A 259,780-nucleotide genomic window follows, 5' to 3' on the forward strand; every position below is an offset into this window, starting at 1 on the left:
GAGCAGTCTTAGTTTGCCTTAAGTTTAGGTTGGTCGGTCTGAGGTTGTTTTTAAACTTCAAACACATCCCAAGCTAAAAAATCTAAAGCTTCAAACTTGTATAAATGGAGCAACCCAAAGCGTCGCTTAGAGACGTGTCCTTGCATTTAAGTCCGGTAAATCTGAGCCGTTCAGCAAAGCCGCACTTTGTTTGACTAGTTACTTTACTGTCCAACTTGTGAAGACAAACGGCAAACTGCACAACTTGAGGAACCCGGCCATCGACCGCCATCTTAATTACTTATCATGCTCGTAGATTTCAATATGAATTTGTTAAAACCATCTTAGATTATATAAACTGACCCGGTTATTATGACAGTAAGTAGTTATGATATATTTCAAATTCAAGACTGATGATCGGAAAAAAAGCAAAACACAAGAAGAATATCACAACGAAATCGATGATGACTCGCATACGAAGGTTTCGATAGTTTGTTTGTATGCGGGTGTATGTGTGTGTACGTGTGTGTGTGTGTGTGTGTGTGTGTGTGTGTTTGTGTATGTTTGTTACTCTTTTACGCAAAAATTACCGGACGGATTTGGCTGATGGAATCAAGATAGATTATATCCTGGATTAATACGGTGAAAACCCATGGTTCCCGCGGGATTTTTTAAACATAATATATCCTCACGGACGAAGTCGCGAGCATCATCTGGCCTAGTAGTATAAAAAAGATATCGGTTGCAGTTAAACAATTACCTAAATAAAAATTAAAAGTTAATCCCATATACGTAGTTTACGATTCCCATATACGATTTGTTTGTGATAGTTTACTGTTTTGTACGTATAGATATTTAACCAATTTTATTAATTAATGATAAAATCTACACAAAATTTATTGGAAAATACCTACAAAAAGTTTCGAGTAGAGTAATAGTAGAGTTTCGATAGTTTCTGTATTTAAATAAAGCTACATTTCCTTAGTTAAACTTTGTCCTTTCAAATTGAAAGTTTGAAAAAGTGGTTATTACTTAAGAACACTTAATATATAACTTAAGCAGTTAATTAACAAGTCGAAGTAGGTGCGCTGGCGGCCCGCAGAGTCTTTATTTCTCTGACCGGTTGTTAAATTAATTGTGAAGCATTAATTTTAAACTACCAACTTTCTTTTTTAACCCCTGGCCCAAAAAGAGGGGTGTTATAAGTTTGATGTGTGTATCTGTGTATCTGTCTGTGGCATTGTAGCTCCTAAACAAATGAACCGATATTAATTTAGTTTTCTTGTTGGAAGGTGGTTTGATTGGGAGTGTTCTTAGCTATAATCTAATAAAATCGGTTTAGCCGTTTGAAAATTATGAGCTCTTTTCTTGTTACTGTAACCTTCACTTGTCGGGGGTGTTATAAATTTTTAATTTACACTTGTAGAACTTTTTTGTTGCAATAAGTTAAAAATACTAGTTTAACCGTTCCAGTTTCGCTTGAGTCAAATTTTTGAAAAACATTGAGGGGTATGATTTCCGAAAATCCTGAAACATTATTGTAGCGAGCAAATATGAAGATGTAAGTACGTGTTTCAGAATTTTTGGGAATTCCATATGTAAATCCAAGTATGTAAATTGACCTCACTGGAAACTTGACCTCACTGCAAATCGTACCTGGGACCTTCTACAACGCTCACCACTCTGCTACGCTAGAGGAGTTCTCAAAAAGATAATATCATATTCTTTAAATGTTTTTACTCAAGCAATTTTTCAAATTGCTACTGGATTGTGTATAAGGTAACCTACCTATAAAGTTTCAAACTGCGAAAGTTAAATCTCAGTCAGACTAGTTGTTTTTGCGTCTTATTTAAGTAATATTCATTAGCGAAAACAATGTTTGAATACATTTGAATGTTATTAGTAAATGAATTAAAAGGGGGAGCGGTTCATCCGCTCGGATTAAGGAATTCGAAAATAAGCAACGAGCATTTTCCTTATCTTTTGTTGAAAATGTGTTCATTAATTTTGCTTCCTTCGCTCTAAGTGACTATTCAGACGGACCACACTACAACCAATATCGAACACAACACACTAACACGCAATAACAATATCATAGCGTCAACCATAAAAGTACTTAGAGAGGCTGCAGGTGAAATACACAGAAATTATGGAAACCTGGCGAACAAAACGGTGTAATTGCACGTAAAATTTTTTTAACATAAACCTATGGGATATACGTCTCTGTTGGATGCTAAAAAGTGAGCCACATCTAAATCTAACTTGCAACCTACAATTTAGAGACCCCGACTCATATTAGGTACGGAGTGCTGTGGGAAGACTCTAAGCCTTTTGAAATCTGGTCCGCTGACATCAGTAGGCACTCATGGGTCATCGAAGGTGATTTCAATTTCTCAAGCGTGCAGAACGATACTAAATTATAGTTGCTGGTTACGTTGATAAAAAGCATCTACCGGTTCGGAATGCCTTTCCTACTGAGAAGAACCAGCGAGAAACTCGGCGATTGCTCTTTTCAAAGATTTGATGTACATATTATGCCATGTATAAAAGTAATTGAAGTCCCGCGCATTGCTGGAGCGAGCTGCAGGCCTAATCCACGCTCTTTTATCATTTACATAATCTTCGATTGTGGAATATGCTTTTCTCAAGAGTATAGCTTTAATAGATTTTTTAAACTTGTGTAAAGTTAAATTGATTGCGGAATTTTGTTATAAAGATTATATCCATTCCCACAAATGACTTTTGGAGCTTTCTGAGGCGGAGCGTAGGAGTCGCAAGCCTGTTACGGTGTCTAGTTAGCCTACACAGACCTTGGTCTTGTGTCTCTAGTCTTGTTGCAGCTGCCTGAAGTTGCCTTGTTGAAGCCACAAATTACTTACATGGTATACCATAGGGTAGTTGCGGTGTAATTGCGAAGAGTGATTTTTTTACATCTGAAGCCGCGACTGCCTTGGTAAGAGGCACATGTTTGCGATCGCGCCTGTATTTGTGAATGAGACTAAGATCATGTTTTCATACATTTTTGTGCGACGCAACATTTTTTCCGCTTTGTTGTAGCACATCTGAAAAGACCCTAAGCTCGCAATTCGTTGGGATGAAAAATGAGGGTATAATTGGGACAGATGTGCTTTGACGTTCAGTGAAGCGGAGTTATTTACTTGTGAAGAAAACCGTGTTATTGTTAGTTCTATACAATCTTGGATCTCGCTCTGTGAAGGCTATCTTCTGGCTATATTTTAGTTACCTCTTAGGGTTCTTTATAGTTTCAGATCGCACCGTACCGCATCGCATCGCATCCCACCACATCGTACCGCATCGTGTTGCGTCGCACCGCACCGCATCGCATCGCATTGCATCGCGTCGCACCGCATCGCATTTTTTTATGGGACCATTACGGAACCTTCTACTGTCGATAAAAAAGAATTTTTGCAAATCGGTCGAATAACCTCAAAAAACGATTTTTTTGTGCGCATACATTAAAAAAAAATGAGAACCACCTTTTTTTTGGAATTCGGTAAAAAAATAAACACTATCCATTTTTCTATCTTTCGCTAGAATGCTTGTGTAAATCGCTCTTATGTCAAAGTAAGGAAAAATCTTTCTTTCTAGTTCAATTTAATTAAAATTTTTCTTCAACACCTTTTCTCTACTTATAATAAAAACTGGCGTTTCAGATACTTTCGAATGTTATTTAAGTGGCAAAGTTTTATTAACGGTACTTCAGAAATAACTACTCTTATAACTTTTAATTTAAGGAGAAAATCTTGAAGTTGGCTTCGAATGTAGCTGAAATGAAATAAAGAAACTTTTAAAGGAGCTAAGAATATAATTTTTCGTTCACTTATTAAAAATATCCAGTTCCATTGCTTTTGTAATAACATGTTTTTAAAGTCATTACTTATATATAGTATTATATTATTAATTATTATTATACTTACAGGTACCTAAATACTATTTTGTTTTAATATCGTCTATCACGAACAGAAATTATCCTACCAGGCTTGAGAGATAAAGGGATAAAGATAAAAAGTTAGTTAAGGGGAAAAAAGGTAATCTTATGGTTTTCCCCATACAGCTATGAATCGCCTTAGCTTATTAAGTATCGGGTTATCTATGCTTTTAATAGTTTTCCCAAAATATTATCAAATACCCAAATTATTATCACTAAAAATATTTAAGTATTTGAAAAAGTTTTTTGGATAAAAACTTTGTTTCTAATTATGTAATGAATGTAACAAAAATGCCCTGTATATTCTATAAGTTTAATAAATATTAAAAAAAATCTAGTACTGCTAGTCACTTACCCATAGAATACCTTTTATGTACACGGCTGCAAATGGACGTATAAACAAAGATTGAAACCGCTCCGTGACCAGCTCAAATCCGGCCGCATCAACGTTGGGTCCACATTCAAAACGGGCTCAGGGCTAAGCCGAGAAAATTGTGCGCAGAATATTCTACCTAACTACCTTTCTGGGGATTTAAAATACTGCCCGCTTATCCCCGTGATCGCGTTTATAATTCACTAGCGAACGCAGATCACGTGGAAAAGTGTCGGAAAAGAACGATTAAATTCCAGATCAGTGCTGTAATTTTCCATCCATACTAATATTATAAATGCGAACGTGTGTCTGTCTGTCTGTCTGTCTGTCTGTCTGTCTGTCTGTCTGTCTGTCTGTCTGTCTGTCTGTCTGTCTGTCTGTCTGTCTGTCTGTCTGTCTGTCTGTCTGTCTGCTACGTTTTCACGGCTCAACCGCTGAACCGATTTTAATGAAATTTAGTACAGAGTTAGCTTACATCCCGGGGACGGACATAGGCTACTTTTTATCCCGGAAAATCAAAGAGTTCCCGCGGGATTCCTAAAGACTCATCCACTTAACAGATTTGTATGAAATTTGGTACCGAAGTATCTTGCGTCCTTGTAACTAAAATAGGCAACTTTTTATCCCGGAAAATCAAACAGTTCCCACGGGATCTATAAAAATCTAAATCCACGCGGACGAAGTCGCGGGCATCCTCTAGTTTAATTATAATTTAGTATTTCGAAGTTTAGAACTGAGAACTCTTTTATTTGATGAGTAGTACGGGCTTCAGTTATATAAACTGTAATTAATCAATATCAAGAATCTGACTTAGCTCTCAATAGGCTGAATAGGGCCCTCTCTGTCTTTGTATGTATTCCTCACGCTGGGGGTCGTGATCTTTTCATTAATCGCCTAAGCATTGGAAATCACGCTTGGGATAATAATGTAGTAGATTCCCAGACTAATCCTTATACTTTATTGAGAATAGGTTGGGTACATTAAATGAGAAAAAAAATTGAAATTAAATTAAATTATTTCAGGACATCATGTGCCACATAAGATAAGTCAAGATAATGCCAACGGGAAGTCGATTTTTACAAGGCTCAGAGCCGACAAAAAGCCAAATTTGGACCTCCAAAAGTCGATCACCCATCCATTTACCAACTTTGATCGACCTTGCAACCTAGCAAAATCGCCCGAAGATACGCTATCACAACTAAGCCATACGTTACTAAAAATATAATCAAGTTTAAATTAGCAAACTAACTATAAAGTTATCCTAAAAAAAAACATCAAGGTACTTGCAGGTACTAACATAACAATGGTAAAGCTAAAAGATACCAAGTATTTCGCAAAAGCGAAACTTAAACCTAAGTACTAATGCTTATACTCATAGTTCAGGTTCAGTGTGCTAAGTCTCTAATACTACTTGCAAACTAAGTCCTCTAAGTATTTGTCTTCAGATGGGAGCAGAAACCTCTCCAATTAATATTTGCTAAAGACAGTTTAGTTGTGAAACTTGCAGTGCCAACTCAAACTTGGATAGCAAGGAGCGTAGGAGAATAGGTAGTCTACTGTCTGTGTTCTCATAAAACGTACTTCTAACTCATCTACTGATTCTAATGGATCTTTACAACTCCTCTAGAACAGCTCAAAAAGTACTGACAAGTAAAATATTCTTGACTAGATGATCCCCCGACTTCGTCCATGTGGCTTTAAGTTTTATAAAATTCCCGTGGGAACTTTTTGATTTTCCGGGATTGAAACTAGCTTATGTAAATTGCCGGTATGCAAACTACCTCTGTATCTTTTATATAAATAGGTTAAACGAATGGGCCTGTAAGAATCCCGTGGGAACTCTTTCATTTTCCGAGATACTTATGTCCTTACCCGGATGTAAGCTAACTCTTACCAAACATTCAAATCAGTAAAACTGTTGGGCCGTGACAAGCTAGCAGACAGACAGACATCAGGCACACTTTCGGTTTAAAGACTTTATTTTCTCAAAAAAAGAACACAAAAAGTTCACTTACAATGAATGAGAAATACATAATTTTTGTAGATACGTGATTGTAAATACATAGTAGGTTTTATATGAGTCTGTGTCACTCTTAATACAAGTGTAAATTAAAAATTTATAACACCCCCGACGATCCAAAGTATTTGAGTTTTCCAAAACATCATTTTCAAATAATTATGTATTTAGGCAACGTCCATCTTGACAGCTTGACATTTGTCTATTGACATAATATTATGAACCTAACGGTTATCTAACCTTCTTTTCTACAAAAAAAACTAGAAAAGAGCTGATAACTCTTAAACGGCTGAACCAATTTTTTTAGATTATAGCTAAGAACACTCTCGGTCAAGCCACCTTTCAAACAAAAAAAACTAAATTAAAATCGGTTCATTCGTTTAGGCGCTACGATGCCACAGACAGATACACAGATACACAGATACACAAATACACAGATACACAGACACACAGATACACAGATACACATGTCAAACTTATAACACCCCTCTTTTTGGGTCGGGGGTTAAAAATAGACACTTTCGCGTTTATAATATTAGTATGGATAGTATGGATTTTGAGCTTGATTTAAAACACGATATTATAAGTAAATAAAATTGGTTTCACGTGTTTAGAAATTCTGTAAATCCTTAAAAATAAAAATTGGAAAAAATTGGATATTTTATTAAACTAGAGGGAATAAGGATACGTTCCCGAGAGATGTATCCTTCAACTTTCAAGTTTAATTATACGGAGTAGCAGAAATTCTATTTCAATTTCCCTTAAAACTTTTACCAAGAGATATATAAAGTATTGAGTTATATAAACTATAGAGTAACAATCCTCGAACATTGGGCGCTCAAAAAAACACCCTCTTCGAAGCATTTATAATATTAGCTATTTTGTACATAATACTCGATGAAACTAATGATAAAATACAAACACACACCCACACACTGTGCACCCTACTTTTTTATTTCCCTATTTATTTTTAGATAACTGAGGGAGAGGGCTGGCTATCCTTAACACAGATGTAAAAAATCTAGCTAGGATAGCCAGTCCTTGATCTTGCAACACTCAAAAACAAAGTTATGTTACTAATTACTAAATATCTTACTTTGTCATCAAAAATTTGTTAAGTACCAAATTGTATAATAATCTAGTCTTAGTACATTGTTCAACAGTGTTTAAATTTGTGTGTTGATGTGTTTATGTTTTGCTCAATAAAATTTATTATTATTATTATTACTGTGATAAGACACAATCTTTCAATAATCTAACTAATCGAATCACAACGCCTTCTGGCCACTCTTATTCAGTGGACCGGCACCTTAAAATGCTTTATATAATAAAGATATTTTAACTGAGTATGTAAATACAGGTCTGACTCTAATTTACTGATTAATTAACAAAAAGTAAAATTGTGTATTTGGAGTATTTAGGTCAATGAAGATTGGTTTACTTATACCTATACCAATCATTTTGAGTCCATTTTTAACCCCCGACCCAAAAAGAGGAGTGTTATAAGTTTGACGTGTGTATCTGTGTATCTGTCTGTGGCATCGTAGCTCCTAAACTAATGAACCGATTTTAATTCATTTTTTTTGTTTAGAAGGTGGCTTGATTGAGAGTGTTCTTAGCTATAATCCAAGAAAATCGGTTCAGCCGTTTGAAAGTTATCAGCTCTTTTCTAGTTATTGTAACCTTCACTTGTTGGGGGAGTAGTAAATTTTTAATTTACACGTGTGATTGCTGCTCTTGCAATACGATAACTCTCTGAATAAAAGTAGGTATTTGCTGAAAATTTTCCAACGGGATTGCAATCAAGAACAGTTCGATGGTGCAAGTTCAAGTTTCCGTCTGCGAATTGAACTTGTGACCGTCGGAGTTCCCCCGCCACCCCACTCCAATACTGTGATGAAATTTTGAAACTTTTGCAACAAGATTGATTTCGAAATACTTATTCGGGATTTCAATAGATTTTTGATATCGTGATTTAGACTTTGGTCCTATACGACTCTTTTTAGGGTTCCGTACCTCAAAAGGAAAAACGGAACTCTTATAGGATTACTTTGTTCTCTGTCTATCTGTCTGTCTGTCTGTCCATCCGTCCGTCCGTCCTTGCGTCCGCCCGCCCAGGTCCGTCCTATACCAAGTGGGGTATCATACCCCACTTGGTATTTTACCTGTACATTCTAAAACAGATTTTTATTTATTTTTATGTATAATAGTTTTTGATTTATCGTGCAAAATGTTGGAAAAAATACCCGAGCACAGAACCCTCAGCGCACGAGTCTGACTCGCACTTGGCCGGTTTTTTTAAATTAATGCAATGATTAAGATTGGAGCTTTATCATTAGATAGGTACACCAATATTGGAGCTACCCGTTGACACCGTCTGGTATTAAACGTTTTGGTGTAAATATAAAGGCTTGGTCAGACACAACGAGAGATCGCAGCGTCAACGTGGCTCCTAGAATTTATGCCTATATACCTGTCTATTAGAGTATCTTTTTATCAGTAATATTATGGCGTAAAAGGCAAAGACCTCGCATTTGTAAGATCATCTATCGTATCTTGAGCTGTAGAATAAAAGCAATAATACCCTAGCACTTACGTACATCCAAATACGCATATGTAGACAAATTCTCATCACTGGTCACCCAACGGTCTATTACCTGAACAACTGTATTGCAATAAGGAACAGAAAAAAAAATCATTAGAAATAGGTATAGAGATTTTATACAGATACCCTTGAGCTAGATAGCTTCTAACCCCTGTGCTAGGAAAACTAAGGCATCTCTATTTCAAAGGGTAGTTACCAAAGATACCATAATTTATCGCACGCGTAGGAAAGTGACGCAACCAACGTGACCTGTTGTACACAGTTTCTTATAAATATATTAGTAGTAGTATAAGTATATTAGTAGTTAGGTGCACTTTCAAGTCTGACTGGTGCGGCTCCACTGATGGGCATAGACCGTCGACTCGAAAGTCCACCTCAAGAGTTGCCGCTGCCGTCCCTCTTTGTGTCTGTCCATACCTTTAGATAGCGCAACGTCTTTCCAGTGCAATGCACAGGTGCATCTGACTTAACACAATTGAGTTCGTTGTTCCACCCGTACTATTGTTCGGCAGTAGGGTGACCATAGTTTTAAACATGCCATGTACAATGCACATCTTGGTATAAGAATCCTATTTTCTAATGTCACTATCTATACTGTGAATGCAAAAGTGTGTCTGTTTGTTGGTTCGCATCGCAACAGAGCAAGGGATCGACGTGATTTTTCCATTGAAGGGGTTGAGGACCTGAGGAATGACAGCAATTTTTTATACTGGAAAATCAAAACGTCTCCACGGGATGGTTAAAAACCTAAATCCTTGCGGACGAAGTCGCGGGCATTATCTAGTTGCGTTATAAATAGATGGGGCCTCATATCTGCTATTTATTTAAATTTCGTGTAGTGATTACTCTGTATCTACCTGAAACTTGGAAGGTACTATTATATTTGAAGCTTGTATATAGCTTGGATGGTTAATACGTCAGCCTTCCGTTCCAGAGGCCGGGGTTCGATCCCGGGCACGCACTGTTAACTTTTTGGGAGTTATGTGCGTTTTAAGCAATTAAAAATAGCACTTGCTTTAACGGTGAAAAAATGAAAATGAAAAAAATGAAAAATGTTTTATTAACAAAATATAGTCTTGTACAATAATTTCCCTTTGTCTGGTGGTACCCACACTAGGTAATCCACTGGGTGAATGAAAACATCGCAAGAGAACATTCTTCATTCCTGAGAGTTCTCTACAATGTTCTCAAAGGTGTGTGAAGTCTGTTGACCGCTGCCATCCAATCTCAGCTGTAGTTGGCTGGCAATAGGTTGATCATGTTGATGATGATTACGTTTGAGGATCTATCCGCGAATTGAAACATTGACTGTAATCCTACTTTACGCCTAAGCTTACGGCACCGATCGCAATCACACTTGATTTATAGACTTGGGAAGGCGACCGATGCACTCGATACCCGTTTAAAATTGCTCCGAAGACTTTCAATTTGTAACCAACTCGAAGACCAGGTCAGGTCGTAAAGAAACTTTTCTCACTCGTTTTATTAGAAGGGAAAAGAAAAATGGAAGCGATCTCCAGTTTCAATCCGTATTTTTCTAAAGCTATGAGCTAGTAATTGAGTTTTTAGGGTTCCGTACCCGAAGAGGGCCAACGGGACCCTATTACTAAGCCTCCGCTATCCGTCCGTCCGTCTGTCTGTTAGCGGATTGTATCTTGTTAACCGTAATAGGTTTTTACAGAATGTGTAGATACTATTTCTATTGACGATATAACCAAAATAAAAATGTCCGTCATGAAAACTAAAATAAATTAAAATGTTATTACTTTTACGATGGTACGGGATCCTTTGAGTGCGAGTCCGACTCGCACTTGACCGATTTTTGTTTCTAGTTATTAATATCTACTACCGTCTTAGTGGATTTCTAGACATTGACGTAAATAAATTCATCGTGGTGACTGGTCCTGTTCAAAACCTACGGTCATACAAGATCAGAAGCTATCTAACTCGTGCCTAGTTTAATTTACTGCAGTGTAGGGAATATAATTGGAGATAACTTGAAACCAACGAATTTAGTCATTTAATGCAGATAGATACAGTCAGAGTAAATAAATGGGTCTACGTATACATCGATGGTAATAGGTAAGTATTATTTCAGCTGTTACATTAATCATATTGCATAGGTATCTTTTACGTATCACACTAATATTATAAAGGCGAAAGTTTGTATGTGTGTGTGTGTGTGTGTATGTTTGTTACTCCTTCACATAAAAACTACGGGACGGATTTGGCTGAAATTTGGAATGGAGATAGATAATATCCTGGATTAGCACATAGGCTACTTTTTATCCCGGAAAATCAAAGAGTTCCCACGGGATTTCGACAAACCTAAATCCACGCGGGCGAAGTCGCGGGCATCGGCTAGTTAAAAATAATACGTTTTAGGTAAGTAACTACTTTTAATTCATGCTACAATAATAAAAGTCAGTGTGGATGGGAGAGCCAAATGTGGCCAGTTTCTATTTTAAATAATAATCTCTCTTTTTACATGTAAAAAAGATTACAGTCAAGGGCTAACTTGAAAAAATCTGTCAAGTGCGAGTCAAACTCGCACAGGAAGGGTTCCGTACCATCTTACAAGAAATAACTCCTTTTAATTATTTTTTTTAACTTTCATAGTGGCCATTTCAAAAAAATTATTAAGTACTAGCCGATGCCCGCGACTTCGCCTCTCGAACTCCGAACTCTTTGATTTTCCGGGATAAAAAGTAGCCTATGTGCTAATCCAGGATATTATCTATCTTCATTCCAAACAGCCAAATCCGTCCAGTAGTTTTTGCGTGAAGGAGTAACAAACATACACACACACACACATACAAACTTTCGCCTTTATAATATTAGTGTGATTTGTAGTTATAGTGGCAATAGAAATAAACAGCCTTCCCGTTGGCACCCTCCGTGTGCGGAACCCTACAAAACGGTACCATACCTACGTTTTTAAACAGAGAACTTTATTGCTTGACTTTATCACAGTAAAAGTCATGTTTCTGTTTGTTCCTACGTCTAATTAAACGTGAAAGGATTTTATATATAGGTATTTTCAAATCGCCGCTCAGACAGGAAGCCAGATCGAAATCGGAGCGGTCGAGAGGAAATTGCTCATTCTCACGCGATCCTCCGGGGAGCGCGCTCTAATGGAAAAAGTTAAAAAAAAATACAAAAAACTTTTTTTATTACAATGTCGACGGTTTCATCGCGGATGCAGTGCACCTATTTTGTGCCAGAGACAGGGAGTTAGGCTTAATAACTTTTTAGAGATCCTTAGAAAAGTGTTTTACAGTAAAACCATGTTTTCCCTGTACGTGTACCTTCAATCTAGGTTAGTGCATTCCAACTTGAAACGTAGACCTCATCATTGTTTTTCATCAAGTATCATTCTGGAAATGGTGTGGACTAAAATCAGAGAAATTAACGATTCAAACCACATTAGGTATTTATACTGCGACATACAAACTAGATGACTATAACTGGCTATAAGAACTAGCTCGCAACTTATTCTGCGTGGATTAAAGTTATGAAATCTCTCGCGGAAAGGTACTCTTTAATTTTCGGATTAAAAAGTACTTAGCCTATGTCACTTACCAGGTCATTAATTTATAGCCATGCCCAAAATCACGTCGATCTTTTGCTCTGTCGCTGCGTGATTGAAGGATAAACCAAGAAACAAACACACTTTCGCATTTATATGATATCTGTAATATTATAAATGCAAAAGTATGACTGTTTCTTGGTTGGTACGATTGTACCCACGCTATCTTTAATTTGAAAATATATATAAATAATAATTAAGTTAGAGGCTACGGAACTCTTAACTTGACATCCCCACTCTCACTCCAACGACTATTAGTTTAACCCGTAATTACTTTCCATGTTTACACTTCACCCACTATTTCTCATTTAAAACTCCAGAGCAATTGTGCACCATTTGTATATTTCGAGATATATCTATTATTATTTTTACGACGTTGTAAATCTTTTCCATCTAATAAAACTACCAAGGTTAAAATATTAACGCCGTTTATATTATTTTCATGAATTCGGACACTATTTTCAGCTGTAAGCTAATTAAAATCACGTCATATTGTGCGTGTGTACCTATTCGTATAGCTTTTCTGATTATTATTTTCGTAAATAGAAGCCAAGCTATATACCTAATAACTTAAGTAATTATATCGCACTGTTTCATGTCCTATGTATCAAAGTATGGAAAGACCTGCAAGCCTTCGCGAAAGTCTACTGACGCAAAAGTCGCACACAGTTTCAGTTAATTTGAGAAAATGATCTTGTTGGTGCGATATTATCATCATCATCCTTATCAAACGATACACGTTCACCGCTGGACATAGGCCTATCGTAAGAACTTCAACACGCCACGGTCTTGCGCCGTCGTCGCCTATGTGGCCTGCCCATTGCAACTTTATCTTATACCGTAATAAATCAAAAAAAAAGAAGATTAATTAGAAACAAATTTATTTTCTGTGCATTTTTAGGGTTCTGTACCTCAGAAGGAAAAACGGACCCTTATAGGATCACATTGTTGTCTGTCTGTCTGTCTGTCCGTCCGCGACACATGACAAGTGGACAAACAGACGGAAAGACAGAAGGACAAGATATACGGATAGACAAACGGACAGGAAGAAGGACAGATGGACAGACAGACAATGATATGCTGGAGAAACAATATAGGTTTATTGTTTCAGATACCTACTATGGAACCCTAAAGGGTCCAAACCAAATTGAGAACTTCCTTTTTGGAAAAATATAAACTAAGTACATCGTATAGGTCTATGTCTACATCTGGTCATTTCTATTTACATCCACCAGTATCAAAAAAATAAAGCTACGATAACAAAGTATATCTACCTACTATGAGTATACGTCCATGCCTGCTATCTAAAAAATCAATGTTATCTAATCATATAGGTTCATTTTTAGTTCACTTGTAGGTAGGTAGGTACACTACCTACATTGCAATTTGGTGATATCACAGCGATATTATACACAAGGAAGGTAATGCTTAGAAAACATTACAGTATCGATTGTCGTGCGATAATTTTCGGGGTGGACCTACGGATATTCTTATCACAGTTTTCCTGAACACAATATCCATTTTAAATACGCGCCAAACACTTTAGTCACTCGTGAATAGTAAACGTGTTTGCACGTCACAAAGAAATACTTCACAATGTGGTAAGTTGAACTAATTTAATTTATTACGTCTGTTAAAATACGTGTTTATGAACATTGTAATAATTTCAAACTCACGAAATGCTTTAGCAACTGTAGAGAATTCACAACATTATCAGATTCCAATACTTAAGAAAAATCTTTACTCCACACGAGATAGTTCTTGCATCTCTTTCGTACGTATTGCAATACCTGGTTTTACCGTTACCTTAGTACGTGACCTTAGAATAAAAGGTTGGTTTCACATTGAAACAGCGCAAGCGTCTGCTTCGACGTTTTCTTAGGAGGCTACGAGGTGCCAACTTCCAACCTAATGAAATTAAACCTTCAACTTATAAGCAATCCCTTACTATATTGCAAATTAAATTATTTTAATAATATGCCTCTTAAAACTAACATAACTACCTTCCAAGAAGCTGGCTGTTACAATTTAGGATTGAAAAAAATATTTCTATTAGATTTTGTTAACGTACTAATCTAATCTAATAAGTGATTAATTTTAAATTATTGTGTGATTAACAAAGTGAACCACACCAAATAACAAATTGGCATGGTTATTATTTTACACAAATGATTAACTTATTTGCATACTATATAGGTAAACTTAGCTACTAATTATTGTATGTATTTTCCCTTAAACCCCTTAAACATTATATTAATCGTACACAGAAAGTAAGTACCTACTTATAAAGATTATGAATGTTATCTACTCGTATCAAAAGAATCAGAGTAGGTACCTTCATGGTACCTACTTCGATAATATCAATAATTCCATACTTTATATACTTCCACTGAAAATATATAAGTACAATTAAGTACAAGAATAGTTTTAACATCCAACAAATAAATACTTAACTGTAAGATAGCCTACCTTCCTATATTAATCTTTGATTTACTAGGTCAGTGTTTTAGTAAATAGGTAGGCAAGTACCTACTTCAAAGTAAGGTCAAAAATTGAAATTATAAAATACCTGATTTAATTCCAATATGTGATTAATTCCGAATAAGTATTATACATACCTACCGACATCATTTAGTGAATAAATACCCGAACTAAGTAGGGCAGACCGATTACAATAATATTACTATGACTAACACGAAGGTAAAAAAATCGTTATTTTTTGTACCATTAAGGCTACATTAAAGTGTGTAACTGACCAGTGTGTCAGCTAAGTACCTACTCGTATTTGAAGTTATTTCAAATCGCAATATTATGATACTAGAGGATGCCCGCGGGAACTCTTTGATTTTCCGGGATAAAAAGTAGCCTATGTCCTTCCCCGGGATGTATCCCATGTCTGTACCAAATTTCATTCAAATTGGTTCAGCGGTTGGACCGTGAAAACGTAGCAGACAGATAGACAGACACACTTTCGCATTCATAGTATTAGTATGGATTAAACTTTTTTAAATATATTTATTATACCACTCCCTACGTAAACACCCTGTATGAAATCGGTTTCTAATTTATTCTAGTAGCATGATTGATATGTTCACGTATTTTATTGATTTTACTTGAACGTGTAATTTTCAAAGATATCAGGCCAATACGTCAGCGGTGATTAGATAAATAAAAGATAAACTCAAAGTAAATTCTAAGCCCCATGGATATTAATAATATTATTAAGGTTTTAAAAATTCCGTAGAAACTTTTTGAATTTCTGGGATAAGTAAATAATATTATTTTGTCCCCGGCTTCAGATGCAAGCCACTATAACCCATGTTATAAAATATGCGATAGTTTTTGTTTATTAGTTTGTGCTGCAATCGAGTCGCAATGTAGCAATGCATTGGATCGACGTGATTTTGTTACTTAGATATAATCTCATTATCACACTTCACACTATCACACTAATATTATAAAGGCGAAAGTTTGTGTATATGTGTGTGTGTATGTTTGTTACTCCTTCACGCAAAAACTACTGAACGGATTTGGCTGAAATTTGAAATGGAAATAGATAATATCCTGGATTAGCACATGGGCTACTTTTTATCTCGGAGAATCAAAGAGTTCTCACGGGATTTCAAAAAACCTAAATCCATGCGGGTGAAGTCGCGGGCATCATTAGTTATTCAATATCTAGAATGTGACCTAGGCTGCGACTACTTCGATCTAGCAAAATCAAGGATTTTTCCCGGGATTTCCAAAAAACTAAATCCACGGCAATGAAGTTTGGGTATCAGCTAGTTTATAAAAATATGAAATACAGTAAAAATTAAATATGAATTAGACATGTTGCAATGATGCCTTTCCATTGTGATTTTTAACCCCCGACCCAAAAAGAGGGGTGTTATAAGTTTGACGTGTGTATCTGTGTATCTGTCTGTGGCATCGTAGCTCCTTAACGAATGAACCGATTTTAATTTAGTTTTTTTGTTTGAAAGGTGGCTTGATCGGGAGTGTTCAAAGCTATAATCGAAGAAAATCGGTTCAGCCGTTTGAAAGTTATCAGCTCTTTTCTAATTTTCTTATAAATTTTGTGTCGGGGTTTTTTTTAATTTTGAATTATTATTCTGTTATTAAAATGATACTTTTATTTTTTCAGCTTAACTTGTGTATGCAATTTGCTGTGCAAAATCATCAGTTTCGCCATATCCCTGCTGTTCATAGTAGGATTAGTCCTCCTAATATTGTGGTTGACAGGAATCCTCTTCACTAAGGTAACTTAAATCGTTATTCATCATCATCAACAACTAATCGCCGGGTCACTACTGAGCACGGGTCTCCTCTAAGCATGAGAAGGCTAAAACTTGCAGTTTTTCGCAGTATCGTGGACGGGACGAGTGGAAACACTCGCATGGTGATGTCTAGCTAGTCCCCGCTTCTACTTATACTACTTGAAAAGCAATGATAGCTTAGGGATTAAGACATCAGCTTCCTATTCGCAGCGGTCGGAGGTTCGATCCCGGGCATACACCATTGAGTTTTCGGAATTGGGTTATAAGCAATTAAAAATCACTTGCTTGAGAACAAAGAAATAGTGAAGAAAACGTTAGGAGTATGCCTAAGAGTTATCTATAATGTTGTCAAAGGCGTGTGAAGTCTTCCAATCCGCACTTGGCCAGTGTGGTATGACCACATCTTTCTCATTCTGAATAGACCCGTGCTCAGTACTCAGTGGTGAACCGGCGATGGGTTGATGATCATCCAAACTAATATTATAAATGCGAAAGTGTGTAGTACAGCTTACATTCCGGGGAAGGACATAAGCTACTTGTTATCCCGGAAAATCAAAGAATTCCCACGGGATTCTTAAAGGCCCATCCGTTTAACCGATTTATATCGACCCAGCGGTAGCTTGCATCCTGGATATTGACATAGGTAACTTTTTATGCTGGAAAATCAGAGTTCCCACGGGATTAAATAAAAAAATCCACGCAGACGAAGTCGCGGGCTTCATCTAATGACTTATACGACGAAGATATTCCGCTACATTTGTCCTCATACGTATTACCCGTTTATGTTGCGTAAATATCCCTCCACAGTCCATTATAACCCACTACTGTATGTAAAAGTATATTTAGCTATAAGTATACTTAGTAGTTAGTACCTACAATCTTCCTTGGTACTACCTACTTCTTTATATAGGTACTTAAATAAGTTATTGGTACTGTTTCAGGATGCTGCTCCAACTCATGCTAACTACGAGTCTCTACGCAGCATGGTCACTGGTGGAGGAGGAGGTCACTGACAGGAAAACGCAACGGAAAATATTATAAAGTATACGGTATACGCGCACACGCCAACATAGAACCTGGGCCGTTATTAGTCCTGTCTTAGCATGGCTCATTTCGACAACGTTGATACAATTTGAATATCGAAACTCTATAACGTCAAAGTAAAATGGCTGTTTTTTTTTTTTTAAATTAGTGTTCGCACATAAGCTACAACCAGCCCACGGGTCCCGAGCGGAAACATTGTAAGAAGAAATCTAAAGGTTTCATAAACAGTTTTGAAACTTTTTGATCTGCTTCTCTGACTTTAATAGAGTAACGTCTAACGTTAACTAGAAAAATTACACAAAAGAGCGGGTTTAATGTTATTTTAAACGCTAGAATGAAAAACACTTAGGTTATGATGAGCTTAATAGATTTAATAATAGTTAATTTATAAGTGCGTATGTGCGTATGATGTGTGAACGTCAAAATGGATTTCCAATTTTTATTTTGTTAAAAAGATACAATAGTCAAATTACAACCCAGGTTGTGTCTTTTTCAATTAAATGATGATCGCATACCGGCAATCGCCTCTTGCGGTACGCAAGACCTGTAAGAATTGTCTTGTACCACCATAGCAACGTGAAATGTGTGAGTACATATAGTACATATTTCAGTATTAAAAATGGTAATGGTGTCAGCATACGGAGTCAGATGTATTGAGCAAATTATCAAATGGCACCTCAATGCTCTCTCTAATAGCTAGTCTTTTGCACGCTTAGCACGCTCTATGTGACCGAGTCGTGCTAAGCACGATACTTATACTTTTCAAAAATGCTTTTTGCATTTTTCGTGGTTCTTGTATCTTTTGCAATATCATGAGGTATGCGATTATATAATTTATCCAGACATAATATTGTGTATGAAGTTGAAAGTACGATGGGTATAATATTATGGCATTATCAATATCGTGTAACCTATTTATTGCCACATATAATTTGACTACCTTCAAGGAACTTCTTGTAGAAACACGGGGTCCTACCTCGACAGTGCTTTTACTACGCAAAAACTTGTCGTCAAGCCAAATCCTATCTTTAATTATTATTATTATTATGAGAGTTGCGTGCGGATCGTCATATTGTAATGTGTAATTAGCATGATGTTGTACTTTAAGTCTGTGATTGTAATGATGTAAACATATAATATTAGCAATATTACTATTTTTAAGTAGAGAAAACGTACAGTACGATACGACACAACAAGTAATATCGATGTTTCATTGCATAAACTGATAATATGCGTTCTAAAGTAGGTAACTAACAATAATTAATTTAGGATCGGAATGCGTAACGATTAAATGACCACGGTCGCCTCCTCGATGCTTTGCCGTGTACATCAGCTGTCGAGTGCTCGAATTCGGTCATTTAACCGCCCGGTGCGTTTCGGCCCTAATAAATTTTTCATTTTAGCGTCTAACGATGTAACTTCAGTTGTGTCGACGTACATTGTACGTAGATTTAAATTTACTGTAGACTACTATGTATTTACATATCTTTAGTCCAAATAAAGTATTAGATATGTTAGAAACATTATTCACGTTTTTTCTCGGTATAAGTGCTCCTGCTGTAACAATGAAAGATGAAAAAGATGATAAATATTTATTTAACAATAGGTATATCATGGTTTGGTGCCATGACGATACTATGTAACTTGTCGGGCATCTAATATGTAATCATAACCCAAAACTATTAGCGTACCTAATTGGGCATACTCCGATAAAAAAGATGAGTAACAGCCATGTTTCTTAACACAATAGTTAATTAATTTTTCTATTACGAGTAGGTACCACTTACAATAAATTATGTGAGTTGCTATTATCTCTACTCTATTCAAATTAAATACTTATTTTTGCATAAATTTATAGTAGGTACCTTATTAAACAGTATTAGTTATATTTTGTGAATGTATTGTAAATATTTTTAATAAATTAAGTTATTTTTCATTTTATTAAGTACTTATTTGTGTTATGCCTACCTACATTGAATTCCATCCTTTACCTAAAGTCTACCGTAAATAGTAGGTCCATAGACATCATAGACAGTAGAATCGGAGTCTCGTCTCGTGGATGTTTATGCACCATACTAGTAGGCAGCAGTGGCGTGCACAGAGTTTAAAGCCAGGATAAGCTTAAGGTATAAACTTATTTTTTGGCATCCCTCTCGCAGGAGACGCAGCGGGCGCCGAAGGGCAAAAGATGACCTCCGGCCTCCATGAGTTGCCAACCTGCGGTTGACGGGCGTAAGGGGCGTTCGTCAGCCGATACATAACCAGGTCAGGAGGTAGCGCGCCGTCAATGACTTTCTACCCCTGACGGAAGGGTATGCGTTAGGCATTTCCTGTGTATAAAAAAAAAAGGTCATAAGGGAAAATAAGTGATAATTTATTACAACTAGGTTAGGCAGTACTTTTTGTGAGCTGCACCTAATTATAAGAGTAAGAATACAAAAATTCAAAAAAATATCTGAATGCTGATTTCTTGTTCGCTTTCCTAATTTTCTAGCCCCTAAGATAAACAGACGGCTTTGTCTGTCTGTAGCATCATAATTCATAGCGCTCAAACTGACCGATTTCAATGCGGGTTTTTAGACAACCTGTTCAATCGAGATGATTCATAGCTTTGTTTGATGAAAATCTGTTAGTCCAACGTTTCGTAGGTACTTACTTGCTTGTTTATTTACTTTCCTATTTATTAGTAAGTAGGTACCTATCTACTTATTTTGTTACTAACCCCGGACCCAAAACGAGGGGTGTTATAAGTTTGACGTGTGTACCTATCTGTGTGTGGCATCGTAGCTCCTAAACTAATTTTAGTTTTTTTTTGTTTGAAAGGTGGATTGTGTTCTTAGCTATAATCCAAGAAAATCGGTTCAGCTGTTTGAAAGTTATCAGCTCTTTTCTAGTTACCGTAACCTTCACTTGTCGGGGGTGTTATAAGTACATTTTTAATTTACACTTGTTATCAACTGTTATTAACGAAAAGAAATTCAAATACGAGACAGCCAATAATTTTGAATACTTAAGTATAATATACAATGATTCACTTAATCTATATTTTTTACTTAGCCTAATTGATTTTACTATGTAATTAAATAAAGTACCACTTTAATCAAATCCCCCTGAGTTGTCAGATATATAGATACTATAGAGCAGCTATGTGTCCCGCAAAATGGCCGCAACGTGTTCTGTCATTCTGTGACTGGTATACAAGCTGTCTAGTGATACTTTTTGTTAAAGTTGCTGGGCCTGCCTTTATATCTGTTATGTAACTATAAGACCTATGTATGATTGTAATTATGTATACCCATGTCTTGAAGCAATTGATCGTTCATGCAACTGCTTGTTATTTATTTATCGGTAGAGTTACCTTACTGGGACGTCAATTGTCATACGCTCCGCAGCATAAAACCACACGCGTACCTACCTTTAAAATTCCATAACTTTTTCATTTGTTAATATTTATTTTAATGATTTCTTTATTTTAATCATTCTAAGTTCATATTTTTGTTTTATTTTTCTTAAGTTTTAATTATATCATTATTAAAAAAATATAAACTTCTCCATTCAACTGCAACCGATCACCTGAAGCAGTCATGAGTCATGAGGCGTGACTGATTGCTTCAAGCTGTTCACTGTCAAAACTATAAAAAAATATTAAGATGGATCTAATCTTAAATAATAAAAATTAATAAATTTTAATAGGTACTAGTAGATATAAATGAATACTTTACCTACTTCTTGCAAATGAGTAATAGTGCTACCCAAAATTTTAACTAACTGTAGGTAGGTAGGTAGAGCCAATTTTTGTATGACGAATGTTTGCTGCTCCTTGGTCTCTCAACTCAATGTTATTATGAATAATCCTTTTATTGCCCAAACTACAATTGTAAAATTTTAGCCTAGGTCATAACTCATAAGTCAATTCAAAATAATTTCTGTGAATGTTTCAAAATTCAAGCTTTAACTGTTTTTTTTTCTGGGTTGTATTTCTAGAAAATAATGTTATACAGCAGTGATTTCGCTATTCAATCTTTTAAAGTAGAACCATCGCCTGTTAACAGGAATTCATTTAGTGTTATCTTACAAAACAATAATAATAAACAGGAGAGGAAAACCTATTCAGTAGCACAAGCTTACAAACCCCTTTTATACGTTTCATCAGTTTTTGCCATGAACACGTTTATATTTTCTAAAAATAAAATACATAAACACAAAGTACTGAACAAATTGTATTGTTTTTTTGTAATAGTAATTTATACAACTTCGATCGCGATTCAAAGATCGATGACTTGGCACCAAATAGAGGCTGACTTGCCCTTGACTATTTTTAACCCCCGACCCAAAAAGAGGGGTGTTATAAGTTTGACGTGTGTATCTGTGTATCTGTGTGTCTGTGTATCTGTGTATCTGTCTGTGGCACCGTAGCGCCTAAACGAATGAACCGATTTTAATTTAGTTTTTTTTGTTTGAAAGATGGCTTGATCGAGAGTGTTCTTAGCTATAATCTAAAAAAATTGGTTCAGCCATTTAAGAGTTATCAGCTCTTTTCTAGTTTTCTTGTAGAAAAGAAGGTTAGATAACCGTTAGGTTCATAATATTATGTCAATAGACAAATGTCAAGCTGTCAAGATGGACGTTGCCTAAATACATAATTATTTATTTGAAAATGTTGTTTTGGAAAACTCAGATACTTTGGATCGTCGGGGGTGTTATAAATTTTTAATTTACACTTGTATCTAAAGCCTTCAGTGTGTCAATGAGTTTCGAAATCATCTTTGATATTGGCATCATATCTTTTGGTAACAGTTCTAAGTATGTAACTTTGCTGGAAATTCTCGAGGATACCGACGAGCATTTTGGAAGATCAAAGCACTTATTCGTCAAACGACGTATGCTTGCTACTGTACTAAGCATTATACCCGTAGTCCTTGTATGCGCAGCTATTATCTTCGAAAATATTCCCCTAGAAATTAATATTTTCTTAAATATTATGATTGTATGCGTTTCCTTAATGTTCGTACTGCTACAAGGGGCCATCGCCGTATATTTCATGGTCATAATTTATGGACAAATCATATTCCTAAATTATGTAGTTCTGTTGAAAAAAGCCGATATAACGTCTACATCGAAACAACATATTTTTAAAGGCGGTATCATTAAGAAATCCCTATTAAAAGTAAGTAACTAGTCAATCTAGAGAACAGACAGATAGACAAAAATTTTAAAATACTGATTAGAGCTAACATAATATTATATTATATTTGTCATGATGATAATAATATATCATATTATATAATATTTTTGTTATTTCAGATATCACTTCGTACAATTCCTAGATCTATAATGGATGATAATATTATAATCTCAGATAAGAGCTATTGTTGGCTTGAACTCATGCAAATATATGACAAAATATCGGACTGTATTTACATTTTCAATAAAATCTACGCTGCACAGGTTTAAAAATTCTTGTCTTTAATTTATTTTTTTAGACCTTAGGCGCTACCTACCATATCGCCGCGATTCTCTCGTCCGCGGAGATGGCGCCTTTTAACATTGTATATCAAATCTTTGAAAAGAGCAACCGTCGAGTTTCTTGCTGGTTCTTCTCGGTAGGAAAGGCATTCCGAACCAGTGGTAGAGGCTTTTGACGATTCAAAAGAACTTGTAAAAGTCTAATTGAATAAAAATATTTTGAATTTGAATTTGAATTTTTAGAAATAAAGTTAAAGTTCGTGGTGAAAAGATGTAAAGCTCTAGTTACCCATATCGTCTCCCGCAGTTTGTTCCTATTACTACGCAAAATATATTAAATTGAGCATTTTAAAGCATGTAATATATTACTTACAACAAATTAGCAAAAATAATTAATAATGGTTGTAAATTTTCAGATATTACTCATGTTTAACTCCTGGCTTTTATCAACGATGCTTGCGATTTGCCGATCTATATCCCCAATTTTAAAAGTGTGTACTGAACCCACTTATTAACTCTATTTTATAATGGTCCAAGATCCCAGATAATGAAACCCGTATTGAATTGCACTGAGAAGTTTAAGCTTTGGAAATTGGTTTCTCAAATACTCTTTTTTCTAAATTCACAATCAGTATTATCTCTTTCCCATAGTTTAGTGCAGTAATGTGCAGCATCTGGATTGAGAAGTAAGTAAATGCGGAGTCCTTCGCTCCTGATGGTGCAGTACCTGATATCAGGATTGAGGATTTGGGATTTGGAGTTTAATAAGGAAGTCTATGCTCAGTACTAACCATATAATTTCACCATCTGTTCTCGTGAATCCCTATGTTTAGGAAAGCTGAACTCAGCATCATCAGGAATAAGGAATTGGGAAGGAGTTATGAACTCATTGCTTTGTATTCTACGATATCAACTCACCATCGACAAGTTCCTAAATGCCCACGGCTTATGAGAGCAGTAGTTACAGGTTTGATAAGTTTAACTAATTGAAATTTCTTGATTTCAGAACGTTGATTCCGTTCAAACTAATCTGTATTATTACTTTTTATTAAACCTACGACCACTCATTGTTACAAAAATGAGTGAATATTTAACTCAAGAATGGCAGAATACCTTGATGATTTTAAACCACATTTTAATGTATGGTGATTTGAGTAAGTATCCTTTTCTATATTCTCAGCTGGATTTATTTTACGCTGTGCACGACAAACAGGACCGCCCCGTTCAGGCATAAAAATAATATGTAGAGGTGAAACATCGTGAGGAAACTTGCAAGCCTGAGAGTTTTCCATCTCAAAGGTAAGGTATGTGAAGTAATACCCTTGTCATAATAGGGGAGACCGGGCTGTGAGCCGACGATGGGTTGATCATGATGATGATGATATTTTTTCGAGCTACGGAACCCCCGATGGATGAGACTGGTTGTCTCATGAAGTCAACCTGTAATAATATTGTTCCAGATCGTGAATGCTACAGCCAGATAGAAAATTTCATTAAACTGGTGGAGTCTAAGAAGTTACAGCTGTCTGCTGTTCTGTGCCCCGTCACGATAGCTGTTTTGGCTGCGTTTGCCGCTCGAGTGATTACCTATAGTATCCTCTTGATCCAACAAATTTATATTCATCACTGATAAATTGATAATAAAATATATAAAATATTCTTCTTTTTAACCGGTACATGGGTACAGTTTTTATTTTTTGGCAATTTTAAACATACGAAGCGGGCAACACTGTCCAGACAATAATATTGTCACGAACGTCTTAAAACGTCATAGTATCCGCACCACAGACCACGATCCGCACAAGATGATACGGTCTACCAACCTTGAAAAAACCAGGATGAGATAGCAATATAGATAATAGCTTATCCTTTTCTTACTTGGCATTATCTCAATACTATTTCTCTTTTTTCTTTGTGGGAATGAAATAGAGATATCAGGTGAATTATTACTCTACTGTGCTACAGAGTAATAACTGACATTGACACATTAACAGTCACACAGACTATGGTTTAAACTTTGAATTAGTTGTGTTGCAAACTTAGAATTTTCACCAGTATAGAGGAGAAATATTGCACTTGCGGTTTTATTAGTTCTTAGTGAACAAAGTGTTTAAAGACAATAAGAGACAAAAAGTGCTTACTAAATTATCAATCCAATATTGAAATATGAGGGTGAACAGCATCGTTTTATCATAATTTTATCATTACAACTTCAACTGCCCCACATTCTATTTTATTTTTGATGACCGTTTACCGGTGTGAAGTGATTTTATAACATCATTTATTCTTAAGCAATGATTACTAGTTAATAGTTTAATTAATCTTATTTAATTTTGCAATAGTGCAGTTAGGTAATTCTCGTATCTTCAATTTGGTGACGGGGTTTTTTAATCCCACTTACTGGAAAAAATAGCGATTGGTATGGCAGCACTGCACTGCAGTCTGCACCAGCTGTCAAGTGTCATCTGTCATTGAGGATTGAAGAGCGCGCCGCGTTGTGCATTGAATTGCTTCTTTTGTTACCTTTGTAATTTCTAATTTCTCCACAGCCCTCAAATTCTAGCATTTTTTAGTTTTGTATTAAGAGTATTTGCTAAATAGTTAATCTCGTGAACAGAATCTAATATCTACAAACATGTCTGGATGTGAGTATGCTTTTCTTTGTAGTTTCGAATTCATAACTGTAAATTGTACCTACCGAACATTTCACAATATTTGTCTAATGTACTCGGCATTCTCTATTATTTTTGTGTCACCTTAGAAGTTATGCAATGTACGTTGTTTAATGAATTCTCGTGAGGAGAATAATTGTGAGAAATAACTGAAATCATGCAGCCAAGTTTTACAACTTGAAAAGTGGGCGGCTTCTATGCACAATCGAATTTCGGGCTGGGCGGACCTAAATAAACTATGTGCTTGACCCTGCCCGCTCATTGCACCTCAGATAATAGTGTTTAAACCTATTAGCCAATCTTATTCATCAGATTGGGCCAAGCTTTACCTCAATTACTAGAAAACGAATTTGAATTTGGACTTCAGTAATTTATAGGAAAATGTGCAGTGGCAGACAAGTTGCCAAGCACTTATTTGCAGAAGACACCAATTTCTTATGGGTTTAGCTTTTGAAAACATTATGGTCTATGGAGAACTCTCAGGCATGCAGGTTTCCTCACAATGATTTCCTTCACTGCTAAAGCAGTGATATTTAATTGCTGTAAACTACATAACTCCAAAAACTTAGAGGTGTGTTTGTGGGAACAAATCCCCAAATAAGAAGCTGACATCTTAACCACTAGGCTATCACTGTTGCAAAGATTTCCAATTTTCTATGTACATGTTGTTCCACACAATTCATCCAACTTTTTTCTGGGTTTCTTTTAACCTCTTATTGTGGTATCAATTTTGTCTCCTCTTTATAATTTATAGTCATTAGTAGACATCGTAATACACACTATCAAAATGCCAAAATGTGCATGAAAAATGGTCAAAAGATGCACTAACAAAAATTGTTTATTATTAGAACATGCATAATTTTAATTCTTTTGATAATATAAATAGGTACCTACCTACAGTTAAAATATTTTCCTAGATATTATTCATTAGGACACTTATGATGTTTGAAACTCTATATTAGTTTGTAGGCTGAAAATGACCTCTCTATGTCCACTAATGTTGCTGGACCTCTTCAGGTGGAGTTTAGCTGGTGCAGTTGATAAATACGTTAACTTTCTTTATTTCTTCAAGGCCTGGGTTTTATAGAACAGTCTTTAATTTGCCACAGACCTTTTTTCCATATACCAAAATTGTAGTTACAAAGTTATAATAATTTAAGTTACATTTGAAATGCTATTTTAAAACAGAGATTTCTTCCAGTTTATTGTTCAAGGTTGTGTGAGTAAGGCGCATTAATATAGGTCTTACGGTACTAGAATTATAAAATGATACCTTTTCTGATATAACAGCTATGGAACATAAAACAAAAAAAACAATATGCAATAATGCTATAAAAATAGTGTATTTTCATATAGCACAATTCTGATGTCTAGTCATCAGTCATCACTCATCACATAAACCACTGACAGTATTAAACAGTCAAAAACATGTAAGCAGCACATTACATAATGGAAAAATGTTTTATTTGTATTGAGTCATACTTACACAGAATGGCTACATTCAGGGTAATAAACTTAACATTATCAGTAATACACCTCAATCCAACATTATCAGTAATACACCTCAATCCATATTATCTAGATTCTAAATAGCCAATAGGTAAGAAGTAGTTACATTAACCGGGTGTGTGCTGTGTAGAACTACAACTAAAAGGTATTCTACAAGCACTTATTATTTTTAATTCAACTAGGTACTTACTTTAAATACACAGACCTTATATTGTAGCTAATTCTGTTCTGTAAGAATATCTCTAAAGTAAATTGACAGTTTTAATTGATAGGTCTAAATCTAGTGGTATCCTTTTCTGGATAGCAATACATTAAGATTGTGTACGACAGAATTAGCCACATTCTCCATCCTCTCTTGAGATGTAAGCTATCTCTTTACCAAATAGATGATCCCTGCAACTTCTTCCTTGTGGATTAATGTTTCTTAAAAAATAAAAATCCTGTAGAATCTTTGATTTTCCAGGATATTACAAGCCTTCAACAACATCTGTTAGGGATGTAAGCTAACTCTGTACCTATGTTTCATCAAAATCACTCAAACGGATGGGCATAAAAAACTAGCAGACAGTCAAACACTTTCGCACTTATAATATTAGTAAGGGTTCTCTATTATTATTGAATACAATTTATACTGTGTGGATGCTGCTATGTTTAAGCGCATTTATATTTTTGTAACTACGCCTAGTAACATTAATTTTGTGATGATTCACACTTTTTGGTCTCTATTTATAAATTTAGTCACCAATTATATTGTGATAAAACCTGTCCTGTTATCATTAACATGCAACAATTCACGCATTCGGCGATTACTCGGTAGCAATCTGTGCTTTATGTGGTGGAGATAAGGGTCAATAGTGATGTAAAATTTTAGAATTTTGCTTCCATTTGCTATCAATGTGAATTGACCCTTACACATTGACCGGCACTCGCCGACCGCATTAGGGCAATGTGTATAAGCTATTAGGTTTTGAATGAAATGAAACCAAAACTTCACCATTAAAGCAAGGGATATTTTTTTACCTAAAACGTAGATTAGTCCAAAAAGTTTGAAGTGCTTGACCAAAATCGAACCCCATACCCCTTGAATAAAAGTCTGATATCTTTTCACCATTCACCATTGCAATGCTATAGTGGTGGGCGGTAATTTAATTTAATTTCATGATGCGAGTATCAGAATTACTTAATAATCACAGTGTGAAAGTTACTTTAATTATAGCCTCAATATCTTAACAGTAAAGAGTGGGCTGAAACCTGAAAGGGGCAAGCTTGTTACACTATTGTCATAGACAACTACTCCTAGCACAAGCTTTTTCCATTTCCATTCCATTCCATCAGACTGTATGTGTCCACTGCTGGGCATAGGTCTTTCGAAGAGCGCGCCACCTAACACAAGCCTTCGCCTTCCTCATCCACCCGCTCCCCATCACCTTCTCCAGGTTGTCAGCCCAGCGAGCTCGAGGTTGTCCCACACTGCACTTACTGGTACACGGTTTCCACTCCAGAACACGTCTGCCCAGACATGACAAGTTCTGCAACAGACATGACCTGCCCATTGCCACTTCAACTTGCTTATCGTTTGAGCTATGTTGCTTTGGTTCTTCTGCAAATTTCCTCGTTCTGGATTTTATCCCTGATAGTAATACCAACATAGCTCGCTCCATAGCATACCTCACAAGCTTTATGCTTGGTTAAATACAGCTTATATATATTTTTAATTTCTATATTTCTAGATCCATACGGCGGCAACCCACCCCAATACCCTCCACCGCAGGGTCAGATCTACCCTCAAATTTACAACCCGGCAAACGCGCCGCCGCCCGCACAGAATCAGTACCAGCCAGGTTACGCAGGATATCCAAATCAGCCTGCCACAGCGCCCCACCCAGCAGCGATGACTTATCCCGGAGGACCAGCACCACCTTCCTATGGATATCCGGGATTCGGACGTAAGTTTTGATGCTGTATTTTGTTATGTAGATACTTATTACCTACATTTTCATCTAGGTACCTTAAACTGAACGAATTGCTTAGCTGTGTCTCAGCACACAGTTTGAAGACAGATAGATGTTGAACTCCAATTTTTTTTATTATTCAGATACAAGTTAGCCCTTGACTTGACTGCAATCTCACCTACTGGTAAGTGATGATGCAGTCTAAGATGGAAGTGGCATAACCTGGAAGGTGTATGGCAGTTTTTATTAAACACATACCCTTTGGTTTCTATACGGCATCATACTAGAATGCTAAATCGCTTGGCGGCACGACTTTGCCGGTAGGGTTGTAATTAGCCACGGCCGAAGCCTCCCACCAGACCAATGAAGGCAGTATTTAAATTCCTATGAAGTGGACACAACTCAACAGTAGCTGGGAGCCTTTAGACACAAGTGGCATCAGATGGTGTTTAGTGGTGTTCCTTCCAAGATACCTATCCCATGTCTAACTGTGAATGTCTCTCGCTAGAGATTCTTAACTCTCGCGAATCAAGTTAGTATCCCCTGCAGCATCATTATTAGAGTTTGAATCCAGATTCCAGAATAAAAATAATTTGTGTTATCATTGGATAGAAATTTGAGTGCGAAGTTCCGTACGTAAGTACCGATTCAGTTGAATAATCCGTCGCGCAAGATTTTAAAATATTCACAGTACGAAAGTGAAGCTATAAAAAACTGTTTAAAAATAATGATCGAGTCTAATATCTAACACTTTTATCTGAACGACGTAGGTACATACGGTTAGTTACTAAGTACTATTTTTAAACATGAGACTCCTGCCTCTCCGATCTAAAATACTAATATCAGTACAAAACAAATATTTAAATGAACCAGATGTTCTTTATTCCTATGAATAGCACAAGTGAAAAATGATTTGTGGTCGAGAAAAATTCTCGTATATTTCGAAAATCATCTAATTATTGATGATTTTCTTTTATATCCAGAGGTAAAAGTTTGTAACCCATGTATAAAATTCCGCTACAACATTCAAATCATTCAAATATTAGCGGAGCGCCATAATATCTGCGCCGAAAAAACTTTACGGTTTTGGCGCGCTTTGTACCTTTAAGAAGATACCTTTATGATATATTAATACAGGCCACTAGAAAGGTTGCTTTATAAAATGAATCATGGAATACTTAACTGTTTATTAATTGTTTTCTAAATACCTATCTAATTGTGGGTGATTACGATTCTCAAAACCACTTCATCATATCAGGACCATTAAAGACTTGTTATTGCATTGAGTAAATAATGTTTTGTTACTAAAATTATTCAAATGTTGCACAAAATCTGATTGATAAATCAGATATGAAATAAAATCATTCAGTGATAAAAAGGTATCCTTTTTATGAAATCCAATATGGCAGATATCATAAAAAGGATTCTTTTTTACTTGAAACTTTTGTATTTGCTTTGGGCTCCACCTGTCTGGGTGTCCTAGTGATTCCCCCATTACTAATTCACAATATCAACACACACAGACAACAGTATGAAATGCCGTAATCATTCAATATTTTCGTTTGGTAACTGAAACTTCGGTTGATTGGATCGCCTGATCACACTATAACAGAATTTAAAAAAGCTAGCTCTACGAAAATCGCGTGTTCCAAATGAGGTGCGAAGGTGATACCTTCGAGTTTGCAAAAATCACATTAAAACCCATGGTTACATATTTGCAGCGCTCGTGGAATGGATCCCAAGCACGCCGGCCGAAGCGTATAGACTGGGTGACCGCGCCGTAGTGGCGGGCTATGAGGGCTACGACCAGAGCCCGCTGTGGGTGATCCGCAGCCGGTACGAGGGCGATCTGATACCCGGCAAGCTCGCCGTCAAGCACCAGGCGGCCTACGTGCCGTGGGGTGGACGTGAGAACCAGGTCCATACTATTGAGGTGAGTCATCTTGCTAGTGTTCGATAGTAAAACAAAGATCCCAACCACGCCACGAAGAGCCTACTGACTAAACGACCGGGCCGTGGTGGTAGGGTACGAGGGCTACGACCGGAGCCCGCTGTGGGTGATCCGCAGCCGGTACGAGGGTGATCTGATCCCCGGCAAGCTCGCCGTCAAGCACCAGGCGGCCTACGTGCCGTGGGGTGGACGTGAGAACCAGGTCCATACTATTGAGGTGAGTCATCTTGCTAGTGTTCAATAGTAAAACAAGGATCCCAACCACGCTAGGAAGAGCCTATAGACTGGGTGACCGCGCCGTAGTGGCGGGCTATGAGGGCTACGACCAGAGCCCGCTGTGGGTGATTCGCAGCCGGTGCGAGAGTGACCTGATCCCCGGCAGGCTCGCTGTCAAGCACCAGGCGGCCTACGTGCCGGTGGGTGGACGTGAGAACCAGGTCCATACTATTGAGGTGAGTCATCTTGTCCATAGTAAATAAGGATCACAACCACGCCGGATGAAGACATGCGGCCTCTTCGAGGGCAACCTGATCGCAGTCAAGAATCAGACGGTGTACGTACCGTAGGGTGGACGTGAACGAAGTGCATACTTTATACTAAACATAACGTTGTGGGCTTTATGAACTCGCCCAGTGAGCAACTGAATTGGTCAGTGTGTCAGCGACTTAGTTGAGCGTGTGAGTCGTGCGCGTGAGCGGCGCTCGCTGCAAACTGCAGCGCCAACAGCGACAGCCTGCGTCTGTAGCACGCAAAACCGTACCTCCGAACCGAATAGCAGGGTTGTGTACCTACCCTCTTAGTACCTTAAATGTTGGTAGGGATAATTCTCTTCTTGATTACAGTTTGCTGTAATATATCCCACCAAGCCCATGATAAACATAAAACTCTTGCTTAAAATTTTCAGGTTTGCTGCGCCCGTCCGGACCGGGTCCGTTGGGTAGAGAACCGCGACGGAGTGGTGCCGCCCAACGCTATCGTGGGCGGAAACACTGCCGCGGGTGAGCCGCTCTACATCGGCAGAGCACGGGAGCAAGGCTCGCTTACTCCGGGCAAGGTAATAACACAGAATCACTACCAATATAATAAATGTTTGTTTGTTGGTTTATTGGTTTTTCCTCCAATCACGTCGCATCAGTGTTTGTTTATGTGGGTGGTGTAGTTAAAGGCTTGGAAAGTGACAAAGGAAAATCAAAGAGTTCCCACGGGATTTCCAAAAACCTAAATCCATGTAGACGAATTCGCACGCAGTAGCTAGTACTTAATATTACCTTTAGGAACAGAACAATCACGCCGCAAAGACGTTCATATGAATAGCGATTTGTGACAACGTGATAAAGTGCAATTCACTACTTTGAATCGCGAAAATTAAAGTTCCCATGTGAATTTAAAAAATCTATATCCACGTGGAGGAAACCGCGGGTATCAAGCACTAGTAAATATTTTTCACTCAGGGCACATTTGAATTTTGCTGGATTTATCACCATTTTCATCTACCATTATTTAAACAAAGCCGTGATAGCCTAATGGTAAGGACGTCCGCCTCCGAATCGGGAGATCGCGGGTTCGGTCCCGGGCATGCATCTCTGACTTGACGGAACTATGTGCGTCTTAAGCAATTAAATATCACTTGCTCTAACGGTGAAAGAAAACATCGTGAGGAAACTTGCATGCCTGAGGTGTATAAGGTGGCCAAATCCTTCTCATACTGAGATACCGTGCTCAATATTGAGCTGGCGATGGCTTGATCATGATGCTGATGATGATTCTTTAAACCGCAAAACATTTTTCCAGGTACATCCGAGCCACGGCGCTATGTACGTCTCTTTTGCGGGCAAGGAGATCGCACACAAGCACTACGAAATCCTCGTCAGCATTTAACTCCACACGTGTCTTACGCTCTACACGCCAAAGCCGCCGGCTTTATACAGCATCGTCAACCGATAGATGTCCACTACTGGACATAGGTGTCTTGCGCCGCCTGAATCCAGCGGCTCCCTGCAACTTGTTTGATGTTGTCTATCCATCTAGTAGGGGTTTGGCAAAGCCGCGCTTGCCGCTGCGAGGTCGCCATTTCGAGATGTACTTAAGAGGAAATCCAATGCGAATGACATAGACGATTTCACCTTCAAACTAGCAATTTTGACATGTCATGACCCTCTATTGACAATTAATCAAGCAGACATTTCAATCTGCGAAATTTACGCGGACTTTTAGTATTTTGACGTAGGAGGGTAAAAGATCCAGTACATGAACGAATAAGGACTACCCTGACATTGACCTAAAATTAAGGTATATGAGAATCGTTCTATATATAATTTTTATATTTTGTGTGTCTGTACACAGTAGGTATACACTCTTAAATTATTTAAATATCAAAAAATCAAATAAAATGCGTGGTATTAATTATTATAACTTATTTTATTTAACAAAAGGATAAATTGCCAGTAAATGAACTGGGCAGTAAATAGACTACACTCTTGCACTTGTGAAACCCTGGAAAAAGCATCATATATAAAATACTTAGGTTTGATTATAGATGAGAATTTAAATTGGCAACCACAGATATCAGCGGTGGCCAAACGAATAAGGCGTTTAATACATGTATTTAAGAACCTACGGGACATAGTTGACACAGATCTACTGTATAACGTCTATACCGCTCTTGTTCAGTCCATTCTAACATACTGTATCCCAGCATGGGGAGGAGCTGCCACAAATCATATGATAGAAATAGAACGGGCACAGAGAGCCATCATAAAAGTTATGCTTCGGAAACCGCGTAGATTTCCAACTGAACTGTTATTAAAGGAATCACAACTACTGACTGTTCGACAATTGTATATCATGCATACCATTCTACGATATCATGCGAACAACCCCTCTCCTATGTCACCGGAACATAAAAAAAGGAGAAAGACTCACATTGCTTTGCCTAGGACCAAAACCAATTTTGCCAGACGACAGTTTAACTATTTAGGGCCGTACTTGTATAGGTGTATTAACAAAAAAGTTAAAATCACCCACTTAAATAAACATGGTCTTAAAAATGCCTAAAAAACTACCTAACTAAATATAATTACGAGGAAACAGAAAAACTACTAAATACATACATTGCGCAAAATATAATCTGATCAAAATCATAGACATATACGCACACACATACACACACACACACACACACACACACACACATACACACACACACACACACACACACACACACACACACACACACACACACACACACACACACACACACACACATCAACCTTTACATAACAATTTATATTTGTATTTTTAACTTATAGTTAGATTTATTTAGTGCATAAACTCTCGATTCCTATTAATAAATAAATTCTTAAATATATTTTCGGCTTGGAATTCAAAACAAATTGTCAGATTTTCACAGTTTTTGACTTATTATATATTTTTTTCTACATTTTGCGCGATAAATCAAAAACTATTTTACATAATAATAATAAATAAAACCTGTTTTAGAATGTATAATAGAGCCCTTTCTGTATAATAGAGAAAAACTTAATGCCCATGTTGCACCCAAGTCGCTGGAAGTGCAACATCAGCTGCTGAATGTTTTGAGAGTAGTGAGAACAATATACCGTAACACATGTTATCAGATTTGTTCCTTTGAGCCGAGAAGCCACATGTTCTGATGCTTTTTAGACAATCTAAGATCTCTCATTAAGTGGTCCAAATCATTTTGATTGAATAGTCTAAGTTGAGATGTAAAAGTCACTACATCGTCACTACCTTCTGAAAGTTCTTGAAGTAGATTGGAGGTACTGGGTTGGGGCTGAGGTACAGATTTATCACCAGAAGTCAGAATCGTTCTAATTGTAGACTGCAAGTTACAATAGAGTCGCTTGGAACAATTTTTTTGCTGTTTCTTCTGGTTATATTCACAATGCAGAAATAATAATCATCATGGTGTTTAGATGGTTCGCGCCAAATTATAATACTTTTTTTAGTAAAAGTAGGGTCTATTCTTATTTGCTCATAAACGCAATGAGGAAATACAGCTTCCACATATAAAAATTTGGAGTCCAGGCCTTGCTGTTAGCTGCTGATGGGTTCTCAAAGTAGCCCGAGTATGCTTGTTTTACAAAGTTAGACACACTTGCACGACATTCTTTAATACGTACTCGCCACCAAATGGTACAAAAATGATTGGAATAACTTGCAGATGTTCTTCTTGATGTTAACACCTCGATAAATTTTGGAAATTACTTGTGTGATCTTAATAAAGTGTAAACATACAAAGTGTGAGTATAGTGCAAAATATGGGGGTACCTGTATCTCAAAAACTAGAGCTGCTGTGTAAAAAATTAAAGTAGATCTGAAATCAGCGACGTCAAATTAGTAAGAAACAGTTTCAAAACCTAATAAAACAAAAAAGTTGAATTTTGTATGCCAGTGAAATGATTCGGAATCGGAAGCCACTTTATATATCGCGAAATTTGGAAATGTGGTCAAATTTTCGAAATCCATATTTATCAATGAAAAGCGACATAATTTTGTAAGTAGTACCTACTTACTTCAGTTTACTATTTTTGAACAGTTTCGCAGAGGTACCTAAAACAATCGGCCTCATTCAATCAGCCGCCATATTTATAGTAACAGGCAAATAAATACAATTAAGTATTGGAACTACAATACCTATGCTCCTAAATGTATTTTAAAAAACAAGTCTCATTCAGCGTTACAAGTGCAGAAGAGGAAGTAGACAGACGGATTAACATCAGTTCGAACAAGTACTGGGCACAAAAGGAAAGAATGAAAGGAGCTTACCCAGTACATCTTAAAAGATCCGTTACAGATACATGCATCCTGCCATGCCTCACCTATGCCAGCCAAACATGGGTCCAGACAAAGAATATAAAAAGAATAATAGTGACTTGCTAAAGGGCGATGGCAAGGAGCATAACTTAAGGAAAAAATATTCAAAGTGAGAATTGAAGACATAAGAAAAAAGACAAAGCCTACAGAAACCTTGAGACATGCCCTAAAACTGAAATGCAAATGGTCATATTGTATCGATTTTTACAGATGAAAGAAGGACAGGAAAAATCTCCCCTTGGCCAGGTCCAGCAGGCAAAAGAAAAATAGGTAGACCGAAGACGCGTTGGTCTAATGCTATTGTGCAAATCGCGAGAGAAAATTAGCTTGATAGTACCAAAGACAGAGAGAAATGGGGATACCCAAGAGGGATCCTTATCCAAGAAAGAAGAATACCAGAATAAATATTTTAAAAAAAATCTAAAGAAAAATTAAACCGACTTCAAAAACCACAAACACTAAAAAGTAAAAATAATTTTAGTGATTGTGGTTTTTGAAGTCGGTTTTATTTTTCTTTTGAAAATTTTTTATTTCACAATTTTTAGTGGCCCACTGTACTATAATATGCCATACCCAGTTAAAACCCTACTGTTTACTAAGATATTACACTGATCGCGAGCAATTTGCTCTTATCCATTGAGGAGTTCCGTTCTCCATCTCGGAAGATATTCATCAGATCTTCATCAAATTTATATGGGACCACCTGCGAAGTATACCCTATCAAACAAAAAAAAAATCCAAATCGGCCCAGGCGTCTTTGAGTAATCGGGGAACATACGTTAAAAAAAAGATACCGAGGAATTCAGAACCTCTTCCTTTTTTTGAAGTCGATTAAAAATATTTTTTAAATTTTGGTAACAGTTTCCTTTTTGTGATCCCAGGGAGCTTTAAATATCGATTTTGAACCAAATCGGTCAATTAACAAAGAATTTCAAAATGGCGTCGACTTTTTTAAATTTTGGTAACAGAGTCTTATTTTGTGATGCCAGGGAGCTCTAAATATCGATTTTGAACGAAATCGGTCAATTAACAAAGAATTTCAAAATGGCGTCGACTTTTTTAAATTTTGGTAACAGTTTCCTTTTTTGTGATCCCAGGGAGCTCTAAATATCGATTTTGAACGAAATCGGTCAATTAACAAAGAATTTCAAAATGGCGTCGACTTTTTTAAATTTTGGTAACAGTTTCCTTTTTTGTGATCCCAGGGAGCTCTAAATATCGATTTTGAACGAAATCGGTCAATTAACAAAGAATTTCAAAATGGCGTCGACTTTTTTAAGTTTTGGTAACAATTTCCTGTTTTGTGATCCTAGGGATCCTCAGATATTGATTTTGAACAAAATCTATGACAGTTCAAGAAAATAGATTGTAAACACTATTTAAATTATTATCATTAACATTAAATTAAATGAAAACACGACGCGCGACGTGTACTGCAGCCCCTGAGCTTGAGCACAGGCCGAGCCGGTATAAACCGATTTCTCTCCGTACGCGACGTAGCGCCTGTGCTCACGCACACACGCGCCTCAAGCTTGTAGTAGTGTACCTATCGTAGCGCACTTGTATGAAGCTTTGACTCTGTTCGCTACTCATGTGGTTATACAACGCAATACCAAACTCACAAACACTCGTACAAACATACAGACAAATATATACTCACACACACTCACACACACACACATGGACGCACGCACACGCACTTTTGAACGGTTTGAACGGAACACGGTTTTGAAATTGAAATTGAAAAAAGTGTAAGAATTTGTAAGAAAATATTTAAAAAAGGTATATCAGCCGGTTTTTTATTCCAGCTCTTAATACATGTAAAAACGTCCAATCTGTTCATTTACTCGAGCCTTTACCCTAGTACCTAATTATATCGACCGCCCCATATCAAAACAAAGTAAATGTCATTTTTCCGAAAATCGTTTTATGTCATAAGCCTAACTTTCATAGTATGTCCCGTTGTATTGTAAGGACACCCACATTAAAGTAAAATTAAAAGCTAGTAAGTCGCTTTGACCATTTTAAAACATAGTAAGTCTATGAACTCGCTAGGTTTTTTATAGATTAATGCGCCTTACTAAGTTTTTCAAAGGAATTAGATTAAATAAAATAAATATCACCCATTATCTAAATACCATGTCAAAACAGTAAATACTTAATGCATTAAAACTTAAAAGTAAGATAGGAAAAGTCAAAAGGAGTTCTGACCTCTACATGTCAACTGTTAAATATGGTTTGCAAGGGAAATACTTTGCATACTTACATAATGTTTTTAGGGTTCCATATCTCAAAAGGAAACACGGGACCCTTACAGGATGACTTTGTTGTCTGTCTTTCTGTCCGTCTGTCCGTCTGTCGTGTCTGTCAAGAAAACCGATAGGGTATTTCCCGTTAACCTAGAATTATGGGCAGGTAGATAGGTCTCAACTCTCATAGCCCAAGTAAAGGAATAAATCCGAGAACAAATTTCGTGATTCTAGATCAACGGGAAGTACAGGTAAGTAGTATAGGTTTTCTTGACGGACGGACGGACAAATGGACAGACAACAAAGTGATCCTTTAAGAGCTCCGTTTTTCATTTTGAGGTACGGAACCCTAAAAAAGAAAATGATGCACATGTTATGAATAAATGTGTACGCCAGTCTTCACTAAAATATTTAAACCCCTTTAATTTAAAAACTGTCATAGCCTAGTGGTTAGAACGTCCGCCTCCTAATCGAAGGTCGGGGCTTCGATCCTGGAATCACGCACTACTAACTTTTCAGTTATGTGCGTTTTAAGCAATTTAATATCACTTGCTTTAACGGCGAAGGAAAACATCGTGAGGAAACCTGCATACCTGCAAGTTTTCCATGTTCTCAAAGGTGTGTTCCTAAACTTCTCTTGAATTTAAACCACTTACTAGGTTTTGATCTGAGAAAGAAATTTGACATTAATTGACAAAATTGAGAGACCTAAGCTTGTATAAGAACACAGAAGTGTCATAATTCGTGTTCACTTTGCCTAACGTCTCTCGGAGAGCAGAGAGAGATTTAAACTGTTTCTTATAATCACTGGCCATATTTCACATGCGAAAGTGTGTTTGTTGGTTTAATATTCAATCACGCTGCAACGGAGCAACCAGTCGACGTGGTTTTTTGCATGGATACATTTAAAGACCTTGAGAGTGACATCTCTCTCCGCATCGTATTCTTTATTGCTGAGGGTTGTGACCTCTTTCCATTATTCCTACATCTAATGGTAGGTTTTCTTGGGATGCGGTGAGTTCAAAGAGCCTACGGAACTCGACTAGAAAAACGAGATTTTGACTCTTAGGTTTAACGGTTATGAATTAGTTATTATTATCAGTGATAAAATTGATTAGGGCTGCCAGGTAAAATGACATTTATCTCGGAAAATTAAAGAGTTTCCACGAGATTTTTTCCAAGTTTGCGCTACTAAGTACATATATTATGAAGAGGAAAGGTTTGTTTGTTTGTTATCGATAAACTCTGAAACTACTGAACTACTTGCACTAAAGACATAATCATCAACATCAACCGACAGACGTCCACAGTGAACATAGGTCTTTAATAGGGTCTTCCACATGCTACGGGTTTGCGCCGCCTGAATCTTTGCGCTTGCGCTTGACGACAATCATGCTTTAAAGAAAGCAATGATGAGGTCCAAGTTGGAGCACGCTTACCTAGAAGATGCCTATTCACTCTTGGCTTGCAGGTATCTAAGGTATATATGGCAGGAAACACGGCCGCCGAAATGGCGTTCCAACCTTTAGGCTCTCCCCATTGCCCGCAGCATGAATCTGAGCTTTCTTATGATGGTTATATTATTATGTACATATAATATCTCATAAGAAATCTCTAACACACAATCCAGCTAAGTAGGTCCAATTTCAAAAAAAGCTAGCTAGCCGACAAATCTAACTCAGTTAGGCAGCCTTCGGGAACCTTCGAGATGTCTCTCGTCCAAAATTCCTCAATGCTTGAAGACCAGTCTTTGAATAGTGCATGATGTCAGTGATGAAAAATGGATCCGAAATATAGGTCTTTTTTGTACACAGGAAATGCCTGACGCATACCCCTCCGTCATGTGGGGCTTGCACCAAACTTGCACTACTACGAAATCCATTTCGGAACACGGCACCCGGAACGAGGCGCGCTATCTCCTAAAAAACATAGGTATAATACCTATTTAGAACACTTACTATCTGTCATCATAATCTATGACAACCTCCGAGTATTTACCTGGTAAAACCGTGACTTTAGAATAAATTTTAGTATATAAGCAGGCTTCATTTAGAAATGAAAAAATCCCTATTTTATTTTTCAACGATTATAAACACAACTTTCATTCAAAAATAATAAGCTTAAATTCATTTTAAATAATATTTTGCGACGAAATGACGCGCACAGTCCTTCCGCCATGACAGTCCAGTGGACACTGAATTCCATAGAGCGCCTGCAAGAAAATAAATAGCACAGGAAGTTTTTTGGTTAGTTTTAGATTATTTAAGAAATGAAAAACATTTAGTATAAAACTAACAGTTCGAATTGATTGCTAAACCTAAACATATCATTTTCTGGAGGTTGGCTTCAAAGTATCAAGATGTTAAAGAAAATTTTTACAGAACAAGTTGCGAACAGCAATGTTTTCAACTTGTTTTTTTTTTTTATTGGGATAATGTATACTAAATTTAAAGAGGCACTTATAATCTTCACAAACTGAAGTTTTTAATTGCATGTATTTAATAGCTGTTAATGCTTTAGAAAAATAAACAATTTATTTCAAAGTACAGCATTTTTGCGATTTGTCAAATAGCAATTACCTTAAGCGGAATTTACATTACCAAATTAGTTTCATAACATTAATTTAATTATAAATTGCTTGTGTAAACGTCAACGTAATGCATGCACTGCGACATTAGACGTTTACGTGCAATTGATAATGAAAATAATGTCGTGAAACTAATTCGTGCCACTAGTTTCGTAATGTAAATTCCGCTTTATAGAAATCATTTCTTGCATTTAAGATTTATTATCCCAAGTTCATAAAATTCGAGCGTTGACGTAAAATGGACCCGAAAGCTTTTTAATTAAAGTGTGTCCAATTATGCTTAAAATATTCCGAATTTAAAGTCAGCGGTACTGAATTTTGTTCTTTAAATCAAGGACCTTGAGATCCATTTTTCTCTGGCGTTGTTGTGCTCGAACTCTATCAAGATAGTGAGATATAAAATCCCATTCCTACTATAACCAGACAGGAGAGATTGTGGAGAGAGGCCAATTCAAAAACTGCGAAAGAATGCTGTCTCATGCCCTCGGCTTTGGTGTGTTCAGTGCTTTATATTAAGCGCAAAAGCATTTTTATATGTATTTTTATAATTATAAGTATATAATAGATTTACTCGTGCCAATAAACACTACAATTCAAAATGTCATACACTATTTCTCTCTCGTTTTTTTGTATTGAGTAACCGAGAGGTGAATAGAAAATGTTTTGAAAAGTTTTCTTTGTTGGTTCATAATATTGTTTAAACTTTTAAAAATTGTTAGATTTAGAGGTGCCGTGCCTGTATAGAGCCTTATTTACACGAATAAATGAAATGAAGTACAAGTTTTGATATCTCAGGTTTGTTGAAAGTTAAATTACGCAATTATATATTTATTAACTTCTGTTGCAGTGTTGACTCTAAATTATTTTGTTAGATGTTATTGCATTATTGTATATTTACACGAAGGGGTCATTACCATCGAGAAATAATCCTTTTTAATCTATGTCTCTTTTCATGGCGGCCATTTTGAATTTTTATTATTTGTTAAAGCTGCAATAGAAATACACATTCTGTAAAAAAAAATTCAACCCTCTACCTATTGCTATTCATGAGATATCCCACTAACAGACAGACGGATGGACACCAGAGACTTAGTAAAAGGGCCCCGTTGGCATTCTTCAGATACGGAACCTTAAAAATATAACGAATTTCAAGGAAGAAAGATTATTATCAATGTTGATGAAGTTTTAAAAGTTAAAATTAACCTAATCCACGCAATGTCTTAACATTACATGGATTAAGTTGGTTTTAACCCTCCCCTTCTACCTTATGAGATTTTCTTTATAGCTCACACTGCAATTTGATTATCATTTTTTATCAAACACTGTTGTCGTGTAAATAAGGCTTAAATGTATTGTTGTAAAAGTTTTGTAAAAGCAAAATAGTACGAAGACTTTTTCTGTATTTAATATTTTAAGTGCAAATCATCTAAAAGGTGCAATGGGTGCAAACTTATTCTATACATTTTTAAATATGTTTATGAGAAAATAAAAGTTACGTTGTAATAACTTATCTTTTATTTTACTATTGATAATAATTTTAGTATGTAATCCAGTCAACTCGAATTTAGTGCAAGGGGTAATCCAAATTCTAGCTGTTTCTTTTAAATTTTACATGCTAAGTTTGTTTGTAAAAAAAGGGTTTGAATATTTTAGTATGGAGTCTGCCTACATTCCCACCATTTTCTGATTTTCTTTTTTTTTTTCAAAATAGCGATCACACAAAACTTGCATTAATCAGTACTGTACTGGTGGCTAGACTATTGTACTTATGACGTCACCAGAACAAAGATAGCTTATATCTCGGAAACATGACACTTTGCAAAATTTTGCCTCATATTATACGTTTGTATTGATGCCAGCTATTGATTAATGCAGATTTTAGATATGGCCGCTTTTTTGGAATAAAGAAAAATGGCGGGCTACTAGGTCGGCCAAAATCTTCAAAACCCTTTCTTACAATACTATATAAACACAGTGAAACCACTTAGGATTTTTGAGGGAAAGTGCGGTTTCGATTCTGGATGAGATTTTTTAAAAATTGTTGAATATTTTTTTTACTCATTCAGGATTTGTTGTGGGAAAAGGGCGGACTCAAAATTCATGGTAAGATGTTTTGCTTTTTTTTCTTCTCAAATAGTAGCCACTCTTGCCGCTCATGTTATTTTGATTTTTGAGAGCATAATAATATGTTAGAAACTGGAACGTGTGTTACTATGGCATACAGTAATTCTAAATTGTTTACTGAAAATATAAGTATAGCTCAATTAATTAGAATCGATATTTACATTTTAGTATTTAGGTTTTCTTCTTATACCTATTATAGGTGCTTACACATATAAAATCATCATCATCAGCCTGTGGATGTCCACTGTTGGACATAGGCCTTCCCTATAGAGCGCCACCACACCCGGTCCTCAGCCCCTCATTCAGCCACTTCCCGTCATCCGCTTTATATCGTCGGCCCATCGCGCTGGAGGGCGTCCCACAGTACGCTTGCTTAAACGCGGTCTCCACTCAAGGACTTTCCGGCTCTAACGGCCATCGCCTCTACGACAGGCACGGCCTGCCCACTGCCCCTTCAGCTTGCTAATAGTTTGGGCGAAAATAACGTACACAATAAATTAACGTATAAAATAAAACAAAGCAATAAAAATCAATAATTTATTTTAATACAGGCCCGATTAATAAATCGCCGAATCATGTTTAATTCCGTATTAGCAACTTTGGTATTGGAAATCTTTTAAAATATCTTCATTCGTCAGTTACAATTTGGCGATTAAAAAATCAGACCTCTTAAACATAGCTTAAGTACTCTATTTTCATACATCAACTTTACTAATAAAGGGACAAGAAATAAAGCTTAATATACGCGTATGAGTAGATAAATTTAAGAGATAAAATATAATATTGTTTCTTGGATACTTATAGTAGGTATTATACAAAAATAATTTATTTTTGAAGTTTAATGGTCCTTTTAAGTACCTAATAAAATATTAACACAGTATGAAAAACCACTTTAATGCCAAAAAATAATATGCATATAGTAATGTTAATATGCATATTTATTATATAATTATTTTGAATAATTCCAAGATCAAAAATCAAAATATGTAGGTACATACTTTTGAAACTTCTATCGCATTTTATTATTTTATACTAAGTATAGTTAATTAAAATTAACGTATTATAAATAATTTTAATATCATTATGAATATCACAGACTGGTTTTTGTTAAAATGATAAAATCACAATTATTTATAAAATAACAAAGAGTTATAGTCCCAGAGATGCCCGATTAATACCAAACCAGAGTGAACAACATGCTTTGGACTATCGAATAACCAAGCGAAATGATAACTTGATTTTTCTGTCAAAATAAAAATAACAAGATATTATTCTTTTATGACCTGCAAGCATCGAAATGCCACATAAATAATAAACTTGAATTTGTTTCTTTCTGAGTAAGTAGTCAGTAATAGCATTTAAGTTTAAATCGTTATATACTTATCATGGATGGTATAAATATTTTAAATTTAAATAATTACATAATACTAATTACTAAGTACTTATATCTATTTCAATTTATCACTTTCATTTTAACGTCTACAATGCTTAATTTAAATAATTACCTAAATAAATCAAAAACTTTTAATTAAATTTGAATTAAACCAATAGGTAGCATTGTAATTAGTACTCACAGTATTACACAGAATACTGACTATCACAACATAAAGAAGCGGTATATGAGTTTGGAAAGTGTTCACAAGATCAAGAAAATATCGAATTCAAACCCGCAAAATCCAAAAAATCAACCAGTCAAGAGCGAATCGGACTCGAACATGAAGGGTTCCGTACCAATGTACAAGATATATGCACCTAACAATTTTTTATAGAACACTGCAAGTTTATGTGATTAAGTAAATTATTTTTTCCTGAACACATTTTTTTTGTTATGTAACCAAAAATTCACGGTTTTCGGATTTTTCCTTAACTTGTGCGCTACCTACCAACCTGCCTTTCAAGATTTTAAGTCCTATAGGGTTTCTTGGCGGGCAGACGGACAGACAGACTACAAAGTAATCCTACAAGAGTTCCCAATTTTCCTTTTGAGGGACGGAACTCTAATAATATATTGATGTTAGCTGTTATGCCAGGCTTTATACAAAAATGTCTCAACCCCTTGTCAGCTTTTTTTAACTACCTCCTCAAAATTGTAACCAGCTCTTTTACTATGAGATTTATGCCATGTTTACAGTTTACTAGTACAAAGCATACTCTCTGTGAAACCCATTTCTATTTGCGACTGGTTCAAGTTAGGGTTAACATCGTCAGACAAGTTTGCGTCCACTTTGGATGCGGGTTTCTTCTCTTCAGCCTCATAAGCCTTGTTGTCAATACCGTTTTTCTCTATTTTCTCTTCCAATTTCGCTTTATTATTTCCATCTTGCTGTGTGTTTGGACTGATGTACTTTTTGTTTGCCAAATACAACCATCTGAAAAGATTTCATAATGTCAGAGTATGTCAAGATTGTAAACTGTTGTAAAACGTTTGTTGTATAACACGTTCACGTTGCTTAAGGGTGATTTCACACTGCAGTTATATGTAACTTTATTTAATAGGATAATTATCTTCGAAAGAAGACAATTATCCTATTACACCTTCCCTTCCTCTTTAATATCACTTGTGTAGAGAAAGAAAGGTCTTGATGGTCAATGGTGGTGGTGTATTCTGTGGTGTATACTAGCGGCATCATCGCTTCAGCTATCCCTAAGAATGAGTTAATTTTCCCTGGAATAAGTCTGAATAATACTTACAAGAATATAAGTACAGCCGGCACAGTAAGGCCGCCGCCGAGTAGGAAGAAGGCGCCAGGGAAGGTCTTGATGGTGGCGGTGTACACTGTGGTGTACATCGGCGCGTACACTAGCGGCATCATCGCTTCAGCCACCCCGAAGAATGAGTTCACTTTGCCTGGAATAGCTCGGAATTAGAATTTTCCAGTCTTTATACACCTACTTAATACCTGTCTGCGAAACATAGGTCAAGAAAGCTGTCGATATTGCCTTGAACTCGGAATTAGAACAGTTTCGACTTGAGGTTCGAGTATTTGAATACTTAGGTATTTAATATCTAGGTACTTTGTCTACGAAACATGGGTCCTCCTTTCCTGCTTATTAGAGAAGATCAAGCTTCGAATCTACGGAGCTTATGTCCGCTCACCACACCGCTGACGTAGGTAGGTACCTACACAGCTCAGCGTCTAGTAGATAGGTACGCACTATGTTCAACCTATCAGACGAGTCGCCTACAAGTCTTACAACTACAGAAGCTAATTTATAATTGTTTAAAAAAACAGAATAATACCTAGTTCGTCCCTGTCCACGAGCTTAGACACCATCGATCTCATAGCAATAAATGAAGTGCCGTTAAAGATCTCAATCAGCGGTGCTGAAAGGAAAACAACATGAAGATAAGAAAACTTATTTAAGGTGTTTTTAAGAGGTTTGTTGAAAATATTAAATGCAAATCACGTATCTACCACTTAGGGCATTGTAGGTACGAAGGGACCGTCGTCGATAAGTAACTATTGTAAGCCTGGAGCATCGCAGAGACGTAAGCTCTCCTTGTGTGTTCTATCGCCTTTATAATAGGTTCTGAAGAATTGTTTGAATTCATTTCACTCTCCTTTTTTCGACCGTATGTTGTGCCAGATCCTTTTTTCCCACGCACATGCAATCTGTGGAACCAACTCCTTTCTGTGGTGTTCCCATTAGACTACAAGATTCAAGGGGCGGACCAACAAATTCCTGAAAGGCTGGCAAGTGGCAACGCATTGGCGGTTCCTTTCTTACTGCAAATACTCATGGGCGGCGGTAATCACTTAACATCAGGTGACCCGCCGTTTGCTCGCTATTTTTATTAAAAAAATATATTTACAAACCTATGTATATTTGCCAGGTTTTGGTGGCGAAGGCGTACATGAAGCCAGACAGTATCTTACTGGTGCAAGATATCACTCCAATGATCGCATCGTCGAATTTCAGTAGATGACTGAACACGCCCACGGAGAACAGGGTTCCTGTGATAAGAAAATAATAATTGGATACTTATCAAAATCTAACAAGCGATGATAGAGCCTTAGTGGTAAATTCGTCCCTATTCGGAGGGCTCGGTGTTCGATCCCGGGCACGCACCTATAAATTTTCGGAGAATAATACTTGATTTATCTAACGGTGAAGGAACCTGCACACCTGAGAGTTCTCCATAATGTCCTCAAAGGTTTATAAAGTCTTGAAATCTGCACTTTACCAGAGTGGTGGTAGTGTACTGGCAATGGGTCGATAATGATGATGATCTCTACCTAGATTCTAGAGAGACACGGTCTAGTTCTATAGCTCTAAGGTGGACGACGCACTACACACAACAGGCTATTGTAATACTCGTAACTACATTCTAAGGGCATTAGGTACGAGTACCTACGTCTAACTAATTAGCTTACCCACTAGGGAAGTGCACATGGCATAGGTGGAAAACATGCTGAAATCCACTTCGTTCCAGTTGAACCGGTATCTCGTGAACAGATACATCACCGACATTTCACCTGAAAAAAAAAAAAAACACATTTTTTTAACTGACTTCACGGCTCTGGGTTCCTTTTTGAACCCGTTATAATAAAAGTATGAAAAACACTATCATTAGTATATTTATGCGCTAAGATTAGTTCATTGAAGTTGAATAAAATTATTCCCTGTACAGGCATGATTGATATAAAGATAACGTTTACTAAAAAAAAGTTAATACGTTTAGTTAGACGAGTTAATTTGATAGATATGTCACGTAGGTAGTTTTTTATATAACAACAATGGATCAATAGCTACATAATATAAGTAAGTTTTGGAACTACGTACCTAACTTCTACGTTAATGTTTTAATGACGGATGTTTTGGATAGGTAAGTACATATCATCTTAGTATCAACCAAGGATCAACTAACTATGTGTCAATAGCAGGATGTGGTGTCCATTGTTGACAAAAGCGAAGACGATAAGTGATTACAAAAACAAAACCGGTCAAGAGCGAGTCGAACTTGCACACGAAATGTTCCATACCACCGCCGTACAAGAAATACTTAATCCATACTAATATTATAAATGCGAATTTGTGTCTGTCTGTCTGCTACCTTTTCACGGCTCAACAGTTTAACCGAAATTTCCGACGAAATTTTGTACAGGGTCAGCTTATATCCCGGGGAAGGACATAGGCTACTTTTTATCCCGGAAAATCAAAGAGTTTCCACAGGATCTTTAAAAACCTAAATCCACGCGGACGAAGTCGCGGGCATCGTCTAGTCTAGTGTATAACCACAATTTCAAGATTTTCGGATTTTTCCCTTTACTAGTGCTTATAAGACATTATTTCCTGCCTTTCATGGTTCTAGATCAACGGGAAGCAACCTATCTATGGGTTTTGATTCTCATGACGGGTGCTGACAGACACGACAGACAGACCGACAAACAAACAGACAGACAACAAAGTGATCCTATAAGGGTATAAGTGTACTCATTCGTAATTATTATTCGTACAAATATGAAAAAGTGGCCGTAAGTAAGTACACTAATTTGATTCGTATTCGAATACGAATTCGTCAAAATACGAATCAAATGAGTGCACAAGCATTTTGTATGGCGGCCACTCTGAATCGTATGTAATATGAAAACGAATAAGAATCGAATACGAATGAGTTGCACAAACTAAGGAGGTTTTTCCTTTGGAGATGGAACTCTAAAAATGCAAACCTGCTCAGATTGGTAACACTTGCTAGGTTGCTTCAGATTTACCTACTCTTCAAGTACTAACTGCAACTAATATAATAAGTAAGTATTTAAAAGAAAAACCGCAGGTCTTTTTGTTAGAAAACAAGGTAAATAAACCATAATGACTTAAAGGTCGAAATAAAGTTAAGATTTAGGTACTTACTACGTAAAAATAACAGAACTAAGTACATAGGTAATAACTCCACAAGTAAGTACCTACCTATTTAACTACCTATGTTTTCAACCAAGATACCTACTTATTATAAAAAATATTTTTTAATAGAAATTATAAACCTGTTAGTTATTTAAAAAAGTGTATTCAGTCTTCTCACATAAAACCATTAGCTACTTATTTTGGTATTGTAGGAGTAGGATAATATTTATAGGGCACCCACAGCAAACCTTTCCAAGCGATTTGGTTCATCACACTATCATCTAAATAGTCAGTGGGTTCACATATTTACGGTTTATAGGAGTTACTTAAAAAAGCACGAACTACCAACCCTACGATTGAATGGCGTAGCCCATTTATAAGAACAGTCAGTAAAAACACTAAATGGCTAATTCTTTCTTTTAGATAGTTAAATAGGTTTTAGATAAGTAGGATATCTAATAAAGGAACTTTTGTGTCTCTGAAGTAGGTACTTAAGTAAAACCCAGGATTTATCGAGTGAATGGTAATAAATGTCCGAAATAAACGATTATCTTAACCAGTCGGCATTTTACCCTTAAGACTTGTTATCTTAGGTTTTCCTGTAAAATCCTAGGATTTACAGTAGTAGATAGTTAAGGCAAGTAGGACGTAACACCTCTTTGTTCTACAGATAGCGCACGAGATGAATACCATCCTGAAGAATGTGCTAGACGCAAGTGGTGTGCCTTATCTCGTCGATGAGAGGATAGAACGATATATACCTAACTACTGTATTAAGTGATAAGATACGTCTCCTACGTACAGCGGATGACCACATCTAAGTGCAGCAAAGACCCAAAAATGTTAAAAACTTCAAAGTCAAAGTCAAAATCATTTATTCAAAGTAGGTACAATTGTACTCCTTTTGATGGTCGAAATTGTTAAATTTGTACGATATAGTGGTGATAATTAATTACGTAACTTAAAACTAAAGCTACGAGGGTTCCAAGTCTGAGAAGACTTTTGTTAAACTAACAGAAGTTTACGACTTAGTTGAAATATTAACAGAACTCGGGCCCGGATGGCATTCAGTTCGCTCGTTCACCCTAACCTTAGACGATCTACGAAACGTGTTTTGTTTATTCAAGTAGGTAGATATAGATAGCTAGCTCTTGATGTCACGTAGAAAGGTCTCTGGAGACGGTGGCGGCTATTGGTCTTAGCATATATTGCTGCTCTTGACCAACAACCCGCGAAATGAAAGGTTAACTGACGGACCAAAAGCGCGGCGAAAAATCCTCACCCTCGTACCACTCTTCATCCGCTGGGCAGATTCAAGTTCACAATTATTTTTACCTGACACCGTTTTCTGCCTCGACGCCCCGCAATAAATGCAACGCACCCACTACGGCAGAGCTGAGGCGCGGCTTTCATATAAAATACTTCTTTCTTTAAATTATTTCGATGAAGACAAGGCCAATCGCAACACAAGTACCTTTCATGAGTTCAAGTAATTATAAAAAAGAGTCCACAACGTCTGTTTGCGCTTGTCCTTATGCTATCATTTTAGCGGAAAATTCATAAGCACAAAGTCAAGAAAAACTCACCATAAATGGGTCCAATAACAACACAGAGGACGACAACCAGCATGATGACCCGCAACCTTCGGTTGTTGGGGCCAGTCTTGAACGCAACCATCAGGGTGTCTTTGACGTATCGCGTGTCGAAGAAATCTCGCAACCACTCGCAACAACCATTGGTTTTCTTCTGCAAAATAAACATCGAATTTCTTTTTTTCGTTTGGTATATAGGTATGTAGGTACACTAATTAATTAAAAAAGACCTTTTTTTCATTAGGTAAGTAAGTATGAAGGCAAGGGATACGATGGAAGAACCTTTTTTATTCCATTACAAGTTATTAGCCCTTGACCGCAATTTCACCTAGTAGTACTTAAGCGATGTTCCAGGTCTTAGATAGAACCGGGCTAACTTGGAAGGGGTATGGCAATTCTACACGGCACGCTTGGCGGCACGGCTTTGCCTGTAGGGTGGTAATTTATTAGCCATGGGCATAGCTCACATCGAACCAGCCCAGAGACAATTTAAAAAAAAACTAAATATCACATTACACACCACTTCGCTAGGGAGGTCGTCAAACCTCATGATGGACTACCCGTAGACCGATATCTTTACGTAGGGTGACCTACCTTACTTAACGCGATAAGAATCACATTGATTTAATTACATGAAACTATGAACTACTTAAGGATTATTATTGCAATTATACTTGTATCTGCTTGAGATCCTCTCGAGATACGCACTGATGTTGCATAATTGGCGCTGATCTTTTTCTATTGTGTTCTTAGTAACAACAACTTCTTAGGAATACGGATTCTACGAAACCGTAATGATGCATTTATATAATTTTATCTAGGACAGGATTTTTAATTCATAACATACATAAATTCTAAATGCCATTGGAGATGCCAAGTGACGACATTTTTACGCGCAGCACAGTTTTACGATCTACTCTAGGTACCTATCACAAGAAGTAGTTAAGGCACGTTTTACGAACGCAATCTGTGGATAAGTAGGTATTTTTATTTCGTGTCATAGTTGAGCGTGTTTCAGCCTTTAGACTCGATAGATCGCTGCGTCCGAAAATTATTGAAAAATCACTAATCCATACTAATATTATAAATGCGAAAGTGTGTCTGTCTGTCTGTCTGTCTACTACCTTTTCACGGCCCAACAGTTTAACCGATTATGAGGAAAGTACTGTTTAAACTGGTACAGAGTTAGCTTATATCCTGGTGACGGACATAGGCTACTCTTTGTCCTGGAAAATCAAAGAGTTCCCACGGGATTCCTAAACACCCATCCGCTCAACCGATTTGTATGTTTGGTTTGCGTCCATGTTATTGACATAGACAACTTTTTATCCCGGAAAACCAAACAGTTCCCACGGGATCTTCAAAAACCTACATTCACGCAGACGAAGTCGCGGGCATCCTCTAATAATAAAATATAACTCAAGCAAATTGCTCAGTCTACAACACCGTCGCAATTTCTCTTTCTCACTCATAATTCCTTAGTGCTTGAAGACCAAAGTTTTCGAACAGTGCGTGTTGCCGATGATGGCATATACCTAATAATATGTATCCGTAACAAGGTCACAAACTATGGGCCTCACAAGAAACCTCGGAGTCACTCAGCTGGCATGAAGAGAGTTATACTTGGAGTTTCTCTACGTGATCAAATCAGAAATGAGGAGATTTGTAGGAGATTCAGAATAGAACATAGCTCAATAGGTTGCGAAGCTGAAAAGAGCGCAGCGTTGGAACACCCCCTACTAGTCAGGCGGTGCGAATGTGGCGAGATGAACTGCCTACTATTAAAGACCTATGTCCAACTGTGGACGTCTGATGATGGTGAAGTACAAATACCTAGATAAAATTAAAGTACGCTCTTTATATCTCAGCAATAACGGCAGTGTCTTGGCCACTGTGCCTGTTGCCACTTGAATATAATACATATTTTTTGCGGTAGGCTATTCATAAAAATATTTTAGTTTTGTTCACTGTTATTTTTGTTCTTAGGACATTTACAGTGAGGAACCCAATTCTCACTCTCAAGATTAGTGTTGGAAGGAAGAATGAAGGCAAAAGGGCTCCAGGCCAAAGACGCAAATGGTTGGACGATATTAAATATTAAGGCGATGGACAGGGCTTAGTTACCCGAAGTTAAAAGAGGCGGATTTAGATTAAGGGGCTTTTTAGATGGTGATCGCCAAACTTCGTTTCGATGAAGGCAAGCGATGATGATTATGATTTATTCTCAGTTAAACAAATATTGTAGTCTAGAACATAAATAAACACCCCGAGCAGAACGCCCCGTCCTTCCTTTCAAGCGAGAGTGACATCAAAGTGGGTCAAGTTGATGGACTTGTTTTATTGTTACGCTTGATGATCTTATTTAGTCGTTGAACTCGTGACCTATTATATAACTGGAAGAGACAATACTGTCTGCATCTACGCTCTACGGTCGTTCATGGGATGTTCATGGGCAATCTTACCTTTCCTCCCAAGTAGTAACCATTAGGGGTTTCGGAAAGTTGCTTCATTTAGCAGAGTAGCCTGTGATAATGATTAATTTGTAACTTTTTTATATATAACAGCTATATAGGCCTACCTATAATTGCACTTGTCTGTCCGTCCGTCTATAAGAGCCTTATACTCGTAACTTCTGGATTACTGAAAGTAATTACCTACTTCAAATTTAAACATGCATAATATAACGTAAACTGATGGCTTTCAATTGAATGTGGTATAAAAAATATAAAAAATCTTTATTTCAGTGGGCTCATACGCAATAGGGGGTTTTAATGTGGAATCTCCACATTAAAACCCCCAATTTCGTTCGGGGCGAACGTCGAACCACTCGTGATATTTATATCACTCTCAAAGGACCAACAAAGATAAGTACATATAAGTCTGACATTTGCCTTTGTTATTTGTTTTCACAACACAAAGTCTGTTCGTTGAAGTAATAACTGGCCGCTGACATAGGTAGGTATTATCTAACACTCATTAGGTCATCTAATTAAACTGATAACTATACCTCCTATTGAAAGAGCTGAACAGATGTCTATTGTACTTCTACTTATAGCTTTAACAATACTGTATCTAGATTCTAGGTATTATAATAATGAGCATTAGGTAGATATCTGTATCCACGTACTATATATTATAAATGCGAAAGTGTGTCTGTCTGTCTGTCTCTGATTTTGACGACAATCGCTTGCATCTCTGGGCCTTCCCCATACCACACAGTACACAGGCTACTTTTTATCTTGCCCAGTTGCTATTTTTAGGTACCTAATCCCTATATCATAGATAACAGCAATTATAACAACAAACAAAATAATATTAAATATACATACCACAATAATATCAGTCCTTTTAACTTCTTTGATCCTATAGTATCCATAGATGAAACTCAAAACGTACAACGTCGCACTCAATGAGAAAACACCATACAAGCCGATTTTTCGCACTAATATACCACTAAGAGCTGCACCCACAGGCACTCCTACTGAGTAGAATAGATTCACTATTCCTATTCTTAACGTCCTCTGTTCATCTGTAGTCACATCCGCTATGTAACTGAACACTCCCATGAACATAGTGAACCAGCCTCCCGTCAAAGCAGGGAATATCGCTTCAGTGACAGCTGCAACTTCCACCGGCATTTCGTAGAAAAAATAAGTGTTGACTATGAGGCCTATGCTCGTCAGAAATTCTCCGACGATCGGAAGAAGCATACAAAATTTTCTCTGCCCAACTCGGTCACTGTAGGCACCAAGAAATATCAATATTCCACACGGTAGGAATGACTGTAGTACTGTTTTCCACCCAGCCACAGAAGCCACTAATCTCTGCACCGCTTCTTCTTCCAAAGTGTAGTTAGTTGTTTGTCTTTTAGTTAAAGCATCACAAACATGATCGCCAAAACCCAAGTTAACTCTACAAGCCTTCTCTAAATATAAGTTTTGTGTAGCCAAAGCTGAAAGTACGGACGGCATCACGTAACATGCTAAAATCGGTTCAACCGTTATCAAGGAAATCATACGTCGTGCCTTTTGGAATACATTCAGCCCCTTTAAACTGTCATCATCATCCTTGATATCGTCTTTGATATTCGCTTTTTCCTTGTCTATTTTGTCTTTAATAAAACTATTTCTAATAGTGTCGTTGACGATTAAGTTATTGCGCCCGTTAGCCTCATATGGTTTTTCTGCTGCATCTTTACTGTCTTGCGCAGACTGGTTACCGTCAGCCGTCATGATTCCGGAACTAGATTCTGAAACAAAAAAAAAACACTGATTATAAGTAACTTTGTTAATTTCCTTCCTCGTATTATTATTATATTATTATCATCATCATCATGATGAACCTACAGGATCTTCTCTCAGAATAAGAAGGGGTTGTCTATAATCCACCAATGCTGACCAAGTGCGGATTTCAGACAAGTAGGGCTACCCAGGCCATATACTTAAAGTTGAGTTTGGATAGCATTAGTCTTTTCTTTACTTTTAGTAGGTTTTTGTACACTTTTTTTTCATTTTAGCGTCAAATTTGATGTCCCTGGACCAACTTTTGTACCTCTGATTGATAAATGCTCTAATGCAGCAAATACCGGACGTGGTAATCATCTCATGATTACTGCGTGCTTGTTGTAATCGTCTGAATGGACAGAATTAACTTTACCTAGACGTAATGTTTTTATTTTACTCGTGTCGCTGTTTCCAACTAAGTCACGGAATGTAAGATGATCATTTTTGTTGTAACTATACTGTTTATATTTAAATCACTGGAAGAACATCAGTTACACTAGATACGACACGGATGTTTCTAAATGGTTATTTGAGTGACGTCAGGCTGAATAGAATTTAATTTCATGGTTCAGTAGTTTACACTACTCATGCAAGATTTCCGGTAACATTCTACCGGTGTTTACAAAAGTCTCAATAGATGAGTGAAACGAATTTGGGTAACATATTCATCTGTATTGAATCCCAAATAAATGTTATAAGTTGGTGTTAGACAAAGTCAAAACGAATTGTTCCTATCCGTCCCCCTAATCTGTCCCCCCGGGGGGACGGTTAGGAATAAAAAGTTCGATCTGTCCCCCTACACGCGACGAGGGGACAGATCGAACTAATTCTTTCCGAACTGTCCCCCCGCTGCTTTCTTAGGGGGACAGATTGGAATAAAAAGTTCGATTTGTCCCCCTGCCACGGACGAGGGGACAGATCGAACTAATTCTTTCCGAACTGTCCCTCTGTTGCCAACGAACTAATCGAAAGAATCAGACAGATGAACAAATTATTCCTATTATCTGTACGCCAAAATAAAAATGATTAAGCATCTATACTATTACGTTATCAGTTACCGTTATAAAGTTAAAAAATTTTGGAAACGTTTCCTGGAGGATTTAACAACACTTTTCATTTATCTTCTAGGTCAGTCAAAATAGAATTATGAAGCAAAATAAGAATTAATATTTATTACATCCATGGAAACAAAACTGTGATACCACGCATTATATTTGTTTTTAAGCAAAATGACAAGAGCTGAGGGTCGTTCAATTACAGTATGACTTCAATGACTTAAGGTTAAAAATAAAAAATAAGCCAGCCAAGTGTGAGTCCGACTCGTGCACGAGGGTTCCGTACTACAGAACCCTAAAAAATTCAGAATATTTTTCATTCATTAAAACTTTTACAAGTGCTTATGAATCGTCAAATGAATCTACTACTGATTAAAAGTTTATTATTTAATACATAAAAGTTATCGCAAATAATGAGGTTTAGAATGAAGTGTTATGCAAGCTTACCTTTACTACTACTTTACCTCTCGATTTATTCAAATTTCTTATAATTTGATCTTCCGTGACGTGAAACAGAAAAATCCTGGATTTGCATGACCCGTTTTTTTAACATTAGATGTACATTCAATTTTCAACCTTAAATCATTGAAATAAAAACTATAAACCTGTAATGGTCATCATAACACAAAATCCTGGAGCTGCATGACCGATTTGTTTAGCATTAGAAGAATCAGTAGTAGATTCATTTGACGATTCATAAGCACTTGTAAAAGTTTTAATGAATGAAAAATATTTTGAATTTTTTAGGGTTCTGTAGTACGGAACCCTCGTGCACGAGTCGGACTCACACTTGGCTGGCTTATTTTTTATTTTTAACCTTAAGTCATTGAAGTCATACTGTAATTGAACGACCCTCAGCTCTTGTCATTTTGCTTAAAAACAAATATAATGCGTGGTATCACAGTTTTGTTTCCATGGATGTAATAAATATTAATTCTTATTTTGCTTCATAATTCTATTTTGACTGACCTAGAAGATAAATGAAAAGTGTTGTTAAATCCTCCAGGAAACGTTTCCAAAATTTTTTAACTTTATAACGGTAACTGATAACGTAATAGTATAGATGCTTAATCATTTTTATTTTGGCGTACAGATAATAGGAATAATTTGTTCATCTGTCTGATTCTTTCGATTAGTTCGTTGGCAACAGAGGGACAGTTTGGAAAGAATTAGTTCGATCTGTCCCCTCGTCCGTGGCAGGGGGACAAATCGAACTTTTTATTCCAATCTGTCCCCCTAAGAAAGCAGCGGGGGGACAGTTCGGAAAGAATTAGTTCGATCTGTCCCCTCGTCGCGTGTAGGGGGACAGATCGAACTTTTTATTCCTAACCGTCCCCCCGGGGGGACAGATTAGGGGGACGGATAGGAACAATTCGTCAAAACTTGACGTAATATTATAGATCCAATGGTCCATTAATTACTATCAGAATTCAGAAGAATGAAAAAAGATCATTATTCTTACAGAATTTTTATATGCGGAAGTTTCTACATTTTTTTTACTTATTTACTTGAATATCGAGATAATTAAACCTAGTACACAATGTTTTTTTTTTTAAATTTATAGACTATTGCTTGGTTGCAAACAGGCCTGCAGCTGGCAAGTGATGATGCAGCCTAAGAGAGAGCCCGCTTGCATAGACTCTTGACTTGAAGGTACCTATATCAAAAAGTGAGGGGAAAACTGATACTGGAAGGGCGTTCAAATTTCCATATCTTATTACGTTCCATATATCATTCCATAACGAGGAGGCAAATCGATTCATACGTGTCCGCGAATTTCGACTACGTAGGTACGTACGGGTGCAGACTTTGACGATGCCTTGCGGTACGGTAATAGAAAGGTGAAGGAGGAATCAGGTCTAAAATTTCCTGGGCTTTGTTACAAATTGTAACAGGAACAAGTAGCGCAAAGCTGTTATGTTACAGACACAAACTTACGCATTTATATGTTTGGTAGCGAGATTGCTGAGTTAAGCACCTATTTCTCGAATAATTCTCAAGATTGTACTCGGATACGCTGACTACCGTATGATGAACCTTGAGGACGTCAACGACGAGCTAACAAAAACTAGGTAATAAAGGTACCTACTTACCTAACGGAGGCAGAGTGACTTCATAACGACATCGTGCGTCAATTCCGTATTCCTTCCTTATCAAGGATGCAGGAAAACAAAATAGTGAAATGCCAAGTGTGAAAAAGTCTGTACCAAATTGATGATAGGTACCTATCCACGATCTATTCGGTGTGGATTTAGGTTTTAAAATCCCGTTGTAACCCTTTGATCTTCCGAGACAAAAAGTAGCCTCGTTCATATCCTTTCCCGGGATGAATGCAATGCAAGCTGTCGCAGAATTTCGCCAAAATCGGTTAAACTAATGGGCCGCGAAAAGTTACCAAACAGACAGACACACTTTCGCATTTACACACATTATTATTAGTATGGATATGGATTCGATTAATTTAATTAAAAACTGACATCCTTACACTACCTTACACAATGTCACAATGTCAACCTATAATACACGTAACAAATTACGTAACAAGCAAAAAATAATACAATAATAAGTTGGGTCAGCGAAAAAAGCCGGTGCTATTAATAGTTAATAAGTTGGTAAATAAAAAAGTGCTTGATAATCGAAAAAAAAACATGCAATTAAAGGTTTTCAATCACTACCATTTACTATATTTAGTATAATTGTTACTTACCACCTTCAAAGTATAAAATGCAGGACATTGATATATTTTTATTTTAAAAAATTTATTTTAAAAATTGGATGTAGTGGTTAAATGCTGTGCTTTTTCTAAATATTGTAGAGACCCGATGGTCTTTCGGGGTAAAATACCTATTTCGCAACTAGTACCTATATTAAACTTTTAATAATTTACAGAAAACCTAGGTAGGTACCTATCAAAATACAGTAGGCATCTCATGATCTGCAATAGGTAGTGAGTTGAAATCACAGAATGTGTGCATATTTCTATTGCCGCTATAGCAACACAATATAGGCTAATAAAAATTTCAAAATGGTTGCCAAGTAAATTTTGAAAAAAATTAGAAATACATAATCATGTGCGATGGGTAAGGACTAAGGAACCCTCCGCTCCGTGTGAGACTCCGACTCGCACTTGACCGGTTCTTTAATTGGTACCTACTTGATATGCAGTCGATTCATTAAAATTAAAATACCGAATATTATGATTGCCTCTTGAACATCATTATAATAATAATATTATTTCCCAAGGTACTTAGCAGGTACTTATCAGGTACCTACTCGTATCTACAAGGAAGCAATTTGAATGTTATCGATGTGAATTCAAAAAAATCGCAATGCGAACCTTGACACGTAAAGTTACAGGAAACTACTTGTGTACGTATCCGTTGTTTTTTTTTTTTTTTTGAGAAAAGGTAAACGCACATAATCCTGATCTGCTTTGCCAAAAGTGTGGACATGTCGAACCAAATTAGTTTTAAATCAAAGATGATATTTGATTCAAAATCGATGGCGGAATAGTTATTAATCATTGAAAAGAGTATATATCAATATAAGTATTATTTTCTTTCATTTTATAAAAATTATTTCAATTTTTTCGTGATTCCCATGACCCACAACAACGCGACTCATGTCATTGTACTACCTACTTAGTTTTATTCAAATAAACTTTTCTTAGTTTTCGAGACTACCACAGTTCTGAATGCTCTCCCTACGAGAACAACCAGCAAGAACTCGGCGGTTGCTCTTTTCTAAAACTTAATATACCTAACCTACCTATAACTATCGTGACTATACTGATTGTCTTATTATTTTTTTAAAGAATATTTGCCACGTGACTTAACATTCATTTCCTGTCCAAGTAATCATATAGCTTGTGCTAGGAGTAGGTACGACAGTAGTGCAACAGGTGGGGTTTGAACCTCTGACCTTTCCGATTTCAAACTGCTCGTTTAACCGTTTAGCTATTGAGGCTTATAATATTGCACTAAATTATATTATGAATACATATTTAAAATACCATCACAGTTTTACGATCTATAAAACTGTGACACTGTGATGAAAACACCGAGTTCTTCGACTCTTCGTGTTTGTTCAGCTGGGCGATTCAGAACACTCGATTCGGTAAATTATCGCACGATATGTATTATTTTTCAATTGAAAATACATCTAATCGTTCGATAACTTACCGAATCGAGTGTTCTGAATCGCCCGGCAGATCTACATAAATACTTTCTGAACCAGTGCGGTGCGCGGTGGTAGAGTCCAAAATGTAACATAAATTACGTAACTTGTCCTACTGAAATAAATTGGAATTGAGTTTATGAAAGGCTCGATCAAAAGCTTGTAGATAACTTATTAAAAAATACACCAAAGAGTTACAAAATTTAACGGTTAGCAACCTCCGTTTATCTAATCTACATTTAACATTGGCAAATCTGTCTTCGTTGCGATTCGTGAATGCAAAATCATTGCACTGATCGTAGAGCTTAGGTTACCTATTTACCATTCACTTGTAGAGGTAACTCAAGAGTCACTGTGACCTTGTCACAAATATTTGATTACTGCAAAATATATGTAATAAATAACGATCAGCAATAAGCAATTAAATTAATTTTATATATTAACTTCTTGATAGTAATGGGTAGCTATCTTTTATTATGTAGATAAATCTTATAGCATGTCTCAATTCTTAATTCTTGATTGTTCTACAAAATGAATATTATTTAGATACTTAGCGAGATTACGCTTGGATTGGCTAATCTTTGTAAAGCCAGACGAGAGAAAAAAAAATTATTGTTGAGATTTGTAAATAGGGAAACATAAATGGTCAAGTGGAATGAACCAATGTTATTTTAGCTACCTAGGTAGGTACATTGTTGAACAAAGAGTTGCTATTTATAAACAGTGATCATTGGTATAATGTTTTCAAATAACATATCTTTTGTGTTTGCTATAATGGAGAAGTTAATAGGTAAATAATTATTGTCAAGTGGTTTAGGTACCTACAAGGGTAGAGAGTAATCTACGCCAGAAGGCTCGCTCCGTTATCCCTTCATAGTTCTTGGCTACAGCTTTACCCCAGAAGTTAATCTTTTTCTTGGCTTCCTAACTTTTTGTTTGTTTTGTTTTTATTGTGGAACTTAAAAACTAGAGAGCTATAAATAGAATACAAAAATGCGAGTCAGACTCGCGCACCGAGGGTTCCGTACTCGGGTATTATTTCCGACAGTTTGCACAATAAATCAAAAATTAAACATAAAAATAAATAAAAATCTGTTTTAAAATATACAGGTAAAGCCTTTTATATGATACCCCACTTGGTATAGTTATCTTACTTTAAAAATTGAAACATATTTTAATTTTTTTTAATAATGTAACCAAAAATTCACAATTTTTGGATTTTTTCCTGTACTTTTGCTATAAGACCTACCTACCTGCCAAATTTCATGATTCTAGTTCAACGGGAAGTATTCTGTAGATTTTCCTGAGACACGACAGACGGACAGACAGACAACAAAGTGATCCTATAAGGGGTCAGTTTTTCTTTTTGAGGTACGGAACCCTAAAAACGTAAAGAAGATAATGAAACTTGCTATTTTTGCCAAGAAAAGCTTTCAAATTCAGTTCAGAATCAAAAGTTGCAAATTTTGTGAAAAGTGGAGTTGTGAACATCTATGCCTGCGCCTTATTACCTATTTGCTTAGGGAAACTTCAGTTGGGCGTATCATCGGTAAATCTGACATTGACCTGAGGTTAGGGTACCTAATTAATATTCTGCAAGACATACATACATACGGCTGTGCAATGGCCTCATCGCACCTTTCACATTTGCTTGTAAGTAGTCATTAGGTCTTTCAGAATATTGTTGTTTGATTTCATCATATCTACTCGTAAGTACTTACCTTTGTAATCTCTACTACTACTCTACTAATAAAATATTATAATTATACGAAAGTGTGTCTGTTTCACGGCCCATCCGTTTAACTGATTTTAATGAAATTTGGACAGAGATAGCATATCTACATCTCAGGGACAGACGTAGGTACCAACTTTTTATCTCGGAAAATCAAAAAGTTCCCACGGGATTTTAAAACCCTAAATCCACGTGGACTAACTCGCAGGCATCATCTATATGGTACAGAGATAGTTTGCGTCCGGGAAATGAACAAAGGCTACTTTTATTCCGGAAAATCAATGAGTTCCCACGGGATTTTTAAAAACCATAACCTAAAGTCACGGACATCATGTAGTCGGTACCTACCTAGTTAGCACACTAATTATTACATTTCGATTGAATTACACTGATGTACATTTATATGCCTCACGGGGTCTCGGACTATCTTTTCTAGCCTCAATAGCTTAACGGCTAAGCTGTGGACTAAAATCCGAATGGTCGTAGGTTAAAATCCCACTCGTCACTTCGTTGGAGTCTTGATGGGAATAAATATGGAGAAGTACACTAAAAAAGATTGTCTAACACGTGAGAATTTCACTCGTTTAAACGTATTTTGTTTATTTATTTGATTTTATTTTATTTTGAATACTTTATTGCACACAACATGTTTGATTCCAAAAAAAATACCTATTAAGCGTTTAAGCCGCATATGACCACAAAGTTACAATTATTAAAAAAGGTAGGTACTAACCTACTAACTATGCTATAAAACTTTTTGTTGTGTTGGCAACAACTCGTTCTCACGTTCGGTGTTGCTTGGTGTTGGTGGTTATGCTGTGGTCGTGACGTCAGAGCCCCCTCCATCGAGACGAAAAAGATGGCGCTAGGGCGAGGACGTGGCGTGGAACGACAAGCTTCAGTTGCTGTTTGCGCTCCAACCGATTCACATTGCATTATACGGGTTGATTTTACTATCTGAGACTTTAATTGTTTACATCAGAAGTGTGTAGTAACTTACGCTTTGAGGAAAAATCGGTCGAAACGCAAACGTACTTTTCCACCTAGAGGTCTTCAAGTGCCAGGACACCGTCGGCCGCGATGGAAACGTAATAAGGTATCTCGTAAAGATACCGAAACTGTGAGTACTTTGAATAATTATTAAAGATTAAGTGAATATGGTTTAAATTACTAAATCGTATTCTCAAACTTTTGTATAGTCAGGTGAGATAATTCGTTACTAAACTAAGTTGAAGGTATCAGCTAAAAGTCTGGCACGATTTAATATTGCGTACAGTCTATAAGTGGTCCTCGTGGGAATAGTGGTCGGTAAACGAAATTGTCTTTTAGTTCCAAATTCAAAGGAATATGTTTTAAAATGGTTAATTTTTAGTTTGTTCGAATTTTATTTTGGAACTAAATGTTAAATTCACGTTTGTCTCAACTTTTTTTTTCGAACAAAATATTATTTAAATTATAGTGGGTCAATTATTATAGTAGAATCAGTAATATACGTCCTTAGAAGATAATAATTTAAAACGTGTGACTATTGAGCTTGTTATTTACATATGAAGTTTTAGTTTTATTTTTTTATATTCTGCGTGATCATCGACATAAGCATCCCCTTTTCGATATAATATTCAATATACAATAGAATAGAATAGAATAGACTAGACTAGAATAGAATATGATATAATATAAAAGAATAGAATATAATATAATAATTCAAGTAAACTTTTACAATATGATGTTTGACTAGAGCGTTATAATATTAGGGCGTACTTTTGGCATACAAGATGAATAATTTTACGTAAGGTTTCTATTTAAGGATAAAGCTGAATTTTTTTGTTGATACAAGGGTTTTTAGCAAAATTACAAAAAGGTAATAAAAAAAATGTCTTAACATTCCTTTTGATTCAATTGCGTTAAGCGAATTTATTTTTAGGTTATAGGTATGTACCTATTGGGTACTAGGGAGTAATAACTTGCTTGGACGGAATGTAACAGAGTGATCCGATTTGGTTTATCCCCGAGAAAAGTAATGTAATAGTAGTAGACTCGTATACACATTGACCTCTGAAAGCATTTTAGCTATTTTTTGTACATCCAAACAGAGAACCGTTTTGTATACATGTACAAGTCAATTAGATTGAACTAGAACGAAGGTAAAAGGATTGTACATTATATTTTAATAAAATAGACACAGACAGACTAGTAACGATGAAAGTAATATTTCTCTTCAGAGTTAGAACTAGTGCCTGTAGTTAGTCTGTTCAATTCAAAAGTTTTGTTGCATTTGTTGGGTACCTGCTTCAAAAACAAATAATAATTACGGATTGTGGTGCGTATAATATGATAATGAAGCTTTATTTAGTTTGTAAAGTTATAGTATATCATTAATAATGCAAATTAGAATAATATTTAAAAAAATAACTATGATTTATGTTGGTAGTTAATACCTAATATTACAAATTTGGGTAAAAGCTTCACATTTGCGTTGAACAAAGAAATATTCTTGTCCGGATAGCTAAGTGGGTATTATTAACTTGAGAAATTTTCATTAAAAAGATTACAATAAGAGGGTAGACAAATGCAACATTTTTTATGCTCTCAGCTGCAATTCTGTGCTATAATCAGGACGGGCCGAAAATAATAAAGAGTGACAGTAAGAGTATATTGTGCGAATAGAAATATTAAATAGCATACAGTGGCAGTAGATGAATTCCCTGCGCGAATGGACAGATGAATGAGTTAAAAAGAAAGTCTTGGTTTTGGCAGTGGCATGCATCGGTGTCGCTCATAATCCATGACTCTCTGTTTATCATTTTTAATTAGCCTAATAATTATTTGAGATAGCGTAATTTAATATTTGCATATATGGAATATGAAATACCAATTATTATTATTGTTTGATACTAGAGTAATTCATGAATTAAAATAGTTTGTGGGTTATAAGATTATATTTGGTGACCAACCCTTGTAATTAATAATGCAGTGAACTAGTGAAATCATTAATATAACTGCAGTTAAGATATTGATTAGTTTAAAAAGTGATAGTTTTAGTATGATAATAATTATTTAAAGTTAACTTTGATAGCACCAGCTTTACAATCAAATGATCCGTTTATAATAATAAAGCATTGATAGTTAAAATAAAATGGATGAGATCAAATATGATTCTTATGAGATCAAATCACTTGTATTATGGTGAACTAGGCACCGGTGATCCCTTGCGTGGATGCGCGGTAGATAAAGATAGTGTGGTGATTGCATACGTGGATGAATAGTGTCGGAGCACTGTGTGGGTGCACGATGCTATGGCATTGAGTATGTGTTCAGAATTTAGTAAAGAATTTTGAGATTTAGTAAAGAGGTATGATCTGATTTTAATCGTGAGTGCTAATGCATTGCTTCTTTAAAGAATATTCATGGAGTATTAAAAACCGTGTTGGCAAGGCTACCCTGTGTATTATGTTGAGTAATCTATTTAAAATTAAGTATGTATAGCAACATAATTGATACAGCGAGCCGTGATAAAATTTTGGAAGATTAATTAATTGGGAATATTGTACCATGAATATAAAATATCACATTGGAATACGATGCTTAAACTTGAAGGCGAACTTGGTACGCTTAAGTGAGTGAAATGCTCTTTAAGTGCAAGTGGTCTTCAAGCGATCTTCTACGATGCTTGACCTTGATGGCGAACTTGGTACGCTTAAGTGAGTGAAATGCTCTTTAAGTGCAAGTGGTCTTCAAGTGGTCTTTTATAATGCTTGGAACTTGAAGGTGAACTTGGTACGCTTAAGTGAGCGAAATGCTCTTTAAGTGCAAGTGGTCTTCAAGTGGTCTTCTATGATGTTTGGAACTTGAAGGTGAACTTGGTACACTTAAGTGAGCGAAATGTTCTTTAAGTGCAAGTGGTCTTCAAGTGGTCTTCACCAACTTGGTACGCTTAAGTGAGCGAAATATTCTTTAAGTGCAAGTGGTCTTGACCAACTTGCTGCATTTAAGTGAGCGAAACGCTCTTTAAGTGCAGTTGGTTTTCAACTACGACAAATCTGGTCCCCTAAGTGTGGCAAAGTCCCTTTAGATGCGGTTGTTTTGTTCTTTAAATTGAAAGCTGTTGTTGTGATGAGTGATAACGAATGGACAATATTCCTGGATCTTACGAGTACATAGTGGAGGTATCTTGTTAAGTTGCGAGCTGTCGTATGATTGTTAAGTGATAAGTGACAATGAATGGGCAATATTCCTTAGGAAGTTAGGAAGGATCCTTACAAGTAGGTAATGTGAATCAGGTGTTAACGGTTGTTTATTTTGCAGTAATTTTATCCCGACTCGTGGGGTGCCCGGGGCGGGCACCATGCAGCATGGCCGTGTTGGCAACAACTCGTTCTCACGTTCGGTGTTGCTTGGTGTTGGTGGTTATGCTGTGGTCGTGACGTCAGAGCCCCCTCCATCGAGACGAAAAAGATGGCGCTAGGGCGAGGACGTGGCGTGGAACGACAAGCTTCAGTTGCTGTTTGCGCTCCAACCGATTCACATTGCATTATACGGGTTGATTTTACTATCTGAGACTTTAATTGTTTACAGTTGAAAGTTGAAACAGCCATTTTAAGAGGGGTCTCTCCGTCACTCGCTTCATACAAACGTAGTTCCAATTTCATTTGAATATTAAGCAACCAAAGTCCATGAAATTTTGCAGACATATTCGAGAAACTAATATCTAGGTTTGTGGTTTTCCAGATTTCTGTTAAAATATTCAATTTCAAAGTTACGCGGTCTTAAAAATTTACATACAAATCTTTGAGCCCCTGTAATTTTAAAACTACATATTTTTAGAAAAATCTAAAACACCACAGACACAGATATTAGTTTCTAGAATATTATGTCTGCAAAATATCATGGACTTTGGTTGCTTAATATTCAAATGAAGTTGGAACTACGATTGTATGAAGCGAGTGACGGAGAGAGCCCTGTTAAACCTAATTTTGTAAGTTCTTTTAAGCGTCACGATGAGATGAAACGTTTTGTTTGGATGAAATAATTACACTGAAGAACACAATAGTTCATTTTTCAGTTTAATGCTAGCGATCAAGGTAAATGTTCACCTATATTATGAACATACTCGTTAATGATTGACAACATTTTAGTGGCAGCAATCATTATATTTTTTTCAGTGTAATTATCTTCTCTTTGAAACAGTTTATTTTTTTAACATTTAAAAGATTTAACCGTGACAGGAAGGCTACGACAATTTACAAATAAATAACGAGCGAGCAATTTATTGTGCAGAATAACTGAATGGCAAGCTAAAGGTCAATGGCAAAATTGTTTGATGCTAATGATTTGTTCATCAAAATGTAATATTTAAATCCTATGTAATAATTAATCTCAATAGGTTAGCAAAAATAATTTTATTCGTAAAACATGATCTTTGCACGTAACGGAAGGATTTAACGACACCTGGTGCAATGGTGAGTGCTGTGCTCCCGGGTTCGAATTCTTTGCCCCAATTCTGGTGGAAGGCTCCGGCCGTGACTATAGTTCTCATTTTTTTTATTTTATTTTTTAATTAAAGACTTAATAAAAAGGGAACATTTAACACCAAACTTTGTAGACCAAAGCACTAGATAAAAACTGAGATTGGTGTTTGTTTGCATCCAAAATAGACCGTAGTCTGTGCTAGGGCTGACAAAAATCATCGGCCTTAAAAGACTAATTTATTATGAGATTTAAAAAAATCGAAGGTTATAATAAAGGTTAAACCTATACTCACATTAATTTTTCTTTTTTCTTTTATTTAATAGTGTACTTTTTTTCTTTAATTACAAGGAATTTAATTTAAAATCATTTTCAGATAAAAGTTAGCCATTGAGTGCAATCTCACCTGGTGGTAAGTGATGATGCAGTCTAAGATGGAAGAGGGCTAACCTGGAAGGGGTATGGAAGTTTTCAGTCAACTAGGACCTAGATAGATAATAATTCTCTACAGTGTAATCGTGTATCTCTCTCCTATAGTCGTATTCCTGATTACTCGTGAGGGTCGTGACCCCTTTCCATTAATCCTATAATGGCAGGAGTTCTTTTGGGATTATATTGCGGTGGGTTTCCAGATCCTTCCGCATACAATTCGACTAAGAGAATAATGAGATCTCGACTCTTAGGTTAACTTACAGTTATTATCAGATGTTAGTAATAATAACCGGGACCAATGGTTTAGCGTGCTCTCCGAGGCATGGAGGAAACGAAAAGGCCAAATTCTGACCTCTAAAGTCGGTCACCCATCCAGTTACCGACTTGGGTCATCGTAGCTTAACAATCACAATCGATTGATGGTGCGTTGTCACAAGTCGGTTACACATCCTGTCACGTCATAAGTATATGAACGTAATAATATATTACATAAACTGCCATAGAGATGATGATATCTCGTCCTAATGGTTTGCCTTATAGCCTTGCTGAGGCTGTCATTCCATTGTTGCCCAACTTCACATACTTATAGTGTAATTGCACTACACTTTGTACCTACACCATGAAGAGATAATTGTCGTTCTGGTACGTTCCCTGTAATGGACAAAATTGTCAACGAAATAACATAGCTGAGAAGTTGGTTGACTGATAATTACCCAGCAGGCCTATTGCGTATATCAATCAGGGTTGCCACATTTTTCTTTTTAGGGTTCCGTACCTCAAAAGGAAAAAAGGTACCCTTACAGGATCACTTCGTTATCTGTATGTTTGTCTATCTGACGAACTTAAGAAGACACCGGAAGTGAATGGACGAGGAAGACGGAGGATCGTGGAGGATCGTGTGTCTTAGCGCGCTTTTGCGAAGGCCTATGTCCAGCATAGTGGACGCAAACAGGCTGTTTGATTGAAGCAATTGAATGTAACTTGCTTTAATGGTAAAGGAATAATACAACGTTAGGAAATCTGCGTGCCTGAGAGTTCTCCATAATGCTCTCAAAGGAGTGTAAAATCTGCCAACCCGCCAGCGTGGGATTATCTATGGCTAAAGCCTTTTTATTTTGAATAGAAACCCGTGCATCCGGCGATGGGTTGATGATGACGATAAGGTTTAAGGTATTATTTTATCGTGAAGAAATTGACTGATATTAACGTAAGTATGTAAGTTATTACAGACCTTTGGGTCTAAAAACTTGACAATTAATGTTTTCTTCCTAACGGTGACCCCCTAATCAAGAATTTTGAAAAATTCCAATAGGATCTTTAAAACCCCTAAATCTACGCGGACGAAGTTGCGGGAAATAGCTAGTACAATTTATAGATACCTTGTCTAAATACGAAATATACGGATTAGTAGTTAAATACGAAAGTGTGTTTAACTAGCTACTACTCAACCGATTTCTATAGAGAGATTGCATGCCCAAATATAGAACGAATCAAACAGGCTAGCCCGCCTAACCAGTTGGTTGGTACGATTAATCGTACTCAAAACGGGTGGGAAAACTAACGGCGGCTTTTTGACGGCTTTCCTAAGTGGTAAGTGCTGTGGTCTTATTAGTGGGAGGTCCCGGATTCGATCCCGGCAGGGGTTCAAAATTTTATAATTTCTAAATTTCTGGTTTGGTCTATTTGGAGGCTTCGGCCATGGCTAGTAACCACCCTACCGGCAAAGCCGTGCCACCAAGCGACATAGCGTTCCAGTAAGATGCCGTGTAGAAACCTAAGGAGTATGAGTTTAATGAAAACTACTGCCATACCGCTTCCAAGTAAGCCCGCTTTCATCTTAGACTGCATCATCATTTAAAAAAATAGACCTGTCTTTAATGTATTTTAGAGATTGTGTAAACAGAATTAGCAACGACAGTGTTATATTTTGTAACATCCAAAATGTGTCTAACTACAATAAACTTTGCAAATAAACAATGTAAGTTCTTATTTGTATATTATAACGTAGGTACTTTACCTATTTATCGCACCGCTACGCCCGAGCCAACAAACACAAAAAAAATCCAAATCCGGTTTCATGAAATATGAAAATGGGAATTACTTCAAGAAGGAAAAACCACATTATAATTTAATATTAGTTAACAAACCCGCCAAAAAAGCCTTAATTAGCGTTCCAATATGGTACGCATAGAATAACTAGAAACTAGAGACTGATTAGGCTCGGAGCTGGTTGATCCCACCGATTAGTGTTCTATAAAAACTGGCATAGTAATTAATATAGGTAGTTTAACATTTCATTGTGCTTTAGATTAATTTATAATTACAAGTAAATCAGTTAAATAAGTAAACTACCTAATTAATAAACTAAAACAGACAATGAAATTATGTTTTCACTGACAAGTAGGTACAATAATTAACAAATTATTTTTAGCTTCCATTAAGAGGGCTCTCTCCGTCACTCGTTTCATACAATCGTAGTTCCAATTTCATTTGAATACTAAGCAACCAAAGTCCATGAAATTTTGCAGACATATTCTAGAAACTAATATCTATGTCTGTGGTTTTCCAGATTTCTGTTAAAATATTCGGTTTCGAAGTTACGCGGTCATAAAAAATTTCATACAAATCTTTGAGCCCCTGTAATTTTAAAACTACATATTTTTAGAAAAATCTAAAATACCACTGACACAGATATAACATTCTTAAATATGTCTGCAAAATTTCATGGACTTTGGTTGCTTAATATTCAAATGAAATGGGAACTACGATTGTATGAAACGAGTGACGGTGAGAGCCCTGTTAAATTATATTATAGTGTGTACAAGTGTGTTCAGCAAGATATTGAAGCAAAAATGTCAAGTAGAATATTAGGTCCCAAATTTTGGAATTAAAGGCTTTTACAACCTACGACTGAATTTCAGTTCGCTCTTAATACTCTAGCCTTGAATAAGCTGTAGTAAAGCTAGCAACGTGTAAAGATCTCGCGATTGACAAAAAACAGTCCCACAATACAGCTAAGCCATAACTGCAGGTCAAGCCTGGCTGCACGCAGTTAATTTCAGATTAAAATCCGCGTAGTTATAAGCTACAGCACCCAGAAAGAATTCCAAAAAAATCCAATGAGAATTATTCCTTGATATCTTTTATAAAATAACAAGGTGATACTATGACTTCGTCCGCATGGATTTAGGTTTTAAAAAAATACTGTAGGAATTCTTTGTTTTTCCAGGATTTCAAAGTAGGTAAGTAGGTCCGACCCCAGGGTACAAGAAATCTATTTGGAAAAATATATCCAAGATCGGTTTGATTTTGAAGTACGAAAATGTAACAGACAGACAGGGGCAGCTTCACATTTATAATTTTTTTTTTTAGCTTTCATCCTGCTAATAATAATTATGCTAATGTTAAGTAATTTTAGCACAGTTTAAAGATGTACTTTGTACAGTCGAACTAATTATATTTAGAGGAGCTATGATAGTACGACCGGCTCATCTGCAATCATCAAGGGTGTTTTCTGAGTCTAACTGTATGTATTTACGCTGTGATATGACATGATAGGGACATGGATTTAATAGAATTTATATTTTGACTGTGTTATGAGTCTCACCAATTAAAGGTGATTACTATGAGACTTTAGTTTACCAACAACCACCTAACTAACAGCTTTCAGCTTTTATCAAGCACCTCCCCAAAAATTCCTACGGGATCTTGGTCTACATTCATTATTATTATACAATAGTGGATACCCACTTCTGTACAAAAATTGTATTGCTTTATCTTAATTAACTAGCTACCTACCTATTATAACTTTATTATAGGTAGGTACTGAAATAATATTAAGTATTTTCGTTTATCGTAAGAATCACGCGAAGTTACAGTCAAGAATAAAATTATAAAAATGTACCTAATTCTTATATTATTGTTATTCTTCATTATTATTTTATAATTTATTTACCTATTGTATGAAGGGCAGTTATATAGGATAAAATGAGTTGGTACTTAAATCTTGTAGTAGACTTTTAAGTTTTAAAAATTCGGAAGCGAATAGTTTGAAGCCATAATTTGAAAAGCAAAGTGTGTGGACAATTTGCATATAGTAACAGACAAACAGACACACTTTCACATTTACAATAGTATTAGTATGCATTAGTATATGGATAGTAGGTAAGTATATACCTATCTATTTGTAGCGGCGCGGTCGTTTTTCGTTTATTATAATATTATTCATATCGGTTAGTGATCTGTATATCGTTATTCATTACAGTTATAAACCGGCATGCCGTTATGATTGTCTTAATCAGGTCTATCCTATTCATCAATTTGGAACACTATTTAAGACACAATTTGGGACCTAATTTATGACAAACCGGTCTTTATGGTCAATTGGCTTATTAAGATACCTCATCATAATCATCATTATTTCAGCCTGCAGACGTTCATTGCTCATTGGCCTTTGAGACCAAAGTACATGACTATACTGACCCTCAACTTTCCTCATCCAGTCACTTCCCTCCACCCGCTTTAGGTATTATTATTAGATATTATATCGTCGGTCCATCGTGCTGGTGGGCACCCCAGGCTACATGTACATCGTCTCCTTTCGTAAACTTTCCGGCTCCAGCGGCTTTTGCTGAATATGGCAAGCATGGCCGGCCCACATTCACTTCAACTTTCTGATGCCTTGAAATATGTCAGTAACCTTGGACATCCTGCTAATCTATTCATTTTTAATCTTATCCTTTTTTTTATTTAGATTCAAAGTAGTCCGGAACTGCAATCCCACCTGGTGGTAAGTGATGATGCAGTCTAAGATGGAAGATGGCTAATCATATATAGCGGGCATACTTCTTTGGTTTCTACACGGCATCGTACCGGAATGCTAAATCGCTTGGCGGCGCGACTTTGCCAGTAGTGTGGTAACTAGCCACGGCCGAAGCCTCCCACCAGACTAGACCAGATAACAATGAGGTATTGAGGACTTCATTTAATATTCCAAATGCTGCTCAACCCAGATTAAGATACCTACTTATACACATACACAGTAAAGTAGTACCTACTCTGTAGTTACGAGGTACTTAATTAGGTAAGTATATTATACTGGGTATGTTAATTTTATTTAGAAAAGACATGGAATAGACTTTTGATTTAAAAAAAAAACGCTTTATAGAACCTTTGAAATACATTTAAGCGAAGACAAGTATAAAAAAAAACTTAGGTTGATATAATTAATTGTAGTTACCTAAATAGTAAAATTAAGTAGGTAAGTAAGTAAAAACCTTTAAATCTCAAATAAACATGACTAAAAGATATAAAAATAGTGAACAGGTAACTGAGCATGAAAAACAATACTTAATTGGTTTTGTTTATTTCTGTTACATTTTTGTCTTTTTTGTTAAGCCCGCACTAAAAAATTTCACCACGCAATTTTTTCCGCAGAATTACGTGACATAGAAACTATGCACTACGTACTAGCGAAAAAAATGCGCGTGAATAATTCCATCACAAAATTTATGTTTTGCTGTAGAATCAACCGCACGCGGCGGGATTTAAATTCGCACCAAGCAATGTTTTGTCAAGTACACTATGAAGTTGTACCAGACATAAATTTATTTTGCAATGTGGACTTACACTTTACATAAGTTTATGTAAGTAACCAATTGAAGTAGGCTTGCTTTGTTGCATGGCAATCGCAAAAATGAAAAAAGTTACCAAACTTTTACTTTCATTGATCGATTGCGATATTAGCTCTAAAACGACGCAGATTTTACGCAAGACAGATAGGTTAGGTAGTAACCTATGCATAGTACTCGGGGCCTGTTTCATAACTTCACGATAAAATTTATTTAATGAATAATGAATAAAGACAGTATAGGGATTCTAACTAAATGGCAAAATCTATTAGATAAATTTCATCTGGAAGGTGTGAAACAGGCCCTTAAATATGTCAAAATGGCTTTATTTATTAGATAAAGTTCACCTGTAGGTGTAAAACAGACCCTTAAATGTAAAAAGAAAAGAGCTTACCAATGTAATAGTCTTATTCACAACCAAGTTTCATCACTAAGCACTTATTATTTTATTTAAAATTCAAAATAATATTAAAATTTATTTTTATAATCCATCCGATTATTTTTTTAAATACACATATAATTTAATTTTTAGTTTTAAAAACTCATTCGTAATTTAAATTATTTAAAACATCTATATTTTTAAATATATCACAGAGGCGTTTGAAATTCGAATTGCAAATCGCGCGCTAAGCTAGTTTCGCGGGTCGGGTCGCAATGTCCCGTGCGTTAGCCGCAAGTGGTAACTGTTGGACGATTGCAGTTAAAGTTAGTACCGACTACCGACTCATATTCCTACAGAGAGGCTGTCAAATTTTTAATGAGGTGTTTAACAAACGCTGAAAGCTTTGTATGTGTCGCAGGTATATTGTCAAAGCCGTGATATTATAATCTCACTAGCGATATTATACAATAATTAAACTGTAGATTGTTTTCTTATTGTATTGACTTCATTTCTTACAATTTAACGGTTTGGTTTTAGTACCATTATAATGTCACGGGGGCACTACAGTGATATGATAAGGCAATGATATTTTAACAATTTCACTGGTGGTTAGATTATGAGGCCACCTCTGTTTGGTCCGTTTCCGATGTTGAAAACGATGGTTGAAAAAGAATTGACCAATCAGAACGCTTGAGGCCGATAAATTGTAAGAAATGAAGTCAATTGGCAATCTACCGTTTAATTATAATATCACTAGTGAGATTGTAATATCACTGCTTTGACAATATACCTGTAACATATGCAAATTGCATATTGGAGTTACTGTGTTACCCAAGTAGCCAGATGAATCTAGCTATACATGTAGGAAAATTTGGGTATCCTTTTCAAATCTTTTATCTGTTATCATTTGAAAACACTTCTTTCTTTGACACATCTTGCTGACTTTGTATTTTCGTACTTTAATTTCGTTTTATATTTTTTTTTTATATTTACAATATTGTAATGTTGTATTTATGAGTGAAGTTAGCAGATGTCATACCATACTTGTTAATAGTGAAATAGGGCTATCTATTCTCCTACCAACTATTTCGTGGTAGATTTGCGGGTTAGGAATTTCAGATGGAACTGCCAGAACAGCATCATTACTATATCACAGGCCACAACTGGCATGCATGAAGTTTAAAGCTCTTTTCAGTTACACTTTTAAGTACTTAAATTAACTTATTGAATACCTTTTCAGACACGTTTACTAAACTCTGCTACAAATTAATGGGTCTCTGCAATAACTTGCAAAATTATAAGGATTGGCTCATGGCTGACATATTTACACCATAATTTATGATAAAGAATCATAGTGCATAGTACATGTCATATTCTTTAACAAAGTTTCAGCTGATAAATCAAGCACCCACTAAAAAAAATTCTCCCGGCTCTTGGAAGATTTGGACAACTCGTCTTTTGTCGCCTTGTCACTATTGGCAGTTTCCATCACACTAATATTATAAAGGCGAAAGTTTGTATGTGTGTGTGTGTGTGTGTGTGTCTATGTTTGTTACTCCTTCACGCAAAAACCACTGGACGGATTTGGCTGAAATTTGGAATGGAAATGGATAATATCCTGGATTAGCACATAGGCTACTTTTTATCCCGGAAAATCAAAGAGTTCCCACGGGATTTCGAAAAACCTAAATCCACGCGGGCGAAGTCGCGGCCATCGGCTAGTAAGTAATGTTTGGTAAAGTTGGTAATCAAATAAAAGCAAATAATACTTACTGAAAAATATACCTATTCTATACCTACACCCTCGCCTCGATATAATAGATGTAGATAGACCCCAAATTGACTTCTACTAGGCATCACTATCTAAATTACTTGGCGGCACTATGAATCGGTCCTAACAGATCAGGTCTGTGCCAATTCGGGAATCATGAATTCCCAAATTCTCTCCGCCGGTAATCAAACCCCGAGACCGTTCATTTATAGAGCCACAACGCACACCACTACGCCACGGGCATCGTCAAAACATCTAAGATTTAGCTATCTATAAGTATATATAGTGAAGAGCAACAGCAACTGTATCCTTTATTAATGCGATCTTACAATAGTAATTGATAAGTTTGTCAGAGGTGTCATTACGTTACTGGAGTAGCAAATATTAACACTGAATATTTAATACTTACCTCTCAGATAATTTAGTTCAGAATCTTTGTAGAGCAGTAATATTCTCTTGCTTTACTTAACTTTCGCTTGCTTTGTGCTGTCAGTCAATAATATCGTAGTCTCTTTCCGAGAGCACACCACCAAATACGATCCTTAACTTTCTCACCACCTATTTCCAATTAGTTACTTTCACCCCCACACTTAAGGCCGTCAATCCAGCGGGTTTGATCTCGTCCCACACTGCGTTTTCTGGTACACGGTCTCCACTCCAGTGGGGTGATTCGCTAACTCAGTGACTAACACTGAACCGTAGCCACCGAACACATTAATAATTAATTTCTATGAAAAATATTTTAATATCACTCAATGTAGAACCAACTGATGTCAAATGGGCTCTGTGGCTATCATTCAGTGTTGATCACTAACTAAGCGAATCACCCCACAGAACACGCTTTCCCCATTGGCCATCAGTTCTGCAAGACATGGCCTGCCTATTGCCAGTTCAGCTTGCTAATTCTGTCGGTTACTTACCCCCTGTCCACACACTGCTCTACTCGCGCAGCGCGCGCGCTATTCGCGCTTACCGACAAAATAGAGAGCGATGGACGTGAACGAGGAACACGCGATTAACGCGGTCACACTACGTCTGTGCCTCCGTTCCTCGCTCCTTCCCATGTCACACGGGCATAGTGTGGACGGGGGGTGACGTAGTCCTTCGTTCCTTCCTCGTAACGGATTTTGTCCATCCAGAGAGCTTACATTTTTTTCACGGGGGTGCTATATTTTTACGACTGATAAGGTTTGCTACTCTATGGTCTAACAGCTAACTCATTGGTTATAGTTATTAGGCCGCAAGTCACAACTGATACGTTACTGACTTTTCGCAAAGGCAATCCAATGTAATCTCTCGTGCAAAAGTGCAACCTTTGGTAGTTCATTGAACCTGGATAGACCGAGCCGCGAGAGGTATTTCGTTTGCAAAATATGAAGACCGCGGTTTGACTGTAATTAAATTGTATTCTTGAGGTCATGAGGATATTATACTTAGTTTTAATAATGTTACTCACACGTTTTATAGACCTACTTCGTAGCAAATGAAAGGGCTGTAAGGAGCTGATTGTAAAACTAACACACACCACTGGCAGTAACAACATTATACATCTTTGTGAATTCAATAGGTAACTACTTATGAATAGCAGAAGTATTAATAAATTAGCAGAATAAAACCGTCCTCGTAATATTTTGCAAACGAAATTGCTCTTGCGCGTGCGGCTCAATAGTCTTTATGTGGTCTCTATACATATTCCGACATTCCCAGTTATTTCAAATCCAATTAATTATTTATTTATTATTAGTATCATCCACTGTACATCCAGCCATAATAAAATTATGAAGAAAAACATCTTAATACCTATAGACCTCAAAATAATTCTTCAAATATAAATTGGGCTAAGTGATATTCCATACTTAAAAAACTTTAGTTACCAAATAGTATTACTTTATTATCTTTATAATCAGTACAGGATTCATCATCAACATTTCTTATAATATAAATAACTATAAAACCAGTATATTAAAATTATACAAATAATAATAAACCTTAACACACGTTAACAATAATATACATTTCATCTAGTTTTTTTTCACTCACACCAATCGCAAATTGGAGAAACGCATAAGCGGCGCGCTTTTCCTGGCTCTTAAGACATCCTGAATCAGGTTTTTAACTCGTATCACAATTTTTATTGTTAGTCCATGGCAACAACGTCATATGTGCCGTACATGGTACCTCTCTTACGTTCTCTACTAGAAAAAATAGATTGTATTACATATTTATATTCTATCATACTAAGTGCTATACTTTATCCTCACTCACTCCATCATCTACGTCATTGGATTTACGTTGTGACAGTTCATTGGCAACTATATCTAAAGATCCATTCTTACTTAAGCTACAGTAAGAAAGGATTTTAAGAGTTGAATCCCTATTTTTAATACAGTAAAGTATAAACATAAGTAAAGTTATAAGAACTGCTACAATTCCTATTATAATTGGTGCGTTTGTATCCATTGCTTCATTTTTTCTTTCTAATTTTGCTGTTTCTTCTTTGAGAAAGTCTTGTAGGACTGCGAAATATTCTAGGATACCTTTTGTTGATAATTCAGTTTCACCCGTCATAGTACGTAATACTGTCCGCCAATCTTCACTAGAACCTAGAGACATTCCGTCACTGTCGGGAAAATTTCGCTTATTAGCAAATGTGTGATAAAAGGTAACATAAACAACATCTTTGCTAACAATATGAGGATGGCTAATCTTGATGTCTTCTAACATATTTTTGATCTATGAAAAATAAAAATAGAAAAGCAGAATAAAAAAAATTGTTGAAAAGAACTTCACATTTACAATTTTAAGATGGTAAAAGTGTAGGTAGGTACCTTGATTATGTTATCTTTAGCCAGTGCTATTTCATGACAATGCAATATGGAATTACGTATGCAAACACTAGGTACTTAATACAATATTTTCCTAACAGTGGTAAGTGTTAAGAATAATAAAAAATATTCAAATGATTATTTACCTACTGTGACCCTTACAGAAGTCCTAAAGATAGGCGATAAGCTATATTTAAATTAAGTACCATTAAAAATGAACACAGGAAACGGGTAATATCTCACGCAGTGCCAAATAGAGGATTACCTTAGCATTTTTCCTGCTTCCTTATCGCCGTATATGGAACATTCGTGCAAAGGTCCGGAGTGATTCGCTCTCTTGCATAGTGATAGCAGGATTTGAAACTCCAGGATGTGTGATATCAAGTACCTTTACAAAAAACAAAGAGGCGTTAGAGCATAAAAAAATTTGCTTGATTTTTTTGCTGTTTTTTTTAAACCCACCAAATAAAATCTCGTACGAGTTTAGATATCTTATAATAATAAATTGCGGTGCTTTACTTAGTTGAAACGCATAGTACCTAAACAGGAAAACCCAAATACATTTTCTGATTGATTGACCTGTATGACTGTGGAAAAAGTAAGGATGTATTTTTTTGAAGCATATTAGCCATGCTAATCATGATTAATACTCCCCTTTCCCCTCCAATTAGGTAAGCGTAAAGCTTGTGCTAGGAGTATGTATGAAAATAGTGCAACGGATGGGGTTTGAACTACGAACTTTCGGTATTCAGTCCGCTGCTCAACCGTTGAGCTATCGAGGCTCAATTGCCTGATATCTACTCTGAAAACGAGATTTCAGGCTGACTGTATTTTATCAGCCTTGTATTAAAATTCTTTAAGAATTAAGTCACATTAAACTGAATGAAAGAACAAATATAATTTTAGTATGCCAGCTGAAATAACAAAAAAATTGGTAGGTATTCTACTAAATTATTGTAAACAAAATTGTTCTTGTTTTTCATGAATAACCTTAATTCGGAATTCGTTCCGGTCTAGTCTCTGTATGACTTTGGAAGCAGCATAGTCAATACAAGCTATTTTGCTACGTGATCAAATTGGAAATAAGGGGATCCATAGTCTCCAGAGCGATCGACATAGCTCAACGGGTTACGAAGCTGATGTGGCAATGGCCAAAGCACATACGAGTAGTTTGAGAAATTGATAAACGTTGGGGTTCTAAGGTCTAGAATGGCGACCTCACGCCGGAAACCACAGTGTTAGAAGACCTAGGTGATACCGTGGCGTGTGGAAATCCGTCTACAAGACCTATGTTCAGAAGTGGACGTCTATCGGTCGTAATGATAAACCATTTATGGATATTATGCATCTGATACTGCTGCATGTAGGTATTATACCTTCATAGTAAGTCCATTGGCCTTAATTCTTAACTGAGAAGTTGGGTACATTTCTTATTTAATATCGTAGCCCATAAGAGTATCAAGCTAGCGCATTTTCTTAGACTGTTCATCATCATAACAATATTATACTATCAAGGGCGGCCCAATCGTGGTTTTATGAAAGCAAGTACCTATGTTTGAAAGTAGCCAAGCAGTCACATAATTTATTTCCGCAAACAAACGAAAATAGTGTTCTTTAATTTTTTTATCATTAACAAATAGTAGTTCCGAACAATAGGATGTTTTCATTAGGAAATCAATTACAGCCGAAACACCATCAGAATGCAAACACGATTCGTCACAGCCAGCATGCTCGGGCAAGCGTTAACTTGGCGTTAAACATTTTAACCATCATCAGACTTTTTTTCATTCTAAGGTCAAACGCATATTACACGAGTTTTCCTGGGTAATTCATCACCTAAAATTTAATTATACCCATCTTAATACAATACATGCAGTTTTTATTTTATTTAGCATTCTAATTAAATAACATTTGTTATTAGATGATAATATTATGTCTTATTTTTCGCACAATATCATCACAGCAATTTGTTATGGAAATGTTGCCAGCAAGCATCTGTAGTGCTCATAGATATGTAGTGCTATTTCATACGGACATCGTGCAGTCTATTTATATCTATATACTAACTACTATTATAGGTATCGTATATTATAATAAAATACATTTTTCTAGTAGGTTTAAAATTAGAACTATGAAATAAGTTTTAGGTACTTAAGTTTTAGTTAATTATTATGTAAAGTTGTCATATTTTTCTACTTTGTAGTGGTTTTAAAAGTCGGTTTGTTTAACTCAATTTCGCACTGACTTTATCCGTCATTCGTGAAATAATCGTGAGTAGCATTCAAATAAAGGGTGGGCTATAATTCTTAAGACTTTATTCATCTACATAGTTTAAAACACCATGAGAACTCCATAGTTTAAAACACCATGAGAACTTTAGAATCTGCACAATATTATAGGTTCCATAACATTTTATGTAAACTGCGGCTTAGTTTTTCATTTCCATTATGGAAAAAGAAAATTGGTAAAAACTAAAAAAAGACGTAGGTGCGACTTAGTCACAAACAGGAAATATTGAAATTCAAAAGCTACTACATGTGAAGACAAATCGAAATATAAATAATTATCCCGTCAAGTGCTAATCTGTAGACAATATTAAGAATAGAAGAAGTTTGTTCGATGTACTAAAACTAGAAATATGAATTGTTGATCCAGATGCAAATGCATACGAAGTTAATACTATACTTCATAGCTTCTTGAATAGAAAAATTCCCATGGTAAAGTCCACAATCGTTAAGCATACCTACATCCGTTAATGATAATGAATCTTTAATACTTAATGTTGTTATTATTATTATTAGCACGAATTAATTCAACGTATGCACTTTATCTTCTTATCTAAGTGGAAATTTAAAAATAGCCTTTTACGTATTCCCAAGATATATTAAATATTTTTCACATTAGATTCTTCATTTAAGTTCTCAACAGTTGTAACTCAACAATAATTTTCATAGTAAGTAAAATGGATAAAAGTCAAGACGAAGGCTTGGAATATAAGATCCTAAAGTGAAATAGGAAATCAGGGATCTAAGACAATAAAGTGAGAATAAAAATATGAACTGCACTCGAAAAACAAGAATCATTATTCCGGCTACAATTCATCAACCATGCTTTAATTGCACTAGCACTAGCTTGAAATTGATTTCAGTGGCAAAAAATGGATTGTCACGTGTTATATTAATTAACTTTATATGTGACTAGGGTAGCCGGACCGGTAGACGAACGAAATAAACAAAATGAAATAAGAATATTATGATAAAAAATGATTTTTTGTAATGAACTCCTGTTCAAGTATTGGTATATACTATTTTGTATATAATGCGGTTATAAAAAAACCTACTACGTTAGTAAAAAACTACATACACAAACCGCAATACTAAGACCAATTTTAGAGGATCGTGCTAATTCTGAACGGCTGGTCGTTCATAATCAAGATCTGAGGTCTTTTACAGACCATAAAATGTCTCTCTATTTCTAAGAAACCTGATTGAAAAGGACATATTTTGGTTGATTTTCTACAATAATTAACATAATAGTGTAGTTTACCTACTGGCAAATATTTGCTTGGGGCTTATGCAAATGGATGGGCAATTCATTTTCAGCTTTCAGCAATTCACCAAAAGCCGTAGATAGTGCCAAATTCTTATAGTTAAATAAAAACTGAGATTTGTTCTCTGTTATGACTTCTACTGGGTGCTGGTCAACTATTGGTCCGGGCACCCTATTTTGTTTGCATTTAAGTTCTCAAGGTCTGATTCAACAGCCATTTAAAGGGCGAATCGTTCTAAACCTGCTTATCGTTTTGAAAGTAGTACTGCGTCTAGAAAAGGAATATATAATTAGCACCAAAAAAGGCACAAATCTTCTTTGTAATATTTTTGTTAACTTGAAAGTTTTTTATACTCCCACTGGGAGTGGTATATAGACTGATGACTCAGACTTAACTTAATTATTTGACGATTCAAAAGCACTTGTAAAAGTTTATTTGAATAAAAATCTATTCTCTTCTATTCTATTCTAACGATTTTTTCTAATAATAATTATCCTCTTTACGTGTTTCCTTAAAATTGTATAATAAAGTCAAAATCCACTGTAAAAATTTCTAAACTACTGATTTCAATTTTTCACCATCATTTAAAATACTTAACGAAGGAGGCTAATATAACAATGATAAATCTTTATTTGATAAAAATTTACAAGGTAAATCCTAAGCAAGCCTAGGTACGTACAACACGCAAAATTTCTGGCCCCCAAACTAGGATTAGAGGACAAATTATTTATTATTATATAATTACATCTTAAACATTATGACTAGAGTTACTAGTCTTTGACTGCGATCTTACCTTGTGGTAAGTGATGATGTGGTCTAAGATAGAAGCGACTAATTTCGAAGGGTGGCAGTCGTTTATAAACTCGTTATACAAAGTGTCCAGTAGATCTACTTTTTTTTTATATTGAACAATTGACCTTGATAAGTACAATAAGCAGAAATACGTTATCATGCAACTTACGTAATATATTGGACATGAGAAACCACATGATATTTGGCAGCAGGGTCTAAATCACTTTCATTTCGAGCCACAGGAGGTGATATGCCAGTCTCTCGTGTTCTGAAATCAAATACGAGAATTCCCAAATCTACGAAATCTCGTGATTTTACATGATTTGGTACACCAAATGTTTTATTTAATGATTAATCTTAAAAGTAAGTATTTATTGTTTTACTGGATTTTTTATGCTCAGGCACTTTTTGGTAGAACCGTTTTTCATTGTCATAATAATTTAGTTTTAGGTAATTAGGTAAGTTCAAGTAACTGTGTAATGTCTACATAAAATGTTCAATACGTGATGTATCGCAACATTATATCATTACTAATAGTATCTCCTTTAACAAGGTCAAATAATATTATACAGATTGTATGTTTAGTGACGTACGTGGAGTTGAAAGTAAACCCCAAAATATTAAGTAAAATAACACAGCATTTCGATCTCGAACCACTGGATGGATCGTGCTGTTTGGCATGAAGAAAGCCATTATGATTTATGACAAAGAAATTTTCTAAGAAAGGGTTTTTGAAAATTCAAATCCTAAGGGGTTAAAATAAGGGTTTGAAAATTTTGAAATCCACGTGGATGAAGTCGGGAGCTAGGCAACAATAAGTCTAATAGTGAACTGGTGGGAATCGAACATAATAAGACCATAGTGCTCACCTCTGCACCAGGCTATTCGAAATACATATATGTAATTATTTAAAAGTAAAATAACAATCGAAGATAATATATTCACGTAAAAAAACAAAACTGCAAAGTTCAGAAATATCGGAGAAATTGGTGTCCTTGTGAACTACTCAAGAACCACAAAAGTTATAAAAAGGTTTCTAAATGTTCAAAGGGGTCATAATAGATAAGCAACATTGTAAGTGTCTAGGTCTAATATTTTCTGAGTTGAGGGCAGGTTGAAAGTACCTGAAAATGGTTCTTGTAATATACACACTGTCAGTGCGTCGCCGTTCTTATCAGAACTTTTGTCTTATTAGAACTTGGTGGTCACACTGCCGTGTGTCAATCAAGACACGCTGTCTTCTGTGATTCTATTTCTATCTAATTCAATTATTGATATGAAATCTAAGACTGCATGTCGCTATAAATATTTAGAGAAAATTTTGAGAATCTAGAATGCTAGAACATCTAAAAGTATGGATTGTGGATGGGTGGATGAATGGATGATGGTAACTGGTGGCTAACTTGAATACTGGCATGGAAGGTAAGTACTAAGTATTTTGTAGGTATGTAAACTGTTGTTAAAATTCTTATGTTCATAAAGCGTGAAAGAAGCATTTAAATATGTTTACGCGAAGTAAACTGGATAATATTATGCTTAGTGCGCGTTTTGATTGAGGCATTTATCAGACATAAGTGCGACATTGACAATAATTTATAATACCTTCATGCCTTTTTGATTTTATGGAAAACGATACCAATTATACATTGCTTGACATATAAAAATAACATTGGTAAAACTGGCAAAGAATAATTGGCAGTAATATTTAAACAATAATACTTATACAGGTCTTACTTTATTTTTTCCAAAATCATCTCAAATTGTTGTTTTTTCTAAAGGTAAATATTAAATTATTGTGTTTTCGTTTCGAAGTTAGTTTTATATAAATAACTACTAGCTTATTCCTACGATTTCGTTCGCGTGGATTTTTTTTAATGATAACTATGTTATGTTAATTTCTCAAAATTCTTCATTAATGCCTGGGGTAGGCTCTCCAAAGGAGTTTGAATATTTTAGTATAGAGCCTGGTCTACCTGCTTGCCCGCCATTTTCGTTTTTTTTTTCAAAAAGCTGAGATATAAACGATCTAACGATATTATCAACTCAATCTTGAATCTGGATATAAGCAAATTAGTCGTAATGTTTATATTGTACCTGAGGTCCCACCAGTACTGGTTCCAATTGTCCATAGTGCTGTTGGCAAAGACGTCCCATCTCCATTTATCAAGAACATAAGCATAAGCCATGAGTGGAAACTTTTCGAGTGCCATCCAAAGTAAATGGTTTAACGTAGATTCAGCAGTTGATTCTACCTTCACGAAGTTCAAGGTCCGAAGGTGCTTCGGCGAGGTCAACTGCACGGCTGCAATATCGGAGATTGCATCGTGGAAGGCTGCAAAAATTCTGTAGGATATTAACATTGTTTAACGAATAACTTTTAATTGGTAATACTTGAATCTTTATAAATAAATCATTAATCATATTAATTTTTAATTATATTTATTTATTATTAATGATATACTCTTGGGAAAACTTCGCAGGCTTGCAGGAGACCTACATTTTTTTTATTCTAGCGTGTCCGTGTCGGACAAAAGTGCCATAAAAATTAAGAAAAAAAACATTCGATACCAAGTTAACCTAGATCTCAGCAACTCGTAAGTGACGCTGCATTCTATGATAGAAGCAAGCTAACCTGAAAAGCATATGGCGGTTTAAAAAATATAAATTTAAAAGATAGATTTTCAAAAGCACTTGTAAAAGTTTAGTTGAATAAAAATCTATTCTCTCTAATATAATGTATTTATAAAGCAGTCTTTGGTATAAAGGTGTCTTTTTTAGGTGCAGATACAGGTACCTAAGACTCCTAAGGGCCTTTTCAGTGCGGCGCGGACGACCCACGCGGCGGACGCCCGCGACGGACGGCAAAATGTATGAATCCTCAACAACTCCGCGACGCGGACAGCTCCGCGTCGCTCTGAACGCGCTGTTGAGGTTTCATACACTCCACCGTCCGCCGCGGACGTCCGCGCAGGCCATCCGCGTCGCACTGAAAAGGCCCTAAGAGCCTGGAATTCAAACTTCAGGAATAAGTAATTAAAAAATATTTTTAAATTTTTATCTTCATCATAATAATATTATTTTGATCTTGTTTATTTTACATCTCCTTTAAATAAAGGATCTCCCACTTCTGTGATTTTACTGTAGGAAACTAAACTAGGTAAGTAGGTACAAAACTTCAAACCTATGTTTAAAACAGAGTGTCTAAAAATTCAATTATGTTTTTTCTTTTACATTCATTTTCTATTTAGGTTCTTAGTATTACGTTGCAGTTTATTATTACGAAAAGCGACAAAAAATGTTGATTAGTGTCCAGACGCATTAAACTTTACATTAAGGTACTTAGTTCACTCTCGTTTAGGCCTCATTCGCACGAGAGCTTTTTTAACGTCCATTTAAAAAAGCGTTCAAATAGAACAAATGCATTCCCAAGTATCTGTTCATACGTCAACGCTTTTTTCACGCGCACTCTGTATTTTCAGTGCAACGCCGGGTTTTAACGCAACGCTTTTTTTACGCTCGTGCGAATTAGGGCTTAGGTACTTATGTCCGTTGGGTCAGTTTTAATTAATTTCCTCTTTATTACGACTTTTATTTTGTTTTATTTTGCAAACAATGAAATTACGTCAAAGATACGTTTCTGAATCTTCAATAGGGATAAGTTGTCCTTTGCGCGCGTCTTTTTCATTACATCTAAATACATAAATTGTGTTTAGGTTTTAAATTGATAAGTTCTTGAAGAAATAAATATATGAAAAAGCCGACTACACTCACTTTTTGCTGGTGTTTGCCCGTCAGGGCTCTGCACGGAGATCATTCCACAATGTTTGCAAGTATTAGAGTACTTAGGTATAATACAAATTGCAAACCGAAAAAGACGAAAAATGAAGAAGATGTATGGAAGAAACATATCTCTACCGTAGACGTAATGAAATTATTTATAAGTACCTACTTAGATCGATGTATATATCTATATATATCTAATAGATCAATAATTTAGAACGTACAGACTCATAAAAAGTGAATACTTGATTTTTAATATTTCATATTAATACAACCTTCATAGAGACAATAAAATGCACACTTGAGTCTTGACCGCCTTTGTGAGGATTTATAGGTATCTACTAGAACGAATTCCAAGTAGTTTTTTTAAATTCGAATTATTGTTATTTTTAACGTTTCATTGATAATATAATCATTTATATTTCCTAACTTCCAGACTTGTCTAGTCTAGACTCTAGAATGCTGCTGATGACAACAAGATCAGTTTTGAAAGACGTTTATTTTATACAAGTGTAAATTAAAAATTTTCAACACCCCCGACAAATCATTTTCAAATAAATAATTATGTATATCTAGGCAACGTCCATCTTGACAGCTTGACATTTGTCAATTAACACTTGAATATTATGAAACTAAGGGTTATCTAACCTTCTTTTCTACAAGAAAACTAGAAAATAGCTAATAACTTTTAAACGGCTGAACCAATTTTTTTGGATTATAGCTAAGAACACTCTCGATCAAGCCACCTTTCAAACAAAAAAAAGTATCGGTTCATTCGTTTAGGCGCTACGATGCCACAGACAGATACACAGATACACAGACACACAGATACACAGATACACACGTCAAACTTATAACACCCCTCTTTTTGGGTCGGGGGTTAAAAATAGGCACCTGCTGTACTTTTTTAATGTCATGTTTCAAAAAAAATTTGTATTATTTTTACAATATCTTAGCATTCTATGGTAGTCAGATGGTAGTTTTTTGCCTTCATTACAAGAATTTAATATTAAATACTTTGAGCAGAATAGACCAGAAGTGGGCTAAAAAACGTTGGGTGGAAAGCGTAGAAGGCCTGAAGAGAATAGAAAAATACACCAAAGGAATATGCGCGAAATGAAAGAAGAATGTGACGGAGGCTAGTTCCCACAAAGATTCTAATGCCGCAAAATGATGGATGGTAGGCTAAGAGACTAGTAAAGACATGAAACAAATGTTTTTTTATGATGCTGATGTTTTAAAAAACATGGCAAGAGAGATGGATTGACATTCGTTTTCTGGGGACGGGAATGGGTCCTAATTTGTGGTGTGACGTGTTTGATACATGGGTGATGGGTCCCTTGTTATACTATTATAAGGGATACAACATAAATGGCCGAAGCCAATAAGCGTCTCTCTCATCGAGAGTGACATTTGTTGTTCCGTTTGCGTGGTAACCTTGGAGCTATGGCATTTCATCGCGGTTAATTGCCTCATCTAGAGACAGAACGGCTGGCTCATTTTATTTTACAAAGAATCAACACGGAAGTGTAGCTAGTACACTTGGTACCATTGCACGCGGGCCAGCTATAAATAAGTTTTATTGTAACATTTTCAACAAAAAAAAAGTAATAATTTACTGTATATATTCATTACAGTGTTATTTCTAGTAGTTTATTCGCAACAAACCTGGATTGGGCCCATCTCTGTACAATGGTTGAAGATTGCGATAGTGCTTGAAGTATTGCACATGACCCAGCAGTCTTGCGGCTCTGGACAGTCCCACTGTTATGTCTGACACTTTCTCTCCGCACCATTTAATTCTGCAAGATTGTATAACGGTAGTCGTAAAACCTTTGGTCACCAACAAAGTTTGTTCTCTACCAAAAATACTGTAAATATCTAATAGATAGTAAAACCTAAATATAGGAGATTATATTGTTGATTTGGCTGAATAAGGCCCTCTGCGATAAATCATTATAGGAATACTAGCTGATGCCCGCGATTTCGTTCGCGTGGATGTAGGTTTTTTGAAACTCCCGTGGGAATTCTTTGATTTTCCGGGATAAAAAGTAGCCTATGTGCTAATCCAGGGTGTAATCTATCTCTATTCTAAATTTCAGCCCAATCCGTCCAGTAGTTTTTGCGTGAAGGAGTAACAAACATACACACACACACACACACACACACACACATACAAACTTTCTCCTTTATAATATTAGTGTGATTATGATATTAGAATGGATTGTAGGATTATTATAGGATAGGATTTTAAGACCTATCAATTTTGTTAAGAAATTGTTTCCTTAACCGAAATAGCACCATGCACCATATAAAATGTGTTTCAATTGTTTACAATGACGTTACCCTTAACATATTTTCCAATTCGTTATGGTAATTTTTATAGAATAACCATAACGGTATTTTAAGTTTTTTCATTAAACCAGTATTTAAATCAAATCACTTTTATTATTAGTGGTGAATACTGAATACACAATACCTTAAATTGTATTACCTATATTTAACTAACTTAAATGTTAGTCATGATTAAAAATGGCTAATATTCTTTTTTAAAAAAATAAAAAAAAATAAAAAAAAAATAGTGAGGTAATAGTGATTATCTTTGTCTGCTAGTAACTTAACTATCTCATTGAGATTGTTGTTTGTAAAAAAAAAATCTGTCTCACTTGTAATTAACACCATCGCACATATCATGGCTGGAGGGTAAACAATTGACTGTTGTGGTTGTTTCTTTAATATCGGCAAATGTATCTTTGGCGCTTTCAAACCCAAGTGATTGGTGAAATTCATCTACAGCATTAAATAGGTCCTTAGAATGAATGCTTTCGTTTTGCTTAACCGATGCTCTTTCAATATTCGGATACGCTGCAACTTTGTGGTATATTGCTTGCCACTCTTGTGCCCACAAGTTACCTAGAAGCAAAAATATTTTGCTAAAAAATTAAAAATTAAAAAATGCTAGAGTTTTATGGACAGGCGTAGATTCATGATTATTTACCATTTATCCATTATACATAAGCAAAGATACAGTGTTTAAAAATTGCTATTAGATCGAATATTAACCATACCTAAAATATGAGCTGGTATTAATTTATCGTCATTTTGTAATTCCTTTTTATAATAAGCCTTGAGCTTTGCTCTTACATAACTGTGCAGAAGATTGTAGAATGGTTTAATTTCATTCCATAGTCGATTAACAGTGTTAAGGAAATCGTCATCTTCAAAAGCGTATCGCCACACTTCGCCGGCATCATTAAAGTTTTCTGATACAGCGATGTTGTTCATTCTACTGACGTAATCTTTGAAGATTGGTCGAATCTTCTTCCCTGTTGCATCCCTGTAAGCCTTCCAGTAGTATGCCAGTTCATCTGTGTCGTTACTGGTTTTGAAAATTGTTATTACATCTGAAATTATGGAAAGGGCTCGTAAAAGTGTGTCTGAAATTTCAAATTAAGTACCACTAACCTCACTGACCTATCCATATTAAATCGAACGTCACTATTGCTGTTATTGTTATTGGCAGATAAATAATACCTTATATTATGTCAATGTATTATTCGTTTTACTGTATTTGTACATAAAAACGACAAGTTCTAAACGATAAAGCATATTTGTACAGTAGTCGATAATAATATTACTTTACGTTGTTAAATTTCATTAATATCATTGTTTTGAAACAATACTATCATTATAAACATACATTGGCACCTTAATAGATAACTAATAACTGTTACTGAGACGTACTAATGTCGTCGTAATACAAAATTTTATACCTACTCACGATGAACTTATACGTAAGTGAGTTAAACACAATAACTGACCATTCATTGTTCGTTGCGAATCCTCGTTATTGCAAACAGACGCATTGTAGGCGCATACCGACACTCTGCTCCAAATACGTTGCATTGTATCTATTTCCTCGCGTTGCTAAAAAATATATTATAACGTATTGTTTTTAATCATTAAAATAATAATAATTGAACTTTGAATTTGAATCCTACTAATATAATTTACGACAGCCCTGAGTTCGAATCAAATAATATAAAATTAGGTGCGAAAATTATGAAAAATATAAACATTGACATTGAAATATAATATTGTGGCAGATTAAAAGAAATACCAGGCAAGCGCGAGTTGGACTCGCGCACCGAGGGTGCCATACTCGAATTTTTTTTTTCGACATTTTGCAAATTTATTTTTTTGACGGATGGACAGACAGACAGACAGACAACAAAGTGATCCTATAAGGGTTCCGTTTTTCCTTTTGAAGTACGGAACCCTAAAAATATAAAACAGTGTATAGTGGCAAGTAGGTATTTGATAGAATCATAACTTAGCTTGATACATAAGCACTATACGAGTAAACTCCAGAAAGCTAATACGCTTTCTAATGAAATATCTTGTTCTATCATTTATGGAACGATTGACATAAAAGGAAATCCAGAATAAGGAGAAATCACATATTAAGTAGCCAATAAAATAACTTCTTAGTAAAAGAATTACCTCGAAATATTGACTTTAAATAACATTAAATCTCATATAATTGTTTTTTCATCACTCCACAAAGAAATGCTCTTGGCGTAAGTTTGTTCAAAATTAGTACAGCGTAACTGAGTAGACTTGTACCTTCTCAAATTCTCAAGATGATTAATGCTTAGAATGGTCAACTTACTTTACTTTGAGGCATCTGCACATTAGTTCCCCTCTCTTTTATTATTTTTATTTTTCTCTTTAATTTTAAATCCAGCATGGGTTCTTGGTCGTTCAAGTATTTTTTCTTTAAAATAGTCCAATACTGTTTCTTTATTTCATCTTCTTCGGCTGCTATTCGTACCTGAAATTTTTATTACATAATAAATATTGATTGACTGATTGATCGAGAATTTGTCTGACACACACTACATTTGCCTTTTTACTGAGAATATGATAAGGTATTGATTCTTTTATTCAATAACTATAAAATAAAGTGAATATAAACAGCACAATCGAATACTTAATATCAAATTATAAATTCACAATAAAAAATGAGCGATAGAATGGTTGATGCACCGAGAACCTGTGTAGAACATTTCAAATCAAACAAGTGCCAGGGCTCTCTCCGTCACTTACTTCATACAATCGTAGTTCCAATTTCATTTGAATATTAAGCAACCAAAGTCCATGAAGTTTTGCAGACATGTTCTAGAAACTTATATCTGTGCCTGTGGTGTTTTAGATTTTTCTAAAAATATGTAGTTTTAAAATTACAGGGGCTCAAAGATTTGTATGTGAATTTTTAATACCGCGTAACTTTGAAATCGAATATTTTAACAGAAATCTGGAAAACCACAGGCGTAGATATTAGTTTCTAGAATATGTCTGCAAAATTTCATGGACTTTGGTTGCTTAATATTCAAATGAAATTGGAACTACGTTTGTATGGAGCGAGTGACAGAGAGACCCCTCTTAACAATGGAATTATTATGTTTACCATTTTATTTTTCTTCGCTTCACTGTTTATATCGGTCACGTAGTCCCAAAGAGATTCTTGCGCTGTTTTACATATTTCTAAGCTTAATTTATCCATTTCTTCCATAAACAACTCTAGAGTGCTATTTTCCTTATCAACTTCTTCGAGCTGAATTTTGAAGTTTTCAACTACCTCATCAACTTTCCCAATTACAGTTCTAGGATCTAATACTGTTTTTAAAGCATCGTCTAAGAATTTTTTTTCTTCTATTTCTGTTTCGATCTCATGTCCACTCTCGTCAGATTGCTCCGCTGTTTTATTACTTTTGACAAAAAACTTTTCATCTGCAGACATTTCTGATGTTGGGTTGTTCGGGAATTGGACAGCCGTTATCGTGGTAATGAATATCGTGATACCTATTAAATTCTGAAATACACACGAATTTTATATCGACTTTGATTCTATTGAAAAATACATATACTATAGAAAATATTTACTAGCGGATTATAGCAAATTAAGCTTGTGGTTCCTTGTAAATACATATCATGAACTTTGGCAAAATAACGCCTGTTTTGTTCAACAATAGACTACCTATACTGACTTGTCGCAAATTCATTGAAATATGATTTCGAAAAAACAATTCCATAGTAATCGACATTAGACAAAGGAAATGCTCACTATGCTATTACTTGTAGGCATGAGTATTAAAGTCTAATTATGCTATGTGATATTGCATGTGGTTTTATTACAGAGGGAATATAAGATTTAATGTGTGGAATAACAATACAACAATAGTCCGAGCGTACTTAGTGATTAATTAATGATTACATCCGTTATTCAGTTACAGCGACGAAGGTTTCAGTTTCTTTGTAACCTTTTAGTACTAGAATATAATGATTATAGCCGGCCCGATCATACAGTTAGTTCAAATGGCGACGGCCTGGAGCGCTCTAATTTGGGAGGGTATGAGACAGGGAGGAGACAGGCGTATTAGCGCAACTAATGGCCTGGCTAGCTGAGGCGGTCAGGATATTCTGTGCTGAGTTTGACACTAGATAATATAGTAATAACAAATTATAAAAATAAAGATCACCGACATCTACCTATCCAGCGTGCCACCTATACTCTAAATCTATGGGAGTCACAAAACATAAATAAAAGGAAAAGTCGACTGACTGACTGACTGATCTATTAGCGCACAGCTCAAACTACTGGATGGATCGAGCTGTTTGGCATGCAGATGGCTTTTATGACATAGAAAGGATTTTTGTAAATTCAACCTCTAAGGGGATAAAATAGGGTTTGAAATCTAGTGCAGTTTACGCGGACGAAGTCGTGGGCATAAGCTAGTAAAAAAAATGAATGTACATATTCAGCAACATTTATTTTACTACTAGCTTTTGCCCGCGGCTTCGTTCGCGTGATTATACCTACCTACTTTATAGCACTCGGAGATAATTCATAGCTACTCGTATCAGTGAAAGAATTTTTAGAATCGGATCATTAGGTAATTCCGGAGTACATCCAAATTCACAAACTGACTTTTACCTCTTTATAATATTAGTATAGAACATAATATTATATGTATTAACATATTGCTTATTATTACTGTTATATAATCCTTATTAGAAAAATTTGGCCGCTGTTTTTGTTAGTCCGCGAAAAATTACTGGACCAATAGAAATGAAACTTCAAAAGTGTAATCAGCCGAAACTACTGGTCCAATTTAAGTAGATCAAAATCGGCCCACTGAAACTAGAGATAGTACCTACCTACCTAGAGCTATATCAGAATTTTAGGTGGGCGAAGCAGACAGAAAAATCTAGTTAGCTAATACTTATCTAGTCCTTAATAGAATTGAGTAATAAATAAACGATACCTACTTCAATCAGCATCATGTTCGATATCACTCTCCCTCTGATTAACATGTTAGTATCACAAAACACACGACACAAAACTACATTTTTCAATTAAAAATATTCCTGTGAAATGACTATCGCATTCCTATATCGATTGTTGTCCGTTGGATTTCACTGTTTCAGTCGCAATGTTTGTGAATAGCTTTATGTTTGCCCGTTTTGATTTTCTTTTTCAATCCTGAACAATTGACTTTGTTTTCAAAACGTGGAGTGGTATGAGCCTTATACATTGAGCAGAACGCGAGTCGCGACTCGACCGCTAGCGCCGACTCATTGTTCTGTGTTGTGATATAGAAATGCCCACCACAATTCATAGTCAGGATGTTCACATGAGACCGGAAGCTACACATCGAAACATCTTAGTCATCCTTCGTTATATTGGGGAGCGGTTTATCTATACTATCATCACTCTCTTTACCTTTATCTCTTTACCTGTATATTTATACCGATAAAGGATTACAATTAATACCTAAGCATTTGAGTTTACGAGTTGGGTACAAACTCAACTATTAAAGCAGGTAGGTATTACAAAAACTAGATAATATGAATAGAATCTTATTTATTAAGGGCTGTTTTTTTAAATCGATGACAAGTCAGCCCTCCCCTGCGATCTCATCTTATGGCTGACTTGGAAGGGGTATGGCAGTTTTATTAAACCTATAGGTACCCTTTGTCGGTTTCTACAGGGCATCATACTGGAGCGCTAAATTGGTTGTCGATAATTTTGCCTGTATCGAATGAGAACTAGCCATCGAAGCCTGAACCAGACCAGACCAGAAACAATTTTCTTAGTAATTATTATGAACTAAGTGATGCCCGCGACCACCTCCGCTTGGATTAAGGTTTTTTAAAAATCCCGTAGGAACTCTTTCATTTTCCAGGATAAAAAGTTGTCTACGTCAGATTCGGGATGCAAGCTATCTCTGTACCATCGGTGAAACTGTTGGGCCGTGAAAAGCTAACACAGACAGACAGACAGACAAACAAACAAACAGACAGACACACTTTTGCATTTATAATATTAAGTATATAGTAAGTATAGTAGTATAAGTTGATAAAAATGCAATTTCCCTAACGGAAACATTTGGAACTTTGTTTTCCGATTATGACAGCGAAAACTTAGCGAAAAAAAATTAAGATACTTGATATTATAAACATTAGTAGTAACAGTAGATTTTAGAACTAAGTATTCTTGCTAATTACTAGATAGCAGGTATAGTAGTAGCAGGTATCATCATTATAAACTCATCGACGTCTCACTACTGAGTACGGGTTTCCTCTTAGAATTCGAAGGGTTTGGCCATAGCCTACCAGCCAAATGCGGGTTGGCTGACTTCACACACCTTTGAAAGCATTATGGAGAACTTTCAGACATGTAGGTTTTCTCACGATGTTTTTTTTCATCTTTAAAGCAAGTAATATTAACTCCCAAAAGTTAGAGGTGCGTGTCCGGAATCCAACCCCGGATTAAACGTAGACTTTTTAACCACTACTGGCTATCGCCGGTTACCTCTAAAGCAAGTATCTAAAATTAAACGAATTTCATTACTTATTCCGTGGAATAGCCTCATATCTTAGCCTCAACTGGTATATTATGTACTTGATAAGGAAAATAATAAACCTCAGCGTATGGTTGAGTTTTATTGCATACTGAACTTAAGTGGTAAAACAAACAATGCGAGTGAATCGTGGTGCAGGAGTATGGGTTTAATGAACACTGCCATACCCCTACCAGGTTAGCCCGCTTCCATCTTAGACTGCATCATCACTTACCACCAGGTTAGTCTGCAGTCAAGGGCTAACTTGTATCTGAATAAATATAAAAGTGGTTTTAATCCTTCTTCATGAATGAGGCGAGCATCTGCGCACCAGCTTGGTCGATTTCCTCGTACCCGAACGGCTCTAACGATTTTTTCGTTCTTTCGTACCATTTTGCAACGTTCTCGTGTGCACTGTAGTCGAATCCAAATGCCTGTAACAATAATTTAGAAATAACTATCGATATATTTAACAAGTGTAAATTAAAAATTTATAACACCGCGACAAGTGAAGGTTACAGTAACTAGAAAAGAGCTGATAACTTTCAAACGACTGAACCGATTTTCGTGGATTATAGCTAAGAACACTCTCGATCAAGCCACCTTTCAAACAAAAAAACTAAACTAAAATCGGTTCATTAGTTTAGGAGCTACGATGCCACAGACAGATACACAGATACACACACACACACACACACACACACACACACACACACACACACACATACATACAAACTTTCGCCTTTATAATATTAGTGTGATCTTTCACTAGAATATAAGTAGATACATAATCTTCAAGCACTATAAATTGTATATTATAAATATATATATTTTTAATATTAATAGGCTATAAATTGTAATGTATCGCTGATTAACAGCAGTAAGTAACTAACCTCTAAATTACTAAAAATGACGACGATGGAGATATCAGCAATGGTCAAGTTATCTCCAGCAAGGAACACCCTCCCCTCCAGCAAACTATTCATCCAGTCTAGAGCTTCGTTTAATTTCTCAGCTGCCTCGTCGTTGTATTCTCCGCCTTGGAATATCATCGGAGCCTGCAATAAATAATTTTTTATCAATTTTCAAATTCGGTAGCTATGAAGATCGCTTTGCGAATGCATAAGTTTTTTTTTGTAGATTATTCCAATCACTTATATTTTTTTATTTTGTGATTGCTTTACTTAAGGACGTCTTTGCAAAATGAATAGGTATCAAAATTGCACTACTACATAAGTACACTGCCCACACGCACACAGCTGCGTCAAAATGAGTGAATCGACTTGATTTTGATACTTTGATATTTTTATTTTATTTTATATTTGGTCATCTATTTTTTTTAACAGTTTTTTTTTTAAATATGTATCTTGACAATAATACAGTAAGTAGAACAGTGCCTACAGACTAAGGGTCTGATGATGAAATATTTCACCATGACTTCTTGGCAATGAACAACATTTCCATGCTTATGAAATTATGAGCTCCTACTATGACTAAAATAATCTGAGAAGGATAGCATTACATTACCTCCCGACTTGATGAAATTGCATACTTTGGAACCTACTACTGGAACTCAGAGACGAATAGAGCTAGGTGTTTCGAGTTTGGGCTCATTTTCTTAGTCATGATGAGATCTTACCTCCGGATTTGTGGAGTGACCTGATGGTATACCTCGGAAGTCACTATTGGAACTCGGAGACGAATAGAGCTAGGTGTTTCGAGTTTGGGCTCATTTTCTTAGTCATGATGAGATCTTACCTCCGGATTTGTGGAGTGACCTGATGGTATACCTCGGAAGTCACTATTGGAACTCGGAGACGAATAGAGCTAGGTGTTTCGAGTTTGGGCTCATTTTCTTAGTCATGATGAGATCTTACCTCCGGATTTGTGGAGTGACCTGATGGTATACCTCGAAAGTCACTATTGGAACTCGGAGACGAATAGAGCTAGGTGTTTCGAGTTTGGGCTCATTTTCTTAGTCATGATGAGATCTTACCTCCGGATTTGTGGAGTGACCTGATGGTGTACCTCGGAAGTCACTATTGGAACTCGGAGACGAATAGAGCTAGGTGTTTCGAGTTTGGGCTCATTTTCTTAGTCATGAAGAGATCTTACCTCCGGATTTGTGGAGTGACCTGATGGTACACCTCGGAAGTCACTATTGGAACTCGGAGACGAATAGAGCTAGATGTTTCGAGTTTGGGCTCATTTTCTTAGTCATGATGAGATCTTACCTCCGGATTTGTGGAGTGACCTGATGGTATACCTCGAAAGTCACTATTGGAACTCGGAGACGAATAGAGCTAGGTGTTTCGAGTTTGGGCTAATTTTATTAGTCATGATGAGATCTTACCTCCGGATTTGTGGAGTGACCTGATGGTATACCTCGGAAGTCACTATTGGAACTCGGAGACGAATAGAGCTAGGTGTTTCGAGTTTGGGCTCATTTTCTTAGTCATGATGAGATCTTACCTCCGGATTTGTGGAGTGACCTGATGGTATACTTTGGAAGTCACTATTGGAACTCGAAGACGAATAGAGCTAGGTGTTTCGAGTTTGGACTCATTTTCTTAGTCATGATGAGATCTTACCTCCGGATTTGTGGAGTGACCTGATGGTATCATCGGAAGTCACTATTGGAACTCGGAGACGAATAGAGCTAGGTGTTTCGAGTTTGGGCTCATTTTCTTAGTCATGAAGAGATCTTACCTCCGGATTTGTGGAGTGACCTAATGGTATACCTCGGAAGTCACTATTGGAACTCGGAGACGAATAGAGCTAGGTGTTTCGAGTTTGGGCTCATTTTCTTAGTCATGATGAGATCTTACCTCCGGATTTGTGGAGTGTCCTGATGGTATACCTCGAAAGTCACTATTGGAACTCGGAGACGAATAGAGCTAGGTGTTTCGAGTTTGGACTCATTTTCTTAGTCATGATGAGATCTTGCCTCCGGATTTGTGGAGTGACCTGATGGTATACCTCGAAAGTCACTATTGGAACTCGGAGACCAATAGAGCTAGGTGTTTCGAGTTTGGGCTCATTTTATTAGTCATGATTAGATCTTACCTCCGGATTTGTGGAGTGACCTGATGGTATACCTCGGAAGTCACTATTGGAACTCGGAGACGAATAGAGCTAGGTGTTTCGAGTTTGGGCTCATTTTCTTAGTCATGATGAGATCTTACCTCCGGATTTGTGGAGTGACCTGATGGTATACCTCGGAAGTCACTATTGGAACTCGGAGACGAATAGAGCTAGGTGTTTCGAGTTTGGGCTCATTTTCTTAGTCATGAAGAGATCTTACCTCCGGATTTGTGGAGTGACCTGATGGTATACCTCGGAAGTCACTATTGGAACTCGGAGACGAATAGAGCTAGGTGTTTCGAGTTTGGGCTCATTTTCTTAGTCATGATGAGATCTTACCTCCGGATTTGTGGAGTGACCTGATGGTATACCTCGGAAGTCACTATTGGAACTCGGAGACGAATAGAACTAGGTGTTTCGAGTTTGGGCTCGTTTTGTTAGTTATGACGAGATTATACCTTGAAACTTGTTGGAGTGCTCTGAAGGTATACTTCAAAAGCCACTATTGGACTTTCGAGTCGAGTAGAGTTAGATGTTATGAGTTTGAGCTCGTTTTGTAAGTTCCAATAGTGACTTCCGAGGTATACCATCAGGTCACTCCACAAATCCGGAGGTAAGATCTCATCATGACTAAGAAAATGAGCCCGAACTCGAAACAGCTAGCTTTATTCGTCTCCGAGTTCCAATAGTGACATCCGAGGTATACCATCAGGTCACTTCACGAATCCGGAGGTAACATCTCATCATGCCTAAGAAAATGAGCCCAAACTCGAAACACCTAGCTCTATTCGTCTCCGAGTTCCAATAGTGACTTCCGAGGTATACCATCAGGTCACTCCACAAATCCGGAGGTAAGATCTCATCATGACTAAGAAAATGAGCTCAAACTCGAAAAACCTAGCTCTATTCGTCTCCGAGTTCCAATAGTGGCTTCCGAGGTAAACTATCAGGTCACTCCACAAATCCGGAGGTAAGATCTCATCATGACTAAGAAAATGAGCCCAAACTCGAAACACCTAGCTCTATTCGTCTCCGAGTTCCAATAGTGACTTCCGAGGTATACCATCAGGTCACTCCACAAATCTGGAGGTAAGATCTCATCATGACTAAGAAAATGAGCCCGAACTCGAAATAGCTAGCTCTATTCGTCTCCGAGTTCCAATAGTGACTTCCGAGGTATACCATCAGGTCACTTCACAAATCCGGAGGTAAGATCTCATCATGACTAAGAAAACGAGCCCAAACTCGAAACACCTAGCTCTATTCGTCTCCGAATTCCAATAGTGACTTCCGAGGTATACCATCAGGTCACTCCACAAATCCGGAGGTAAGATCTCATCATGACTAAGAAAATGAGCCCAAACTCGAAACACCTAGCTCTATTCGTCTCCGAGTTCCAATAGTGACTTCCGAGGTATACCATCAGGTCACTCCACAAATCCGGAGGTAAGATCTCATCATGACTAAGAAATTGAGCCCAAACTCGAAACACCTAGCTCTATTCGTCTCCGAGTTCCAATAGTGGCTTCCGAGGTACACCATCAGGTCACTCCACAAATCCTGAGGTAAGATCTCATCATGACTAAGAAAATGAGCTCAAACTCGAAAAACCTAGCTCTATTCGTCTCCGAGTTCCAATAGTGGCTTCCGAGGTATACTATCAGGTCACTCCACAAATCCGGAGGTAAGATCTCATCATGACTAAGAAAATGAGCCCAAACTCGAAACATCTAGCTCTATTCGTCTCCGAGTTCCAATAGTGACTTCCGAGGTATACCATCAGGTCACTCCACAAATATGGAGGTAAGATCTCATCATGACTAAGAAAATGAGCCCGAACTCGAAACAGCTAGCTCTATTCGTCTCCGAGTTCCAATAGTGACTTCCGAGGTATACCATCAGGTCACTTCACAAATCCGGAGGTAACATCTCATCATGACTAAGAAAATGAGCCCAAACTCGAAACACCTAGCTCTATTCGTCTCCGAGTTCCAATAGTGACTTCCGAGGTATACCATCAGGTCACTCCACAAATCCAGAGGTAAGATCTCATCATTACTAAGAAAATGAGCCCAAACTCGAAACACCTAGCTCTATTCGTCTCCGAGTTCCAATAGTGACTTCCGAGGTATACCATCAGGTCACTCCACAAATCCGGAGGTAAGATCTCATCATGGCTAAGAAAATGAGCCCAAACTCGAAACATCTAGGTCTATTCGTCTCCGAGTTCCAATAGTGACTTCCGAGGTATACCATCAGGTCACTCCACAAATCCGGAGGTAAGATCTTATCATGACTAAGAAAATGAGCCCAAACTCGAAACACCTAGCTCTATTCGTCTCCGAGTTCCAATAGTGACTTCCGAGGTATACCATCAGGTCACTCCACAAATCCGGAGGTAAGATCTCATCATGACTAAGAAAATGAGCCCAAACTCGAAACACCTAGCTCTATTCGTCTCCGAGTTCCAATAGTGACTTCCGAGGTATACCATCAGGTCACTCCACAAATCCGGAGGTAAGATCTCATCATGACTAAGAAAATGAGCCCAAACTCGAAACACCTAGCTCTATTCGTCTCCGAGTTCCAATAGTGACTTCCGAGGTATACCATCAGGTCACTCCACAAATCCGGAGGTAAGATCTCATCATGACTAAGAAAATGAGCCCAAACTCGAAACACCTAGCTCTATTCGTCTCCGAGTTCCAATAGTGACTTCCGAGGTATACCATCAGGTCACTCCACAAATCCGGAGGTAAGATCTCATCATTACTAAGAAAATGAGCCCAAACTCGAAACACCTAGCTCTATTCGTCTCCGAGTTCCAATAGTGACTTCCGAGGTATACCATCAGGTCACTCCACAAATCCAGAGGTAAGATCTCATCATTACTAAGAAAATGAGCCCAAACTCGAAACACCTAGCTCTATTCGTCTCCGAGTTCCAATAGTGACTTCCGAGGTATACCATCAGGTCACTCCACAAATCCGGAGGTAAGATCTCATCATGGCTAAGAAAATGAGCCCAAACTCGAAACACCTAGCTCTATTCGTCTCCGAGTTCCAATAGTGACTTCCGAGGTATACCATCAGGTGACTCCACAAATCCGGAGGTAAGATCTCATCATGACTAAGAAAATGAGCCCGAACTCGAAACACCTAGCTCTATTCGTCTCCGAGTTCCAATAGTGACTTCCGAGGTATACCATCAGGTCACTCCACAAATCCGGAGATAAGATCTCATCATGACTAAGAAAATGAGCCCAAACTCGAAACACCTAGCTCTATTCGTCTCCGAGTTCCAATAGTGACTTTCGAGGTATACCATCAGGTCACTCCACAAATCCGGAGGTAAGATCTCGTCATGACTAAGAAAACGAGCCCAAACTGGACACATCTAGTTCTTCTAGTCTTCAAGTTCCTGTCGCAGCCTTCGAAGTTCACTATCAGATCACTATCATGCTCAAGAAAAAAATCCAGCTAACGATAAAATGTGATAATAGGTACATAATATTATCATTATTATCTTACCTTGCCAAAATATCAGCACAATCATGGAATAAGTACCTATAAATATCAGTTAGGGTTTTGTCGAACTATTTTGTGTTCGTACAGCGATCTTTTCCACATCAAAAAATTGTAGCAACCGACGCAGAGACCACCCACGAAGGCGGCTGGCCGCTGACTGATATAATTTTGAAATCATACCATTGCCTGCCCAATATCAAAATAACCCTTAGTGCACTGTATTAAGGTTTGCGGTTGAAGCAAAATACGTGAAAAATTTATACACGATGTTTTTATTTATTTTTATACTATTATTAATATAATAATGCTATATTTTGAGGTGCACATTATGTGCTAACGGAAAATATTTATTAGAAGAATAAAATCCGTACGTAAACTGAGAAAAATGTACCTAAACTTGACCCTAAATCGTTAATTCTGCGTGGAAGAGGTGAAGGAAAATCGTTCTTATAGTATCAAAATTAATGATTTTATCAAAAAATTACTCGATCTCTGGAGATAAAGGACCAATCTATTTTTAGCAATCTGTAGTTCCAATTTACTTAGTATATTTTAGCCACAAAGCGTACCGAAAATCTATACAAGTGTGCAAATACGTCCTTCTGCTACCAGAGTCCAAAATCTATGTAGCCCCTTAGGCTCCTTTTTCGGGCGAAAAGATAATAATAATCAATTATTTCTAAATGAATGCCTTTACGTTTCGTGCAGTCAATATCCGAAATCCATGTTATGTAGGTATAAGTCTTGGACTACAATATTGTTGTAGTATAACAACACTAGAATTATAATATTTCATCTAAATCAGATAAGTCTTGCTCTACATCTTTCATTGAAATTATAAATTAGGTAGAGAAACAAAAGATATCCTTATTGATAGCTATCTATAGGTCATGGTTAGCCGCACTTAAAAGCTACCTTTAACAGGGCTCTCTCCGTTACTCGCTTCATACAATCGTAGTTCCAATTTCATTAGAATATTAAGCAACCAAAGTCCATGAAATTTTGCAGACATATTCTAGAAAATAATATCTCTGTCTGTGGTGTTTTAGATTTTTCTAAAAATATGTAGCTTTAAAATTACAGGGGCTCAAAGGTTTGTATGTGAATTTTTAAGACCGCGTAACTTTGAACCCGAATATTTTAACAGAAATCTGGAAAACCACAGACATAGATATAGTTTCTAGAATATGTCTGCAAAATTTCATGGACTTTGGTTGCTTAATATTCAAATGAAATTGGAACTACGATTGTATGAAACGAGTGACGGAGAGAGCCCTCTTAAAATAAAATCAGAATATACATACATTTTTTTTATTTTTTTTTATTTTTTTGTGAAATTCTTAAATTTTATTACGATACTATTACTTTAATAAACATTAAGTTATTATACATACATAGAGATCCATATAGCGTTTATATAGTGTGCCAAGATCGAAGTTGAGCCTCTGGTCCACCAACGCCCGCTGCCGTGGATTCTTCGGGTACAAGGAATCATTTCGCCCGTAAGCATTTACCAAGTATGCCATGATAGCGCGACTGAGAGGAAAACACAGGTGGATTAGCAAACAACGATCGAATGTCATTTTTACAAAGGTATAGTACCATTTTTAGCCCCCGGCCAAAAAGAGGATTGCTATAAGTTTGACGTGTGTATCTGTGTATCTGTCTGTGGCATCGTAGCTCCTAAACTAATGAACCGATTTTAATTTAGTCTTTTGTTTTGAAAGGTGGCTTGATCGAGAGTGTTCTTAGCTATAATCCAAGAAAATCGGTTCAGCCGTTTGAAAGTTATCAGCTCTTTTCTAGTTACTGTATCCTACACTAATTGTCGGGAGTGTTATAAATTAATTTACACTATTGTTAAAATAATAAATAGCAAGCAAATGAACAGATGGGTCACTGTTTGGATTACAACCGCTCATTAGAACATGTGCAGCACCAGAAGAACTGCCAATCCATTACCACTTTTCCTTTTCAAGAATTTGTTGATCCGCTTCTTAAATAACCTCATGTTATTTAGTGGGAACACCACCGGAAAGAGTTGATTCTACAATTTGCATGTGCATAGTAAAAACATCTGGTACAATGGGTGGTGGAAGTACTTTAGGCATCCAGGTGGTGAGGGCGAAATTGCTTTCGGTGGCGTGCGGTGTGGCAATAGGAAGGGAGGGTGGAATAAGGTCAAGACTCAAGGCTCCATAGAACACTGTCCGCAATGAAGGCAGTATAACACGCCGAGAGAGCTTACGTCCGCGTCTTTGCGGTGCTCCAGGATTTTCAACGAGCTGGTTAGTTTAGGATTTTCCACGAGTCGGAGTTTTGATTCCGATCAAATGGAAGGAATCGGTGTTCCGCCAGTTTTCTCGAAATTGGTGAGTGCTGAGTTGCTGCTCCAGTAATTATTGGTCAGTAATTATTTGAAGTAATTATAAATTGTTTCAAGTTAGTATCTATATCAATAGCAGCAACTATGCCTCTCTGTGTCGTAATTCTTATTGCTGAGGGTGGTGAGTGGTGACCCTTTTAATTTCCCTTATTCCTAATGGTGGGAGTTTCTTGACATAATAATTCGAATTACAGTGTGCTCTCGGATCCTTCCGCATCCGACACGACTTATGATTAGATACGATTTCAAATCATATTACCGGAAGTTAGAAATCAGAGACACAATAAGCGGGACAGACTCCGACGCACGGAGAAGAGGTAAAGGTCAAAATATGCTCTAGGGGCCAAAGTCAGTCACCCATCTACATAGTTGTATCAGTGTTACGTAACCATCACTATCGACTGATATGCGTTGTCGCTACTAGGCTATAGCACAGGTACTCTTTTTAAAGTAAATCGTACTAATATTAATAAATGCAAAAGTGTGTAGGTATGTCTGTATGTTTGCTAGCTTTTCACGGCCCATCAGTTTAACGGATTTTGATGAAAGGTACAGAGATAGCTTGCATTCCGGGAATGGATGTTTGCTGATTTTTATCCTGGAATTTCCCTTGGGATTTTAAAAACTTAAATCCACGTGGACCCAGTTGTGGACATCATCTACATGATACAGAAATTAATAGCTTGCATCTTGGATACGGACATAGACTACGTTTATCCAGGAAAACCAGTTCCCACAGGATTGTAAATCCACGCGGACGAAGTTATTGGCAATATCGGCAAGCAAATACATAAACAAAAATATAAGTAATTTTATTACCTTTCCCATAAAATAAAACCGCTGTCATCCATGGTTGGTATCGTATGTTGTGGATTCATCTAAAAATAATGAAAATGATATGAAACCAAAGTGCAGGTACATAAAATAAGTAGGCACATACGTATTGATTATTTTGCAATACTGCTAGATATTGCTTGACTGTATTTATTACTGACCTACCATATTTACCTAGAGTTTATCAAATATTTACCTACTACAACCGATAAGAAAATGGTAGACACCTACCTTTAAATATTCCGGTGTTTTGTGTTGTCCCTCCATTATATTAGTTAGGACCAACTCCAGGTCGATGCCCAGGGCCCTGGCAGTCATCATCACCGACCGGCATGGTGGCGAGGGTGGCAGATAGTACAGCTTTATGGGTTGACTGGGCATCTTACTGCCTTTGGATCTGGCCGCTGCAGCTGCGTTGCTGAGGCATAAGCTTTCTTTCAACACACACAAACTTACTAACTAACTACTCTATGCAGTAAGTATATTATGTACACGAACTCAGACATTATTTACATCAGATAGTATACATTCATTACGCATTAGCGTATCTATTTGACTTTACGTGTTTTCTTAGCAAAAAAATAGCAAACTATATAAATAGGTCCATCCATTGTTCATCAATTACATATTGAACCATTTTTCATGGTAGTTTTTAGCAGATGATATAATCATTTTCTGGTAAATATCATGAAAAAGAAGTAAGATAAATATTAAATACCTTCATTTACCTATATCGCGAATTTGTTTTTCTAAAAATAAATCACACAAAAAACGGTGCATATAATATTTAAGGTGCGTGTATTTTTTTTTATTTTACAAAAAATTGCTTTTTGAACTTCTTACCAGTGCAGCTTATACTCACATTTTTAAAATAGTGCTACCAAGGTGTACACTATAAATTCGAGGTATTTTAAATTACTCTAGTTCCAAAGCCGCCGTCTATAATTACGTGAAGTAGCTGCGTGCATAGATTTAATCAGGCTTGTAAAACGCGACAAAAATATTTTTAGTACATAATATTATACAGGTTAACTACAATAGTCGCCGCTATAGAAGTAGGTTGGTATATTGAATATAGAATTAAAATACACCCGACCGTGCCACACATTTTCCATTAATATAGATATGAAATTAATCAGATCATAAATTTATTATTATCAGAGAAATGGAAAACCACTACACACTTACCTTTATAAGATTAGATTTTAACAAACATGTAATTATTAATTGCTACCAGAGAAATCCATTAAACACGTTATCGCCTATCAGATAAGTATTTACCATCACCTATCGTTGCAAATTGCAATAGTTTTACTTTTTACTTACCATTTAAGGTTGATAACGAGAATTGTAATTACAATAATTGGAAGCAGCCTCATATTCAAGATTAGATAAACTTCTATGGCAAATAACTTTCGATATCGGCTTAATCTTTACAAATAAAAACAACCATATTGTTATCTATTTACCTACTTAAACTTAAAACATATTTTATCTCCTTAGTTCTTTAAAGTTTAAAAACTGTTTAATAGCACAGTTTTACGTAGTACATGGTAAAACTGAGCTATCTAGTAGTATCTATGAAAAAATGAAATTTTAAGCCATGCAACTTTTTTATTCTTATCTAGTTTTGAGTCAATTTGTTTCTTAACAAGAATGTTGTGATAATAAAACAAACTACATACTAATCAAAACATAAGGATGCCTGTCAACTGATGTGGAGTGGAGTGGTGGTTGGTTGACGAATCAATTTTTGAGATTATCACATTATCATGTCATCTATCAATAATCTGATTCTGGACAGGCACGGTAAAAAGTATTCTATCAAACTTTTTGTACGAAAGAATATTTTAATATTTTCAAAATACTTTATCAAAATATATTCAAACTTTTCTTTGCTTTTAGTAAGTTACTCTTTAAAAGCGAAACTAATGTAAAAAAAATTTAGAAAGCACATCAAATTATAATCCAAATCATTCCAGAATCCAATTTCCAGATTAAATAATTTTGAACTCACTTTGCAACATGTATTTTCTGCACAACCGTTTTGTCCATACATTGCCCCAGTTTGGTAAAATACGAAACCTAATTTATAACGATAAAGCAATGATGTATTTACAATACTAAAATGTACTTCTACAACTTTATCTAAATGAGCTATTACAATGTAATGATCGTACCTATAAGTTTTAAGGTCACTTGTTAAAACAAGTAACTTTAATGTTATGAAAATATTTCACACTTGTATTCGTTCACAGTTTGGTAACGTTGCTTGCTAGCTACCACGTTGATGATCAGTGAAGTTATGAGAAGGAGTAGATTTATACCATGATTATGTTCAATGTTATGGTTGAGAGAACCATGGTAACGAATAGGCGGACCCACGAACGGCCAGTCAGAGTGACGACGCAAATAATTCATATTCATCATGTTTACTTATATATTATGTCCGTATATCTACTAAAAGTTTTTTATATCCAATAGTTTTTATACTTATCCAATACTTGAGACATTCAATACTTTATCATACTATACTTAAAAATTAACCTTAGGTACACTAAGGAGTTACATAAATATTTTAAATAACTTTTTGATGTACGAAGGTACCTAATGTTAAAACCATCTATGTGATTGATTAAAACACAGAGCTCATAAAAAAACAAAAAATACTCTTTAAAATAAAATATAAGCTAAGAAACATTTCACCATTATAAATAGCGCAAGCAAAACCAAACCTATAATGTATTTTCAAATAAATCCTGAAAATAATTTCACTTGATGATTGTTAGGTATTATTATTTAGTAGGTACAATCTAGTAGGTACTTACCTACTAAATTGACGACAAACGATGCCAGAGTGTTTAAGGGCTTTTCATGAACGTGTTATAATGATGGTAAATAGCTACTTCAGGCCATTGTGCTTAAAAGCCTGTATGGTTAACTGAAATTGCATGTAAATGCAGATCATTTAATATCTCTTGCTACCTACTTGCTACTATGATTGTTGTTGCTCTGTAGTTTGGTACTAATAATAATAATTGTCTCTCCTCTATAATTCCCATTAAAATGGGGAATTAACGTTTAGCTGGTGTTATTTACATAATTTTGTTATGCAAATAACATCACCTTGCCCACAAGGTGATGTAGCGCCTTAAATTTTTAGGATTTGAAAAGAGCAGTTACTAGAGTTTCTTGCTAACTCTTCTCAGTAGAACCTCCATTCCAAACCGGTGATAGAGTCACAGGTGTAGCATAAGAGACACTAGTTGAAATAAATAAATTTTGATTTTGAAAAATAATGTAGAGATAATATCTTAACCAATAAACAGTGTGAAATAGAAAAATTGGGTTTATAAGTAAATACTGAAAGTGATATTTAGCCATATTCAAAATACATAGCGGTTGAAAGGTCTAAAATAAATTACTAGTTGTAGGTACACAGAGGTCGATAGAAAGTCGGCGGCGGCGGATAACTCTTATCAGTAGTGCGATACTAGAATGCTACTCCAAACAATATAAAAGAGAAATGCTCTTTTATCGAGCTAAAATGTTTGTTTTTGTTATTGTTATTTCATCATTTACGTAGATATTTTATCTATTTATTTTTTTGATAAAATATTTGAAATGTTTGTAATGCCTTTAGTATGCATAGGGCGCTATCGCTAAACAATAGACCTCATTATAGTATTTTCCGATATCCCTTTGTTAAGGTAGGTACATAACTAACTAGGTAGGTACGTACTAAAATACAAAATATTCAAAACAGGTTATTTCGATTGATAAATAGTCTTTAACAATAAAACAATTGAATTACAATTGAGTATATTTCAAATTACCATTACAATTAAACAATATTAACCAAAATAAGATTAGGCAAATAGGTAAACTAATCGGAGATTGCACAGACTTAAAATACAATAACTATAGATTGTTTATATGGCACAAAATTTCACTTCTCATCTAAAACTTCAACAGTAGATGCACTGCTTGCATTGTCATTGTTCTTTTCTTCCATTTGTTCCGTGGCTTTTTCTATTTCTGCGCTTTTATTAACAACGTTTACATCAGGAGAGTCAGTTTTGATAGAGTTAATTCGTTCTCGGTTTTCTTCCGCCGTTTGCCCATCGTTCTGGGTTATTTTCATTTTTCTGCTCTTCGAATTCCCCATTTCAAGTCCTGAATGTGGGTGATCTCATATATGACTGATACGTATTGTTGATAGTTTTTCTGCTTCACAAAGATAATATCTTGATAACGGGCTTGAAATCTTTTTAATTAAACAACGGTCTATAAGCCGGCGTTAATATAATGATAAGAGTACCGAGTACCGCGGGCATACGACGCGAAATTGCAACTGCTGTAAATATTTAGTAAAACATGTGGTTATCACACTGCTCACAAGATAAGGCGACAATGACACATAGCCCGTATAAACGTTACATTGACCGCATGTTTATTATATTATTTCCTTCGTGTAAATCGGCTATTTTTAAAATATCCTCCACAGTACGCAAGACTGCAGTGAGGCCAAAGCGACATAATAATTAACAAGTTAATTGCTTCAACTAGGTTTTAGAATTTTACTCTAGAACTAGATGGTGCCCGCAGCGTCACCCGCGTGGTTGGGGCAGATCCCCTGCCGCATCAGGATTGAGGTGTTGGAATCCAATTTTTTTATGGAAAAATGTCACAAAGTTCCTCAATCGATAAAAAAAATTACGCAAATCGGTTCAGAAATCTCGGAGATATCAGTGTATAGATAGAAAAACACAACACCTCTATTTTTAAAGTCGGTTAAAAAAGTAGCCTATGTTACTCCTTAGTTAATCTTCTACTTGTCTGTGAAAATCCCGTAAAAATAGGTTGAGCCATTCCGAAGATTAGCCCGTTCAAACAGACAGGCACTTCAATTTTTTCAATTTTATTTATTTGTATAAGTATATAGATATGTATTATTTCAGTAAGGACAGCTGTATATACAACAAAAGGAAATGCAATACTGGTATACTGACATGATTCAGTGTTTGAAACACTTGTTCAAAGTCGTTGTTTGGTCGATTTATCTCAGTTCGTTTGTTATCTTGTGAGTCATCAGGACGAAAATAATGTGCCACTGAGTGACATCACGCAAATACATGCACAAGGTTATCGGCTGCACTTGTGGTTCACTTATGTACAAGATGTTTAGTAAAAAGTTATTTCTTTTGTAGAGATCAAAATATACCTACTTCTACAATGTTGTTATCCATACTAATATTATAAATACGAAAGTGTGTCTGTCTGTCTGTTTGTCTGTCTCTCTGCTACCTTTTCATGGCCCAACAGTTTAACCGATTCTGACGAAATTTGGTACAGGGTTAGCTTATATCCCGGGGACGGATATAGGCTATTTTTATCCCGGAAAATCAAAGAGTTCCCACGGGATTATCAAAAACTCATCCGCTTAACCGATTTGTATGTTTGGTACCGAGGTAGCTTGCGTCCCTGTAATTGACATAGGCAACTTTTTATCCCGGAAAATCAAACAGTTCCCACGGGATCTTTAAAAACCTAAATCCACGCGGACAAAGTCGCGGGCATCCTCTAATTACGAAATAACTTTAACAAAAATAGCACTAAAAGGACAGATTTACGTTGATCCTTATTAACCATTATTTCTTTTCCCAAAACATTTTCGTTAGTTAGTTTACCTACTTTGCATTTATGAACCAAAGTACAAGATTTCTCTTGTAACATTACGTAATTTTCAAAAATACAGTCACGTTACTAGAGGTAGACAAGGTGAGGTCAATCCGCAGCCCGAGTTTATCAGTAATCAGAATTACTTTAAATGTTGAATCATATTACGTCACTAATTGAAGTTCATAAAGTCTTCTTTGCTACGATATACTTACCATGAATTTAACTCTGTTGGTCTTTTTGTACTAATTTTTCCTAATGTTGAAGGCCGATTTATCTCTTCTTCTTTTCTTTGTTTGTATAAAATACTAACACATTTTGGGATCGCATAAATGTAGGCGAGACTATAAATTGACTAACAGACATCAAGTTTCGACTCCAATAAAAGTAAAAAACATTATGTTAATAATTGTTTATTTCTCACTATAATTACAATAAATAGATCCTTACACACAATTGAAATATCTATTCAAAATCTAAGCCTTTTGAAGTTCTCTGTACTTGTTAATAGCGGTCTCCACAAATTCAGTCGCCCTCTTTAACCTTTCAGGGTTAACAAGTGATACTACATCATTCACGTAAGATAATGGATCGATGTTGAAAAATTTACAGATGGCAGAAAGGTTGGATCCGAAGATGAGCGCTGGGATGGAAGTGATGACGAACATAATCGCCCTCTTTATGAATCCAATGACGCACTGGAATAAAAATAGGAAACATACTTACTTCTCAAAATAAATAAATAAAATAATTCTACGTAATAAAAATATCCTCAACTCATAAGAACTGACTTTATTCCATAGCTATACAATGCATGATAAACTTTAACTTTAATTCTAAACTACTAACTTCTTGAAAACACATTAATAAATTCCAATCTTTTCTGCTTTGAATCAATAACGACCACTTTTCTTGCCGCCATTTTCCATCTCCCCCAATTGTCTTTTCTTTCTTTTAAATTCAACTCTAGGCAAAGGAAATGTCTCTAACATACGATAAAATTAGATCTAGACGTAGAATAAGTAAATCATCATTCTTATCATTTCTGGTGGGAGGCTTTGGCCGTCCCTATTTACCATTACCACCCTACGTGCAAAGACGTGCCGCCAAGCGATTTAGCGTTCCTATACGATGCCGTGTAGAAACCAAAGGCGTATGGATTTCACAAAAACTACCATACCCCTTCCAGGTTAATACCTACTTAACATTGTTGAATCAAACTAAAGAAAATATCTGATAGCACATTTTGACGTGACAACGTCTTATAATTCGATAGAGCCGGCTGCACGCATGACACATGACTCATGCGGCGTTACCTCGCTCTGAGGCGTTCCATGTAAGGCTTGAAGTGCAAGCGAGAGCGCGGAACGAGCGACAAAGAAGCACAATCGGCCTTTGTTGTCACGTTCAACAATCGTCAGTAAACCGACTTTACAGACAACCAATTTTTTTAAAACATCAAACTTTTTTACTGTAGACACCCACACATTTTTATAGTCAGTACTTAAAAATTAGTGTTGTATAAAAGGAAAATTGACTGCCTGATATTATGTCATCGTAGTGCTCAAAACAATTGATCTAGAATATTGACAGTAAAATCACAGGGAAAGACCACTTACCGTAGCCACAGACCAGATGAACCTGAACGGAAACAGGATCAAGTCTAATTTGGTGACAGCAGCAGGAGGTGACGAAACAACTGCAGTGCGAACTCCAACATCATAGGTCACTGCAGGTCGCGGCTCTACCTTTACCACTTTATGCTCTATGTAGGGGTAAGGGAGTGAAATAGCCTGAAAAATAAACAAACACGATACAATAAAGATCAAAAAGAAAAATGTTGGCTCTCTCTAATAACAAAGTTCTATAAGAATAATCTCAAGTCCATCATTTTAATTAGAATTATCTTGCGGAAGCAGAAACTCACAAAATGATATGAAATTTACTACAGCTTTATATAGATACTCTAATATACTGCTTTGGCCAGAAAAATATCTAAGTGAATCACGAAAAATTCGAAGAGAATAGGTTTGTTTGTATTATATTTTTAAAGACTAAAAAACTCATTGTAGGTAAGTAGATCATGTCTGCGTCCACTGACTCATAAAGGACGAATTTGGAATTCAGCTTTCCATAAGTTAGCTATTGTTACATAAATGCATTTGCATTTTTTCGTTATGATAACCACAGATAATATGATATATCTTTTAGATGTGAACTACTCTTGTAAAATGCAATCAGAAAGTTTACATTTTAGAACGGCTAATAATACTGCAGCTAGATCGAGATAAAGTACGATAAAGACCGATTTTCCTTTTGAGGTAAGGAACCCTAAAAATATAGGCACTTATAGAAAGATAGGTATATCTTAGATAGGTATACGTACTGGTGCTGGTGGATCATCGAATTCCACAAGATTGTTATCAAAGTAAGCGTACTGGGCTCCATATACCATGGACAGGATAGACGTAATAACGATAACTTTGAACATCTGTAAAAAAACAAAGATTTTTTTTTCATTCAGATACAAAAAAAAAAATAAGTTAGCTTTGGAAGTGATGATGCAGTCTAACATAAAGCAGGCTAACCTTGAAGAAGTATGGCATTTTCAGAGTAGTTTATTTTGAACCTATATCCCTCGGACTGAAACGGTCTTGCCGGTAAGATGATTAGGCCTACCAGATTGCCCCAGCCAGGAATCGAACCCGGGACCTCCCACATATAAACGCTTGCTCTCCACTGCGCCAGGGAAACCAAATAAAATAAGAGATGAAGTCAAAAAAAATAGTTTAAAAACTATATATTTAAGTATTTTTAATATTTGTGAAAATCTGTATTATTACTTTCTGAATTAAATAGTTTAAAAACTTACCTTTTCAATATTATTTATTCGTATTTAAATCACACTCTCCTTTTCAGCGTCCCGATTGGTATGATATTATAAATTAGGTTTCCCATTCTTAAATACGCAAACCCTGACTTAAATATAGGTCAATTATTAATTGCATTTAATACACAATTGCAATAGTAATAGTTTCATAAAAATGGAAATAATGCTTAACACAGGTAATTATAATTTAGTAATGGGAACCTATTGAGACCAAATTAAGGATGATTCACTTCCATTGCAAATCACAAGTGCAATAGGTAAGTTTGTATTTCTGTGTGTCATCAAGGCGTCACCAATTTTCTAATAGAAATGGATTAGTTTATTAATGGTGGTTCAAAATTCAGATAAATGTAGACGCTTTTAACTGTTTGCCTTGGTCTGTTTAAAACTGAACAATAAACACTTTCAGTAAACTTGCAAGAACAAAGCGGCGGTTTATCGTTTACTGGAGAAAATTAACTTATAAGTTAACTTATAAGTAATACATTCAGCAGATGATAGTGACTTCTTCACTTGTTAATAGAAATACTACTTTTTCCGTTTCTTGTTTTCAGTATCATATGACCGGGAATGTTACTTGAAACCAGGAAACTTTTCACTTGTAAGGCAAAATCTCATATCACTCGCTAGGTCACCATATAAACATTCCATTAAACAAAAACATTAAATAATATTTTCATATCATCAAATAATATCGATCGAACCCCCGATCTTCCGAATAGGAAGAGGAATAACAAACCTACCCCTGCTTGGGCGTGTATGTCCTTATGGAGAAGAACATGGAATCCATTTGGTAGGTTTTCTTTATCAAATAATTACCGATTTATGTATAGAGTTAGTTTTCTCTAAATAACCTTAAAATATTTTCTTTAGATACCTATCTACCTAGGTATATAAATAAATAATTTATTCCAGAAGTAGTCTTAATTATTAGGAACCTATGACGTAGTTTAAGACGATCAATAGCTCAAGTGTCTTCGACTTGACATTGTGCCTTTGTCCATGAATATTTTATTCAGTGAACTAGCTGTAAGTTGCAATAACTCGTTTGATATCAGCTGTATCTATTTACTGAAATTCTATGCTACATTTTTAATGAACTGTACTTATTTAAATTCTTTTTACGTACTTTTCTACATGTAGACAGTCTTCATCATCAACCTAATACCTACCAAGTACCAGCCCACTACTAAGCACGGATCTCATCTCAGAATGAGAAGAGTTTAAGCCATAGTCTGCCACGCTGGCCAGGTGTGGATTTGCATACTTCACAGCTGACACACCTTTGAGAGCATTATGGAGAACTCTCAGACATAATGTTTTCCTTCACGGTTGCAAATAATTTATAATTGCTTTGAAACATGCAAAACGCACCCCAACCTTACGCATAGAAGGCTATCATCATGAAGACAGTAAATAGAGTCAATAGCCAATAGGTCTCCAAGAATATCGGATAGCCGATACGCTTGTGTTCATAAAATTATTACCTAGGGCACGTTAAGACACCTATTATCTCTTTATATTCTTATCTCTTTACATAGAGCTAATAGTAGTAGGTAGGTACCATCTCTAATCTGCTAAATAGGTACCTAGGCCTACTTTTTCTGACTAATAAGTTAATTAATCCACGAACATAAAATTTCTAGTAGGTAGGTAAGTAACTTTATAGCAATACATTAATTGCGATAAAGTTTGTAAACAGTAATTTGAATGGCCTTATGATTACAGATATCAAATCATCGTTATGGATAATAGTGCACCTTCCTACTGAAACCAAAACAAACGCTGTAAGTACGTACATACATAGTGGATATTTCCACTGTTGAATATATAGGTGCTGTCACTCACGTGATAATGTCTAACTACGAAGGTCTATCCTATCAGATAGGTAGGTTTTATCGTCTAGGTATAAAGCATATACCTACTAATAATATTATCATTTATCATAAACAACAGATGGATAGGTACAAATTGAATTGATTTACCAACGGAGATACTGTAGTTGTCTAATGTCTTGGTATTACTTAAAAGTACAAAAAAAATGTTATGCCTACCTACGAAAAAGAAAAGGAAAATGATAAAGTCCTTATAGGTAGGTCGATACTATTTAATTTTGAAAATCGAAGTTTCAAAAGAAAGGAGAACGACGTTTTCTTGTTCCTGGCTCAGCTACCGTTTGTATCTTTTGATATCTATCAATGGCGGTCTTCACAATGTCTGCAGCTTTGCCTATCCTCTCCAGTCGCTCTGGTGTGATCAAAGATCTCATCTCCTCGTGGATAGGCCCGACACCGTTGAAAGTGATGCTGCAGAGATGCGTGTAACTACAAACTCCTATGGTGATGAGAGAGCCTAGCATAAGGACGAAAATACTGCTGAAAATCCAGCTTATAGTCCTGCCTGCATAACTTACGAGCGTCTGAAATTAAAAAATATATATAAGCACAAAATATCCGAGTAAAAACCTACCGCTTATTATTATTATTATCAAGTAGCTTATGCCCGCGACTTCGTCCGCGGACTACACCAATTTCAAATCCATATTTTATCCTCTTAGGGGTTGAATTTTCAAAAATTATTTATTAGCGGATGCCTACGTCATCTACGTGCCTACTAGGGTTCCGTTTTTCCTTATGAGGTACGGAACCCTAAGAAATAAGTTAAACAAACCCTAGAATCAGGTACTTGACTCCAAAGTAATCCAGCGGTCGATGTATCAGGTTCCATGTAGTAGTCACTGGGATTGTACAAATCATAACTGAAATGAAACATAGAATATACTTAGCACTTTAGAACAAGTCTCTATAATAAGTATAAATTCACGAATTAAAATTTAAAAATCCACGACACAAAGACTAAGAAAACTAGAAAAGAGCTGATAACTTTCAAACGGCTGAACCGATTTTCTTCGATTATAGCTAAGAACACTCTCGATTAAGCCACCTTTCAAACAAAAAAAAACTAAATTAAAATCGGTTCATTCGTTTAGGAGCTACGATGCCACAGACAGATACACAGATACACACGTCAAACTTATAAGACCCCTATTTTTGGGTCGGGGGTTAAAAATGAATGAAAGCTACGTACTTATTTGGTCCCGTAAATCCGTTACCATAACCGTAGCCGGGGGCGTAAGGGATATCAGGATACGCTACTTCTACGGGGTTGGAGAAACCATAATTATCCTGAAACAAGAGAGAATTCTTTATATTTTATTCATATTAGGTAAGTACTTATGTTTAAAAACCGATTGAGTCCGAGTCGTACCTACGTACGTAATTATTTTAAAAAAAAATTTCGCCAACTGAAAATTATTAATTTTGTAGTAACAGAAATATTTTTTGTGTGATATAATTACAAATTAAGTATTTTCGAATTTTTTCCTTTACTTTCTACAGTGAGACCCTGTTTTTTGCCATGACTATGAGTACGAGCGCCAAAATATGAGACATAAATGGCCGTATTTTTGATTGCGTTGAATAAAATTAGAAGCTTATTTTTTTTACCTCCAAGCGTTCCTGAGAAAAATGATCTTGACCAACAGACAGACGGACAACGACGTGATCCTACGAATCTTATGGAATAAATGACGGAAAAACAAATAAAGGATAAAAGGACTAAATCTTAAAGATACTCACGACTTTATCAACATCAGAAGCTGGCGTAGGTTCATCAGCCAGCATGTCATGCTTAACAACAGGACCTTTGGCCCTCACTGGTTCAATCCTTGCGCGACCCTGGTTAAGTTCCTCTGCTCTATACACTGGGTGATGTTCTAATTCTGGCTTCAACGGTTTCTTGTAAACTGCATGCGTTTCTATGGCTTCAGCTACATCTGGCTTTATGTTTGTCTGTTTGTCTAGTGTTACATGAGATGGTATTTCAGCGCATAGCACCGAAGCTATGACAACAGAGATCACTATGATTTTATACATCTGAAATAAAAAATTAGAGTAAAAAAATTAACAAAGTAATAAAATAATGCATTCAGAATTCATCACACTAGCTCATATAGGCATTTTGTCCTTTAAAATCTGCATGGAAAAGTCCATTTTAACCGCCGGCGTGGTAAAGTCGTTTGAAATTCGAACGTAGCGAATTATGCTCTATGGATGGCGTATTAACTTTTTCTTTCCATTAAAAAATACCACATAAAGACCACATAACGTTGCGTAAAAATGACCACCAAAGAGCCACTTTGGATCACTTAACTGTTTACCGAAATTAGACCATGACCATAAAGGGTAAAGATAACTAGATACTAACTTAATGTGCTCTTAATTTTATTTGTTGGTGGGAAAGTTAAAATTCTTCAACAGCTGTAACTTTACTTAAAATTATCTGATGTAAAACTGACTCTAATTGGTAGCTATAAGTAACTAAGTTGGAAGGTAGGTAAAGGTAAAGTTAAAAGTCATTCCTTACCTTGAATAGTCCTGTTCTTCACCAAACAATCTTCTACGCAGGACTAATACATTATCCTGATCTATTGCACTATTTATAACAGCAACTTATTGAGGGGACACATTTCCGTGTACAGATAACTGCAGGACATTGTTTTGCAAGAATAAATGACACCATGCCATCCCAAACGATAAGATAGATATTCGTCAAAACTTCGGAATGTAGCCGAAAGAGAATATTAAGCATCATCCAAACCTGCGCGACCAAAGGAATGTCAGCGGCGCGACAGTCGCCTCCCGTGATATTTTAATGGTGCCATACACATGTAAAGTCTGTTCACTAACATAGTGTCGTTACACCCGCAGGTGCACTTAATATTTTGCTTTTATTTCATTATTTTTTTACTGAGTTTATTTAGTAAATGTTCTCTATTCTAAAAGTTAAATAGAATACTGTACAATATTATTCTTATGGTTAGGTACCTACTGTAATAAAATACGAATACAAATAATAAATACAAGTTAGGAAGCGACACTATGTTAGTAAACCGACTGTCGCTGTAGACGCTCCCACATCACGTCCCGCATTCTGCGATTATGACGCGCAGGTATGGCCGTAGTTTATGTTTAACATTTATACTTTTAGGTACGTTACGGTTAAGCATTTCTTATTTTCGGAGTTATATTGCGTTTTATGCAATCAAATAATATATTTACTTCTTGCTTTAAAAGCTTCGATGAATGTTTAAAGGTGAAGGAAAACATCGTGAGGAAACCTTCACATCTGCAGAAAGCTCTCCAAAATGTTATCAAAAATGTTTTCAGTTTTTCACGCAACTTTGAGAAGGTTATGGAGAACTCTCAGGCAAGCAGATTTTCTCACGATGGGGTATTCTACCGATCGCACTTGACCAGCGTGGTGGCCCATGACCTAAACTCTTCTCATACTGAAAGGAGATCTGTGATGCATTCATATTATGACGGCGATGAATATAATGCGTGGTTTCGGTTTCATATCATCCCTCGCCACGCACTTTCGCACAACCCCAGTCACCAGTGAAAAGATAACATAAATCTATATTAAAAAGTGGTAAAAATGCATTTTGCAAAAGAGGTGCAATCATGTGCAATTTACAGAAAAAAACATCGTGCTACACACCAGCTCTCACCGTTTTAAATACTCCCAAAACAATTTTATTTCCTCTTCCAAACTAATATTCGTCATAATATTTATGTATTAAAAACAAATTAAATATTTATTTAATTAATCTCTATTTCTTATTAGATACAAAAGAATTATTATTTTCGTCTTTAATTAAATGTCACATATTTATAGATACCTATTTATTTATGTACCTATATCTAAGTAACTCGAAGTTGAACCAATAAAATATTTAACTACGTAACCAGTTCACGTAACGTTCATTACGATGTATCATTGGATAACTATTGAATGTCCAGCCAGTAGCGACTTCGACCCCCAGGGTGGGTTCAGGGTTGAAACACCAATCGATGGTTTGCACATGAATTTTGATGAACGTAGGTAGGTATAACTAGCTAACGCTGTGGCTTCAATTATTAATTATTTTGCTTCATCAGTTTAATAAAATCTCCCTATAGATACCTACTTACCTACATATAGATACCTACACCTACAAAAAATATATAATAGGGTTCCGTACCTCAAAACGAACAATAGGATCACTTCATTGTCTGTCTGTCAATAAACCTATAGGGTACCTACTTCCCATTGAGCTAGAATCATATGACATGCCGAACTCATAGATAATAGCTAAGTACGTACACGCTGGACCGCATAAAATTAAATTTGAAAACATAGGTACCTACCTAAGATACCTATTAAAATTGATTTCAAAAGCGGCAGCTTGTACCTAAATAATTTCATAAAACTTCCCGCAATTTAGGTACCATATGGGTTTCAACTTCCAACCTAACACCTCCCCTTAAAATCTTAAACCTTGATTCTGTATTCTATACCTTGAGCATTATACAGGTCAAGTCAAGGCGGTCAAGGCAACTCACTTTATCACTTACTTATCAGCTGTTTTCCTAGGAATGAAAATGATGCTGCATTACCATTACTTACAATGGTATCCGGCTGAAATAAATCCCCGCGCGGGAGTGTACAGTGTATATTATACAGTGCACAAATAGAATATTACACTATGACAGTGCATCACTCCGCGCAAATGCTACTTGCATCAGTTACCTACATGCATCGTGTATACGCAGCATTAGTTTGTTATTTAAAAAGTTAGACAAGACACCAGTAAAAAAGAAAATTGTCTCTGGCCCTGGATTTCTGGATCACAAAGTAGAGCAACTGGCTGAAGTTTTTTCCTTTAGATATTATATAGGCATGTAGGTTAGGACATACTTTTTTTACTGGAATTTGAACAAATGATGTAAAATCGCACTTGTGATAGGTAGAACCTATTTGCTCCCCCGTGGCCGGTGGTATCCATGACGGGTTTTCCTCTCGAAAAAAGGTAGAACCTATTAATTACTGTGATAATTGTTCGGTATAGAATAGTTAATAATTATAGGTGTACCTATGATGTATTATGAGATTATTCCTATTCGGAACCTAATTAATCACTCACATAAAGTCCGTTTAAATAGAAGGTGGGTAAGTAGGTACAGGCCTTAAGTAAATATTTGCTACGTTTGAATGTCGAATCGTGGTCGAATCCTAATCAAAATTGAAACAAGAGAAAATCATAAATAATAAATCTTCAATCATTTAAAGTCGATAAGTTTAAAAAATATGGCTATGAAGAAAATACCAATAGAGGAACAAAGTTTATTGTGTGCTTCTATTCATATCAACAATTTCAAACGAGTGATCGAAGAACTGGTAGGCTGTTAGCTCGGTAACTTTAGTAAAAGTACTCGTAGTAGTACTTAAGTAGGAATAATAGTAGAAATAATTATTGAAATTTTCAGGTGTATAATTCACTTGACGCTTTGTCTTCTTCTATTGCAATAAGAGTTTGTATTCAAGAAAATTTCATCCAGGTATTGGATAACGGCAATGGCATCCTAAAAGATAATTTTCGCTTGCTAGGGCAAAAGTATGCAACTAGTAAATACGTTGATATAACCTCCTTAAAATCTGCACCTGATAAGTATGGGTATAGGGGCCTATCTCTTGCAAGCATTATTGATGTCTCGCAATGTGTTAAAATAACCTCACGACATGAAAATTCAAATAATACTTGGATGAAAACATTCTTTAATGGCAAAGAGAAAGAAATTTGTAGAACTGCTTCCAGACCATCCAAAGGTTCTACAGTAAGTACTTACCTACCTTTCTTTTGTAGGTATTAATGCGTATTATACTCGTAGGTAAGTACATCTATCTACTCTTTTCAGTCAAAGGATAAACGTAAAATTTAAAAAAAAAAACAACTTTATCATTTATTAATTTTCTTTATTATATCACTTGTAGGTAGAAATAAAAGGATTTCTGTATAATTTAAATATTCAAAGAAAATCAATAGATACACAGAACGAATTACAAAACATTAAAATAGCACTGCAACAGTTATCGCTCGTGCATTGCAATGTATCAATTAGTTTGAGAGATGATTCCAAAAATAATATTATTCTTCAAATACATAAAAATAGTACCTTGCATGATACGATACGTTCGGTTTTTCAAATAAGTGAGAAAGATTTCCAAGAATTAAAAGTTGAGAAGAATGAATACAAAGTCAAAGCTTTTATTGGTAAAAATACGGCAGAATCAAATAATTACCACCAATGGATTTATATAAATGGCAAGTTTATCCAGAAATCAATTTTACACAGGAAAATAAACGAAAGTTTATCTAAATTTCTTAATTCAAGAAATTGTAAGACAAAAAATATGGTAATAGTTAACTCTTATAATTCGTTACTTTATTACATACTAGCTGATGCCCGCAGCTTCGCCCGCGTGAATTTAGTTACTACTATGTACTACCTACGTACTCAGAAATCTCAGAGATTTCGGTGTACATGGGCAGAAAAAGAGTTCCTTTCAAAATCGGTTCAGTCGTTCCGAAGATTAACCCGTTCATACAGACAGACAAAAAATTTAAAAACCAGTGATTCAGTTATGGTACCGTTCAAATGACCATATGAGCTTAAAATGAGGTAGTTATTTCGAAATTACAGACAGACACTTCAATTTTATTTATTAGTATAAAGAAGTATAGCTATATAGATTAGTATAGTTTATTAACTTGGTAAGTACCTATTTAATTTGCATTTAATCAGCATTTAATGTTTTTTTTCCTAGCACAATGAAGATGGAAATGATTATTTTAATTCTAATATCCCGTTTTATTTTATATTTATAACATGTCCATTTTATGATTATGAAATGAACTATAACTCTGAAAAATCTATAGTTGAATTTAAAGATTGGAAGGAAGTCAACAATTTAATTGAAAAACTTATCCAGTTTTATAGTGGTGGTTTAGTAACTAAAAAACAAGAGTTAAATAAAATAGGAAATGCAGAATTGAAATCAGATACAAGGGCAGAAATAAAAGGAATTATGGAAAAAATATTAAATAATAAAAATAAACCACCAAAAATTTCTCAGCTACAAAATGGTGTTAAAGGTAAACTTTGTTAGGTGATTTTATTAAAATATATATTCAAGATATTCTAAAATATTTTCTTAGTAGGTAGATCAGTTTTGTAATATTGCTTTTATTGTAGGTAAAATTTTGAAAAGAGGTAAGAAGAAAAAGAAAGACCTTTCAATACAAAAAATATTAAACAAAAAGACTGAAACAAATAACCCATGTCATTTAAGAGACTATCCTAAATGTTCTACTGTGAAAACATCAGACGACAAGCTAAAGCAACAACCAATTAATTTGAATGGTACAAGGAATTTACAGATGCAGAATTTAACAAATAAAGGGCTGAAGCGAAAAGTTCCTAAAATAAAGAAAATTAAGAAACAAGTAGTTCAAACATCAAAACAAAACTTAAATCAAGATTCTTCAATCAACAATCCAAGGAATAATGATGGAGATGAAATAAACCCACAGATTTCAGAAAAAAAGAAATTCCAGAAACTTATTAAAACAAATAAAAAATTTAAGAAATCTGTTAAAACAGTTAAACACATTGATTTCAACGATTCACTAGCTAAGAGGTTTGAATCACCTACAAAAATAGTGAGAAAACGGATTAAATACCTCAAGCAAAGAGTACTCAAGGCATTACATACACATATTTTTAAAGAGTATAGCTGTCCAAAAAATGATGTGTATAGTTTTATTAATAATGAAACTCAGTATCAAACAATTACAAAAAACACTGCACCTTTATCATTGTGTAAAAACACAACAGATAAAAATTTGAAGATCACAACGTCAAATGTTTACATTTCAGGAAATAAAAACGAAGTTAATAATTTAAACTATCAAATTGTAAAAAAATCATATGATCTTATTAAGACTGTAATTACGAGCCAGTATAACGTGCAAGAATATAAAAATACTCAAGCACTTTGTAGACATCCCTGTAAGATTTTTTTGAACTTAATATTTTTTTTTAATAATTTAATTTATTAGTACTCAATATCTACTTAATACTTTTTATTTTTACAGATGAAAGACAAACGAATAATACTTATAATGAAACCGATATTCCTATGGGAACATATAACAGCCACAACAATAACGCTGAAGCAGCAAAAAGAATGGGTTACTTTATCAGTGAGGCTTCACGTAATAATTTTATTTTACATAATCAAGATTTATTTCCAATTTCAAATAAAAATAATTACAATAAACCAGCAAAATTACCCAGAGATAAACACAAAAGTAGAGCAAAGATCTCGAACTATAATTTCTTAAACAGATATTATAATCAGGAACCTCAAAGTTATGCATATACTATTGAAATGACTGATAGCCATGAAATAATTAATTGTAGGAGTGAAACTTTTCATTCTATGAATAACAATTTGCCACAAGTTGACAACCATACTCAATCAATCAATCGATCAAAATCAATCGATTTAGTTAATACATATTATAACCATGAAGGCCATAATATGAGGGCATTATATCATACTGATAACTACGCAGTAAATAAGACATATTCTTTAGAAATATGCAATACACCAAGTCCCTATTATTATTTAAAAGAGGTACGTTCATCAAAGATAAATGAAACAGTTGATAACGAAAATAAAAACTATCAAATCGAAGAAGAAAATCTTATAATATTAGAATCAGAAAGCAGCAATACAGAAATACATCATGACATAGAACTACATAGACACAGTAATGAACTAAGAGACTTAGAGAAAGAATTTGAAAATACTTTTGTCAATGGAAGAGATACTGTAACACATTCTGATCATAGTTTGGTTGAAAATGGGAATCCAAGTATTAATAACGCAAATAATAATAATGCATTAATAACGCAACAAGCAAACGATTTCGTAAGCGATCAAAATATAAATAGCCATATTCAAAGATTAAATATATTTACAAATTGCAAGGAATTATCGGAACATAAAATAGACAAGCTGATTCGAAATATTGGATTAAATAGTAATTTAGGTCAAGAAACACGATCACTACAGATAGATAGGGAGGAAAATCATGGCGACAAAATTTACAGCTTTCAAATAAAAAGTCGTCATCGTTTTCTACGAAAAGGTAAATTATTTACTCTTAAGACTAGTTGGAATATTATTATTTATGTTCAATCATAAACTAAAATCATTTTAGGTATGTCTCCGATAGCGGGCCACCTTTGTAAACTCCAGAATGCGTATTCATGTAATGATGACAATGCATATTATAAAGATGTAAGCAGATTCTACAATATCATAATATTTCAAAAGTTAATAAGTGTCACTTAATCCAAACTTTGATTTCAGATGATTTATACAAACTTCGCAAATGATGTTTTATTAAATACAGAAATTTATGAACCGGAAATACAGAATGCCAAAAATCTTTTTTCAAATCACATAGAAAAAGTCAACACTGATATCCAAAAGCAAAATGCTGATCTAAAATTCGATTCTTCGTCGTTAACGAGAGCTAAAGTTGTCATATTATTTTGTTAAATTCATTTAAATATAATATTTATATATGCTTGTCAAGGTAGAATACATCCCAGGTATTACTGTTATATTTCAGGTCTTAGGACAAGTGGATCGTAAATTTATTGCTGTTGTTTTAAACGGTAGGTCAGTACAAACTGCCAAACCTTCCGAATTCCTTGTTTTGTTTGATCAACATGCTGTAGATGAAAGAATCAGGCTCGAAAATAATTTAGCAGGTAAATCTCATTTTATTTATTTATTAGTTAGTTCAATATAATATAATCCATTTTCCCGCAATTTTAATATTCGTCCTCTATCATCCAGACTACATACAGGGCAGTGACTGGAAAAGTATTGATATAGATCCTATACTAATGGTACTAAGTACAGATGATTATCTTTATTTAGTCAATCATAAAGATAAATTAGCTCAATTTGGATTGCAGTGGACGTTTACGTCAGAAAATAAAATATTGTTCAATGCTTTACCAAAAGCAATACTAGGGAAAAATCCCAGACAGGTACAAATCAGATATTTAATAGGTAATGAAATAATGACAGAAGTTAACTAAAGAACTTTGTTTTAACATCGCATCTTTTACAGGTTGAAATAGTTATGAAAGCTGTAAAGAAATTGATTTCGGAACAGATTAAAGCAATTAAATCACTCAGAGGTAATGTCTCGGTATATCCTAAATCAATAATGGAACTTGTTTTTAGCGAGGTAAAGAAAGTTTTTATATCACTTAATTCTGTTGAAACTATACATTTTTCTGGTGCACCCCAAGGTGCTCTTCTTGGTGCTGTTTTTTACACAATGCATAAGTTATATCATTGGCAAATCTTAATTTTTCCAGGCTTGTAGATACGCAATTAAGTTTGGGGATAAACTATCGAAAAGTGAATGTTTAAATATGATAAATTCGCTTGCTCGATGCAAAACTCCTTTTCAATGTGCCCATGGACGACCTGTGATGGCAGTTTTGATGGAATTAAAGAATTATAGTCAGACCTATAAGGTAGAACCTACATTTAATCTAGTTTAATTTAAAAATCTTGTAAAGTGAAATCATAACTGTATAAAATGTATTGCAGGTAAACATGTCGAAAGTCAAAAAATTCAAAAAGATGACGTAGATCGAAGATCAAGGAACTTTTTGACCCTACTTAATTATAGTACACTATAAATTTATAAAATAATTAATTTTTTCATTTCTCTCAACGACCACCATGCCTGATACTATTAAGTAGGTAGAACCTTTTCTTTATCTTTGGTATTATCATTATCAATCATTTTGAGTAATTAGAAGTTCGTCATCATCATTTAGGTATTTCTTATAAGTTTTAAAATTCATTGCGGTTTTCAGTGTTCTTGGGCGGCAATAACTACAAAGCTTTCTATCTATTATACTCTTTATCCACATCACATAAGACGATAGCCTGGTGTGAACATCCGGAAAGCCAACTGCACATGGTATTCCCCAAGAAACTAACCCAACAAGTTTGTTATCCTTAGTCAAGGGTCCTCCTGAATCTCCCTAAAACAAAATATTTATAACGCACTTAGGTAAAATGTTATGTTTTTGACATTAATTTCAAAGATATTGATTCCTCACAACTTACTAACACTTCAAACAAAATTAAAGGACTTCGTCTGTGATGGCGTTTGCTGGCGTGCGTGCTGTTTGGAGTGATTTTTTGTTAAGAGTGGCTGGTTTTTGTGTTAGTTGGTGTTTTTTGGTGGTGGAACTGACTGGGAAGCGCTCTAGGGAGGCGCCGCGCGTGTGTCGGCGGGCGCCGGCACAGACGGAGTCCATACTTGTATAAATTCAATAACTTGAAAATATCTACAAACTTGACATTGGGGGCATTTCACGTCAAGCGGACAGCCAAAAAAAAGTGAGGTCGTGGATTTTGTTTATACTCTGGTCAGTTATACTTCTAGTAGACGTGGATATATACACACAATGTTTTTTTCGTATGATGCTTTATTGCTGAGTTATGAGCTTTTAAAAATTTACTAAGAATGAAGTCCGTTATTTTTGGATGCTTATTATTTGTGACAATTCATTTGTAAAAAAAAGTAAAAAGCATTGTTTATTATAGTTAAAAAGTTGAAATTTTTATTTTTTTTATCGAATTCTAAATTTAAATTTTTTAACGTATAGTAAACCGGAAGTGAACATTTCAAATCGATATTTGAGTAACTTGGCCAGAATAAAAATATTTTTTTTTTACCGTGAATTAAAGCTTACATGTACTTATTTTTCACCAAAAAAAATTGTAACGTGGAGTCTAATAGTTTAGGACTTAGAGTGGTTTTATTAATTGAGATTGAAACAGTATTAATTAAAATGGAGTGTTTTATTTTGTAACTAGCTGATGCCCGCGACTTCGTCCGCGTGGATTTAGATTTTTAAAAATCCCGTGGGAACTCTGACTTGCCATGATAAAAAGTAGCCTATGTTACTCTGCATCCTTTCAAGTATCTTTATGCTAAAAATCAAGTTGATTGGTTGCTTAGTCAGGGCGAACAAATCTTGTGGGAACTTTTGATTTCCCAGGACAAAAGTGGTCTATCCGTAATAGCCCATCCCCGGGATACAACGTGTTTCTCTACCACGTAAAAACATTTAAACGGATGATCCTTTAAAAATCCCGAGGGATCACCAGGATTTAGGAATGCAATTCCTTACAGCATCAGGGTTGAGGAATTGGGTCCTCGAGGTCAAAGCCAAAGTGTTTACCTGTTATAGATACCTTCCATATCAATTTATAACCGACAGTTTCCAAATCCCACCAGCTTTAGTGATGGGGCCCCTGCAGCATCTGGATTGAGGAGTTGAAATCCAAATTTTTTATGGAACAATGTCGCAAAGTTCCTTTATCGATTAAAAAAAATTACGCAAATCGGTTCAGAAATCTCGGAGATATCAATGTACATAGGTAGAAAAACACAACTCCTCCATTGTTGAAAGTCGGTTAAAAAGTAGCCTATGTTACTCCCTGGCCAATCCTCTACTTGTCTGTGAAAATCCCGTCAGAATGGGTTCAGCCGTTCCGAAGATTAGCCCGTTCAGACAGACAAAATTTTTAAAAACGTGTGATTCAGTTATGGTATCGTTTAAATAACCATATGAGCTTAATATGTGGTAGTTATTTCGAAATTACAGACAGACACTCCAATTTTATTTATTAGTATAGATTACATTTTATTTAAAAAATCTTTTATTTTTGTATATTTCATGTTAGAATGAATGAATAAATTATTCATAGCGTAGTATTTTAGCATGTTAGTGCATAAACCCGACTGCTTAGAAAGTGCTCATAGTTATATCTATGTATTCTATATGCTCTAAGTCCTAAACTATTAGACTCCACGTTACAATTTTTTTTGGTGAAAAATAAGTACATGTAAGCTTTAATTCACGGTAAAAAAAAAATATTTTTATTCTGGCCAAGTTACTCAAATATCGATTTGAAATGTTCACTTCCGGTTTACTATACGTTAAAAAATTTAAATTTAGAATTCGATAAAAAAAATAAAAATTTCAACTTTTTAACTATAATAAAAAATGCTTTTTAATTTTTTTTACAAATGAATTGTTACAAATAATAAGCATCCAAAAATAACGGACTTCATTCTTAGTAAATTTTTAAAAGCTCATAACTCAGCAATAATGCATCATAGGAAAAAAACATTGTGTGTATATATCCACGTCTACTAGAAGTATAACTGACCAGAGTATAAACAAAATCCACGACCTCACTTTTTTTTGGCTGTCCGCTTGACGTGAAATGCCCCATTGGCTAATCAGAGTAAAGCCAGATTTAAAGAAAAAAAAAAACAAAATAAAAAAAAACAACTTCAAAATTGTAAAAATACCTACCTTAAAAATTAAAATATGTACTTACCTACCTCCTCGAAGAAATCGAAAGCACGTCGAAAGTCACACCCGTATTCACAAACGTTACTATGAGGTCTCATAATGCGCTCGAACGCACAGTGTCCGTTCCACCAATCAGATAACTGTATCACGTCAATTTACAATGATCTGATTGGTGGACCCTACACTATGTGTTCGAGCTTACTGTGAGACCTCATAGTAACGTTTGTGAATACGGCCGTTAGTCTTTTTACTTACGTGACAGCCCCCTTGACCGATTCTCGTAAATGTGCAGAACATGCTATCAAATACTTCTCTCTTGTATCGCATTGCAAATCGACAAGTTTCCTGATTGAATACCTTTAAATTCAACGCGTACATTCTACGGCTGGATTCTCCGTGTGGCTACGTGTGGTAAGATTTGAAAGTTTAACATCTTAATTAACTTAGGTAATTGTAAGAAACACTGTCGTTTATTCTTTTTTCTTTATACTAGTTCAATATAATTCTTATATTATAATTTACATCAATGACATAATAGTTAGGTCCTTCATTTATAAAAGTACTCCATCAGTTACTTTACCTCTTTAGCTCCAAAACCAGTCAAAAGGACAATTTCATGTTCCTGTAGTTCCTTATGATCAAGTCGTAGTATTTCAACCTTTTCCAAATCGAACAATTCTTTAATCTCCAAGACTGCAATATCATTTAATTTAAGACTTATATTGTACTTTTCATGTACGTGTATTAATTTGACTCGGTAGTTCAATCCCCCTTTGTCTAAATCAGTTGTACCGACCACAACATTTATGTATTCTGCCTTAGCTCTGAAAATTACAGAATGCATTGTGAGAATTTGTCTAGAAATCTGTATCTGTGCGCTCGTGTATGTCGCGAACGTGTAAGTATATCATATTTAAACTCATTCCCAAACTCACACACATGTGCACGACATGACTTGTACAACATGCACGCAAACCGCTCGCAAACCAGTTTTGACTTACGTCAACTATTATTCTTATGAAGCGCGTTGTGTGATCTGTTGCGTGTGCGCAGGTGTGGATTAGCCTTAACTTGGTAGAGTCTCCTCATCTTTATGGCAGTTGAATACTGAAGTTGTAGTAAAATAAACCTACAACTCACCCAATAACACAATGAGCGGCAGTCACTAAGTGCATGTGTGATATTATTGCACCACCACAGATGTGATGTCCAGAAAGGTCTTGGAGCGATGCATGAAACCTTCCGAAACCGGGAGGGACTTTCGTACCTCCTATTATACGTTGCGATCCTAGTAAATTAGATTTGATCTTATTAGGTTGGCAGTGGGTTTGCACTTTGAACTAAGTGGGTAGGTAGGTACCTATTGTAACGGATTTGCTTTGTGAAACGATTGATTAGTTACCTACCTTTTGTTTGCGTTAAAATACAACAAAGGTAAATTAAAAGAATAATATACATTTGTCTTTTCTGTTCTGATTGTAATGCAAAAATGCATTGCGTCTTGTAAAATATCTTTTGAAATCTATTTATATCGTTATCGATTAAAATAAGTTTGATATCAATCAAGATTAAATAATAAATAAGCCATACAAAAACTTAGGTCCCAATCATGGAGTAGGATGTAGTTAGGATAATAGGGTATTCGAATTTATAAATCCTTGATAGGTAGCAGGTTAAGCCAGACGAGAAGAAAAAAAAAAAAGGTAGCAGGTCATTTTTTAAAGACGGAATAAGACAAAATCTTTATGAAAAAAAATTGAAACAAGGAAGGAAAGTACCTATAACGTACCTACGAGTACCTACCTACCTAATACAAGTGTAAATTAAAAATTTATAACACCCCCGCCAAGTGAAGGTTACAGTACGTAACTAGAAAAGAGCTGACAACTTTCAAACGTATGAACCGATTTTCTTGGATTATAGCTAAGAACACTCTCGATCAAGCCACCTTTCAAACAAAAAAAAAATCTAAATTAAAATTGGTTCACTAGTTTAGGAGCTACGATGCCACAGACAGATAACACACGTCAAACTTATAACACCCCTCTTTTTGGGTGTGAAATTGACACAGGTTTCAAAAGACTTGTATCCAAGGCCGTAACAAAAAGATTCGATAGCGTAGACGGAATTTCTCTGTCACCGTTTGATAGGTACATCACTCTATGATGTCAGTGACATTTCTGTGTTTGGCTTGCAGCCTTGCAGCCAGGATCGAACGTCAAGCGCTCCAAAGTCTTGGCAAGCATACGCAAACACGCTTGCCAGTGTTTGCTGTTTGTCGGCAGTCGCAAGCATGTAGAATCGCCAAAATCGTTCTCTGCGTTTAATATCTGGGTCATTCTACCGAAACGCTATATTTGTGTTCGCTTAAAATATATCGTAGCTCCGTTGAACTAATTTTAAAACCTAATTATTAAATTTTATGACCTTCTTCAACATATTAAATAACTATTTTTATAATTAAATATTAAATTTTACTTTATTTCAGTGGTACAGTACGTGATTACTCACGTCCTGTAGAATGTTCGCGACATAGGATATAATATTGACGTGTCTCTAAAAATTATTTAGAAAGACTCAACATGTATGGCAAATTAATTATTGTGTAAAGTATATGACAAAGAAAGCACCAATAAAAATAATAAAAAATCTCACTTATTATTTTAAAAGTTATTTATCATTCTACAATGTTCGTGAAAAATAATCACACCTGTAGAAAAAAATTGCCGAAATGCTAAAATTTTTATTTTTCTAGTTGGAATATTAGTTTATATCTCTAGCAACTCTATGATTTGCCTTGTTATGACTAGTGTAGGCCATATTTCTGCAAGTGATAGCATTTCAGAGAATCATTAAGTTGTATAGGCGTTCTACACCAGTGTCAAAGTTGAAGTCTCATTTCTGTACTCAATAAAAAAAAGTAAGTAAAGAATTTAAAAATATGATTTGCTTAGGGCCTTATTAATAAGTTGATTAATTAATATAATCGAGTGAATCTTGTTTTCATAACTTAAAGTTTTGCACCGAAAACATATTTTTAAGTTAAAACGCCACTTCTGTAGAATTCACTTCTGTTGATATAGCTTTCTCCAGAAGTGAGATATTTCTACAGAAATGATAATTTACTTATTATTCTAATATATTTTATCTTCTGTGTACAAATACAAATTTATAATTATTATAATTTAACTAATGCAGAATGCTGTTTTTTATTATGTACTGGTTTTAGATATTATACTGCTAGCTTTATTATTATTATTTTCGACAGAAGTGACTTGTTTTCTACAGGAATAATAAGCATGGCTCTTTTTGGTAGTTTTTTCAGGCATATCAGGCAAAACGCGATTGGAGAAAGAAAAAGAGTAACGTTTAGGAAGAACAAAGAAAGGCTTGGATACCGAAGAAGAGACAAAAAATGACCAAAGCTGTACCGGAAGGAGCACTTCGAAAATATAGAGAAAGATACTAAAAAAAACTATTAAGAAGCTGGGAAAATAAAATCAATTAAAGACTACACACCAAGAGCACAAAAAAACAATAAGAAAGAGTTGGCCAGAGCGTGTATAAGGATTGAAAAGAAGATAATTCTCCTTCAAGTCCAGTTTCACAAATATCTACAGTATTTTCTAGATTTTCCTTAGATCAAAGTCTTGCAGACAAAAATAGTTGAACACTGAAATTAAAAAATTTGCTTCTTAAGCTAAGAAAATTAAGCTGGCAGGGTTTGAAAAACAGCTCGGATTTGCTCCCATTACAAAATTAGGCTTGTTTACTTTACTCCCAATAAAAACTGAAGACTGACCTGATTTAACGAAACCAACCCATTCACAGCTAGTATCTGCAGAACCAATCATAATACAGGAATATACAGGAACCCAATAGCGACAACGTCAAGTCCAGGGTTGAAATTTTTTACAGATCAATCTTTGAATGTGAGGGTACTTCTGATATTTTTCAAACTGGAAAATGCAAACCAAAAAATAAAATATAATTAGTATGATACGTTCGATAATGTCATAAAACATATTTTAAAAACTTTTTTGCTTCGCCAGACGAAGAAAATGATATTTTGTAATGATTCTATTTTCAGGATCTTATTCTACAGGAATCTTATGTTTAAGTACGTCATTTCTGTAGAACATGTTTGTTGATTTTTTTAAATAGTTTTTAACTAAATTTCACTTCCTGAAATTGACATATTAAGACTGTTGACACCAAAAACAATTAAGCCTGGTTATTTTTTTTGCATTCTTACATAAATTTGTAATATTAAGAAAATTCCTGTCATTCATGGCGAAATTTATGTCACTCCTGTCGATATGAAAAAACCAAAATATGCGATTATTTCAAAATATTATTGTTATTGATCTCTGTTTCAATTTTTTAGATGATTATTACGTTAAAACTTATCATAATAACCCAACAAAAAGTTGATATTGTTAAAATAAAATTTTATTTTTTTATTTTTATCACTCGGTAGAATTACCCATCTTTGACATGACAGTAGATGGATTGTCTGTGGTTGACGCATGTGACACTGGTGACATCTGCAAATTGGCTGCAAAAATTGTCAAATCTGTGCGTGCTCAAAATATTTTTCACGGAGTATTGTTTTGCTAGTATATTTTATATTTTGCTCTATCGTTGAAATTAATAAAACAAAATATCAGAGTTCTTTTATCTATTCAAAATAATAAACATCTTAACGTACTTAGATTATTAATTGGTTGATTATTTGCTTGTATTAAAATGGACATTTTAAAAGCAGAAATAGCTAAAAAACGAAAGCTTCTTGAAGAGAAAAATATCCTGGTAGGTATGTTTAACGTCCTGGTTTGATAAATCAACATGATTTAACTAGTTACACAATTCACACAACAATAAATTTACACAAGTCACAACAGATTCGTCACAAACTAAATACTTCACATCCTATTTCTGTTCCTACTTCCTAGCTGTTGATTTATTTTATTTTATTGGAAGATTTTACAAGGAAAGAATATTAATTTAATTTGTTTTCGATAATTGACTTATATTACTATTTGTTGTATAAAAAAATATGACTCATATAAGTTTCAGCTAGGTATAGGTTGTGAAAAGCTAGCAGACATGTCATGTCATAAGTCTACTAACTTTTTATCAATTTTGATGAAATTTGCATGATTTGATGAGATAGCTAGCATCCGGGGGACAGACAGGCTACCTTTTATCCCGAAAAATCAAGAGTTCCCACTAGCTTTTGGCAATCTAAATCCACATGGCCAAAGTCGCAGGCATTATCTAGTTAAGTCATAAGTAGATTAAGATATTTTAATTGATTACAGAGTTCTTCAAAGAAGTATTTTAAGAGAGGTGAACTGCTAGCAAAGGAAAAAGAGGAATACTATCAAAAATATGGACCACAAAAACAACTAGACAAATTGGCTGAAGACAATAATCAAATAGAAGACATAGAAAAAGGTTTGAGATTCAAATTTAATTTGGTTTTTCGCAATTTGTAAACTAATATGACAAAGTCACTTATGGCACTTTAATTGCGCCAATGGCAGTACACTGTGCTGTGTTTTGGTGGCAAAAAAATCATACCTTAAAGTTTCTATGAAAAATTACTGCTTTCATTTTGATAACCTGAAAATTCGCAGTAATACAAGTGGAACATATATCTATATTATTGAAAAGTAATTTAACTTCTCTATTATGTAATATAAAGTCAAAATGTTATTAAATAAATCTTTTTTACTAAACAATAAACATCATTGTGTAAAAATTGCAGCTAAAAAGCAAGAGACTGAAAATGAACAAACTGAAAGTGTGGCCTTGCCAAGAGCTGAAGTTATCAAAAGGTTGAGAGAAAGGGCACATCCCATTATATTGTTTGGTGAAAGTGAATTACAGGCTTTTAAAAGGTTACGAAGGATAGAAATACAGGAACCAGAAGCAAATAGAGTAAGTTAAATGGAATAGTTTTGTATACATGTTTACATATCTATAAACATCCACAAAAATATAAGTTCTGTACAGTATGATGATGAAGATGTTAGTCAAAAAAAACATGTTTTAGGTATAATTGGTATAATTTTTATTTCAGGGTTTAAGAAATGACTTTCAAGAAGCTATGGATAAAGTGGATCAGGCTTATCTCAATGAAATATTGGCACTGGGAACACAGGTATGTATAATTTTCTAAGGATTTACATTATAATTTGTACAATTTACAGAGAGATAAACTCAGAGAATAAACTTAATAAGGCAGCAATTCACACTAATAAATAGTATTAAATAAGAGAAATTTTGTGTATTATACTTTTCCATACACAGTAGGAACTAGGACATTGTTAATTCTGGAAAATAAATGGTTTTAGTTGTAAACTGGATAGTTAGAATCCAAATTGATGCAAAGTTGCCGAACAAAAACTATAAGTTCATTAGAAATCACAAGATTAATAACAATTTATTTCAAATATATTTTTTAATAATTGTTTTTGGCAAAAAAGGTAAAACTAAAGAGGAGGAGCTTTGCAGAGTATTATTTTTTAATTTTTGTTTTAGAATGAAAGTGAAAAACCACAAAATGAAGATGATTTAGAAGATTCAGTCACATACGAGTTCATACAAGAAATGGCAAAAACAATGGGCCAAGGAGACAGAAATCATGACATGAATGTTATAATGATCTTGCTACAGGTATTTTTTCAATAAATACTACTTAAAATATTTTATTTTTTAGATATTAAAAATACATTAATAAGTATGTGATACTGACCAAACTTTAAATCTTAGAAATTATACTGGAATGATACCTTCTTAAATAGGATATTTTAAAATCTTCATTAGGTTTTTAGACAATTTTTGAAATGACTACCAATATTTCTGACAATGGAAAGCTACCTTAGATTGTTATATTTTTATTTTCCAGTTCCTTCTGAAACTGTGGGGTCAACAGTTAAACTCGGGTACAGCGGCCGAAAAAACAGCAATCAAACACAAGATGACGCGGGCGACATACACACAAACACAAGTATACCTCAAGCCCTTAATGAGGAAGCTCAAGAAGAAAACTCTCCCGGAGGACATTTGCGACAGCCTCATGGAAATCACTAAGCATTTATTGGAAAGGAATTATATAATGGTATTAAAAAGTATAAATCTATACATAAAAAGAAGTAGATACGTTATATACGCGTCTAAAATCAAGACTTAAAACTAGTCACATTTGTGTGCCATTTTGTAAAGCGCTATCTCTTTTACTCTCGTAAGTTTTGTATCTTCTGTCTTACTCAACAGACAGAACGCATTATATACATGATAAAAACATGTGAAAAAAGACTTGTCCTGGCTGACTTATCAATGAATAATGGATCCTAGCTGAACCTAAGAATTTTAATGGATATAAATCCATGAAAATTTGTTGGTTAAAAATTCAGAAATACATGTTTCACGATTTTTGGAAATTTCACCCTCTCACTGATTTCAAAAATTTGATTGATGATGAATAGATGAAGCTTAAATAAGTTCTAATTTACGTCAGAAGATAACTTTACCTTCTAGGCAAGCGCGCTCAATCTTAGACGGCATAGTCACTTGCCAGCAGGTCTGATTGCAGCCAAGCGTTAGCGGCTAATCTATAAATATTAAAAAAATAAAACTTATTCTACTATATGTGGTTCTAACACTTTCCAATATGTCTACAGGCAAGCGATGCATATCTGCAGATGGCGATTGGCAATGCCCCATGGCCCATTGGTGTGACCATGGTGGGCATCCACGCGCGTACCGGACGAGAGAAGATCTTCTCCAAAAACGTCGCGCACGTCATGAACGACGAGACCCAGAGGAAATACATACAGGCTCTGAAGAGACTAATGACTAAATGCCAAGAGTATTTCCCTACCGATCCATCTAGATGTGTGGAGTATAGTACAGCTAGATGAATTAAAGTAATTTCATTAAAATACTTGTTTAGTTTTAGTCAATTGTGAGCCCTAGATTTTAGCCAGGAAATGATATCGCTTTTTTTAAGCAGAATCTCACTGAAATAGACTTATACATACTTGTACACTTTGGCTGTTAGATGTGCCAACCAGTCACAAGCAAAACGAGTTATTTTTTGTGCCAATAGGCAGCATCACCGAGCGTATTGGAAATAAAAATCGGTCAAGTGCGAGTTGGACTCGTACACGAAGGGTTCCGCACCTCAAATCTCATCCTTATAGGATTACTTCGTTTTCTATCCGTCTGTCGTGTCTGTCAAGAAAACCTATAGGGTACTTCCTGTTGATCTAGTCAGGCAGGTAGGTAGGCCTTATAGCACAAGTGAAGGAAAAAATCCGAAAACCGTGAATTTGTGGTTACATCATTAAAAAAAATTAAGATGAAATTTCAAAGATAACTATACCAAGTGGGGTATCACATGAAAGGGCTTTACCTGTACTTTCTAATACAGATTTTTATTTATTTTTATGCATAAAAGATTTTGATTTGTCATCAAAAAAGGCGGAAAAATTACCAGAGTACGGAACCTTCGGTGCGCGAGCCTGACCCGCAACTTGGCCGGTGTTTTTATTTTTGAAATTGTTATTATTTGTAGTTCAGAAGTGTACACTTATTACACTTATTGTGTATTACTCAATGTCTTTTGACTCGTCCTCTAAAGAAGCCCCTGTCGTGACTGAATTCTGGTGTAAGTTGGTATATCCATCACCGAGATAGCAAAACAAAAAACAATTAATTTTGAAATCAACCATGTTTATTTTCACTTTAGAAAAAAGGTTCCGTTTCATTCATAATCTTTATTTTCGATTTAAATTTTTTTTAACTTAAATTTCTCATAATACTAATGACTTCAATAGTACCTAGTTTAATATCAGGTAAAAAGTAAAATAATATTTATTGTACCTATACAACTTATAAAAATTATTTATAACAATACTTAATAATAGTAACAGTTTTATAACAGCGTTTCTACAATTTTTTTTATGAGATCGACCATCTTAGACGCGCAACGCCAAAAACGCAAAAGGCCAAAATTCAAAAATGCCGTTTTACATCTTTTGGCATTCTGCGTTTAAACGAAATCGATGTACTTATGATTAAAAAAAGATTAGTATAAGTGTTACCAGCTAATAAAATAAAAATTATTTAACAACCCCATGTATTGTTAAGTGCACACAAACTTTTTCAATAAATACCCGATAAAATCTAAAATACATTTAAGACTAAAGAATCATACAGGTGACATGTTGAATTTTTATTCAGATAGCATTTTGGTCAATTGGTTCAAAGTTTTAAGCTGGAGACTGACTTGTACCGTTTTTTTTTTTTTCCTTTAAATCTGGCTTTACTCTGATTAGCCAATGTCAAGTTTGTGATATTTTCAAGTTATTGAATTTATACAAGTATGGACTCCGTCTGCGCAGTGCGCCGGCGCCCGCCGACATACGCGCGGCGCCCCTTTAGAGCGCTTCCCAGTCAGTTCCACCACCAAAAAACACCAACTAACACAAAAACCAGCCACTCTTAACAAAAAAAACACTCCAAACAAGCACAGCACGCGACAGACGAAGTCCCTTGTACCGTTTGTAATGTACCATTCGTGGCGATCTTGTTTACAATATGGCGACACAGACTAACTTGCAGCGTGTTTGTAATCACTCGAGCTCTTGGCTCTTTCACTGACTTGTAGCGTAACACTCAAAGCGAATTCGCGAAAAAACCAACAGTTGAGTGGAGCATACAATGATACATTACAAACTAATGTCACAAATCAGTCTCTAGCTTTAAGTTTGTTGCGAGAAAAGTGAACAACCAATTTCGGAACGTCTAAATGCCAAGTAAAGCTCATAAATTACGCGCTTCTCGGAGTTTAATGCCTTGATTTGTTTACCTAAGGAAATATTGATTATATGAACGCACGTTAGTTAAAGCGGAATTTACATCACGAAATTAGTTTCACGATATTAATTTCATTGTAATGTAAATCCCGCTTTACACTAGGATTTTTTATTTAAAATCAAGTTTTGTACACTATTGATGTTGACTTTCAACAATAAGCATTATAGACTGATGTTGTTGACTATCTGCATGGATTGTTGGAACAGTCCGTAGGCATTCAATTTGATGGGATGCCCAGTCCTTTTTCTGGCAATATGTCGAACAATATGGCGTTCTCCGGCAGAGGGAGCATTCAGCTGATGCTTCACGATTGCAATTTGCACACTGAAATTTTATTTAAAAAATTAAATCAACATAAATAAATAAATATCAACTAGATGCAGTCTAAGATAGCAGCCAGCTAACTTGACAGGAGTATATCAGTTTTTATTGAACTTATGGACGAAATCCATACTTCTACTTAATATATATACAACATATCCATAAATACAAGTTCTGTCTGTCTGTCTGTGTGCTAGCTTTTGGCAGCCCATCCTTTTAACTGATTTTTACGAGGAATGGACATAGGCTACTTTTTCTCTGAAAAGCAGAGTTCCCACAGGATTTTTAAAATCCTTAATTAAAGTGGATGTAGTAGCGGGCAGCATCTAGGTACATAATATTATTTGGTACAGAGATTACTTTTATCCTGTAAATTCAAAGAATGACATGGCATAACATTAATATTATCGTAAATCGAATCTTTGAAAAGAGCAACCACCGAGTTTCTTGCTGATTCTTCTCGGTAGGAAGGGCATTCAGAACAAGTGGCAGATGCATTTGATGATTCAAAAGTTCTTGTGAAAGTTCATTAGAATAAAAAATATTTTTATTTTATCTGTGCTACTATATGGTTACTAGAACCTTTTGATTAAACAAGGCATTTTGACAGGGGCTAGTGTCAAATTGTAAAATAATGATGCCATATTTAATGTAATAGTGATGTGATATGGTACCTACCTTTTTGGGGACTGATTCGTCTACACTATGTAGTGAGACCTGTTCGGCATCTACTGAAGCGTCCACACTCGCGAGTATTGCGGATGCGCGCTCCTGTTCGAGTCTATCCAATTGCCTCGCACTCACAATTCTTACATCTTCAACACACTGTTTTAATTCACTGGAAAGCTGCATGAGACTCTGGCCGATATCTTCCAACCTCTTTAATACTTTGTTCATGTCTGAAAGACCTAAAATGATAACAATGTTATAACAATTTGATGATACCTATGGTATTTCAAAGAATATAAAATTCTCATTTAAGTAGTCACAATTTCACTGGAAAGTTCGTTGGTTGGTTGGCTGGTTGGTTGGTTGGCTGGTTGGTTGGTTGGTTGGTTGTTGGTCAAGTTGGAAGATAGTGATCATGCATTTTTTTTGCTAAAAAATTAATATATAGCCATGTAAAATAAAAAGAATTTTGCTGGGTGGATCAGATCAATACAATCAAAAGCATAAAATATAATAATTTGCACATTATTCATTATTCATTGCACATTTTGATATAGCCCTATCATAATAAATAAAGACATTTTTATATTTTTCAATCTGTATAGTCTGGTAGGTATCATATAAAATATCTTGCCATTCTATAGAATACCTAAAACCTTCAGAAAATGTATGAAATTCAGGATGAAAAATGTCTTCAGGTATAAATATCTGTATATAAATGTGATTATGGTTGTTTGTCTGTCATCTATTAATGCATAATGTAAATGTGACCCAGAAAGAAATCTGAGAACCCCAACTCTAGTCTTGTCAAAAAAACTTTTATAGGTATGTAAATAATTTGAATTCTTAGCTTATCTTTAGAGGAAATGATATTTTGTCACCTGATGTACTCATTTCTGGACTCCCCAACAGCTGGTAGTCTGTATTTGAGTCGAGTCCTTCTGCGATTGTCTGCCAATCTTCTTTGGAATGACTGTTATTGCTTGTCTGGTGAATATTGTCAACATCAGCTGCAATGAGAGTACTTTCACGTTTTACTTTTATTTTCTTTTCTTCTAGTCCTAATAAATTATTCAAGAAATGTTAAAATAATCTGCATGCTCCCTTTTATTACCATATGACTTATGTATTATGTTTACATTACCTTCTTGATTTTTTCTCTTTCGTTTATATGGAGTGAATAATCTTATTGGCCCCATAGCTGTAAGTAATTTTAACTTTATCATAATTATTCTAAAATACAGATTTATATTTTTTTAGATAGATATAGTACCTATCAACAAAGTTTCAGGGCATAGCAACATGTTGATTCAAATAGATTCATTAATTAGCATTGCAAGCATCAACAATGACATGACAGCCGCGATGGAAAATAGTCAGTGCCCTAAAACATATCATTGTAATGCAACTTGTAACTAAACTAGTCAGCTGCTAATAAATTTGAATCCTACTGGAACTGGTTCTATAAAGTGATCTCATATAAGTAGATTGTGATTAATATAGTAAATAGGCTACCTTCTAGGGAGGAGTTCCACCTACACTATACAGAGGCTACATTATCACTTACTACTTAGTGTGATTGCAGACAAGCACAAGCTTATAGTTAAAAGATTAGATTTAACATCATAAGGTAAACTTTTCCAATGTAGTTAAGTAAATATAATGTAAGTATTATGTAAAATGTATGTCAGAACTGGCTGGATGTATTCTATGCATGCTGCTGAGGTGCTGTGTTCAAATAAATCAAAATCTAACAATGTAATTTCAAACTAGAACAAAATATTAACAGTAATATCTGTTGCTTATTGATATTATTGTCCTTGATATAGGTAGTTAAGCTCAGAAAACATACCTTTGCCATAATTATCAAGGACAATGCAATAACTAATATGAATTTAATGAAGAAAAAAACATTTTGTTTCCAGTGATGCTCATCAAATAAATAAATAAAAAATGGAGCTAGGTACCAGATTGATCATCACAGCATGCTCCACATGTACAACTGGTCGCATGTGGAGTCAGTATACCCTCATCAATCAATGCCTGTAGACTTCGCCCGCCAAATCTTATTGAGCGCTTCCAATCCTTACTTGATGCTCTACCACACAGTGCTTCAAATTCACTTGGAGTATACCATTCCATTCCATACTTTATGCATCTTCCTCGACCTCCAGATCCTAACCTCTGCTTATGAAGCTCTGCTGAAGTATTCTTACACCTCACAGGTATAATGGGCATATACGCGGTTTCGACCCATGATCGATTACTCATTGATTTGCTGGAGATTGATGGATTTGTTTGTGTGTCATGATCTTTCTGCTCGCGAGCCGTCGGCGGGGACGGGGTATTTTGTATCACTATGTGCGTCGGCTTTATGTCCTCCGGCACCGAGCCACCCGAGATGAAGCCGTTATCTACACATATCATAGGCTTGAAGTGCTGCAGCTGATCCGATGTTATAACATTAAACGTAGTGCCCGTGATGAGCGTGCCGACCGGCAGCGAGACGGGCACCGTGACGACACCATTCGAGTCGCTCGTCCGCCGGGACGCCTTGATTGCTGTCGACAAAACCGTAGCGCCATCAGAGCAATCGTCGTCGGCATCATGCTCGGCCGCATTCGACAGTGAATCGGGTTCGGCTACTTCGGTAATGTCCGGCATAACGACGTTGTCCGAACTTCTGTTTTCCGCCATTGCTTTCTTCCGCCCGCCCCGTAAGCCCTTTCGCGAAGCGACGGAAGTGACCGAATTTTGAAATTAATCACAAACTTTTTTTAGAATAATATATTCCCATATATTCCTCAATCGCACCGTATTTACTGGGTATAATATTCCTTTTACAACGCCATGACCATCACAGATGACCATCAGACAAAATTATTGACAATAAAAAAAAATTGTCAACACTGCAATCATTGCCGTCACTGCGGCATTTTTGGCGGCATACTTAAATTTGATTGATAACAATAATTATTATTTTTTCGACGAGTAAACGTAACGACTAACGAGGCATACACGAGTTATAGAGGGTCTTTGAGCGGTAGGTATAAATGTAATTTTCGCTAATGATATCAAACCTTTAACAGACGATTCAATAGCATTTCAAAGAGAAAGTGTGTTAGTTGATTTCACTAATAAATCGAATAAAATATGTAGGTAGTTCATGCGACTGAATAAGAATAAGAGTAAATGTTCACAGTTCATGTACAAACTATACAAACGTTTACTCAAGTGAATGTTCATTAAAATATTTTTGGCCATAGTAATTCATGTCCTACCTTTGTTCATACAAGCAAATACACTTGAAATACACGGTCAAGTTTACCGCTAAGTTTGCAGCGGGTTTGACAAAGGATTGCAAACACCCATGGCCATGGACCAATGATTGGCACACGCTTGCCAGTGCTTGTCGTTTGTTGTTTGCCACCGTATGAATAGGTTTTGCCACAAACGTGGGCTCGTGATCCGTGATATCACGTCGTTGGTCAACAACCGGATTACAGTTCTGTGTTCTTCAACTACAAAGCTAACGACAAACCGCTATCGGCAAAATAAAGTATAATGGTTATTTTACCGCTAGTGGCATCTTAGTGAATACAATTTAAAATACATAGACTGCTAAAATCATAACCCTTCCTTTCGGCTTTGCCGTAGTCGGGTAAAAAGCACGATTTTTCTATGCAAAAAATATTAGTTGGGTTGGCTAGGGGTTGGTTAGTTGCATGTTGGAAGCAAGTTGGTAGCGTGTTGGTTGGTTGTAGGGTAATAATTATTATTATTGTCGTGATTCGGCTCAGCATTTTTGGGAAAGCAGTAGCTCGATTCCAACTCGATTCCGTAAAACCTGCATCAATCATTATCACAATCGCAATTGTTGTGTTTGGCTAAATTCGTAATGCAACAATGCATTGTGGCCAATAGTGAGCTAGCATCAATGCATCAACCAAAAGATTTCGCAATCGTGACAGCTGAAGTTGGCAAAGAAAGAGAAAGAGCACAGAGAAAGAGTACAGTACTACGTAATTTGCAACAAAACAATGACCAAAGAGTACCTATGTAATCGGACTTCGTCTGTGTTGGCGTTTGATGGCGCACGTGCGGTGCCTTTTTGGAGTGTTTTTTTGTTAGATGTGGCCGGTTTTTATGTTTTGCAGGTGTTTTTTGGTGGTGGAACCTGTGGGTGGAACTGATTGGGAAGCGCTCTAGAGGGGCGCCGCACGTATGTTAGCGGGCGCCGGTACAGACGAAGTCCATACTTACACATATAGTTTCCCTAACTTGTAAATAACTACAAACTTGACATTGGCTAATCAGTGTAAAGCCAGATGAGAGAGAGAAAAAAAGTACCTAGTTTGCAGTTGGCAACAGTGACAAGTGATCTTATATTTTGGCGGCTATTTAATATTTTCAGTTTTTTTATTATAACCTAAAAGTATAGTATAGAATATAGATTGTTTATTAATCTCTTTGCTTGGCGTAAAATATAGCCCGTTTATACGCCCCTAGTAAGTAAAGTAAATAAATATACTTATTTGGTTTGTAGGAGAGGATAATAATAAGCAACAATTATAATATTAGAACATTACTATTTTCTGTAGGACTACATTGTTGTTTTTACAATATCATCAACAGGCAACAGTGGATCTATATTTATTATAAACAATGATACTAGAATATGTTACAAAGTTTCATTTACAAGATTGTTTGAATATTTTATCGGAACATGATGTTCTGGGATACTACAGCATCAAAATTGAGTAAGTTCTTTTGTTTATCCTTAATTAGTAAGTTCTATAATAGGAAGGTACCTACCTATTTAAAATATAAGTCCTGAAGCAATTTGTTTTGTAAGACTTAAAATCAGTAACAATAAAACTAAGCAGTACTGCTTAATGAGATGCAAACTACCTAAGGATCTCTGAACTTGATGATGTTCGCAACTTCTGAGTGGATTTAAGTTTTTCTATACAAAAAAGTAGTGCCTAATTTTATTGGAGTGCTCGAGTGCTCAGTACTTGATGCTAACCACTTCTATGTGGATTTAAGTTTTTCTAATACAACAACACACAAACTGATTGTCCCAGCCAAAAAGTAGGCATGTCAATCCCCTGGATGCCAGCTGTCCCTACACAAAATTTCTCCAAAATCTGTTAAACAGATGGTCCATGAAAATTAGTAGACAGGCACACTTTCAAATTTATCATTTTAGTATAGATGTTTTATTCTATAGATAATATTTACGTACCAGTAGGTAAGTTCAAAATATAAAATATTTTTGAGAAAGTAGTAAAATTAGCTACCCGTAAACTCCTCTAGATTGATGATTAAAATATTATTCAACTTTATTTCAGTTTTCTGAAACTATTTGAAGCATACCCAGATGTTGGTGACAAAGTTTTATGCAGTCCTGTTTCCACTCTAAAATCATGTAATGAGGAAATTATAAAAGCTCAACAGAATATTCTAGAGAAAGATGAATATAAGCCAATGATAGATAAACTAAGCTTTAAATACTTGAAAAGGAATGTACATGCTAGATTCTTTGGTCTTCCTGTTTGCCCGGAGTTGCATAGGACTGTATTCCCCAAAAATATTGATCTCGGATGCTTTTTAAAAGTTACAGGTATCTACTTATTTTTTAAATTAATTGTTTAAGCTAAATCTTAGTTAGTGTAATCTCTCATGGTGGCATTGGCTTGTCTAAATGTTATACTACAGGCAAAGCTTGACAACTACTTCTAAAGCATGGTTAGTAAAAATTAAGAATCATCAATCAAGAAACCCATGAGCAGTACCTGCCTAAATATCAACACACTAAAGGAAGAAATTTAAAGCTATACTTACCTAGTTGAAACTGCAAAACAAGATTTGCTGTAGGCAATTCATCGACTAAAGAGAAAACATAGACTGGATATTTAGCTTAGACACATGCAGTTTTCCCGCTGGGGAAGTTGCATCCAGTCGAATACCAATTTGTCCTTCAACCAATCTATTCATAGTGAACAAAATGGTTGCATGATAAGGCACAGCAACAAAAACAACCGGTCAACCCACATGAAGGGCTCTGTCCCATAGTACAAGATGTCTAACACTTTTATCTACAACACTACAAGATAATGATAGACAGCACCATCTATATGTAATTTGGTAAACTAATTATTTTTTCGTAAACAGATTTAATTTTAACGGGTTCAGTACCTCAAAAAGAAAACACCAGTCAAGTGCGAGTCATACTCGCGCACCAAGGGTTCCGTATGCGGGGATTTTTTTCGACATTTTGCACTGGAGCGACCCCTATTAAGCATGATTGTCTTCAAGCGCAAACCTATCAAGCAATAAAAAAAAACATTAGTTTGCCGCTGTTCAGATCCAAGATCAAAAAACCTGCCCAGCTACTCCACTGTTAACAATATTTTTTTTAAGGTACCATTGTACGAGTAACGCAGGCAAAGATGTTAGAGTATCAAAGGAAATACATATGCATGAAGTGCAAATTTGAGAACACTATAGAAGCAGATTTTGAGAACCGATACATTTTAAAGGCACCAACAAAATGTTGGAACTCCAATATAAGGTGCAAGTGTTCTACATTTACACAGATAAACCTGGTGTCAAGAGAACATTGTAAGGATTACCAAGAAATCAAAATACAAGTAAGTTTACAGTTTAGTTTAGTACTAACTGATGTTTTTTGACTGCTATATAAGTACCAAATTGCTCATTAACCATGCGGCATAAGATGCAACTGCCCTAACAAGTGTGGAAAAGATGTGGTCATATAGGTTCACAATGAACATTTATAGGCGGGACATACTCAAGAGATGGACGATGTTTCAACAAAGTAAATCAATGTTTGGTATTACATCATTATTTTGAAAATTACTTATATTAATCAATATTTTTAAATAAAGTGCCAAGTGCGAGTCTGACTCGCGCACCGAGGGTTCCGTAGTCGGGTATTTTTTTCCACATATTGCACGATAAGTCAAATACTTTTATGCATAATAAAAATAAATAAAAATCTGTTTTAGAATGTACAGGTAAATCCCTTTCATATGATATCCCACTTGGTGCAGTTATCTTACTTTGAAAATTGAAACATATTTGATTTTAGGTCAACGGGAAGTACCCTATAGGTTTTCTTGACAGACAAGACGGACGGACGGACGGACAGGCAGACAGACAGACAGATAACAAAGTGATCTTATAAAAGTTCCATTTTTCCTTTTGAGGTACGGAATCACACTAATATTATAAAGGCGAAAGTTTGTATGTGTGTGTGTGTGTGTGTGTATATATGTTTGTTACTCCTTCACGCAAAAACTACTGGACGGATTTGGCTGAAATTTGGAATAGAGATAGATAATATCCTGGATTAGCACATAGGTTACTATTTATCCCGGAAAATCAAAGAGTTCCCAAGGGATTTTGAAAAACCTAAATCCACGCGGGCGAAGTCGCGGGCATCGGCTAGTTAATAATATATTCTTTTAGGAGCAAGTGAATAAACTCAGTATTGGCACAATACCTGGCTCCATGTGGGTGGTGCTGGAGGATGATCTGGTTGACACCTGTAAGCCTGGCGATGATGTTATAATATGGTATGAGTATAAAGTATAATGTATGTTTAAACTCAGCAGGCGATGTAGAGTTGCTTGGAGTTTCAGCTCTATGTGATCCAATTAGAAATGAGGAGATCCGTAAGAGAATCAGAGTAGCCTTATCGGGTTGCGAAGTTTGAAGTAGTAATGGGCAGAGCACATAGTTCGGAAAACCGATAGGCGTTGGAGTCCAAGGTGCTAGAATGACAACATCACACCTGAAAGTGAAGCGTAGAAAGACTATCCACTAGGGAGACAGACAAAATCAAATGAGTTACATGGAGTTGCTGGATTCAGAAACTAGAAACCGTAATAAGCTCGCAACTCCTACGCTCCACCTCACGAAAGTGGCAAAGTCATTTGTTGGAATGAGTGTAATATTTTATAATAAAATCCCTCAGTCAATTTTAGACTTGCCTTTACAAAAGTTTTAAAAATCTATTAAAAGTACCTACCTATGCTCCCACAAAAAGCATATTATTATACAATCGAAGATTTAAATGATAAAAAAGCATGGATTTGATTCGCTCCAGCAATGCGCGGGGCTGCAATTGCTTGTATAGTATGGCATATAGTAAATTGAACAGTTGAAAAGAGCAACCGCCGAGTTTCTTGCTGGTTCTTCTCGGTAGGAACGGCATTCCGAAGCAGTGGTAAATTATTTTGACGATTCAAAAGCACTCGTAAAAGTCAACTTGAATAAAAATTATTATGACCCTGGCGTGTACAAGATTGATGACGATGATGTGATAATTTATTGATCATATTCAATGTTTTTAGGCTTCATTTTTCCATTACGTGGGTACAGTATTTGGTAAAGTATGCACTGGATGCAAATAACTGACAAAGATAATTAAGTAAATTCTGATTTTCTACATATACCCTTTTGTCTTTGTTTTGATTTTGGATTATCGTGTTTTCAGTGGAACAGTGAGACGTCGCTGGCGCCCTTCAGTCCAGGCCAAGAAGTCAGAAGTGGAATTGGTATTACAAGCTAACTATATAGAAGTGATCAATGCTCAGAGATCCGAAGTGATCGCCATGGCTCCAGATGTTAAGGATTGCTTTGACGATTTCTGGGCCAAGTATCAACAGTGTCCGTTGAAAGGGAGAGATCAGATCTTAGCTTCTGTGTGTCCGCAGGTATGTTTGGATAAATTAAAATTATATTGTAAATTACTTGTTAGCGCATTTTGGGTACCCAAATGACAGCCTGAATTCTGGCACCTGACAGTGAAAATAAAATGTTTTGTACCAAATAGCGTCAAAATTAGGTAAACGGATGATTGGACCATGAAAAGAAAACAGAGAGATACACACACTTTCGCATAACTAGCCAAAATAAAAAGGTTGTTTGTCGGAGCTACAGATCGATGTGATTTCTACATAGATATCATTAAACACTTTGACAGTGACGTAGGCTACTTTGTATCACGGAAAATCAAAGATAACGCGCAGGATTTTTATAAAGCTCAATCCACAACAAAGTCGCGGACTAGTTTATAATAATTCTGATTAGTGATTTTCATTTCAGGTGTACGGGCTATATTTAGTGAAGCTAGCAGTGTTGCTCACAGTCATAACGGGGTCCAACCACATCGCGGAAAAGGAACAGAACACGACGAATGACGACAAGCATGTGCCACATGTCAGGGGACAGTGCCATCTATTGCTAGTCGGTGACCCAGGTATGAATGTGGTGGTGGCACTGTCGGAAGCCTCCTAGTTGAGGGTCTGGGGTTTGAATGCCTTTACACAAGTTTAAAAATCTATTAAAACTATGCTCCTGAGAAAAGATTGAACAATCCTGATTAAACAATCGAAGATTATGTAAATGGTAAAAGAGCGTGGATTTGACCTGCAGCTCACTCCAGCAATGCGCGGGACTTCAATTACTTTTATACATGGCATAATATTGTATATCAAATCTTTGAAAAGAGCAACCGCCGAGTTTCTTGCTGGTTCTTCTCGGTAGGAAAGGCATTCCGAACAAGTGGTAGATGCTTTTGATGGTTCAAAAGTACTTGTAAAAGTCTAATTGAATAAAAATAATTTGAATTTGAACCTGGGTACGCACCTCTAACTTTTCGGAGTCTCACACGCAGCTCTTAGAGTAAGTTATTATAATCCCCTCTTCCTATACATAGGTACCGGCAAGTCGCAGCTGCTAAAGGCGAGCGCAGAGCTGACGCCGCGCTCGGTGTTCACTTCCGGCGCCGGCAGCACGAGGGCCGGCCTCACGTGCGCAGCTCTTAGAGTAAGTTATTGTAATCATAATAGGTATATAGGTACATAGGTACCAACAAGTCGCAGCTGCTAAAGGCGAGGGCTAAGAATATATAGGTTTTTGGAGTCAAATAACTCTCAGTAATTCATAATTGTTTAGTTATTGGGAAAATCGCTCCCATCTAACCAGAATCCCAATGTTGTTGGAATGGGTGAGGGAAATGCCCTAAAAGAGAAGTATGGTGTACTGGGTGTTAACAGTAAACGCACAAACTTATTGCGTTTTTGGATTTTATCGGTTAAAAAAAATAACTTTCAATTTGAAATCAGGAAGATGGCGAATGGCAGCTAGAAGCGGGCGCCCTGGTGTTGTCTGACGGTGGAGTTTGCTGCATCGACGAGATATCGCATCTGAGGGACCACGACCGGACCGCTATACACGAGGCTATGGAGCAACAAACTATATCTGTTGCTAAGGTTAGATACTACATATTTTTATAACTAGAAGCTTCGCTTCATGAATTTTTTTTAAATCCTGTAGGAACTCTTTGATTTTCTGAGATAAAAAGTAGCCTATGTTTTCCCCCGGGATGTATGCCAAGTCCATACCGAATTTCATTAAAATCGGTTCAGCGGTTGAAAACGTAGCAGACAGACAGACAGGTAGACACATTTTTGCATTTATAATATTATGTATGGACTAGCTTCGCCCGCGCCGACTACACAAATTTCCGCTATTTTACCTTCTTAGCAGTGAATTTTCAAAAATTCTTTTTTAATGGATGAATTCCACTTTATAATAGCTATCTATATGCAAAATTTCAGCCCGATTCGTCCAGTAGTTTGAGCTGTGCGTTGATAGATCAGTCAGTCACCTTTCGTTAGCTAGATTCATAGTTCAAGCTTAAGGGTACACTACTTACGCGCTTCTCCTTTGAAATTCTCCTTCTGCTTTAAAATTTTGGACAGACGTTTCCTTTGCAATCTATAACGACATACCTACTTATATGTATTAAAATAAAAACCGATCAAGTTCGAGTCAGACTCGCACTCGAAGGATTCCGTACCATCGTACAAGTAATAACATTTTTTGATCCTATATCATGGTAGTCATTTTGAAATTTTTCTTTTCTGTTGTTTTTGCGGCAAAAGTCAACCATAGTTATTACGGTCCATGAAAAACAGTCCGCTAACAGATAGACGGACGGACGCGGACGGGCGCGCAGTGGCATGCATTTCATAGACGCATAAAAGCACTGCTTACCTTAGGAGAACTAGCTCAACGTTCACTGTTCATTAACCAGCCAGTAAATAGGTACCACCTACCTAAATAATGCTTACCCTGACTTCAAATCTTGTATACACCACTGACGGTCGGACAGAGGAGACTTAGAAATAGGGTCTAGTTAGCATCCTTCTGGTACGGAACCCTTAAATGGTCTTCTCATCGTCAATTCCGTTGGTTTTCAGGCGGGAATAGTATGCAAGCTGAACTCTCGCTGCGCGGTGATAGCGGCGTGCAATCCCAAGGGCCATTACCAGACAGACCAGCCTTTGAGCGTCAACGTCTCCTTGGGAACACCCTTGTTGAGTAGGTAAAGATTTCTTACAATTATTATATTTATTTTACTGTACTGGGGGCGTACCTGTTCCATATAGATGACTGATTGTAAGGAATTAATAAAAATGAATGCATCATATTCTGTATTATGTATGGGCATTTAACTGTAATTGGACCATTTCTGTACATCACTACTTATACTATGAATGCGAAAGTGTTTGTTTGTTGGTTTGTCATTCAATCACGTCATGGAGCAATGGATCGACTTGATTTTTTGCATGGGTATAGTGGAGTGACATAGGCTACTTTTTATCACGGAAAATTAAAGAGTTCCCACCGATTTTCAAAAACCAAAATCTACGCGAACGAAGTCGCGGGCATTAGTTAGTTAAATATATTTTGAAAATTTTACTCAGAGGAAGCATTAATTAAGATGTTATGCTTTTACTAAAAAGTATAATTTGATGTACATCTGTTTGCGCATTGCAGTTACTCCGATTGGCGTTTCCTTACTCGTATATGGAAACTGCCTACCTATTTAAATTTTTTTCTAAATGCCTAATCTATTTTTACAGGTTTGATTTAATATTCATTTTGTTGGATTCAAAAAACAAATCATGGGATAAACTCGTGTCTTCCTACATTTTGTTTGGCGACGACAAGAATGTCGAGTTAAAAACGAAATGGACCATTGAAAAATTGCAAGTGAGATTCAATATTTTATAATAACTCTATGATACCCACGGCTCCGTCAAATTAGTTTCTTAAAAATGCCGTGAGAATGCTTTTGTTCTCGGGACTAAAAGTAGCCTCTACAAGCTATCTCTACCAACATTTCCATTCAAGCTTTCTCTACCAATGGTTTGGTTAAACGGATGGACTGTGAAAAGCTAGCAGACAGACAGATGCTTTCACATTTATAATATTAGGTATGGATTTGTTGAAAACCAAGCCAGATATCAGTTTATCTCTTAAAACAGTGTAATTATACTATTTACCCTGTGGAAAGTGATTATCCAGAATAAAACCTATGTCTCTCTCTGATCATGTCGTATAGGACTATGAGAGTGAGGGAATATAGAGAGCATCTGTTTCCTTGCGCACATACTTGTGCAAAATGGATATCTCTTTCGATAAGATGCCGATCAATACCGATCCAGCATATTGGTCCTATAGAACTTAAATAATTAATTTGATATTATTTTGTAGATGTACATAGGTCTGATCGGACCGACACACACACAGATGACAAAATCAGCCAACACTATATTGCAATGTTACTACATGACCCAGAGGAAGTCTGAAAACAGAGACCCTTCGAGAACTACCGTTAGAATGCTTGACAGTTTGATAAGGTAATTGTAAAAGTTTTGTTCTTCTGGCCATTATACTGTGATATAGATTTTAATATATCTATTCAACTTGCGAGTGGATACGTGGGTAATATCAACCCAATGTCGGACGCTGAATCAAATAAAATTGACGTATTTTCTATAAACACAAATCTGCTCTGCTAACCGTAAAGATCGTATCTGACTAGGTATTTTGAGTTTTACTATTCATGTAGTTTGTAGAAAGTATATTCTCTAGTCTATGATGTATTCGCCGTTCAGTAAACGACAGTTAGGACTTTTACGTTTAGCTGGGCAAAATAATACCAGCTATATGAATTAGATTATGACTTTCGCGTTTTTTTAAATGTTTTTGCTCTAATATTAAAATTCTGTAATTAAAACTGCAGTTAAAATTCAGTATTTTTTTCAGTATGAAAATTGTATTTCTTCACAGATTATCACAAGCACATTGTCGTCTAATGTATCGAACAACAATATTACCAATCGATGCCATATTCGCTATATCTCTAGTGGATCTGTCAATGCAGGATTGTACTTTAGAAGATACAGTAGATGCTTTGCACTCAACATTTCTAAAGTACCCAGACTTCGACTACCTCTGCACAGCAAAAAAGTTACTAACCAAACTAAATCTGATAGGTATATGGAAAGAAGAACTATTTTACTATGGAAAATTACTGCAAATAGACCACAGAACACTAGAAAATGATATAGAAAGAGGAAATTATAAGCTATTCACTAAATACGATGATGTTTCTGATGACAATATTCCTTTGACAGCATCTCTTGTTACTAGTTCGTACTTTAATAATAACAAAAATGGAGTTAAATCGAAGGAGACAAATAACAAAGTGCCAATTGATATTCAAGAAGGAAATGTGGAAGTAATGAACGAAAAATTAGCAGCTACTCTAAAGAAACATGCAACTCTCAATAAAATTGTCAAAAACCCGCCGGCAGTCCAAAAGAAAAACTCGAAACGAAAAAGAAAAGAAGTAATTATAGACACCAGTGAGTTTGGAAATAAAAAACAAAGAGTTAAGAGAAAAAAGCAAACCAAAGTGGATATATCATCTGATAGCGATGAATGTGATGTTAATAAAATGTTGAATGCAGTACCAAGTGTTAATGATGTTTTTGCAGATCTTGGAATAGATTTCAAATTGTGTGACAATGAATCTCAGAATAGTGATAAAAACGTACCTACGAAGGCAGTTATAGAACATTCTCTACTAAATAAAGAGAACCAAATGGAATCTGATTCGAATGATACAAAAATTGCTGAAGATAATCAAAGCAGTAAAAAGATATTAAATACTTCTCTAAGCAGATTAAAACAATTTGAATTTGCAGGAAAACGTGATCTGAGTAAATTTTATGATGAAAATGTTGAAACTAATAAAGACACAATAAACTCAACAGTAGTTGCTTTAGAAAATTCTGTAAATAAAAGTAATGTTAATTCCTTTGAAAATCCTAAAAAATCAGTGACTAGTTCACAATTATCTATGTTTGAAAGTTCAGACTGTGATATAGATTTTGATATATAAAATCATGTTGTTTTAAGTTTTGTATTATCATGTTAATAAGGTATTGATTATATAAGAAAAAGACAAGTAAAACTTTCTTTTATGTTTATATTTAATGCTTAATCTACTTACTGTTAAAAATAAAAATTGTTATGTATTACTTTTGATTTTCATTTATCTTCATCAGCTGTTGAAGGTTTATATGGGTCTGTTTCATAATTCTCTATTAGCAGATTCTTGAATCTTCTTGCTGTAATTGCTATGCTATCTTCTTTGGCAGCTATGCTTAGTATTTCAACTCTTGCTACATATAAATGATCTGGATTTTTGGGGCTGACACTTTTTATGACATCTATTTCATAATCTACCCGTACAGGGATACTTTTCTTCAAAATCTTTTTACCATTTACTCTTATTTTGCTCTCATAAAATAATTTTTCTATTTTGCTGAAAAAAGAAAAGGATTTCATGATTGAATTGATACAAGTTTTCCATTATGTGATGTGGAATGTGTGGAAGTCCTTAAAGTGACCTGTCTACTGGTCATCTATTGGTTGATGATGATGATGATGAATGTAATTTAAATATTTATTATTATCTAGCTGACGCCCGCGACTTCGTCCGCGTGGATTTAGGGTTTTTTGAAATCCTGTGGATACTCTTTGGTTTTCTGGGATAAAAGTAGCCTATGTGCTAATCCAGGATATTATCTATCTCCATTTCGAATTTCACCCAAATCCATCCAGCAGTTTTTGCGTGAAGGAGTAACAAACATACACACACATACAAATTTTCGCCTTTATAATATTAGTGTGATGAAAAAAAACCTTCCTTGCTAAGCAAAAAAGTTTTATACATAAGGCGTCTTATCCTTGTCTGTATAAAACAATCAAATATAGGGAACAATGAAAAAGGTGTACAATATTAATGCCTGAGAAAGCACTTTAGCACTACTGAGGCATACTAGGAAAATCTGTTCAGAAATCCAAACAAGTTTTAGACCTTTAAATTATGTTGTGCTAATATAAGTCTAAGAACAGCTGATAAGGTTGTTATAGAAGACCAAAGTACAATCCCTTCCAATGTTTGAAAATGAGCATGACTTTGAACTTTAAAAATTATTCAACATACTTCCTTGCTACTCCTAAAGTGGATTTAAGTATAGCATCCATTCTCAGAGAAGTTGTTTTGAGTTTGACAACTTTTGAATCCTTTGTCAGGGATGAATCGCCATCAAATATATCAACATCCTCATCATCTGAATCCTCATCTTTTTGCTGGAAAAATGGTTCCAAGTTAAAAATAATACAGTAATTTCTAAACCAAGTCGAATGACACTATTTAGAATGTCTACTCTGTATTTTTATTTATTTATTTATTCAGTAGGTACCAGTTAAGTCTTGACTGCAATATCACCTGGTGGTAAGTGATGATTAAGCAGTCTAAGATGTGGAGTAATATGCTTGTATGGCATTAGCAGACAATTGTTACATTGTAACAATCTCATTTGCAGTGATTGTCTGAATTTGGTTCCTGCAGCATCCATCTAAAATAGGTAATTTTAGCAAATAATGGGAGTGTATCAATCAGACGTGTTTGCAATCATCACACTGTAGCTGCTGAATTAGTGTTTGAGCTAAACCAAAAAAAGATAATATAACATAAACTATAAAACTAAAAACAGATAAAACTGACTAAACTTTAGAGCACAAGGTGAAGAGTCTAACATTATTCTGAGTAGATAAGTACTGGATTATTGAGAGATGAAAGTATGCAATAACGTACCTTTTTGGATTTATGACGAATAACATTATAAGATAAAGTCCATGGTTTTAAAGTTTTTACATCTGTTCTTGCTTCCAAAGTATTGCACAAACAGCTGATATTAAGTGAGGTTACGGGTCTAATAATTTCTTTGCATAATACTCCATAAAGGTAATGTGGTAGGTGACCACGTCTCCATAGGGCGTTCATTTTTTTTTAAAGTTTTATTCAAAATTGTATTTATATTTATGAAGATATTACAAAATAGCGTCTGCAATCTGCATCAATCATTCCTACAATCTTAAATCCATCAAATCTCAATTGTTGTGATAGGCTGAATTTATGACATTTTTACTGCAAGTATTCAGTTTAGCCAATAGGGAGAGAGTATTGGCTAGTGCTGGCCAATCAAAGATTAGTGTTTACTGCGGTCTGTGATACACTGAGCTGTCATTTTGCCGTTTGGCTTGCACCTAAATTCATGGTGCCGACAGACGCTTGCGACAAACAACAAATAACAAGCACTGGCAAGAGTGTGGACGGGGGTTAGCATATTATGCTTGCCAAAGCTTGGAAGAGCTTGTCATTCGATCCGATTGGCTGCAAGCCAAATCAAAGCCAATCAACACTGTGTATAAAACGTAGGTACTCTGTCATGGCCGACGCTTGCTGTATATTGTTTGCCGCAAGCGTCTGGCGGCACCATGAGGTGCAGCCAGATGCTTCCGGCAATGATGCTTGTGAGTTGTGACGAACAAGTAACAACAAACACGCACTGGCCTGGCAAGCGCGTGTTTGCCGATGCTTACGTTGGCCACAAGCATGAAGCAGATCCATCGGAGTTAGTTTTAATTTTTATCCCCTTCAGGAAAGGCAAAGGTCGTAGACCATGCAGCCTGGTAAGTCGTAGATCCATCAGAATCTCATCTTTGTTAAGTTGGTGAACCTGAATAATGCCATGCCATATTGGTATGCTCTGAACATGACTATGAACGTTACGGTCTGCCCGCGAAATTCAAATTTTAAAGATAATAAATTATTAAGTTGCTCTCTGAATATTGGATAAATACTTTGAGTTTGAATTTGAATAAAGGCGGACTGGAGATTTCCAAAATCGAAAACTGGAATACCCACTGCTCCACACTTCTTGAATGATTATTATTATTGATTAAGAACGATTGCAATGAAATCATGCAGCGTGTAAGAAAATATCAGGCAGTGAATTTGATGTAGGAGCAATTTGTTATACAAACTCATTTTTTTTTTTCAATTATTTAACATTCATTTCACACATTTTAACCGTGAAGTAGGTAATAGTATTTACACTATGTGCTCAAAATTTATACTACGTACTCTATTATTATCTTTATATCGTTAGTAAGAAGGTGCCTATGTGATTAGCCCGTCGCCACGCCAGCTCACTACTGAGAACGGGTCTCCTCTCAGAATAAGAAGATTTTAGTCACTGCCATCTGCCAGTAAGGCGTAAGGCTATCGCTATCGCAGCGTTTTAATTAGGGATCATCTTACTTAAACCTTTAAATTGTCTAGCTTTCAATTTAAAAGATAAAACACACGCGGGATTAGAAAAACAATCACGACCGTAGCATTTCAAGCTACTAACATCCAAGTCAGCGCTATGCGGTGTATAAATAAAAGTAAGAACATCTTAAAAGGCAGTAATTAAAAGCTGTCGGGACGCTACATGGCTATAGTTTAAATCACATTATACACGGTTTGCCTCTTAGTAACATGTGGACATATGTCTCGAATTGGTAACGATCTTTTTATTATTTTCGTAGACGTATACGGTTATGTTCACGGCATGTTCAAAGGGTTTTTAAATTCGACTCAGTTTACAGCTTTGTCTCGCTGTTTGGAGGATGGGAGAGGCATCTCTCAAGTGGTTGGTATTAATTAACTAAATTATTATAATGAAAGAAAAGCCGGTCAAGTGCGAGTTGGACTCTCATACGAATGGTTCTGCGCCATCGTACAAGAAACTATTCAATTTTATTAAATTTCCATGGCAGTTATTCTGAAATTTTTACTATAATTTGTTGCAATAGCGGCAATAGAAATAGACATTCTGTGAAAATTTCAACTCGCTACCTACCTATTAAGTTTCACGAGATATTAGTCCACTGATAGACGAACGGACGGACGGATGGACGGACAGCGGAGGCTTAGTCCCGTTGGCACTTTTCGGACCCTAAAAAGAGAGTTATCTAAAAAAAATCTTCTAAATTCTTATACCTATAGTACCTAAGTATAATAGTCATGAATGCAACGGCGGCTTTCAGACGAACCACTTGAAAAGGTCAGTGACGCCTACGTCTCTACGCTTTGCAAAGTAGCGACTTGCTACAGTGAAACTGTTTTTTAAATTCACGCATCTTCGTTATTAAACTATTTTGAAGCACTTTGAAACCTTTGGAACCATTTTAGTTTTTGTAGTTGATACGACGAATCAAACTTAAATAAATATTAAGGACATGTATAAACTTTATCTACCGAATAAACTAGACGATATGACAGTTTTAGTATTGGGAATCTGTCAAAATGTCAAAATCCGTAAAATAAAGTTTATCTGGCGATTGTGAAACATGCCTTAGGTATACATATAAAAAAATTAACAAGGAACAAGTAGGACTCATTTTTAAATTTGCAAATTGATTGAATGCCTACCTAATATTGTATTTTTTTTAATCCACTTTAAGAATAAGTACCTACCTATAATTGTTTATATCAAGTAGGTTTACTTAGCTACTTACCTACTTGTTTGAAATTTGAAAGACTCATAGGACTTTATTCGATCCCTGCATTTTACAAATTAAATCAGCCACATGTTTGATTAATAAAATGTGATTTCTTAATGAATGACGATAGAAACAATGCATTTATAAAGGCTTTTGTTTTAGGCTCAGTAAACGTCTTGATTCTGTGAAATGATTGATTAACCACCCCTTCCATGGCCCTTCCTTATTTTATGAAAAGCCAATGACTCTCACCTTTTACACTTTATAATGATCCCTAATCGCTGAAGGTACTTACCGTCTTAACTACCTACCTGCCTAGGTACCTACCTATTCGGTAAAGCTGTAAACTCTAGGCATGCTTTGTGTACAATCAAAAGTAAATAAGTAAAAAAAAACCGGTCAAGTGTGACTAGGACTAGAGTTCCGTAACATCGTACAAAAATAACACTTTAACTTTTTTATGATATACCTACCATATTATAGTTACATCACAAAAACCAGGTAGGTAACCCACAAACTCACAATTTTCAGATTTTCCCTTTAGGTACTTGAGCTAGATACGACATTGCTACATACATGCCAAAATTCATGATTCTAGGTCAACAGGAAGTAGATACCTACCCAATAGATTTTGATTCCCTTCCCGAGCGCATCAATCGCTTAGGCCGCAAAGTCTAGCTTTACATGTTTTCCAGGCACAAAGTTGTAACACCGTTACAGAAAGTCGTAGTAAGTATAACTTTTTAGGCTAGACTCGGTACTCCAACTCGGACATTGTGATCCATAATATGCTAGCCACTATACCTACCTACTGGTGGGGCAGTCAATAAGGCCGATTCACACCAATTGCGTATACAGCATGTACACGTGACACGTGCGTCGTGACGCGCGTGAACCCGTAGACCTAACTGCATGCATTACGTCTACGTGAACATTCACGCCACGCAAGCGGTATCCCATGTTTCATACAGTTCCATACATTACAACGCAATGATACGCGCTACATCTACGCTTACGCAGCCTGTGTGAACGAACTGTTTGGGTAGATATTTACCCTGCCCTACTATTATACGTCATCTTCTTTCTGCTTTGGGGATATAGGGGTCATTGAAGTCCCAGCTGTATATGACCGTCTCCGATTGTGATCACCACCGACTTTAGTTCCGTTCCAATACTTGTCACTAGATAAAGCAGCACTTTCCATAGGTAGGTAAGCTGTATACAACATTGATCGCACACAGTACACTCGAAACATTCCTGAACAATGCAGGGTCTACGATGCTTCATGTCATCAACGACGGAAGTTATGAATACATCGTTAGGTACTCTATCCGCTTTGTTATGTTACCTGTTAACACGCAAATATAAATAAACACCGTCTAGTGTCTACATCAAAACCATGTTCTCTGAAGATGTGCAATGTTTGAAAGAGGTAGGTATAAAAATCTTCTTAGGATGTGCAATGTTTGAAAGAGGTATAAAAATCTTCTTATTGTGTCCGTGCCACGTTACTGCCACTAGCCTAAACTGCTCCTAAAGGGATTAAAGGGATTGCTTACAATTCTTTCTAGAAAATTGGGCACATGGTCTTCGGCCGTTGAGTATGACCGTATGTGTTTAATTAAACCGTCATACCCTACCACATCCTTGTTAGCCTTTGCGATCTCAGTGGAAACTGTTAGCCAGTTTCCACTAAGATTGCAGTTCAAGCTAACTAGTCATAATATAATAAAAAAAATAAACGTCATGGTGATCGGTGGTGGTTGCGATATAGGTGCAGTCAGCAACAAAGTTAGGTTTGCACCTGCCCATATTCCCTTGTACTGGCGTTGCTTAGTTGCTGACTGTACAAGCACATAAATAAAATAAGAAAATAGGTACCTAATTAAGTACCAAAATAAGCACCCAACCATAAATATTTGGAAAAGAAATAAATATTGCTGTATGCAAGGTCTGGCGAAATGGTATCATAAAATAAACGACTACCACAAGCATCAGGAACAATCTCAAACACAATTAAGTGCACCTACGCAACGTTTAATACCTTCCTCGTGTTATATAACAAGTTATTAGATAAAGGAAGTAACGGCAGTGGGGAATTAGATTTCTCATTTGCCGCGCGAGATGGCGTATCGTTTATCATCGCGGCGACAGCTCATCATGTCACGGTGCCCGCCGCCTTTGTGAAGCCATTGGAGTGGAAAACGGCTGACAGCCAAGAAGCTGGACGTATGACACGTCGAAAAATGCGTCCAATTACGAATGATGGCTTTCGAGTACCGAATACCGATGTAGGTAGATATTCGTACCTAATCGTATCTAAATGGCAGTAAATCGATTGACGATTTTCAATAATAAGCCTCAATAGCTAAACGGTTATAGGACCGGACTGAAATCCGAAAGGTTGGCGGTTCAAACCTCACCCGTTGCACTAATTGTCGTACCCACTCCTAGCACAAGCTTAACGCTTAGTTGGAGGGGAAAAGCGAATGTTAGTCATGATTAAAAATGGCTGATATTTTCTCGTTTTTTTTTGAAAAAAAAAGAGAAAATATCAGCCATTTTTAATTGGTGTGTATGTATAATATTTCATAACTGAATAAGAACCTACTCAAGCGGATTTTAAAACTTCCAATAGAATACAACTTCCAATGGAAACCTGCTTGCCTGAGAGAGGAGAGTTCTCCATAATGTTCGTAATGGCAGTAAATCGATTTTCAATGATTGGTGTGTAAGTATAATAATTTATAGGTCTATTTCATAACTGAATGGTACTACACAAACGTAATTTAAAACTTCCAATAGCAACCTGCTTGCCTGAGAGACGACAGTTCTTCATAATGTTCTCAATGGTGTATGAAGTCTGCCAATCCGCACTTGGCCAGCGCCGTGGACTATGACCAAATCTTTCTCATTCTGAGATGAGACCCACGCTCAGTAGAGAGTCGGCGATGATGATGATGATGATAACGATATCACTAGTTATATTATGTACTTATAGATAGCTCGTACCGTCCAATAACCTTGCATATTTTCTTAATGCAATTAATGAACTGAACTGAAACTTTCATACAGCAGAGCCACTGATTGAGTGAGAGAGCTAATTAAGCCAAGGTAAAAAATATTGTTAAATATTTTTATTTACTCACATATAATTTTGTGTAAATTGAGGCTGTCACAATTTGTCGTACGAGATCGAAATCGAAAACGTCTGAAAAGGCTAACCGCTGTGCAACCCTATCCAATTAGACTCAAAAATTACCGAACGCCGCCGTCACGCCATAATTACCCAATTAAAACTCAAAATGACAATCAAAAAGCATAAAATATAATAAAAATACGACGTAGGGTAATAAGCCCATTACTAGGATTGCCAACTCTGAAAATAATTTTTATTTTCGTGGTTTTAGAAAAAAATATTAATTTGTAAAATTGGAAGGCTGAGGACCGGGGTGTGGTGGCGCTCTATAGGGAAGGCCTATGTCCAACTGTCGACGTCCACAGGCTGATGATGATGATGATGATGATGATGATGATGATGGATTAATTTGTAAATCGGCAATAACACTAGTGGTTCGACGTTGACCTGGGGTTCGAACCCGCGTTGGTATTTCTAACATTTCGAGGCGATGTGATAACTTGCTTTAACGGCGAATGAAGTCATCGTGGAAACTTGCATGCCTCATGCCAGAGAGTTGACCACTTGGCCAGCGTGGTGGACTGTGACTAAACCCTCGCATTGAGAGCCCGTTCTCAGTGGGCCTGCGATGGATTGATATGATGATGATGATGATGATTTATATTCTGTATTTTAGAATGGACAGGAAAATAGATTTAGAGAACATTCATGTTACTTATTTCATTCATTTTATAGTATTTAGATTTTATTGTTTTGATTTTAATTTGTGTATTTTTGATGGGTCTTTTTTGTCTGGAATATAAACGACTAGCTGATGCCCGCGAATTCGTTCGCGTTGATGTAGTTTTTAAAAATCCCGTGGGAACTCTTTGATTTTCCGGGATAAAAAGTAGCCTATGTGCTAATCCAGAGTATAATCTATCTCCATTCTAAATTTCAGCCCAATCTGTCCAGTAGTTTTAGCGTGAAGGAGTAACAAACATACACACACACACACACACACACACACACACACACACACACACATACAAACTTTCGCCTTTATGATATTAGTGTGATTAGATAACGCAGGGCTATAGTGTTTGAATAAGAAAATTAACGGATAAGTCAGGACAGGCTGCCCAAAAAAGCGTACCTAATGTTTTTTCAGTGTTTAACTTCTTACACCTAAACCTGATCAGATTTGGATGTATCGTTGAAATTTTTACGTCAGCGTCATCCCGAATGACACTGGCTATTTTTGTGACAAAAAAATCATATGACGTCGTTTGCAAATGTAAAAAAATTCTAATGATGAGAACATTCCAAAACTATTTCATTTGGTTCGGTTTTTGGCAGGGCAGTTGTGTTTTTTAATTTTTTTAGCTTATCGGATGAGACACGAAAGTATGAAAACAGTAGTCAGGACACAGGACTTCGGATTTCTCGGATAAAAACAGTTGACAGCCCTAGTAACGGCTAACGAGTACCTACATGCTGCTTTATACTTTGTTTACAATTAATTAATTAATTGCCAACATACGTTCTACCATGTGTACTTCAAAATGACCGGGCGTCAACGTCGTGAGACGCGGTGAAGTTGGAATCGTTAAATTAATTACAATAATAAGCGGGCAGGGTTATTAATAATCCCAATTCGGGTTTTATGACACCGAGGTGATGGGTGTCGTAATATTTTTTTTGGGGTTCGGTTCGAAGAAACGAAGAGAACAGTAAATCAAGCATTTTTCTCATGAATTAGGTCTTGGATATTTATTTCTCTCTATTTAGGAAGCAATCAGTAGTCAAAGTCAAATAAATAATTTATTCAAAGTAGGTACAATTATACACTTTTTGATTGTCAGTTGTTGGATTTGTAAAATGATGTGTCTAATGGTAACAATAAATTAATAACGTAGATTTTTCGCTACCTACGTTACAGATTTTTTCAGTGTTATATTAGCAATCCATAATAACTTGTTACCTACGTTGATATCGCTATATATATTATTCTAACATCTCTTGCTCTTTGATAAGAGGAACCGCTGGCGATCTCAATAGAATTTGCTTTTCAAACCTGTGCGTGGTGGTAGCACGGTAGAGTAGGCACCTTCAAGGCACCTACCTATTGACGTAGCTTCTGTGGCACAAGTTGTCATAAGTACATAAAATAAAGATACTTATTTAAAATTGAATAATTATCTAAGATTTTTTTTTCATTTAAGTACATGAAATTCATGTGAACTTATTTTCCTATTTTTTTTTGCTCTTCGTTTTCGTCTTGCCAAGTGCATACCTACCTAGTCATAATAATAAACTTTACGAATGTTATACGAAAATGTAATATCTATAGAAATGCCGATTGTACGTAACATGTAGGTCTTATGTAGGTATAAAAAATCCCCGAGGCAGCAACTATTTTGTTTGAGAGTTGAGACTATTAAGTAAGTCTAAACCACAGAAATCCAAATAAATACATAAACTCAGCACTGTAAATTAAAATGTTAAGTGGATAGGTAATTCATATTTGAAAAAGGCTATTCTTATATTTCTAAAAAACAGCCAAAATTATTTTTCAATATCGAGAGAGACAACAGAAAATTATTGGAGTATCTATAAACGGCCCTTATAATATTATGATTTTATATGAGGAATTTACGAGTCGACCACATGGGCTAGAGGACATTACAAACTGCCGCACTAATGCAACTTTTACGAGTAATTTCATGGTTATTCATTCGCCCACAGGGGGCGATCTTAGGGTGCTAACGAAATTCGTCACACCCTGTGTTTTCGCTTTCAGTCTTAATTCTATACTTAGAGATGATCCCGTATTGACCCCTTTTTATGTCAATGCACCCGTAAAAGATCTTAATCATCCGTTATAATAGTCACTCTACTATAAAATTTTATGTATGTATGTCAATAAAAAAATGTTTAGTTTGAAAGAGACTAAAATAGATGCACTTGCTTAAGTATTTTTGAAATACATACATGTTTCTAGATAGTTTATTGTGTTCTGTATTTAGTGTGTTATTCTAAGATTAACATTATATGATTATGATGATATTAAGATATCAATTTATTAAGACTTGTTTAATATACAAGCAGGTTAGGAAAAAGATTTGCAATTGCTTGTCTGATTTTCATCCTGGGACATATCTCGTTAATTATACTCTTTAATAGTCCATTTATTCATAATGTCAATTCACTCTTGCAAGTTCATATAATCACCCGTCGTTTTAATAGCCTGACTGTAGCTAAGTACAATTATAAAATATCATGCAAGTGATAAAACAATATGGTTTCCTCGTATGCGTTGGTATAATAGTCTGCAATTGCTCAAGTAATTTCTTGGTGATTTTCACTTCGAACTATAAACGTTTATTATGGGTGCGTTTATAATTATGTTGTTAATCAAGGCAGGTTATAATATAGTTTATTGTTATAATAGTCCTTAATAGTCGTAAATTTTTCAAAAAGTTACTTGGCGGTTTTCACGATGGCGGTTTTTCAGATAGTTTTTCAATGAATTTCTTGGTGAGGGGGTTGGTTATCCTTATTCTAAGTTGAGTATTTTTGCTCTAACTAAAGCCGGAAGCATAATAATTTAAGTACGATTTTTGATCGGAAATTGTTCCCCATAATCGCTCTACTGTTTAAGCATACCTATCTCTTGCATTATTAATCTAAGCCATCCTTATACGATGTATGTCATTATAAGCTCATTTTGTCGACTAACACGGTGATGTGAGCTTAATTAAAATTCTGCATCATCCATCATTGGATTATTGATTTTGTGTCACGTGCATTTGGCGCGGTGCCGCTTCGTTATCAATTAGTTGTGAACGTTGACACTGGTATCATTGGCGGGTGCCACCAAAATTAATTGGTAGGCAGGCATTTGGTAGGAATTCCAAATTGATTGATACGACCTTCTACTGATTGTAATATGCATACTAATATTATAAATGCGAAAGTGTGTCTGTCTGTCTGCTAGCTTTTCACGGCCCAACAGTTAAACCGATTTTGGTATTTGGTACAGCGTTAGCTTACTTCGCGGGGAAGGACAAGGGGTATTTTTTATCCCGGAAAATCAAAGAGGTCCCATGGGATTCTTAAAGGCTCATCCGTTAATCCGATTTATATGTTTGGTAGTGATAGCTCGAATACCGAAAATTGATATAGGCAAATTTTTGTACCGGGGAGTCAAAGAGTTCCCAAAGAAATCAAAGATTTTAAAAAACCTTAACCCACGCGGACGAAGTCGCGGGCATCATCTAGTTATTCTATAAATATATATTTTAGTATATATTATAATATATACTAAATATATATATAATTCATTTATATATATATTTAGTATATATAAATGAATTATATATACTAAATATAATTCAGTAAAATAACTATTATTTATTTATTTAGTTTTATATACTTACTCAAGGCTATGATCGCTGCACAGTCCGCTGACGGTCGTGTTTATAAAATTTTATATGTTTGCACGCTTACCAATTCGAAGTAACAGCAAAATTTTATATTCCAATTTGAATTTTTAAAGCTCGCCACACCGCTGCGACCATTTCTTAATACGAGTTTTATACCTCTACTTTTCTTCGCGATTCCATTTAAAGGATTCCATGAGAGGTTGTATAATTTTCCATACAATCTCGATTCTGGAGAGTGGCCAGCGCATAGCAACTGCATTGCGGGCGGCACAGCACTTAAAATTGACTTTATGGAAAATGCATTTCAAATTTGCTTAATCATTGAACGCGACTTGCGATTCGAGTGCATTCGTGTTTTTGCTGATGCCTCTCAGTGGGTTCCTTTTGTCGAGTAATGCCAAGTATTAGTACCTTTTATGTGCTTAATTGTAGCGGTGAATTTGTCAGATTAGTGATGTACCCACCTTGTAAGGTACGATTCCTGAATCTTTTTTCTGAGGGTTTGTAAGTATCTTGCGAAAATCAGTAAGCTGTTGTCGCTAGGTTACTTTTTAACCGACCTCAAAAAAGCAGCAGATACTCAATTCCTCGGAATCTTTTTTTTTTTAATATATTTTTTATGTATGTTCCCCGATTACTCAAAGACCTGGTCCGATTTGGATTTTTTTTTGTTTCAAAGGATATACTTGTGGTGGTCAGGTGGTTCCATATTTTGATGAAGATCTGATGAATATCTTCGGAGATGGAGAACAGAACTCCTAAATTGATAAGAGTAAATTGCTCGCGATCAGTGTAATACCTTAGTAAACAGTAGGGTTTTAAATGGGCATAGCATATTATGGTACAGTGGGGCCACTAAAAAATTTAAAATAAAACATTTTCAAAAGAAAAATAAAACCGACTTCATATCCCGTATAATCAGAGTAGATACACGCGCGGGATTTTCAAGAAACCGAAACTCACGCAGACTAAGTCGCAGGCATTATTACTTATCTGAAATTGCTGTTTTAAGATTTATAACAGTAATTTAAGATAAGTATAGTAATGGTAACACGCTATTTTTATTCATAAGTCCGATTACAGAAGTGTTTATTGTACGAGCTCCGGAGATCGCAATAAAGTGTGGGATAGAGGGCGGAGGTCGGACCATCGCAAGTGTTATGTCGTAGGCGGGTTTAATACTCCAACACTTAAGCCGACCGAATGTCTTTCGAGTCATTGTTGAGCGCGTCTTCTTTATGGACGGTCTGTTTAACTGTTTAACGTTTACGATTCTCGAATGGGCACTAGCAGATGCTTGCGAATCCTTTTTTATTAAAGTAGGTAGAATGAGAATCCCTGATTTTCATTAGAGGTCTTGTGAGGTCACTTACCTACTCAATTATCAAAATATTTTCTTTATACAACTAACCCAGATAAGGAGACGTTCTTTATGGACGGTCTGTTTTACTGTTGAACGTTTACAGTTACCGAATGGGTAGGTACTAGCAGATGCTTGCGAATCCATTTTTGCTTTTTTTATTCTATGCAGAATCACTTATTTTCAGACCTCTAAAGGTCTCGTGAGCTTAATTTACTCAACTTATCAAATTATTTTTTCTATAGAACCCTAACTCTGTAAATAAGAAGAATAGAATCGCGTTAAGCTGCGACTGTATAGATAACTTTCATTGTGATAGGTACATGGAAGCGCTCGAGCTGTTCCGAGTGGTCGTGCAGTTGTCAACTGCTGGTCGATTACTGCTTAAAAGCTGCATCAAGATTTCTACGATCTCATCAATTATTGTTGTGATTGGCTGAATTTACGATGCTCTGTTTTTAGCCAATAATGAGAGAGTGTTGGTCAACCAGAGTGTTACTTTATCTATCAGCGACTGCTCAAGCAGTCCGTGTACGTTATTCAACGATCAACTGCTCAAGCTAAATGTGTTACGTGTATGGCCGCTCTCACTTTCTATCGTCCAGCACGTACTAACAAAACATAGCCCCCATCTCTTTAATTTATCATCTCAAGTGATTCGTTACTCTGAGTAATTTAATAAAAATCAAGTCAAACTAAAACTCATCGTGACATTTCTCGCTAGTTGTTTAATGGCTGAGTTAATTCAATTTTTGCCTCCGAGTCCATTCGAAGTGGCATTTATTTCACTGTTCTCGTTATGTTATGGGGGGACACGGGACAAATCTGCGGGCTGACGTGGGCAAAACGATGGTTATCGCAAAGTATAATCCCTTGGGATTAGATATTTTTCGAATGATATTCAATTCAATGTAATGACTATAGGATCGTTTGGAGTCGCACCTATATCAATGTCATAAAATGAAAACAGTGCAACATTTTTAAAGTTTTTTGTTCAATGTTTTTCAAGGTGTCACTTGGCGACTGTTTTGTTACTATGAGACACCTTTTTATGACTTTAAAAACCAGGATCTTTGAAAAGGTGTTAACGTTTTTGGTTTAACAATAGGGTTATTTTATCCATTCTTTGGCATTCTTTGAAATGTTTGGGCTACTATAAACATAGTTTTAATTTTATATTTCTTTAGGTATACGCATATGTAAGTCAATGGGTATAGGTAATTATGTTATAGCATGTGTTAGAGATTATTTATTAGTGGATAAAAATATTATAACGTTGTTAAGTGACTGACTTATTAGATACAACCTAAATAATCCAATTTTGATTTCAAACTATTATAATTTATATTGTATCGGATTTTTAGTTACTCTCGATCTATAAATGATACCTATTGGCCGGAAAAATAAAGTAAAGCTGTACTTAATATTTTCAAATAATGATTTCTTTAAAGTTCAGCAAAATCAATAATAACCATCAAGTCGAGGATTTGCACCAATCTATTGATGTACCTACCAATTAAGCCATTTCGTGGTAGATTTACTTTCCTTGCATTATATTGTCACTGTTATTAGCTATTAAGCCATCAAGCGTGAAATCCGACTAATTACCATATCGAGTATGCAGGCGATTAGTTCATCAAGCATACCATTATTGTACCTCATAGGGCACCTACAAGCTACAGACTTTCGACCGACATTATAATGTCTGGTGGACTTTTGAGTCGAGCGCCTGTAATGTAAGGAACGTCATGCGATAAGGAGCAATACATTACCGTGGCAATACTGACGGCGCGGGCGGCGCGTACAGGCGTCAATTTCACTGTGATGTTTCGTCACGGACAATACAATTGCTCTTATGTTCTCAAGGATACTGATATCATTTTTTAGCGTACCCAATAGACTGTTAAAATTGCTACTGACGTTTTCAATAGCTCCTGAATATTTGAGTTTGACCCATGCGACTCAACCATGGATATCTGAGCAGCTAATGTGCTATTAGAACTGCTTTCAACTGGTTCATCACGGTAACAACATTCCGAACTATAATAGATTCACTTGATGATTCGAAAGCTCTTTTGACACAATTCATTTGAATAAAACTTTCGTACCTATATCTACTGTTATAACTTCTAATACTTATTTGTTTGTGCGCTTGCGATTAGACTGGTATCGGATTTTCGGTAAATTTTTCTATCGGTCGATTATAAATGTTTGAATTCGTCAACAGCAGTCCGATTAAAACTTTTGATTCAAAAGTCTTTGGTTTGTGGTAGTCATTATAATACCTCAGTTGTAAGAACAATAGCAACGTGGGCAGGCCATGGTGATAATTACCACTCCCATCGCCCGCATCGTGCGTGAATTCGTTTACAAATTATAATGGATCGCTATTTCTGTGGTTCGTCCATTTTCTGTTATTGATGGTGCTATCATGTGGGCTTTAAGAATCGCTCGTTAATTTTCACATGACTTTGATGTTAAGTCCATTTTGTTATGACGATTTGTTTAACGAAAGTATCATAATTATTATTCTCTGGTGTGAACTACGTGTGAAGTCCTATTTAGTTTTGTACAAGTATCAAAAGGGCTTCAGGTCGCCAAATACGCAAATGGTATTACGATATATTAAGTAGTGGTGGAAAGGTAAGGTTTCCCAAAGTTAAAAGAGGCGGCTTTACATAGAGAAGAAGAAGCTTTTCGTATGATGACCGCCAAACTTCTACATATTTGAAGAACGCGATGCCAAACTGAAAAGTATTTGCTGGCTGCAAAGTATGACACCTAGATTCATTTCTCATTCACTCTTCTGACCTCTCACCACAAAATTGCCTGGTGTTGATTGATTCGTTGGCCTTTTCGAATTTTATTATTTTGATTTATTTCCAGATACCTACCTACTAGTACTGAACCAAGCTACTTTTTAATTATAGCTAAGTAATACCATTTCAATCAAAGGCTTTACATGAAATTATTAAATTTAATTATAAAGAATGGTACACTTATTACAGGGAAATGCAACAAGGCTATAAATTCTATGACGCTGTCAATCAATACAATTTGTTCCTACTTAATTGCGCACGTACGTTCCACGGTTAGATTTTTTGTGCGATAAGAAATCTAATCTTTTTACTCCCCTCATAGCGGAGTCCATTAAACGAGTCCCTTTGGTTTTCGCTAAATAATACACCGCGGCTGCCGGGGGGCTAAACAAAAAGTACCGGAACCAAACATAGTAATGTACCTACCATAGGGAGTAGGTGATCAAGCAGTGTGGTGTGTAGATGCCACTACATAGTGAATTTTGTATTCATGTAAAGGTATGATGCTTACTAATTCAAACACACATATCCTAACATATCATCGAGGTTAAAAAGAGAATGATAAACATCAATGTCATCATCAGTCTTTAATTTTACGTATGATCTATAATAGTCTATACCTATTTTAAAGATCCTCAATGGCATTTCCATGTCTACGCAAGGGTGATTTTTCTCGCAGGAGAGAGGAATTCGAATCTTGGATTCGAGATAATTACCACACTAGTCTTACCAAATACTTTTACAATACTTATTACATACGTAAGTACTTAGTTAATATAATTGTGTATTGCATAGTTTCTAATCAAATAAACCCGGGAGCTGGACTAAGTATCTAATCCAGTTTGATCTGAATAGGAACTATGTAAATTCAATGTTGGCTACCACAATTAGACGTTCTTTACCAAAATTTAGTCATAACATTAGCTGGTTTTAATTATTTAAATATTACTTTTAAGCGCTGATTTAAGTAGGTACATATTAAAATCTGATAGGGTACATGTGTAAGTAATAAGTTAGTATCTTTGCATCAAATATTCAACACTGATATAAATACAAAGTGCTCAGGTTACAAAGATCAAAGACAATTTTGCATGCAATTAAGTTAAAAATTACCCATGAAGCCATCAACATACCACAAGGCATCCTCGCAGTGCGTTACGCAGCAGATGTGGCCGGGCGAATGACTCATGACGACGACTCAATTACACATTCGATAGTTTTGTGGTGCCCTTGTCGATTCCAAAACTATTACCCCTTATGAGGACATTGAACTATAAAACAGCTATAAAGTGATCTTTAATCCATATAAAATGTGGAAAATACAGAAGAAACCTTTTAATTTCGTATCTCAAGTTTCATATTTATGGATAACTAGCCGATGCCCGCGACTTCGCCCGCGTGGATTTAGGTTTTTCGAAATCCCGTGGGAACTCTTTGATTTTCCGGAATAAAAAGTAGCCTATGTGCTAATCCAGGACATTATCTAACTCCATTCCAAATTTCAGCCAAATCCGTCCAGTAGTTTTTGCGTGAAGGTGTAACAAACATACACACACACACACACACACACACATATACAAACTTTCGCCTTTATAATATTAGTGTGACTAGATGTTAAGATTTAGGTTTTTTAAAAATCCCGTGAGAACTCATAGATTTTCCAGGATCAAAAGTAGCCTATGTGTGTTCCAGTGTAATCCAGGGTGTAATCTATCTCCATTCCCAGCCAAATCCGTTCAGTCGCTTTTGCGTGAAAGAGTACCTACCTAACAAACATCCATACATGCAAACTTTTGCGTTTATAATATTAGTAGGATATGTAATGATTTGTTGTGTTTTTGGCGACTTATTTTGCGTTTGAGCCAGAGATGTGTGGTTTGCCGCAAACCAATTCTCTCACTAAAATTTGGTCAGAGACTCAAATACAACAAGTTGAACCGTTTGTCAGAGCCAGTAGTAGGTAGGTAGGTAGGTATACCCGAGTGACTCTCAATGATCGAGGGGTATCAAGATCCTCGTATTTCTGCAACTGACGTCGGGATTGAACGATCAAATCGTGCATCACAGAATTGATTCTAAAAGCAGCGTGTGTGAGTTGGCCTTTAGAGAAAAAATAACACTGAAACAACATTGGATGAGTATTTTATAGTTTCTAATAAAGCGTTGTCCATACACTTATTCATATTATAAGCACAAGGCACGAATATTCGCACTTATTAAAGCTGTAAATAAAGGCATGGGTGTAAATTTCAAGAAAATTGTATTCCAAGAACAATATAAAGTTACCAGCAGTCTTCCTTCCACAAAATGAGACAAGCGTGGAAGCAGCGATGGTATATTCTAATTCAATCTATCCTGTTCGTAGCCGTCTCGACCTTACGCCCCGACCCCAAGTTATTACCATAATATACCACCAGCATTTCCATTGAGTTAGACCGTAGAGTAGCAGACTGCAGACCTCAGACCTTCAGGTGTCGAAAACGTCGAAGACGATTATAAAAATAAGCGTAAGGAAGACTATTATTTGAAATTTTGTCAACATTTTTTATTTTACTGTTTATTCTAACGTACGAGTAATTCTCATATTTTGTACGTTTTCTTTAGAAATGCAAACCAAGTTAAATATACAGGGTGAGTTTTCAGTTAAAATATTTTCGGAGTTTGTCATTCATTCATTGTAATGTGTGTGCGTGTTGTGGTCGACTTTGGGGGAGGTGAATCCAGATCATCTCCGAACGGTTCGCGCATCTTCGTCGCTGGTACTATTGACATAGAACCGGCATGTGGAAATCATTGTGTCTTGTTCCAAAGGTGATGGCGTTGTCTTAGCGTTAACCACTGGTGAATATGTACATCAGTAAGGTAGAGTTCATTGCTTAGTCTAGGCAACGGCAACTCTCTGATCGCTTGTATCCCAGAGGAATAACACTTATCTAAAGTTTCTTGTTTTGTCTTACAGCGCGTCGTCGCTAAAAGGAAATGCTTGTACAAATAAATAAACCAGGCTCTTAAACGCTTGTCATTGTCAATCCGTGCGCTGATCCGACGCGTCTTTTTTTAGCCGGTGTGCGTTGCAAGTTCTCGAAATTGACCCTTATCTCTGTCGATTTTTTGTCGCACATGTTACGGATTAGAGCCACAGTTAGAGCTTCAGGGAACTCCACAGAATTGAGAATTGATGTAGAAGTAATAAAGTCTTAGAATAGTAGCCTGCACTTATCACCGCGCAAATATTTAGTGAAACATCAGGGGCAAATGCTAAAATGTATTTAATTTCAAAAAAGTTAAGACTGTATTCCAGTATTAATAAGGAAAAATTATAAACCTACGTAATACCTACTAAAGATGCGCGTCGTATCTGTATCCAGCCTAGCTAACAATTCTATCGTCATAATAATAATAATAATAATCGGTATAGTAGCAACTAAGTCAGAAAAGGTGGTTTCGAGAAAACTGCGCTTAAATTCTTGTGCTAATGTTTTGTGTTTGTTAAAAAACTAGGTATACTCTTTTTTCACGTAATAAATGGATATATTTTCACGTAGTAATTATAATACATGAAACCCGAAACAAGAAGCAGTTATTGAATCGTAAGGTACACGATCTCGCAAAGGATTGACAAACAGACTTCCCATACAGGAATATTATTGTAACTTGAACAATTACTGAAAGGAGCAACCGCTGAGTTTCTTGCTGGTTTTTATCGGTAGGAACGGCATTCCGAATCAGTGGTGGTCAATTCCGATTCAAAAGCACTTGTAAAAGTTTATTTGAATAAAAATCTATTCTATTCTACTCCTCTATTTCCACGGCAGAGTTGGCGACACTGCAGTCTCGGTATCAAAGATAGCAGTTAGCATTTCTATTACATTGTTTAGAATCCTGTGGTCACGACCTACCGCAGAACTATGGTATAACTCCAAGCTTAATCCCGTGTAATTCATTCAACGCTGTGAAGTTTCACAGAAATGGACGCTATTTTTGAAACGAACCGAGCGGGAATGTTAAAAGAGAAAATTTGCTAGGAGCTCCGGAGTTTTGAAGCTAAAATGAACTCTGGGATAGAATATCAAGCAGGGAAATTGTGAGTTTAAATCTACGTAAGATCATAGAATTTACACAATCAAATGCAGCTTCTCTAATAAAACAGCTAAGGACATAGAAGCAGGACCTATATCTGAGTTTTATAAAGTGCCAGTTCGAATATCCCATTATGAGGCAAAGGTAAGTACCCTTCATCAAGAAAGAGAGGGATTAGAATATGTTCTTCCACCATGCATCTCGATGTGATGTAACCTGTTAGGTTATAGGTACACCTTCCAATATCTTCTGTCAATTGCAGTTTTTAAAATATCATTCATTTCCTCGAACTACTGTGTTATGATATTTCGACTACCGCTCTATGTTATTAAGCCGCTAAAAGTTACCTTTGATTTTTAGGTTATGTAGGCAAAAGCATGTTCTTGAAGGTAGGTTTGTTAACTTTCTTTGAAATTGTCTGTTTATTCAACAAAATGTATATCTAGTGGGTGTTCGTGAAAGAATTGCTACACATTAGCACTTGACACGGTTGATGGACAGGTGTGCTCTGTTATAGCACGGTCAACAATGTTTCCGAAATTCCAAGCACATTCCAAGCGTAAAAACAAGTATGTAGTTAGGACAAGTCCCAAGACCATTAACTGTAGTTTAAACAGTGTTTGTTCTGCCATGTATTTTGTTGATAGTTATTTTATAGGAGGTAACTATACCGTACTTACAGTCAGCATGCAAAATACCCTCAAGATTAATCTCTGAATTAGGCTAACTAACTAAACATAAGATTTCTTTTCCACTTTTGGGGAGTGCCTTTGAATTATAATTCATAATGCATCTAAAATAAAAATAAAAAATGAACTATTCACTAACAAACCGCAACGTATGTTTAAGACAGCAACTAATATTTTTTTGGTCCCAACTAAACATTATTGCCTAAGTCACAGTATAGCAATCTTACAGTAGCACAAAGCGCAAAAGTCCTAAAAATTTGACGCCACAAAATATGGGGATAAAATAAATACAGCTTTCCACGCAAGAGCAAATATTTCCATTCGTAATTATGATAATAAATAGTGAAAGTCTGAATTTGTCCTACATCTTCCTGTACGCTTCATTTTTGCATCTTTATGATACCTAAATAAAAATAAATAAGTAAATTAATCAAAATGTTTTATTTCAGACCATATAATATGTATATTATACAAATAAGTCCATATAAAAAGTTACTGTAATATTGGAGACATCTGTTAGCATGCACCATACCAAGGTGTACCGTACCGTAGTATACTTAGTATCTAGTATCCAACTGTACAGTTCCTAAACTGAGATATTGGAGACATTTGTTTGCACAATGATCTTGTGTATTTCTTTTTAATCTGTGACGAGGCACAGCTGTACCGTAGTGGGCTGTAACAGCTGTGGTTGAGGACTGAGGGCCCTCGAGACCCTCGAGTCAAGTACTACATTATTGAAGCAATGCCTCGCTCTTATGCAAACTTCAGTTTCTCGCCGTTTAGGGCTTTGACACACAAATTGTTGCCGTGTTCATGAAGGAAGGAAAGGACTTAATTGAAGTTGTAAGTTCTGAATGGATTCAATTAAATGCTATGCTCTTTTGTCTTACGTTGTTTTGAAATTAATTCAATATTCAAGTATCTGCTTGAATAGTAATTTTCTCAGAATAAATTAATATAAATTGTGTAGACTTACTGAATTTTTTTTTACTTGAGTAGGTAGGTAGGTACGTCTACTGAGTATGAAGATCTTTCCAAGCCAAGTTTCCAGTTTATATTGAAAGTAAGTACTTGTAAGTATGAATGAAAGTTTTTACAATTTAAAGAAGTGTAGAAGTTGTAAAGGTCAGGGTGAAAAAACTGAAACCAGTGATTTAGGGATCTTCGTTAGAGTTAGGTAGAGTGTAAGGGATATGCTCTTACACCCTAAATAACTTTAAAGAATTATTGATAGCAAGCTTTGAATAACTTGACTTAATTCGAGCCCTACGAAATATCATTTAAATACTCATATTAATATTATTAATGCTGTTTTAAGCTTAATTATCAACTTAAAACTTACCTAAATATAAATTACATTTTGCATTTTATTTTCTGGAATAAACGTTCCATAATAAATGATTGCTTCATTAAAGCAGCGTAAATAGTAGCAATTTTATGGCCAGACTACTTTACAGAAAGTCAATACGATTGCAATGCAGGCTTCATGAAGTCAAACGAACCATTCACGGCACGTCGATTGACTGGCTACGTGCATACATTCACAACGTCTGCGTTACCTTTGTGCAAATGTTTACACCATTTTAGCATTTACATCTCAACTTTTAAGAGCTAAATTAGCATGAAGTTCCAGCATTCGTGTATCACGCTACGCCTAATTATGTTTACCAATAATATGAGATTGCTGGTGCTAGGATACAATAGGGCTTGTCTACTCGATTAATTTTCACATTACCACGTAGGTACTTGTACATTGGATTAGCTGACCACTACATGCATACCTAACTACCCGTAGTATGCATTTGAAGTTGAAGTCCCTACTCAACTGTATAAGGACCTTATTATTGGAAGATAATTGGGACTCTAAATACCGAGAATACTAGAAAAAAAAAACCGGCCAAGTGCAGTGAGACTCGCGCACTGAGGGTTCCATACTCGGGTATTTTTTACCAACATTTTGCACGATAAATCAAAAACTATTTTGCATAAAAATAAATAAAAATCTGTTTTAGAATGAACATGTAAAGCCCTTTCATATGATACCCCACTTGGTAAAGTTATCTTACTTTGAAAATTGAAACATATTTTAATTTTTTTTTAAATGATGTGAACACAAATTTGCGGTTTTCAGATTTATTCCTGTACTTGTGCTATAAGAACTGCCAAATTTCATGATTCTAGGTCAACGGGAAGTTCCCTATAGGTTTCTTGACAGACACGACGGACAGACAGATAGACAGACAAACGAGGGATCCTATAAGGGTTCCGTTTTTCCTTTTGAGGTACGGAACCCTAAAAATGGGCTTAGTTTTGCACATATTAGTTAGATATTTTAGGTATATAAGGGACGTTGCGATAACACATAAGTATCTAGCAATCGATTGCATTGTTAAGCAATGTTCACCCAAGTATTTAACTAGATGGATAACCGACTTCGAAGGTTTATACCTATTTTTGCTTTATCTTTCCCTCGCTCCCTTACTCGGAGAGCACGTCAAGCCATCAGTAAAGTTATCATTAAGTAAAATACTTATTTTGATAATAACTTCTGTAAAATCTAAGAAGTAAATCTCGGTCTCTTAGTCGAGCTGTTGGCGAAAGGATCTTGGAAACCATCGCATTATAATCTCAAGAAAACTTCTTCCATTATGTGAGTTATAGAAAAGGGTCACGACCCTCAGCAGTGAAGAATACAACGTAGAGAGAGAGAGGATGCAGAGAAAGAAAGAGAGTAAGTTATATAACGTTAGGTAACAGTAACACTCACTCAAAGCCAATCGATTTAATTTGGAAGCGAGGTCCTCATTGCAAGTAGCATTGGCATCGACATATCAATAACAATCGAGTTGATCTACTTCGCTCGCAGCATCCTCGTACCGTGCAGTTATTTCGAGTACCTTTCGTCCTATGCATAAGCAGTGGACACATCAGGCGACTTGTGACGTACAACAAAATGCAAGTGACGCAAAAATGAAAAACACTGTTTTGTTTGTTACATAATGTTTTCATTTACCGATAGGTTCAAATACACTATTGATTAATTTACATAAACTGAATGTTTAAGGCAGACACTATAAGAATTTTACATAGTTGCAAATATGATTTTTAGCACGTTTTCTTCGCGTCAATTTTTAAGGCCAGTGGCGTGCACACTGCACAGGATTTGAAGCTATTTAGGTTCCCTGTTTACTGACGGTCACGACTCACGATATTGTATTGAGTTATTTAAACTTGAACAGCAGTGCTTTTACCTATGACTAGCATAATTTATTATTACTTAATTATTGATGATCTTACAGATCTAACAATTGTTTATCAAAAAGAGTACAATGTTAGGTACCTATTTTGAATGAATTATTTGACTTTGACAGCAAATGAATAAAGCTTTTCATAATTCTTACAATTTTCAGTTTATCAATAATGATAAACTTGTTACAAAAACAGTTCATAACTTTGTTCGCATTATCTCGCCATGTAAGGGCATAGCTTAGCTCTGTGGCGGCATGGTCCATAGAGTTTAACGAGCAATTACCGACCCCAGTTCCTATGCTACTTTAATGTTACTGTGTCCCTAATGATAGCGATGCTTAGCTCGTGTGTTAAGATTAAGAGCTTCTGACAAAGTGGTGATACTTGTAATAGAAAGGAAATTTCACCAAGTGTAATGGGATTGAGACTTATATTACCTCTTCCTCATACATTTTATCTTTCTGCCGGTCTGTCTTTTTTCATTCATATTATGATATGAATGAAAAGTATTTTTTGTACGTAATCTGTTTTCTACGTAGTCTCAGAACTATATTTTGCATGTAAATGCTGTCACAGAATATCTAGGTAAACTTAAAACATTCTGAAATTATTTATTTGTTTATTTTTTGTATACATTTGCTGGTTTTCTGTTTTAGATGATTAATTAATTCGATTCAATACAAACAACATTAAAATTGACAATTTTGTTTCAATACTTGCATAAACAATAAAAAGTCAAGTTAACTTTAATCAAATGATAATAGTAGAGACAATTAGAATTTTAGCTATTCTATAGCGTGAATGTAAACTTATACAGGCATACTTAAACCACACTCACGTGTAAATGAAATATAAATTCTTCCATGCACCTGACTTATAAAGGTCACATACAAACAATTGCATTGTTGTAATAAAACTCATAACCATCGCTTGTAAATAACTCATTTATATTTAACTTATTTCCATATTAACATGCGAGCGTGTGTTTTCAAATAAAGCACCTATTCAAGACATACCTTTGGTGATCATAACCGAGGGACGTTTACAGCTGGTATATTGCTGGGGTGGGAAAACTGCTGCCCTTCCGGCATCAGTTTTCCCTTCCACTTTTAATATGGGTACCTTCAAACCAAGAGTGAATAGGCAACTTCTAGGCAAGCGCGCGCCATCTTAGGCTGCATCATCACCTACTAGCAGGTCTGATTGCAGCCAAGCGCTAGTCTATAAATTAAAATAAAATAAATATAAGTATATATCAGTTAAAAGGACGCGGACACTCTACAGTTTTATGCTACTTGTGTCCGTTGGCTCTCCTTTTTTCGTTTGGAAAATGCATCCCGCACAAAGCGAGTAGGAGCCTTATGGCTTTGCCAGAATAGCCACTACAACCCAGCGTGAGCGGTACTAAAGGATCCAATTGGTGTCGGATATCTATACTACTAAATAAAATTGGAGTGTCTGTCTGTAATTTCGAAATAACTACCGCATAATAAGGCCATATGGTTATTTGAACGATACTATAACCGAATCACACGTTTTTAAAATTTTTGTCTGTCTGTCTGTCTGTGTGTTTGAAAAGGCTAATCTTGGGAACGGCTGAACCGATTTTGACGGGATTTTCACAGACAAGTAGAGAATTGACCAGGGAGTAACATAGGCTACTTTTTTAACCGACTTTCAAAAAGGGAGTTGTGTTTTTCTAGCTATGTGCACCGAAATCTCCGAGATTTCTGAACCGATTTGCGTCATTTCTTTTTTAATCGATAGAGGAACTTTGCGACATTGTTTCATAAAAAAATTGGAGTCCAACTCCTCAATCCCGATGCTGCAGGGGATCTGACCAATCCACGCGGGCGAAGCTGCGGGCATCAGCTAGTAAACAATATGTCCCAACGAAGTTGAAGTAGTTTAACAGGTTTGAAACTATTTTCTATAGCGGGCGAAGGTGTGTACAGTCTCCTTCTCCCCTCCCCCCCCGTCTTTTTCTGCGAAGTGACCGTCAGCGTCCCCTCTCCTGTTCCCGTTCCGCGGCCTCCTTCAGTGTCTCTTTTTACAGGCCACTATGCTCCAGCACTGGAGTCCTGAGAAGAGCAGTTGGGCGCTTCTCAAGGCCGGGTTGCCATATTAATGCTGATAACAATGAGTCGACTTAGATTTCTCTCTCTAAATCGTACTTCTCATTGCTGAGGCCATGACACCTTTCCATCGGTCGGAGTTTTTTGAGGTAATACGGTAAGCTATACAAGATCATTAGTATTCTTTCGGTCTCCAGTTGTTTTTAACGTAACTTCTGTTTTTACCACGTGATGCTCCAGTCTGACTTTCGCTTTACGTATGCACACGCAACTGCGTTTGAAATAAAAATATTTCCACGTGACGCGGTGCCCCCGGGAGACCACATAAAAACAATTGCATCGTCATACATGGAAAATATTTTAACGCCGACCCGTATAAACGCGCACAAAACAACTTGTATTGAGTTATTTTATTGTTTTAATTCGGATTAAACATCGGGCGGGCGCGGGAGAATTTCAGACAATCCGGGATGCTGGGCTCACCGCAGGGGCGTTGCCATGGCAACGGACTCCGATGCCCAGAGGTACGTTGCAAAACGCTACTCGATACAAAACAGTGCGCTGAAATTTTACTTGAAATTGCGTTTAACGCACTCCAGGGAAGGTTCCGTGTCATATAATTTTGATGGAAGCACAGATGGGAGCTTGTTTGTACTTTTATTGGCCACCGAATGGTATCCATGATACCCGCTAATCTCAATCGCTTTTTTTCTAAAACAAACTTAGGTTTTACAAACGAAATTTTTTTTTGGAAAATAACGTGTCATTTCTGGAACTTTCTGGATCTTTGTAGTTTACATTGTGCACAGTAAAATCTTTGGTAACAAACAAACAAGACCAAATACCTATAAGTACATTTCTAAAACTATTAACGTAAGAGCCTAGGTCCCTTTGCAATGCAAAAACTGAATTGCAAAGATCTAGGAGTTCTAATACTTTAAAGTATCCAGCTAAACATTGCGAAGTTTGTTTACGTTGGTTTATGAAGCAAGCTGTAATAAGTTTTACAAACTTTAATCTTGTTGCGTATACAGCCCTTATCAAAAGCACGTAGATAAATTTGTAGTTGCAGAGAAACTGATAATAATCAACTACGATTGCCAGAGTGGCTTGAATAATTATCTGCTAGTGTTTCTAGTAAATTGTATAGTATTTAAATTGCGGAGATTAAAACGGATCTAAGATTGCTTTCCAGTTGATTCTCGCACGTACCGTGGCTAATTACGGATAACTTGATATAACGGTATTTAGGAAATTATCTTTCTTTGTATTGCGAATAAAAACAAGTTACATTAAAACTAGAAAAGCTGGTATTCTTTCTTTCAATCTATCTTTTACAATTTTAGCGGAACACGCTAAATTACTTTTAAAGGTACTTAAAGTAGGCTTAGTGCCAATTTTTATTACTTATAATCATGTTGAGTTTAAATACCATCAAAATGAATGAAAACAATAGGCAAATAGGTCTAGATTTGTACCCTGAGGTTATCGAAAGTTAATAAAATGTTGTTTACTAAAATGTTCAATCCCTGATAGTTAAACATCTTGCTGGTTCTTCTCGGTAGGAAAGCCATTCCGAACCAGTAGTGGATGCATAGCTGATGATTCAAAAGTACTTTTGAAAGTTTATTTGAATAAAAATGTATTTGAATGATACCTCGATAGCTCAACGGTTGAGGAGCGGACTGAATTCCGAAAGGTCAGCGGTTCAAACCCCACCCCTTGCACTATTGTCGTACCCACTCCTGGCACAAGCTTTACGCTTAATTGCAGGGGAAAGGGGAGTATTAGTCATGATTAGCATCGCTAATATTCTTTAAAAAAAGAAAAAAAAGAAAAAGAAATGTTTCTAGTCTATTAAACGAAGCAGTACCTACCTGAAGATCGGAGAGAGTGTACCGTAATTATCAGGAAATAGTTTCCCTTTAGAATCGCGCGGTATTTGAAGTGACAAGGAGATTAACGATCGGATTGAAGTTCTCTTAACCTCGATACCAGTACCTTCGATCGCGTCGTTTAATTCAAGTGCTGTTGAGTTTGTAGCGAACTAAACTATCTCACTAACAGCGATACTATATCAATATAATGATGACAGGAAGCTCAACGGTACAAGATTATAGGTCCGTAAATCACAGATTGTGGTCATAAACACTCTTAGCTATATGTATTTGGTATTCTTCTTGGCGCTACAGTCATAGTTGACTGGTTGTGATCGTCAATTGGCAGGTGGAATGTAGCTCGCATGAAAACCAATCTTGTACTTCACTGTGATGGTTGCATTTCTGGTATCGTATCTCGTATCTTGTTCGTATATCTTACTTCGTAACTTCGTTCGGTGACTTCGTTCGGTAACTTCGTTCGTAGCTTTAATTTAATTTACTTTATTTAATTAGGTACCTTTTATAGGTTTTGAACACTGACCTTTTCTAGAGTTAAAGTTATTTACCTTATACTTACAGATGAAACTGTTCTATCCTCCATAAGTCTGCCTCATCCATCTATTATTATATGAAGGAAGAAACTAACTGACGGATATATTAACGTACCTACAGATCAAATCGCTGCTGGGTCAAGGATTTTTAGATTTTACGCGTAGGTTTTCTCTAAAAAGGCAGACCTATCAGACATTCCACGTACTTCATCCAAGCCAGGGCAAAATTATCTAGTAATATTATAAAATGTTCAAATACAGTTTTTCTACATCACTGTACTTACCTACTTTACGTAAAGATTACGTATTTCAAGAAAGTGGCGTTGTTCAATAAATAATTTGTAGAGTTTTCGTAGATCTATGCCAAAGTGCATCTTGATTAATTGCCTTAGAATAGAGTGCCTTTAGGATTGCACTGTATTTTCAGTGACAAGATTAACGGTTCGATCGGAATTCTCTCGACCTAAATGTCATCGATCTGTGAACAAGTTTGAGTACTCTTAACCGAGATTGTAGAGAACTTAATTGCCTCCTCATAATAAGCGTTTAATTTGATCAGTGTTAGCATTATTCGTAGTAATTAAATAGACAATGATTAATTAAATTGTCCTTATAATTATTATCTAAAACTATAATATTATGCAGCGTGTTTGATAAATTATATACAGGCTGGAATTTTGTAATGCCACCTGAAGGGAAAGTACCTACTGTTAATACTGTAGATAGAAAATTTTACTTAAAGAAAACATTCCTTTATTTTTGAATAGAAAGAAGAAAGAAAGAAAGCTTTAACTTGACTCCCTGAATTTATAAGTCCAGATTTCATGGTTTTTCTTTCATTTAATTTATCAAGTTTCTTGGAGAGATTTGATCCTTATAATAATTGATCCTAACGATTTATGCAATAAAAGTACAGGTTGTAATTTTTGCAGATTTTAGTCGGTTCGATTCCCGGGTGTGGCAAGCGAATTTAGTGTCATTCATTGTAATTTGTTCTTTCATTGTAATTATCTGCTGCTTGACAAACGTTCAAACGGTCATTTCAGTTCATAGAAGTTTTTACGAGTTCACTTCCACGATCAGCTGTTTGCAGGGTTGTCACATTGGAATTTAAACAAATTCTTTAACTCTTTATATTACGCTACAAATTCGTTATTTTTGGTAGGTACATCTACATATTGGTCCTAAACTCAGCTTGTCGGAAATTTACCTTGTATAAGTAACAGTTTTTAGGTATCATCATTTGCAATCATCATTTCATCATCATTTGTAATATCATTTGCAATTTTTAAAAATTACATTTTAACGAAGTCCTCTCAAATTCATAAGTCCAATCTAAACACATAAAATCTAAGTGCTTACTCTCAACGGACATCGTACCAAACTACGTCGCTTGATCGACATCACTTGACTGGGATTTCATTCTGAAGTCTGCTTTTATAGAGCACGCTATTTCACCAACAAGGAGGTTAACGGTGCGTGCGGAGTACCCTCAAATCTCCTCCTTCCGTTCAGTCAATATAAGTGGTATGCCGTTTGCTGAGATCTTAACTTAACTTAAATAAACTACTTAGATATAGCTTTATAGCGACATTGCATAAAATATAATTTCAAAGTATTTGGCTTACAAAATAGAAACATAATTTTTAACCCCCGACCCAATAGGAGGGGTGTTATAAGTTTGACGTGTGTATCTGTGTATCTGTCTGTGGTATCGTAGCTCCTAAACTAATGAACCGATTTTAATTTAGTTTTTTTTTGTTTGAAAGGTGGCTTGGTCGAGAGTGTTCTTAGCTATAATTCAAGAAAATAGGTTCAACCGTTTGAAAGTTATCAGCTCTTTTCTAGTTACTGTAACCTTCACTTGTCGGGGGTGTTATAAATTTTTAATTTACATGTTGTCCTAGTAAGTTAAGTTTATCTTCTTTTGTCATTGGTTTTTGGACTTCTATGAAATCAAACAGTTTTTCTTTCGAGGGTTATCGAATGCTGTTAACTTATTGCTTAGTAGTAATTTCAGCAATGATTTCATTATCAAATCTGTGCAAATAAGTAAAACTTTCCTATACCTTACTGTGTAAACAAAAGCACCAATTTCATATTGCTTATTATATAATAATATATTGTGTTTGTTATTATAATAAAATTCCACCAAGGAATCTAAGTTTTTAATTCAGTTACTAAGATTTCTTAACAAGCTCTGCTAATTTTCTTGGCAGGACTCCTGAAAGTTTTAATTGCAACAGAGCGTACAAAACGGATTGAAATAAAACGTTTGAGTTAACCACAGTGTTATAGCAGTATTTTTTATTGCAAGACTTCCGAGTCCAAACTTGTACTTACAAGTCCGAAGCGGCTTAAAATGAAACGAAAAAGTTTAAATAGGAAAAAGTGAGTGCAGTGGGAAGATAGTGAAAAAAGAAGCGAGCAATTTAAACTTTTGCACAAGTCGAAGGGGCCCACATTTTATAAGTTGCCCTAAGGAAAATTACATGACACAGCGTCTTCTAAATTTTTAACTGACACCTGATAAAAAGTGCACAAACATTTTCAAGAAAACTTTCTAGACTGGCTACCCTGATTATCTAATATTTACTTTGGCACTCTGAAAGTAAATACGATATTTGCAAAATTAACTGCAATAAAAATAACGTAGGTAGGTATTTTGCTAATGACCTAAATTGCACTAACAGTAATTTTGGAAAACTCAACACATAACTAAATTATTTTTGTTTGTTAAAGTTTAGATAATAAGTCAGACAATAATTAGTATCAATGTTTGGGAAGGCATGCGCCACTAAGATAAGGACTTTCCTAATTTAGGGCCCAGGGTTTCAATGTAATGTAGGAACTAGACCTACTGAGTTTTACTTATAAAGGTTTTCTAATTTCTAATTTTGTAGATTTAGCTAACGATTAAAGGGGGTGGACTATAATTTCCTCTTCTAAAAAAAAGGCTATCTGCAATCGGTTATTAAAAAAAAAAAACAAAGTGCTTTCATAATAAAAGATACCTAGAAAATGTGGTAACATTAAAACTGTGATCGATTATTTATGATTATCAGTGATAAAATACTAAGTATAATGTTATCAAATTGGATGATCATCGTTTTTTTGCCGAAATTTAATGATCAAAAATGAAAGTTCACTGCCACCGTAGCGTGCATCCAGACAATGCTGCATTTTAATTTTCTCCTCTCCGCAACAATGGTAGAGTATTAGTTCACCGACAAACCCCGCTCATCTGGCGTTAAACAATACCTGTTCCAACTTGCATTATCACGGACCTAATGGGTTTCGGCTGTCTGTAAAGGTGCTGATAAACGATCAAATTTTCTGTTCTCTTTAAAAGTTTTCCAGTAATGGACCGGGTGCTTGTAGTTTGTAACACGCACGTCCGTGTATTGTTTCTGGTCATAGAAAGGATACCACTTACTATAATTTCATTTAAGACAACTCATATTATTATGGCGTGGTGTGAAGTGAGAGTGAGTTTTACTTTGTTATCGGCATAGTCTCTTTGCTATCCGCATTCAGACAATCAAATGCGATTGTGTGTTCGTAAGTTTGTATATCCCACTACCTTAACAGGGCTCTCTCCGTCACTCGTTTCATACAATCGTAGTTCCAATTTCATTTGAATATTAAGCAACCAAAGTCCATGAAATTTTGCAGACATATTCTAGAAACTAATATCTGTGTCTGTGGTGTTTTAGATTTTTCTAAAAATATGTAGTTTTAAAATTACAGGGGCTCAAAGATTTGTATGAAAATTTTTAAGACCGCGTAACTTTGAAACCGAATATTTTAACAGAAATCTGGAAAACCACAGACATAGATATTAGTTTCTAGAATATGTCTGCAAAATTTCATGGACTTTGGTTGCTTAATATTCAAATGAAATTGGAACTACGATTGTATGAAACGAGTGACGGAGAGAGCCCTCTTAATATCTTTTCACGCTTTAGTCGTTGAACTGATCTTGACGAAATTTGGCAGAGATAGCTTGCGACCTAGACACGGTTATAGAATATATTTTTTCCCCCGGAAAATGAAATATGTTATAAAACCTAAAACCCAATAATGTCTGGCTGTCCTACCGCGTATGTCGTATGGAAATTCACGGGTAATAATAATATAAGGTGTAAGTAGGTAGTTAGTAAATATTATTTGCTTCACATGGATGAGTATGTACCTGTGACGAGCAAGTTTGATCGTGTACAAATGCCTTAAAATGAAAAGATGTGTAGCTGCATGATAAATGCGTGTGTTTTCCCACGTTTTTGATAGGGTGTTTATGGTAATCATGTATTGTATTGGAAACATTTCATTGTAGAACACGGTTCCAGAGACACGGACATGTTTCCGAGGGTCTACGGGATGTACATAATTAATGATGCTGGGATGTACCGTAGAGTCGATGAATAAAATGTGTCAACAAAGTTTTGGACACTGATATAAATATTTTAAAGATTTAAGATGTGTTCGATGGGAAGTATTCTGGAAGACTCAAATACAAAATAAACTGTGTCAGCGTGGCTGACTATGACCTAAGCCCTACTCATTCTGAGAGGAGACGGCCATCTCAGTAGTGGGCCGGCGATGATGATCCACTGTAACTGGTATCTGTAGACAGGGGCAGGAATGTGTCTACGCATGGGTTTATGTTTGTACCTACTGTTCTATCATAGACCAAGTGTAGAGAAAGATATCCATATTATGATCCCATACCAGTCGGGACGAACACTTCTGCTGTTGCCCCTCACTTTGTAGGTACCACGAAATAAATCGGTAAATCACCCACTGCACAGGCTCTTTTTATTTGAGGAAGGGTCACAACAATAAACTTTTTATTTAAATCGATTAAGTAATTATTTATCGAAAGGTCGATGATCGATTCAAGAAATGCGTGTCGATTTGCTATCGGATTGAGTCAACACTCAGTGCAATGCTGCCTACGTCAATTCTGAATACTCGTTCAGACGATTGCTTTAACTTAATGGAATAACAATTTATCACGTTTTGCTTTTAAACTAAGTGACATAGGCAGGTTATCTCCGATTGGGTTGGACTAGGGATGTTAAAGGTGGTTTATTGGCATTGTAGTCGGAGTTTAAGATTTTTAGGGTTCCGTACCTCAAAAGGAAAAACGGAACCCTTATAAGATCACTTTGTTGTCTGTCTGTCTGTCCGTCCGTCCGTCCGTCTGTCCGTCCGTCCCTCGTGTCTGTCAAGAAAACCTATAGGGTACTTCCCGTTGACCTTGAATCATGAAATTTGGCAGGTAGGTAGGTCATATAACACAAGTAAAGGAATAAATCTGAAAACCATGAATTTGTAATTACATCATTAAAAAAAAATTAAAATGTGTTTAAATTTTCAAAGTAAGATAACTAGGCATACTAAGTGGGGTATCATATGAAAGGGCTTTACCTGTACATTCTAAAACAGATTTTTACTTATTTTTATGTATAAAGTTTTTATTTATCGTGCAAAATGTTGGAAAAAATACCCGAGTACGGAACCCTCAGTGCGCGAGTCTGATTCGCACTTGGCCGGTTTTTTTATCGGACTTCAAGTCACAATCGCTTTTGGTAAGCTTCATGAGTAAAGCTTTTCTGAATAAACTTTTAAAATATGTTGTCAACTCTCCAGTTGAGGCTGGCTTCCACAAGAAATGCCAACCTAGGGAAGTAGACTCAAACCACTCACACACCCTTTCTACCGGAATCAAAGGCAGTCTTAATTTGAAAATAACGAGTTATGCAATTTTTTTATAAAACTAGCCTTTAATAATACGGGAACTCTAAAACACCGAGTCTAAGTAATTATGCTGCAGCGTCGAATAAAATGCTGTGAATTACTGGTCAGTGGTCACATCACTAATTTAAGTGTTACATGTGTATTGCGCAAACTTGTATTTTCTCGTTTTGTTGTTGCGTTATTTAGAAAAACGTTTAGTGACTCACGCATTATCCGTCCACACACCACACCCACGTAAAGTTTAGATCAGTATTAATGTGGTATTAGTAATATTAGGAAGTCAAGTGTGGGTAGGTAAATAGGATTGAAAAATGATATTGAATTATTTCTTACAAATCACCAATTTTTTTTAGATTTTTTCGAAATTTTCTCACCTAAAGCTTGAGGTATGAAGAATGCTATGCAAGTTTTTCTGGTTCTTTTATTAAAAAAAAATAGAAGAAGACATACTTAGTCACGTACCCCTTTGCCCAAAGCATTAGCACTTACTCGTATGTTGTTTATGACCTAATGTGCATTTCATTTGAAATTCGAAGAGAAACTTTTAAGTACGCACTGCGCATTTGTCACTGTTATTAAAGTAACACATTCGCATACTTAATATATCCTCGTAAAGCTGTCTGTGCGTCATCTCACACATCAGAGGCGTGTCTTACAAGTTTTATGGCTTGCGCTTGGGGTGTTGTAAATTTTTTTTAAAGAATATTAGCCACTAGCAGATGCCCGCGACTTCGTTCGCGTGGATGTAGTTTTTTAAAAATCCCGTGGGAACTCTTTGATTTTCCGGGATAAAAAGTAGCCTATATGTTAATCTAGAGTATAATCTATCTCCATTCTAAATTTCAGCATAATCCGTCCAGTAGTTTTTGCGTGAAGGAGTAACAAACATACACACACACACATACAAACTTTCGCCTTTATAATATTAGTGTGATGACTAATACTCCACTTTTCCCTCAAACTAAGCGTAAAGCTTGTGCTAGGGGTAGGTACGACAATAGTGCAACGGGTGGGATTTGAACCGCCGACCTTTCGGAATTCAGTCCGCTTCTCAACCGTTGAGCTATCGAGACTCTATACATTAGCTAGGCTCTATCTTGTTAGGTACATTTTCATGTTTAATACAGCTCAATACACAATAACGTTGTAATTATTTATTACTACATACTAATCTAATATATTCTATCTCTATGATCACTGCTAATGTATAAATGTGAAAGTGTATTGTTTGTTGGTTTGTCTGTTTGTCTTTTTATCACGTCGCACCAGAACAACTAATTGACATCATTTTTTGCATAGATATACCTACTTAAAGACCTGGAGTTCCCACGGGGTTTTAAAAAATTCTAAACCACGCGAATAAAGTTCTGGGGATGAGCTAGATAAAAATATATGAGATTAGATATACGAGTACTACTAAGAGCTCTCATTATTGTTGATAACGTTATTTATCGAGTATACTGACATCAAAATACAATAATTAAATAACATTATTACTGGTCTAATGAGTACTGATAGATATTTATCGGTTGTAATGTACAAAGAGGCTTATTGAAAAATATCTGACCAGCAATAAATTACTTACCGCTTCCTCTATTCCGCTTATCGTCAGTTAAAAAACTGAGGGCAACGGCCATACGATAACAGTAATAAATCACTCTAGTAATTGTTTTTTTTTTCCAGTCCTATTTGCTGGGGAACTTTATTAATTATGTAACAACGGACCAACGATAGTTGTTTGAACAAGGTTTGAATAATAATTACATAGAAATTTTCAAGTTTTCGAAATAGTTTGATACATTACCATTCATTTATGTAATAATATTTATTTTATCAAGTACGGTATCCAGCCTCTTCCCGACTTCGTTGCGTAGTTTATAGCCTATAGGTATATAGCACTCGGGGATAATATTATAAAAGCTATCAGTGATAAGCAAGTACTTCATGGGGAAGAGTCGCTAAAAACAGAAAGGCATGTAAAAGGTTTCAGAAGACTATGTACATGTGAAACGCAAAACAGAAAAAGTAAAGAATTATCATACCTATTAAAGCGCATTTATTATTGTTAAAGCACAAAGAAGGGGGTTTTGTAAGTCAAAGTTAAGTAAATAAAGATGCCAACACTTAGGTATATTATTTTCTTTAACAAAAGTTCAGTATAAACAGCCAAAATGATATTCCATGGTAGCGTGAGGTTTGACGCATACAATTTCCATACCAATTTCAGCAAGCTTCTAATTTTCTTTTATTTATCCTCCAGCGTTAAAGCCTTACTCTGACGAGGCCCTTCGTGTGGCGAGCCCCTGTAGGGGTATAATTGGATTTAGATTGGATCGAATTAGGGATTTTCTTCGTGCTTTTTGTTTCGAAACGACTTTTTGATGGGAGAAATCTAAATCAAATTTTCGGGATCATCCCCCTATTCTCATTTACCACCAGTGTAAAAATTGCTTCGTGTAATAGCAAAACTTTGCATTGGAGAAGTTTTTATTTACTTACTTTACTCTTGTTCTAGTTAACTAAAATACCTTTTGAGAGTTTACGTTAATCTTAATAATGTTGTTTTTGTTTTTAGAATAAAGGGGATTAAGGAAATTACGACGAAATAAATTGTTCTACAAAGGCTTTTATAACAAAAGGGTAATGTAACAAAGGTTTAAGGGATTAATGATGTTAATTCACAAAGCTAATTAATTATTAAATTGCAATAGGTACTCTATTAGGATAATATAGGTAGGTGATTTTATATGCATAGGAATGTTATATAGGAAGTGACTCTATATCTAAGTGATCAAAATGTCCCATTAAAGTATGCCTAATACTATTTTGTATGATTTTTCTCAATAGGCATACTTAGATTTGCAAGTAGGGTTACCAATTACCAATTTTACAACCTTTTTGGTAGTTAGTAGTTAAACAAACAAATACTAAACAATTGGTATCCTTAGAGTAAATTAAAGAGTGAGGTAAATATTGATTTTTCTTCCAGTATGACTAGGGAGCTCAGAATCCGGAAGTTTGCATTTCTTATCAACATGGTTAGAATTTAAGTAGACAAGTCTGAAACTTCACTTTCCTCAGTTCAACGTCTTTATGCTCTTAGTGTTGGCAAACTTGATACTTGGTAGTTTGCGCTGATGGCAATATGAAAAGTGCACTACTGTAAAGTATTCGTAGCGTGTGATAGCGCCGTAGAGGCTACATTTCATACTTATCTATTAGAGCGAATTAAATTAATGTCTTGGTACATTTTGTGTTTTAAAATGGTTTTTTGTTAGTTATCTGTCTCTCTCCCACTCCGCGTTGTATTCCTCACTGCTGAGGGTCGTGAACCCTTTCCATTAATTACATAATGGTAGGAGTTTGGATAATATTATAGTTGTTTCCCTGATCCTTCCGCGTACAACTTAACAAAGAGAACAAGATTTCATCTCTTGGGTTTTAGCTTTTTACTTCAGTTATTTTAAGAAGTCAATGATAATAATCACGACCGACGACTTAGTGCACTCTGACGCACGGTGGAAACGATTTGGCAAAATTGAGACCTCCAAAGTCGGTCATCCATCCAGTTCCCGACTTGAGTCAACGTTGCTTTACAATGCAGTTATTATAACTAGGCCACACGTGCTTCTTTTGTTAGTTTCATTTGTAAGGAATAGGATTTTTAGTGTCAGGTATTAGAAGCTTTTTTGACTGTTTGGATGGATTAAAATAGCGTATTAAATTTATTGTTCCTTGTTATGACTTTGATTAGTTATATTATTATTTATTGTATTGGCATAGCCTATCGTTTACAGCTTTCATTAATAAGTTTATAATAAAAAAATAAGATATTAATAAAAATGTTCATAATTTAAGATACTGTGAACTAATTTTTATTAAAATTGCACGAGAGTTTATGATATATTGGTCTGCGGTCTCGTATATATTAGAAAGACTTGAAAATATGCAGGCGACTGTAAAACTGTCATGCCTATAAATTACACAGAATTGCGTTATGTGCATTTTTATGGGTTGTCTGATATGACTTTCAGGTGGGTATCCTGTAAAATATTATCAAAATGTGCATATATTGTTTAGTTTTGTCTTGAGATTTAGCAAGCATTTTAATTTTTTTCATCTTGGTGCTTAGCTTTAGCAGCTTCTTATTAATAGTATGAGGGTAATATGTACGCAATTTCCGGGCATATATTTTTAAATCAGCATAGACTGGCAAAAAAAAAGTTGAGTGATGCCCCTACATGTAAATAGGTATTCTTTTGAAAAAGAAGACTTTTCTCGTCTTCTGAATATCAGAAATCAGACTGTCAGTATATCTGCGCTAAATTCAATCAAGATAGTTGTGGAAGTTAAGCAGCGGATTACCTTTATATAACTTTATATGACGCCACTTCGTATTCTATTTCCTCCTCATGCCGAGCAGTCTCGACACGATCCAAATGACAGCATCATTTGAATCGTAAACGATAAAAAATATAGCCTGGTGAAATGCTTTATGGCACAGCGTGCTTCATGTGTGCTTAGCGAGTGGCACTTCGTCGACGACTATTAACGAAAACTTCGTATGTACACTAGAAGCAGCACCAGTGGACACGCTGCTTCAATCTGCCTTAACCTGAGACATGTCCCACTATGAGGCCACTGAGTCTCTATTTTAGACTTCATCTAAGTGTTCTTCGTTCATTGCACGTTCATCGTTTATTTATTTTCGTCTGGAAGCTGCATTAGCGTCAAATTTTGCTTGTCAGCGGGAGGTAGTGGAAAATATTTTGGTTGCATTGTTTTCACTGTGCTTTTAGCCGGATGTTTTAGTCACATAAATTGCAAAAAATGTTGTACTGTGGACAGGTATTTTTTTGTATATCTACGGCGGAGCTAAATACACACAGTTATATTTACATTTGGGTATTAAAATATTGCTATCGGATTGCGAAATATCCTGTAACGAACTGTCGAAATGTAAAAACTGCCGAAAAGGATAAACTGACTGACTGAAATGCCTTGAATCGAATCGTCTAGAATCTAGACGATAGTAGAATCTTAGATTTTCCATGTACATAGGTAGGTTTTCTCTACATCGTAGATTCTCATAAGAAACGTAAGAATTTCCACCGAATTGAAACCAAGATTTATGGACTGGCCATACTTCTTAGTATTTTCTTTTTTGGTGTCGGACCTGTGGACTGTGGTCGGAGTCGCTGGCAGTTGATTAACTTTATATTAGCAATTAGCAATCCAACTATTGGCTGAAGCAATAGACTCATCCTATCCGAGTAACGGTTGCCTTTACGGCTAGCAAAATGATAATAGAACCGATAATTACTTACTTATATCTAATATAATTATTTTGTTGGCAGTAAACTTATATTCAAACATTATATTTTTTCTTTGTTTAAAATTCTAATACGCGCCTTTGCTAACGGATGGTTTACGAAGATGATAGTAGATAAGATGATAATGATCTATGTGACTTCGTAAAACATCTCGTACTTCAGAAAATACATTGTATTTTATCATCACCTAATAAAAAGGATTGTATCTTATCATACTTTGTTGAGTTTCAATTTAAATTTAATCCTGTTTTTACGGCGAAAACGAAAAAGCATAAAATTAACTCTCTTCTCTCGCCTGAAAGCCATGATGCTAAATTAATCCGAACAAAATCTCTGCTAAGTAATATTTCGTTTTGTTCCCTGTTATATTGTGTATCGCATATTGGAATATAATCCTTATTTAATTGAAATATTTATAGCTAGATGATGCCCGTGACTTTGCTCGCGCGGATTTATGTTTTTTAAACATCTGTTGGGAACTTTATGATTTTCCTTGATAAAATATAGTCTGTCTGTCTCCGGGATGCAAGTTATCTCTATACCTCCCTACCAAAAGTCAAAATCGGTTAAAAGATGGGCCATGAAAAGAAACAGACAGACACTTTTGAATTTTATAATATTTCTTAGCGCTAAGAAAATTTAAGAGACATTTCGCCTCATCGGGTGAGAGAAGGGATGACTCCTATTTTGCGCAACGGATCAGCCTGGCCGTCCAGCCCTGTAATGCAGCCAGTATTATTGGCACCATTCCACGCGGGCATGATTTGTATAGTAATAATTAGATAAGGCTAGCTTTGAGTATTATTGTAATATTTTCAATTAATATAATATTAAAAAAACATTTAAAAATAGGTAGTGGTATGGATACGATATTATATTAAATTCACAATAGGAATATAAGTAGTACTTAACCTATTTGGATTTTCGCGTCCTGAGTAGGTGCCTACACTTCTCTTAAAGAGAACCTGATTGTATTGTATTCCTTGAAAATACTTTGAGTTCGAAAAGGAGTAAGGTAAAATTTTATTCGCTCACTTTTCCTTTGTTAACTGAAATTACCTTTCGCAGCTTTCACGTAAATCTTAGTAATGATGTTGTTTTCCCTAAAGAATGGAAGGGTTTAAGGAAATTGCGACAAAACATTAGAAAGGCTTATCATCAAAAAAAAGGGTTATAACAAAGCTTTTAGGGTTTAATACTGTTGCTTTACGATGCAAATTAAATAAAAGGGCCGCTTTAATATTCGTGATTAGGAATCGTTAAGAAATATGAGTTTCATTTCTTTTGCAAATTAAAAGGGTCCAATTAAGGTGATATGAATAGTAGGTACGCGCAATGAATTTGAAACCACGGTAGGTATAATTTGCTATACGTAGGCAAAAGAAATGACATTGGTCTTTTGTGATTAACCTATTAGGGAAAACCTATTTGAACTGTCGTTCATGTTTCAAGTTTCGTAAGTATGATGCTCTTTTATAAATAGTACGTCCCGGGTTGTATTCCCGACTGTATTTTCATTTCTAAAGTAGCTGAGATCTAGTTAGGCTTTGATCGTGGCTAGTTACCACATAGCAGCTCCAAAGCTGTGCCAGGTAATTTAGCTTACGATGTGCGTAGAAACTAATTAGGTAACCTATATTATGTTTTCCTTCACGATAGATTAAATCGCCATTTACAAGCAGGTGGAGATTATAGTCAAGAGTTAATTTGTCAACGAGTTTTAAAATTGTTTGTGGATCGTCTGTGGTATGGTAGTAATCCATCAGCCTTACCTATCCATCCACTACTGGATATAGGCTTTTTCAAGAGCACACCACCAAACCGCCTTCCTCGTCCACCCACATTCTAGTACCTTCTTCAGGTCATCGGTCCAGCTCAGGCTGGAGGTCATCCTACAATGCGCTTACCACGCGGTGTACACTTTGGAACGTCTGCCCATCGGCAATCGGTTCAATGTCAGAAATGACCTACCATTGCCACTTCAACTTATTGACCTTTAGAGTTTCGTCGGCCCATTTTTTGTTACTGCGAATTGAATATTGAGATGAAATTCTAAAACAAATCTTAGTAAGTTGAAACTCAATCACAAAAAACAACAATAAAAAAAATTAAAATACCTAATAAGTAGATATTACGAGATTAGTCAAGTGTCATTATTCAAAAGCTGTTACTTTGAGTTTGATAATAATATTATAATATTTGACATGATTGATAGTTTACAAAATTACTTTCAACATTTATCGGAGTTTTGACACTGTAAGGTTATTAATGGTTTTATACGATTAAGGCTATCCTTGCCAACGATCCCCCGTCGATTTCCTACGTATGAGATTATTGTTCTTATCTCTATCTGCCCTGGTTCGTGCATTCTCGGTTCCTAGATCGGTACATTTGTGATAACCAAATTTCAAATTGCTGTGATTGGCTGAATTTACCATGTTCTTGCTGCGACAGTGAGTTTGAGCCACTAGCGGAACAATGTTAGCCGGTCAGAAATGATTGCAATTAGTCAACCTGTTTGACGTCCGTGTTCTGTTTTCGATTACAAAAAAGAAAAAATTGTTGTTGCAATCATCAATTTTAGCAAATAGTGAAAGAGAGTCGGCCAATCAGAGGTCACAACTACCGTCACACTTTCTGTCACACTATGGCAGTAGGCATGCCGAGTAATGAAAACAATTTTTCATTCTGTCTAGGTCGAAGTAGGGTTGCCACCTGGCTCTTTTTGATTTACAGGCTACCACCATCAAAAATACGGGGTTTAGATTTGAAGAAATTTGAAAATTTGAAGTATTTGAAGAAATAGGCGGTGGTTCTCTCTGAAATGCATGGAAAGCCTATTTAGATATTTCAGTTTATCTGTAAGTTTTGTATTTTTTCTCTGTATGTTGCCGTGTCTTGATTGGTGAACTGTGTTTGCAATGTGGTTTTAAATAAAAGATTTATTTATTTAAATAGCTTTTAAAAACTCTTAGTGTTGTAAAGCAAAATGTTATACATTTCATGCATACAATCTTCTCATTTCAACTTAAAATTACATTTAATTTGTAATTCCACCTTCACAGTATCAATACTATGGCCTTAGCCAGGAATCGATTGCGGGAGAGGTTTTATTAGGGCCGGAACTGAATCCTGTCATGAGGAAAAAAACATTCGCTCAACTTTATGGGCTAATTACCTGGTTAGTGGAATTTCGCCTTTCAATTTGACAGTGAGATAAAATACAACAATAAAAAAGCGCGAGCGCAGTGAGCGTAAGTGTTTTTGGTTCAATACAGAAAAAATTAAAGTGAAAGGGAAACGAGTTTAGCCATAGCAAGATTTTATTTTTAAAGCTTCCTATCCATACTAATATTACGAATACGACAGTATATCTATTTGCCTATCTATTTGTTACCCTTTCACGGCCCATCTTCTTTACCAAAATTTTGGTACTTACTATTCAGAGGTAACTTGCATCCCAGACATTTTTTTAGGCGGCTTTTTAGCCCGGAAAATCCCCCACGGAATTTTTAAAAATCTAAATTCATGCAAACGAAATTGCGGGGCTTACACCAAGTAATACAAATTCAAAGCGCGAGTGAAGTGAGCGCGAAATGTTTGATATATTTCCAAAAAAAAATTGGTAAGCAAATGCAAGAAATAGTGTAAGTATTATTTTAGGCTTAGGTTTTTGACGGCTTCCCAGGTGCAGTCGCCATTTCTAAATTTCTGGTCTGGTGGGAGGCTTCGGTCATGGCTAGTTATATGGTTAGTATGGCCCTAACGGCCAAGAAATTAGACTGCATCATCACTTACCACTAGAAAAGATTAAAGTCACGGGCTAGCTTGTATAAAAAAAGGCTTACATCCTCAAACCAAGCCCCGCCGCCTTGGCTACGACCATGATCAATATCGAGTGGGTTTCGGCTACGCATTGCCGCAAAAGGAAAATATTCTTTCTACTGGAAATAACGTCAGTGTTTGATTTCGCCAGCCAGCTTCTGCTGAATTTGTAAAAAACCGGCCAAGTGCGAGTCAGACCCACGCACCGAGGGTTCCGTATTCGGGTATTTTTTCCGACATTTTACTCGAGAAATCAAAAACTGTTATGCATTAAAAAAATATGCATAAAAATAAATAAAAATCTGTTTTAGAATGAACAGGTAAAGCCCTTTCATATGATAACCCACTTGGTATATGTAGTTATCTTACTTTGAAAATTGAAAATACTAATATTTGTTCATGAACACATGACAGACGGATAGAAGGACAAATGGACAGACGGACAGACGGAAAGACTGACAGACTGACAGACAACGAAGTGATCCTATAAGAGTTCTTTTTTGCTTTTGAGTTACGGAACCCTAAAAATATTTAGTTTTATTTGCCCCGTATTTTATTTTCATAACTACAGGTTTCTGTATCCTGAAATACGGGGTAACCAGTAAAATACGGGGCCTCTGGCAACCCTATTCGGAAAACACTGTCACATTCAAGTTAATGTCAAATATTTTGTTTTCAATTACAGAAAGCTGCATCAATCATTATTACAATATTTTCTTTGTTGTGATTGGCTGAATTTTTGAGTTTCAGCCAATAAACAGACTGTTTGCCAATTAAACGTCATAACAATATAAATGCCAGAAAGTTTAACCAAATAAAACAAACTTAATGAGAACCTAGTGAGAATGCAAACGGCACACAATTTATAATACATATTATGTTAGTCGTATATAATAGATATTATAGTAGTCGTTCACTTTGGTAATAGTCAGATTGTCATCAGTAAAATTGATATTGGTCGATGTATCGTAAATTATTGTTTCGGTGACAAATATTTTTATTATCTATTTATCTTTGAACAGAATGAAATGGAATGGAATACAATGATAAATTTTTATTCCTGTAAACTTTTAGGTAAACTTCAAAGTGTTTTTGGATGGTCAGAAAAATTTACCACTGGTTCGGAATGCCGTTCCTACGTTTTCTAGGGTTTCGTACCTCAAAATGAAAAACGGAACTCTTATAGGATCACTTTGTTGTCTATCTCTCTGTCTGTCGTGTGTGTCAAGAAAACCTCTAGGGTATTTCCCGTTGACTCAAAACCATGAAATTTGGCAGGTAACCTAACTGCGTAATTTTGGGTAGTTTTTTTAATCGATAAAGAAAGTTTGCGACATTGTTCAATAAAAAATTTGGATTCCAACTCCTCAACCCTGATGTTGCAGGGGACCTGACTACTAAAGCTAATGGGATTTAAAAAGTGTCGATTATTAATTGATATTGAAGGTATCTATACCAAGTAAACACTTTGTCGTTGATCTCAACCCTGATGCTGTAAGAAATTGCATTCCTAAATCCTGGTGATCCCTCGGGATTTGAAAAGGATCATCCGTTTAAATATTCTTACGTGATACAGAAACAAGTTGCATCCCGGGGACGGACTATTACGGAGAGGCAACTTTTGTTCTGGGAAATGAAAGGATCGGGATTTTTAAAAACCTAAATCCACGCGAGCGAAACTGCGGGCATTAGCTAGTTGTAAATATATTTAGAAGCTACTATAAGATAATAGATAAGGTACTTATTTCCTTATATTTTTATTGTATGGCAGCGCGCGGTTTTAAATTATAAATTGCACGTCCTGTCCTTTTCTGTAATACATTTTTTTCTCAATATCTACCGCTTTATCTCCTAGCAAGAGTCCGTAAGACATAATACAGTGAAAATAGGCAAAATATACAATTTTTTCAGTTTCCACGTCAGTACCTGTCGAATTTTTCTAACAGTGTAAGCAGCAGAGCTGAATTTACCATCAAGTGTTGATATGTGGGTGTTCCATAGAAGCTTTGCATCTAACATTATACCGAGAAACACGGGGTTCTCCTTTATTTTCAACATATGATTATTTATCAATGAATTTATGTCATTTAAGGTCCTGGTATTGGGCAGTGTGAATTCAACACACTTAGATTTCTTTGCATTTGGAAGTAAATTGTTAGCAATAAATCAGAGAGTGACCTGTGATATGGCATTACATATAGTATACATTGTCAAAAATTATAATATTAAAGCTGTGCGTATTGCGTGAGGAATAGGTTGCAAGAGAGTTGCAACTTGCAGGGTTTGATGCATGCGCTATTGCCAGCAAACATGAGACATATTTTTATCTACAGGCAACGTCTGAGTAGGTAACGCATACGTCTAACGCAAGTTGAAATGTACCAGTGTATTTAGTTAGACCTATCGACAAGTTTGGAGTTGGGTGCAGTCTAAATGTGGCCCGTGTGTTTAGACTGTCAGTTTCTGTCAGTTTCACGTGTCGTCCCCCGCACTTCACCACCCCGCTTGCACAAATCGAGACAGCACGAAATTTTCAAGATTTCTGGGTGTAATTTCTGGTTTTCGTAGTTCCCACATAATTATAACAATATAAAATATATAACGATAATTTTTTTACTACATAATATTCATTAAATTTTCTAGGTCTGTGGTTTTTCCAAATTTCATTAAATTGCTTCGTTGTCTAGAAAAACGAGCACAAAGTTGGGCCTTTTTTTAAAGAAAAATACAAATCTTTGAGCCCCTGTAATTTTAAAACTACATATTTTTAGAAAAATCTAAAACACCACAGACACAGATATTAGTTTCTAGACTATGTCTGCAAAATTTCATGGACTTTGGTTGCTTAATATTCAAATGAAATGGGAACTACGATTGTATGGAGTAAGTGACGGAGACAGCCCTGTTAATAGTGTTTGTAACGCTCACGCTAGCTTTTAGTTAAGTCAACAACGGCTTTAGACTCTAAAACAAATTCAAAACTAATTTGGCCATAAAATAAACTTTATATTGCGTGTTTGAGAACCGTACTGTTAGTTTTTAATGTTATTCAAATAAGTATCTATACGTAAACCTGTAACTCACTAAACTTAGTTTTAAAAGTCATCATCATCATCATCATCAGCCTGTGGACATCCACTGCTGGACATAGGCCTTCCCTATAGAGCGCCACCACACCCGGTCCTCAGCCTTCCTCATCCAGCCACTTCCCGCCAGCCGCTTAATATCATCGGTCCATCGTGCTGGAGGGCGTCCCACACTACGTTTGCTTAAACGCGGTCTCCACTCAAGGACTTTCCGGCTCCAACGGCCATCGCCTCTACGACAAGCATGGCCTGCCCACTGCCACTTCAGCTTGCTAATAGTTTGGGCTATGTCAGTGACCTTGGTTCTTCTGCGGATCTCATTTCGGATCTTATCCCTCAAGGAAACTCCTAACATAGCCCTCTCCACAATAGCAAATAGTAGTTTAATAGTTTTAAAAGTAACACCATTGAATTAATGTTATAATTATGTGATTGAACATGTAATTGAAGTTGTGTTAACCTTGTGGTAAAGACTGCGGCCTTTTATTCGGAGGGTCTGGGATTCGATCCCGGTCATGCATTTCCTACTTGGCGCAGTTATGTCCGTTTTAAGCAATTAAATATCATGAAAATATTGCGAGGAAACCAACGATGGTTTTAGAAGATGATAAAGATACTGACTTGAAAATCTCAAATATTTACTCTATCTCGATGTGACTCGAATTTGATTTCCAATTTGACCTGAAAAACCTATGAAAAAGTGCATATTTATATGTTTTCACTACATTCTTGTAGAGCAGCAAAATAGCAGTTAAACACTAACTTTCATCTTGCAAAAGTCTAATTTATATTAATGTAATTAGGTATTTTAACCCAGATAGTTTGGATGTCAGAAGTGGGTATGATGTTTTTATTGGATAGAAATATCTAGTTAGTTTATTTAATTATAGTTATTTTTAATTTATTAATTGTTAAATTAGATAGCAATAACTCAATAGTTCAACGAGTCCATCATCATAGAATAATAGCTATTTATTTATTTAGAAGTCTTTATTTCTGTATCACACACCACATTACAGGAAAACAATACAAGATATATAAGAAACTATACAAAGGGTGCAATGGCGGCTTTATTGCTAAAGCAATCTCTTACAGGCGACAGGTTATGTGATAGCGATATAGACTCAAAATATCAAATGCAGCCAAAAATGATTAGTTAGTACATACCTATGTAATTTCTATGAGTAGTAAATACTACGAAACTAGGTGCCAGCAGTTACCATTTTTAGTTATTTGCCAGGGGTAAAGTTTACACTTTGAACCGATAACAATATGAAAAGTGCACTACCGCAAAGTATCTTCCAAGCGTGTAATGGCACCGTAGAGGTTGCAGCGCGCATTCCTATTATATTCGGTGCTCCAAAGTTTCACCACAGTTTAGCAAGCATACAAATATTCTTCTTGATTTGTCATGGGTTTCTTTTCCGCTTTTGACGACCTCCCCTGGTTTCGAATTTATAATTTCTTAATCTCTGGTCTGGTCTGGTGGGAGGCTTTGGCCGTGGCTAGTTATCACCCTGCCGGCAAAGTCGTGTTACCGAGTGATTAAGCGTTCCAGTACGATGCCGTTTAGAAACCAAAGGGGTATGTGATCAGTAAAAACTGTCATACCCCTTCCAGGTTAGCCCGCTTCCATCTTAGACTGCATGATTACTTACCACCAGGTGAGATTGCAGTCAAGGGCTCACGTATCTGAATAAAAAAAACTAGTCTATCACAGGCCGTTTGTTGTAAGTGAGGCTATTGGTGCAGCTCCCTACCGATTTACTTCAGCCAGCCGAGCTCTCTCCAGAATCCAAGCAAGTCATCCGGACTTCAGGAAGTGACGCAAGAGAGTCAACGCAGGCTTCTTGTTTGGCGAAAAGTCACCACAGCTTTTTAAAAGCAGTACGTTTTCCGCTGTCTCGTCGCTTTGCATGGAGGATTTGCTTAGCATGTTTTGCATAGAGGGTGTCGGTAATACCTAAAATGGAGAGATGTTTATTTAGGCAAGTGTTCAAAAAGCCCAAAGTTGGTTTTTTTTTAACTTTTGCAATGGTTTTTCTAGTACAAAATAATTTGCGAGGATACATTTTTGATAGCGTGACGTAGCTTAGCTCTGGTGGAACAACATATTGGACGATTTAAATGTCACAGACAAACAAGGAACGTTTTCCCAAAAACTAAGTGAGATTTTGGACGTGAGTCATAATTTATTAACAACCTTTGCTAGTTAGCACGGACCTCACCATTGCTTTGTACAAGTTCATTTTTGCCATACTGTATGGTATCTAAACTATGCTTCTTTGTAATATTTATTTACACTTTGTACCAACAAACAGCGTGAGAGCTCTATAAAATACCGGCGCAAAACATCATAATTTTTAAAAAGTCTTGAAAATATGCAAGCCACTGTAGAACGGGCATTCTCATAAATTTTCAGGAATATTCCAAATTTCGAAATGGGTATACCTGAATTGATATTGATAGTATGATATGAGTTCTTCGTGACTGTATTTTAATATAATTTTTAAAACGGATATACATATGTTGATGTACAATAAATTTTAATAGCTTAGGTACTATACGTACAAGCCCCAACCACCAAACCAAATAGAATAAAGACGCTAATGGACATGTCTCCATGTGCTATTGTTGTGTTAAATTATTATTATAAATCGGATCTTTGAAAAGAGCAACCGCTGAGTTTTTTGCTGGTTCTTGGTAGGAAAGGTATTCTGGACCAGTGTTAGATGCACTACCTACTTGTAAAAAGTTTATTTGAATAAAAAATCTTCCTATTTCTATTTTTAAAATATTGCTAAGTTGGAATCCAAAACTTTAATTTTTGTTCTGAAATTACGAAAACTTTAATCTGTGGACTCGAACATAAATAAATCCTTCACACAAATCATGCTTAGATAAGTATTAAACTGCGAAGCGAAATAACATGTCGAGATTTAACACTAAAACACAGTACCTAGTCTATTTTCACTGGTGGCCGTCCCGTCATTTCCTCTTCCAGACAGGAACAAAAATTCGACACTAATGTAACCGCTTTCAGACTCGACGATTAAATAAAACATGAGCATGACTCCGTAATGCTGGCGACGACGCGTAACGGGGGTTACACACTGCAATGAAATGCGAAGGTCCCGAATTATATTCACATATAAGATATACAGATATACTATCTAAATACATGTATAAAAGAAAAAGCTGACTTGATTGACTAATCAACGCACAGCTCAAACTATTGGACGGATTGCGCTGAAAGACATGCAGATAGATAGCCTATTATGACGTAGACCTCCGGTAAGATTTTTTTTTGAAAATTTTTATGGGGGGGGGGGTAAAATGGGGGTTTAAAACATAACTAAACGGACGAAGTCACGGGAATAATTTAGTCACATATATTATACATAATTAGTTATACATAATATCTGTACACTGTTATTTTTATGTGACTGTTTCTCTAATGCTGCTGTCTGATGTCCCGAAACTAGAAGTAGCAGGTAAGCAGACGTGCAATGCGCAGGACTTCAATTGCTTTTATACATGGCATAATATTGTATATCAAATCTTTGAAAAGAGCAACCGCCGAGTTTCTTGCTGGTTCTTCTCGGTAGGAAAGGCATTCCGAACCAGTGGTAGATGCTTTTGACGATTCAAAAGAACTTGTAAAAGACTAATTGAATAAAAATATTTTGAATTTGAATTTGAATTTGTAGTAAAGCAACCATCCAGGCAACGTTTGGTTTCGATTCATGTCTTACATTCCTCAGAGAGCTTATAGGTATCTTCGATCTCGGTTATTATCGATCACGTTTAAAACTCCTCAGACTGTGGAGGAATGAGTACATATATAACTAGTTAATTTCTATTGTAACTGTTTTAAGTATTTTAGCAGTAACACCTAATATTCCAGTGAGCAGGAAACGCCAGAGCGCGGGATATGAATGGACGCTAAAAGCTCAGCCACCTCGTTTAAAGATTTATGGTGTAAAATTGTTGGGAAAGCTCGCTCTCACACTGATGCCCGTCAGTGCGCAAATAAAAATATATATTTTTGAAATGTTTGCTGTAAATGTACAGACATACATTTTAATGCACCAACTTATTTGTGAAATGGAAAAGAGCCTTCAACTGCCTCATTTTGGAGTCAACTTTTTTAACGCTTTTTAAAATCGGAAATTGCCGTATTCTTAGTAATATTTAAAAGATAGGCCTTATATAGTACGAAGTATTTACTAAGTATTTGTAAAGAAAAAAATAAATAAAAAGGTTATAAAGTAACTTAAACTTGTTGCTTAAAAACCTTTTTAGAATATTGCAATTTTTTTCAGAAAAAGAAGTGTTTGTCATGTAACTTCATGAATGATACTATAATATTACTGTAACATATACATTATACGTATATATTTGAACGATTCGTTTTATGTAGTATTTTGTTCATCAGTAATGGTATGAACCTACCGTTCATGACTAAAATAACGCTAAGAACATCCTTCAAACTAAAGTAAAGTTTAAACTTAAAAGCTTAAACCATTCAAATATTGGAAATCAGATACCATCTATATGTAAATTATACTTAGTTAATTAGTGAAATCCAGTTATGGCAATAATTATCTTTTATGGTATATTCCCACAGAACAAATCTCGTTTAAAACTATGCTTATAATCTGGCAATTAAACATGATAGTAAACAAAAATTAATTGCATGGTAATGTTAATATTGGTATCGGTTACATAAAAATAAAACAACAGTAGGTACATTAATTACACAATCAATTAGCATAATAAATTGGATATGGAAAGTAACCACCAACGGACCGAAATTAAATTACTGGTATTAACGTAATTCGATGAAATTGTAATAAGCGCATGCTTTTTGATCCCCGGATAAATTGTGAAAGGCGGATGGCGCCTGGCTGGACATTGTCCTGATATAGGTAAATCTTACTGGAAGGGATAAAATGTTGTCAATTTTCATTTTTTCTGTACGAGTATTTGACAAGCTTTCGTCAGCTTGTCAAAAAACATCGCGAGGAAACCTGCATGCCTGAGCCGAGAGTTTTTATAATATTCTCAAAGGTGATAATGAAAAGAATTGCCGGCTGAGTTTGTTGTGGGCTCTTCTCAGGCCTGGGCACGTTTGGAACCCTCGTAGCTTTAATTTTAAGCTTACGTAATTAATAATTATTACTTATCACCATTATATCATCTTACAAATCTAACAATTAAGACGACCAAAAGGTGTATAATAGGACCTACTTTGAATAAATTATTTTGATTTGATTTGAAAGGTGTGCGATGTCTGCCTATTTAACCAGGGTGATGGACTAGTGCCTAAACTTTTCTTATTCTGAAAGGAGACTCATGTTTAGTAGTGGGGCGGCGATGGATTAAAAAGTTGATGCATAATGGTTTGGCTTTTCACAACTTGCTCAGAAAATAGTGGTCATTTCCAGCTGCTTTATGCAGTTAGACGTCATCTCCGGGGCGCCCTGGCCACGAGCTAAACTAATTAGGCCCCCTGCCTGTGTCAATGTTGTGCACGCGGCTCGGTTTAATGCGTGTGTCTCCATTAGCCACCCTCAGTTTAAACACCCCGTGTACACTGGCACTGACAATTCGCTAAAATTGATTTGTGCTTGAGGGGACTGTGCTGATGGCTATTTGCGAACAGTTGTTGTCTATTTTGCTACGCCATGAATTTTTAGATACACATTGGTATTATGTGTGGTAACAATTTTCGTTCTGGTTTGAAAAATCATTCGTAGGTATCTAAAATAGTAAAAATTGTTATCTGACTTGACCATACCTACTGCTATCTCTCAACTCACTAGTTTCACCAGCGAAGATGGATATTGACATAAAAATTAGTACAACTCACTAATTTCACTAAGTATTGACATAAAAATTTGTACCTACCTCTCTTATGCGACAGGTCGAGATGGCAATGCGTATTAGGCGCGTTATCCTGCACCGGCTTGGCGCGGGAGCTGTGCTGTGTGTGGGCCGTCCCCACCTCAATTGCCATCTCGCCCTGTCGTGTACTAAACTTCGATTTTATTTTCATAAAAACTCTCATATTTCTCACGTCAGCTTTTATTTGTTATCAGTAAATATCAATATAAGATAGTTGAGCCCTTTGCCTCTCTCGCTCTTAAGATGCAGTCTGACGTACGTTTCGCCCACACCGCCGTCCGTCACCGTCACCTCCGCGTCCGTCCGAGAGAGATCTCTGGCGATGATGCCCTGGAGTGACACCATATTATTTATTAATACCATATATTTAAGAGAGATTAAGCTAATCCTACAAGACATCCCGCTAGACTTAGAGGCTCTAAAGAGTATAAATCAACAAACAGCGCAAGTCTCAGCCTCGGTGGTTTAGGTTCTTCGGCCACCGATCATAAGGGCTGGACAAAAAAGTTAAAGTTTTTTTATCAGGAAGTTCTCAGTAGCCCAGACTTGGGAGTTGGTGCCTTGGAGAGATGCCAAGTAAAGTAGTCGGTCGTGCACCTGATCCGTCCCTGGTGGACTATGAGAGTGATGGAATAGAGAGTGCATCTGTATCGGACATAATACAAATATGGTTAACAGCACCAGTTTACACGCTTCAAATGCAACAAATGTTATTTGTGTAGAGTAGACTGTGGACCTTGCGGCTCTTGGAAGTTAGTGATAAAATTATAAGTGGGTGTATTTGAGACAGATGAAATATCATTGCATAATATTGTTACAGTACGTAAACTTAAAATATTATCTGTCTATTTTAAAGAATTTTGGATTTTAGTATTTTGAAGCCCATAATTTAACTAAGTAGAAACATTTTAAACCGTTCTTAGAAAGAAAACATATCATAGACCTAAAGACGACCTTACAAAATATTTTCTAGTAGGTAGGTACTCTACCTTAATAACACGCTCCTTTTGATCAAAGTAGCTGTAGTCTTTATCTCTTCTTATTAGCGGTATTTTATTATACACAACTTTCTCCGTGGAGATTAGCAAGTTATTGACTCTCGATCCAACAACCAAGTCCTTAGCTTCGCACACATGGGCACACAGCACCAAAAATAGCACCAACGAAGTAATCCTTCTCATTTTTAATTTTAATCACTTGCATTACAGATTTGTTTATAAATGTCAGTTCACTCACTTCGAAGAGACGTGCGAAACTGAGTCATGACATTTGTTTAAGGAAAAACTGTTTATCAATGCTAAATGTTTAACCTTGTGTCCCGCATACCTACGTAAGTTGTTTTGTTTTTGCACTGATGACATAACGAAATCATTGTACCTACATTGTACACTAACTTTTCCCTGCAAACTTCATCCGTGGCATATAACACTTTCCAGATAATGATAATAATATTGTCGGAATTCGATGAGTGTGCAAGAACTGTAGCTACATCAATATCAAGGAGTACTGTAGTCAAATCTTCGTTTTAAATCAAGTATTGCTGTTTTTATTGTAGATAAAACAAAGCTCTTTAAAGCTAATGTTAGGTTTATTACAAGCATGATCGTGGTGTTTCTTCACGTCATTAGTTAGTTTGCTTAACCACCTCACGTCACGAAGATTAACTGCACTCATCAACGACTTCCTTGCGATGCATTTTAAATAAATTACTGAGCACGGACCATGTACTCACTGACCAGTATAAATTAAGCTTTCATGTTATTGAGTAAAGGCAAAGTTGATTGATTGAAAATATTTATTGTGACACATTTTGGGTGGCTCTGTGCATGTTCGCTGACTGCACAAGTGCACCAGGTTTATAAGGCTTATATTAGAAGCAGGTACGTATGATGAATAAGTACATTCCAAGTTTGAGATTTGAACCTATTTCCTTTCAGATTTGAAAGAAGACTTTGAAGCTTTAATAGCTAACAGGTATATAACTTATGAGCTATGGAAGCTTCAAACTTAATTGATAAAAAAGTTAATCATAACATTAATACCCAGCTAAACAAAACAACAGGTAGCGCGTTTGAGAGGCAGGCTGCATTAATAATATCGCGCCGAGCCGCTGGCGACAGACAGACAGTCGCTACCGGGAGTCAGGACCCACCAGTGAAGATGGATATTACCTGTAAATGCATTACACTATTATTTATGGCTATTCCAATGGCAATACTGTACATTTATGTGTCGTGTAGAATAAAATTTATTTATATCTTACTTACTAATTTTATAAATGTGTAGGATATTTGCTAAGTACTCCTTAATACCATAGTGGCTGAATCGATTTGACTGTTTGGAATACATACAGCTTTTACTTCGAATTAACATAGGCTTTTATCTATACATATTTAGTTATATTTATTACTCTCAAATCTATACTCTAACGTCCTTACGTCTGTAGTAGGTATGTGCTCTATTAAAAGGCAACGCATATTTAGCAAGTATTAAGGACTTATTTTAACAGTTTATGAGTCTTCTTTTTAACCCCAGACCCAAAAAGAGGGGTGTTATAAGTTTGACGCGTGTATCTATCTGTGGCATCGTAGCTTCTAAACTAATGAACCGATTTTAATTTAGTTTTTTTTTGTTTGAAAGGTGGCTTGATCGAGAGTGGTTCTTATCTATAATCCAAGAAAATCGATTCAGTCGTTTGAAAGTTATCAGTTCTTTTCTAGTTACTGTAACCTTCAATTGTCGGGGGTGTTATAAGTTTTTAATTTACACTTCCGGCACACAATTTGCTCCGGCTTACGCCAGGGTCCACTTTCCTGCAAAGTCGTTTCCGCTTTGTACGATCTATATTCTATACTACTATAATGGCATCCTCTCTTTGAAGTACGACGGTTCATGGTTACATGCATCTGCTGGTGCGATGTCAATTCCTAAAACCTTTAAGAGCAGGTATACATTAAAAGTAAGTTTCTGAAAGGTTCAAGGTTTTAAGGTAAACTTTTGGTAACCATTAACTTATAGTACAAATATCAAAAATGAAAAAAGATTCCGACGAATTGATAACCTTCTCCTTTTTTGAAGTCGGTTAAAAATGGTACAAAATATCTGCAATGTCTTTCCCTCTATTTTAATTAGAGAAACCGTGTTTAATAAACTAACTTTCATAAAATATCCTACTAAAATAAGTCTACTAAGAACTCTTAATGTCTTTGTCACCTAATAAAGTTCAAACAATTTTTTTACGCCTAAGTACAAACCGCATGATCTTTTTCATGCTTTATGTTCGCACTACGCAGAGCATTGTATTTGAAACACATCAGACGGCGTAAATGTCGTAATAAATTCGCAGTTTGGTGTTTGTTACCCGGTGCATTTAGAATAATGACACACTAACGATTTTTTGTTTCACAATAAGCTCTACTATAAATTCTTGCCATCAAGGTCTTACGTAGAGTAATGCCACGATCATTTTATCTTTTTTAACCTCCGTCCCAAAAAGAGGGTTTAATTAAACATTAATCATATAATGGTAGGAGTTTTCTTAAGATAATTATTATGCAGTGGAGACGCAAATCCTTCCACATCGAACGCTTCCAACTGGTCAATTTCTTAAACATGAAAACAATTTGTTGCATTCCTCATCTATGATTGCTGTTTGTTTTCAATATCAATGTGATTTATCATGTTTTTTCTACAGGGTGCGTAATTTACATTTTGTCAAGCAACATGTCGTTAATATGCCTTTATGCTAAGCTAGTATGTTATTCCAGACACCACGTCATCCTTTGATCTCCGCCCGACTTTTTGCTGAGCACTTGTTTAATGTGACGACAAATAACTCAAACAGGAACGCGGGCTTTTTTGATTTTATCGACCGAGTACAACGTGCTTTAGCGTCTCAAATGTGTGTACTTCATCATTAGTGAGATCATCTGGCGATTGCAGGATGTTTGTAAGAGATATGGAATTCTTTTTAACACGTCTGTTTTTGTATTTTTTTCGTACTCGCTGGTAATACTCTTGTAATGTGGGCATTTCGTTTTTAAAATCGTGTTTTGCTTTGTACCTACGCTTTTATTTTTGAAGCCAATAATTATTTTTAGTACCATTTGGAAGGTCTTCGACGAAGTTCTTTCTTACTGATCATAAAGATATGATTGCTTCTAGACCACATAATACAAGAGTAGGTATAGAAGAAAATTTCTGAAACTAGGATCAATTAGGCCAAAATATCAATTTAAACACCTCCCTCCCAATTAATTCAGTCTTTATTAAATGACTACCCAAAAAAAGACGTTTAATGTTTTCAAGGTTCATGTCTTGCGCGCCGGCTGAATCCAGCGGCTCCCTACGACTCGTTTGATATTGTCTGTCCACCTAATGGGGAATGTGGGTTTATTTATTCCTCTATAACTTCTAAATGTCCAAACAGATTTGGATGTATCGTTGACACTGGTTACCCGAGTGACACTGGTTATAATTTATTTGAAAAAATGCAATGCGGCAGCTGTATGGCAACACTTTCAAATGTAATTTTTTTTTACTTTTTAGTTCGTTTTTACGATTTATTCTCATTTGATTTATCAAGCTTCGCTTATTTATTGTTAAAACTAAAAGCTGTTTTACTAAGTATATCACTAGTAATAAAAATTAACATCACTGAGTATCACTGCCCACTGTGGAAGCAAATCTACCTAATTGAGTCAAGCGGGCTCGTCGGCTAAAGCCAAACGAATCAAATCAGTCAATTCTCGGTACAGCAGACCTCAAATACACAAACGTTCACATAATTCTTATAAGTATAACAATAAGAGCTAAATTTCAATAAAAAGATTTACTAATGTGTGTGGTCGTCCATACAGGCGAATTGATATTTCCTCTTTCCGACGAATACATAGTTAATTGCATTTCCGCAGGGCCCTTTTTGTTTGTGAGACAATTGTTGGACGAGATGCATTAGCGTCGAATTATCAAATTACACTAGCAATTGATATTTTTATCCGTTTTCTTTTACAATAGCTGACGCCCGCCACTTCAACCCCGTGTAGTATTTTCTTCAGTACATTGACATACGAGATACAAAGGTCACCAGATGGCAGAATTGCTTCGTTCTCTATATTTTCCAAGCTAGTCTAATAAGCTAGTCTCACCTCCCGATATAAGGAGCTAGCTTGTGTGAGCTTATAACATGTTCTCGTTGCGTTCGCAGGTTTAAAATTGCTGACTTATCGCTAGCGCTACGAAAACGTAGGGCTGGCGTTCCCTCAAGGCTGTCGCTGCAACTTACGTTGAAATTGGTATAGGTTACTGAAAACAAAACACGGAGTAGCCCCAAAAGACACACGACGCTCCTAGGTGAGTCTTGCGCCGTCACCTTTATGGCAAACTAAATACCTAAAGATTTATTTAGTTGTTATCAAGAAACATGCCACGCCTCTGCTCCACTTCACCTACCTGTAGGGGACTACCTAGGTTATCACTGCTTTTTTATATTTTACATTTTACAAGCTTGGTTTGTTAAAATTATGCATTTAAATAAAATAAAAAATATTGGACATGTAAACATTAGTTACATTTTTTATGTAGGCTCAACACAAGCTCTGCAGTAGTTACAAGGGTTCAGTGACATTGAGTGACGCTCTTAATCTTCCGCGTGACAGCGGGACACGCGGAAGGCTTTGTTTTTCTGTAGAAAGGCTTATACGGCGTGAACATGGGGATGAGTGTTACACATGTAAGTTTTTGTAACTTGTACAGTGTCATAGTAGTAACAGTCGACGTATTAACTTATGGGCAGAAGGTATATTATTTAACTTTATTTTCCACTTACAAACAAAATAGCGAAAGCTTTTGCTAATATCCAAGTTTTCCCATTATATTTTCCGAAAACGCACCCGTATAAGGTTGTATTTTCACTATGCTTATGTTAAAACTAGCTGATGCCCGCAGCTTCGCCCGCGTGGATTGGTCAGATCCCCTGCAGCATCAGGATTGAGGAGTTGGACTCCAAATTTTTTATGAAACAATGTCGCAAAGTTTCTCTATCGATTAAAAAAAAATTACGCAAATCGGTTCAGAAATCTCGGAGATTTCGGTGTACATAGGTAGAAAAACACAACCCCCTTTTTGAAAGTCGGTTAAAAAAGTAGCCTATGTTACGCCCTGGTCAATCCTCAACTTGTCTGTGAAAATCCCGTCAAAATCGGTTCAGCCGTTCCGGAGATTAGCCTTTTCAAACAGACAGACAGACAGACAGACAGACAAAAATTTTAAAAACATGTTATTCAGTGTTGGTATCGTTCAAATAACCATATGACCTTAATATGAAGTAGTTATTTCGAAATTACAGACAGACACTCCAATTTTATTTATTAGTATAGATGCATTGAGGGAGAGATGTGTTGAAACTCATCCATAGATAATACATATATAGAAATCCATCCTACCTTATATTCATACCCTATCTTATCCTAAATCAGGTAGCAATGAATAACATAGGTGAATTTTTTGTAAGTACATTGCTATGCAACCCCACACATAAAGTTATGTCTGTTGGAAAGACAGCCTAACTTTTGTGGAGTAGGAATATCTAGTTAGTTGTAAGATTCTTTCCAATAAACCTAGTTACAGTATTTTATGGAAGGATTTATCTACCACGGCTGGGTAGGTATAGTGATAATAAATTTATTATTGTCTAATAATGATTGTTCAAAGGCTTTATAATAAAGTAATTTGGAAGTATTTATCGATGAAATATACGGTAACTAAGTATCAAGGTATAAAGTTTATCAAAAAAAACTACTGTGCGATGAAAACATTATTTTACTTTAAGGTCGCCTACTGCACTATCTCAGCGGGTGTCAACGAGCCTTGAAAGGAAAATGGGGCATCTCACAACTCTGACATTTCAAGCCTGATATTAAAGTGCAAGGCTTTACAATCTTTTTTGATCACTTTTATGCAGATGCGCCTTTAAATAGGTCAGCCTGGAAAAATTGAAATGTAAAGACGATTTTTTTGATTTTTTTCTCTCATTGTTTTCAGTTTTCGTTGCGTTTTTTTGCATCTGTTTTTAGTGAAAGCTTTGTTTGTTGGAATATTTTAAATGGGTCAGTTTGGAAAAACGCGAATTTCAAAACAATGTTTTTGTGTCACAATAAAAATGATAAAACTTTTAGTTTTTTATTTTGTTAAAACAGACAGTTACCAATACTGAAATATCATCTGAGATGCGGTGTGCTAGGTGCTTCATTTGCAAAAACAATCATCATTTGGTATTGTGTCAGACAGTTACCAATATTGAAATATCATTTGAGATGCGGTGTGCTAAGTGCTTCATTTGAAAAATAACCATTTGGTATTGTGTAAGGCTTAGCGCAAATCAAGCTAAAAACTACTCGAGCATGGTTGAATGCTGTTTTGATGGATATTGGATAATTATAAATACCTAATCGTTCTTATCAAATCTGAATTATAGATTTTAATACGATTTTAAAAATATTAGTTTTCTAAGTATACATTGCACTTTTTTAATATGTACCAGGTACCTACATTGTACATACTTTAGCATAAAGTTGGTATACGGTAGTATCAAAATTGCGTTTATTTATGCATTATATAACAAGTTTATCGCACAATCATAGATATACCACCTCAGTAAAAGTTTTCTAATTACTTACCTGCAGTTTATATTGAATAAAAATGTCATTCTATATTGCTCGTATTTTATGAGGCCGTAACAAAAATAAACTGAAACTAGTCGTGTAGGAACAAAAAAGAGAATTTATTCGTTGGTAATAAAAAATAGTAATGAGCTATAAATAATTTTTTGAGGCAAACAATAAGTTTTATGTGTTTTTGGGAATGGCACAGAATTCCGGCCCATTTTATAACAGCTCTAAATATATTACAAGCTGTAACGCACGAGTATAAAGATTATTATTTATTAGTTTGCGTGATGAGCGTTCTATGTGGAAAAACTAATTTTATTTTCATTAGAGCAACGTGTTCGCGATACGCGGCTGTGGTAAATTTTAGCCTTAATTACGATGATATAAAAAGTCCAAGATACTCAGCTATATTTATTTATTTATTTATTTAATAATAATATCTATATAGGTACATTGTAAGCAGTGACATTATGAACTGCTAGAAATTAATAAGTTCGTACCTTAATGCTTACCCTGGCTTTAAACCCTGTGAACGCCACTGATTGTAAGGTATATTCATTAGTCTAATGCACCTATCTATAGGATAATTTATTTTAAGTATTTTATGAAGTCGTTTATTTTATGAATATGATATCTATTTATGAGTCTTGAAATCGAGAGTAAAGTTACCTGATACGAAATTTGATGAACGAGATTGTACGAGTATTTAGGCATATCTTCGAATTTGTATATCAATGGTGAATTATAATAACAACAGTGTTTTATATTAACGAGTACGACGAAAGCGGTAATAAAAATCAATAACCGCGTACGGATTCATGTGAAACGACTATTAATGATAAGAAATATTCCTAACTATTAATTTGTGCTCAATTAGGGTGGATTTAGGTAAAAGAAAGGTGTAACTAAGTAAAAGTATATCAAATTTCTAAAGCCTGCATTGAATACACGAAGATTTGGACTAATTGGCTCAGTTTTGAGGGGATTTTATGGGAAGACGTACCTACAAATGCACCTAGACCTACAGATGCTGTCCTGTATCCGATTTCTCGTCCAATCGTTTTGGTTTGCCGTCCCTTTGGAGTAGAATGGTGTGAATAGAGAGTGTTTAATGCCTCACACACACACACACATACACTAACACACGCTTCTGTTATAATTTATAATCACTTTTATGTTAACTGTAATCATGTATTATAAACCCATTTGGCCTTATTTTTATATACTTAGTTTAAAATGTAAAATTATAATAATTGTACCGCTGTTGTTTACAAATAAAGGAATTAAAAAAAAATGCATACATTTTGAGAACTCGCTCGCCATGTTTGCTCTGTATCAACTGTCATATCAAAAGTTACGGTTCACCGTTAAATTATGGACTAAGTTCATACTTTTGACTTAACCGTTGACGCGTAATATGACGCGTCAGTTCTCAAAATATACGCACTATACCTGCCCTGTGTTGTATATACTTGTGCACTATAATCATCTCCTGCGTAGTTGGCTATAGCCTCCGTTCCCATTGACCACCATGGTTTTTCAGTCAGGAGCAATACTTTGAAGATACTTTTGATTTTGGTGGAGCTATTTATTACTTTAGTGGTAAAGCAGCCTGGCCCTAAACGATTTAGCGATGAAAAAGCGGGAAATAGCTTTTGAGTTTATTTTATGGCCATTGTCCTTTTAACATTATATTTGCATAGGTTAAATCTACTATTTAGTACAGGCAAGATAGTGGAAACAAGTCAAGTAGCTTATTAAGTAAGTACTTGAGCATATTATTTTATTTGATGTCTGTGATTTTCTTATCTTGAAAAAATGTGTATAAAGACCCTAAAAACAGTCATCCTTGTCCGACTATACGTAAATATAATTTATGACTAAACAATTTCGTAGTCTTGTACCAAAAATTTATAAGTAGCTCCTTTTCAGGCCATTGTAAAAATTAACTTTATTATCCGTAAATGATACATCATACATGTCAGTCGGTACGTTACGTAACTGGGCGAGCTTTTATCCACGATTTCGCTCGTTATTTTTAATAAATCACGTTACTTAATGAGGTGCGAACAAAATGATATATTCGCTTTGATATTAAGCCGTTTCGGTTTATATTACAGTTTAATTCACCATTGTGAAAGGATTAAGGTTTTGTAAATAGACTCACAATGAAGAACACGCGAAGCATTGATATGTTTGTATTGGATAAACAAAAGGCATTATATAAAACTGTATTTCACGCTATTTGCACCTCTATTTCATGAAGTTTAAAGGTAATAGTTGCTTAAAGTATTAATTTTGGCGTGTATTGATAGTTCGTGTATAAACTTCGCGTGTCCGTCAGCTATAGTGACACGAAAACTGGGTATTTTCAGTTTAAATATTAATGGGATAGACAGTTTGTTTTAAGCATTTACATTTAGAAGCCATTTCTTATCCTCAATGTTTCAATGGTATATTGAGAAACATGGATGGATGATCAACATCTCAAAGGCAAAAAATAAGCGTTATTTGGTAATAATACCATTTAATTGTTGCAAAGCTGCAGCTTTTAGTATGAACCAGAATTTGTCAACCTCTCTGGCGCAGCGAGAAGCGCTGTGGTCTTATCAGTGGGAGGTCCCAGGTTCGATTCCCGGCAGAGGCAATTTCTATATTGTCCCTGGTCTAAACTGACGAAAGGCGACGGCCATGACTAGGTAGGTACGAGCCTAATGGCAAAGCTGTGCCGTCAAGTGATTTAGCGTTCCGGTACGACATTGTGTTGAAACCAATAAGGGGTAAGCATGGGTTTAAATAAAACTGTCTTACCCCTTCCAAGTTAGCCCGTTTCCATATTAGACTGCATCAATACTTACTACCAGTTGAGTATACACTGCAGTCAAGGGCTGACTTGTAATGGATTAAAAAAAAATAATTGAAAGTCGAACCTGCCAACACCTGCATTTATAACGCGAGAAGCCATTAAAAATCAAATAAAACCTTTTTTCATGTACCAAGCTGTAAATTAGTACGTGAACATATTTTATGTAGGTAATAGGAACTGCAGTAACTCTAGGGAACATAATAAAATACTTGTATTGAAACATAAAAATATTTAGGTACGTCGTTACAAGTCCCCTGGCTTATAACCTCACTACTTATTGATTTAACTAGCAGTCCATATGCGTCTATAACTTACCACCCTCTAAGCAAAGAAACACCATTAAAACCCACGTGGGACACGGACCCCTAATCCCTGAGGTAACGCGTAACGCGTGGTTCCGTTGCATTTTTATTTTACCACTAATTGGTGCATTTGGGGAGTAAAAGCGAAACCCCAGTAGGTCTCGAGGGAAAAAAGATACAGAGAGCTTTTTCAATGTCACTTTATTTGTGCCAAATTAATGGTATGACATATCAGATAAGCCAATTCCTGCTTACTTATCGGGGTAGGTACTTACACGAATGGTGAAATATTTACATCCAGTCCGATTCCAGTACCATACATAATAAAATTTATAGATTAAAGCAAGCATACAATATTTTAATTTTCAGTATTTTAATTGGGCAATATGTCGTAATATTATATTTTTAATCTTGGTGACAAAATAAAAATGGGTAAAAACATTTTTTTTAAATAAATTTTCATATTTTTGTACTTTAAAATTAAAATTGTCTAGAGCAAAAGACTTACCTTAAAATCATTTTTGCTACAGAAACATATTAATCAAATACATAGGTACATTATGCTATTATCATGATACGAAACTCAGTCTCTTTTTAAGTCCGAATTTATTAAAAATCCTCAACCATTCGCGGGGATACCAACAAAGGATGAACCTCAATATTATCGGATCATCCGTTCCACTGCAGCGTACTCTGCCGCTATCGAATTTCACGCACCCTTTGTAATGATATGAGCACGGTTCTCTTATCTACCCCCTCCAGAGAGATGTTCCGTTACTAGAAGAGCAAACCTCATGTATTATAAATCAGGCGTCAAAAAAGTAAGTCACCTTTACGATTTAAACTGCTACTAAGTATATGTATCTTAGGGGCATGAGACGGGTCTGCCTGCGAAATTCAAGTTTAATTTGGTTTTTCGCAATTTGTAAACTAATACGACAAAGTCGGCTTATGACAGTAGAAAAGCCGCTTTTATGCATCAAACTGCTTCGAGCTTGTATAATAAAGCGGTATAATAATAAGGTGGTATTTTTGAACTGTTATTTAGCGTTTATTAATTGCGCCTTAAATTATTAAGTATACGAAACAAAATAATATTCATATTTTGTGAATAACAAATATCTAGACGCACGGTCCTGTGTTTACTTTTAAGGCTAAGACCATTTTGTAAGATATTATTGACTCTAGTAATTATGACACCTCCCTGACCGCCTGTGTGATCTGAACGGAGCTCCCGAAGCGATAAAAGGCTCTACTATATCATATTGGCACTTTCGAATTGTGTAATATTTTCCACTTCTTTAAGGATAACGGATTTTCTTAGGGCGAAAAAGGTACAAATGATGGACGCTGTTACGACCGTATCCCCAGTTTGAGTGATAAAGTTGGGGGCAAGGAAAGTAAATAAATGCTTTGTGGACCATGCCTGTTGAAATGTAGATCAACATAGGCGTGGTTATATTTTTATCGATGCAGTTTATATTGAAATCACTTTATAGTATGATGGTTTAAATTTTAAACCATCATCATCTTGAAACGGGTCTTTTCAAGATGGGTTTTGGTAAGAAAATCCACCGTACTCCGTACCTTTCTCGCACGTAATCGGAAAAGTTGGTGGGTACCGGGATCTAAACTCCGCTCTCCTGGGGAGGCGCACGACTGAAAAGAGGAAGATTAACCAATAGGTGATTTCTATGATTGATGAAATGTGCCACTAATGATATATTAAGACTCTACCTTCGCTTGTTTGGAAAGCAGACCCTTCTGTGAAAAGCCGCAAGAAACTCAGTAGGTAGCTGCTCTTTAAAAAAAAACAAAATTTTACAATATGTAAATATGCAAAACATAAGCAATTGTTATGTACAAACAATTACACTAGGTACCTTGTGGGCCGCTTGCTGAATTCAGACATTTTTCCGACCGAACCACACCGACACCTGTATTATTATGGATTCTGAGACCGAACTGACGGAATTCTTCGTTCATCAGAATGAATAGAATCGGAGTTGCGCCAGTTATGGCTGACGTGTAAATAAAAACAAAACAATGACTCGCTAATTCGCCCCCGCCCTCTGAGGTCACCGGCGAGGTGCGGTCCGAGTCCCGGCGCAGCTTGATTATAATGAGACTGCCTTTTATTGTCTAAACTTATTCTTGTTCGCCGCAGGGTTTTACAGCGCTACGGAGTACATACCGAGACTTTTATTTTTGAATATACCTAATAAGTCACTCATCATCAATAAATACGTACGAAGCGATTTGCTTCCTCGTTTCTAATCCGAACCGCTAGGTTATGGAACGCCCTTCCGGCATCAGTTTTCCCTCCCACTTTTAATATGGGTACCTTCAAGTCAAGAGTGAATAAGCAACTTCTAGGCAAGCGCGCTCCATCTTAGGCTGCATCGTCATATGCTAGCAGGTCTGATTGTAGCCAAGCGCTAGTTTATATAATTAAAAAAAAACATCTTCAACCAATCGCCGGCTCACTACTGAGTACGGCTTTCCTCAGAATGAGAAAGGCTTGGCCATAGAACACCACGCTGGATTGGCAGACTCACACCTTTGAAAACATTATGGAGAACTCTCTGGCATACAGATTTCCTCGCGATGTTTTCCTAACCCGTTCCTGTGAGAAACCTTTGATTTTCTGGGATAAAAAATATACCTTCATAATATTATATACCTAATAGTGTATCCGGGATGCAAACTCTTTGTAACAAATTCTAGATAATAGGTATACCCGCGACTTTGTCTATGTGGATTTATATTTTTGAAAATCCCATGAAAACATTTTTAATTTTCATGGGTAAGAACTAGAATTCCGGTAATAATTTTTTTTGTTAAAAAGGTAAGACAAACATCTTGATTCATATTTACTAAAATAGATACTTAAGTTACTTACTTAATTAATGAAATTTAAGACATAAAACAAGTTTTATTAATCGCTTTGTCTTACATTCGTGTAGCGGCAATGTTTCCACGTTGATTTAGTACTTTACAAAGCAAACACGACTTTATAGGTGTTGAGATAAGGAGTGTGTGTAAGATTAATTGCTGTAAGGACAGATTACATTTTACGGTACAGGTATATCTATATGTAAATAAAAGAAGAGTCATGTCTGTATGTTAATTTATTTTAAGTAAAAATTAGCTGGTATACTAAGTATAATGTTTATCAATAGAAAAATAGCGACTAAAGGTTTTTATTTCAATATCCCTATTTTTATAACTATCACATTATTATAATTACAAACAACTTAAAGAAATAAGAATCACACATCTCATAGGTACCTGAAACTGAAAATGGTTTGGCTGCTTCCGACCTATCGTAGATAATATTGGGCTCTTCAAGATCGATGCAAACAACTTCTAAAAGTATTTTATAACTTTATGGATTTTTTAAATACTAGGCATGTCTGAAATCTGAATGGACACACGCTCTCTTCGTGTCCTAGTAAAATACTATAAAAGTTTTGCTTAGCTTTTTACAGTTATACTTCGGTGCACCTACTTTTAGGATATAAATATTTTCAGTATCTGCGAACTAGTCCTAGATTTTTTCTGGTTAACGAAACTTTTTAAGATTTAAGAAATCTTAAAAACTAACATTGACATTAACGAAGTCACGCGTTTCCACTAGTGTGTACTTAGTCGTAAGTAAATAAATTTCGTATCTATCATTAATCTCACGAATTTATTGGCTAGTTGGTAGTTCGTGGAACATTTTACACGAGTGTGAGGGCGTGTGATATTTATAGCCTGAAGTAGAGATAAAAAAGAGACGAATCTCGAGAGTGTCACTAGTTTTTCATCGGTTTTTTGGGAAAGTTTAAATGTTTTTTATCTCCGAGATTGTGTCGAGTGAAACGGCCGTTACAGTGTCTACCTGTAATTTATATGGTGACAAAATAGTTTATGGCTGTCCTCAGATTACTGTTTTTATATATTTTATTAACCTATAGAAAAGTGGGGAAAAGATGAAAAAGTACCAAAATACTTTTTTGTCATTTTAGGGTTCCGTAACCAAACTTCGAAAATTCTAATTTAGTTAAAGGCTGCAAAGCACTGCACAGTTTTGGAAACTATCGAAAGGATACCTTGACATAAAATAAACCTCGTTGTTTACATGCGACAGGGGATGTTCGAGCGATGGGTTCTTGCAATGTCGACGTCCGGCACATCAAAGCTGAATCGAAGTGACGCCGTGTCGCATCGGTGTGCTATAACGTAGGGCTTTACCACACCCGGGGGAAATTCACTGATCCTCTCTGTAAAGGTGCCTACAGATTTGCTCGATTTTTGACGATCGATAAGCTGACGACCTCCCAGGCGCAGTAGTGCTCTGTGGTTTTATCACTGGGAGATTCCCGGCAGGGGAGTAATGGTCTGGTCTGGTGGGGAGGCTTCGGCCGTGACTTGTTGCCACCCTACCGACAAAGCATTATTATAACATGAGCTGGATCTCTCATCTTCTTACAGGTTTGCTCAATTTTATAGAACCTTATTGTCGCATGTTAACGATTAATAAAATATACTTAGTTCAAAATCGAGCAAATATTGTTAGACAGTAATGATTTATCGATCGCCAAAAACACAGTAGCGATCGACAAAAATACGATGTCAATCGTCTGTTGCTCAGATATTTTCTCAATTTAATTTGATCATTTGCGCAGGAAAAATCGAGCATATCTGTAAACACCTTAACACGCCGTCCGGCGTCCTATGCGACTCTACATTGATACTTTGATATCCTACGTGTAAATGAAACATAAAGGCTGCTTTATTTCATTGTTAGCGTACGAATGATTTGGAAGTTATGGACTTGTAATATTTCTCATAGAAGCTTACATGGTATTCTTTTAGAATTTAATGGAACTTTTTGGAAGAAACACAGCATTTTGCGACAGTGTGTCATGAACATGATCTTAAAGATGATTTTATTTCAAATGATATATTTTATGGTTGTTTTAGTTGCATTCTGTAAATATTTCATGGAATAGTTGATAAGTAGGACAAAATAGGTATTTAAAAATAATTGAATAAATGATTGGCTTAGACGTCGTTATTGTAGCGTAATAAATAAAGTTATCCACAGTTGAAGATTTTTTAACTTACATAACAATGCGTAATGATTTACGGGCAAACTGAAATTGGAGAGGCTTTACGTTCGTATCTTACTCATTGGATTATTATTATTGTCGTACTAACCTATCTAAGTAGTCATTGCAAAATCACTCAAGGGAAATTCGCTGATCCTCAACGTGACATCGTCTTGCTATATTTTATCATGAGCATATTGTATACCCACGCTGAATAAAATAAAGTCGTAAATGCAATCTTCATAAATGTCTATCTATTTGCTTATAACTTCTAAACTTCGTGATAGAATATTTTAACACTAACTTTATAGGTAAGCTTATTTATGCGTAAGTAGCTGGGGGAACCTCACATATTCATCCATACTAATATTACAAACGAACAAGTGTGTCTTTCTGTTTATCTGCTTAACCAATTTTTGCACATCTGTTAAACCAATTTTGCAAGGATAGTTTGCATCCCGAGCACGTATATAGGCTACTTGTTATCCCTTGAAAGCAAAGAGATTCCACGGGATTTTCAGAATACCTAAACCAAGTGGACGTTCTCGGGAGTAGCATCTATTTGATACAGAGATAGCTTGCATCTCGGAGACGGACGTAAGCTACATTGCGGAAATAAAAAGAGTTCCCACGGGATTTTTATAAAACCTAAATCCACGCGGAAGAAGTCGCGGGCATCATTTAGTCACACTATCACACTAATATTATAAAGGCGAAAGTTTGTATGTGTGTGTGTGTGTGTGTATGTTTGTTACTCCTTCACGCAAAAACTACTGGACGGATTTGGCTGAAATTTAGAATGGAGATAGATAATATCCTGGATTAGCACATAGGCTACTTTATATCCCGGAAAATCAAAGAGTACCCACGCGGGCGAAGTCGCGGGCATCGGCTAGTCAGTAATAATTTGTAATCATTGTTAGGTATATCCGATGAATGCCGTTGATGGACATCATAAAGTTGTCGATGATTTCTAAATAACGGGAGATACTAAAATACCGTTGTGACTATAGTTTGAATGTAATTTAGCTTATTAACACCTTGATTAACATTTTATTAGATGACTGAGATTATCATTTATTTTATAGCTTATAAATTCCAGATATATTGCGGCTTATTAAAGTGGCGCAATCTTGTCGTTTGTTTTTCATTTACATGTTAAACAACAAAGGAACGCCTACTTACAGAGTATCGTGGGTAGGCAGATATACTTTTAAATGTTTTTAGGGTTCCGTACCTCAATATGAAAAAAGGATCTCTTACAGGATCTCTTTGTTTTCTGTCTGTCCGTCTGTCCGTCGGGTCTGTCAAGAAAAATCAAGTTTTGCAGGTAGATAGGTCTTAACGCATAGGTACGTAGAGGGAAAATACAAAATTTTTTACAAAAAGAACATATTTTGTGACAAATACTTCCGAGAAAATACTTGCTAATTGTCCATCGATTTTGGATGCGCCATATTATGCTAATGTCCATAATAACTTACGATTATTATTTAAGTACATGCCTACCATAAAATAACCCTATGCTGTCCTCATGCATGCTAGTTGTCAAAGCACATCCGTTTACCAAAACACTGAGAGGTATCATGAGCTATAAATAAGCCATGTTCGATTGTACCCTCTTGTTATTTTTCTGACCTACGTTTCGTTTGCTCGGCGGGGGTTATCGTACGTTATTTCATACGTTTCCTGGTCTTATTCAATCTGGCAATTGCTCGTTTCACCGCATGTGGCTCATTGGTTAAGTGAATTATATGTGTACAGAACTACAGATGAAAGCGTAAACGTATGTGTTTGAATGAGCATTCTATTGTCAATGAATATAGAAAAATATTGAATATTGATTTTCGTATCAGAATCGGGTATTTTGTACGCCTCATATATCGGGTCCTTTATTGAATAGGCCTGTGAGATATTAGGGTTTTATAGAAAACGTTATTTTTTATTCGATGATACTTTACGTTCTGTTTTGGATAGATAAACGTAAATTTATAAAACGTAAGCGATATAAAAATGCAAATACAACTTTATCACCGCATCGTCAAAGTTTTAGATTCAAAAGTTTCAACTCAGCACTCCGCGCAAAAATATGGAAAAGAATATGCAAACTCCACAATTCAAACTTCAAAACTGTAGATCTTCAACGTGTTATATTCATTTCCTTTCCCAAGTTTTAAATTCGCGTCTATCAAGCATTCTAGTCGCAAACGAGCGGACTTTATGTCGGTTCGTTGGTTCACACTACACTAAAATTTCGAGGATACTGCAATGTTATTACGTGAGGTGCTGGCGTCGTCGGGCGTCGGGGATGAATTCAACTAGGAAGGCAATTTCCTCTTTATGACGTGGCGCGGAGAGCGGGCCGAGACGGGTACAGTGGCCATGAATTTTCCGATTGCGAAATCGAGTTGTGTGGATCGATTACTTCTTATGGTGTCGGGAGGAGCAGTAGAGTGAAGTGATAGAATTAAATTTACTATCACTAGATACCTTATAGTTGTCTGGAAGAATTAGGTAGGTACTACACCGTTTACCTACCTAGATCCAATGGCATTTTTATTGATCTTGTATTTCTTGCAAGACTATGCAATGGATTTTATGCTTTTTTAGACAAGCACGTCATAATTTATATTATAAGCACATCGTAATTTGTATAATGTGAGACAAGCAGCTCAGTTAAAATAACAGCGACAGTGTAAAGATCGCAATCACCTCTGATAGGCTGATACTTTCTATTGGCTACAATGCGTTGTTGTAATAAGAATACCATAAATTCAGCCAGTCACATCAATTACGATTGTAATAATGTAGGTTTTCCAGCATAGATCTACAGATTCAAAATTTTTGTATAAAAAAAGGTTTAGCGAAATTAAAAAGTACCTTCTATAAAGGGAGGGATGGGATATACTAAATGAGGGAAGAGGAGAATAGAAAGAAATAGCTCACTTTTTTATTCACATTACAAAATTACCCTGTACTTACCCCTGTATAAGTAAAAACTTTGAAAGCGTGGTCACAGGCCGTGAGATTAAATTTTTCTTTATTCGCCTCAGGTACATGAAAGACGCCGTCTAGGGGGATTGTATTTTCACATGGCTATAACAGGTGTCGAGCTTGTTTAATTAGAAAATATTATAAACCTCGGATTTTCCGTGCAAATTTCCTCCGTAAAAATACTGTTCAATCTCGTAATTTTGAAGAAATACTGAGTTTGTTCTTACAGTATTTCATCACAGTATTACAGTATTGTAAAATTATCTAAAGATGGAAAACTTAACGGGATTTACTAACTTATCATTAAAGCTCTCCTATTTTATTATCTGGCATTCATCTGTTTTTATTTCTGTTATCTTTATTATATTTTGTATTAATTAGCTGACTCTCGTGACTTAGGTATATGAGTAGTTGAGTAGTTGGGGCGCCAGCCAGGTAACCTCCCAGTGTGCCTGGATGCTGCTGGTCCCTTTTGGATGCGTCCGAGGGGAAGAGCAGTGTTCGGGCCGGTGCGCCCCGGTAACATGGCTAATAATTTCTCTTCGGAGATATTGTTGGCTATGGCTAATGACCTGGCAGGGGGGGAGGTTTCTCCGCGTGTCCCTCTGACTAGCAGAGGGCACAGTGGATGAAGCGGAGGATGGGACGACGTGCGCGTCCCAAGGTCGGGGGACGCACTTCGTTGGTGCGTCCCGGAGGTGCGTCGATGGGGACCGAGCAGGTCCCCGGTGGAGGGTCTGCCTTGGCAGACGTCGCTGGCTGGGTCGCGGTTGTTTGCTTCGGCCGTTCCCGTGACCCAGTCGCCAGGCGACGCGCAGTAGCGCCGCTGGGGTTTAGTGGGTATTCCGGTCGCCTCTCAGCCGGCGAGTCCCACATACCCTCCCTCCGGGGGGGATGCGTAAATGCATTCCCCAGCGTCAACAAAAAAAAAAAAAAAAGGTATATGAGTAGTTCGTGTAAATTAAAGTACATATTTAAAAATCCTTTGGGAACCCTATGACTTTCCTGGACAAATTGTAAAATTTATGTCACTCTCCCGGTCTTTAACTATAACCATGCAAAAAATCACGATTGAAGGACAAACCGACGAACAAACACACTTACTACCTTATAATATGAGTAGTGATGGGTAGTATGAATGAAAATATGAATAAACGACATCTACAGTATATTTATCTAAGAGTAACACTTAGGTAAATTGGCATTTTTCCTTTTCCGCCATATAATCCAAATATTATAAGCCTTGAGGCTCTATGACATAACAACCCCCGTATTCTTCCGCCCCACGCTTTTGAATTTTGTTCAAATGTACATTCCGACGGTGCCTGTGATCAAATTAAGGAGAAAATTTACCAAACGATTCCTTACTCCTCCTTGTTTGTCAGATTTTACAATTGGGTGGGTCGCTTTATGTTTCGTATTCGGGGAGTCGTATGACAATTTTCTTGAATGATTGAGTGGCACTTTAGCGACTGTCTCTACGAATAATAAGGCAGTAAGAAACAAGTGTTTAAATTATTGACCATTTTTTCTTTTCGCTGTTTTCGATTTAGTATCTAATACTGACACCGGAGCATCGGACTGCTTCAAGTGTACAAAAACCTACCTACTCTTATAACTTTTGTGTGGTATGGGTATTTGAACGTAGATTTCAAAGTAAAAACACAAGAAAAAACACACATCTTGTTAAATTGTTTAGGTTAGAATTTGTATCCAATAAGTATTTCTTTATTTATTAGACAGCTACGAGTAAAACGTTCAACTTGTAACGCTTTTGGTATTTATAAGAAAACCAGGAAATTTTCCCGCGTTCATAAAGAAGAATACTGGATAAGCAATGATAATATAAATAATGTTTACCCAAAGAAAATACGAGGAAAACATGTGAGAATGATAAATACTAGGCGCAGAGACACAGCTTCCTTTATTTGGTGATAAATAGGTGAGATAAAGAGACTACTAAGACGGTCACCTCTGGCGGGGCACATAACGTGCAGTTATTTGTTTTCATATTCCCTTCCCCTTTGTTATTATTCGCCAGGTGTCTACAACCTTGCCGTAAATAACTGTAGACTTGTATTAATACAGCTAATGCGGGAGCAATATTGGTAGTATTCCTTGTTTCTTATTGCTCAGTCCAGAGTCCAGAGCTCAATATAGCGCAGGTGTGGAAATAGTTTCAAGTACATAGTTGCAAAGTACTCATCGTAAAACCATTGAAGTCTGCGACGCAAGTTTATACCAAATTGAAAGCCAATTCACACTAATTCACACTTAATGTTATAAAGGCGAAAGTTTGTGTGTATGTGTGTATGTTTGTTACTCTTTCACGCAAAAACTACTGAACGGATTTGGCTGAAAGAAATGGATATAGATAATATCCTTGATTAGCACATAGGCTACTTTTTATTCCGGAGTTCCCACAGGATTTTGAGAAACCTAAACCCACGCGGACGAAGTCGCGTGCATCAGCTAGTCTGTATATATAAAAGGAAGAGCTGACTGACGGACTGATTGACTGACTGATCGATCAACGCATAGCTCAAACTACTGGACTGATCGCGCTGTTTGGCATGCAGATAGCTATTATGACGTAGACATCCGCTAAGAAAGGATTCTTGAAAAAACAATTCGAAAATACGGCGAAACGCTTCGAGAAAAAGGTACGCGCCCCGGCCGCCGTTTGGCTCGTCATCAGTTAGGCATCAGGGGGCACGGCAGTAAAGTCTAAAAGGGTAAAATAGGGGTTTGAAATTTGTGTAGTCCACGTGGATGAAGTCGCGGGCATTAGCTAGTCATTCTATATTATATCCTTACATTAAAAGCTTTTATAACATTGTAAACATTTTTTGTAAATAAATAAAAAAAAATAAAAAAAATGAAAAAATTAAATAAACTGACTGACTGACATACATACCAACACGAAGTATGAAGCGTGCGTTAGATTTGCAAGATTTTGCATGTATGTTCCCTTTATACCGTAAACTGTAAAGACTGGGATCTTAAGAAAACCTAAATTATCAATATGTACCTATTATAAAATTAAAACAAAATTTTATACTTACAACTTTTATTCTTTTATTTTATGGTTGCATTTATATTTGGGCCTCTTACGAAATCTAATCAATTTGGGTTACAATAAAATACCAAATACATTGGAAAGTTATAAAACTTTACGATCATTTTACGTACCTCAATCCTCGAAATAAACAATTCTATAAATTTCTTCCACAAAATAAACAAGTGATTGACCTATTGCCCTATATAGGTATTCTTGAAGAAAGGAATATCACCCTCTTTCTATAGCTTTGTCAGCAAAAACTTTAAGTTGGGAGTTTTTTCGACCTTTTTCCTTTATACTTCGAGCCTTCACATTCCACGAGATTCAGTTTGACAAATAATCGAGCCCGTGGGAATAAACAGATATTTACGTTACTTCCTTGTTCGTCTAGAGTCTTAAAATAAATAAAGATTTTCGGTATTGAGTTTTGGCGTGTCTCAGATAATTTTAATGTAGTTGTTGCGAAACCAACGATACTGCTCGAATAGGATATCATGCAAGATAAAGAGTAGGTTTGTACACTTTTTTCACAATGAATTTCATGGAAAGCTTCAATCAATTTTCGCATTAAATGTTTGCTACATTAATTTAACTAGGAATTATTATGATCAAGCTCAAAAGCGCTGATGAAAGATGCATGGGGAATGCGCTTGCGAAATCTAAAAAACAAAGCGGAATTGACTGCCTAAACTTCTTAAACTTTGTGAGATTCGTGATTTTTCACAGGCTACTTTAAGTAAGTTAGTTGATACCTCCTTAAGAAAAGCTTTTTCACGAAATTTTTCACATGCTACTAGGTCCTTTTCTGTTGCAGACACGTCTAATACCGCCCCGGCTTTCATTACCAGCACACATTACCTGATATCTCTGTAACAATAAGCGAGAGGGAAACAATGAGTCGGTAATAATAGACGGGTGGAAACAAAAGGGGAACTTTAGGTGAATTGTGGTCATCGTAGATGGGGTACCATAGTGACAGTGAAAGCTTTCTGAAGTTTTTCCTATAGTTATTTCTTGAGCTTACGTGGTAAATGTACCAGCTTTTTTAACCTATTGTGCCAGCTTGTTTAACATATTTGCCGAGAATATCCATAAGTATACATTGTGTATTATTACCTACTGAGATTGTTTCCATTACTATTTGTTACTACAATAAATCCATCTTCCTTTCCTGAGAGAATCAGCTATATAAGAAATCTTGTACTTACCCAAATTCATAAATTATATTATTGTTGTATGAGAGTGGTCATACCTAATATTTTATAACATAATATATTATGTTTAGCTGTTTGCCGAATTGCGGAACTTACATTTTATCACTCATTTATACAGCTCTTACCTATTAGAACTATACGTAAATTCTTCAAAGTATCTTCAAAGTATATAAGTATGTAATAATATGTATTATTATCAATTTAAGGAATTATGGATATGAAAAATTCAATCATTTTCCGGATTTTTCCGGATGCCTTTTACAATGGTTTAATCTTTACAAAAATGTGCTTGTAACCCAATACTTTAACAATAATGGGTCATTTTAGCGTAGATACGTACGCGAGTATGGGGCGCAATAAGATATAAAATTAGCAATAAATTCGGTCCTTCCGTATACTCATTCCCACACCTGCGTCGCGGTCACACGGTGCCTCGTAACTCAACGGAATTGCACCCTGAGGCCGAATACCTTCCTAACAACCCAAATCCATTGCTTAATGTCGCCAAATTAATTTAGGTATTTTTTATTGTGTTTGGGTTTCTATATTATCTGTGTTACTGTGATTAATATTTCGATTGCAGATTTTAGAGAAAGCTGATGATCTGTTTCCTAGTAAAGTAATATTATACGTAAAAAGCCTTTTTTCGCTGAATTTTTCGCATGCGAAACTATTGATGTACTTAAATGATACCATCTTTTCTTCTGCACACTTGCTGCCTTTTATATTATGTAATTAATAATTATTTAAAATTCTTAGTGTCAATTAATAATTAGGATAATCATTACAATATTTAAAACAAAAGCAATTAGTTTGAATATCAATCCTCATCACTCGTCCAAATATTTTTGGTATAGATCTGCATATCCTCACCAACTTATACTGTCATTCACGAGTATTTTACTCGTTTTTTCCTAGAATCAGGTAAATCAATATGAGTAATAAGTATGTAGGTATGCATATTTTGAATAAGGGTGTAGGTACTGCGATTGTCGACACAGTGTCTGGCGTTACGGACACTGACATGTGATATTGAAGACTGCGAATCGATATGTCTGGCTATTGAAGTAAATTATACAATGAACACGTTGTAACAATGTTAGTGGTACTTATATGATTGTATACTGAATGTAGGAGTATCTAGGCACCGACTAGTATTTGAAATTTTTATAACTATTATGATCTAGATTCTAGATTCTAGAAGCTTAATTAAATCGGATTGAGCCTTACAGCTAAGGACCTATTATTACACGAGCAAACCTGCAAACTAGAGATCTCAATGTATGAATATGAATTCCTTATCAATGATATGTGCCACCTACCGTATAAGTTAGATAAGGTATTGAATTAAATAATACTGTCACAGAAGGTAGGATCAACAGGGCTCTCTCCGTCACTCGCTTCATACAATCGTAGTTCCAATTTCATTTGAATATTAAGCAACCAAAGTCCATGAAATTTTGCAGACATATTCTAGAAACTAATATCTGTCTGTGGTGCTTTAGATTTTTCTAAAAATATGTAGTTTTAAAATTACAGGGGCTCAAAGATTTGTATGAAAATTTTTAAGACCGCGTAACTTTTTAAACCGAATATTTTAACAGAAATCTGGAAAACCACAGACATAGACATTAGTTCCTAGAATATGTCTGCAAAATTTCATGGACTTTGGTTGCTTAGTATTCAAATGAAATTGGAACTACGTTTGTATGAAGCGAGTGACGGAGAGACCCCTCTTTTAACGAGCCATTACAACCTGATAAAGCACACAATAAACTATTTATGGAACTGCTTAACCGTATTAAGTGTACCTACATAACATCTATTCTCCAATTAACTTCTTCAAATATATTACAAGCCGTAAACCACACTTATCAGTGCACACAAGTAGAACTTGGTTCATAAAAGAGATAATCAAGGGCCATTATAAAATGCCGTCTTCCTCTAATTTACGGCGCGGTCTGAAAACCTCGCCCTACTAATCCATACTTATTAAGGATAATGGAGAACCGAACAACTTCTGGTCCTTTATCTACACCATAAATATCATGCTATCTACCGGAGCTGGTAGCCCGAGGTGTCGAAAGTGCGATTTAATGGAACTTTTATAGCGTGCGTATAATAATTTTAATGTGAGACGTAAGTGTAGGATTAAAACGTTCGGATGCTGACGTTAGTACCTTGTTAAAGGTTTATTAATGAAAGCAGCATTTGAATAACTTGGATATTTTAAATCAGAATAATAATATAATTTATACCTAATGGCCAACCTCATAATATAAACTACTTACCTACTTGATGCCCACAACTATACGTCCGCGTGGATTTAGATTTATTAAAAATCCCGTAGGCACTCTTTGATATTTCGGTATAAAAAGTCTTCGTCTTACAAGTTCTGTCTTCGGGATACAATCTCTGTACCAAATGTCGTGGATGAGCCGTGAAAAAATAACATACAGACATACACATATTTATACAGACAACGACAGAATAAAGTTAGACATACACACTTTCGCCTGCATAATATTAAACAGGGTGTTTTTATTCTTGCCTTCAGACTAAAAAATAGTGCATTTTCATTAAATATGCAAGTGAAATAACTTAAAATATTGCATAACACCTCAAGTATTATCTATTCTAAACGTTGAATTCCCTTCAAAGAAAATATTAAACTTCCTTTAGATATTATATAAGTACCTAGCTACCTTTACGTTGAACGACTAATAACCTACTTTTCGTAATTTTCAACTAAGTAGCAAAATATTAAAACTAATCGTTTAGACGCCTTAATTACGTAACCCTCGCTAAAGGAAGATTACGGAAATGGCTTTAAATGAATATTGTAGAGGCTTCTTATTAAAAGCGATAACATTAATTTAGACTTCACGGACTATCTTACCTTAGTCGTAAAGGATTTCTTTGATTGAAGATAAAAATAAATTCATTCAATTTGTTAGCAAGATATTTACGGTCTTGAGATAAAACTTCTCGCTGTTTGCAATAAAGTGTTAGTAATGAAGTAATTAGCGTTTTGTATGGATATATTTTTGCTGTCGTAATATTTCTCAGTTATCTACTATTTTAATACAAAATATCAATTGTAAGGATATTTAGTAATCAAATAGTCTCGCATTTCAAACAAAAACAAACTAAATTAAAATTGGTTCATTAGTTTAGGAGCTACGATGCCACAGACAGATACACAGATACACACGTCAAACTTATAACACCCTTCTTTTTGGGTCGGGGGTTAAAATGTATCTACTATATTTTATGTTCGTTACTCCTGTAACACGACTTGATTTTATCCCATACTATTCTATTAGGGTCACTTAGGGAGACGAGATTTTCGCTATGCGTCGGGCGCGGGGAAACGTGAAATATCCAAGAACTTCCTAATTCGATCAGATGGTAATCCAATTTTTCCTCCCCGCTGCAAGAAATGGGAGCGATATCACTCGCATCAATCTTATATCACTCTTATGTATGTTAAATTATAATATATGTTACATACCTACTGTATCAGTTTTTACAAATATCTTTGCCCCAGAAAAATCTCGAAATGGCTTAGGTAATCGTACATTGAATAGCTCAACGGCAGTGGCATGCACAGACTTAGTACTATACTATTTTCAGGCATGGCATAGTGACAAATATAATAGATCGTTGAGTTTTTCAACTAGGGCAAGCAGTGCTGTTCTGCCTATAAGGCCTACACGTCACTGCTCAACGGGTTGCGAAGCTAAACCGGCAAGAGACCTATTTTCAGCAGTTGGCATTTATCGGTTGACGATGCTGACAATCATATTTTAATTTCAGTGATTAGGTTAATTTACATAAACACATATATACATACATAAACGCATAGACTGCTAAAATCATAATCATTTTTGGCTTTGCCATAGTTTACAAAAGGGTCCTAAGCAGAAATCAAACCCGAATCGATTTTATTATTGTCAATACCTTCCGAAGTTGTTTTTAATAGATACAGACAGGTGCATCACAAAGCTATAAATAAGGATAAAGGAATGATGACTAATGTTTCTATCATTGGTTTCTATGGTAAAAAAACTGCTTACTCAGCATCATATTCGTAAAAGCCAAAGGTGCTACAAAAGGCATAGATTATAATTTCATTGTTCACCAGATCGATATCATGCAGCCCCTTGAACCGATTGTCAGTTCTTATTAAGCATATAGAAATAGGTAGTACGCTTAGGGTTGCCTCTTACCACCCCTACTATTTATAACTATAGTAATAAACACTGTTAAAAAAGGCAATGATTATTTCACTAGGTGCAAATGACCTCATTACTTGTCTAATCACAAAAATAATATAGTCAAATGGCTTCTTACTGCAAGCTAGACAACTTTGTAACCAAAAACCAAGCGTCAATTAGCATGAAACTTGCAGAAGTCAAACGTAAGTATTTACGTCGATTTCTGCAAGTTTTACTTGCTAAATATAAGCTAAGATATACTTGCTGCGAGTGTTTACAGACTGCGACTGATGTGCAAGTAGCTTGCCAGAGCAAACTTTTGCTAATTTTGTTGGTAGTGGATACCTCTTCGATTACAATAACTATTTTCCATTGAAATGTTGCAGCCCTAAGAAATCTCTAGGGAGTCAGGGAGTTACTAAGAAAATTTTCCTCATTCATTTCCTTAATTGGCTCCGTAATAAGCTTTAGCAAAGAAGCAACTTTAATACTTTTGAGAGGCGCAAGATATTGCACTGTTAATTGGGTTGAGCATTGTATTAGATTTAGCTAACGCAGTTGGGACGGCAATTAAGGCAGGTGTGTTAATCCACATACGTAATATAACCAGCATATTATATTCATGTAAGTAAACATACTACGGATGTGAGTATCCACATCCCTCATACACACAGTGGCTACGAGTGTACTAGCCTACTGAATAAATCTATAGATACTTATATTATAAAGAGCTAATAAAGAAATATGTAATGTTTACACTAAAAGATACCAGAAGCATTATTTTTTGACGTGACAACGTCTTATAATTCGATAGAGCCGGCTGCATGCACGAAAAAACATGATTCATGCGGCGTTACCTCGCTCTGAGGCGTTCCATGTAAGGCTTGAAGTGCAAGCGAGAGCGCGGAACGAGCGACAAAGAAGCACAATCGGCCTTTGTTGTCACGTTCAACTATCGTCAGTAAACCGACTTTACAGACAACCAATTTTTTTTCATTATAAATGAAAAGGTTTAGAGGGGTTTTTGCTAGAAGCCCAGGAATATTTAATTAAAAAAAATATTAAATAACTATTGGTTTGTATATCCACCATGCCCATTACCCACCAATGATAGGATTCGATTAGAGTTGAGAAACATCAATGGCTAGTAATAAAAAGTAACTTGGTGAAACATAAAACATAAAAGTTCATAGAAAACCTTGTCACTCCTCACAAATATTGTAAAATGGATCCAAAAGAATGCCTGTATGACACGATAATAACGATCGAAGCTTCCTGCTAACCAGATATTATGACCCATTGTTGCATACCATACATCGTGATACAGCTCACCTTAACTACAATGTGTCATAGGAAACCAGCCGACATTTCCATAGTCCATAGGTAGGTTATAATTTATGACTCCCGCATGTTACCAAACCGCTATCAAAGCAATATGTCAAACGCATCCGCCAGGGAAACCGCGGTACGTCACCTGCAGATATTTGTCAAAACTCAGACAAACAAACTTAAAACTACACTTCCAAAACAATTAATTTAAGGATTTTCAACCTTATTTTTAAAATCACAAGGGTTTACTGCCGTTGTGCATCATGATACAAAGGATTGTTTTGAAATGTCGTCCGAATATTGTGGCGATATGTTTAGGCTGTCAAATATGGTCGCGCGGAGAGACGGAAGTGGTTAGATTTATCGTCTAACTTTGATACATAAACAAACAACCCTTAAAGTTTCTATCAATACGAAACATAAATATTCTGTACAGTATGTACTTAACATATATTGTAAGTCAATATGTATATTACTTATAAGTACAAAAAATGTACAAAAATAAATGAATGATATTTGTTTACAGCCAGCCACAAGTGTAAATTAAAAATTTATAACACCCCCGACAAGTGAAGGTTACAGTAACTAGAAAAGAGCTGAAAACTTTCAAACGGCTGAACCGATTTTCTTGGATTATAGCTAAGAACACTCTCGATCAAGCCACCTTTCAAACGATAAAAACTAATCTAAAATCGGTTCATTAGTTTAGAAGCTACGATGCCACAGACAGATACACAAATACACACGTCAAACTTATAACACCCCTCTTTTTGGGGGTTGAAAATCGAATAATATTAAGCTTATTTTTGCGTTCTATATGTAAATTATTATTTATTATTCTTTTGTATGGTACTCTGAGTACACTGACTTTCATTTCGGATCACGTATTTTATTGTGGCAATCAAAACAGTTTGCAATTATAATATTTTAGCAAAAAGCAATAGCATAGCATAACTTATCTCAAAATGCAAGAATTGTTATTATAACCGCAATTGAAATCGCCTACTTCCTTGAAATTCTATGGAACATCCTTGCCTTCGTACCTATTAAATCCACGACTTTTATGGGTGCACATAAATCGAATGCATCTAAAACCACAATTGGATCACGCAGCGAGTTCATTTCCTAGTATCCCCGTACAGTTTCGAAGTATCCACACCTACCTGCCCCCGAGGGTGTCAGGGTAATTTATGAAGCGAGATAACGAGGGCTCACGGCCTTATCGTTGTCCCTTACTCTTTTTTCTACGTCTCTACTACGCTTTTTTACTAGCAAATCGACCATTACCAAGAGTTATATCGTCGATAGACAATAGCAAACTCTTATCTGAAGTAAGTTCTTTTTTTTTGCAGCTCGTTTTTACTCTATCGAAATGAATAGCCCAGTCGTTTAATATCAATCTTTCACTGAAAATCTCAAAGGTAACACTACCTTTGAGATTTTCAGTGAAAGATTTCGTTTAAAATATTGCAACTAGTAAGTAGGTAAAAAACTGCAAAGGTTTGTTTTCTGCCCAAGACCTATTTCAAACGTCTAACTGAGAGTAGAGCTTATTCACGACTACACTTCTTTATACAAATTTTTAACGATTTCAAAAAAGGAGCAAGTTCTTTTCGCCGGAATCTTTTTTTTTATTTTATTGATAGTTGATTTAGACAGAAGATCGTAGCACATAGAATATTTTACTTGCAAAAGATTCATAAAGTTTCCAGCACTTGAATTAAATTTCCCCGAAAGCTTTTCCTCTTTTATGTAGATATCATATTTTTAAGGCGCGTGTCACGTTTCTGCAGACATTGAGCACACCTGTCGACGTAAGTTTTATAGCTCTTTCCTGAAATGCAAGCTTCCCGTTTCAAAGACTGTTTAAGTCTATTCAAATAGTGAATATCTAATGCTAGCTTCTCAAGGCGCGTAAAATCTCGAGCTGTACCCAATACCTTCTCAGTTTGTGAGTCTTGGTAGTACGCATCACAGTAGGTCCATACTCTATCCATGGCAACTAGTAAATGCTCACAGCTTATCAGCTTTAAGCATGTACTTTAGTTTTTGTTAGTTTACTTAAAATCTTAAAATGTAAACAAGTAGCTTCCCGCTGAAATGCGAGAAATTCGGGGAACATAATATTAAGTGGACCTCGTTCCTGCAAATTGACAATGAATTAATCATAATGCGAGTGAAAAACCTAACCGGGAAAATGGCGTCACTTACGCGTTACTCTGAGGTTTCTCCGATTGGTTAATCTTTTAAGCAAAAAGAGGGGCGTTATAAGATTGACGTGTGTATCTGTGTATCTGTGTCTGTGGTATCGTAGCTCCTAAACTAATGAACCGATTTTAATTTAGTTTTTTTTGTTTGAAAGGTGGCTTAATCGAGAGTGTTCTTAGCTATAATTCAAGAAAATTGGTTCAGCCGTTTGAAAGTGATCAGTTCTTTTCTAGTTACTGTAACCTTCACTTGTCGGGGGAGTTATAAATTTTTAATTTACACTTGTAAAGTTACTGGCTGCCAGCGGATTAATTAGGATGTATGTTGTCATATTATGTAGATATGTATTCCTCAACCTCAGAGTACATAAAACAGTTTCTCGCACTATCACCTACCGTGAGAAACCACCATTACAGGTAGCATAAACTGCGCCTTAAAAATTTTCACAATATTCCCTTTCCCATCCGGGCATTATGTACAATCGCGTAGCCAAAAATATAAAAACTTTACTGTTTCCCATAATAAGATTTATGTAACAGCACAAGTATTTTTATTCCCTTTTCGGAGGCGCCAAGCAGTTCTCGCGCGTCTAAAGAATAGCGTCTATTTCCTGAATTCATTTTTTGCTTCCGCTTGAACATTATTATAACTCACCGCCATGATTTAACTTAACCATTGCTTTTAGCGTTGACTTCAGATTTTATTCATTACCCACCTTTTTACTCGCGATTTCGTCCGAATGGAGTAATGAACAGATCCATGAGTTATAAAAATTAGCTACTCAATAGTAGACAAAAATTGTTTGAGTAGTTATTTTATTCGTACCTATTTCATCATTCACGGAGCGGTGATCAAATATCAAAATCCAAACATTTTTTTTAAATTTTTGGTTATTAATGGGTTATTTTCGATACAGCTGAATGGATTTTGATTGGAATATCGTAGACGTTAAAGTTATACAAAGCTTGCTTCTTTTCCCTAAAAAGGAATTCTTTTCAGGAAGAAAAGCAAGGCTTGAAAAAACTACTCAAACACGTTTTTATAATGAATAAATGAATGAATATACTTTTATATTACAATACTACAGGATTATAAAAATAATTTAGTTCAAATTTTTATTTATATATTTTTAGTTGCTAGATTTGTTTATTTGTTATAATGTACACTGTCCTCATAGGCAGTCCTAATGCAACAGTGTACTCTAAGCTAACTTATACCTACTAAAAATATATTCATATCCTCATTGGTTTGAAGGTACATATGCAGAGAAGCCGGGTAGATAAGTATTTACAAGTGTAAATTAAAAATTTATAACACCCCCGACAAGTGAAAATTACAGTAACTAGAAAAGAGCTGATAACTTTTAAACGGCTGAACCGATTTTCTTGGATTAAGTATAGCTAAGAACACTCTCGATTAAGCCACCTTTCAAACAAAAAAAAACTAAATTAAAATTGGTTCATTAGTTTAGGAGCTACGTTGCTACAGACAGATACACAGATACACAGTCAAACTTATAACAACCCTCTTTTTGGGGGTTGAAAATCGAATAATATTAAGCTTATTTTGGGTCGGGGGTTAAAAACAGAAGATTTATCAGAGTTCTTATATTTGAAAGTGAATTAATGGGCATCATAAACAAAGTCCACAAACACACGTCCCAAATGACACGGCATCAATCAATCAGTGCGAGAGCTATAATCAAAAGGCTTATTCAATTTACCCTCGGCCAGGTAGACGGTAGACGGAAACGGAGGTGTTTAATCCTATTGAAATTCAAGAGATCGTGTTGAGTAGTGTTGCCGGATCGATAATGTATATCGATAATATCGATTCTGGCGGTATTTATCGGCCTTCTATTTAGTTCTAAGTATATCTAGTGCTTATGAGTCTGATGTTAGCCTCTTTGGGAGGGTCCGGGGTTCGACTCCAGGCACGCACCTCTTGCTTTTCGGAGCTATGTGCGTTTTGAGCAATTAAGTATCGCTTGTTTAAACGTGGAGGAAAACATCGTGAGGAATAGGTCAGGCCTGAGAGCTCTTCTCCATAATATTCTCAAAGGCATGTGACGTCTGCCAATCCGCACTTGGGTCAGCGTGATGACTGATGGACTATGTCCTTATCCCTACTTATTCTGAGATGATACTTATGATCTGTAGTGGGCCGGCAAGTAGTGATTGATGATAATGACTATAGTATCTAACTTACGTTAAGTATCTAATTTACATTAACAATACCTACCATCGAAAAAAATAGTAGGACAGATAAACAGACGGACAAACATACAACGAAGTGATCCTATAAAGGTTTCTTTTTCCCTTAAACCCTAAAACCCTAAAAGTAAACTTCGTGCACCGTTGGTTATTATCAATCATAGATGCTTATACATAAAATATCTATTTAGGTATATTTTATCGATAACGGCTTTTATCGATATTGTAAGTGATTTCGGGGAAAACTAATCGATTCGACATTTGATTTTCTGCAACACTATCGCGCGAGTAAGTCTATTAAAATTCAAAAGATCCTGTTTTATAGTCGAGATGAGGTTTGTCCCCTTAGGACATAATTTAGAATCTTTTGCCGTAAAACGGCAGCCGGCTGGCGTAGTGGCGCTCATTATATTTAGATATGCAAGGAGATTACCGGGAAAAGATGTTTGATAAATAACCCACTTATCAATTCGCCAGAGGCGTGATTGGCCCGGGTCTTTACTGATATACAAAATACAAGATTTTCTTAAATGCATATTTTTATCGTCATTAGGTACCATAATCAGGATATTTGTGGCCGTTGCTGGACATATCGTTTCCAACAGCGTGCATTATAAGGCAGTCTGTCTTTTTAATCCTCCCACTTGCCGTCACCTATCGTTGATTCAATGGATTGTTATAGTATTGGCGTCACTCAGAATAGCAGGTATTATTTAAATATTTTTATCGAATTATTGGAATGTCCTCTCCAAAACCAACACAAAAAAACACAAGTTTAATGTGTAAGGTTATCCGAGAGTTTTAATCTAAACAAACTAATGCCAAAATAAATAATTTAATTAGAGCGTGATTGCTATCACAACATCTAATTATTCAGTTCACAATCCAAATACCGAAAATATGCGATATCGCTCCGAATCTCAAAAGGAGACTCAACTAAAACCTTCGAAACACCCGTATTTATGCAAGTTCAATCTTGTTGGCCTCCTAGCAACAGATTGTATGACATCGAATGAGCCAAATATCGATTTTATCAAACTACCTGCATTAGGTAAATTAATAATTTTATATTATTTTTGACAACTCAAATCAATTTTTTAAAAATAACCTTACAGTTCGGCCGTCCTGAATTTAACACGCCCTCGTGTTTCTAAATAATCTTGTCATGTCAGTCGCGGGCTTCCTTGCCCTAAGTCAAATCCAAATCATGGGCTATCCTGCCCTCCGTCAAATCATTAAAACCTACCCCTGAACTGCCGAACTCTCAGTTTTAATATCAAGTCAACAATAATTCCAAACGACTAACTTCTCATTCGATGTATACAAAATCTGAACCACTCATTGCAAATTGCTTTCCAATTCACAAAAGACTAAATTATTTAAAAAAAACTAAAAATTTTAATCACCAAATCAAACTCAATAAAAATTTTAATCAAATGTGGGTTGTTTACAAAAAGATACCAAAGCGAAATTAAGACAACGTGAGACACGTCCCACTTCTGAATTATTGGCGTCACTCAGAATAGCAGGTATTATTTAAATATTTTTATCGAATTATTGGAATGTCCTCTCCAAAACCAACACAAAAAAACACAAGTTTAATGTGTAAGGTTATCCGAGAGTTTTAATCTAAACAAACTAATGCCAAAATAAATAATTTAATTAGAGCGTGATTGCTATCACAACATCTAATTATTCAGTTCACAATCCAAATACCGAAAATATGCGATATCGCTCCGAATCTCAAAAGGAGACTCAACTAAAACCTTCGAAACACCCGTATTTATGCAAGTTCAATCTTGTTGGCCTCCTAGCAACAGATTGTATGACATCGAATGAGCCAAATATCGATTTTATCAAACTACCTGCATTAGGTAAATTAATAATTTTATATTATTTTTGACAACTCAAATCAATTTTTTAAAAATAACCTTACAATAGGTTGTTCCACGCTGCGTTGCTGGAACGCGGTCAACAGTTTTGTGTCAGACATAACCATGCCAAAAAAAAATCGCCAGTAAATATTCCACTTTCCCTTCAACTAAGCAAAGATAAAGCTGTGATAGTACCTACTCCGGCTAATTAAATAGGTAAAACAACTTGAAATCTACTCATGTGGCTTGAACCTATGAGCTTTTGGTTTCAATGCGTCCCATTGCTATTGAGCTACTGCCGTTGCAATATTATAATACCTAGTCCAAAAAGTGGCCAAAAAAAGAAAGGAAGGAAAAAGAAAAGACTTTGAAAGCTACAATTTAATATAAGCTCTAATTCCGTTGAGTAATTTTTGCGTCGCTTGCATTAATTAAGCATTTATCATGCTCATTAAGGAATTGTAGAAATTCACACCATATCATTGAAATTTCATATTTTCGACAACCTTGACTTTTTTATAAGACATTTTTAGTGATATGAGAAAATAAAATATTCAGGAGATTAATTTCTAAAGCATGATTTTTACACCCCGTATAAGTGGCAAGTAGTGAAGGGGTGGACTAAAATGGTGAAGGCATATGTCTCTATCACTGACCAAGTAATCTACATGGTTAGGCTTTACTTAATACTTGAAGGGCAATATGCAGCAGTACATAGTATAAAACGATATGTCCTTGCGGCACGTTTGAAATTGAAATATTACCATATTTTCTGTTCAGTGTTACATTAGAAAGTAACGAGTAAACTGAAAAATTTAGACTGTGTCCCAGCCGTCACGCCCACCTCTGAAACTTATTAAATAAAAATCATTCTCTATTTTGTGTAATTAGCAAGTAAATATACCTACCTACCTATATATCTTCGACTTTTTATATCAACGCCCGGGTAATATAAATTTTGTAATGCTAACTTCGTCAGTGTTGTGTTGTGTTTTACGATTGTTATGTTAAACCGATGCCGATGCTCCATACTGTACGCGGAATTGCGGCAATAAGTCATTTCGAGGTTTTATAGGCCTCGTATTACGCATACGAACAACACTTCGTCATTTCGTAAAACATGTGTGAAAAAACACGTAATATACAGCGTCCAGACTTCAAAAGAGGCGCAAGTTAGTTAGTCTAAGGCGCAGTTTATAGACAGAAATGGAGAATGGTGGAGACCTGGCACCGACAATCCTCCTTTACAATGTTTCCTCTGCAGACTTTGTTTTGCGTTAGTTGTATTCTCACTCAAGGGTGATGCCACGTCAACTATGTAAGGTTGACAGCAGTGGGCTATATTCATGGAACTATGAATCAGCTTCTGTTTATTGGTAGTATTCACACAACGTCTGTACCATCCGTGACATCTGACTGCTATTTTTTCACGGCCCATTCGCATGTTATTAAAAATTGGTACTGAGATAGTTTGGCTCCCGGGGATAGACATAGGCTATTTATCCCAGAAAATTGAAGAGTTCCCACGGGATTTTAAAAAATCATCCAAGCGGACGAAGTCACGGGCATCATCTAGAACCTACGTTTATAATTTCTACTTTCAATGGTATAAGTTGTTTAGTCAGATATTTTATTGACATTGGTTGGTATTTTCTTGTGGGTATATTATTGAGCTTCATTAAGGCCAGAGCAACATAGTGCGACATTGCGGCAACCCCAGGCCCACAACCCGCAATTTAGGTTGAATAATATAAAATGAAGCAAGAACCAAGAATCTTCGGCAAATTGTTGTAATATTCATATCTTATTGTACAACACTATATGTATATTGTTTCGGCATGAAATAGACTGCAAATTATTAATGACTAGCTGACTAGCTGATACCCGCGACTTCGCGACTTCGTTCGCGTGGATGTAGGTTTTTGAAATTCCCGTGGGAACTCTTTGATTTTCCGGGATAAAAAGTAGCCTATATGCTAATCCAGGGTATAATCTACATTCGTTCTAAATTTCAGCCCAATCCGTCCAGTAGTTTTTGCGTGAAGGAGTAACAAACATACACACACACACATACACACACACACACACACACATACAAACTTTCTCCTTTATAATATTAGTGTGATTCCATTTCTAGCATGCCGCATTGTCGCATTTTGTTGCGTAAAACACCCTTTAGATACAAAATAATACCTCAGCACACTAATTAAAAGCACTTATTTAATTTTAAGTATTTAATATTATCTTAATTTAAACCCTTCAAAGAAATCGCTTGGTCAAAAGCAATATAAATTATTCAGGTGAAAATTTGTAACGCCATCGTTATAAGGGCTTTGGTAGAGTGACACGAGGCTTTCAGAAATTCAGCTAAAAATTAACGCAGTGTAAAATATAGCCCTCCCGTCTCTACTCGAGTCATAATTTAAAATCCAATTTATGTTGAAAATGTCAGTGAATTTGAACTGAATAGCAGGTAAAGATGATTACACATCGAACGTGAACCGCAAGAGCCGCACACGTGCTGAATTGCATTTCCCAGTACGAAGTAGTGATGAGCTGAGTTTGTACTTAGCGTGGCAGCTTCGTGAGGTATGGCTTTTCATGCAGCTGGTATGGACGCTGCTCGAGAGGGCTTAAAACGTAATCAGGGCAAATGAAAATATGCACCCAATTTACATTTTCAGTTGTGAAGAAAAATGTATTGCTTTAGGCGCATGCAGTTCTTACACATCATCCTGAGACGCTATGCAACTTTCAGACTAAATCTGAATACATAAAAAGAAAAGTCCTGATTTACTGACTGACTCATCAACGCTCAGCCCAAACTTTTAGACCTAGAAAGTTGTAATGTAGACAGGGAATAAGGCCGAATTTTTCGAAATTTTCATAGGATAAAAAGTAAATAGGATTTATATACTATTTTCACCGAGCTAAGTTACGATAGTAGAGAATAAAGCGGCTCCTTTCCACGTAATAGTTGTGCCTAATGTGCGATTAACTTAAAACCAACCGCGAATAAATAGAAATGTTCTGTCCGATAGCTCAAATTGAATTGATGGTCGTTGAATATTGTCTGAAAAACTAATTCATTGCGTTTATAAACGCTAGTTAAAATAAATCGATTACAGGTGCATTCGTAGTCGTAAATATGAAGCAGCATACAGCTTGTTGTAAATATATATATTTTTTAAATATTAGTTGCAATAACGTAACTTCAAGTTCAATTAGTCCTATAATTTATTAAAATGTCTGATGTCTAAGTGCATCCGCTATTTGCGAGCTCCATCATAGGATACTTCAAGATAAGATACTGGTTTAGCAACTCTTGTACTGACTGACTTTTTCCATCCATAGATGGTTCATCCATACTTATACCTACTAGCTGGTCAACCAACTCCGGATTCGTTCGGATGGAATTTCTAAAAATCCTTTTGTGTCCCTAAGCAATAAAACTTGCAATAATAGCTGATATAGCAATGCCAATGTCAATTTCTGAAGTTTAAGCAACTAAAATTAACTGCAGAAATGAACTTGCAGAAATTGGTTACACTCTGCAAGTGACTTGTCAGAACTGACTTCTACAAATTTTATTGCTAGTGGTGACCTATGTCCATTGTCCATGCAAAAAATTACGCCGATCCGTTGCTCTATTTCGACGTGATTAAAGGACAAACCAACAAACAAACACATTTTCGTATTTACAATAGGTTGGTGAGGCATCGAGTCTTTCTAACTTTCTGTTACTTTTCTTAAGCGCTGAACTGGGTTTGATCTTAATTTAAGGCACAGCGAGATAACATTAGATAGATAGATAACACGTGTAAATTAAAAATTTATAACACCCCCGACAAGTGAAGGTTACAGTAACTAGAAAAGAGCTGATAACTTTTGAACGGCTGAACCGATTATCTTGGATTATAGCTAAGAACACTCTCGATCAAGCCACCTTTCAAACAAAAAAAACTAAATTAAAATCGGTTCAATAGTTTAGGAGCTACGATGCCACAGACAGATACACAGATACCCACGTCAAACTTATAACACCCCTTTTTTTAGGCCGGGGGTTAAAAAATAATTAGATGGGTATATAATATTATCATGTATATTACCTAGACCAAATGCACGGCAGGGAAACAAATAGAGAAATACTATAAGGGAGCTTTCCGTAAAAAAAACTACGATATGCTTAAACTTCGCAAAAAAGTCACAGGTGAAAGCTAGTTTTCTTCCCAAGTAAATTTCCAAGTAGCTTCTGCTAATACTGAGGTGAGATTGCTCTTATCGTGAGCATATTTCGGAGCCAACTTTGCGAAATCAGGTTTACATCAAATCCCATGTGAAGGGTTGCCATTTATCATGGGGGCCTCGCGCCAAAAACGACTTTCATAAAAATACACTGATTTGTAGATCATAGAGATGCAGATCTAATAGGTACCAAGCAAAAAATAGCACAAACACTCAATTATACAAAAATGAATTCTTATCCAGGGCAGAAGGGGCGTGGCAAGACCAGGACATTTTTTTATTTCAGTACAAGTTCTCTGGCTGCAATATTTTCACCTTGTGGTAAGTGTTTATGCAGGCAACACATCAAATATCTTGTCTAAATAACTTGCGCCAGTGGTTGATTAAATCATCTGATTGGCACTAAAAAGAAGTAATGGCTCTCATATCTTGAATAGGTAATTGCAGTAGGTATATTGTTCTATTCCTCTTCTCCTCTTCTCATAACAATACCTTGCAGTTATGTCATGTAGTTAATAATGATTAGTTACATTTTATTGACAGACAGAAAAAGCGCCAGCGCAATTTTACTGAATGATAAATGACATTTGGTTTTCCCGTTTACCAGTCAGGTTAAAGATTTTGTGGGATATCATTGCCTCTAGTATATGACATCTCTATGTAAAAATATATTAAAACTTCTCGTCTCGCCATCCACGTATTTTCACGCTTCGTATGTTAATTCTTTCCCATAAAACCTTGATATCCGCTTTTTTATGTATCTAGACTAATTTTCTGTGTGATCGTAAATCGCTGTATCATGTATTCATGTAAAACTCTTATCATTTTATTTATTAAATTCAGTACTACTTATAATATTATGTTATACTTACCTGTGTTTGTTGATGGGCCGTATTTGGCCGTATTAAGACTCTTTGAAATGTTACAGATATTTGAAATAAATACTTAATTTCGCATTAATTAAATCGCAAGCCTGTTTTTTAATTTACTTTAAAACAAGAACGTATGCTACAGCCTACATGTGCTCTTTTTAACCCCGACCCAAAAACAGGGGTGTTATAAGTTTGTATGTATGTATCTGTGTATCTATATGTGGCATCGTAGCTCCTAAACTAATGAACAGATTTTAATTTAGTTTTTTTTTTGTTTGAAAGGTGGCTTGATCGAGAGTGTTCTTAGCTATAATCCAAGAAAATCGGTTCAGCTGTCTGAAAGTTATCAGCTCTTTTCTAGTTATTACTGTAACCTTCACTTGTCGGGGGCGTTAAAAAATTTTAATTTACCTTATAGCCATATCTTCTTACCAAAAAATAGGCCACTGTAATAACAAACCATACGACATTAAAGAAAAAAGATTGCAAGAAAAAAGTAATCTCTAAAATCTTCTATTACATTGAAGCTGGTCTTACAATAAAGTCCGTAGTCCGTACTAGGGTCTAACAAATGTCCTCTACGACTCGGCGCTAAATATATTGGCATCATTAATTCCGACACACGTAAATAATCGCAACAGGCTAAGAGGCCCCAGGGGGAAAATCAACCCAAAGCACATATTTCGTAGATTTTTCTCCGTCTCATTTGTTACTTCCTAACTCGTGAGAACGTGTGAGAAATTCTCATTTTTCCCATTCGTTGAAGTAGCTGAAGCGATTTTTTTGGCTACGCGATAAGATTTGATTCACTGAGGATTTATATTTCTTTGTCTCTTTTAAAAGACCCTGCAATATTTTTTTCTAATTTTAGCTTTCTACCCTCAAATTGAGCTTTCAAGTCAAGCTGCAACCCAAGCTTTTTCAGTATATCAACACTTCCTCGCGAATTTTCATACAAAACGTTGTAACCGCGAATTTCGACCCGTGTAGGTTAAAAATGTGAGAAAAGCCATTTTGTCGAATTGAGTTTTTTTGACTCTATCTTACTCAAGAAGATAACGCTATCTTCGATTCGTCTATCGATTTATGTTAATATTGCCATAGCTATCTTGATTTTTTTGGGTCTGGTTTTTTCAAAGTTGGAGCAAGGAGTTCAACAATTTCATATTTCTTAGTGGTTTTGCACACGCTTAAACGTATAATAATAGAGAATGAGCCATTTCACTTGATCATGTGAAATAATTAAATCTATATAATAGTAGATATTATATCAGATAAACTATATCTTTATTTACTCTATTGTTAAAGTCTATCTGGCAAAATTTCCTAGTTCTGTTCCTATTCCTCACATATTACAAACTATTAGTAGTGGTACTTATTTCAAATGCGCAAACTTATGTAGATAAATGTGTCTCTATCTACAAAACAACCTAAGAACCTTCTCAAAACTCACTATAAAATTAATACTGTTAATATTGTAAGATAAAAAAATGATTTTTACGTTGGAAAGTTTTATCCTTAATATCCTGGTGTAAGCCGGGCCGGATTTGCAACTCACTCCCCCATCTTCTGAGTTTTCTCTTTAATTAAAAGTATTTTATAGAGACTCGGAAGTTAAAAAGTGAAATCGAATTTATATAGACAGTCTTCTTTTTATTATAAACAACCGTGATGGGATAAAGTCGTATCTAAATTCACACCATGTTTAGTCAATACGATAACGCTTTTAACGATTGGTGGTGATTAGGTATAGGTATATATTTACGAGACATACAAGAACTATCACATCAGCTGGTTGAAATCTGTAGAGCCCACTTTGGCTTTGCTTAGACTTAAGTTTCAATTAAAACGAGACAGATTTATGCCAACGGTATAACGATGTCTCGTTTTAACAGTGTCTCAAGTCTGAGCAAAGTCAAAGTGCGTTCTATACTAGATCTCCCTTAGAGTCATTAGATTCGTAAGAGGTGCACTGGCGCCTAAATTCAGCCCAATCGTAATGAATGCGAAAAAGTTTTTAATGGTTGGTGATAGATACGTAGGTAGGACCTAAAAAAGGGGATAGCCAAATTTTTTTTCGACTAGCGTCGTCAAAAAAAATAATTTAAAAAGGGCTTATCTTGAAGAAGTGAGTGAAATTATAATCTCATTTCAACCCAACTGTATAGATACGAGTATCACTATAAAATAAATCAGTTTTATTATTACCTACTACCTTTATTCAGTGTAAATATATCTTAAAAGTGATAAAAATACATGAGTAGTAATAAATGCCCGCCTAAAAAACGTAACATTGACATGGGCTCATGTAAAAGATACTAGATTTTTTATTCATACGGGATTGAAGTACACAAAAGGAATTTAACGGCTCGGAAGAATCGATTCGTGTTCGATTGAGGTTTCTTATCACATAACAGAGGTAATAATCAGTGGATGACCACAGCTGGGCAGCTGAGACAATGAAAAAGACCGCTTATATCGTAAGAGTTCTGCTAGACTAGGAACAACACATGCCGCGACTTTTTGTACCATCACGTTTTTTAAATGAAGTGAAATATTAATAAATTATGTAAGCTAACTTATGGCGCATAACAAGAACCTATGGCCAGTTATCCGTGTGTCCTTAAGCACCATCAAAGCTCCATCCTTGCATGAGGCTTGGCTTAGTCAAAAACTTCTCCATTAGAAGCAAAGCAGCAAGAGAAAAGTTGCTTCTTTCCAGCTCCGAACTCCCAAAACCTTGAATCTTTCTCAACTCTGTTCAATCTATTGCCTTCTAGGTCTGCTATTACATTTTTTGGGTATAGAGGTCCCCTTTTTCTTTTTGACTTTATCTTACGCTACGTGGGGTCGGCACCACGGGCTTCTTTTTCCACTCACTTCTGTCATCCATCAACGCATTACCATCGCCTTTTACACTCATATCCTCTTTCACGAAATCCATCCACATTGTCTTTAGTCTTCCTCTCCTCTTTTTTCCTTTCCTTATGAACATATCATTATTTTTGCAATCGAAATTTTAATGTAGCCGAGGGAGACAATACAATAAAATAAAGTCAATTTTATGACTGGAGACATGACTCTAGTGTGATTACGCCTTAACTTGTCCGAGATGGCCCGTATACATGTAGAACGCATTTGGGAAATGGTCATGTGCTGATGCGCCTGGACTATAAATGAGGATAGGGAAAAATATCTATGGCGCTGATGCAGCGGTTTTATGACTTATAGATGCGAGGACGCTGAACGGTGCGATTGTATCTCGAGATCGTAAAACGGACACATAAGCAACTAGCAAGTGATCGATACAGATTTATTCTGTAGATTTATCCGCTATAAAAAATTTTATTACACTTAAAATTTAAATGGAACTAGCCGATGCCCGCGACTTCGCCCGCGTGGATTTAGGTTTTTTGAAATCCCGTGGGAACTCTTTGATTTTCCGGAATTAAAAGTAGCCTATGTGCTAATCCAGGATATTATCTATCTCCATTCTAAATTTCAGCCAAATCCGTCCAGTAGTTTTTGCGTGAAGGAGTAACAAACACACACACACACACACACACACACACACACACACACACACACACACACACACACACACACACACATACAAACTTTCGCCTTTATAATATTAGTGTGATAGAGTGCAGGCCGAGCGGTGATAGCCCAGTGGTTAAGACGTCGGCCTCCTATTTGTGGGTCAGAGGTTCGATTCTCAGCACGTTATTTCTATCACGTTATATCTTTTCGGAGCTGTGCGCGTTTTAAGTTATTAATTAAATAGTACTTGCTTATAACACAAAACTATAGATAAGTATAGTCCGTAAGTATTTCCTTAGTTCTCTACAAAGGTAAACAAATCGCAGAAACCGTCTCGGGGAGAAACACGATTCGTCCGACGCTTTAGACCTTCTGGAGTTAGGTTTTTTTATTCATATTACGATTTCACTGTAAGTTTGTGGTAACAAAGTCGTATGGGGCGCGTATAGTGCAGCTCTTACGCATTTGAGCGAGAAGGGTTTTCATTTTAGGGTACGTACGGTACCCGAAGGCTGCCAGCCCTATTACTAAGCGTCCGTTGTCCGTCCGTCCGTCTATCCGTCCGTCCGTCTGTCTCCTAGCGGGCTATATTTCGTAAATCGTAATAGGTAGAGAGTTGAAATATTCGCCGCTTTAACAACAAATGATTAAAATTTCAAAATGGCAGCAATGAAATTAAAAAAAAAACAAACGATGGTACCAAGAAACCTTCGTACGCGAGTCCAACTTGATTAATTTTTTTACCTTTTAATTAAGGAGCACTTAAGTAATACTTAACTACTCCATCGATTCGCTATACCTCTTTGGGATTTACTTAATCGTGAGATTAGTAGTATCTCCCTGACCACCGGGAAATGAGCTGCCTCGGGCTGCTCCTCCTTCCTACCTCCCGTATAGCTCGCCTGTTAAGTCACTTCATTTCAATATAGACTAGTATTCTACGAGATAACATCTAGGTACCGCACGTAACTAATCGTGACTAAGGCCAATAAAAATGGTAATATCTAGATTGCAATCTTTTTCGTGTTGACTGGAAAAATATACTAGGCCTAGGTAGTATCGTAAATTAGGATCAAAATTATAGCCTACATAGCTCGACTGAAATTCAAAAGCTCGACGGTTCAAACCCCACCCGTTGCACTGTTGTCGTTTTTACAATAAGATACAACGCTCACAGATGGAGTGGAGTGGCACCGAGCGCACTTCTTTATTTAATCACTTTAAAGTTGAACTCAGTTTATATTTTATTTTAACATATGGTTGAAATTGATACAATGAAAATGAGCGCACTCTAATAGCCCATAGGTGCGCCGCCGTGGGAGAAGCAAGCCTATTTTCAGCCATATCTATAACTGCAAGAGACGCCACTCGGCGCACCACCCACAGTTCTTTTCGTTGTCATTCGCAGCGCAACAATTACCTACTCTCCACTCACCGTCACTCGGCACATTCGGTCTGCGCTGGCACTATAGTTCAGAAAGGGGATACCTAGTAACATAATATTTTATACTGCAAAATATGTAAAACTTTTATTTTTCACCTGCTCTATTTTTAGGGTTGCGTACCCAAAGGGTAAAAACGGAGCCCTATTAAGGTCACTCTGCTGTCTGTCTGTCTGTCCGCGTGTCACAGGTCTCTAGCTCGTAGACGAAATAAGTTACAAACCTCTTGTAAGTATCTAACTTTGAGTTATCAATGTAAATTGTAAAGCATTTATTTGCAAACGAAGCTTCACGTTCCGAGGTCCTAATAAATAGGCATTCCCGCTTATACCGTTCCGAAGCCTATTGTGTTTAGCGGTCCGTATTGTTCTAAATTGAATAATTTATAGACCTTTATTGGCGATTAATTGTGGAATTTGTGTTTGAGCAATTTTGGACGCTTGTATTTTGACTTTCACATTTTTATCACCAGTACCAATTTATTCAAAGTAACGATATTGAAAAAATCTCTAATCATAATAATAAATATGTATTTTTTTTAAGAGTTTTATATTTTTAAAGAAAGATTTTTTATTGAAATAAACTTTTATAAGTGCTATTGAATCGGCAAAAGAATCAAGCACTGGTTGGGAATGCCATTCGGGAGATTTACAAATCTGTGGAGATGATACAAAATGTGTTTTTAGCACGCATATCTTAAGTAGGTATACGTATTATTACTTACAAACTTGTTAGTTTTGAAACTGCGAACAAATTGGTATAATAGAAATAGATATACTCGTACTTACCGATTCTTTTGTCACACTGGTTTGGTTAATCAAACCCCACATGAACCGGTGTATAGGTAGAGGGTAAGCATGCATTTTTATTAGAGAGGGTCCCTACAGAAATGTAAAGCATGTTAAAAAGCACATAATTCGTAAAGGGCGACATAAAAGACATTAAAATGGACAAAACGGGGGACGCTGCGATGTCCGAATGCCGCTTCGCCATAAAATCTACTTTATTTCCGGCACGTGGAAAGTAGTCACCGTTTTTTCTAAAGAACGCGAGCGAGGAAAATTAAAATAAAGCTTTAAACTTAGCTACAAGTTTTAGTACTGCGAGAGCTCGAGCCTCGTAAAAAGAGCAAGCAACACGAGGTATTGCAAGGCGGTATATTTCAATGGAATTTCATAAAATGAGCAAGAAAACTTTCTGCGTCAGTCCTCCTTAGGGCCGATGCAGACGGTAGGAAAAAAATCAAACGTCCTCGGCGAGTGAAACCTGTGTATTCCATTAAAAAAAAAACATTTTTAAAGTCAGAGTGACACGAACTTTAAATAGGAATATTTAATTGAAGCAATAGGCATAAACCGAGGAAAAAAACCAAAATGTAAATTCTCGGTTCTTGAAAACGAAGCAACCGTCTAAATTCTTCTTCGCTGCAGCCATATTGTCATGTTTCTAACATTTTCATGGTTCAGTCGCTGAACTGATCTTGGAGAAATTATATAGGACTTTTTATGCCGAGAAATCAAAGAGTTTCTGTATTATAATTTTTACGAAATCTAAATTCCTTTGACACATGGATGCCTGCGGATTCATCTTAAAAATAAATAATTGGTGGAGTTTAGTCGGTCGTTTGCACAAGTCTTTAAAGGATGACAAAAAGTACAACACAGTAAGTAATACGTTTTTTGAGACAATCACGGAACGAGGATAACAGCGTCGTTAACTAAATTGCACCATTTATTATATTTTTTCCATTTAAAGTAAGATTACGTATATAATTTGCTTTTGGTGGAGATATTAATTTTAATGTCTTTTGTAATGAATGTGCGAATTTTAAACTTATTTTGTGTATTTCGAAATATGAAGTTTCAATATCAATTATTAGGTATACTTTAATAACTTAATAGGAACTCGTACATATTTAGGTACTTCATGGTATCAGAGTTCCCTATACAATCAATCGTGCAAAACTTAAATTTTCATTTTCATTTCGTTTCAGTTATTTTAACGATTATAATGCCATACCTACGAGTACCTTTCTGCCGGTGACAGCAGTAGCACAGTAGGCTTATTTTTATGCGCTAAGAATCAACCTGCATTTGCAGCGTGATATTATTAAGTACCTACTTTACGCTAGAGTCTACTATACAGTTTTTATCTATTTATGCATTTACTATTAGATAAGGTTAGCTATTGGTTTTATATTAACATTTAAAATTTAAAATAAAATCCTGATATTAGTACCTAGTAGGTACATTGTAGTAAAGTAAGTATATCATAAATCTATCGATTACTTTGGTACTAGATCTTACACTTAATGTAGTTGGATGTACAACCGCAACGGAACTCCGCTGCTATTAAACCGTGGGACAGCCCACGCTGCTTAAGTGCTTGCTTGGATTTAGTCTAAAGCGCTATGAAAGCACTAATAAAAAAGGAAAACACTTTTGAAATGAATTGAATGAGTACCTGATAGGAAAGTTTTTACGGTCTCTGTAGTGATCTTTAAAAAAATGGGCACGCACCAAGGCTGAACTGTTAGTCTCAAATATTATAACCCCTTGTTTTTACCTCCCTTAATCCTCCAAAATCCTGATACAAAAATTGGCAATATTTTTTTAATATTGTCCAGTTAATTCATTGTTTCTAATAAAATAGAAAATCGCTTTCACTTTTGACTTGCAGCACGTAAAAATGTGTTGTGATAACTTAGTTAAAAATAAAACCAGAAAATTGTCATTGGACTATTTTTTCCTCTTACTTATGACTTAGCTGTGAATCTACCTTCGATTTTTTTTAATTTAAAAAACGCTTTACTCGCTTGACTTGCAGTGACGTCCGCACGCTGTTTTCCAAGCTATTAGCAAGCTGCAAATTATCCGCGGCCGAAACAGAACGTGGGCGAGAGCCTACGCGGCACCCTTTAACATCACTTCTACATAAGTTATTGGAAGGCGATTGTTGTGACATGAAGTAAGGCCCTTTTTGGTATTTACATGTAAATATGGGACCAGCCTTTTGTCTGTTTGTTGGAACCAATAGTTCAAAAACTTTTGCTTATTTGTTGAGTTGCTAGTGAAAAACGAATGAGTACTTAAAAGTATCAACGTATCAACTTTAAAACAATCCGCGGGGATATAAGATTTTTGTTATATTCCTATAATTAATAAACTCTGAAATAATATAAGAACAGAATTTTTTAGGTCAAAAATATGTATATGTTTATATGTATATTGAATTTTTTAAGCGAATCGCTCACTGAAAGCAATTCTGACGTGAAGTATTTTCGGTATGCAATATGATGCAGAAATATAAGAAGTATTTTCTAACTCGGATACCAGTGCTAAAAATGCGCGTTTTAAAATTTAGGACATGTTTCCTTAGCTGACATGACCTGGATCCATATAGTGATATGCGCTCCAGTTATTTCCCTTCGTAAAAGCTTTTTTCATCTAGATATTAACTATAAAGCTTACACTATGTGTTATATAGCTTCTGTCTACAAAACAGTTCAACTCATGCAAGGTACAGACAGTATACGGTTTGCTTTTCTCAATCCATCTTGAAAACTTCGAGATTATTAGAAAAGAAGTAGATAGGTATTACGTTACATACGTAAGCTGGATTAGGTTCCTTCGTAGAACGTTATCTCTTTTTATTCTCGTGGGTTTTGTACGCGTAGGTAGGTATCGGTTGACCATGATGATGAAGATGAATACCTACCCTATTTAAAAAAGCCGTGCATGCTTTCAATTATTTCTATTATTATTTTTGAAAACACTATCCTGTAAAGCATTTACTTATAACGACAGGAACTCACTATGAATAGTAATTTGACATGACTTATCCTCACTTCCTTACATATCCATCGGAGCGTACATCCAGCTTCTAATAGGTGGCGCTCGCGATCATTAATCATTGGCAGACGGGTTGAGCGGAGGAAATGCCCGTAAATAGCTAAATGCAAAACGCCGCAGTTGTCCGATCCATCAATCAATGATCTAGAGCCACCTACATTGAGCGTAGAGCTATGGTCGCATACATTGATGCGCGTTTAAAAACCTCTAAAAACGCTGTGTAGTTATTTTTTATGAAGACGAAAATAGCCCCAATCTGTACATATAAAAAGACTTATCCGGACTGACTGACTGATAAGGACTAATAAAATGTATTACCACTGGAGTTAGAAATTTGAAGTTTTGACATACTTAGAAGTTAGGCACTTCTAAAAATAAGATTTTTGAAAATTCTTTCCTTAAAGAGGTTAAATTAAAAATACATGAAATATACATTATATTTGACCATGACCATGAAAATTTGAGCTTTCGGTTGAAAAAGAAGTTCGGGATTTTAGGAAATTCTACCACTGTTTGGGCAATTTCCAATTTTGAATAAATAAATTAAAACTAGAAATGTAGAAAAAAGAAGCATATAAGTAGTCAAATATAGAATTCATAAAATATCAGTGTCTACTGTCTAGCAGCGGAAATATTAATATCGTTTTATCGCTGCGATCATAGTGATAACTTCTTTATTTGAACCTTGCGCCTTCTAAATATTCTATGGTCAGTGCATTTTATGTATTTTCTGGCAGACCGTAAAACTGTGGTATGCTGTCGTAACGAGACCGAGAGACCATTCCACTATTGCTGAAGTAGACCGTGAGAGCCGCCAGAATTGCCAGGATTATACAAAATTGAAATTCATCATTTTTATTAGGTTCTTATAATAAAATTTAAAGGTCAAAAAAAAAAAACATAAACGTCATTGTAGTGAGACGATAATGATAAATACTTTATAGTCATTTCGTGTGCCTTTTACCAGTGTCGTCACGTGGTATATGACCACAAGAACTCTTCGTTTTAGGCTAAAGTTTAGTCGGCACCGCTTCATTGAGATTGGGATCACGTATCGTGCAGCACATCCTAGTGACTTCTGGTTTCCACGCTGATTACAAATACTGAAGTTATTTCCAGCGCTGTTTTAGAAAATAAATCAGCGCGGATGTCCTGTTTTATGGCTTGTTGCATTGCCTTATTTTGTATCTGCTGAGTTATTACTTGAATGAATGTAAAAGTATGTAATATTCAGGCTTGTACCTGCATGTACCTTATCAAAAAGTTTTTTTGATTAGGTACATGCAACAAAATAAATATTTTAAAAGCTTCATTTTATTTATAGAAAGAACTACGTAATAAATGAAATCGATTCTAATTTTTAACCCCCGACCCAAAAAGAGGGGTGTTATAAGTTTGACATGTGTATCTTGTGTATCTGTCTGTGGCATCGTAGCTCCTAAACGAATGAACCGATTTTAATTTAGTTTTTTTTTGTTTGAAAGGTGGCTTGATCGAAAGTGTTCTTAGCTATAATCGAAGAAAATCGGTTCAGCCGTTTGAACGTTATCAGCTCTTTTCTAGTTTTCTTATAGAAGTTTTTGTGTTGGGGGTTTTTTAAATTTTGTGTTATATTTCATAATAATCTGTCTGAGAAATTCATAACAATTTTAGAATACAGACCAATAGATAAAGTTTTATAGTTGCAAAAATTAAATCAGCATTGCCGAGTGCCTTCTAATTAAAATACCAACTTTATAATTTCTTAATAAATTTTCTTACAGAGTAGTTAATGAATACAAAGTACTCCTTATCAAGGATAAGATAATATAAGGAATATTCTGTTCAAATTAAAATCTCCCCTGTTATAATTATGATATCTTCTGTTGAGCGGATTTGCATATCAATGAATTACGATGCATTAAATTCTTTTACATTACAAATAATCTCGATAAATGCCAATAAATTCAGGATTCTTTATATTAAACTGATACCCTTAATTAAGAAGTGAATGTAAACTCAGTAGAATATTCCATTACGCTTGTCAATGTTTTTTATATTAAAGTGGTTTGAGGCAATTATCATTTAATCTCTTCTGTTCTGGACCAGGACGCTTTTAAAATGTAAATTGAATGACCTCATAACTACCTTTACTTCCGTTGTACGGGCCTTTTTGTACGGCATGTTTTCATAGTAAATAGTTAATGTATTGTTTAAATAGAGCCACAGAAATAAGTAAATCAATTCATTATGTACAAAACCCATGTAAACAACTCTGACAAAATATTTTTGCAATCAGACTACAGTGTGGTGCATATAGTATTATTGTGTTGTCATTGTGTATGGCCGGGTTTCCACCAAAGTGGAGCAGAGAGATGTTTTCAGTGGACCAATCACATTTTTAAAAGGTGACGTGATAATTTTGTTACGTCGTCTATTATGAATCTAATTAGTCACCTGAACAGGGCCTAATAGTCTGTCGTGGCTGTCAGCAGTGGCTGCTTGCTGAGATTCAAGCCGTGCTCTGATTGGTCGATTCTCAAACCAGTTGCAATGACCAGAATGCGTTGCGACGGCACATCACAACAGAGTAACTTGTTCAAACTTTTTTATTTTGTTTTCTTGAAAGTTCTATAATCATTTTGTAACTATGTACTTCTCTTTAAATTAAGTAAAGCTGTAAAATGATTTTAAAAAGTTTAAATAATTTGGACTTTAAAATTAACACTAATAACCGTGAGTTGTTAAAGTTCAAGCAATATTAGTACATCATATTGGATTCGTTTCCATACCCATATTAAGAATTACAAAGGAGTAGACTGAGCCGGTACGAGGAGTGCGTTAATTTAAGACTCGGTTATCTTTCTTTTTATTTACTGGAGTTCTTACAGGAGGATGTTAATGCATCTCTCACGTTTTTACTTCAGAACGGGCATTAGGCTTGTGGTTTATTGCGCCCTTCAAAACAGAATTTATGATTGAAAAAAAAGCTCGCCAAGCTAGAGTTGGACGTTATGCGTTAATTATTCAGTACGTTTGGAATTATTCCGTCGATATTTATTGATCGATAGGCACATGGAGCTAAAACTTATATCAAACTTTATATCTCGACACATGCCTGACACCAATGGAGCCTAGACAGGAATCTTTTTTATTTTATTTATAGATTGGCGCTGCAATTAGACTGCTGGCAAGTGATGATGCAGCCTAAGATGAAGTGTGTTTGCCTAGAAGATGCCTATTCACTCTTCGGAATATTAAAAGTGGAGGGCAAAAAATTAAGTAATTGATGCCGGAAGAGCATTCCATATAATGCCTACAAATGAGGAGGCAAATCGTTTCGTAAGTGTTCGTGGAATTTCGACTCCTATCGTTGTAGAATGTAGACCTTGACAATGCTTTGCGATACAATTTAGTTGAAGGGTGAAGGAGGAACCAGGTCAAAAATATGTTCTTGGGTACATTCTCCGAAATATAATAGAGTATCTGTAGAATACTGATAGACAGGCAACTTCTATGGGTATTTATTTTCATGTCGTAGGTTGATGAACATTCGAATTTCAAAGGGGCCACCCCCTTTGAAATTCGAATGTTGAGCTGGGGTTTCTGATTTGGTACGGAACCCCAGAAAGTCCATTAAGGGCTTGAAGCCAGCCTCACCTATTAGCAGTTCACGTTGTATGGGTGCTATTGTGCGAACTGTGAATGACCTCTTCAGCATAATAATGGGCGAA

The 259,780-nt window shown here is 35.8% G+C and overlaps 13 protein-coding genes and 3 long non-coding RNA genes across 29 annotated transcripts; 7 read left to right on the top strand and 9 right to left on the bottom strand.

The window, feature by feature from the left end:
- Positions 1 to 13,896: 13,896 nt before the first annotated feature.
- Positions 13,897 to 19,770, top strand: LOC123869181. Its single transcript, XR_006796833.1, has 3 exons — positions 13,897 to 14,113; positions 16,657 to 16,771; positions 17,731 to 19,770. It is a non-coding gene; the product is annotated as an uncharacterized LOC123869181 (long non-coding RNA).
- Positions 19,771 to 23,129: 3,359 nt separating this feature from the next.
- On the top strand, positions 23,130 to 24,958 carry LOC123869180. The gene is made up of 4 exons (XM_045911949.1): positions 23,130 to 23,281; positions 23,716 to 23,790; positions 24,306 to 24,453; positions 24,760 to 24,958. The coding sequence occupies exons 1-4, from the start codon at positions 23,168 to 23,170 to the stop codon at positions 24,927 to 24,929; spliced, it is 507 nt and encodes a 168-aa protein (XP_045767905.1). The 5' UTR covers positions 23,130 to 23,167; the 3' UTR covers positions 24,930 to 24,958.
- Positions 24,959 to 25,776: 818 nt separating this feature from the next.
- LOC123869178 (annexin A7-like) lies at positions 25,777 to 39,796 on the top strand. 3 transcript variants are annotated; one of them, XM_045911948.1, is made up of 6 exons: positions 25,777 to 25,944; positions 29,211 to 29,426; positions 31,154 to 31,365; positions 32,288 to 32,437; positions 33,175 to 33,310; positions 39,761 to 39,796. In XM_045911948.1, exons 1-5 carry the CDS (start codon positions 25,935 to 25,937, stop codon positions 33,259 to 33,261), a joined length of 675 nt encoding a protein of 224 aa, XP_045767904.1. In that variant the 5' UTR covers positions 25,777 to 25,934; the 3' UTR covers positions 33,262 to 33,310; positions 39,761 to 39,796. The 3 variants fall into 3 exon arrangements, with proteins under 3 accessions (XP_045767904.1, XP_045767903.1, XP_045767902.1); XM_045911947.1 differs by lacking the exon at positions 39,761 to 39,796 and adding an exon at positions 31,458 to 31,600 and having other exon boundaries at positions 31,154 to 31,222; positions 33,175 to 33,465; XM_045911946.1 differs by lacking the exon at positions 39,761 to 39,796 and having other exon boundaries at positions 33,175 to 33,465.
- A 4,446-nt stretch (positions 39,797 to 44,242) lies between these two features.
- LOC123869177 (solute carrier family 46 member 3-like) lies at positions 44,243 to 74,111 on the bottom strand. Of its 3 annotated transcripts, none has more exons than XM_045911943.1 (8): positions 73,802 to 74,111; positions 53,963 to 54,882; positions 50,628 to 50,787; positions 47,574 to 47,675; positions 47,016 to 47,153; positions 46,439 to 46,522; positions 45,889 to 46,045; positions 44,243 to 45,566 (listed from the first exon to the last, which is right to left on the bottom strand). In XM_045911943.1, exons 2-8 carry the CDS (start codon positions 54,863 to 54,865, stop codon positions 45,323 to 45,325), a joined length of 1,788 nt encoding a protein of 595 aa, XP_045767899.1. In that variant the 5' UTR covers positions 54,866 to 54,882; positions 73,802 to 74,111; the 3' UTR covers positions 44,243 to 45,322. The 3 variants fall into 3 exon arrangements, with proteins under 3 accessions (XP_045767899.1, XP_045767901.1, XP_045767900.1); XM_045911945.1 differs by lacking the exon at positions 73,802 to 74,111 and adding an exon at positions 55,290 to 55,383; XM_045911944.1 differs by lacking the exon at positions 73,802 to 74,111 and adding an exon at positions 55,185 to 55,315.
- A 3,337-nt stretch (positions 74,112 to 77,448) lies between these two features.
- LOC123869176 (angiotensin-converting enzyme-like) lies at positions 77,449 to 94,168 on the bottom strand. 2 transcript variants are annotated; one of them, XM_045911942.1, is made up of 11 exons: positions 93,836 to 94,168; positions 91,978 to 92,382; positions 91,180 to 91,341; positions 90,329 to 90,434; positions 89,576 to 89,911; positions 89,174 to 89,420; positions 88,176 to 88,309; positions 84,822 to 85,059; positions 82,897 to 82,995; positions 78,651 to 78,773; positions 77,449 to 78,180 (listed from the first exon to the last, which is right to left on the bottom strand). In XM_045911942.1, the coding sequence occupies exons 2-11, from the start codon at positions 92,308 to 92,310 to the stop codon at positions 77,805 to 77,807; spliced, it is 2,154 nt and encodes a 717-aa protein (XP_045767898.1). In that variant the 5' UTR covers positions 92,311 to 92,382; positions 93,836 to 94,168; the 3' UTR covers positions 77,449 to 77,804. The 2 variants fall into 2 exon arrangements, with proteins under 2 accessions (XP_045767898.1, XP_045767897.1); XM_045911941.1 differs by having other exon boundaries at positions 77,450 to 78,180; positions 93,840 to 94,168.
- A 1,335-nt stretch (positions 94,169 to 95,503) lies between these two features.
- On the bottom strand, positions 95,504 to 107,828 carry LOC123869145 (glutathione S-transferase 1-1-like). Of its 6 annotated transcripts, XM_045911902.1 has the most exons (9): positions 107,425 to 107,828; positions 107,262 to 107,329; positions 106,571 to 106,675; positions 105,476 to 105,662; positions 105,230 to 105,288; positions 103,419 to 103,560; positions 96,307 to 96,471; positions 95,704 to 95,847; positions 95,504 to 95,566 (listed from the first exon to the last, which is right to left on the bottom strand). In XM_045911902.1, the coding sequence occupies exons 2-8, from the start codon at positions 107,297 to 107,299 to the stop codon at positions 95,707 to 95,709; spliced, it is 837 nt and encodes a 278-aa protein (XP_045767858.1). In that variant the 5' UTR covers positions 107,300 to 107,329; positions 107,425 to 107,828; the 3' UTR covers positions 95,504 to 95,566; positions 95,704 to 95,706. The 6 variants fall into 6 exon arrangements, with proteins under 6 accessions (XP_045767858.1, XP_045767857.1, XP_045767861.1 ...); XM_045911901.1 differs by having other exon boundaries at positions 95,504 to 95,847; XM_045911905.1 differs by lacking the exon at positions 106,571 to 106,675 and having other exon boundaries at positions 95,504 to 95,847.
- Positions 107,829 to 111,329: 3,501 nt separating this feature from the next.
- LOC123869149 lies at positions 111,330 to 114,081 on the bottom strand. Its single transcript, XM_045911910.1, has 4 exons — positions 113,796 to 114,081; positions 113,310 to 113,414; positions 112,543 to 112,716; positions 111,330 to 111,621 (listed from the first exon to the last, which is right to left on the bottom strand). Exons 2-4 carry the CDS (start codon positions 113,412 to 113,414, stop codon positions 111,400 to 111,402), a joined length of 501 nt encoding a protein of 166 aa, XP_045767866.1. The 5' UTR covers positions 113,796 to 114,081; the 3' UTR covers positions 111,330 to 111,399.
- Positions 114,082 to 115,902: 1,821 nt separating this feature from the next.
- LOC123869147 lies at positions 115,903 to 118,466 on the bottom strand. Its single transcript, XM_045911907.1, has 5 exons — positions 118,239 to 118,466; positions 117,452 to 117,748; positions 116,901 to 116,998; positions 116,484 to 116,571; positions 115,903 to 116,232 (listed from the first exon to the last, which is right to left on the bottom strand). Exons 2-5 carry the CDS (start codon positions 117,746 to 117,748, stop codon positions 115,942 to 115,944), a joined length of 774 nt encoding a protein of 257 aa, XP_045767863.1. The 5' UTR covers positions 118,239 to 118,466; the 3' UTR covers positions 115,903 to 115,941.
- A 2,415-nt stretch (positions 118,467 to 120,881) lies between these two features.
- LOC123869142 (metacaspase-2-like) lies at positions 120,882 to 126,566 on the top strand. Of its 4 annotated transcripts, none has more exons than XM_045911894.1 (13): positions 120,882 to 121,094; positions 121,184 to 121,531; positions 121,689 to 122,111; positions 122,523 to 122,850; positions 122,951 to 123,766; positions 123,853 to 124,914; positions 124,987 to 125,066; positions 125,139 to 125,309; positions 125,404 to 125,545; positions 125,634 to 125,830; positions 125,914 to 126,033; positions 126,167 to 126,328; positions 126,405 to 126,566. In XM_045911894.1, exons 1-13 carry the CDS (start codon positions 121,005 to 121,007, stop codon positions 126,444 to 126,446), a joined length of 3,981 nt encoding a protein of 1,326 aa, XP_045767850.1. In that variant the 5' UTR covers positions 120,882 to 121,004; the 3' UTR covers positions 126,447 to 126,566. The 4 variants fall into 4 exon arrangements, with proteins under 4 accessions (XP_045767850.1, XP_045767851.1, XP_045767853.1 ...); XM_045911895.1 differs by having other exon boundaries at positions 125,002 to 125,066; XM_045911897.1 differs by lacking the exon at positions 125,139 to 125,309.
- Positions 126,529 to 130,748, bottom strand: LOC123869144 (chymotrypsin-2-like). The gene is made up of 5 exons (XM_045911900.1): positions 130,606 to 130,748; positions 130,340 to 130,487; positions 129,780 to 130,023; positions 129,455 to 129,601; positions 126,529 to 126,847 (listed from the first exon to the last, which is right to left on the bottom strand). The coding sequence occupies exons 1-5, from the start codon at positions 130,655 to 130,657 to the stop codon at positions 126,596 to 126,598; spliced, it is 843 nt and encodes a 280-aa protein (XP_045767856.1). The 5' UTR covers positions 130,658 to 130,748; the 3' UTR covers positions 126,529 to 126,595.
- An 881-nt stretch (positions 130,749 to 131,629) lies between these two features.
- Positions 131,630 to 132,582, top strand: LOC123869151. The gene is made up of 2 exons (XR_006796819.1): positions 131,630 to 132,119; positions 132,516 to 132,582. It is a non-coding gene; the product is annotated as an uncharacterized LOC123869151 (long non-coding RNA).
- A 1,159-nt stretch (positions 132,583 to 133,741) lies between these two features.
- On the top strand, positions 133,742 to 154,509 carry LOC123869150 (DNA helicase MCM9). Its single transcript, XM_045911911.1, is given in 19 exon segments — positions 133,742 to 134,011; positions 134,524 to 134,659; positions 134,973 to 135,145; positions 135,288 to 135,368; positions 135,749 to 135,883; positions 136,116 to 136,328; positions 136,891 to 137,136; positions 144,716 to 144,840; positions 145,435 to 145,706; positions 146,507 to 146,736; positions 147,578 to 147,684; positions 148,608 to 148,827; positions 149,219 to 149,372; positions 149,832 to 149,941; positions 150,241 to 150,387; positions 151,381 to 151,505; positions 152,047 to 152,176; positions 152,681 to 152,826; positions 153,260 to 154,509. Coding segments are annotated over 19 exon segments (3,930 nt in total). The 5' UTR covers positions 133,742 to 133,948; the 3' UTR covers positions 154,377 to 154,509.
- Positions 138,667 to 142,985, bottom strand: LOC123869143 (deformed epidermal autoregulatory factor 1). The gene is made up of 5 exons (XM_045911899.1): positions 142,048 to 142,985; positions 141,225 to 141,281; positions 140,962 to 141,141; positions 140,090 to 140,319; positions 138,667 to 139,414 (listed from the first exon to the last, which is right to left on the bottom strand). The coding sequence occupies exons 1-5, from the start codon at positions 142,775 to 142,777 to the stop codon at positions 139,223 to 139,225; spliced, it is 1,389 nt and encodes a 462-aa protein (XP_045767855.1). The 5' UTR covers positions 142,778 to 142,985; the 3' UTR covers positions 138,667 to 139,222.
- LOC123869148 (mitochondrial transcription rescue factor 1) lies at positions 154,385 to 156,429 on the bottom strand. The gene is made up of 3 exons (XM_045911908.1): positions 156,141 to 156,429; positions 155,487 to 155,632; positions 154,385 to 154,802 (listed from the first exon to the last, which is right to left on the bottom strand). Exons 1-3 carry the CDS (start codon positions 156,327 to 156,329, stop codon positions 154,526 to 154,528), a joined length of 612 nt encoding a protein of 203 aa, XP_045767864.1. The 5' UTR covers positions 156,330 to 156,429; the 3' UTR covers positions 154,385 to 154,525.
- Positions 156,430 to 183,442: 27,013 nt separating this feature from the next.
- On the top strand, positions 183,443 to 206,205 carry LOC123868889. Its single transcript, XR_006796754.1, has 3 exons — positions 183,443 to 183,454; positions 201,540 to 201,546; positions 205,676 to 206,205. It is a non-coding gene; the product is annotated as an uncharacterized LOC123868889 (long non-coding RNA).
- Positions 206,206 to 207,228: 1,023 nt separating this feature from the next.
- On the bottom strand, positions 207,229 to 208,350 carry LOC123868888. Its single transcript, XM_045911548.1, has 2 exons — positions 208,057 to 208,350; positions 207,229 to 207,397 (listed from the first exon to the last, which is right to left on the bottom strand). The coding sequence occupies exons 1-2, from the start codon at positions 208,246 to 208,248 to the stop codon at positions 207,248 to 207,250; spliced, it is 342 nt and encodes a 113-aa protein (XP_045767504.1). The 5' UTR covers positions 208,249 to 208,350; the 3' UTR covers positions 207,229 to 207,247.
- Positions 208,351 to 259,780: the final 51,430 nt, after the last annotated feature.

The sequence above is a fragment of the Maniola jurtina genome, chromosome 10 (genome assembly GCF_905333055.1).
Source record: "Maniola jurtina chromosome 10, ilManJurt1.1, whole genome shotgun sequence".
NCBI classification, from domain to species: Eukaryota; Metazoa; Arthropoda; class Insecta; order Lepidoptera; family Nymphalidae; genus Maniola; species Maniola jurtina.

What these genes read in the sequence shown, in the direction of transcription:
- LOC123869148 (XM_045911908.1), bottom strand. Translation starts at nt 156,329, where the DNA reads ATGAACGCCCTATGGAGACGTGGTCACCTACCACATTACCTTTATGGA. An exon ending in TTCGTCATAAATCCAAAAAG is followed by an intron (nt 155,633 to 156,140) that starts GTACGTTATTGC and finishes CCATTTTTCCAG; the next exon opens with CAAAAAGATGAGGATTCAGA. An exon ending in ACTTTAGGAGTAGCAAGGAA is followed by an intron (nt 154,803 to 155,486) that starts GTATGTTGAATA and finishes TTCTTTTTTCAG; the next exon opens with CAAAATAGAAAAATTATTTT.
- LOC123869149 (XM_045911910.1), bottom strand. Translation starts at nt 113,414, where the DNA reads ATGTTCAAAGTTATCGTTATTACGTCTATCCTGTCCATGGTATATGGA. An exon ending in TCGATGATCCACCAGCACCA is followed by an intron (nt 112,717 to 113,309) that starts GTACGTATACCT and finishes TTTATTTTTCAG; the next exon opens with GCTATTTCACTCCCTTACCC. An exon ending in TCATCTGGTCTGTGGCTACG is followed by an intron (nt 111,622 to 112,542) that starts GTAAGTGGTCTT and finishes TTTTTATTCCAG; the next exon opens with TGCGTCATTGGATTCATAAA.
- LOC123868888 (XM_045911548.1), bottom strand. Translation starts at nt 208,248, where the DNA reads ATGAGAAGGATTACTTCGTTGGTGCTATTTTTGGTGCTGTGTGCCCAT. An exon ending in AAAAGGAGCGTGTTATTAAG is followed by an intron (nt 207,398 to 208,056) that starts GTAGAGTACCTA and finishes GTGTCACTCCAG; the next exon opens with GGCATCATCGCCAGAGATCT.
- LOC123869142 (XM_045911894.1), top strand. Translation starts at nt 121,005, where the DNA reads ATGGCTATGAAGAAAATACCAATAGAGGAACAAAGTTTATTGTGTGCT. An exon ending in ATTGTAAGACAAAAAATATG is followed by an intron (nt 122,112 to 122,522) that starts GTAATAGTTAAC and finishes TTTTTTTCCTAG; the next exon opens with CACAATGAAGATGGAAATGA. An exon ending in ACAATGCATATTATAAAGAT is followed by an intron (nt 125,067 to 125,138) that starts GTAAGCAGATTC and finishes CTTTGATTTCAG; the next exon opens with ATGATTTATACAAACTTCGC.
- LOC123869176 (XM_045911941.1), bottom strand. Translation starts at nt 93,884, where the DNA reads ATGTTAATCAGAGGGAGAGTGATATCGAACATGATGCTGATTGAA. An exon ending in TGCAGATGCCTCAAAGTAAA is followed by an intron (nt 90,435 to 91,179) that starts GTAAGTTGACCA and finishes TATATTTTTTAG; the next exon opens with CAACGCGAGGAAATAGATAC. An exon ending in TTCGCAACGAACAATGAATG is followed by an intron (nt 89,912 to 90,328) that starts GTCAGTTATTGT and finishes CCATAATTTCAG; the next exon opens with ATGTAATAACAATTTTCAAA.
- LOC123869145 (XM_045911902.1), bottom strand. Translation starts at nt 107,299, where the DNA reads ATGGACAAAACGGTTGTGCAGAAAATACATGTTGCAAA. An exon ending in CAGAAAATACATGTTGCAAA is followed by an intron (nt 106,676 to 107,261) that starts GTGAGTTCAAAA and finishes TTATTTGTAAAG; the next exon opens with ATTAAGCCGATATCGAAAGT. An exon ending in AACGCTATATGGATCTCTAT is followed by an intron (nt 96,472 to 103,418) that starts GTATGTATAATA and finishes TATTTATTGCAG; the next exon opens with GCTCCGATGATATTCCAAGG.
- LOC123869180 (XM_045911949.1), top strand. Translation starts at nt 23,168, where the DNA reads ATGGATGATAATATTATAATCTCAGATAAGAGCTATTGTTGGCTTGAA. An exon ending in CTATATCCCCAATTTTAAAA is followed by an intron (nt 23,791 to 24,305) that starts GTGTGTACTGAA and finishes TCTTGATTTCAG; the next exon opens with AACGTTGATTCCGTTCAAAC. An exon ending in TTTAATGTATGGTGATTTGA is followed by an intron (nt 24,454 to 24,759) that starts GTAAGTATCCTT and finishes ATATTGTTCCAG; the next exon opens with ATCGTGAATGCTACAGCCAG.
- LOC123869177 (XM_045911943.1), bottom strand. Translation starts at nt 54,865, where the DNA reads ATGACGGCTGACGGTAACCAGTCTGCGCAAGACAGTAAAGATGCAGCA. An exon ending in CGTGGACAGGGACGAACTAG is followed by an intron (nt 46,046 to 46,438) that starts GTATTATTCTGT and finishes GAGCTATTCCAG; the next exon opens with GCAAAGTGAACTCATTCTTC. An exon ending in CCGGCTGTACTTATATTCTT is followed by an intron (nt 45,567 to 45,888) that starts GTAAGTATTATT and finishes AAATCTTTTCAG; the next exon opens with ATGGTTGTATTTGGCAAACA.
- LOC123869143 (XM_045911899.1), bottom strand. Translation starts at nt 142,777, where the DNA reads ATGGCGGAAAACAGAAGTTCGGACAACGTCGTTATGCCGGACATTACC. An exon ending in AAAGAGAAAAAATCAAGAAG is followed by an intron (nt 141,142 to 141,224) that starts GTAATGTAAACA and finishes ATAATTTATTAG; the next exon opens with GACTAGAAGAAAAGAAAATA. An exon ending in ACGAATCAGTCCCCAAAAAG is followed by an intron (nt 139,415 to 140,089) that starts GTAGGTACCATA and finishes ATAAAATTTCAG; the next exon opens with TGTGCAAATTGCAATCGTGA.
- LOC123869144 (XM_045911900.1), bottom strand. Translation starts at nt 130,657, where the DNA reads ATGTATATTATTCTTTTAATTTACCTTTGTTGTATTTTAACGCAAACA. An exon ending in GCCGCTCATTGTGTTATTGG is followed by an intron (nt 130,024 to 130,339) that starts GTGAGTTGTAGG and finishes TGTAATTTTCAG; the next exon opens with AGCTAAGGCAGAATACATAA. An exon ending in CTGGTTTTGGAGCTAAAGAG is followed by an intron (nt 129,602 to 129,779) that starts GTAAAGTAACTG and finishes TACCACACGTAG; the next exon opens with CCACACGGAGAATCCAGCCG.
- LOC123869178 (XM_045911948.1), top strand. An exon ending in TGGATATCCGGGATTCGGAC is followed by an intron (nt 29,427 to 31,153) that starts GTAAGTTTTGAT and finishes ACATATTTGCAG; the next exon opens with CGCTCGTGGAATGGATCCCA. An exon ending in ACCAGGTCCATACTATTGAG is followed by an intron (nt 31,366 to 32,287) that starts GTGAGTCATCTT and finishes TAAAATTTTCAG; the next exon opens with GTTTGCTGCGCCCGTCCGGA.
- LOC123869147 (XM_045911907.1), bottom strand. Translation starts at nt 117,748, where the DNA reads ATGTATAAAATCATAGTGATCTCTGTTGTCATAGCTTCGGTGCTATGC. An exon ending in CTTCTGATGTTGATAAAGTC is followed by an intron (nt 116,999 to 117,451) that starts GTGAGTATCTTT and finishes CTCTTGTTTCAG; the next exon opens with GATAATTATGGTTTCTCCAA. An exon ending in GGATTTACGGGACCAAATAA is followed by an intron (nt 116,572 to 116,900) that starts GTACGTAGCTTT and finishes GTTTCATTTCAG; the next exon opens with TTATGATTTGTACAATCCCA.